The sequence below is a fragment of the Anabrus simplex genome, chromosome 1, assembly GCF_040414725.1.
Source record: "Anabrus simplex isolate iqAnaSimp1 chromosome 1, ASM4041472v1, whole genome shotgun sequence".
Taxonomy (NCBI): Eukaryota; Metazoa; Arthropoda; class Insecta; order Orthoptera; family Tettigoniidae; genus Anabrus; species Anabrus simplex.
In genome coordinates, this window is record NC_090265.1 from 1,183,327,376 (window position 1) to 1,183,592,556 (window position 265,181).

The following is a 265,181-nucleotide window of genomic DNA, read 5'->3' on the forward strand; positions in this document are numbered from 1 at the left end:
GTCTCATCAGACCACATAACATCATTCCAGAATTCGTTTTCCTTATTTACTGTATATGCTCCTTAGCGAATGCCAGTCTAAGCCGTTTGTTTTTTATACTTTTCCGAAGGATTCCTCCATAGTACCCATGTCGATACAGGATCCGACGGATGGTGGAGTTTCTGATGTTCTTTCCAGTTCGTTCCTCGTGAATTGTCTCAATAATGGTGCACTTAATTTGGAATCTGTCTTTATCAGCCGAACAAAAAATCGTTCTTCCCTTTTAGTTGAACACTTTCTCCTGGGTTTCCTTGGCTTGTTCTTAACAGTGCCTTTGTATTTAAGTTTATCAATCACATATTGCACCGTAGAATGTGTTCTTTTGACTAGCTGCCCAATCTTTCGTAATGAAAATCCTTTAAGTGCCGGTTTATGTACAGTGTTCTCAAGTTCCGTACTTAATTCTGCACTCGTAACCATGTCCACCACAGATACACTAGGAAGGAGAGTAACGCACTTTAGCAGTCGCATGCCGTCATTGAGACTTTTCCGTGCATCGCAAACAAACAGTGGGCATCATCCTGTCCATGTGTACGAATACAACTGGTACACGCATTTGTCGATGCCGGCACATTCATATAAAATAATCTTGCCTGTATGGAAATAAGTATGGTTTTCACTAACGAATTATCATTGACAAACTATGTTTTCACCCGTAAAGTACGTTTAATTTCAATGTTTCAATCGTTAATGTGAATATACGAGTCTTCATAAGAAAATGAAGCCTGTATGAATAAGAGACACATACTGTATGTGGACGTTATCTGTGTTACTGCATTTTATATACTAGTATTATTAAAATTAATCTGACTAGGAATCCATTCAAATATCATAATACTGCTTCATTCTCTCTTTGCTTATGAAGACTTCTCTGTTCCCTATGTCTTCTGCCCTGATTCCACATTTCTTTAGATCCCGATAAAATTATTTCACCCACTGGACTCGCGTTTTCCCGTTCTGGAAAGTGAAAATTTGAAGGCGAGTCTTTCTGGTGATGCCCCATAGAAAGCTAATTTCATTTTCATTGTGGTAGTGATATTTTCCAATCTTTGGTATAGTTCTTGGTTTGGTCTTAAGCGGAAAGTAAATTAATCTGTTGGTTTCCTGGGTCCAAAAATCTTTCTAAGGAACTTTCTTTCTTTCTTTGCAAGGTCTGAGAGTCCCTTACTGGCTATTGTCTCACCTGCATATAAGCATTCAGGTTGGACTACAGTAGGCTACTGTAATGCCAGAATTTGGCCTGATAGGAGAACGATTTCGATTTGTAAGTGTTCTGACATAGTCAAAATGCTATTTCCATCTTTCTCGGCCGATCTTCAATTACTGCCTTCTCACTACTGTTTGGAGTCGGAATCTCACCTAGGGACATGAATTTCTTAGCTCTTAAGTCCTCAACGTAGTCTTCATTGTCCAGGATGAATCTGTAGCATTTATGTTCATCTTTTCAAAATATATTTACAATCCTGCCGTTTGACTTCACTCTGCTTAGTTGCAATCTGTAGGTTCTCTGAAGAAAAAAAAAAAAAAAGAAAAAACACTAAATCATCAGCAAATGCGAGGCATTCAAATTCTTTTGTGACCTAATATAATTCTATTTGGAAAGTTGAACTGACTTATTTCTTTTCTAAAACACAGCTGAACAAGATTGGAGAGAGACCATCTCCTTGCCTTCAACCTGTTTTTATTTCAAAGAGTTGAGATAGTTCTCCCAAAATTTCAACCTGCGATCGGGTGTTTGGTGGATAAGTGAGTGTTGTAGTCTTAACATCTATTCCAAATTCTATAAACACTTCTATTAATGAGTTCCGGTTTATAGAGCCATATTAAAGTGCACTTATTATTATTATTATTATTATTATTATTATTATTATTATTATTATTATTATTATTATTTCCTCTTCTACTCAACATTACACTGGAGAAGATTATCAGGAAATTATCTCTTGCACCTGCTGGCAGCATATTGGGGAGATAACATAAAGTCCTTGCATATGCGGATGATACTGTTCTTACTGGCCGCAATGAATTAGAAATTAAGCAGTTATTTGTGGAACGAGAGGAAATGGCAGCAAAAATTGGCTTATGGGTGAATGATGAAACTACACATTACATGGTTGTACAGAGACCGAATCATGTGGAGGTTGACAGATTGCATTTGAAGATTGGGAAATATATATATTTAAAAGAGTAGATGAGTTTAAATTCCTTGGTGTATAAATCGATGATCAAAACCGAAGGCAACAGGAACACCACGCTAGAATTAAAAAAGCAAATACGGCATTTTACTCTATAAGCCCTATATTTAGCTCCAAGTTTTTAGCAAGGAATCCAAAAATGATTGTCTACAATACAACCATTCGACTTCTGTATTGTACCATTACGTTACATGAGCGGCCGTAAATGCCATGGAAACAGTGGACAAATATGGCGCACAATAGCTTCAGGTGCAAGTACACAGAGTAGAGATCTAATAAATCGATATCGCCCGGCCGCAAGGAAAAAGAATCTCAAGAATTAAATAATGATGGACTGAAAAATTTGAATGAGAACGATTCTTGACTACCTTGAGAAGAAAGAGTTACAAGTTGAAGGGAAGCAGCACGGCTTACAGAAAGATTTAAAAAAGGATCAACGCAACGTTAAATACGAAAGTATTAATATACAAACAGCAGAGAAGACTATATCTGCAAGAACATAAGGCAGAAAAGGAGTAGATTTGAAGGAAATATTCGTTACTGTAACACCTGATCTTAGAAACGAAAGGAAACTTCAGCCGAGTTATACATTGCCGAAATTAATACCATAGCGGCATAATTTATTGTTTCCAGGAGGGAGAAAATATCTGTTTAAGCGAAAAAAATAGCAAGAAGTAGGCCGAATTAGAGAAATCTATAAATTTAAAGAAAAGAATATTTTCGTCCAATACGAGTTTCCGAAAACAAATATTACATATTGGATAGCCTACTATTCACCAGTACACTATGAATTTTACTATGTATTTGTTCTTTTATGATTGCATGATAACTGATGGCAAGATGGACTCAGCTTAAACAGATGGAAATGTTCGCTCAAGACTAAACAGCTCAAGCCAAGACCCCAGCCGGAGCCGCAGATGACGTAATCTTTGGATCGCAGTGGTTGCCTACTCCAAGATGCCGTAGTCCAGCAGAGATCCAGCAGCAAAATCCCGTTACGAGATAAGTATTATGAGTTGCATCGTAATGAATTTCAAATCAATTGATGAAAAATATTTATATGTGTACAGGAGTGCTAGATGTAAGAGATGAAGTGCCAATGAAAGGATAAATGCCAATTATTAGCCGATGAAATGTGCTATTTTATGCTATATAACTACAGTGCGAATGTGATAATTTTAAGATTATTGGAAACTAGATCTGATTGAGTATTTGTGCATGTTTTGTGCCAATCAATACGTGTAGACCGTGGAGCATTTAACCAGTTGTGATAGTAGAAAATATAGGCGAGATATAAAACGTAACCTAGAACTTCAGGTCAAGCATGGCCAGTACGATAAAAGCATTGTAAGGAAGTGTTTGAAATATTACGAAGTTGCAGTGTATAAGAGAATAATTAGGTTATGAAGTATTGCTACCGTAACACAGAGGTTATTTTAGTGGAATTGAATGATGATATTTTTAAATATGGAGGTATATATATATATATATATATATATATATATATATATATATATGAAGGAAATGGAATGTTAATATGGCAAGTTGTAATTAGAGTGAAGAGATATGTTTCTGTTCGTTGTTTAAGAATGGGATAGATGATTGAATTGCGAATTCCTGTGTTACATATTATATTTATATTTGGGTTAGCACTGCAAGTGAAGGATTTAGGCCATGTTGAGTTGAATGTATGTCTCGAGCCAAGCAGAATGTGTCTCGTAGTAACTTTCAGCGGAAGATATGGAGAGGTTACGTGTTTGTTACACATTACGTTATATATATATTTGGGAATAGAGTGGAGTATCGCATATTTACGTATTTGAAGGTCAGCACGTTAACGCTTATATGAAGTACGGTTTACTTTAACAAAATCATGGCACAGCGAAGTGGTATTTGAGAAAATGTAAATATATAGGCACATGACTAGGACTGCATGGCACTATTTTCGCAGGTTAGACTGACGTGCTATCAAATCTATGGCACTCTGTACTAAAATTATTTAGTTTATTTGTACATATGGTGATGTACTGATTAATTTATTCATTTGGGTTATGATAGGAATATAATATCGGCATGGGTGTTTTGAACCCATATTTAAACATGCTAATGCTTATCTCGTAACGTGGTGAGTCACAAACAAGAATCCAAACAAGAATCCAAACATGTATTCAAGTAAATTTTGGTCAAACAGACCGAAAAGCAAAATGAAACTTAAATGATGCCCCAAAGAAAATCCCAAACAACATTAAATGAAAGATATTCCACTCCTACTTGGTTTAATAAAGTTGTGGTCCCTATTTTTTCCCCTTGTATCAATTTGAACATGGAAGATATGGTATATTTTGATACTTAACAGAAATGTAAGCAGATATGTTGAAGACTTAAAGATCTTTCAAATATGTTTATCTCAGAAAACAAGCATTTTGAGAATGATATTTGTAATTTCATGATTTTCCTTTCTTTATTACCAATGAATGCATATTATTCAATTTTATTATACATTAGCATGCTAATAAATTAGATATAGATTTGATTTCGCATTTCTATTCCTTAAGTAACTTGTAGTATATAGTAGTATGATAATATACGGATCTATTGAGTTAGTTTACGTTAAATATTAGGTGATGATCAGATAATTTCCTTGACATAAGGATACGGTATGACTGTTTCAACGGACGGATACTCAACGGAATCCGCGATTTATTTAAAGCATATGGGAACAACGAAGCGAATTTTACCCTGAGAAGCGATTATGCACCATGTTGTTGGAGCTCATGTTCATAAATTATATTCCAGTTTAGAGTCTAGGTATGACTTTCGACCCGATGCTTAAAATTTTTGGCCGGAGCAATATTTAAACATGTGTATATTCAGTTAATGCTCCAACGCGGTGTAATAGTGGGAGTTACCGCGGGAACACTAATAAACTAACAGGTGCATATAAAATTGGCCCCCAACAGTGGAGCAAGTTGAAGAGAAAGGTACTGTAGTCGCCAAATATCATTAAATTGTGTCCCGAGCGTGAGGCAAAGTTTGAAGAGGTCGGATGATTAATTAAATTTTGGATATACAGAAATTTTATAACTTGATTATGGAGCAGATATTGAGGATGAGATATGGATGATTGGATTGGACATGGATTATATGATGCCGTAGCCTCGAGCAAGTTGAAAAGAGTACTGTGGCTCTTGTGTAATATTTTGAGCTCTTATTCGTAAAGTGAGCTGTTGAAAAAGGAATGAGGAGGAAAATATATCGCGATAAAGGAATATTGAGAAGACAGATTATGGATGACATGAAGATATATGAGGTTAGATTGTAGCGGTGAAGAGAGATAATAGGAAAAGAGGATGGCAAACATAATATAGTATACCCTAATCAAGAAGAAAGCAGCACAATGAGTTAGAATATAACTATGAGACGGCATGGAAGAATGAAATGAAGCATGATGGATTGCGGATGCAAATATGGCATGCGATGAAGGATAATTTCTTGTATACTAGGAATAAAGTAGGAAAGGGATTGACTATACATTTATTTAGATTGTAACGAGAAAATTTCGTTAGGTACTTAGGATAGTGGAAGTGTATTAATGGAATGTTAATTTTATTTATTGTATATGTAGGTTAAGTGAATAAGGGATAAACATAATTGAAAATGATTATTATTTTAAATGTTTGGATTCTCATGTGACTTGGATAGGCTGGTTTGGGTTGAGCTAAAGTAATCTTGGGTGATCATTCCTAATTAAGAAAGAATGTGTTGAAGTAATAGAAGTAGTAGAATAAGTGTATAATTAAGTCTGACAGACTGTTTTATAGTAATATTTGAGATCGAATTAGTTGAATTTACGAATACATAGAGAAAGTTAGGCTTATAGAGAATTTAAAAGGTACATTAGAGAATTATAAACAATATAGAGATGTCGAATTTAGCTCAGCTGAAATCCCAACTTGAGGGATACCAAAAGGTAACTGAGGAGGAAGTCAGGAAGAGAGACGAAGCAATACAGGAAGTCAGGGACAATCAAAAGGGGATTTTGGAAAAATTCCAAGAAATAATTAGCAGGCAGAATGAAAAATTACAAGAGATGATTAATGGACATAATGAAGAAACAAGAAGGCAGAATGAGAAATTTCAAGAGATGATTAATGGGCACAATGAAGAAGCAAGAAAGCGAAATGAAGAATTCCGAGAAATAATTAGTAGGCAGGAAGAAAGATTCCAGGAAATGATTAATGAGGACAACGAAAAAACAAGAGAGCAAAATGAAAAGTTCCAAGAGATGATTAATGATAGATTTCAAGAAATGATTATCAGGCAGGAGAAAAGCAGGAAGAAGAGATTAACAGGCAAAATGAGAGGCAGCAAGAAATGAGGGAAGAAATGAAAGAGGTCAGAAGAACGGAAATTGAGAAATTTGGAAGTGAAGTCACGGAAATTAAAACAGATATTGACGAGCTGCGTAATCAGATGACGGAAATTATGGAAAACAGGAGTGAAGAGGTTAATAAAAAATAAATGCAGCAAGGAATTGAAGGAAAGTAGAGAGGCTATACGAACTCTGAAGGAGAAGGAGATGAAGAGTTTGACGGAGAATTTGGAAAACTTGAAATTAGATTTCACAGAGAGATGGGAGCAATATCAAGAGAGGATGAACAAATTAGATGAGATAATAGGAAATACAAATAAGTCAATAGAAGTAAATTTTATCTTGACGAGAGAACAAGTATCGAATAAAATAGACATAATCCGAGAGGAAGTAGAGCGGAATAAGAATGAGGTTGACAGTAGAGTTAACAATACAGAAAGGGAGTTGCGGACCATCCGAAAAGAGATACAGGAATTAAGGGTACATGACCAAAACACAGGATCCAGTATGTTAGGGAATATGGATATTCGGATGAACGAAAGAGAAACAACGCCAACGATGACGACGGATTCCAACCAGATTATCAACGGCGGAATAACTGGAAACGGGAATTATAGCAATGGAGGTCCAGCAGTAATAAATATCATTAAGACAGTTGATGATAGACCAAAACATTTTGATAACACTACAAGTCTATCACCTAAGCAATTTCTTCGGGAAATGGAGGATTACTTTAGGGCTAATCAGATTCCGAATGAAGGAAAGCTCAAAATAGTTGAAAAGCACTTAGATTCCAACCCTGGTATATGGTACCAAGCATTTAGGTACAGCTTTCATTATTATGAGGAATTTAAAACAGCATTCTTGCGAAGGTATTGGAGCTCAGAGGTACAATTACAGCTTAGGATGGAGCTATACTCCCGGAAATTCGCATTTAATGGGCAAACAAGATACTCAGATTATTTCGCGTTCCAATTTCAACGATTTCAAGATCTGGACGCCGCACCAAGCGAATTGGAAGCAATAAAAACAATCGACAGGCAGTTTCCTCCCGAGGTGCAAAGGCACTTGGCAGTAGCAAATGTTCAGACAGCTATAGAAATGGAAGACCGGCTAAGGCAACTAGACATGGCAACTGCACATCCACGACCAGGTTAATGCGGAATGCAGAGAATGAGGCATCGATAAATGTGATAACGCCGGAGAATGTGGAAAATAGTAGATGGAGAGAACTTAAGAATGGTGTTAGAAACCGGGAAATGGATGGAAAGAAAGAAACAAAAGAATGCCAATGCCAAAAAGGATATGTAAATCAACGGACATATCAAACGAGCGATAGATATGTACCATATTATAGGACGAATAATAGGTACTCAGGAAACGGAGCTCGGAATAATTTTCGAAGAAGGCAACCCTACGAAGGAAGGAGAGAACAAAGTTACAGGGGTAGAGAATTTGCCAAAAGGAAGTATGTCCAAGAGTTAAGGGAAAGTTCAAACAATAAGTATAAATGGGAACAGGCGATTAAGGACAAAGAAGTGGTTGGTGACATAGAAGGTGCAGAGAGCTTAGAACTCCAGGAATACAAGAAGATGGAGGCAGGGAAACGAAGGTTGAATCCGAATGCACAAAACTTTAGTGCAGGAATAGACGTTTCCGAGAAGAAAAAAAACGTCGATTATAAATTAGACATAAAGGAAAGATGCAATAAAGAAAGGAAATAGAAAGGCAAAATTATGAGTTGGTTAATTGCGCAAATCGAATCATGGGAGATACAACCGGAAGATTTACTGTATGATGAATCATCGAATATAGGACCACAAGGAGTAAATTTACCAATAATTATTGTAAGAGTAAACGAAATGAGGACGCATTGTCTGATAGATTCTGGGGCAAGTATTAGTGTGATCTCGAACATGTTATTCTTAGAGTTAGGGAGAAAAATGAAGTTACCAACGATACCTGTGTCAGGAATAAAAATCAAAGGAATTATACCAGCTAAAACTGTGGAATGCAAAATGCAAACGTATTTGAATATCGGAATAGGGAACCAAAGATTTGAGCACCCATTTATAATTATGAACAGAATAAAATACAATATTATTTTAGGCGTGGATTTCATGGTTGCTACGAAAATGGTCATTGATATGGAGAGACAGGAAATTAGGTTTCCAATTAGCGAAGAACATGGGAAGGAAACGACAGAAAGACTCAGAATAAGCGTTAGGAAGGATCTGTCAGAACATATGAGAATTGTAGGTCGAGAAACAATTGGCCATGACCAGGAGAGCAATTTCATAAACCAAAGCCCAAATCAGGCAGCAGAATCAGAGATAGCCTACACTATTGAAAGAATATTAAGTTTAGAGGAAGAAGAAAAGGATCAAGAAATATGGAAAAGCCTTATGGAAGCTAAGATTTCGCCAGAGGAGAAAACCAGGTTGTACGAAATTTTGAAGAAATATTTAGACATATTTAAGAACAAACCAGGAAAAATCCCCAATTTCAAATACAAGCTGATGGTTAACGACTGAACACCGTATAAAGCAAAGCTGTATGATATACCTGAAAAATATTTCCAGCAAGTGAAAGAAATAATCCAGGAAATGTTGGATGATGAGATAATTGTTAAAACAGCTACACCATACTTGAACCCTTTGGTAATCGTAAAGAAAAGCAACGGTAGCCTCAGAATTTGCCTAGACGCGAGGGCTATAAACGGGAAGCTAATTCCAGAGTATGATAAGGTACCAAAAATTAAGGACATCATTAAGAAATTCAAGAACATGAAGTATTTTTCTAGCCTTGATTTCACATCATCATTCCATCATATTGTGTTGGAGGAGAAGTCACGACTATTGACTGGGTTCATGTTCGACAATCAAACATATGCTTACTGCAGGCTTCCATTTGGGTTGAAAAACAGTTGTGCCGTTCTTGTCAGGGCTCTGGATAGAATCTTGACAGCAGAAGTAAAGGGTTATGTGACTTCCTATGTTGACGACTTAATCCTGGCAACGAGAACATACGAAGAGCACTGTGAGAGACTTGAAAAGTTGCTGGATAACTTGAAGAACACTGGATTTAAAGTCAATGTTGCAAAGTCAAAGTTCTGCCAGTCAGAGATCCCTTTTGTTGGACATGTTATCGACGGTGAAGGAATACGACCTAACCCAGCTAAAATCAAAGCAATATGTGATTTCCCGAGGCCAACAAGAATAAAGCATATTAGACAATTCCTTGGAATGACGCAGTTCTTTGCAGATCACTGTGATAGGTATACCGAAGTGGCAGCACCGTTACAAGAATTACTCAAAATAAATAATAGGTGGAAATGGGGAAATGAAGCGGAAAAGGCTTTCGTACAAATGAAGGAATTAATGGCGAATTGTATCAGATTGGGTTATCCTGATTACGAGATAGAATTCATAATACAATCCGATGCATCTAGGATTGGAATCGGGGCATGCCTGTATCAAGAAGAACCAGAAGGCGGAAAGAAGCGAACATATTTGGCATTTGCAAGCCGTAAATTAAGAAAGCATGAACAAAATTACACGACAACCGAGCAGGAACTTTTGGCAATAGTATTCGCATTGCAGCAATGGGCGAAAATAATAAGTGGATATCCTGTGACTATACGCACTGATCATAAGGCGTTAGTCTTTGGTTTGAAGGCCGCAATGGCAAGCGAACGAGTAACGCGCTGGATATCAGTCACACAGCAGTTTCAGTTGAAAATAGAACATTGTAGAGGAAAGGATAATATTTTGGCCGATGCTTTGAGTAGAAATCCAGAACAAACGGAAGAATTAGTACATCAAATAGAGTTGGATGACCGTGACGAGCAAATCATTGAAAGGCTGCGAAATATTGATATATTACAAAGGGCAGATGCGAATATAGCTAAAATAAGATGCAAGATAACTTACACACCAACCAATAGCAATACTACCAAATAGAGCAAAAGAGATATTCGCAATCGACATTTTTGGACCACTTCCAGTGGCTAGTAAAGGAAGAAAGTTTATCGTAGTAACGATGGATATATTCTCTAAATATATAGTTTTACGACCAATACAGAGAGCCAATTCAAAACAAGTCCTTCACGCGTTCATTAATGGTGTCATACCAAGAATGGGAAAACCTGAGAGAGTACTAAGCGATCATGGTACTCAGTTTACGTCAGAACAGTTCCGTGAAGCTATGGAGAGGTTGAATATAAAACATGTGATGTGTTCAATTAGGCACCCATCGTCAAATCCAGTAGAGCGATGTATGAAAGAGATTTCGAAGTTTTGTCGGATTTACTGCGGAAACAACCATTGGAGATGGATTGATGTAATACCAATAATTGAGCACAGTATAAACGATACCGTACATGAATCAACCGGACAGACCCTAAGTGTACTGCATAGAGATGAAATCCCACATAGGCCATGGGATGAAGTGATAGAAAGGCTAGTGGAGGATAGACTGAGTGTTCAGGAATTAAATAGTATGGTACGCGCAAAATTGGAGGAGCAATCACGGAAAAGACTCAAGAGATTACGAAACAGAAAGTTTCACCGTCAACTGAGGGTAAATGATCTTGTATTAGTTAAGAAAACGCCCAATTCCAACGTCATAGGGAAGGTATTTGCGAAATTTGCACATTTATATGATGGACCATATGTCATTAAGAAAGTGTTTGGAAATAACGCATACCAGATCAAAAATATGTCAGGGACATATAAAGGGGTATATAACGCAGCAAACCTCAAATACTATTACAGAGAAAACGAAGGATTAATGCCAAGTAATACCTTAGAAATCAGTGAGAAAAATAATGATCCCTATATTGAATGTCAAACAGATAATGGGAGTGAAAACGATCAAGAGTGATTATACGGAAGAAATTAGAAATAATCTAAAATGAAATGAGATACAAAGAATGAGGATAATGTAACGTAAAGGTCCATTATACACGTATATGGAAGAGCGGATTAAATATGTCGTATCCAACATATTTAAAATTAACGTGGAGGTGAAATGTACCATTACGTTACATGAGCGGCCGTAAATGCCATGGAAACAGTGGACAAATATGGCGCACAATAGCTTCAGGTGCAAGTACACAGAGTAGAGATCTAATAAATCGATATCGCCCGGCCGCAAGGAAAAAGAATCTCAAGAATTAAATAATGATGGACTGAAAAATTTGAATGAGAACGATTCTTGACTACCTTGAGAAGAAAGAGTTACAAGTTGAAGGGAAGCAGCACGGCTTACAGAAAGATTTAAAAAAGGATCAACGCAACGTTAAATACGAAAGTATTAATATACAAACAGCAGAGAAGACTATATCTGCAAGAACATAAGGCAGAAAAGGAGTGGATTTGAAGGAAATATTCGTTACTGTAACACCTGAACTTAAAAACGAGAGGAAACATCAGCCGAGTTATACATTGCCGAAATTAGTACCATAGCGGCATAATTTATTGTTTCCAGGAGGGAGAAAATATCTGTTTAAGCGAAAGAAATAGCAAGAAGTAGGCCGAATTAGAGAAATCTATAAATTTAAAGAAAAGAATATTTTCGTCCAATAAGAGTTTCCGAAAACAAATATTACATATTGGATAGCCTACTATTCACCAGTACACTATGAATTTTACTATGTATTTGTTCTTTTATGATTGCATGATAACTGGTGGCAAGATGGACTCAGCTTAAACAGATGGAAATGTTCGCTCAAGACTAAATAGCTCAAGCCAAGACCCCAGCCGGAGCCGCAGATGACGTAATCTTTGGATCGCAGTGGTTGCCTACTCCAAGATGCCGTAGTCCAGCAGAGATCCAGCAGCAAAATCCCGTTACGAGATAAGTATTATGAGTTGCATCGTAATGAATTTCAAATCAATTGTTGAAAAATATTTTAATGTATACAGGAGTGCTAGATGTAAGAGATGAAGTGCCAATGAAAGGATATTAGAATACAAATGCCAATTATTAGCCGATGAAATGTGCTATTTTATGCTATATATACAGTGCGAATGTGATAATTTTAAGATTATTGGAAACTAGATCTGATTGAGTATTTGTGCATGTTTTGTGCCAATCAATACGTGTAGACCGTGGAGCATTTAACCAGTTGTGATAGTAGAAAATATAGGCGAGATATAAAACGTAACCTAGAACTTCAGGTCAATATGTGTACCAAGCATGGCCAGTACGATAATAGCATTGTAAGGAAGTGTTTGAAATATTACGAAGTTGCAGTGTATAAGAGAATAATTAGGTTATTAAGTATTGCTACCGTAACACAGAGGTTATTTTAGTGGAATTGAATGATGGTATTTTTAAATATGGAGGTATATATATATATGAAGGAAATGGAATGTTAATATGGCAAGTTGTAATTAGAGTGAAGAGATATGTTTCTGTTCGTTGTTTAAGAATCGGATAGATGATTGAATTGCGAATTCCTGTGTTACATATTATATTTATATTTGGGTTAGCACTGCAAGTGAAGGATTTAGGCCATGTTGAGTTGAATGTATGTCTCGAGCCAAGCAGAATGTGTCTCGTAGTAACTTTCAGCGGAAGATATGGAGAGGTTACGTGTTTGTTACACATTACGTTATATATATATTTGGGAATAGAGTGGAGTATCGCATATTTACGTATTTGAAGGTCAGCACGTTAACGCTTATATGAAGTACGGTTTACTTTAACAAAACCATGGCACAGCGAAGTGGTATTTGAGAATATGTAAATATATTGGCACATGACTAGGACTGCATGGCACTATTTTCGCAGGTTAGACTGACGTGCTATCAAATCTATGGCACTCTGTACTAAAATTATTTGGTTTATTTTGTACACATGGTGATGTACTGATTTAATTTATTCATTTGGGTTATGATAGGAATATAATATCGGCATGGGTGTTTTGAACCCATATTTAAACATGCTAATGCTTATCTCGTAACGTGGTGAGTCACAAACAAGAATCCAAACAAGAATCCAAACATGTATTCAAGTAAATTTTGGTCAAACAGACCGAAAAGCAAAATGAAACTTAAATGATGCCCCAAAGAAAATCCCAAACAACATTAAATGAAAGATATTCCACTCCTACTTGGTTTAATAAAGTTGTGGTCCCTATTTTTTCCCCTTGTATCAATTTGAACATGGAAGATATGGTATATTTTGATACTTAACAGAAATGTAAGCAGATATGTTGAAGACTTAAAGATCTTTCAAATATGTTTATCTCAGAAAACAAGCATTTTGAGAATGATATTTGTAATTTCATGATTTACCTTTCTTTATTACCAATGAATGCATATTATTCAATTTTATTATACATTAGCATGCTAATAAATTAGATATAGATTTGATTTCGCATTTCTATTCCTTAAGTAACTTGTAGTATATAGTAGTATGATAATATACGGATCTATTGAGTTAGTTTACGTTAAATATTAGGTGATGATCAGATAATTTCCTTGACATAAGGATACGGTATGACTGTTTCAACGGACGGATACTCAACGGAATCCGCGATTTATTTAAAGCATATGGGAACAACGAAGCGAATTTTACCCTGAGAAGCGATTATGCACCATGTTGTTGGAGCTCATGTTCATAAATTATATTCCAGTTTAGAGTCTAGGTATGACTTTCGACCCGATGCTTAAAATTTTTGGCCGGAGCAATATTTAAACATGTGTATATTCAGTTAATGCTCCAACGCGGTGTAATAGCGGGAGTTACCGCGGGAACACTAATAAACTAACAGGTGCAGTATGGTTCCGAGACATGGAGTATAACCAAGAAAGAGCAGCAACAGTTGCAAGTCTTAGAGAATAAAGTTTATAGAAAAATATTTGGCCCATGGTTCGATCCTATCCCCCAAAGCTGGCAGAAACGATCTAATTATGAGATTTACAACCTCTCTCAACAACACACTATAATGGGTGTGACAGAATCCAACAGACTGCACTGGGTCGGACATGTACTGAGGATGCAGGATAACTGAGCACCAGTAAATCTATGCAAATGATCTCTTAATGGGAAAAGACCTTTAGGAGGACCCCGAAGCACCTAGAAGAAGAAGATCAAGGTATGCCGGATCCTCCAAATTCATAACTGGGAAGAGCGGGCTCAAGATCGAAAAGGATGGGAGAGGATTGTGAGATCGGCACGGGAACTTCACGTCCCTCAGAAGCCTACGGAGTGAGTGAGTGAGTATTATTAATAAGAACGACCAAAAAGTATAGGCTAAGTATTGTGCCCTTTCTTGTTGTGTTTAGATGGTATAGGCTAGGAACGGCAATGCCGTATTTCTGTTAGTTAAGCGAATTTGCGAGGAGTGACATTTAAGTACTGTAACATAATTCCACTTCTCTCGGGAGATTTAATTCCCCCTCTTGGTTGAAGAAGTTCAAGGATGTGTAGGCTGACGTTCACCGGCGCGTCTCTCAGTTTATCAGAGCATTCCACGAATCAGTGACCCAGTGACTCAAAGTAACAGCAACTTGTCTGGAAGGACGGGCTGTAATTGCATGCAAGGTGAATGCCTTCACACTGAAGGCGCGAGTTCTGCTACCTTGACACGAAACTTGGCCAGTATTTTTAGACTTCAAAATATCAAAGGTACACATGGAGTACAAAGTGTTTGGCAAAGCAATGCTCTGCATGTCATTAGAAATGGAAGTTACTCATTTACTCTGCATCTTCATCACACTGGGACAGTAAAGTCCATACCACTCCGTGGCAAAACAGCCGCAATGAACGTAAGAGTTGACTGTTACTCTGTATGATAAACTGATTCCGAGCAGGGTTGTTTTTTTTTTTTTTTTTTGCTAGTTGTTTTACGTCGCACCGAGACAGATAGGTCTTACGGCGACTATGGGACATAAAAGGGCTAGGAGTGGGAAGGAAGCGGCCGTAGCCTTAATTAAGGTACAGCCCCAGCATTTGCCTGGTGTGAAAATGGGAAACCACGGAAAACCATTTTCAGAGCTGCCGACAGTGGGGTTCGAACCTACTATCTCCCCCGAGCAGTTAGGAGCTACTCTGAGAACAACATTTCTGCATTTGATCCAGGAGAATGTCGGAATGATACGTTAATGTAAGCCTTGGAGACCAGCTGTGTAGCGCACTTGGCTTCTACACTCAAGGCTCTAGAACCAAATCACGCCACAGGTGGCTGGTATATTACCCACTGACATACGGTTATTTCGCTTAAAAATACACTTTTTTATATTTAGGCCATGCCGCCAGAAATATTTGAATGGCGTTTTTCAGTCAGCAACTTTGAATTAGATTTGAGAATTAAACCTTCCCTGTTGTGATAGACTTCCCTGAATTGGTGATCTTAGGGGAAGAGAATGTATTAGATTTTAGACCTAATTAATTTTCAAAATTGTACGCCTGGTGGCCATGATCGTTAAAGCGTCAAGAGTATATTGTCTGACATCGTTGTTAGCCGGTTCGAGTCCCGCTGGTTGAAAAAACTGTCACCATCAAAATGATGGCCAGCAGTGTATTGCGGGTCAAACGCCTTGGTTCATTTCCAAACCTCTCAGCAGTGTTCTTATGGATTGAAGGCATATAACGCTGCTGATTATGATTCGTCCATCGCATGAGGGCGTTAAGCCTTGAGCAGACACCTTGGTGGTGTTCTACATGAGCAGGCTATGTGCCGATACTATCATCCCCTCACACCCAGACGCGCAGGTTTCCTGTGGGAGTCAACTAGAAAGATCTGCACCATGCTTCAAGGAGGCTACATACCATCGCATTACATCACAAGGAAAAATTGGCAAATTCTTCGATCTCCCCACTATCACTTTTTTAAAATGCTATTTGTTCGGGGCGTCGACCTAGAAAGATCTTTAGCCCCTACTTGCACCTGCATGTATTTTGTAAATGGCGGAAGTGTAAACTGTTGAATGTGAGGAAAGGAACGTTAAGGACGACACAAACACCCAGTCCCCAGGCCAGGGATATTAATAATTTACAATTAAAAACCCCTGACCCGGCCGGGAATCGAACCTGGGGCTGACGGGTAACAGGCGGACGCGTTGCCCCCTACACCGCGGGGCAGACTATGCATATCACTTACTAACCATGAATAAGATGACCAACTTCAGATGCAACAAATACATTGGAGTAGACAGACCTGTGCTATCCGTATTTTAGATATTGACAACTCAAATGAATTAATTCACAGGAACACGCTTCCACGTTGAGTACATGAAACTAGTTGTATCCGTCACTGCATGAGAATGAAAGTGTCACTAATAAATGTCACTGAAGACGAACGGGTAAGAATATCCTACGTAAATGCGAAAATGCCTTGCCGAGGCGGTAAAGGCAGTAAAAGTGGTTCAGACTGTTGAGGCGCTGACCTTCTGACCCCAACTTGGCAGATTCGATCCTGACTCAGTCCGGTGGTATTTGAAGGTGCTCAAATTCGTCATCCTCGAGTCGGTAGATTTACTGGCAAGTAAAAGAACTCCTGCTGGACTAAATTCCGGCAACTGGGAGTCTTTGAAAACCGTCTAATAAGTAGTCAGTGTGACGTAAAGCCAATAATATTATTATTCCCTGTCCGGAAGTTGAGAAACGATATTTCCATTTCTGGAGAGGCACACACATCTTGAGGTTCCCTCAGCCTGCACAAAACATGAGTAGAAGGTTAATTTCTGAACACAGGCACATAGCTAACCATTCTCATTTAGTGCCGAGGTTACGGAGCATGGGAACCTGTAGGCTACCTTCCATGCCTCGAAGGGTCCACGTGTCCAGTACAGAGATGGCTTTGCTAACTACGAAGGACCCGTGTCAGCAGATTCAGTGTTAAATTAAAGAACCTTTTCTCCGTTGCTAAATTAAAGAATCTTTCTGTCTGTCGCACTGCCGTCCCTTAAGACTACTAGTAGTGAAAAGGTGTCCTAAAACACATTTCACAAAGAGCGGTTTCCGAAGCAAACCGATAATAAGGATGCTGTGAAGTTAAAGCAGAGTGCTTCTATGACAAGTCCATGCGATTTTCGACGTCCTTCTTGAGTAGTTTCTTCCATACACTCCATATAAATGTCAAGAAAACTTACCTTAATAATAATAATAATAATAATAATAATAATAATAATAATAATAATAATAATAATAATAATAATAATAATAATCCGGGAGATAGTAGGTTCGAATCCCACTATCGGCAGCCCTGAAGATGGTTTTCCGTGGTTTCCCATTTTCACACCAGGCAAATGCTGGGGCTGTACCTTAAGGCCACGGCCGCTACCTTCCAACTCCTAGGCCTTTCCTGTCCCATCGTCGCCATAAGACCTATCTGTGTCGGTGCGACGTAAAGCCCCTAGCAAAAATAATAATAATAATAATATCGAGCGAGTTCGCAGTACGGTTAGGGTCGCGCAGCTTTGAGTTTGCATTCGGGAATAGTGGGTTCGAACCCCATGGTAGGCAGCCCTGAAGACGGTTTTCCAGGGCTGTCCATTTTTACACCAGGCAAATACTGGAGCTATACCTTAATTAAGGCCACGGCCACTTTCTTCCCACTCCTAGTCCTTTACTCTCCCATCGTCGCCGTAACACCTATCTGTGTCGGTGCAACGTAAAGCAAATCGGAAAAAAACAATTGCTACTAACGGCTTTTAACGATTATCGGAGACGCCGAACTGTCAGCATTTTGTCCCACATGAGTTATTACGTGCCGTAAATATACCAGAACAAGGCTGATGTATTTCAGTACCTTCAAATCCCACCAGCCAGCATCGAACCCACCAACTTATGCTTAGAAATCCAGCGTTCTACTGTATGAGCCACTCAGCTGGGTAAAATTTGCTTCAAATTCCTCATCTTCAATTCAATACTTTACAAGAAAAACTGTCAAATATTGTCAAAGGTTGTTCAAAACTGCTTGAAGGTTTGACAAAACTTGAAAAGATTTGGCAAGGTTTGATAGCATTTTGTCTAAAAATGGAGAAGTAGGCAGCAGTTGTGGTTCTTGGACTAGTAGTGGAATATATTCTTAAAATGAAGAGAAACGGGCAATAAAGCATAATTGACACGGAAAAGATTAATGTGGTCACCTTCAACATAATGTTTGCACTATATTTACTGCTATAATAGCATTTGCAGATATTATGTTATATTGGATTTACTCGCATGAACTGAATATAAATGATAGCAATGCAACGGAAATCACATTTTTTACATGAAAACATACTAGGAAGTCGTCGTCTTCCGCTTTTTATACACCTGTGGGTCGAAGTCGCGAACTGTGTCGAATATGTGGATTTGGCCCTGTTTTGCGGCCAGATGCCCTTCTTGACGACAACCCTATTTATATGGAGGGATGTAATTACTATTGCGTGTTTTTTGTGGTGGTTGGTAGTGTGGTGTGTTGTCTAAATATGAAGGTGAGTGTGTTGGGACAGACACAAACACCCAATCTCTGAGCCAGAAGAATTAACCAGCAGCGATTAAAATCCCCGACCCGGGACCCTCTGAATCAAATGGAAGTACGCTGACAATTCAGCCACAGAGATGGACATATTAAGAATTCAATAATAATAATAATAATAATAATAATAATAATAATAATAATAATAATAATAATAATAATAATAATAATAATACACGAAGATCGTCATAAATCGAACATTGCTGATAGTGTTTACTTATAATTACCGTATGGTAATAAACATTAAAGTTGTCCACTTCGTTGATATATTTATCTTGGAATCTTTTCGTACGCTGCCGTTTTCTGCCTTTTTATTGTGGCACTCGAAGAAGCTTACTGAATATAGAAAGGGTTGAGCCTAATACTTAGCAATTAATGCCTACGTGTAGGCCACAATTAATACACACACATATCCTTCGGCCATGAAGACGAAGCTATTTTTGTTTAGATTCCCAGCAATTCCAGCATGCCTAGCGCGCACCGTTAATACTTGAATTCCACTGGTCACTTTTGTCAAAGATCTGGCAATTATTTAACTGATTAGAACATGTCCTGACACCCCCCTCTCCCCTCAACCATCAGTCGAACCCGGGACCGAGACACCATCAGCCTCGCAACCGGGTACGGAAACACAATACAAGCATACTCAAACTGGACTGAGGCGTAACAAACCCACTCCCAGGACCAACAGACCACCAACACACAACACCCCCACAACAGTTACTCGAATCCGCCCTCCCCCACGCCATCACTCATTACCCAATCCTTTAATTGCCTTGGACTAAATCACTCTGCAGCCTCGTGCTCAGAGCCTACCCGCTGAAACAGATGTGGCGGTCCCCACCGTCACTCTGATTGTAAGGTGCCTAGGGACCAGGCGAGGTGCGCCAACTGCCATGGAAGCCACGTCGCCTCTTTCCCTGGCTGCCCTTTCCTGAAAAGAGTAATTAAAGCGCACTACAGGAGAGCCCAACATCTTCACGCACACTCTACATCTCCCTCTCTATTCAGCCTCCAAATCCTATCCCCCCCAAACCAAGGACCCCCCCCCAGTCTGGAGCACGCCAACCAACCCAACCAAGACAGCACCACCCTAATCAACATACACCTTCTCAAGTTACTGACCCAGAATCTGCACCCGGCCCCCAACATGCCGAGCCGACAGTTAATCCTTAACTAAATCTACCCGATGAAACTGAGCCAACCATGAAACATCAGCCCCCACCCGCCCCGAAACGAAGCCCTCACTTCCTCACTTCATTAAAGCACTGGAACGCAGCGCAAGCAACTTCCGACAGTTAAGCAACATCGGGCGCGGTCACTCACTGGTTGGGTGGCCAATGCCCGGCACTGCTGCTTAACTACTCAGGCGCTCACGCCAATACGTACTACACAAAGCACTGCACCCAGCGCACACGCGCCAGGCCACATGCTGGCCAATGAAGACAGAAGAAAAGCAAAATAACCCGCTCAACCAACACCATCATCGTCAGAGAAGCAACATTACGACATGGCATTCAAGACCTTTTAGAGGTCGACAAGCCATAAACTTCGCGGTTCCAGAGGCTCCGCCCCAGAGCTGATGAAAGAACGGGTGTGTCTGTCTGTGTGTCAAGTATTACAAGGGATTCCACATGTAAACTAACGAAGTATGCCGTTTGCTGATGACTCTGTGCTGGTGGCAGACAAATTTAACAGCTAGAAGCATGGATTGGAGAAAAATGAGTTAAAGATCAGCAGAGCTAAAACAGCGTATATGCACTGCAATTTATCGTAGGATGGCCTGATAAGTGCAGGACTGCTTCTTGACAATAAGGAAGTCATTCAAACCTCCAAGCGACGGGCAGCAACATGCGTTCTGTGCGACAGGAAAAGGCAAAATAAATAAAATGGCATTGCGCCCAACCATATTATATGGTTCTGAATGTTGGGCCACAAAAAGAACAGATGAGCAGAAACTCCATGTCGCAGAAATGCGTACGTTATGATAGGCTCGTGGGGTAACCCGACTGGATAAAATCCGGAATGATGTTATCTGCCAGGGTAACTCCCACTGTGGAAAAGCTTCAAGGAAAACGAATGAAGTGGAAAGAACATCTTCAAAGACGACCTCAAGATTATGTCACACATCGAATCGACAGCTAGAGTTTGAGGGAAATCCAGCGATGGGACGACCAAAATTGAGATGGAAAGCTCATGTTTCAAACGACCTGAACCAATACAATATGTCGAAGCGTGAAAATTAGAAATAATGGAATACCATCTTCGGGGCTGCCGACGGTGGTGATCAAACCCGCAATCTCCTGAATGAAACCATGTTGTTTCATGGCCCGTACTGCGCAGACAATTCGCTGTATACTAACATGCACAGTATTAATACAGGATAAATAAACCACAGCAACACTGTCTTCGAACCAACAGGAGAAATATGGTGAAGATGACTCTGCACTTAATATAAATCACGATATAAAAGCCGGGTTGAGTAGCTCAGACGGTAGAGCACTGGCGTTCTAAGCTCAAGATGACGGGTTCGATCCCGGCTCAGACCGGTAGTGTTTCAAGTGGCTTAAATGTGTTAGCGCTGTGTTGGTAGGTTTGCTGTCATGTTATAGAAATCCTGTGGGACAAAATGCCGGCACTTCAGAGTCTAGTAAATTCTTACTAGTGAGACGTAAAATAATAGGGCTTAGAGTAGTACTTTTTCATGGTGTCAGTATCTTCTAAGATAATGATAATAACTTTTTTAAAAAATAGAACCACGCTGTTTTCTATACCTTACAAACATTACAAATTCAGGACTTTAATTAATTTGGAAATCCGGCAAGTACTTCTCGAGAAAATGTAATGTATTCAAACGTGCTCCATTTGCTAGCCGAGTGCTGGCCTATTCAATTCGCGCTACTTATGAAAGCTGAGCTCGCTGCTGCTGACATACAAAATTCCTTCACCTTCTTCCGACATCTAGGTATTCGCTCTGCTGTGCCCATAAATGCACTATGAGAAAATGCACGATTTAACATCTTCCGTATTGTCATACGTTAACAAGTAAACGAAAAATGGATATGCGACGCCTTCTAAGGACCAACATTATTATTCTGACGTGCCAGTCAGCCACACAGGACCGAACGAGCTAGCTGAGTGGTACGGGCCGCGTAACTGTTACCTTGCGTTCGGATGATAGTCGGTTTACGTGGTTTGCCATTTTCACACGAGGCAAACGCTGGGGCTGTTCTTTAATTAAGGTCATGACCGCTGCCTTTCCAGTCCTAGCGCTTTCCTATCCCATCGTCACTGAAAACCTACCTGAGAGTGCGAATACTAAAGAAAACCATACATGGCTGGCGCCAGTAAGGACATCTGGCCGTAAAACTGGGCCAAATCCGCATGCGTGACGTGGATCGCAACCGCATCCCCTCCAAGTTGTGGGAAAAGTGGCAGAGAAAGAAGGAGGCACATTAATAAACAAAAAGAAAGACAGGTCTAGTATGAAGGGAGAAAGGAAGGAGTTCGATCCTTTGAGGAATGAACAAAAAGAGAACAAGCTCGAAGGCTTCGCAAATCTAATACCGTCGCGATCAGAAAAGAACAAGGGTTGACCAACGAAAGTCGGATAGTAAAGGAAAACCCTCGCATATCTGCTTTTCCTTTACCTGTTACCTTACTGCCATATTAAAGATGTTCAATCATACATTTTATCATAGTGTATTTATGGGCACAGTAGAACGAATACTTAGCTGTCAGAAGATGATGAAAGAATTCTGTATGTCAACAGCTAGCTATGTTTCATACGTAGCGCGAATAGGACAGGGCAGACCCCCTGCTGACAAATGAAGCACATTTGAATACATTGTATTTTCTCGAGAAGTACTTGCCCGATTTTCAAAACAATCAAGGCGCTGAATTCATAATTTTTTGTGAGTGTAAGTTTAATAGAAAACACCGTAGTTCTATTTGAAAAACCAAAATTAGTGCCATTATCTCAGATACTGGAACCCTGGAGAAGTGCTTCAAGTTAGATGATGAGCCCCTTTGTAATATTACTGAAAGTGAAAACAGAATGGCAATATCTTCAACGGTTCACGAGTTATTTGAGGTGGACATCTTAACTGAATAACCCTGTATATTTCGAGAAAACTAATATTCAAATTATCATTCGCCAGTTTTACACTAGTTTACATAGAAAGGCGCTTTAAAATATAACACCATTCCAACAACTTAAGCCGTAAAACACAAGGCCGTAAAGCCGTAAAGCCTAGCTTCCAGAATTTAGAAACAGCAGCTTGGTTGCGTTATAACTTGTACAGAAATACGGATTGCACAGCGAATGCAGGCAGGTGCCTACACAAGGATATATCAATTCTCTCCGAGAGTCCGCCAAGGTTTACCTTTAGACAATTTTCTATTTCCGCCTGCAGAGTCATTCCCCATCCTTTCAAGCCTCTAAACATCATACTATCAAATACAGTACGCTGCAAAACAAACAGCAATGAAATTACAAACATATTCTGAACATCGAGATATTGTTCGTCATTATAACATCAAGATGACAACAACATGCATCTAACTGCGTGCTCAAAATGTGCACCCTCGCGTCTCACGCACTCCCTGTAGATCGTCAAACAAGTTGATGAACACAAGAGACCTCAAGAACACAGAAATGACTGTCTTCTCTCGTAATTCAGGAACATTCCTAGGTGGGTCATCTGAACGGAAAAACTTTCATAAATAAGTATAAATGCTTCTGTACATATGAATGAAGTGTGCGAAATAGCAGTGAGGAAATAGAGGGATTATAAACTCCTCTTGGCGCTAAATGTACAAAAAGTGAATTAGTTTGGCACCAGGAATATCAGGAGTGTCGGCAGAAGAAAGAGAAGTGCCAATGCAAGAAATTCAAGACTCCTCTCACGTCAAAGTCGGAAAAAAACAAGAGTTTACAAAGGGAGGTCTCGTTTGTAGTACAAATAAGAGCAATATCAAACTCAGCATCAGCCGCGTGGTGGCACTTCCATCTCACAAAAAGTGAGCATCTCGGAAAATATAAAATAGATTTGTACCTGCCACGCTCATCTGAAACGAATACGAATACTTCCTGCAGAGAAACACACGACGAGGGACGAAACTTCTGTTTTGGTTGAAGAAAACAAGCCTGAGGATGACTGTAATGGTGAAGAAGTCGACTGTTCAATCAATCAATCAATCAATCAATCAATCAATCAATCAATCAATCAATCAATCAATCAATCAATCAATCAATACTGATATGCATTTAGGGCAGTCGCCCAGGTGGCAAATTCTCTATCTGTCTTTTCCTAGCCTTTCCTTAAATGATTTCAAAGAAATTGGAAATTTATTGAACATCTCCCTACCGAGCTCGATAGCTGCAGTCGCTTAAGTGCGGCCAGGATCCAGTATTCGGGAGATAGTAGGTTCGAACCCCACTATCGGCAGCCCTGAAGATGGTTTTCCGTGGTTTCCCATTTTTACACCAGGCGAATGCTGGGGCTGTACCTTAATTAAGGCCACGGCCGCTTCTTTCCCACTCCTATCCCTTTCCTGTCCCATCGTCGCCATAAGACCTATCTGTGTCGGTGCGACGTAAAGCAACTAGCAAAAAAATTATATAGACTATATGAACATCTCCCTTGGTAAGTTATTCCAAACCCAAACTTCCCTTCCTATAAACGAATATTTGTCCCAATCCGTCATCTTGAATTCCAACTTTATCTTCATATTGTGATCTCTCCTACTTTTAAAGACACCACTCAAACTTATCCATTCAGGAGTTCAATGATGCGCTAACATAAACTAGCAGAAGGAAAGACTAAAACTGAAAGAACAATCTATTGTGTACTGATATCAAGTCAGGCACAAGCTAGTGTCGACATATGTGCCTTGCTTTCACTTTGACGTCAATCAACAAAGATATAGTTCAAGTTTTTGAGGAGTAAAAACAAACTACTTCACTAGTTTATCTCATTGAAATTACACAGCAACAAAACTATAAACCTCCACAAAAGTTCAGACTATTGTGGAATTAGGCACGTTATACAGTAGAGCGCGTGTAGTCCTGTTGTAAATGGTACAGAGCATTGTATACAGACAATTCATTCAATTGCTTGTTTAATATACATACAGTTGCGGTCAAAATAATAGAGCCACCTCTATTGACGAGATTAAGAACTAGGATATCTATTAGTTCGCAAAATCTCCACGAGTGCCGTGTTGTCAGTCCCTTTTAGACAATATCAGGGAAGACGTCGCTGCTGTCTGCAGTCGTGCGAAAGGAAGCGTTTGAGCTAGACGTTCGAAAAGAGGCATAAAGGTAAGAATCTTATGGGTCAAAATAATAGAGCCGTTTTACAGAAGTCCCGTTCAAATTGATTTTTTGCAGTTGTTTTGGGGGCTAGTGATATTATTTGTCAACAAACCTCCACTCAATATTATTTTGTATGTAAACTGACGTTTGGTTTTGTTTACATTCTTCTAGATGGGCAGAGCAGAGCATACAAGTGATGATGGTCGTATAGTAATGTTCCGGATGTTCAAAAGTGGGATATCCATGAATCAAATAGCCAAAGATTTACACGTTTCGCGAAAACGAGTCCAGAACGCCATTAGACTGGCAAAACAAACAAAGCCGCAGGTGGGGAACAGGGGGCGACCTCGTGTAACTACTCTTCGCGTAGACAGACTCATCGCTAGGGAAGTAAAGAAACCCAATTTTGTCACCACCACGACTAAAAGCCATTTTGTTTAGCGACAAAAATGATGTTCAACCATCAACTTCAACGATTCAAAGACGACTGAGATCCGCAAAATAGAATGGGCGCATTGCGAGACAGGAGCCACATGTTTCAAAAGCTAATGTTCGGAAAAGGTTCGCCCGGAGAAATGAACACAAACCCAACATTTGATGGAGGAACATCCTTTGGTCCGATGAATCCAAGTATAATAGGTTTGCCTCAGACGGAAAAGTCTATGTGCGCCGCCCACCAAACCAGGAATTTAATCCCAAGTACACTTTAAAAACTGTGAAATACGGTGGCGGAAGTGTTACGGTATGGGGATGTTTTTCATGGTATGGCCTTGGTCCAATACACTGTATCAACGGCATAATGAACGCAGAAATGTACAACGACATCTTAGCAAATGTGATGCTGCCTTATGCTGAAGAGGAAATGCCGCTGAAATGGAAATTTCAGCACGATAACGATTCAAAGCATACTGCAAGGATCATAAGGCAGTTTTTTCAATATCACCATATCGAAGTATTAGAGTGGCCACCTCAATCCCCTGACGCATCATCCATCGAGAACTTATGGGAGATCGTAGACAAGAGAATTGACCGCTCAAAAGCTACGTCTTTAGATAAACTTTGGGAAGAAATCCAGAGAGCCTTGTATGCGATCAGCAGCGACGAATGCAGGCGTTTAGTCGACTCTATGGGTAAAAGGTGCAGGGAAATCCTCAAAAATAAGGGTTACACCACGAAGTACTAATGCACTCCTATGCAAAAACGACTGTTCCTGTAAATTTTATAAGACTTAGATCAAGTACAAAATATTTGTGTCAATTGGCTCTATTTTTTTGACCTTGTGGTCTGGTATTATTTTGAATATTATTGATTAGTTTCAGTTGTGTTATCTATATAACTGACTGTGGTACAATGTGACTCTGTTGTAATGGTTCCTGTACAACGTAAAATTTTGTTTCCATCATAGTACAAACATGTCTAGTAATAAATTTGCACTTTATTCTAAACCTTTGCCAGGTGGCTCTATTATTTTGACCACCACTGTATGTCACTGCCTACGGTCTGAGTTGAGCCTGGGATGAACTATGCCATTTCAGTTCAAGACTGGTATTAGTGGATACAGTGTAGTACGAGCTTCAGCTAGTGTTTGCTATTCATGTACAATGCCTATTTCCCAGTTTGACCGAGCCAGAGTTGTGGCATTGATTCAGGGCGGACATACACAAACTGCAGTATCATGCATCGTAAGGGTTATCCAAAGTGCAGTGTCAGAAAGATAGAAACGGTACCGTGAGACCAATGAAGTGACTGACAAACCACGGGAAGGTCGACCGAGGGTCGATAGATTCGTGTAACAGCGCAGAAGAGACTACCTTCGACAGCTCAAAAATTACGAGATGACTTCCTGAAGATAACCGGGATCTGCGCATCTGCACAAACTGTACGCAGTCAGCTGCACAGTGCCCAATTAAGGTTCATTCAACTGATTCGACGTGCTCCACATGAGAATCGTCATCGTGTTGAAAGAACAAGATGGGTCGTGCAACATATTAGTTGGGGGTTGGCTGGGGGGCGTAATGTCATGTTTGCAGACGAAACACGGATATCATATAGAACAGATACACGACGATAGAGGGTGTAGCGACGAAAAGGACGTGGGGGAAAGTAACAATGATCAAGAGGTGCATGAATTTAGTGGTGGAGTAATGTTTTGGGCTGGGATTATACATGGCCGTCGTACCCCTATGGTAACACTTCGAGGGTGACTAACTCTCCAGCGATATATCGACGAAATTCTTCGGTCATTTGTACAACCATTTATGGATGAATATGGTTCTGACGACCATGGTCGACAACGACACTTGCCCTCATTGAGGTGCACCAATGAGGAACTTCATGAGAGAGGCAGGTATCAACCATATGAATTGACCAGCTAATTCATCGGACATGAACTCCATTGACCATGCACGGTACAGATTGCAAACGGCTATTTTTATGTCCACAACCTGCGCAGTCACTCACTGATCTCATTAGTTGCGCAGATGGAATAGAACCTTCTTCCTCAAGATTACGTCAACGTACTGATCGCAAGCAAGCAAGCAAGCAAGCAATAGTGTGTCAGAGACCTGAACAACGCCGGAGGAGGCCATACACGGTACTTAGGCAGAGTGAAGAGGGGACAACCTTCACTAACACACAAAAACACAAAAATTGTAATCTTTTTATTATTACTGTTTATTTGCGTCAGATATTAGAAGAAAAACATTTGAGTTTGTAAGAGCTTCCAGGTTGTGTGTCTGTGACACAATAACTAACATTTTGTAACTCTCTTACTGCAATGCATCCTTGATATTCCATTTTTTTTTGTTGCGGTTTTTGTATTGTGCTATTATTCTATTTGTTCGGTCATAAAGGTAATGTCATACTCGTAGTTTCGCTTGGTGGTTACGGATAGATTTTAATTGGTCGCCTATGCGACAGTAATAATCAATGAACAGTCGTTGGGTCTATATCTCTGAATTTATGAACTTCGAACCATATGTCTTATGAAATATATTTTCGCACAGAAATATTTGGCAAATTTCAGTTTTCTGCGCTCTCCAGTACGCATGGAAGTATGACCAAATGAGCGTATATTTTACAAACAAAACACAATAAGCCAAAACCTTACTTCTGAGAGGGGGAAAAGAGGTTTTAACATTTTCAGTCGTTCATTGCCAATATCTGCTCTCAGAATGAGAATATTTACCTTTAAAATTATGCAGTGAGTTTATTAGATTATCTATAAAGGCGCTTTAGGGTAGTATAAAACTGTAAGAAAAACTCCGGAAGTGACTTAAATGTATTTTGTAAACCCACGATATAGTATGTAGCCTATGCTTTGCGATCCTATAGCCTATCGAACTCAGTGGTTTTTAAGCAAACACTGTTCGTATGGACGGCAGCATGTCGACTGGAATGCCGACTCAAAAACAGTTGCGACCTCCAGTAGGATCGTCTATTTCTATTGAAGCTAACTTCCTTTCTTCAACGACCTTTTGCTTCGTAGTTTATATGACCAAAATACGTAGGCGAGGTTCATCTGTTCATCAGACCTTCTATAATTCTGGTGTCAGAAATGTGGTATATAAACAATACTAAAATGTAATAATTATGAATTAAGACGCAGCATAATTTTCTCAATGAAGTGTTCGCAATATTTTAAAGAATAATTTTATTTGCTCCAGTAAAATCCAAAATCTTCAGCTGTCTTAAGAAATATCGCATTCATTCTGAGTACATGAAGAAGAATAGTTATGATGTGCTATAAAAATCAATTTGATGCAGTAGAGACCATATGCAGTAGGTAATTATATATTTACACCACAGGATGTGTTATACTGAAGAAACGTAACCGTATTTTTAATTTGCCATTATTTCCCATGCATAAATATTTCATATAAAAGAGAATATTAAATTCGGACAATAAGAAATTTGATACAAGTTAGGTAAAAGTAGCTTACCTATTTTTTCTAACATGAAAACAAAAATAAAAATTTTAAAAAATCTGCTTTACGTCGCACCGACACAGATAGGTCTTATGGCGATGACGGAATAAGAAAGGGCTAGGAGTGGGAAGGAAGCGACCGTGGCCGTCACCTCAGCATTTGCCTGATGTGGAAATCGGAAACCACATAAAACCATCTTCAGAGCTGCCGACAGTGGGGTTCGAACCCCATCTTCCGGATGCAAGCTCATAGCTACGCGTCCCCAGCCGCAGGACCAACTCGTGCTGAACAATACCCGCATGCACTGCTTAAATAACCCAAGTAAAATGGAATTACATTTGGAAAAGGATCAGAAACTGCACATCTGTAATGAATGGGAAAAGGTTAATGTTAATCGCATTGTTTTCTCGTATATTTGTTCTTTCTCTGCCAGAGAATCGGACGATGTCTGATATTCTAAAACATCGTAAGAAAATGCCCTGCATCAACGTTGTTAGAAAAAGTGAACTGGAAGTAATGTTCCCCCTCCCTAAGTCAATACTTCCGAGCCATCCATGAACTTTGAATTAATGATCAAGATACAATTCACCAATGCAGTGCAATTTAAACATGACCTGCATACTTCCTACCTCTCGTTATTCAATTTACGTAATCAAACGAATTACTAATATGCACTCTATATGTACGGTCACCTACAGTACACTAAAACTTTCCACAATATTCCCACTCAGTTGAAAGCGTTGCTGATTAATCTGCGGAGCTCAACGCAAAACACCATTTTTTAAATCGTGAAAATCAACTGGGTAAAACTCTTCTATGAATTCTCTAAAGAAATTGGCTCGTGTTTTCATTTTACTGATAGTTGTATCACCAAATGATGGGAATGCAACTAGCGCGTTAAATAGCTAAGCTGCGGTTTTCCACCCGGACGATCCAGGCTGGAATTTTCATCTGTAATGTCACGTGGCGTCAGGAAAGGCATACGGCATGAAATGCCAGTCAAAAAAACAGGTGACTCCAGTGATCTCAGAGATGCCTGGGATAAGCTGAAGCGAGTTATAGTTGTATCACCAAATTAAGTCCCACATGTATAAGATAAATAAAAGTAACCATGTCATCCCTCCGACTGAAATTATAATCAATATTATACTCTAGAAAGTGAAGTATACGTGAATATAGTTGTCTCATACTTTCTCTTATCTATAACAGGTCAGTGCTGTAGTAACGTTGAAATCTGGCCATTGCAGATAAATTCTGGGGTAGCTGGAAAATCTTACACAACAACGCTATGAACTTAACGCCTCGTCCAGTACCGGACCTATAACTATTTGGGTAATTTGCACACACACCACCACCACCTGCCAAAAATTAATAAAAGGTCTTCCTATGCTCTTATTAGTATTTATGTCTTTTGGACATGGACCAGAAGGTCTGCATCAACCATTTTTAACAATAAAATGTTTTAATTCATAATTTAAATTACAACCCATAAAGTAGCATTTATAAATAGGATTCTCTTGTTTTATTGAATAAAGAAATTATTATGGAAGCCCTATTGTCACTGTCATTACCACTACAACTGAGGTTGCTATCATAGGATTCAGTTTTTTTTAAACTTTACGTCGCACCGACCGCCTTAATTAAGGTACAACCCCAGCATTTGCCTGGCGTGAAAATAGGAAACAACGGGAAACTATATTCAGGGCTGCCGACAGTGGGGTTCGAACCCACTACCTCCCGGATGGAAGCTCACAGCTGCGCGCTCCTAACCGCACGGCCAACTCGCCCGGTAAAGGATTCAGTTAGATTTAACTAGATGAATTTGCAATTCCGTAGCGTAACTGTGAGTATTATTAGCTGCCGTCCTCGGGGGCCCGGGTTCGATTCCCGGCACAGCCAGAAATTGAAGAATGGAAGGAGGGCTGGTATGCGGTTGAAATGGTACATGCAGCTCACCTCAAATGGGGGGGGGGGGTGTCTGAAAAAGAACAGCACCACCTCGGGATGACGACACGATATATATAACTGGCAATTTCATTTTTGATGGTTAATGTATTTCCCTAGGAGTCCGATTTGAGGAAACCACTAATAATAATAATAATGTTATTTGTTTTACGTCCCACTAACTACTCTTTTACGGTTTTCGGAGACGCCGAGGTGCCGGAATTTAGTCCCGCAGGAGTTCTTTTACGTGTCAGTAAATCTACCGACACGAGGCTGGCGTATTTGAGCACCTTCAAATACCACCGGACTGAGCCAGGATCGAACCTGCCAAGTTGGGGTCAGAAGGCCAGCGCCTTAACCGTCTGAGCCACTCAGCCCGGCAGGAAACCACTAACATCCTCATTGGATACATGAATAATTATTGTAGAAGGCAATAAAAATGCTTCATTTTCTGTTGGACCATAAGATTTCTAAATTCAGCAATCGTCTTTAACGTCCTTTATAGCTGATCCACTTGTTTCACTCATGTTCCCTTACGCCGGTCGATACACACTTATGACAATACTACATGGCAATTAGTAGAAGAGGAATGAAAAAAGCATAGGCCTACTACACATCATAGAGAAGTTTACTTCACAACCAAAACGGCCAACATAAAGCCGACCGTCCAGGAAAAATACTGAAGAGCGCAAACCAATCGATATGAACTTCAGAATGGCCAACTTACTACCTGCCATCCGAAAAAAGTGCTAAAATCAGCGAATAGAGAAAATCAAAATAAAAGTTTAACAAAAAGCCGTCTATACTAACTCCCTATAAAATCCCTAAGCATTTGCCCCCAATACTACCTGTAATACTCTTACATTTTTGAATTCTAAATTCAATACACTTCTCTGCCAAAGTAGTATTTAATGTTTATCACCTATATTAAAAATTATTTTGAATATTTGGTCCTTTCGTACTAAACCCCGGGGTTTTACGGTCAATAGATTCGGACCTGGCCTCGTCAACTGCTAAAGATACGGGTGCCGGAATTATGTCTTGAAACGGGGTTCTTTGAGGTGCTAGTATATATACTGACATGGTCTCTCAATTTAAGCAGTCTTAGATGCCAATCGACATCGCCGGGATTCGCCCCTCTAACTTTGAGCATAAAAGACGAAACTGTAAGCAACTACATTAATCAACTTATCCATCTGTAAAGTTAAAATAGAAGAATGTGTGTGTACTGTTGATGCCATGCATACCTACAGTATCTTGCTGTGTTAATACGATAAGATGAATTCCAAGAACAGACATTTTACGAGACCGTAACGGAAGCGTGGCACAACTGTTCCTGGAAGCTGAACCATGCATAACAAACGGCACACCCAGAATACAAAATTAGTGTAAACTCCATGCAGAAAACAGACTCGCGAAAATGACGCGGATTCCGTGAAAGTCTGACAAATAAGTTGTGTTCCCTGTTGACTTATAAAAATGTGTACCTGCAAGTTTACTAACTTTTATATAATAATAATAATAATAATAATAATAATAATAATAATAATAATAATAATACAGCTAGTCTACTGCTTCAATTCGAAAACAGTATATGAAACACGTTGGGCTGAAAAGTTCAGGATTACACAACACTGAAGTTCCCGTTCCTCGTACAGATTTATGAGTAAGAATTAAAGTGGTTAAATTAAGGTGGCCCGCAGGTATAGTATGTGTATGTGTGTGTGTCTTATAATAGTGTTGTATGTACACTGAGTGGCCAAAAGTCACGGGAAGAGTAGTCGCATTACAAAATGTGCCGTTTATGACCCCTGAGTGTTGCGGTTAGCTGCAGCGTAGCTGATTACCTGTAGTCTGTCACAGACGCCAGTGTCGTAAAGATGGCAACACGTCGCGAGTTAACAGACTTTGAACGTGGGATGATCATCGGCGCACGGTGCATGGGTCATAGCATTGCGGAGATTACACGCGAATTCGGGTTTCCGAGGTCAACAGTGTCGAGGGTGGATCTTCAATATCGCAGAGAGAATGTTACCAACCTGTAAACCACAGCACGGGAAGACCACAGGTGTTTAACGAACGGACATCACGTCGCCTCCGCAGAACCATACTGAGCGCTGGACGGGCTACTGTGAGTCAGATCACCGCCCAGAGTAATGTTGGGATCCAGGAACCCATTTCTACCAGGACTGTAAGGAGGCAACTGAACCACATAGGTTTCACCAGCCGACGACCAACTCGTGCTCCTTTGCTGACACCTCGACACAGAGCTCAACGACGTACATGGGCCCGCGAACATCGGCAATGGACCATGGAACACTGGCGGCGTGTGGTATGGTCCGATGAATCCCGGTTCCAGTTGTATCGACCTCCTGGGCGCGTGAGAGTGTGGCGTATGCCCCATGAAGCTATGGATCCCGAGTGCCAACAAGGTGGTGTCCGGGCGGCAGGTGGCTCAGTTCTGGTCTGTGAAGCGTTCTCATGGTCGCAATTAGGCCCCATTGGCCGGCTGCAGGGAGCGCTCACAAGTGCACGTTGTGTTGACATTCTTTCACACCACCTGCAACCCTTTCTGGCCCTAGAGTACCCTGATGGAGATGCCATGTTTCAACAGGACAATGCACCATATCACCGCTCTGTGGTGGCACGTAGGTGGTTGGAAGAGCACTCCAGTGAAGATACGACCTCGAATTGACCCTCCAGATTCCGCGATCTTAATCCAATCGATGGGATGTTGTCGATGCTGATGTACGCTCCATGAAACCGCACCAACTACACAAGACCAATTGTGGGTAGCAGTGCAAGATCCCTCCAGAACGATTCCAACACCTTGTCGCAATCCGTCGCCGAATTGCTGTCGTTGTGAGGGCTCACGGAGGAGTAACTCGTTATTAACATCACATGCAGCGTCTTCCCATGACGTTTGGCCACTCAATGCAATAACACGCTCTTGTCGATAATATGTACGACCTTCTCACAGAGCACTTAAATACATAGATTATGGAAAGGCGGGAAAATGAAAGCCTCTTTAGGCCTAATACCGAAGATGAACAGTTAAACAACTTGGAGAAGGAAGAAGGAAAGTTCCGAACATTCGACAAATGAAGGTACCAGTCGGCAAAGAAAAGGGAAGAACCGTTATAGTAGGGAAAATAAAAGCATCTTTAGGCCCCGAATACTCTAACACCGTCGGGTTCGGAAAATAACAAGAGTTAATGAAAGGAGGTCGTACAAGAAGGGTTATTGGAGCAGCCTAGAACCCATGCCGGACTCAAGAGCGAGGCTCGTGGTCGTCACACATCGTCTCACAATAACATATCAGAAAAACATTGGCTATAAATAAAACCGGGAGGCTGTAAAGAATAGAATAATAATAACAACTGAGTAAGAGATGTGAACTATAAGCCCACGCAATAAGAAATGTGAAATCTATACCTACTAAATATGAATGCTAAACCTGCACAATATTAAAAAGGAGGAAACACGAAATATAAGTATGTTAATGAAGCAAACTGAAATGTGTAGACTATTATAAACCCACTAAATATGAAACCTAAACCTATACATATTAAAAAGACAGAAACAAAGAATATAAATATAATACGATTATAATGATAATGAAAATGGCTGATTAAATAAACTACAGCCCACAGCAGTTCTCAGATATGGATAAGCACTTTTTGTTGTTGTTGAGAGCGAGTACATGAGAGTCCCCGGAACGAAAACTAATGCCCCTCTACTCATCTGTTTCCGTAACATGCCGATGAGTCGGAAAATCTCCATCACGTGCACTGGCGGGGGAAAAGCGATCTGTCATGGAGAAAAAGAGTGTTTCGCTACTCTATTAAAAGCCAAATAATTGATAGGAGTATAGTATAGAAGAAGAAACGGAGGAGGCGGAAAACTTCCTTCTTAACGAACGAGCCTTTTCAGGAGGGGGGTAGGAGGGGATTAATTTTGAATTTTTATATATTAAGTGATTATGTCAGATTAGGCCGAAAGGTGACCAGTTAAAACAGGTCGTAAGTTAGCTAAGGGCCGCGATTTTTGAAACGGGTATTCGGGTTCTTGGTCCCTACGACCTGTTTTAAAAGTAGGATGCCTGGGTCGGTAGACTTAGGAGGATTCTAGTTTTAGCCATCTTGACTATTTTATTTATCTGAGATCTAATAAGCGGAATACAAGTTCTGTTCGTATCTTTTTATTACATCTCAGAATAGGTGCATTTGTCATCCGACGGAGGGTTTTGTTTTGGAAACGCTGAAGTGATTGCACGTGGGATTTCGGAATATAGCACCAGGCCTCACAGCCGTATAGCAGGATGGGTCTGACACATGCTAGATATAAGTTTCTCTTTATGCTCCACGCTGTAAGGTCTGTTCTATATTCAGTTTCCACGTTAAACCTCGATCCATTGTGAGACCTAAATATTTAATTTTGTTAGACCAGGGCAGGTGGACGTTGTTAATAGGCATGTGGCTAAGTTTAGGAAGGCGCTTGGTGAAAAGAATTGCCTGCGTTTCGGCAGGATTTAATATTACCTGTTCCTTACGCACCACTTCCAGAACAATGATATCCATTTCTGCAGCGCTCTGGCGGCGAAGTCATTTCTCCGCTGAGGGGTAGGCCTATACATGACTATTGCCATCAGCATACTGCAGGACTTCTACATCTTTAAGGGGGGAAGGTCGTTCACATATAGGCCGTATAAAATCGGGGTACTCCGTCTCGGAGGGCCCTTGGGGTCGATTTCTCCCCCTCAGGAGACGTAAAAACTCTTATTAGTTAAATATGATAGAATAATTTTGACCAAATATGCTGGAACCCTGTATGTTTCCGGCAGTTTAACAATTAAATTTTCGTGCCAGACAGTGTCAAAAGCTTTTTCAACGTCAAAAAATACAGCTGGCACTCTACGGCGTATATTGAACGACCTTGTGACGTATTGGACCAGGCGCAGCGCCGCAAGTGGGGCACTGCTCTTGGACCGGAAGCCAAACTGTTCCGGTCGCATAATCCTGCGCGGGTCCAGATAGGCATTGGGGCGTGTGAGGAGAAGTCTCTCGAATATTTTTGAGATGTGCAACAGCAAGGTAATCAGTGATAATTTTGTGGGTAAAGTCTATCCTTCCCTGGTTTTGGAATGACGACCATTTTCCCCGTCTTCCAAGTTTCAGGGAAGTATCCCGTTTTCAGACAGGCCGAAACCATAGATGCCAAAAATATTACTGCCTTATAAGGCAGTGATTTAATTTCTTTATTCGATACCTTGTCATCGCCGGGAGACTTCTTCTCATTTAGGCCTTTAATAACCCTGTTGACCTCTTGAGGCTTAATGTCTGGTATGTCACTGTCAGGTCTCAATTGTCGTTTGAAAGTTGAGGCTTTTCTGTGTGTCTCATGCATAAGCACACACAGCACACTCAACAATACAACTGTAGCCCCCAACCGCTTTCCGCAAAATGGCGCGCATATTCTTCAGCTGGCCAGTTAACAAACGAACGATATTTTACACAAATGACGACTAACATGGCTTCAAGTGACCTACTTCCACATGAAATGAGTAACCAATTTCGAGAAATTTAGTCACCCATTTAGTCAATTGTTTGTCTATTCCAATAGCTCTTATTTTCGTCAATAATATACCATTATTTACCCTGTCAAAGGCCTTAGATCGGTCAACAACGACACAGTTCACTTGACCTCCCGATCTAAAATATCTGCTGTTTCTTGCTGAAATCCTACAAGTTGAGCCTCACAGGAACAACCTTCCTAAATCTGAATGAACTGTCTCCTATCAAACCAATTAATAATTTAATGAACTTGCCCAATATAATCAGAAAGAATACTTCCCCAAAGCTTACATGAAACACGCGTCCTGCTGACTGGCCTGTAATTATCCGCTTTGTGTTTATCGCTCTTCCCTTTATACGTTGGAGGTACAATTGCAACTCTCTCCATTCACTTGGTGTAGCTCTTCATACAAACAGTAATCAAATATGTATTTCCGATATGGCACTATATCTCAACACATTGTCTGTAGTATACCCCAAGAATATTAATCAATCCAAGCTGCTATTATTTATTTATTTATTTATTTGGTTTACGTCGCACCGACACAGGTCTTATGGCGACGATGGAATAGGGAAAGGCCTAGGAGGGGGAATGAAGTGACTGTGGCCTTAATTAAGGTACATCCACAGCATTTGCCTGGTGTGAAAAATGGGAACCCACGGAAAACCATATTCAGGGCTGCCAGCCCACTATCTCCAGGATGCAAGCTGCGCGCCCCTAACCGCACGGCCAACTCACCCGGTAGCTGCTTTTCTAGTTTTTAAGCTGTATTCCTTTTTGTAAATATCTTTACTATCAAAGGAAAATTTCAGTACTTCACCAGTACTAGTCACCTCTTCTGCCTGTACATTATCTAACTACCTTTACATATTGCTGACTAAATACTCCGAGTAACTGAAAAGCGCATAATTTCGGTAACATTTCTATATCACAACATAAAACATTTTTCAGGCATTTCGTCACAGTTTCTTTTATTATCATAGGGCATTAAAATTATGTTATTTTGAAGAAATACACAATTATGTGCAGTCTTCTACACATAGTTGAGTGACAAAGAGATCAATCTTATCTCCACCATCCCCCACCAATAAAGGGGTTCACAACGGGTGAAACGTAAAAGACAACATCAGATCTAAGCTGAATTTGGCATTAATTCCATTTATGGCAGGCTCCTCCTGCCGACCTCCCTTGGTCATCTAAATCACACCATTGCATAAAATCACGAAACGGTACATTACAATGCCTAAAAAATACAGCAATACAAAAGAAACCCTGCGGCTTCACAGCTCTGGAAGACCTTGGCCTTTGAAATTACATCATGTGTATTGATTGGGTGGACCATAAACCTAACATTGTTTCTTAATTTTAACTGTATCAATACGGATCTATATGATGAAGTTCGTAAATTGTACTACAGACCTTGGCCTACCTAGGCGACTGCCGTTCGGACATATGACCTGCTGATATTGGGGCTTGACGTGGTCTGAGTGACAACTCCCTCAATTGTATTACAGTACTTGGTATTCTCGACCGGTTCATTGCTCGTAAATAAGTGAGCTCGTCAGCTGACTAACACTTAGTCCAGTATTAAAATCCATACACTAGCCGGGAGAACCTAAGGACTCCAGGTAAAAATACAGACGAGCTACGCTTACATCACGGGACCACCAATATTGCAACACATACGTAAAATAATGGAAGACCTGCCTTTGGCCAACCTACTCGCTTTATTCGCTGATTCAGAAGGCATTCTGGTCTCAAGGGCAAAGACACTGTTGTAACACTTGGCAGTCATATAAACTAGACTATGGAGAATCCAACATTGCTATCTCATTTAAAGAGTACAACACTCTTAACATAGAGCTCTTCAACTATTTCAAAAAGAAAACGGATTTTTTGATAATAGATTCGAATAACAACGGTGTAAGTATTCCTTTATCAAGACATTTCAGATTTAAAATATTTTACTTCAAGGAAAGGGAACCCCTTGAGAACAAAAAAAAAAAAAAAAAAAAAAAAAAAAAAGAAGTGGTGCTTGTTTAACTGCGAGGAATTTAAATAAAATGAAATTCTCATTTAAATGAAAAGAAAATACAATATTTGAGAAAAATCACGAAAGGATGAATTATTATAAATACCGCATTCTCCTTCGGGAAGAAATAATATCACAGCTTCTCGAATAACGAATTAATGAAGAAATAAGGGGAGAAATAAAACACAAAGAGTCTTTCTGTTCTGATATAAGACGACCACTATCTCCATATTGTCCATAATTTAAATGTCTCTCCCAGGGACGACGAAAACCAGAACGCTACAGATATGAGGCGTTTAAGGATGCTCCCACAGAATTCAAGATTATGATTTCTGAGAGATTCAATGGTGCGTTCCTTACACGACTTCATATCCCGACCATAACGCTCAGAAATGGAATTGAGGTCTGGAGATTTCGAGGGCCAGTCCAGCGCTAACACATTCACGTGTTGTCAGAGCCAAGTCCTGGTAGTGTGCTGTATATGCATGAGGCTATTGTCAACAACGAGATTCAGCGTAGGCATCTCGTCCGCTAGGTATAGGACTCGAACGGCTGTCAGCATACCAGGATCTGGTCAAGTCCATTTTGGATGAGACCTAAACTAATTCTCCAACTCCAGCGGCGCTCATCCATCACCTAAAGGCCAAAGTGATCTTTCAACCCGATGTTGTGGTGACAACGTATTCAGAGAAGTAGCGCGTGTTGTCGGGTCTCCGCAGTTACATCCTTCCGTCCTCGTCCGACGAAAGATCCTTTCCATCGCTCCTGATAATTGACTCCCAGAATTCCTGGGTCGCTGGGACAAAAAGTAATGCGCGATTCCCAATGCTCCAGCATAAGAGCTTGGGAGCCGTAAGGACGTGATTCTGGTGCTAGTACTCCTACACCCAGCCAGCAGGTCCTCGATTCGCTGCACCAGAGAGTACCGAGGGAAACATGCATCAATAGATTGTAACGAGCTCAAGGAGCAACATTGCTAACCTCTCAGGTGGTCAGGATTGTACAATAAACCCCAAAAAGACCGTATATTCTTCAAGAGAGGTTCATACGACTTAAAACATCCATTAAAAGATTCCTTAAGTCTTTTATAAACGCAATAGCTCACTTACGCAGCAGCTTGCTTCTCAGGAAGCTGACTGGTTCGATTCTTGTTTAATAATATGAAATTTCCGAAAAGTCGAGTACCTCTGCTCCGGGCCGCACGTAAAACTGTACGTTACGCGGATTACCTATAACACGATAGCTAGGTATTCCCGCTGCTGCAACTCCACATTTAAATAGGTTAGGATGGAAAATAAATGTCATTGTGCTAATATGAGAGATACAGTATTAAGGATTCGAAAATATTTAATTACTCAATAATTCGGTCATCTGTAAAGAAGTAGTCAACATGAGACAAAGTCACTGAAGTGCCTTACCTCATAGCTGGAAATCGTCATCATAGTCATCATGATCATCTTCTATGAAACCTCTAGGCACATTCACTGCAGAAGGTTCCTGAGTACCAGTACTTGAGCATGCTGGTTGCTTATACAACTCTGCTTTAGATGATGATGCTTGCTGTTTAAAGGGGTCTAACATCTAGGTCATCAGCCCCTAGCGGTACGAACTGCGACGCAGAATTCAAAACGACGGACGGACGGATGAATGGATGGATGGACGGACGGATGGATGGATATGGACGGACGGACGGGCGGATGGGTGGGAATTTAAAACAATTAGTGGAACTGACCCACAGTGCCTCACATGCACAGAAGCTGGCGTAAAACAATAGTATTACTGACCAAAGGACTGCTTCTATAGCACGATACTAAATCGATGATGCTTGTAGTCGAAAGGGGTCCAAAATCCAAGTCATCGGCCCCTCATAATAGTAGGCCTACTTATCGCTAGAAAAGTAGAACCATGGTATTTGTCATGTTCCTGAACTAATCAAAAGTAGCGTAGACTCGCAGTATTCCACAGATTATGGTACTACGCCACCTGGGACGCGCCACGTGGGGGTATCACCTCTCCCCCCTGCTACGGCAGCGTAGTAGGTTCGTGGAAACTCTGCTTCAGTCATCCTTCTGAGCATGTTCTCCGAAGTTTGAAATCATTACATGTACCACACACTCAAACACACTGATTGGCCAGCAAGCAACCATTCACCGAAGTAATCAGACTATTCCTGTTTTTGACTTTAATGAGATTAATTTTGCTGAATATCCTTTCACAATCAGCTTTCGAGAGAGGGAGTGACAAAACAGAGTGCAAATTCTGGAAGTGCGAGAAACTCACATTCTCCAAACGTGTTTTTCACCTCCTGTAACTTAGCCCCAAATAATCTACTTCATAGTAGGCTGTAATATCATCACTGACGTTGGCAAAGGTTTATTTCCTCCAGTCATCGTCAGTCTGCTGAAGGCGAATGCTATGATCCATTGATTATAGTACAGGTGCGACACCGTGAAGTAACTCAGAATGAAAATAGCCAATTCTACGTAAATTTCTTTTGGGAATTTCATTATTCGAAAAGCCTATCTTTTTCGAACTTATCTATGATAGAACAAAATTTGCACGAATAAAAGAAGGAACAAAAATCTAAGCATTTTAAAGGGAAAACAAGACAATATTTACGATACGTCATAGGATCGTACAACAGGCGTAATATCCGCAGGTTGGATCGTACGATAGTAAACATCATCGAATTATCGTACACGTACTATCCAGATCGTACGGTTGGCAACGCTGTCAAGGAGTCTGTACACAGCAGAAAGTACCGGAGTTCATTGGAAAGCGCGTATCGCAGAGCTTCAAGGATAGCATAGAGCTCTGGTGTGTACATACAACAGGTTTCCGGTAGGGAAAAAGAAACCTGTTACTATCGATAACGTATGCAGAGCCAAATACAGTAGAGACAATACGCGACACTTACGAATTTAGCCTTGTTAAAAAGGAACACAATTCGACGGTGGCGCTCCTAGTGACTTGACCTGAAAAGTCGCGCTAAATTCAAATATCAATGGAAATGCATATACGAAAATGGATAAATAAATTACGTCTAGAAAGAAAGTATTATTGAGATATTAACTTCGAAATTGCTAAAGCAATTCTGGACAAATGAATGCAGAATTATTCAAAAGGTTATTATTAGACATATAAACAGGATGTGAAATGGACTGCTGAGAAATGGGTTGATCTTTCATTTATTACTTTTTTTTGCTTTAGCATTCCTGCCTGAACTTTTACGGTTAGATTTGTCTTTTTTTCTCGTTTAAAAAACGTTGTATCATCACATTAAGACACTTGTCAAAAATATCGGCACATTCCTTACACACATGATGCAATGAATTAACATTTAAAAGCTGGACAATTTTCCTCTTAACATGAAGCCTACTAACAGAAAGAAAATCTATAAAATCCCGGCTTTAATCTGAGAAGAGGGATAAAAGAAAGAAAAGTATGAAAATGTTGTGGGTCGAGCAGGTCAGAAGATTATGAAGTACTATAAAAATCACTTTGTCACGGAAGAATATATATACAAACACAATATTACTTACATTTTCTTGTCACGAGGGTAGCTAAAGAAAGACCGCGCATTCTTCTCTACTTCATAGTTACTGCAGCCAAACACAGCACATACCTTTCCCCTCATGTTGAAAGGAGATATCAAGGAATGACACACGCTACTATTTAATTATGCCAACTCACTGAAAACGCATAAATAAGACCAAAAACTTCACACACAAATACACGTGCTCTTATTACAGAATCAGTAGTTCTCAGGTTTACCCGCTAGAGAGAGCTCTAATAGCTGTCCCTCGATATCTCGCTGAGTGTCGCATATTGTCTACTGTATTTGACACAGCCCACCTTCGCTATTGCCCTCGAACCATCCGCGTAAACAACTAACTTACAGAATCTGGATACCGGCCAACAACGGGCAGGAAGAGCCTCCGATAAATGGAGGGGTTCGTGTTCTCTTCAGGGCCAGTGTGCAGATCCAGGATTCTTTCAGATTGACGTATTAACCACGGAGGTACCTTACCTGGTCGTCTAACAAGACAAGAACTGAAAGTATATCAAACAGTCTATGACTGCAACCCAAGCGTATACCAACCAGCTGCGTTGCTCTTGGATAAGCAGTGTACATCCACGGTTTCCATCATGGAATACGTAGGGATAGCTTGGGTGAAGTGGCATCTGTCGCAAATTTGCAGCATAGGACAATAATATTTATTGACGCCTCATGTGTAAAGGCGGCCAACCAGATTCATCAAGCAGGCTAGCAATGCGGCTTGTACGAAATGCTCCCGTTGCCAACCTAACTCCGCTGTGGTCGATGCTATTCAATTTCACAAGGTCGCTTTTTCTTGCTGGTCCATATGCTGCACTGCCGTAATCTAACCGGGATTAAATACGTGTCCTATACAATCGTAGCAACACCGTGTGGTCTTCCCCACCCCCACCCATCCCCACAAATGAGTGCCGTTAAAAACTTCAAAATATTCAGTTTCGTACGCATTTGGATGTTAACTGACACATGCATGCCCCCTCCCCCCACAATCATTTACTATCGAAAAGGAGCCCAAGAAATCGGCAAGTGTCAACAACAGGAACAGTCACATCTCCTCAATAAAGCTCAGGAAGGGGGTTAAGAGAGGCGCTTCCGGCAGAAGTGAACAACAGAGGTCTTCGCAGTTGAAAACCGAAAGACATGTAAGAGGCCCCTCCCCAAGCAGCACGCACATAAAAAAATGTTGATTCGGTCTACAACTAACCCTCAATAAAAAATAATAGAGAGGGGACCAATGGCCACATGACCCTTTTAGTCGCCTTCTACGACAGGCAGGAATTACTTGTGGCTGTATTCAGATCCTCCCCTCCACAGGGGGTACAACACATGGTACCAAAGCCACAATCCACTTTCGCGCCTAGTTCGCCTCTTTTGACAGACGAGGGATACTGCGGGTGTATTCATCTGCGTCCCCCAACCGCAGGCGTAGTTGGAAAAAGACCAGGAAAAGACTTGTTTCGTCGAAGAACAAGAATTGACCAAGGAAGATCAGACAGGGAAGTTGCGAGAGAGGAAACCGAAAACTACACAAGACTCAGCACCGTTGTCACTAGCCTTGTGTAATGAGTTACAAGTTTTTTCTGATTTATATCGTGGTTCCAGAAATTACTGTAAGAGTGCTGAGCCTAGATTCGTAAAAGCACCTCGGGATTCCATGTATAAGTGCTCCCAAAGAAAGTGTGAACGATACCTGAACAATTTACGCTACGCATTGTCTAGGTAACAATTATTTGATTAAAGTTTCCAGATCACAGGTTCAAGTATGCGCAAGAAGACATGTGACATGGTGGTAAATAATAACCGCTGCAGTCGCCACGATGTTGAATGCAACATGCAAAAGTGCATGCATTATGTTGTACCGTAATTTTGTGGGATGGAGTTCCACGCCTGTAGCACTGTAGGTCTGGTGATCTCGCCGGCCAAGGCAACTGGTCGACACATTGTAGAGCACGTTTGATGTCAGCAGCGCTATGAGGACGAGCGTTATCCTGTTGTAAAACACCCCCTTGAATACTGCGAATGAATGGCAGTACAACCAGTTCAGTCACCAGTCTGACTTACAAATTCACTGTCAAGGTTCGTGGGATAATAATGAGAGTGCTCCTGTCGTCAAAAGAAATTGCTCCCGAGACCATAACCCCTGTTGTAGCTCCAATACTTCGACGCTGCAGACAGCTTGATTCCAAGAACACACCCGGCCTCATACTTACCAATCTGCGGCCATTACAGCACCACGACAGAAACAGCTCTCATCTGAGAACACAACAGATCTCCACTCCTCCCTCCAGTAAGCTATAGCTTGACACCACTGAAGCCGCAGTTGTCAGTGATTCAGAGTTAGTGGCATAAACGCTTCAGGACGTCTTGCTCGGAGCTATCCCTGAAGTAATAGATTTGTTAAGAGCTTGCTGTGCCATTCTGGTGCCACCGGAAGCTCTTATGGCTGCCGCAGATGCAATACGATCCACCACATCCACGCGGTGAATACAGCGGTCTTTACTCTCCGTAGTGGCCCGCGTGTGCCTGGACCACGGTCTTCTTGAGACAGTGCTTTCCCGTCACCACTGTTGCCAACACCGACTCACTGTGTTACATTCCTAGCAAGTCCTTCTGCAATATCGCGGAAAGAACATCCACCTTCTCGTAGTCCTATTACACGGCTTCGTTCAAACTCAGTAAGCTGCTGATACCGCCTTTCTCGTCTCCTTAAAGGCAGTTTAACTCACACCTACCCCATAATGTCAACACCGGGCGATGAATGACGCTCGAGAAGTGTACAGCGCCTATTTAAAGCAAACTTTCTTTGCAAGGTCATTGTGGCACTACTAGCACCACTCTTCGTCGACTAGCACGCAAATCTGAATAGGTGTCGTCTTTCAGATGTGCAAACAGGCCTCCCGAATTTCGGTTATCAAGCACAACTCCTTCTTGGTGTTGGGATTTCATTTTACGCTCAAAAGATGGGCATGCATCGACTTTGGTCTTCAATGGAACATGATGGATATATTTCTATCCTATTTACTCCTGGTTTTGTTGGTGCTACATGTTGACTACGTTTCCTCTGTATGTGGTCGGCTATAGAATAGCGCGGTGAATCCTTTTGTCTGCCTGTGTTTGATGCAGGTCCCGTGAGACAATGCCTGTTTCGTTAGAACTCAAAGCTAGAAAATATCGGCTTCGTCTCATAAAGGTTCTTCTCTGTAGGTCACTGAAATGGGAAGATCATATCAAGGAGAGAAAAGAGAAAATGTTTAAAATTGTTGGACAGTTTCAGAAAGAAAAGTGTGTCAAATATAGGGACACAATCTTTAAAATTAGAGAAGTTCTGAAAAGCTAAAGCTATGGAATACTCAGTTGATATTCTGATACAATGTGTAAAGAATAATGGAATGTTTTAAAAGCTATGTAGATAATATTCGCTTATAGATCTTAAGCTGCCAGTCCGACCGTAAGTCTGGAGAAGATTGGTGGAAATTCTAAGATCCGATGTAACTCTATTTCAAACACTGAATAATAACACAGCTCAGTAACAGAAAAATGATATCAAATTTAATCATTGATTGTATAGCGTTTCTGAATCTGATTGTGGGAAAAATAATTTTTAAAATCCATCACGTACAATTCGGTCACAAACCAAACATCTAGTTTCGACTACGGTATTTAAGATGTTTTCAAAGTTAGGTAACATTACATATATCAGAATGGACCTTTCAATTATTCCAATTAAACTTATGTTGTGCTTATAAGTACTTTAAAGAAAGTAATATGTGAATGTTTTTAAGTCGTCATCTCTCTGAGGATCAGTGGTGCAGTGTCGGCCTCCGGATCCCAAGATAGCGGGTTCAAACCTGGCAGAGATAGTCGGATTTTTTAAGGATGGAAAAAATCCATTCGACATTCGATGTCGTACGATGTCTGCATGTAGAAGATCTCTAGTGGCACATTTCGCGTTTGCTCGAAAAAATGCATTAAAACTCAGCCATGGACACCCAAGAGAGATTCGATTCACTCTACCATCTAGTAGACCTACAGTAAAAAGAAACGTCGGAACTGACGAGCAAGCAGCCAGATGACGTCAAATTAAAATGCTTACATAGCTGAGGCTATACAGTTATTATTATGACCATCCTCCTCCTTTCGAGCATTTGTCCTAAAGAAGAACTGTTACGGTCTTTAGAAAATATTTGCATTTTCACGCCATCTCTTCCTGGGGTGTCCCAGAGATCTTCCCACCGGGGCAGTCGTTTATGATTGTTTTAGGGATCCTGCTTCTGTCCATCCTGTTTAGGTGTTCTAGCCAATTTCTCTGGTATTATTATTTATTTAGCGCATGGCATTTACATGCCATGTTGTGATATAAAAAGGAAATAAATACATATAGAAAACAAAATATTAGGACAGCACAATTATGCGAATAATATCAAGTTCGTTGATCCATACAACTGTCTCAGGAGGAGCTATGATGACATCCTTCCAATCACCAGTCCAAGCTCGCCGCTCACATTCATGAGCAACGTGATCAATGGTCTGACGGGGGGCACCGCAGTGGCACTCAGAAATAGTCACTTTCTTCCACTTGAACAAGGAGTCCCTACATCTACCACATTTTGTCCTTAGTCGGTTCAAGGTTATCCAAGTTTGACGAAGTAAGTTGAACCCTGCAACTGTTTGCCCATGGGGCAAGAAACTATATGTACCGTAGCAGATGTTCTGTCTGCGATTCCCACCGTTGTTTCCAAGCTGCCATGTAACTGAAGCTGCTTCCCAGCATGCTTGAAGTTGTAGATTTTGCTCAATTTTCTGGAACTCACGTACAAGGGCACATGAGCGACGTAAATCTGGTGGTGCAATTCCAGCCAGTACAGGGAGCAAATTTATTGGGGTAGATCTAACAGTGCCGGTTATCATACGCATAGTGGTGTTAAGCTGTGAATCAGTCAGTTTCGTTTAGGAGCTATTAAGCCAGACAGGGGCATAATATTCTGCACACGAATGCACCAAACCCAGAGATGAACGGCATAGGATGGCTGCCGGTGCTCCCCATGTAGATCCACACAATTTATGTATGGTGTTATTTCTAGTTTTAAGCTTGTTCGCAACATCTGAGGGATGTTTCTTAAAATACAATGTGCGATCAAAGGTGACTCCTAGATATTTTGGGAACTGATAGAGTCTGAGAGCTTTGTAGAAGATGTCATCACGCTTTGTATGTGTTAATTTGTTGTGAAAGGATGAAACTTCAGTTTTGTTGGCACTAGGAGAAAGCCGCCACTGTTCAAAGTACTTTTCCAAGGTGTTTAGATAGGTTCCCAAGCTTCCCTCAACATTGTGTAGTTGACTGTGTTGAGTTGCTATTACAATATCATCAGCATAGCAGAACTTCCTACAAATAGTGTCTGGAAGATTACTGATGTAGAGGTTGAATAATAGTGGAGAGAGAATATGCCCTTGAGGTAAACAGTTTTTTAGTTTCCTTACAGTGCTCATTTGATTTCCCGTAGTGATCCGAATGCTTCTGTCGCTTAACATGTTGTATCATGAAGTAGTCGTTCTCACTTTGAACAGGAAACAGTAAAACTAAACCCAGTTAAAACTGGGCCGTTTGCCTGTGGTTGCCTCTCTGTCTGCCCTCTTTCTCCCTACTGCCCTTCCACTGCACTGGAACTAAAAGCCAAGTACAATAGTGTTGTAGGCTGTTCCATGCAGCGCGCTGGCATTACTGTCAGATTAATGACAAAATAGCGTTGTATACTGAGAACGTGTGATGTATTTATCACGAAATGAATGTCCAGGTTCATGTACTGTTCACCAATGACCATGAAGCTATGACATAATACAGGGTAAATACAGTTTTAAAACTTCAAAACCATCAATTTTGGAATGTCAATCCTTGGTTTGTTCTCCTCCTTCTACCCTACAGAGTCGTTCTTGATTGTGCTGTACACATGCTATTCCTAGTTTTATGAAGTGGTGATTTTTCCTGGTTGGTTTAAACAACGGCTTCTAGAGGATGTGCGACTTCATCAGACTGTTTCTGCTTGATTTTTGGTAAAATACTTGCTTATTTTGGCATGAAATTAGGTGATCGGCCCTCCACAAAATCTGTTCAGTGTGTGTTGAATAACTAAGACAATCGTTTAGAGATAAAAACAGTATTTTTGTTTTGGCATAAGTATGTTTGGGAGGACGAAAAATCACTATGACGACTGGTATTTATGTTCTTGTGATGTGTAAGATTACAACAACAACAACAAAAAGGATGTCTTATCATATCGGCCCGTCAGTCATGCGCCCTGTACCCATGGACTTGGTATACCGGTGTTCCTTCTCGAGTTATTCTGGATGACATTTTAGATGACCCCGACCCAATGGTAGTGATGAAGATGGTGACAGTTATGATCCTGGCATAAGTGAACCTATCCCTTTCACTCAATCTGAATTAAAATACACTGACTGACAGTGACAATGCAACACCAAGGAGGAGTGGTTCGAAAGGGATGAAAGTTGGGGAAAAAACAGAGACGGCACGGATGAATAATTGATGTTTATTTCAAACCGATATGCAGGTTACACAATACGCACGACATCGACTCAGTAGGATGTAGGACCACCGCGAGCGGCGATGCACGCAGAAACACGTCGAGGTACAGAGTCAATAAGAGTGCGGATGGTGTCCTGAGGGATGGTTCTCCATTCTCTGTCAACCATTTGCCACAGTCGGTCGTCCGTACGAGGCTGGGGCAGAGTTTGCAAACGGCGTCCAATGAGATCCCACACGTGTTCGATTGGTGAGAGATCCGGAGAGTACGCTGGCCACGGAAGCATCTGTACACCTCGTAGAGCCTGTTGGGAGATGCGAGCAGTGTGTGGGCGGGCATTATCCTGCTGAAACAGAGCATTGAGCAGCCCCTGAAGGTACGGGAGTGCCACCGGCCGCAGCACATGCTGCACGTAGCGGTGTAGCGGTGGGCATTTAACGTGCCTTGAATACGCACTAGAGGTGACGTGGAATCATACGCAATAGCGCCCCAAACCATGATGCCGCGTTGTCTAGCGGTAGGGCGCTCCACAGTTACTGCCGGATTTGACCTTTCTCCACGCCGACGCCACACTCGTCTGCGGTGACTATCACTGACAGAACAGAAGCGTGACTCATCGGAGAACACGACGTTCCGCCATTCCCTCATCCAAGTCGCTCTAGTCCGGCACCATGCCAGACGTGCACGTCTATGCTGTGGAGTCAATGGTAGTCTTCTGAGCGGACGTCGGGAGTGCAGGCCTCCTTCAACCAATCGACGGGAAATTGTTCTGGTCGATATTGGAACAGCCAAGGTGTCTTGCACATGCTGAAGAATGGCGGTTGAAGTGGCGTGCGGGGCTGCCAACGCTTGGCGGCGGATGCGCCGATCCTCGCGTGCTGACGTCACTCGGGCTGCGCCTGGACCCCTCGCACGTGCCACATGTCCCTGCGCCAACCATCTTCGCCACAGGCGCTGCACCGTGGACACATCCCTATGGGTATCGGCTACGATTTGACGAAGCGACCAACCTGCCCTGCTCAGCTCGATCACCATACCCCTCGTAAAGTCGTCCGTCTGCTGGAAATGCCTCCGTTGACGGCGGCCTGGCATTCTTAGCTATACACGTGTCCTGTGGCACACGACAACACGTTCTACAATGACTGTCGGCTGAGAAATCACGGTACGAAGTGGGCCATTCGCCAACGCCGTGTCCCATTTATCGTTCGCTACGTGCGCAGCACAGCGGCGCATTTCATATCATGAGCATACCTCAGTGACGTCAGTCTACCCTGCAATTGGCATAAAGTTCTGACCACTCCTTCTTGGTGTTGCATTTGCTCTGTCAGTCAGTGTATTTTGTTGGAGACTTGGGATTTTCAAAGGAGTCAGTAAAGGTTTTAGGTTCCAGATTGAAGAAAAACCATGTGTTGGTTCCTGGAACGTCATCTGCTTGGTATCGGAGTAGAGAAAAGGACTTTGCGTCGTTTAATCAAGAAGATGACCTTGTTTCTTTGCATCGGTGTTCCTGGATGGGAAGTTTCAGTATAGAATATGTGCCGGTGGATTGTAGCTTATTTACTGATTCATTAAAAAGAAGCCTGAAAGCAGTACTTCTATACAATGGCAACAAGTATGCTTCGGTGCCTGTCGGAAATTCGGTTCATTTAAAAGAATGTTAGGAAATCTTGAGCTGTTTCCTGTCACGACTCTCACACTAGCAGAGGAAGTATGGAAACTTAGTGTAACCACTCTGTTGAACAAACAAGATTGAAATCACCTTTAAATCACCATAAATCATCCATTTGTGGCCTGATTTTCAATTTTATCCCTTTATGAAATATTTTACAAAACTCTAGAAATTAACAGACATCAATTAACAGATCATCACAACATGCTCAATGTAAAATTGAAAATGAATATCTTTAAAAAAATACTAATAATGTTATTGGCGTTACGTCCCACTAACTACTTTTACGGTTTCCGGAGACGCCGAGGTACCGGAATTTAGTCTCACAGGAGTTCTTTTACGTGACAGTAAATCTACCGAGACGGGGCTGACGTATTTGAGCACCTTCAAATACTACCGGACTGAGCTAGGATCGAACCTGCCAAGATGGGGTCAGAAGACCAGCGCCTCAACCGTCTGAGCCACTCAGCCAGGCAAAAATTTCAACAATTTTTTTTGCAAGTGGCTTTACGTCGCACCGACATAGATAGGTCTTATGGCGACGATGGGACAGGGCTAGGAATGGGAAGGAAGCGGCCGTGGCCTTAATTAAGGTACAGCCCCAGCATTTGCCTGGTGTGAAAATGGGGAAACCACGGAAAACCATCTTCAGGGCTGCGACAGTGGGGTTTGAACTCACTATCTCCCGAAATACTGGACACTGGCCGCACTTAAACGACTGCAGCTATCGAGCTCGGTATCAACAATATTAAGCTTTAGCAGCTACACTATGTTTATGAGATTACACCTATAGTTGAAAAGTTCATAATGCACATACCCCATACTCTTAAATAAAACAGTATAATATTCTTTGAAAACAATTCTGTATCAAGTAGAGGAACAATTTAATGTCACTATGCCACTTCCTAACGATGGAGCAGTCTCCGAAACGCATGGAGTAGAACATTTAATAAAAAGTGTGACTGGTAACCGTTTTAATTATTCATAAAGAACTTTTTTTTAAAAATGAACTTTCAATTAAAGTTGCTCATGAATAGTTTCGTCCTAAAGCTAGTACATGCATCGCAGAAAAATGGTAACTGTCTAGATCTTCCCACAAACTCCTATTTATTGAAAAATGTCCGTCAATTTTCTCATTATAAGAAGACAAACAGATATACACCTATATTTAACGCCAATTTAACAGCTAATGGTCTATGAGATACCACAGTTCCCTGAAGAGTTTCTTTAAAGTATCGGAAAAACCAATCCGTGACATCCCTTACATAAAAAATCGCCAGTGATGGAATTCGATCCTCCAATATTAACGAAAGGTGTTAAGCGCGTTATTACTGTACTTGCGGCAATAAGTTGACCGAAATATAGTACGCGCATCTTTTAGCGATTCATGCACACCCTGGTGCTGAATCGGTCGACCTCTATTATCTTCGAGATTCGTATTGTCAACCTTTGAAACACAAACTATGAATCGCTTATGCATCGCTGTGCAACATCTGGCGTACACTTTACGTACTAGTACTGCTGTTCTTTACACAGCAAAGCCAAACTATAGAATTCATGCTAAGAACAAGATTCGCATCGAAAAATGTTATATAATGTTAAATAATGTATGTGTGACACAGATGTTGGCGTAAGATAATAAATGTTTAGAAAATTCATATCGATCGACCATATTATCGATTCAATTCAGATTTCATTTCCATTCAGTTGGCGGTAAAACCGGAACCGAGAGAGCTCCCTCCTTACTCCTCATACCCGTACAGAGTAATATCGCTAAAAGGTGCGCGGACTATACTTCGAGATTAATGCGTTAAAACCAGAATTTATTTCATATATTAAGTAACTTTACACTGCTTTACCATCGTTCAAGTTGTGGTAGAAATTATTCATTATTCAAGATAACCATGAACAAGAATACGCAATTAACCATTGTCTTCTCCCAAGGGCAAACGATGAGAAATTAGAAAACCACATGTATCGCAGTCGCAAGAGAAGTTCTCTCTATCTCACTTTTTGTCCGCCCGCTCCATTAACCATAACTGAGTCACGGCTAAAAACAATTTGTCCGACTCATAGCAGATGTTCTCTCTCTACGTCCGGGAGTGGATCTGTCCTCCATTAGTTACGAAGGATAGTCTGGATAGAAACTCCCAGCAGAAAGAGTACGATATAGAACCCCAGTATTGAATTTAATACATTTCCTCCCTTCCTCTAGCTCTCATTCAACTGGTGTCATGTTGGAGGAAGGGTATTTTACTGTAACCAACAGCAGAACTATTAACTTTTAATACAGTTCACTGGGAATAGTTGCCTTTCAGGTTGATTAAAAATTAATACATAAATTAACAGTTATGTATATGGATGTACCAGACCCGTGATCTACGAGTAGGGTGCCTGCCTCTAACCCGAAGGCCCCGGGTTCGTTTCCCGGATCTGAGGGCTGGTTCGAGGTCCATTCAGCCTACACGATTACACTGAAGCGTTATCGGACGGGCAGATGGTGACCCCGGTCCCAAGATGATTCTTCGCGCTGGCTACGCGTCACCTCGCAAACCTTGGGGATGAGCAGCGGCCGCTTGGTAGGCCAATGACCATCAGAGCTGTAGCTCCAGGTGGTTTGTTTTTTTGAACATGGAGGTACAGTTATAGTGAGATAGGGACAGTAACACTGCAAAACGATGGCCTCTACCCGAAATGTCGACATTTTAAACGACTAAGGGAAATTATTATTATTATTATTATTATTATTATTATTATTATTATTATTATAGGCTTTACGTCCGGAAACTTTTACAATCATCACAGATGCCGAGGTGCCGAAATTTTGTCTCGCAGGAGTTATTTCACGTGCTGATCACCGAACTAAACTGGGATTGAACCTCACATCTTACACTCACAAAGCCAGCCCAGCTAGCTTTTATTGTTTGAACCACTGGGGAAGAACTGACTTCTTAAATTTTAAAAATTTGCTTTACTTTGCAAGAAATGTTTACGTTATAAAAAGTATTATTTTGTCACTGTTTCCAGGTTTACGACTGTTCAAGACGTATATTTTAGGTATACATTTGCCGTCTTACTAATAAACGGTGTATAACCTTTAAAGAAGGTTTATACACCGTTTATGTGAAATTCGTTACTAATAAACCGTGTATAAGCCCCCCGTGTATACATCTATTATAGTTATTCATCGAATTGCTTATACAGACCAGGACCCTTGTAAAAGCGTTGTATAACAGTGAGTAGCGGAAAAAGAAACGAGTGAGCAGTTTATTTTCGTGGTATTTATTGTCTACAGTAATATAATCGTGGTGAAATATTCGACTTATCCATTTAACATTGAACACACATTGAAAAAATGGACAATAACGTTGATGATCTTCACGATATTTTAAACATAGAAGACATACACCATTCAGAGGTTATGGAGGCTAGACGTCTTCGTAAAGTAAAACACTTTCAAGAGACGGAATGACAATGAATAACTATAAAAGAAATTATGGTTGGGTGTATTTTTTGTGTAATCATGTGTTACTGCTTAATAGACTTTTGATATTGCGAGTTCATTATACATTATCTGCCCCTACAAAGATCTTTCTCAAATTTATTTGAGTACCTATTAAAAAGGGACATATTCCACGAGATAAAAAATGGTATAATAATAATGTTATTTGTTTTACGTCCCACTAACTACTCTTTTACGGTTTTCGGAGACGCCGAGATGCCGGAATTTAGTCCCACAGGAGTTCTTTTACGTGCCAGTAAATCTACCGACACGAGGCTGACGTATTTGAGCACCTTCAAATACCAACGGACTGAGCCAGGATCGAACCTGCCAAGTTGGGGTCAGAAGGCCAGCGCCTTAACCGTCTGAGCCACTCAGCCCGACAAAAAATGGTATAACTTGAAAACCGTGCGTAATATGATTTTCACACTTTGTAGTTGAATACGCAGAAATATGATGTATAAATGCCTAATAGAAACGTTTTTGATCAAACCTTTCGTTTAGCTACAAAACAGGTTTTCCTTTCTCCTGAAAAGTAAGGATTTTGGAATGTGTACCCTTTTCAACTCGCCGATTCAATTACAATTGCTTACGTTTTCCGTACTATCCCAGTTAGGAACTATTGATCTTTTCTTAAGCCTTTCCATTTCCTTTTGTTTTTGGCGTTCATTAGACAAGCAAGCTGAAGAAATGCTGATATCAGTATAAGCCAATTTCCAGCTGTCTCACTTAAGTGTTGCCACTGCCTTTTCGATATGCCGTGCTACTGTGCGACTTTACGGAAAGTTTTGCTCGTAGATAACCAGCAGAAGCGATCATAAAGGCGGTGAACGTGCGAAATACGTCAGTGAACTGCAGGAAGAGATTCCTACGGCTTGGTATACGTGCTGTATAATAATACAATGCGTATACCTCGTTTATTAGTAAGAAAAATGTACAACGCTTATACAGGGTTTATTCCAACGAGCTAGAAAGAGTCCTCTTTCTAGCTCGTTGGTTTATTCACTGTATAACTAAACAAGAGTGAAACAACTGTATAAGGACTTTTTATTAGTAAGACGGCTGATGTTTTACTTTAAGGCAAGTTATCACTGTACACTGCACGACTCAAATATGAAAATCTGATTGAAGAGCATAACAAATGATGTTAAGCACTAAATTAATAACTGCATTAAGATGTACAAGTCAAGTACAGAAGTATGTTTGACATTCAATATCCTTAACGGTTAACATTTTAAAACATTAAAATAGTATAAATACATTAACTTTTATATAACTGAAGGTGAATTTACTAAATAAAACTATTTAAGTTGTACAAATCTACATAGCAATGTTAGAAATTCAGGAAATAAAAGCAGTTTTATTCCAGTAAGACAGTTTTCATGAAAATTAGAAAATAAATACTTCTAATAAAAAATACCACGTCTTTGTCCATCTTTCCAAATGATATTTGGGAAAGCAAACAACTCGATAAGGGAACATTGTTATGGGACCTGATCTTTGTACATCGATATTTTTTTGCGTTTTCTTAACTGAAAAAGTCTTCCCAAATAAGAACTATGCGTACAATCTGGTTCTAAAATTACGTGCATGTCAATCCATTCAAGTTTACGGGCGAGTGGCAAGAGAATGCATTTCTGTACTTCTTATACATTAGCCCCAGTAGACCTACACTTGCGCACTCGCTGACGTTAGCATATGGAACAGTACTCTAATATTACTTCCGAATGACTGAGCTTCTTCTGAGAAATAACATCCCAGGCCACTTCTGTCACTTGAGTGTTTATTACTTCGGTCAGACATTTATGGTTCTCAGCCATACTAATTCTGAATATTTTCCTCTGAACAAACGTAGTAGTCGTTCCAGAAATAAGAGGCCATTTATGGGAGGATTCAAAACCTACTACTTGAAACAGACATTACTAAACTAACTGCAAACAACAAAGAAACATTTTTAGAAGTTGCTTTACGTCACACCGACACAGATAGGTGTTATGGCGACGATGGGATAGGAAAGGACTACATAGAAGTGGGAAGGAAGCGGCCGTGTGATCCTGAGGTACAGCCCCAGCATTTGCTTGGTGTGAAAATGGGAAACCACGGAAAACCATCTTCAGGGTTGCCAACAGTGGGGTTTGAACCGACTATCTCCCGAATGCAAGCTCGCAGCTGTGCGCCCCTAACCGCGCGGTTAACTCACTCGGTAACAAAGAAACAAACGTCGACATCAAAGTTAAATATTACCTCGGAACCAATGACTTCTGTAAATGTTAAGTACGAGGGCTATTTTTTTCAACCTCTGATCGATCGCGAAATTAAAACCACAGTGAGAATCCGACGAAGCGTTGTGCGGATGAGTTGCGCAGTGTCTCTAGTATGCCTGTCGACCGCATCACGACACACTTGCCATTCTGAGCGCGTAGTGAGAACGTAAACATGCGAAGGACAATAGAGTCTCCTGCCAAGTGTGAAGTGCGTGCTGTCATTCGGTTTCTTCATGATGAGGGGTGAAATGCAATCGAAATTCATGGACGAATAAGAAATATGTACGGTCAAACTTTCATGAGTGACAGTCAAGTGCGGCAATGGTGCAGGAACTTTGAAGCAAGACGTACAGACGTTCATGATGCAGGCGGTCAGGGAAGGAAGCGGGTGGATCAGGCGATTCGAGAAAATTGCATTGCACCCCTCAGCATGAAGAAATCGAATGACAGAACGCGTTTCACATTTGGCGGGAGACTCTATTGTCCTAGGCATGTTTACGTGCTCACTGCGTGCTCAGAACTCACAAGTGCGACGTGACGCGGTCGACAGGCATACTAGAAACACTACACAACACACTTCTGCACAACGCTTCGTCGGATTCTCACTGTCGTTTTAATTTCGCGACCGATCGGAGGTTGAAAAAAAAAATAGCCCTCGTACACTGATGACCGACATGATTAGTAAATAATGATAGCCTATCATTAATCGGTACAAATCGTAACAATGAACAATAATCAGATAATGTCATCAAATACAGGGATACTCTGAATTTTTCAGAATAATTCCTGGCTGCACTTCATTTCTAATTTCAAAAAATAAACTCATAATAATAATAATAATAAACCTCTTAACAGGAGCATCCGAATTCGACTCTGGCTCGACCAAGGATCCAAAAAAGCGACACAATAGGGAAGAGGAAATTTTGTTGTTGTTTACTTAGATTACCACACAAGTATGTTAAAAGTTCTTCGAAAAGTCTTCCCGTTCTATCTATTCACAACATAGCATTTGTTTCACAGTCCTAAGTGATAGAATCTTACAAGTTTACTGTTTCAAAGAGTTAATCATAATAACGGTTAACAATTCCATAGTTATATAATACAATAAATTAAGATACTCGGTTTCCTCTGATGACATGAAATTTCTAAGCAGTTTATATTGTTTTATACGGCATAAACTCAAAATAGTACGATTTTTTTCACATTCACACATTTACAGAAAAATAGCTCTTGCGAATCCTACTCTCTTCGTCTTTCACAGTCTTCGAGCCTCTGTAAATTCAGGCACCACAGGCACACTCATTGCACAGACACTACCTTCTATTCGCTTAAAAACACAATCCTTCTGTGAATGTTGACAAGTTCTGTGGTTTTCCCCGCAGAAAATGGATCAATGTGTGGAGCACCTCTTTCAGTAAGTTAATAATTTTTCAATTTTCGCTGCGTCAAGGTTCTGGCTTACTGACTTTTAAACCTGTTGGGCAATTTTTGGGTATGAGTGCAAACTATCGGGTACGTAGTAAGCTATTCCTTGTTTCTAAACAATAAAAGAGGAAAACTCTCTTTTTTGACTTTTCCTCGTATTGTTATTATTACAGTGCCATCATCTTCAACAATTAGAAACAACAACTTGCAGGTTAAAATTGTGCAGTTTCTGGAACAATTTAATTTCTTGAAAATATTACTGTACCTCAGGCTCTCTCACGCAGCTCCGCACGAAATAGGATTTGTTAAAGTTGTTATAACCACTCTGTAAGCGACTGGGTAAAAATCAAAGTAGATAACCTAGCCCTTGCGTAGCTCCTTTGGCAGGTGGGTCGTTTCCACGACGTTAGCTCCAGCTGATGGCAGCTTTGAAGAAACGTCGGCACAGTGGCGTCGGGTAACGGCGTGGAAAATCTCCGTACTTCATTAGCTCTCGCAGCACACATCTTAGCATTAGTTCCACCTCAAATGTGTAATTGTACGGATAACTCGAGTGGAGTAGCACACAAATGAAGACAAACACAAGATTAATTCAAGGAGCGCCTACACCTAACAACACGAACACACACACACACATCCCTGAAGTCTGCGCTGTGCATACCGAGTGAGAAAGCTTGTTCTCAACAGAAAGTAAGATCACCGACCCTCATAGCAGTTGCCTTCAATTCACGGACCTTGAAAAAACTCAGAAACAAATAAGTGATTAGATTCACAGACCTGCTAGCTTTCTTCTTCTTCCCCGCCTTTTCCCAATTTACACGGATCAGCACTTTATGTGAATGCGGGCCAGTTGTACGGTCGAATGACCTTCCTGAGGCTTTATGTGAAGGAATATAAATTCACCATACATAGCGTATTACTACGTTGGTTGGTAATGTGAAATTTTGTATGTAGGTGAAGTGTGCATTACGTAAGACGAAACTCATAATAATAATAATAATAATAATAATAATAATAATAATAATAATAATAATAATAATAATAATAATGCTATTTGCTTTACGTCCCACTAACTACTTTTACGGTCTTCGGAGACGCCGAGGTGCCGGAATTTAGTCCCGCAGGAGTTCTTTTACGCGCCAGTAAATCTACCGACACGGGGCTGTCGTATTTGAGCACCTTCAAATACCACCGGACTGAGCCAGGATCGAACCTGCCAAGTTGGGGTTAGAAGGCCAGCGCCTTAACCGTCTGAACCACTCAGCCCGGCAAGACGAAACTCAGTCCCCGAGACCGAGGAATTAAATATACACAATTAAAATCCCCATCTCGGCCGGGAATCGAACCCGGGGTCCTCTGAATCGAATGCCAGTACGATAATCAACTAAGAAGCCAGATTGCTGGCTGTCTGTGTCTATCCTAATACATTTTGACTAAAACTGCAACGAAGTAGCCCCAGAAAAAATGTTGAGATTGTACTCCGAAATCAAAAGATAATACCGACAGCACACATTAGTAGAAGACCAGAACAGTTACAGAGTATCAGACACCGACAGGTTATCATCTCAAGTCTTATACGGAAATCTTGAATCTCAGGTGAATTCTGCTTTGTCTCCATTTACGCCAGAGTACTCATTTTGTTCACCCCAACTTTGGTGAACTTCATTAACGGTAATTAATTTGCTCCATAACTTAGAGGAGCGACTATGCAATTCTTCTGAAAAACAGAGGTCTACACGTTAAGGAACGAGACTGTTTCATGTTTAACTGCTTTTCAGTTACTGAAACGATTAGGCTAACTCAGAATTTAAATATTCAGAAGCGACCAGAGAAAACAATTTTACATGATCGTTAATTAGTACAGGATGGATTGATACGTGCTATGAAAGCGGTAGCGATTGTGGTTTCGAAAAGGTAAAACAATGAAATTAACGGCCTTTTTTAACGCCAATCGAAGAGGGAGAGGGGGGGGGGGCGAAGAAAATATAATGACATGTATGAAAATGAAAAATTCCCTAGGTTTCGCAGACGTAATACCATTGGAGTCAGAAGAGAATAGACACTGACCAAGCGAGGTCAGATAGGAAATATAGGTTGCAACAATAAGGTACGGTCGAAATTCCAGTACACGTTCCTCACATGTAGAAGAAGAAGATATGTTATATTGACATGGGTCCGTAAACGCTTTATTTCCATGTTAGATCCTACAACTCTGTATAGTACATTAACAATGGGAGAGACAGGAACAGAACGTACCAGCATACCATATTAAACCACATCAGCGCATCCGGGATTCAATGCGACGACGGATGATATTTTGAACATTTCATTTCAGAAAGAGTTTCAGGGAGGTGGTGCTTGTATGTCAGCAGTCACCGTATCCATGCAAATAACGCCACTAATACAGGCGATAGTGCTGAACCTTGGTCGCCGACTGCGATGTTGAAAGGTGGTGAAATCCCGGCTGGACACGGCGCCATGCTTGTGACGTTGTGGTAGTGTAATACGAACCAGCTCAAGAACTCCGTGGCAACGGAGGGCACGCCAGATGAGTTGATATTGAACTTCTCCAGGTCCAAAAATGCCAAATACAACGTCTTTTGCTGTCCTCTGTGCCTTTCCATATTAAGCGTGTGGCATGAATATTATGGTACCACATCCTCTAACAAAGCCACATTGGTTTGAAGATAAGGTAACAATACTTCTGAACCTACTGTCCAACTCTCGCTCGAATATCCTCCGAGTACGGCATATAAGTCGACTAGGCCGATAGTTGTTACAGTCGCAGACATCTCCATTACCTTTCCAAATTGGTATAGTCGTACAGGTTACCCACACATGGCGAGGCTTGTTCTTAGATAACACCTGGTTGAAAATGACACGGAACTCATTCCTGACTCACCAAGAATCTTCCAAATTTCAGCCGGTATATCAACAGGGCCAGTGGCCTTCACATCATTCATTTTCTTGAGAGCTTCCGTCCATTGCCTTCTCTGGAAAAATAGAGCAGGTTCGGGAATTGGCTTAGGACTTGACACTGGCGGGTGGAGAAATTCCTAGTTGCAGGCGTCAACATACTGTAGTAGTTTAACTATCGTTCAGGGATGGCAAGTGGCTCTCTGTGAACGGCTCTGTCACGTCCCTCTATATGCGTAACATACCTTATCTCCTGAGTAGAACGATTACGGGATTGGGCGAGGCGGTAGATAATGGGTTGCTCCTTCTGGCTCATACAGCCGACTGAACAAGTCTCTGTAGCGGCGATTATTGCTCTGTTAGCAGACTGTTTTAGTGAGCGATGTGGATGAAGGTCCGCTTCAAGACGTGTGCTCCACCAGGTTTTGAGGAATACGTTTTTCTCCCTGATTGCATTCTGCACTTCTTCATCCCACCACCATGTTTGTTTATCGATGAGTTTCCTCCCGCGCTTTGTTTTCCCCAAAACGTTGGAGACTGCCTAGTTTATCTGGTTGACAGCATATTTCCACTGATTTCCACTGTGAAAACGGCCAATGCAGCTTTGAGCTCGTTCTGAAGCTCATTTATTTTCCACCATCGGATTAGCTCGGGTCCAGTTCTGGAAGACGTGGTATGTTTCTTATGGTTCATTTGTAGGTCTAATACAAGCAAGCGACGTTGGGGGCGACGTTATCATACGGGATCACTTTGGTATCGATTACAATCTGAGTTGCGTGGCTACAATTTATGTACTGGGCTAAATGGATTGGTCTTTTTTTATTTTACTTTTTAAGAAGGTGTTGACCACAGCCAGATCGTGGGACTCTGTGCAGTCTGGTATGCAACATCCATCATTATCTAACCCGGCCAAGCCCCCTCCGTGATATCGTAACAATACGTCTCCCTGACGCCCGACATGGTCATTCAAATTTCATCCAATGAAGACAGACACGTCTGAGGCAAATGTCCGTAGGTGGGCATCCCGACTCTCCCATAATTCCTCCTTTTCATTGTGTATGCACCCGGCGTCGAGCAGAAGAGACAGAGCAGAGTACACCTCAATTAACGAAAAAAAATCGGTCAGTGTAATGTTATTGTTGATAAATTTTAGGGACTAGGGACATTGCGGGCCATCACATATCAGAGCATGCGATTCCTAGGGTTTCAGCTCCTCTTTCATCCCTATTCTTCGAGTGATCATTCCTTTACGTGTTTCTACTCACTTCGATAGACATCTTTATTATCTTACTGATGAATAGGGGGGAAAAAGACCACATGGTTTCTCTGCTTATAAAAATCACAACCACTATCACCACCACCATCGCCATCACATTCGTTACCATGACGAATGAACAATACTACTACGTCAGCAATGCTCGCAGTTGGTGAACTTAGTATTAACAACCTACATTTGTGATTATTCCATTATTATAGTTCGTATGATACAACCGAATCAAACATAATAGCCAAGAAAGTATATTTTCTATTCGTTGCTATGTACTGAGAGAACAGACTTTTCGGAATGTTTCTTGAAGTTTGTGAAAAATGCAATAATCGCAAATATCTCCATCATTGCTCCTCAGAAATTATATTTTGCACACATTTTAATACGTATAGTTTTCCTAAGTAGCTACAGTGATGTTAACGGAGAAATTAGACATTTCCTGTTTTGGGTCCTTTAACACTGCTACGCTACTTTATACCAACCAAATATAACGGTTGTTCAAATGAAACGGAGGCCTTAATTGTTTCTAACGCGTAAAAGAACGTAAACTGATGTATCGGAGATATATCTGCCTAATTTTTTAATGCTATTTGTTCGGGGCGTCAACCTATAGAGATCTTTTGCCCCTACATCTGCCTAATTAGCCACCTTCTTTGTTCAAGTAGAGTCCCAGCGGCCCACTCGATGAAGGATACCCCGACTGAACAACGTCCGTGGTTGGCTATGAAATCGTTCTACAATGGCGACTCCGATTCACCACTTCTTGCAACCTGACATCCCTTGATTGCTTTCTTTTTTCCTTCGTGTTTTCACCAGCCTGTCCACTGTACCTGATCTGGTTTTGACACGTCCTTACTCGTCCATGATGCAATTCTCAGTGCCATCTGAACAATGTGCAGCGTAATGCACACTCATTCCGACTCCCATCCTTCATACAACGGTGAATGTCAGCTTCATTAATGTTACGGGGCTACCCGTGGACCAGCAGAGGTGAAAGAAGGTGCCGGGGTGAATGAGTCTAACTACAAATTCATGAAGTGATTTAAAACTTTAACAAAGGTTATATTTCTTTGTAATTTCAAAAATCAACAACAAAACTTTAACAACTTTTCAGTGAGATAACAATGACATACCAGGTACCATGACAAAGTTTATACATAGCAAGAACATCCAAAATCTAGTGACTGTTTAGTAATCCGGGCTTCCAGCCCCTCGTTTCAAAATTCGTGAGCACTCAGCTCAAAATTTACAACGGCACAAATCTAGACAAGGGCAGAAATCCTCAATACAATGGAGCACTAGCTCCGTACTGACAATATCAAGCCTCCCAGAGGCACTTTTACAACACTAGGAAAGAGCTGACGTGCTGTCAGTTTTCCACGCCTATACAAGACCACACCTAAAATATCTTACACCTTTTGGCCTTCCATGGCCCAACTTACAAATTGAAACAGGGGTATATCATACCCAACCTATAGGACCTTCGTGTAAAAGCAATAACAGTTAACTAAATGGCCCGAACACAAAATGAAAGGAGCCAAATACTTGAGGTCCTCAATATGAACACTTAAAACCTAAAGGGCATTAGGCCGATGAAAACAGGGGCTATTCCCAAACTATGGAGGTGACTCGTATAATAAAGAAATTTTAAGACACTACGGAAAGGAAGAAAATCAGTTACAAAACGTAGCCGCCTCAAATCAACACGAAGGGGAGCTCGAGAGGGTAAATCACTCTCTATCCCCGAATTACAGTTAGAGATTTTATGAAATTTTTTACATTAGCCGGCAGAACTTACATTTTAGAGAAGTTGGTTACATAGTTAAGGTTTCGGACTTATCCCTCGGGTTAAACTGCGGAGCTAGCAAGAAATAAAGATGTTAACCGGCCATTACCTTGCTGAAGAACTGCTGCCTGATGGAAGAGGCGCCTTCCCGCCTCCTGCTCGACACACACGCTAAGTTAGATGACGATCAGATGGCCAAGAGACGTGAAAATCCGCAGTTTATAAACCATCGGGGAAAGTTCGAGACCTTTCATGAATAATCAAGCCACACCCTCTCAATTTTATTGGACGATTCAAAATTTACACTCAAAGTCGAAGAAGAAATCCAGGATTGGTTGGAAATTAAGTACAAAAATTAGGGATTGACTGGATTCAAAGCTGGGGGAAAGAAAAGATAAATATTGCCAACCCAAAAATAAATGAACATCAATTAGTAAAAAAAACTTATGAATACAAAACTTCTCAAAACAAAGTTCTTTCACTTCGCACCAGGGAGCATGATTATAGTTTTCTAGCAGTGACATCTATGAGAGAATTATTGATGAACGGAAACAAAAACAAGTTGAAACTCACACAGTACTGGAAACTTCACAATAACAAATTTACAGTAGTGACATCTTCTGTTAAAGGTTTAAATAGGTTCTAGCTTCAAGTTCAGGGTTTCTCCTGTAGAGGAGTTTTTTGGGCGCAAGATTGAAATGCGCGGCGTTGGTGTGTACCTCCCGGTACAATTAACATTATCTGTCACCATAAATTGAATAACCGACGCTAGGCAATTCTGTACGAATTCATGGTAAAATCTATCTAGTCACGTCGCTTCCGCACGTATTAACAGCACACTCACACTTTTCGACATCAGATTTCTTCCTTACATACGTAGTTATCCGCCGACGCATGTGCAATGTTCTTTTTCTTCGAATAACGACGCTCGTACCAAGTTTCAGTATAATTTGGACAACCCTTACAAGATATAGCCCAGTGGATGCAACGGCTATCCTCGAACTTACATGCAAGTTTTGTAGCGGTAATGCCAATTAAGGGAGATGAGTGGCAGACAGACAGAGAGAGAGAGAGAGAGAGAGAGAGAGAGCGAGCATATCTCAGTTAACAACAGTCAGTGTGTGTGTTTTTGATCAGTTTTTTTGAGTTTACGACATTGTAGGTTAGCGATGTTTGCCATTGATGAACTTTGCACTGAAATGTAAATTCGTTAATAACACCATTATTGTAGCTTGTACGGTAATAATAATAATAATAATAGTCTAATGGTGTGTGGCCTCCGAAGGAGGCCTGGTGCAGGTCTTTCGAGTTGATGCCGTACAGGAGACCTGCGCATCTATGAAGATAGGGTCCTACCTATGATGCATTTTAATGATGAAGACGGCACGCACATTTAGTTCCCGACCAATCGGAATTAGCCAATGAAGGTTAAAATCTCCGAACCAGCTGGGAATCGATCACGAGACCATATGGAGCAAAGGCCACTAACCATTAAGCCATGGAGCCGGGCAGCTTGTACGATAAAATAATATCAATCAAAACAATAGAAAAAACATTTTCTACTATTTTTGTTATGTACACTTTTTAATCATTATATTCCTAACGTCTTTACAGACGCATGGTGGCTATAAAGTTTTGATTATGGTACGTTCGCACGTAGAGCATGCACTGTTCCTCGCCGACTACGATGTTCAGCCAGGACGGTGGCTTGTTCCAGGTTTGTGTTGAGCAGGGTGTCTACGATGTCAGTCCAACGGGTTGGCGGCCTCCGAATTCGACGTTTAGTGTAGGATTTACCATGGACCACCAGCTTCCCCATGTGGGGTCGGCGAGCGTTATGCCCAAAGAATGTAAGGTATCTCTAGTGTATCAAGGTTCTTGGGATGCACGATGGCGGGCGGTTACACAGGCGTGTTGTGTGTTCTTGATAATAATCGTGTTTCTTGTGGTCCAAATGTTTTTTCGCGGTTTCGTGTGAATGAAAGTGAACCGACTAGAGTATACTTTGATGTTAAGTGCGGAATAACTTGTTGGGAAGAAATACTCTCCAATAATAAGCTGCAAATAAGCGCCCACGTGTTGTGTATTAACGGCAGTACCTTGCCCAGGCGGCCTCACCTGCTATGCCGAACAGGGGCCCTGCGGGGGATGGCAAGATTGGAAGGGATAGACAAGGAAGAGGGAAGGAAGCGGCCGTGGCCTTTAGTTAGGTACCATCCCGGAAGGGAAGTGGGAAACCACGGAAAACCACTTCCAGGATGGCTGAGGTGGGAATCGAACCCACCTCTACTCACTTGACCTCCCGAAGCTGAGTGGACCCCGTTCGAGCTCTCGTACCACTTTTCAAATTTGGTGGCAGAGCCGGGAATCGAACCCGGGCCACCGGGGGTGGCAGCTAATCACACTAACCACTACACCACAGAGGCGGACGTGAAGTGTTACTTCGGGGTAAAATTCTCATAATGCCTCCACATGTGTACACGGTAGAGGAAAGGGTATTTATGTACGATAATTATGTGAAAACAGAGTCTTCCACGGAAGTCGCTAGGCGATTTGTAACAATTCCCATGTGTACGTCCTACACATAGAAAGACCGTGCGGAAACTCTTAAACAAATTGAGAGGAACGGGTTCTTTACTCGATAAGAAGCGAAGTGTTGAAAAACGTGTACAGTATTTACCGAGAAAAAAAACTAAATCCCAGAAAGATTAGAACATAAGCCTACAAAATCCCTAAGATGACTTGAACAAGAAGCCGGGGTTTCGAAGAGCCCAACATGCCGCGCTACGAAAATGTTAAAATTGAAACCGTAATGTACGAGCTTATTTTTTAAATTCTTAATTACTAATTTTTACTAATTTTCTTAATTCTTAATTTTAATTGTTATCTCGTGTCATGCACAAATAAAGTGAGCGAAGTGCTGTCCTTGTTGTTATGCCGCGGAGCGGAGAGTGATGAGTCAACGGGAACGCCTGCCGGCCAACCGATGAGAGAAACTCACTCTATAATACTGTAGTTTCTCTGACCTCTGGCGTAGCGCTGCGACTGAAGAGAGACGAAACCCGTTGTTGTTGTTGTTGTTGTTTTATCTCCCTTATTATCTGCTCCAACATGAAAGTAAAATGACTGTGTTGTTCTTCCTTTAAACCCAAGTCGAATACACCTGACATCATATGCACCGAGTACCTCACGGGACTACGACTAACAATTACCAAATATCTTCGTTATTAGCCGTCGTATGACAAATATGTATCACCTAATCGTGCGAGAAAATACAATTACTATAACTTTGTTACATAACATTTTTCAATACACCTAATAATACCTGAGATATTAAGGAATAACCGTTTTGATTTCCTTATAAATCCCCACATCATCCGAAGACCTTGACGTCACATGCACCCTATAACTTAACCACGAATGGGTAGGTTCCAAATACGGAGTTTGAATGACTTGTTCAGCCAATTCCGAGTTTTGGAAACACAGACAGACAGACAGACAGACATCAAAGGTAAAAATACCTCAAGATGGTCAGTACTGCGTATGAAGCGAATAATTCTGGACGTCAGAGGCAAACTATCGTAAATGCAAAAACGACGATTTTCAGGTTTTTATCCTACGTGACTTGTTTTGGTCGGTCCTCTTTATCGCTACACTGTTGTATGTATCGCAGGAATGAAGATAAGCTGTGTGATACTATCGTATGTGCAAGGAGAACCCAGCGATGGACAATGGTAAGTAATCATACAACAATTTAGCCTTATGCCATCCGCCACATTTATCGTGTTGAATCTGGCAATAGTTTACAATGACCTGAACTGTCGATTACCGGGCGAGTTGGCCGTGCGGTTAGAGGCGCGTAGCTGTGAGCTTGCATCCGCGAGATAGTGGGTTCGAACCCCACTGTCGGCGGTGCTGTGTTGATTACGGACAGAGTGTATTGCGGACACAAAATATTTGGAAACAGTGCCAGCTCATTCCAGGGTTATCCACCCCACTTTCACTCGTGGATCAGTGGTAGAGTGTCGGCCTCTGAATCCCAAGATACGCGGTTCTAACCCGGCAGACGTAGTCAGATTTCTGAAGGGCGGAAGAAATTCCATTCAACACACCATGTCGTACGCTGTCGGCATGTAAAAGATCTCTGGTGACACATTTGGTCTTTACCCAACACAATTCATTAAATCTCAGCCACAGAGACCCAAGAGAGTTTTGGTTTACTCGGTCTGCCATCAAGTACGCCTAGAGTAAAACAGAACGTCGAAATTGACGACCAGACAGCCAGATGGCGTCAAAATGAAATGTTGAGGCCATATTATTATTATTATTATTATTATTATTATTATTATTATTATTACCAATCCAGTTCTGCTCTAGTTGTCATTCAGAACGTTAGCTCTATCACTTTGCTGAGTTTTTAGTTCGTTTGCTTGTTTCTGCTCATTAATCGTTGTGTTATTATGGAATTTACTGAGACGGATAAAGGTAAGCCATGTGTCTTATTGCATTGTTATAGTTACAGACAGTTTAGAATTAGTAAAAATGGTGTTACCACATGGACTTGTTTGAAGGAGAAAACGAAGAAATACAAAGGAAAATTATTTTCTAAAGGAATGTAACAGAACATAAACTTAACATATTTTAATAATTTTAATATGTATACGTCTCTATTGAGTTTCAACTCTGATTAATTTAAAATTTAGTTGCAAATATATTAAAATACATTATATTTACTATTTGTGATCCAATTTCATTTCTTCCAGACTGACAGACTTAAAGTCTCTCTGCACGTGCCAGGAAACGTGTAGAAAAGTCTTCAACTTAATTTGGTTGCATTTATTAGCAACCAAAGTAATTGTTTTTATTATTAAACATTTGTTATTCTAATTTTTATTATTAATATTTAATTACTAATTATTATTTATTTGCTTACTTATTTTAGGTGATGAAGTCGTGAGAGTTGTAATTCATGATTGCATACCGGATGAGGCTCAACTGGACGTAAACAATATTTCGCGCAAAGAAACGGGTTAGAGAAGAGCCTAGTTCTTCTATACCTCAGATTTATTCTGAAGAATTTCAAAATTTGTATAATACGGGATATGAACTTGTAACACACATTCCTCAGTTTGCAAATATTAAACATTCAATGTACTATGGAAGGAATAAGGATCATGGGATGCAGAAAGAACCGAAGTTAGCGCCAGAAATCATTCTCAGTGAAGAATTGTTGGAAATGTTTGACGGAAAGAGCTTTCTCCTTTCAGACGACGGCACGGATAACAGAATGTTAATTTTCGCCAGTTATTTAGCTAAGGAAATATTGAGAAAAAACGTTTTCCGTTGACGGCACATTAAGAGTGTAAGCAAGTTCGCCCAACTATACACGATACATTTGGACTTGGGAGGTAGTGAAAGTGAACCTAACATCACTCCTATTGTATTTGCACTTCCTGACAAGAAAAAGGGAACATATATTCGGATGCTCGAAAGCACTGTGCAAGCTGTTCCAGAATTGAAATTCACAGTAGACTCTGAGACTGGTGCTAGTTTTGCTCTAAGAGTAGCATATAATGTCTGAGATTCACGGATGCTTTTTCCATTTCAAACAGTGACAATGAAGGAAGGTTCAGGAAATAGGAATGGCGACTCTTTACAAGAAAAATAAAAACAACGAAGAAATTAGACGAAATGAAAGAAAATGTGCTGCACTTGTTTTCCTGAAGCCTGAAGATGTAGAGAATGGATGGATTCTAATTCACAGTCAAGCTCCGTCGGAGGTGTAATTAACAGAATTCTTCGACTATTTTGTTGAGCAATGCTGATGAATGAGTCTATCCCGCTGGAGATGTGGAACTGTTAGACTCAAAACAAACAATACCAATGAAGGGTGAAATTACAAAATCAATAGTAAAATTGGAAGGCCTCACCCAAGAATAAGAGATCTCATCACCTGTCTAAAGCTGGAATCAGAGAATTCAAATCATTCAGTTATGCGGATGGACTTAAATTTGGAAGGAACTAAAAGAAAAAGAAAGTACTGTAAATTGGACGAAAGAATTGCTCAGAGCACGAGGAAGTACAATTGAGGATGGCAACTTGGAAAGGTTTTTGGACTTAATTTAATTTGTCCTCAGAATGGAATAAACGTATGTGTCGTTCATTCAAGAAACCCATGTTGTAAATAAGAGTGTATTGAACAGTATGTATGTAAACTTATGACGAATCTTACAGATGACAAATAATTATGAGCCTAAATGAATACGTAAATAATTAGTAGTAAAAACGACAAAACTTCTTAAAAAGTGCCAACAGTTATTCTGATAAAGCAAAAAAAGCAGCTAATTATGAGACTAGGTCTTCATTATTTTCAAGGCCGAGTATTGCTAAGCGTGTGGGTTCATGGCGTCCATGGGTCCTCTGACCCTTGCCGTTAACTTCATGTGCGGAGCTACACGGCGACCTACCTAGAAAATAAGCGAGGGGCTCTAAAAAAAAGGGGGCACGCAGTCCCGGTTAGCGCTAACAATGAATCTTTACGCATTTGCACTAGTAATAAAAGTACAATATAGACACTTTATCTCACGAAGGCTTATCTGTAGGAAATAGGCACCTCGAGACTACAGTATTAATGGTGTGTCCGCAATCGAGACTGTCCATAATAAAGACGCAACTGAAAGGGAAAAAACCCTGGAACGAGCTGGCACTCTTCCCAGATATTTTGTGTCCGCAATCGAGACTGTCCGCAATCAAGACTGTTCGAAATCGCGACAACACCCTGTCGGCAGCCATGAAGATTATTTTCAGTTTTCCATTTGTACACCCAGCAAATGCTGGGGTTGTATCTTAATTAAGGCCACGGCCGATTCCTTCCCACTCATAGCCCTTTTCCCATCCTATCGTCGCCATGAGACCTATCTGTGTCGGTGCAAAGTAAAACATTTTTTTTTTTTTAACCTGTCGATTCGACCTGTCTCTAAGGTAATAATATATGCGCCTCAACAGCTTCTTTCTGCTCTCCAGAATTATCAAGAAATAATAAATGCACAAACACGCGACTCTTACTATTTTATTTATATAGATAACTTCGTCCCGTTCACTCGTTTAATGAAAATGAAAATCCGCAGCCTGTTTCCAGTCATTCGACCGGGTCAGGAATGGGATGAATGAAGCCCCTCTAGCGGCAAGGATAGGAATTCTGCCGGCTGCCGAAGCCTGTCGCACTCCTCTCGGGCAATGATTAATGACTGACAGATGAAATGAAATGATGGAGAGTGTTGCTGGAATGAAAGATGACAGGGAAAACCGGAGTACCCGGAGAAAAACCTGTCCCACCTCCGCTTTGTCCAGCACAAATCTCACATGGAGTGACCGGGAACCGGAGTACCCGGAGAAAAACCTGACGGAACCTAGCGGTGAGAGGCCGGCGTGCTGCCGGCTGAGCCACGGAGGATCCACTCGTTTAATACGACATGTTAAAGTGATATTTTTCTCCGGAAGCATGTGGCAGCAGTGTGAAGTAGGCCTACGGTAAAGCTGAATTAAATCGGGACAAAATGAGGATGATTTTTCCAAGTGGACGGTACGGTACAGTTTCTTATCCAAACTTGTCCGAAATTTCCTCCAGTCCTGCGTTACAAACTGTAGTTTCACGGAACTTAGACAAAGAAATAACTTTTCGCACATATATCCGTTATTATTCGTCATATTATGCTGTAAATACGAAAGCTGGGACTTAAATAGTGGCAACTGTTTATTTACAACAGATACAAAAGAGTTAAGAGCCTCTGTGGCTCAGACGGCAGTGCGTCGGCCTCTCACCGCTGGATACCGTGGTTCAAATCCCGGTGACTCCATGTGAGATTTGTGCTGGACAAAGCGGAGGCCGGACAGGTTTTTCTCCGGGTACTCCGGTTTTCCCTGTCTTCATTCCAGCAACACTCTCCATTATCATTTCATAGCATTTATCACTCATTAATAAATCACCTTGGGAGTGGCGACCCCATTGTAATAACAGCCTATATGTGTTTCATTCATTGCATCCCTGACCCGGTCAATGACTGGAAAACAGGTTGTAGGTTTTCATTTTCATTTTCACAAAAGAGTTACATGTTAGCAACCTTTACTGTCCTTCAATGTAGTCACCAGCGTTGTGCATAACCCGTTGCCAGCGATGTGGAAGTCTCTAGCAGGGCCTATTCTGTTGATGGTGTGAATGGAGCGGTCTACTGCCTATCGATTCTCTGCAACAGTTCTGAAGTGAATGTTCGAGAATCGTCTGGTTTCGATCACTGTCCAGTAACGCAGCAAGAGCATGCACTTCTTCACTCGTAGGACGACCTGCCCGATAAATGTCCGCCACAGTTTGCCGACCATCGTTGAAGGCTTTTACCCAACGTGCCAATGTTCTGTAAGGCAATGCAGATTCCCCGCAAGCCTCTTGAAGACCTTGATGACACTGTCGTGCTGTACGACCTCTGGCGCATTCAATCTTGATCAAACTCCGTTGTTCCTGTTTGGAAAACATAGTGACAATGTTACGTTAGACCGCTAGCTCACACGTGACCGTGTTTCTCTCGCTTGTGCGTACGCAGGTGATGTGGGAAGGGCGAGTCCATGTGCCCCGAGGTAAGGGAGGTATGTAACCAACGTGTGCTATCAGCGACAATATTAGATTCCGTTGCATAGCGTCTCCACAGCAGTGTTGCCACTATTTAAGTTCCAACCCTCGTATGTATTTGATAAAAACGATCGGAAAGTTCAATTCCTACCACTATTGCTATGTAAAACGTTTCGCCAGACCCAATATTAAAGGAGATATTAAAGAATAAGGGGCTGCCTGGCCGAGGCGGTTAAGGTACGCTTGGTTCACCAGGAAGGACGTGGGTTCGAATCCCCATCAGGAAGTCGTAAAATTTATTAGGGGTTGTAGTAAGGATTTAAAGGAGAGGGCACATGAGTCTCTGGTAAGGGACTGGTATGGGACTCTTACCAGGATTACCTGATTCAAGAACTGGAAAAATTCAAAGAAAAGCAGCTCGATTTGTTCTGGGTGATTTCCGACAAAAGAGTAGCGTTACAAAAATGTTGCAAAGTTTGGGTTGGGAAGAATTGAGAGAAAGAAGACGAGCTACTCGACCAAGTGGTATGTTCCGAGCTGTCAGCGGAGAGATGGCGTGGAATGACATTAGTAGACGAATAAGTTTGAGTGGCGTTTATAAAAGTAGGAAAGATCACAATATGAAGATAAAGTTGGAATTCAAGAGGACAAACTGGGGCAAATATTCATTTATAGGAAGGGGAGTTAGGGATTGGAATAACTTACCAAGGGAGACGTTCAATAAATTTCCAATTTCTTTGAAATCATTTAGGAAAAGGCTAGGAAAACAACAGATAGGGAATCTGCCACCTGGGCGACCGCCCTAAATGCAGATCAGTATTGATTGATTGATTGATTGATTGTTCTCATCTCCCTATAACCCCCGCTGCATATGACGATCTTGAAGTCACATCCACCCTACAACACAATCCTGAATGGGCAGATTCTAAATACGGAGTTTAAGTGACTTATGTCCAGCTAATTTCCAGTTTTAGACAGACAGACAGACAGACAGACAGACAGACAGACAGACAGACAGACAGACAGACCTTAAATAAAAACACTTTCAGGCGATGGGCACTACGTATGAAACGAATAATTATAAAGAAATGTTGATCGAATAATAAATGTACAGACGTACGACCCTTATTTAAACTTATAGATATATGGTGATGTTGCTGTTTGCGTTCTAAGTCCATAGAATGTTTTGATGCAATTCTCCATGTTTTGTGTGTGGGGGTTAACGTCGCACTAACACATCAAATGTTTTCGGCGTCAGAAGGAGGGGAAACTGCTAGGATTGGGAAGGTTGAAGCCGTGGCCCTAATTAAGGTACAGTTCCAGCATTTGCCTGGTGTGAAAATGGGAAACCACCCTCCATGCTACTCTATCCTGTGCTAACCTTTTCGTTTCTGCGTATCTACTACACTTTAAATCTACTGTAATCTGTTTATTATATCCAAGCCGTGGTCTACCCCTATGTTTTCACCACAAACACCTCCCTGAAAAACTAACTGCACAAGCCCCTTGATATCTCAAGACGTGTCCTATCACTCATTTCAATTTTCACGAAATGTTGGTTCTCCTCTCACAAATTCGATTTAGGTAGTAGATCTTCGTTTGTGATCCGATCCACTCAACTTCAGCATTCTTCTGTAACACTCCATTTCAAAAGCTTCTATTCTCTCTTCCTCCACTAAGTTTTGTCCATGTTTCACTTCCATACAAGATAAAATAAGATATCACAATAATAAATGTAACTGACCCACGCCATAGCAACAATAACTATAGACAAATAATGTTATCTAATTGACAATTACCCGTATACGGGTACAAATATTTCATCTTCTTCACAAGTTTCCAGAATCGGATATGAGTATATTACACTGCATTTTAACCACATAGTGATAATAAAGATCTCAAGTCTCTGAAAATGGTAAGGCAATGTAAGATTAAGATGTATAGCGCACAACTGAACTGAACTGATCGCCCCGCGCACCTGGACACTCATTGTTTGAACAGGTCAAATCTCTTTCTTGCATGCTAGTGGCACAACCCGTCTGAGAAAGCACCTAAAAATATAATATGAAGATCACAGGGATGGTAAACCGGAGCAGCAGGTTATTCGTGATGTTCAGACAAGGAAACTGGAGGCAATAAATATCGTGGCTCCCTTGGAAAGAAGCCCGGAGAATAAGTCGTCGTCTGCCGCTCTGATGGGATGGTTTCCAGCTATTGATTCTCCATTCCCGTGCGGAGGAGACGTTACGATCGAATTAGCATCTTAAGACGCGGTGAACTCCAAGTACTCGGCGAGCAGAGAGAGTTACTCTGAAAAAATAACCGCGCTTGAGGTTACGAAGCCGCGAGCACCGCAAATGTTAAAGGCTGACTTCTTAATATAATGCATCTTCAATGCTACAGGCACAGTAATTTAATATGAGAGCGACCAGGGTTTCCTACATCCGGCTTCAGCTTTTGACGAGGAGGCGATGGATCATTGAACCGACGTTTTAATCCAACTCCGGCTACCCTTATTAATCCTTAGATTCATGACTTAGTATATACAGTATAATGTATGCAAGACGGCTTAAAATATTGATCTACGCGTCCCGGGAATGAAATGCCTCAGTCAATGCATATACTTCACATGCGCCATAAGATGTGTACGAAATATCTCTGACATTGGTTTATCACTGCTTTGGTTCCATTGCAGACATCGGTTCATGAGCGAGATGGGGTTATACTATTTTGCATTGAGCCTTTGGTTGGAATTTACTTTCCATAATACGAAGCTAATTTGTGAAGAAGGTAGAGAAGAACAGGAAGCAGGCAAAGTATGTGGAACCATATTTATCGAGATTTTTTTTTTTTTTTGCTAGTTGCTTTACGTGGCACCGACAGAGATAGGTCTTATGGCGACGATGGGACAGTGGGGAGGAAGCGGCCGTGACCTTAATTAAGGTACAGCCCCAGCATTTGCCTGGTGTGAAAATGGGAAACCACGGAAAACCATCTTCAGGGCTGCGGACAGTGGGGTTCGAACCCCACTATCTCCCGGATGCGAGCTCACAGCTGCGCGCTTCTAACCGCACGGCCAACTCGCCCGATATTTATTTACCAAGATTTATCATGTTTATTCATTATTGTCTCATAAAAATAGGTTACCATAAGAACACTCAACCGAGATAATTGGCTGCGCGTCCATGAAAACATGGAACAAATATTCCAGCACAGTTGGTACCATCAGTTTTTTAACCATAATTGGCATTCTCCTTTCTCTTTTCCCGCCACTTCTCTCACATCCTATAGTAGTGGGTCACGAATGCGATGTCGATCGCACATTTCGGCATGGTCCATGTTTACGGCCGGATACCCTTCCTGATGCCAACCCTATCTAGGGGTATGTATTCAGTAATGTGTGTTTCTGTGGTGTTGGCAGAGACTACGCTCATCCGGTGGACTGTTGGGATACTGAAATACAAACTCGTTTAACACGACTGTCTAGGTACAATACACAGTGAGTTTAGATCGGCTGTGAATTGTAACCGATAACTCTCTTCCTATGCTGAAGGCTTCGGGATCGAGTATTGATACAGCTGGTTGAAATGTAAGTGTACTTAGATGTGAGAGACCTGTATCAGTACATTTTCCGGCACCTTAAAAAAAACCCTTACCACAATAAAAATCCAGAACTACGGAGTTTCTTAAAATCGGCAAGAAATGAAGGGATCTCAAATAGCTTTTATCAGAATTAAAATGGTCTCTACAGTAAGTTGGAATAATATGTCTAAATCATTTTTGTTGGTTGCAAATGTAATGTTATCAATTAAAACACTGTACTGAAATAAATAAAATTGAATTATTAATACACGTGGTATTTTTTCATCTGTCCACGGCAAAAGGCCATAGCAAAATGTAGCATCCACCGGGTAGTCTCATTTATGGCTGTGACATTATGGAAGTATTCAAAGCACAACTAGTGCGCCTGGTCAGTGGTGCTGAAATAGCACTTTCTAACTCAGTGAAGAAAGGACAAACTAACTCACTCTTCATCTTGCCCAGAACTCGTCATCATGGCACGCCATCAATTGTTACGATTCCTTTATAACTCATAACCTTCGGTGGTGGCATTTGAGGATACAATCCACCTCCGGGTTGATGATTTGAAAGACAAACAGACAGGTCCAGAAAGTTCTGGGTTAGATTCCTGGCGACGGTGAGGACCTCCTTGTCGCAATGCTCCCACTAGACATCAATTAATGGCAGCTCTCGGCATCGCGAAGCCCGTCGACGAAGGTTTAAGCCGCCTCCCACTGTATTCGCGTGGTAAGTCACCTGACGCCTCGTGTGCCAGCTGTCCTACCTCCGCGGCGAATTCCTGTAGCGATTCGCCTGCGCTCTGTCTTCTTCAGTACCCTCGCTGATGAAGTAGAATTTACTGTCGTCTTCGCTGCTTCCATTCTCAGGTCGAGGGTACGAGCCGTCGGGAACGAAGAGAACCCGGAGGCCCGCTCGTACCACCGGGACGCCGAAGCTTCATAGGAATCATATGTTGGCAATGTGGCGAGAGCGGTCAGGAAGGACAGCTGGCAACGCCCATCCAGGGAAACGAAGTGGAGGCTAACAAGAAGAGGAGCTCGTCGACGCCGTAATTACATCCCCTCGCCTCAGGCAGTGCGTAGACTCCGAGAGGAACAACAACAACAACAACCTGGATGAAGACGGTAGCTCGGGAGACAAGCCGTGTAGCATCACGTTGACACGGGCGGCGGCACTCACCGTCACTAGGCCGGATATCGCTCGTTCCTCCCTTTCTTGTGCTGGAACCCGAATGCAGTGGCCTACTTAATCCCCACACATGAATACAACAGAAAATGTCTAGGATAAATTACAACGAACTGTTCATGGTCGTCCTGACCGTAACCTACACGACTTACACAGAATCGTCAGTGATGAAAGGGGCAATTGGACGAGAATGGCTTAGCGGTCTTGTAGACCGTATGCTAAGACGGATTCACTCATGTATCAGAGCAAGAGGACGTGTTACTCAATAAAAACGTAGTCAAGACTAATGTAAAGAAACCTCCATCTGAGAAATTAATGATGTGATTGTGTACAGCAATGTCTTCATTCCTTTCGTTATTGAGCAGGAATTAGGGTAGATACTTACACCTATCATATCCAATTTTGTGTCCTGAACTATATGTAATTATATATACACACATATACTATTTTTTGTGTGTGCATACCCTCGACAACACAATTCAGCGAAGAAAACAAGCAGTTTAACTGCCAACCCACTGGAATCTTTGATTAATCTAATTACAAATTAATAATAAAAAATGCTAATTGTTTACGTCTTTTCCACCACGCAGATGTACCGGAATATCGTGCCAAAACAGGTTATTTACCGTGTTGAAGTGAGTTTAGCATTTAGCCTTCAGTATAGAATGGAATCGTCAAACCAAACAACGCTATGCAGCTGGTTAGACACAAAAAGGGATTCATCGGAACAGAATGTACAATCTCTTCATTCGTGTATAATGATATACAGTAATGTCAAAAGTACTGAACTCAGCATAGCCACTGGACATGTCTGTGATCCTGCATAGGACTACTCAATTCTAGTTTTGCAGACCTATCATGGGGTGTTGATTAGTAGTTGTAACATCACATATTTTTCTTTTTTATTCAAACACTGACACGGCAAGGCGTAAGTAAGGTATAGTATATGCAGTAATTAATACGTTGCTGTAAATACTAATGAAGTAGAATCAACGTCAAAGATCACAATAAAAGATTTTTCTTGGAGTATGAGATACAAAAGAAACGAGACCCCTTTGCACAGATAAAAGAAATACCCACAACCCGTAGAACGAAAGACGGCAAGCCTTCAAGAACAGGTTCATATATCTGAGCGCTCCAAGGAACCGAAAGTAAGCAGCTTAATGTAAAGAACTTGGTGCAGTCTAAAGGAAGTACACGACCAACAAGCAAAGAGAGAGTACGAATAAGTGACACGGGCCAGAGTGGGATACGTTGAACGCTGGGGCCACTTTCTGGCGGGACGATCCATGTGAATAATCGATGACGGTGATTATTATTATTATCATCATCATCATCATCATATTATTATTATTATTATTATTATTTGAGAAGAAGAATAAGCCCATTTCGGACTACGCAAAATACTTCGAGGAGTTTGCCTTCCTTTATGCCTTTTCTTTCATTTCTGTGGGCTTCTTTTCTCTCGATTGTCTAGGTTATTCCAGCCATTTTCTTCGGTTTGTGAAACTGTGGAATTTGGGTCTAAAGATCTTCCTGTTTTGGTTGGCTTCTTATGCGATCTGTCTCTTTAAGGACGATTTTGAATTAATAATAATGCTATTTGCTTTACGTCCCACTAATTACTCTTTTACGGTTTTCGAAGACGCCGAGGTGCCGGAATTTAGTCCCGCAGGAGTTCTTTTTACATGCCAGTAAATCTACCGACACGAGGCTGACGTATTTGAGCACCTTCAAATACCACCGGACTGAGCCAGGATCGAACCTGCCAAGTTGGGGTCAGAAGACCAGCGCCTCAACCGTCTGAGCCACTCAGCCCGGCGATTTTGAATTCACCGATCAATTTCATAGAGTGTATTTTAGCTTTATCTATACCAGCTTTTCCCAAACTGTGCTCCGCGGATCCACGACAGTCATGAAGATGACAAAAATGAAATTGCTGCTTGCATCTAGTCGGAAAACGAAACTACTTCCATCAAGCGAAAAGTACTTTCTCAGATAGTAGTTTGGGTTCTTCACGCTAGATGAAAGCAGTAATACTAGATAGGTGTATTTCAACGGATAAAGCGAGGATCTCCATGCAGTTCAGACAAAATTTGTATTTCATGCAAAGACAAATAACGATAAAGCAGTGAAAGCATCATCTTGCTTGTAAACTGCACATCCTTTCTGAAACTCTTGTAAAACCCCTATTAGTGAAGGTAGTGAAGTGCATAAAAGACAAACAAATTGCAAACCTGTCCTCCAGCGTGTTCTTATCAGATAGCATTAGCGTAATCGAATTCAGGATCTATCAAACGATGTTAAAGATACCATAATTTCCCCTATCAGTCAAACGAAATTTTCGCTGTAACTGGGCGAATCCACAAACGTTGCCGGATTAGCTGTGTTTATGACGTTTGTGCGGTACGTTTTTAAGGTGTTCTGCAAACCACTTCCATCCTCCTGATTGATGACTTCTTCAATGAAAACTCTATACCGTGGGACAATTACACTGATGTGTGCAAAGATGACGCAAAGATCATGGTTGATCAGTTGCTGGCGTTGTTAGAAGAATCAAGAAAGTTTCAAACACTGCACAAGCAGTTACTGTGTACTACACCGACACTCCTACGCAACGAAATAAATTCCAGCGTTATTAAAGCAGGTACTAGACAACCCCGTCAAATTTATCAATTTTGTTACGACACGAGCTTTGCGGTGTTGGCTGTTCAAAATGCTGTGTGAAAATATAGGAATTATAAGTTATTGTTATTATACACAGAAGCTGTCACAAAGTAAAGAGTTTTCCTGTTTACTTGAACTTCGAACGGAAGTTTGTTCATTTATGACGAAAACTATTTGCTAAGCAGATTATTTACATTTTCAGGAACAGTTGTCCGCATTATGTTACTTGATAAGACACTTTTTGAAAACGAACGAATTAACCACATTCATACAAGGAAAGCGGAAGAATATATTCGAGGCTAATGACAAAATTACCGCGCTGAAGATGACGACGATGATGATGCTTGTTGTTTAAAGGGGCCAAACATCTAAGGTCATGGGCCCCTAAATGGTACGGGATGGACGACATGAGATGATAATTGAAATATTGAAATCTATCCACTGACTGAAGTTTAAAATAAATGGTGATGAAAAATAATTATGAGATTAAAGCAATCAGTGGATCTAATTCGCAATGCCTTATTTTCTAATAAAAGTATAGAAAATAAAGGTGATAATAGAATAAGGCATTGCCTGGAAGTACAGATATATATACATTAAAATACGCAAACACGAACTAAAATAGAGTCAAAGGGGTAAAAGCGCAGTTAACACAAATACACTGAGACAAAAGACATTATTACACGCGATAAAAAAGACCACTATCCCTCATAAAACGGATGACGAGGTCTGCTGACTGTTCGTCGTCTCACAGGATAAGGGAGATGGTACTCGGGAGTGTTAGCCTAGAGCCTACGGTGCAGATCGGCCAGGTCCACGCACTTCGCAAGGATGTGTACCACGCCGCAAGTACACACCGGAGGGGGTTCTCCTTTCAATAAATGGGAGTGCGTTAGTGTACCGCAGATCCGAAGACGACATAATACCACTGCTTCCCTCCCTTCGTTGTACATTTTATCACTCTCAGCTTATTTGGAAGGAGAGTGGCCTGCCACTCCATCTCCCAATGGGACATAAACAAATGTCTCAGCTGAGAGCGAATATCACTTGCTGGAACCTTGTAAGGCAACCGGGGCAGTGTAACTGCCTCCTTGGCAGCCTTATCTGCTAACTCGTTTCCCTCTACACCCATGTGGCTTGAGAGCCACGTAAACGTGATTCTGGTGCCGGCATCCGAACACCTGGGCAGCAGGTCCTGAATCCGCTGCACATTGTTATAACATTATTATTGAAACATGCAAAATCTTTTTGAGTGCTGTATATGCCACTTAACCAATAAGCAACGGGTTCGACTTAGTGTTGGTTCAATGAAGTGAGTACCCAGTGCATTTTTCTTTTTTTGTGTTGTGATGTTGTCCTTTGTTGAGTGACGGAGAGACCTTGGCCCGATGGCTAATTCTGAGGAAGCGAGGTTCTGTCCTTATCCTGTGTTCATGGGTACGGACCCATGCGATTAGAATCTGTGTTGTTTTGGATGGGTAATTTAGACGCAGTCCTGAACAAGTGTTTTATATATTTGTGTCCGAGTGATCGGGATATACATATGTAAATCAGGCCAATTACTAGTGTATCGGACATTATTTTCACTTCTCATGAACGGTTTTAGATCAGGCCTTCGAAAAAAAAAAAAAAAAAAAAAAAAAAACTAGGGACTTAACGAAGCAGTCAACGTAATGAAGTAATGTAACACACTCACATTCGACGTGATGAGACCTTATTTTTCGGGTTCGTTGCCCGTTTATATTGTGTAAATGATTGTTAATATGTCAATTCATGTAAATGTGCGTATCTCTTTCCTTGACCAATATAATGGTCGGGTCTTAGTTTTGTTTGCTTTTGTTATTTAATTAGTATGATTTTAATGTTTAGCTTAATAAATCTATCATACCCGATTACATGCGTTTTCATTCACTAGTTTTATATGTACGTATTTCCTGTCCATATACTTTTAGTATTCTTTACTAAGTAGTGATTTTACTGCCCACAAACAGACGTACCACGCGCTTCTACCCTGAGCTAGGCCGAACTTAAAGACAGGATACGGTACAATACGAACAGAGTTTGCTGAACGCTTGGCTGATTTAAACTTCCTAAATTAATCAGTGACATCTGATCACCTGTTCAACTTTATTTTTATCTGCTTATTGGTCTAAAAATTGTCCACTTTCAGATATATTCTTCTTGCCCTTTTCCCCTGCTACTTGGGTCGGCACTACGGATTAAGCCGAATTTTACAGTCAGCTTTCCTGATGCCAACCCTATTTGGAGGGAGATATTCACTATTGCCTGTTTCTGTAGGGGTTTGTAGTGCAATGTATTGTATTTAGTGGAAGGTATATATATTAAAGGGAACACAAACATCCAGCCCTCGAGCTAGAAGACTTCAAAATATGGAGTTAAAATACTTGATCCGGACCGGAATCGAATTCGGGGCCCTCTGAACCGAAGTCCAGTACGCCGACCAGTCAGCCAAGGAGACGGACATTTTCAGACATCTTATCTACATGTACATACAGTTAATATTTTGACTTTCTTTCCTTTTCGCTACCCTCCAAGCAAGTTTCTGCATGCTCTTTTTACAAAATGAGAAACTTGGGCTCTGCATATGGAGCAGCCTAGAAGTTCCAAAATCATGATCGACTGACTGAGTCAGTCGCACCATGTTGAGATTGTCGGTCAGATGCCAGGGACTCCTCGAGAAGCTGATATAGCACGGGACACAATCATGGGGCTAGAACGGGGTTGTGTCGGAAGCGAGGTCCACAAGGGCCTAGGAGTCCGCTACATAGCTTGACAGACCGAGGCCGACACAGACCAAGCGTCATTCACGGACTCCGGCCGAGAGGAGGACTCAATGACCAAAGTAAGAAGTAGGAGACTCCTGAGGAGAGAGAAACTAGGCTATCAGTCCCGGAAGAGGCAATCTCACTAGGATGGATGAGGGTCGGGAAAAGGGGGGCAGATATGCAGAGATCGGGAATGCCATCCTCTGATGAGGGAAATCTCTACCTTTCTGGCTGTTGTCCTTGGTTCGTAGGAGCAGATGATGGAGCATGCTCCTCAAGAGTTCATAAACTCATACATAACGGCTTGCTTGCTAGCGTGCCATACTGTCGTCAACTAACAAGCAGGCAGCCGAGATGAGCAGCAAGGTCTTTTTCCTCTTCCAAGCTGAATAACCGCTCCGCTCTGCAAATGCTACGATGAACAAGGGCCATGTTGTTTATTACCTGGTGGAATAATTCGATTCATTATGTCACCGAGAGACATAAGCGTCCCTAAGAAGTCCGATGGCGGCTTAGAGTCCTACGACTGCGGAAAGTATGCTTCTGAATGGAAAGCTGGTTCCCGTTCCTATACTTGTGCAAAATGTACTACTGAAGATACAACAAAACTGCATGATAAAGGCGCAAAAAAAAAAAAAAGTTCGTTCCTTCTGGAAGCGCACTACGGAAACTTGGCGACAAACTGCATTTTAAATGTTGAAAGGGAGGGTTAATCTCAACGTTCTGCGAACATATTAAGAACATATTTTAATTGTAATCGTCAATAAAATACCGTGTTTAAATGGAGTATTCCCAGAAAACATATTGTATTTAACAATTCATCAAAAAGTATCTGATTTACATGGTTAAAAACTTTGTACTGTAGGTAGGCCTATATATTTATATTCAAATTAATACATTCGATATTACAAACCGTTTCAACTTGTATAAGCCTGAGATAGACTGCTGTTAAAATGAAATTGTCATTACTAAGCAGCACTACCATTTCCCGAGTTCAATATTCAAATTAATACCAACTAGTTTTAAATCACACCCCTCATTATTTTCTGTTTACCATATTTAAAAAAATCCATCTTTAGATCGTAATCGCAATGACAGCATATTGTGGAAAATGCTGTTTTCCACGTATGTTAAAATACGTCATATTGGTCTCTTCATCATGCCCAGGAAACTTTAGTCTCGTAAGTTGTGAAGCGATACCTTTCCTTTACAATTTAGTCTCCCGAAAAATTTCAGGATCTTTATGCTTGATATTCAATTCATAATTTCTAAACATACAGGTATCGTTATTTATCTTCAAAATAAATGCAAGTTATGCACATACTTATGTCAGTAGGCTGAGCCAGGAGTTTCCAGTATACAGATCCAGATACAAGGGAGTGTTATTCTCTATTTATTCACGGGGAGCAGATATCAGCCGTGTTTGTTTATATATGTTAAGAGCTTCTTGCTCAGTATCTTGGCAAATATACACGGAAATGTTTTTCATGGTGCTTATTTCTCAACAGAGTATTGCCTTTTTGTTAAGAATGTTACCTGGGGAGTGGTTATCAACCCCGTACCTATGAGTATTACACCCTCAGCAGTAGGCCACTACATGAGATAAAGAGAAGACAAAAATAACCAATTTATACCTAAATCATTCTGTGCTGAAATGTTGACTGGTGGTATTTATACTCGATGTATGAATATATAAGTAGTCGTGCGCTATTTGTTACCTGAAAAGGTTACACAACTAACGATGAAAAACACGCTATGTACATTCACATAATATACGTGTTTAAGGATTTCAGACATATTTAACTCTCTCACAAACGGTGGTGTAATAAATTAGAAATCTCAGTTGTTCATAACAGCAGGCGGAAAACAATCGCTGCTTCGCAACTGTCATTTAAATTTGTTATTTTTGTTGACGAGTAGAAAATATACAACTATATTATTGCCGAGCGAATTGACCGCACGGTTAGAATCGCGTGAGCTTGCATCTGGAAGATGGTGGGTTCAAATCCCACCGTCGGCAGTCCTGCAGATGGTTTTCCGTATGTACCTTAAGTAAGGTCGCGGCCGCTTCCTTCCCCATCCTTGCGTCGCCTTCGATGTGTTTGGTAGTGCAATATTAAACCACTAACAAAAAATTGGAAATAATATAAGAAATAATGAACGTGGCAAACCTATCTTACAGAATAGAAAGCTAAATTTTGTCGAGTAAATATATATCATTAGTTACTTACATGGAGACCAGGAGAAAAGAATGGCTCATTCATTTAAAAGGGCAGATAAAAAGTCGGTAAATATCGCAAACGCACTCCGGAGACTGGAAACTGAATATATCCATACTCTCCTACCACCGTACACACTGGTCACTTATCTTGCATTACAATGACGAAACTGAAACCTTTCCCTTTCAGCCTCTTCCTACCAAAGGAAGCTTACATTCTTAATTTAAGGGTGGTGGTTATTGTTAAGCGTCATCTTAGTTAACGCTACCACCAACTCCAATGATCAGTGCTAGGACCTCTCCTACTCATGACAATATTGTGAACGACATAATACGAGTTTCTTTGTTTCTCCCATATAATAATAATAATAATAATAATAATAATAATAATAATAATAATAATAATAATGGTATTCATAGTTGTATGTTCATATAAAGATCAGTAACCTCGGCACGCAACACACAACCGAAGTAAGCCTTGCGTCTTCAAGCTCATGCATAGATCAAAATGGTAAAGTTTAGTAAAAGCTAAGTTATTCTTTCTTTGAGAGCCTGAACTGTTAACTATGATCCATGCAAACTATTTTCTTCCAGCATTAATCAGAAACGAAAAATATCTATAATATGAACACATGCTTCCATGAAAATCTCCCGTGAGTCAATTCAGTGACCGAATTCATGAAAAATATAATTCCTTACCCGCATTCACTTTTAGAGGACGAAGCTATTTCTGCCCACAAAACCACAAATTCTCCTTAAAAATTCAGTCAGGCCATTCTAGTCTATATTGGCAATCTTCCTACTTATTTCACCAATCTTGGCTTGAACGTTAAGATCAAAGAGCTGAGCGTATCCAGTATCTTGATAAGATACAACAACTACCCAACTGTGGCAGACACGAATAATTACCATAAATGTTCGGATACGTGGTAAATAGTTCTAATGGAGAAGTAGGCGCCAACATCATATTACAGTAAAAAACACATGTGATTTATTTATTCTGAACTTATTCTGTATTAAACTTAAAACCACTGTGTATTTTCTTGGATGAGCCGTTTGTTTACTTGCACGATTCAGTCTATATGCTAATCAGAATCGATGATGCTTGTTGTTTAAAGAGGACTAACATCTAGGCCATCGGCCCCTAATGGTACGAAATGAGATAAAAATGTGATGACAAACTAAAAGTCCAAAATCCTCCACTGACCAGAATTCAAACCGTGAGGACGAAGAATCAATGGATGGGTATGAATTTAAAACAATCAGTGGATCCGACCCGCAATGCCTCACATGCACAGAAAATGACGTAAAACAACAGTATTACTGACCAAGGGACTGCTTCTATACCACAATACTGAATCGATGATGCTTGTAGTCTAAAGGAGTCCAAAATCCAAGTCATCCGCCCCTCATAATGGTACATATCGCTAGGAAAGCTGAACCATGGTATTTGTCGTGTTGCGGTACTAATCAAAAGCAGCGTAGACTCGCGGTATTCCACACATTATGGTACTACTCGCAGGTAATGAAATTCGCACATGCAATACAGACCTATGGTGTTTCGCACCTTGCGGCGCCAGTTACAGGCAACGCAAACCTATGGTGTTCATCACACAATGTACTAACCACAGTTACCCCGCACTATCCCGTGGTGTTCCTCATATAGTGGGTACTAATCATAGGCAAGCTAGAAGCAGGGTGTCGCTCACCCATGGTGTCGCTCATGTAGTGGTACTAATCATAGGTATTGTAAAAGCCGGCAAAGCACTCTGTTGCTACTAATCACAAACATATTTTGTACCCGACATAGTGGTACTACGCCCAAGTAAAAGCGACCCATGGTGTTTCCCACGTGGTGGTACTAAATACAAGTAGTCTCATGTTTCTAATTCGATCAACCCTTGGTCGCCCCTTTTAGTTGCCTCTTACGGCAGGCAGGAGATACCGTGGGTGAATTCTCCGTCTGCGGCCCCCACCCCACAGGGGGTCTAATCAGATCCATAGTTTTTCCATCCTCCTGGTCAGTTAAAGAATATGAAACTTTCCCCTCAAGAAGCGGCAACGAAGGTCTTTGAACGCACAGATCAGTGAGCTGCACATGTTTGTGGCGTAAAATGATCAAGATAATATTCACTACAGTGCACACGATCCTTCTTGTAAATCCGATTCATTACCAGACGAAATAAAAATATTATTTACAACGAACAAGGAAATATCAGTTTAATATACGCGATATACGATGAAATCACTTATCATATTCCCCACAGTATGCCTAGGGTAAAGTTTCCAACTATGACGTAAAGCTCGCATTCACCAGACCTACACCTCTATCCGTTACATAAACAAATGAACGGCTGTCACAGCCAGCTGTAATCCGGTTGCTCGACAGGTCGGGTCGGTAAGAGCAAATCCTACGTGCACAGAGATCCAAGGACGTTGTGTGGGTTGGGAGACCATGACAGTGACAAAGAATGCATACGAAACCAGACATGATGAGTACTTGAGTTTGCCTTCTTGAAGACACAGAGCAATGAAATTTAATTCAATATTTTAAAAGGAGTCATAATTGAATAATTATTTTGAAAGGGGATCCAATCACAACATGAAAATCTTTCAGGAACTTGAAAAAACTGTTCAGGACTAACAATTAGGAGTACAGACTTTAAACTGTGTTTTTTTTTAAAGAGGCGAGTCTGAAAGTGTGTACTGTTAATCCGTCGACGACGCCCCAAGGTTTTACAACAAATGGAGCTGAGCTGTCATACTGAATCGCTTAAGTGTTGGAGATTTGAAATGACACCTTCCTTTCATTTGGAACTCCTGTTCCATACGATTCTGTAAAGAGGGTATTTTTATAGAACTTAGGCCATCATTCTTCGCAGTCTATGGGAAAGTTAGAAGTGTGCAAAGTTGAGGTCAATTCGCAGAGTGAACTGGCACTGCACTGTTCAGGCCTGTAAATTCTATCGTGACAACGTAATTTTCTTTTTATCACACCAAAATCTTGGTCGCTTGATAGGAGAGATTGCAAAGTAATGACGCATTTTGTCAAATCTCTTCAACGAAGTCAACGTCTGCAAAAAACACCATGACTGTATGATTCTATTTTGGTCTGCACAGATATATGAAGTTCTGACATTTTCTGGAACACTGGTTTTCATATAGTTATGTAGTCTATATATTATATATTCTGTATATTCATTCAACAAAGAACATACATATTTTGGGCCCTTTCACCCAATACTTTTAAGATACAAGTGAAAATGTGCATTATTTTCAGTTGTCAGATCATGAATTTCGAAAAGAAAAACCCACGGTTGCCTACAGTAGAATACCTCCTGTACTGGTATATGAGGTAATGGGACGTTTCAGTCACATTGTAATGGTTTCAGTGTCCGCCTTGCCAACTTGCTATGGGCTGGTGACGTCACCATATCATCGACCGCACCAATCACGAACGAGGCTTAAGTGCTAGACCGACCCCCTCTCGCTTCCGCCCATAGTAGCGCGGCATAGGACTATGGACATTACGAGACGATTACCCTGGAGTCTTCCATCTCGCGAGGTTCTTGGATATATCCATCATCCGGACTGCTCTGGAAGGACTGGCGCAGACATGTAACATAGGAGGCAGTGCAAAGAAATGAAAATCAAGTCATCCACATTCTCCAAGCACAGAACACTTCACTGAATCTCTCTTCCGGGAGAAGAGGGGGAGAACAAACAGAACACTGGCAACAATGCGAAGAGCACGAAGTCAAATTCTTATATCCGCGGTGCTCAAAAAGTCCATCACAGCATTGAAAACTGAATTGTTTTCACCGTGCAACACCAATGTAGCGCTGGCCGGGAACGGCGCTTGTAGATAACATAGTTCAGATAGAAAGCGGCTTCGAGAAGCATCATAAAGGCCACACACTTAAACAAAATGTGGTTGAGATCTCCAACCTCCGCATACTGACATCGACAGGATGGTGAATCGAAACCCCTATGCGATGTAGATGTCAAGGGAATGATTCATGATTGAGCCTCATTCGGATTACTGAAACCGTTAGACCTCGTGACCGATGAAACTTCTATTACCATGGCTTAGGAGGGATGTTGGGTTGTACGAGAGCATAAGCTGTACGTTTATGCAGTTGAGATGCTTCCCATTCCGTAGACCAATTGTGAAGAATCTGTTGTCGAATAGTAGTAATGAAGTCCATCCATGAGAAATGCAGCGCTGTAAGTAGACCTTCCGATGCACCACGTTTGGCTAGTACGTCAGCTTTTTCACTGCCAAAAATTCCACTATGTCCTTTGACCCAAAGAAATGTTATGGAGCAACCTGAAGAGTAGATATTAAAAGCTTGCTCCGCGATGTCATATCAGTAACCATGCGTTTGGAAATTCCACTGGAGATCTTGTAATTTTTTCAGAACACTTTGAGTCCGTAATGAGAGCAGAATCGAATCGCTTGTTTTTGGCAAAAACGAAGTGCAGCACATATAGCTAAAGTTTCCGCTGTATAAACAGAAGTTTCGGGCGGTAGTTTGAAGCTACCACATTCTCCCGTTTGTTGGCAGTAATATGCATATCCCACCGAGTTTTAGAATTTGGAACCATCCGTGAATATATAAGTACTATTGGGCCACATAGAGCGAATCAGATCCGGAATGTATTTCTGTGTATGAGCTTCTGTGGTGAAATATCTAGGTAAATAGTATATCGGCAGCTGATGTGAAGAACACAAAGCTGGCTTCAAATCCGAGCATGGTTCGGGATTTAAGAGTTAGTGAGAAAATCATTTTCAGCGGGTTGTAGCAGCGTAACAGAAGCTATGGCTTGTATTGTGAGTGTCGTCCATGTGTCTCCTCGATAACGGTCAATCGAAGTGCAATAAGATTGGCATGCTGTGAAATAGCAGAACGTTGTAACAAATTTCTGCTAGTCATTTCTCGGAGCATTTGCAAAGATAATTCTCCAGCTTCTGTTAAGAGCGCATTTGTCGGTGTGGATCTCATAGCACCCAAACAGATACGGATCGCCCGAAATTGTTGGTGTCGAGTTTCTTCGCGACGTATGCAGGGGCATTCCCAAACAAAAAGACTCTCATAATCGATCATGGAGCGTATCATAGAACGATACAGAGCCAAAAGTATAACAGGATCAGCTCCCCACCAGGTACGTGCCAGAAAGCGGGGAATATTAATCTCTCGTTCAATTTTTGGAAGTATGTGAGCAATATAGCAACTCCAAGTTAGTCGACTATCAAAATGCATACCCAATAGGCGTATTGGTTATTTCACTGGGAATAGGGTGGTCCTAAATGGATAACAGCAAGCTGAGGTAAAGTCCTCTTCCGGGTAAAAGTCACCACAGTAGATTTCGATGGAGACAATTCAAGACCATTATTACGCAACCATTTTGCCAGATCGCAGGCCACATAATGTAAACTCGAAGCTAGAGGAAGCAGTGTAAACACACACATCGTCCGCGTATTGTAAAACGTGAATCGAGGGGCTGAACAGATGCTCAAGATTAGCAGTATAAATTTTATACAAAAGCGGGCTGAGCACAGCGCCACGAGGGAGACCTTTGCACGCGCGAAGAGGGCCATGTAAATGACTATGTCCATCTCGTACGTAAATATATCGTTCTTGTAACAATGTCTGAAGACCATATATAAAAGCTCGAGGGACATGGAATGTTTGAAACTTACTGAAGAGAACTGGTGTACTGACGTTAGCAAATGCTGAGCTGATATCCAATGAGGGAGCCGTAACACATTCATTAATCGCAAAAGGATGTTCTATTGCAGAAGTGAATATATTGAGATGGTTCAATGTTCCTCTCCCACGGCGAAATCCATACTGCGACTGAGGAAGCAGCTGCTCGTGTTCTAACCACCACTCGAGTCGTGTTTTCACAATCCTTTCCAGAGTCTTTACCACACACGAGGAAAGAGCAATTGCTCTATAAGAAGAAGGGTCACCAGGGTCAATTCCAGGCTTCAGAATAGGGATGACAATTTAAGTAATCCAGTCCAAAGGTTAATTCTTCCTGTGTCCACATGTTGTTAAAAATGTCTAGTAACAGAACATGGGCTGGGCGAGGGAGATGGGATAACATCGAGTACTGGACGTAGTCCTTACCAGGGGCAGTGCTGTTATGTTTTAACGCCAGCTGGAGTTCCGTGTAAGTAAATGCCGTAACAGAATATGACTGCGATCCCAGTTGGGTGAAAATCGCCAACTGGGCTATTGTGGCCACAGTCGGTGGAGCAATATGATTATGAAAAGCCTCGATGCAATTCTCCACCCCTTTTAAGGATCTTACTTTATTCCAGATTGTACGTAGGTGGAACAAAAGGTTAGTTGCACTAACGCGCCGCAGCAGCGCGCTGTGTGTCGCAAACGTGGGCACAGCGGAGAAAGGGACAGACACTCCCCACACGTCTGTTAGGCAGGTCTCGTCTAGTATTGTGTGAATAGCGGCCGAATGCAATAGCGCGTCAACTGGACGTTCACTCCAAATATGAGGTGCGTGCGACAATCCGATTCCTATGGGCCAAAAGGAAGAATTGAACGGACATTCATCGTGAAATTAGTGCTGTGTATGGAGAGCGGGCCATTCCCCGGCACGGTATTGTAAAGTGGTGCCAGCAATTCGAAGCCGGACGCACGGATATCACGGAAACCATCGCGAAGGCAAGCACGTAACGTCCAGGACCCGTGCAAAGGTCAACAGTGTGAATGCGATCATTAGACAGAACCGGCGCATTAAACTGAGAGAAATCGCGACGCAGCTGAACATGTCGTATGGCAGTGTGTTCGCCATTGTTCACGAGGACCTTGGATATCGTAAGCTGCGTCAAAGATGGGTCCCACGTCTTCTCACCGATGAGCACAACGGGCAACGTTTCTAATCCCTGGCATTTTTGCAACGCTATGCCGCAGACGGCAACGGGTTTCTGCGGCGAATCGTCACAGGCGACGAATCGTGGGTCCACCACTTCACCCCTGAAACGAAGCGAACATCAATGGAATGGGTGCACCCCTCATCACCACAACGAAAAAAGGCCACGGTTCAACCTTCAGCCGGTAAGGTTATGGCGACAGTGTTCTTTGACATGGAGGGTTTGCTGCACATGGAATTCATGCCGAAAGGAATAACGATCAACGCGGCGTCGTATTGTGAAACGTTGCACCGGTTGCGTAAAGCGATTAAAGAGAAGCGCCGGGGGAAATTGAGGGCCGGTGTGATTGTGTTGCACGATAACGCAACACCTCACAAGGCCCGCCAAACGAGAGAACTGCTGCAGCATTTCAAGTGGGAGGTCTGGCAACATTCACCCTACAGTCGCGACCTAGCGCCATGTAACTTTCATATGTTCGGTGAGCTCAAAACGGAGCTCGGTGGTCTACGTTTCCATCCCGATGAGGAGGTGAAGGCCGCTGTCTCCGAGTGGTTGCAGAACGCTGGAGGAAATTTCTATGCATCCGGCATCGACAAGTTGGTTGTGTGTTCGCAGAAATGTTTGAAGTCTCTTGGAAACTATGTGGAAAAGTGACGTTACAGTGTATGTCGTTATAGTCGTGTTGCTGTTGTATAGGTGGTGTAATAAATGGCCATAACTGGGAAGTGCAACTTATTTTCTGATCTGCCCTCGTAGTAAGCAGGGTTCCTCTACTAATTTTCTCACAGTAACTTCAACAACTGGAACGATTTTTTAAAAAATCTTTTGACCTGTGGGTTGATACGTTGATAATTAGAATAATTTTCCTAGGAAGAAAGACGTTGATATTACATAAAAGCAAGTTTTCTTCTTGCAATTATTCGGCAGCATTCTGGGTCGCACCAAGGCGGAAGGGTATGTTTCGGAAAACTGAAAGGCTGTTTGTATGGGATACTAACCGAAGATGCAGCATTTACGATGTGTATTAAACAGTCGTATTTTTTAAGTGGGTCAGCAGGGAAAGTTGCTATACGAAGTTCTGAGTCTATGTTCCCGCTGAAGGCAATCCAATTTGCTCATTTTGTGTTCCAATTTGTGGTGGGGTAGAAGGTTGAAGGTACGGCGTAGCTATGTTGTAAATGAATTTCGATAGGAAGATGATCAGATCCCAGGGAATATCGTCATGCTTCCCATGTTAGGTTAGCAGCAATGCCTGGAGAACAAATAGTTACATCTACTGCCGAAGGTCGATGTCCAGGCCGAGATATACTTAACGACGGAAGTTCTACCCTTATAGCCAAGTAGTAGTTATCCATCATATCATGAAGGGCTATTCCAGCACGGTCCGTAAAAGCAAATCCCCAAGCTACACTACGGCGTTTAGGTCCCCACATATAACGTATGGAGGTTCCAATTGGTTAAATAAACTGTCTTATTCGCCTGGTTGAATTACAATTGAATTATAATACGTGATGTAAATGCCACCGTGGGAAGGAAGATACGCTGTGACGAATATTGTTGCCTATTAACAGACCACTGCCGTCATATCCATCATCTCTGTCTGAACGCAGAACAGGATATCCAGGAAACATAACTGGTATACCAGCGCGAAACCAAGTCTCATTTAATGCTGCCAAGTTGATGTGCTGATCATGTAATACTTGTTGAAGACTGTGTTTATGAGCCAGTGCTGATTGGCTATTCCACTGCAATCTTTTTTATTTTAAAAGCGTCCATGAATGTTCTGTGTTATCATTTCGCGAAGTTCCGATACCGAGGGGATACCACGATTTGATAGAAGAATACCGCGTAGAAGCTGTGTAACTAGGTTAAGGATGCCAATAATAAGGGATTCTGATGAGGTAAGAGATGGTTGAGAAGAGCTGTCAGGCAAGAGACTTGCACTAAGGGGCACTATTAAGTGCGGCTAGGGTTGATAAGGGTTTGGGCCCACTGGCCCCACCACTAACTTCATGGGGATGGTCAAAGACTGGTGGGTGGGGGATAGATGTCCTGGGTAGCTCCGGAGGAGGGCGCCGACGTTGAAAAACGGTAATTTTGTGATTCTGTTGTCTTGGTAAGGGAGGAAAAACTTGCTCAAGTGTGAAAAGTAATGGCTGAAGAACTTCAGCATATGATTTATTCATAACAACTTCCTTAGTTTCCCTGAATGGTATGTTATATTTGGCTGAAACCTCGTTTATCTCTGGGCACTCTTAACTGAGGGCATTGTGTTGACCTTGACAATATACGCACTGAGGCTGAGGCAGTGAGCAGAGGTCTGGAGTGTGTGACACACTCACACTACAGTTATTGCATCTACCCTGAGAGCGACAGTGTTTACGAATGTGTCCGAAGCGCAAGCAATGGTAGCAAATACGTACTGACGCCACATATATTGACACACTGTCTGGCAGAGTCTGAGAGACAAAGGTAACCACACAAGTCCGTATTGGAACAGCAGTTGAAACACTGTTCATTGTGCGCCTATACACACGACGGACTCTTCTGATTTTAACAGAAGTATCTATCACTTGTAATAGTTCGGCTTCCTCATTTCTATATGCACATCTCGAATAATACCCTGTCGAGTGATGACGTCAGCAGGAATATAAACTTCTAATTGATGTGAGGAAAAGAAAGTAGAACTAACGAACCAGTTTGCTGCTTGTGTTGAATAAAATTACATTTTAAGACGATTTCTTCCCGATGGAAGAAATATCCTTGATATTTCGACGTTGAGATGGACACTCCCGATAAATCATTTTACCAAACTCCATCGGATGTAGTTTACCTATGTTTTCTTCTTTCCCTTTCATATAGATGTAGTAAGGCCCTGAAAAATCAATGTGATACCGATTAGCTTTGTAATAATCACATGCACTGAGCCGAGGCGGTGCTCCGCTATTTTGAGGGCGGAAGCACAGGTGGCACCGCATTCAAGTCAGAAACACTATTACCTTGACTAGAAGCTGAGCTAGACCCTGAATCACTGGGAGAGTATATCTGTTGTAAAACATTACCTGTAGCGTTTTCTGGTGTAAATGCTTGTTTCTTATCGATATTACCTGAAGGTTCTTCTAATGCTCGTTTGTTTGCCGGCACAACAGAGGGAAAACTCACCTCCATATTACAGTCGTAAGTAGGAGGTAGATTTAGCACCGCCAGAGCACTCCCGACGCTATGAGACACCTGCTGTATACTGTTCGGTATGAACAGATTAGACGGTGATATGGATGGACGACTGCCCTCCCCATATAGGCCCCCTTCCATAGCACTAACTGCTAATTAAATTGCGAGGTATGTCATTAGGCTGTACACTAGTAGACGTAGTCACTGAAGACTTTGCTATGTCTTCTGGCGCAGTACGGTCACTTTCGATCAATGCGTGATTTAAAATGATCATTTGTTGGCGATAGCATTACCGGTTTCGCCGGGCTTCTACAGTTCATAATACATAATACCGCTTTTGTGGTCTGCCAGAGCGCGTACTGTCCTTCACATTAAAATCACCACGTTTAAATTGTCGAAACCATGTCTCAAATGTTCTAATCGATGGAGCGTGTTCACCATATGTTTCCACCAACAAAGGATGACTTTCCACAGCCTTTTTCAGTCACAAACGTCGGCATGATCACTGAAGGATAGAACACAGAAGGTAGTGTTTGGCGGACTGAACTTGTGTGTGTTGGTAAGTTAATGTCAGACGATCAAACTGACGTATGTGTCACATTCTTACGCTGCGTACTGTTCGCTGGCGCCATCTGTTCAGACCCGTAGTGTTCCTCGCATAATGGTACTGCTCCTATGTAACGTACACCCAAGGTTCTTTTTTCGAGAGGTGGTACTAGTCGCAAGTAACGTTGACTATGGTGTTCCGCATGTAATGGTACTAATCGCAAGTAGTCACATGGTTCTAATGTCATCATCCCTTGGTCGCCCCTTTCAGTCGCCTCTTACGATAGGCAGGGGCAGGGGATATTGTGGGTGTATTCTTCGCCTGCGTCTCCCACCCACAGGGAGTTGCTATCGCTTTACGAAAACATCAAAAAATCAATACTAAGAAATTAAAAGTAATGATGTATATAAGGAAAGCAAAAGTATCGAAACCTATCAGTGGTGGATGGCTGTACAAACCTACAAGTGGTTGATACAATATTTCATTCATGTCGCTGCAATCACAGAATTCTGTCTTGAGCAGTTAGCTTTAGCTCTGATTAAGAACAGCAGATCGTTCTGGTGGCCAAGAGTTTGAAATAGGGCTATCTTGATCGTCTTCGTTCCCTCTTGCCAAAACTTTTCCTTCGAAGAATTTGCAAAGGAAGTAGTCGTGTCTACAAATGTGACCCACGGTTTTTGTCTTCCTTTCGATCTCTTTAACGAGTCCTTTTCTCACCTATTTCTCGAAGAAGCTGGGCGTACTTTCCTTCTTTACCCAACTTGCACTTCCATGTCTCCGTTGCTTCCAATCTCAGTTGTTTGTCCCCCCCCAGTATCCACCTTTCACGAGGATAAGAAAGTACACCCCAGACAAAGCTCTTCACATGTCTCTTCCTCGTTTCTAAATTTGTTTACTCACTGTTTCGTAGATGCATTTTGCTCTAGACGGTCTTCCTACCCACGGCTATTCCTTTCTTCACCTCATGGATACTTCTGTTGTCCTTGATGACAGTACTCAACAAGAACTGTCTCACCTACTCAATTTTTGAATTGTCGTGTAACTGTGAGCTTACATTCGGGATATGGTGGGTTCTAATTCCACCGTCGGCAGCACTGAATATGGTTTTCCGGGATTTCCCATTTTCATACCAGGCAAATGCTGGGGCTCTATAAATTAAGGCTACGGACGCTACTTTTCCAATCCTAGGCCTTATCCTTCCTTGCGTCACCGAAAACCTTCGATGTGTTCGTGCAACGTTACACCACTAGCAAAAACGTTTTCTTTTTTAAAAATTAGCGATCTTTATTTGAACCTCGTGTCTTCGAGTGGCCTTGTTTTTAATTATCATCTTTTGTCTTCTGTGTTTATTTTGAGGTTCCACTTGGAGATTTCAGCCATTACTGAGAGTGATCTAATTCATTTCCGTTGTATTGCCAGAAACTATTGTAATATTATCTCCATATCGTATACAAAGCTCCTGTTTCCCATTTGTTTAATATCACCTGCTGTTTTCGTCATTGCCATTGCCTCTTCTATGTATATACGAATAAATAAGGCGAACGTGGGAAGCCCTGTCTTATTTTTGCACTTGCTTTGCTTTCGTTCACTTCAATTTCAGTTTGCTGTTTATACAGATTCAGTATTAAATTCGGTATACAATATTTAAGAACCATACCATCATGTAACTAACTATAAGTGGGTGTGAATATATGGGATAGGCTAAAACCTAAGAAGGCCTAACAGCCTAAAACGCACAATGAGAAAAATAAATGTCAAATGTTAAATAAAAGTGGAAAAATCTTACTAAATGCCATTCAATGCCACGGCGAGGTGGTGCATTATCAATGTCAACGGAGGGCAATCTGAACATTTCATGCAAGAAAGATTTTCATGTCGTATGCCGATATGTTCTTGTTCCTGTGTGTTACCCATGATTAATGTAGAGTTGTAGAAAATGAGTTCTAGTATGGAAATAAAGCGTTTCCGGACTCATATCCATATATTTTCTTGGAATATGTGCGAAGAATGTGCCCTGAAAGTTGCCGTGCCTTAGTGTTATACCTTGTATTTAAAATGTAATAATGGCTGCTGGTACTAACTGCCATGGTATGCATTTATCATATTTGGATTAGAATAAATGAATACTCTTCAACTTCTGGTCATATGAAACTAGTGGAAAGAAGTATTGTATTGTATCACTAGGAGGACCTGAATGTTCAGTAACCGTAGTGTTACAAACGTCCCCTCCTTGATAAAAAAAAAAAAAAAAAAAAAAAATCTAGCACGTGCCGCGAGTTAAAATTACTGCCAATTCATTCTCTTGTAATAGAGAAAATGAAAAGAAGTCACAAAAAATCATCCACGTGAACCTGCGGTTAACGAGTCTATTGTTCTTTCCAGGGGAGATATTATGAATGAACAATTTCCTGAAGCAAAACGTCAATGAATGAAGTGAACGGATGAGTGCCTACGACATAGAAGGTAAAGTTTACTAGATTTATTCGACCAGAAAGCCTTCAGCTGTCACTATGCAGCAAGTCCTACACTCAGCTCTCGGCTACGACACGAGAACCAATATTATGGAGTAGCCTAAGGCGCAGTCATAAAATAATAGATGGCAGGACAATGCCACATTGTACGCAGACGCGCACACATTCTGAAAGACAAAGAACAGTGGGTACACTCTCGTTCATTTTTTAGCACTGTATTATATGTTTGAAGAGAATGCTCTTCCAAACATAGAAAATGCAGTGTTTCCCCAGTATGCTATTTTGGCACGAACGCCTCCTAGTTTAAGCAGAAATATGCAATACCCCTCTACCGTAATGTTTTCAATATTGATAACTATAATTCCAATATCGGAAGGGTGTAAAACAAAACTGCACGGTTACTAAAATGTACAATAAATTACTCAGCTTCAGGATAATCGGAACTTCGACAAGTCTGATCACACGAGGAAAATGAGAGATTGGAGATTCATTCCAAAATTTGGAAAGTGCCGACTGGCACAATTCTACATTGTACCGTGGATTATGTTTGGTCCGGCTCCTTGGCTGAATGGTCAGAGCAGTGGCCTTCGGTTCAGAGGGTCCTGGGTTCAATTTCCGATCGGGTCGGAGATTTTAACTTTATGTGGTTAATTCCCCTAGTTCCGGGACTAAGTGTTTTTGTTCGTCTTAATACACATCTACGTTTACATACACCATACCACACTACAAACCGCCACAGAAACACGTCACAGTGAATACATCCCTCCGCATACAGGATTAGCGTCAGTAAAGGCATCCGGCCGTAAAGCTGGGCTAAATCTACATAAAATCCGATCCCAAATAAATGGAAAAAGATCAGGAATAATAATAAAATGGTATACTTTAACTGCTGGAGATGTGTTTTGTCTCCACAACCGGGCCGATGACCTCGACGTTAGGCCCCTTTAAACAACAAGCATCATCATCATCATCATGATGTTTCCACAACTTATGATAATTCAGACAATGCGTAAACAATTTGTGGTAAAAAGTGACGCACAGGACAAATATTAAATAAATTCGGACTCTTTATGAGGCGATTAGATTCAGCACTAGGGAGCTCAGTGCTCAAGAAAAGGTTCGCGTATAGTATAGGTTATGTGTTTATCTTTGTGTTCATGTGTTTTTGTTAATATTATTAGTGTCGTTTTAGAATGTAATGTACATATTTTAGATTAACATGGGTTACTGAGAATCTTAAAAAGTATAATAACTGTGCTGATTGTGTTGAGATGCTACAGTTCGAGGAAGAAATGCTGATACACTGTGATGTTGACCAAATGCTCTCATATTTTTGGCATTTAAACAGAGATGGCTTGAAGTGCCCATCACCGATCATGGTTTCTATGTGTTGTAAAATATTCATGCTCTTTCAGGTTCTCATGAGTAGTGCTTATGAAGCAGAATTTTCAAAATTAGAAAACCAAAGGGATGCAATAGTTGCTTTAGGAGTTGAAGCCTTTGAAAGTAGTGTTGATAACGCGAGTGATGTATGCAAGTGTGGTGTTCCTTTGACCAGAAGTATGAAGAAGTGTGTGAAAACTTGGCCAATATTTTTATTAACAATTACACAAAGGTCTTAAATGAAAAAAAATTTCCCAAGAAATTGCCAAGAAACTTGAAAAGCAGGGTGCCAAGAGAAAGACTGGTGAAACAAGTCTCAGGCAGAAACAGCACATTATGAAAGAATTGACACTCGGCAGCAAGTAACTTTAAGGTAATAAATTAATTAATTTTGAGTCATTAACTAATGTTTATTTTTTGGTGTAGAAACTTTCTTTAAAATTGTTTGTTGGATATGCACAGTGCTAGTTTTGTTCGATTGCAATATTTTGGTCAAGGGTGAATAATGACCTAATAGGTATGCTGTGCTAGTGTTAAGAGTAGGGAAACTGATTTTCTTTTTGTTGGTGTTATGTTACTTAGCCTAGTCTGTAATTTTCTTGAATATGTGTTTACATTTAAATGAAGTCGTACTTATAACTTACTGTTTGTTGTAAAGCTTTCAAAGTCCGCTCTATGCGACATACTCTCATAGATAATGTGCAATTTAAATTACTGCTGTTATTTTTACCACTGTTATTTTATGTTGTAAATATTGCGTGTTTGATAACCATGGATAAACATTTTTCGTACTACAAATTTCTTACGACTATTATTCGTCGCCATGTCAGCTTTGGCCCGGTACGGCAGCCATGGTTTATTTTTGCATTGTGATCTGAGTGTTGGGGTTGGTCTTGCCCTGCCTATCCACCTTCCTGGAAAGCGAGTGTCAAGAGCCGCACGCACATGGTTACTGTAATAAGGCGGGGCGCAATCTTGCTGAAAAAACACAAGCCCCTTTTCCGCCCCAATATCGTCCATTTGGGGAAAGACGTATTACTCGCACACTTTTTTGTGATTAGATTTTTGTTCAGGGTTGAGGAGTAAGAAGGGAACACTCCCGGTTCCGGTAATACTGCCAACTGAATGGAAATGAGATCTGAATTGAATCGATAATATGATCGATCGATATGAATTTTCTAAAACTTTATTATCTTAAGCCAACAACTGTGTCACACACACATTATATAACATTACATAACATTTCTCGATGCGAATCTTGTTCCTAGCATGAATTCCATAGTTTGGCTTTGCTGTGTAAACAACAGCCACGGCCGACTGGATACCTCGCTGCGCTCCTAGCTAGAGCGACGCATCAAGTCGGCCGTGCAACAGCAGTACTAGTACGTAAAGTGTACATCAGATGTCGCACAGCGATGCATACGCGATTCATAGTCTGTGTTTCAAAGGATGCCAATACGAATCTCTAAGATAACCGAGGACGACCGATTCAGCAATAGGCTGTCGATCTATCACTAAAAAGTGTGCGAGTAATACTCTGTCAACATGTCATAGTAAATGTCCCTGTTTGTTTTTTCTACAAAATGAAAGGACCAATCACACGATCTTCCATCAAACCGCACCAGGCATTAACTTTGGGAAAGTCACGTTGATGCTGAATAACTTCATGTGGATGCTCTGTCCCCCTCATTCTGCAGTTATGACGATTAACTGTTCCACTGACAGAAAATTAACATCAATTCTGTGTAGAAAGTCAACAGCAAACTCATACCTTTCGATTTTATCAGTAGGTTTTACTTCACGTAACAGTTGCAATTTGTAGGGGCGCAACTTAAGACTTACGTACATCAGACACAGTACCTTTAGGCAATCCTAATTGCAGATAAAGTCTGACCAATGAGTTCTTCGGGCTCCGAACACACGAAACACGGATTTGTTCAACAACAACTTCAGAAGTTCTCGGTCTACCTGATGATTTTGCTTTTAAAACACTACCGGTTTCCTTGAAAGACTTTAGGCAATGACGGATAGTTTTTGCTGTAGGTGGTTCACCACCATACTGACGTCTAAGATTACGTTGCACTGTTATAATTGACTCAGTTTTAACAAGCCAAATAACACGCTGCGCATTCTGTTGCGGAGTACACATTACTACTGAGTTGCTCTGCACTGCACACACGCCTGGATTGAACTGAGGGAACAGAGGAAACAAACAACACTGGCGCTGTCTCAAGGTCAAGCAGACCTGCCAACTGCAGGGGAACCAAACTTGCAGAGTTGATAAATCACACACCACAAACTAGAATAGTGTATGTCACTTTGTACAGATTCTAGGACACAATAAAACTAGGGAGTCCTTTTTCAAACACCCCGTATAACGCTAATCAGAGACGAAAAATGGAAGGGATCCGACATTTCCAAAGAAAGGAGGACTCCCTTTACACTTGATGTCCTAATATCACAGACTCCGGAATAAAACTAAATGCGAGGGTCTACGATATAGAAAGCTCATAAAATTGGTCAACAATAACATTACACTGACCATTGTTGTGATGTGCTTTTGTCTTCTGCTGCCTCTCATCTCCGATAGATGGGGCACTGCTGCGTACCGAGTATAACATCCTGCTTGAATAATGGCGGGAAGTAGCTGGGGAGTTAGATGACTCTTCTCTAGCATGACATTCCTCTGGTTCATAAATTTTCTGGTAACTACTGGTATATAACACACTGTTTCATCATAGTATTCCAGCTATTCGATACCTACTCTGAGGCGCTGATTGAAATGAACAGTGTGCACACTTAACGGAATAATGGCAGAGGAGTATTTACGGCTGTCTGCGGCTTCGTAATTGAAGCTGTGGAACTTTGAACTGTTAGACTGGCAGTGTGGTAGGCTTACTGTTCGTTAAAGAGTGAGAAATCTGCGTTTTTTTTATTTCATCGAGTATTTCATATGATAGCGTTGCTTTTAATCGCGACCTTTCTACTGACACCATTGTAATGACCTTTTTTGACTTCAGTTGGGGAAACTATAGTCTTTCTGAGGATACAAAATGACTGGTGGAGAGTTGAGTGTCCGCCATTATAATGAAAAATACCCAACTCGACTCTAACTGACGGTAGGCAAGTGGCATATCATCATAATAAAAAAATCCAAACTTGATTGTGACTGACAGTAGGCAAGAGGGCCTGCCATTACACTGAAAATTCCCTAACCCAGTCTTCACAGGAGAAACGACGTACGGTGACTCCCCGTCGCGTTTCTGGGATAAATTTAAGAGCTACGCAATTTAATACAATTTTACAACGTGTAGGCCTATATTTTTTACGAGAATTCTGTATACAGGGTAGAATTCCGTAGCGAAGCACGAGTATATCAGCTCGTGTACAATATTGTTATTATTGGGGAACAGGGTGGTGTACCGGCTTAGCTGTTATCCCGGCGACCGTGGTTTGATTCCTGGTGTTGCTCGGGTGGGATTTTCAGCTGAAAATCGTGTGTTGTCAGGGAGGGCATTCGCCCTTAAATCCCTGGCCACAACTCTTTCCAGGAGATAGTGGGTTCGAATCCCACTGTCGGCGGACCCTAAGATGGTTTTCCGTTGTTTCCCCATTTTCACACCAAGCAAATGCTGGGGCTGTACCTTAATTAAGGCCACGGCCACTTCCTTCCAACTCCTACACCTTTCCTATCCTATCGTCGCTATACGACCTATCTGTGTCAGAGCAACGTAAAGCCACTAGCAAAAACAACAACTCTTTCCTGCCTCAGTGCGTGCAGGGATCCTGAGTTAGCAGGAAAAACTGCGGAATATGATTATAGTTAATATTATTTGATATCCAGCTACAATCATTTGTTAAAATAATGTTATTGGCTTTACGTCCCAATATTTCGGTTTTCGGAGACGCTGAGGTGCCGGAATTCAGTCCCGCAGGAGATCTTTTACGTGCCAGTAAATCTACCGATACGAGGCTGACATATTTGAGCACCTTCAAATACCACAGGACTGAGCCAAGATCGAACCTGTCAAGTTCGAGTCAGAAGGCCAGCATTCCACCGTCCGAGCACTCAGCCCGGCAATCATTTGTTATTTCTGGTATAATGGCAGTATACTCGTACTTCGAGGGGTGCGAAGGAAAAACAATTAGATTTTGGGGGAACGACAACGAAAAAGTTTGAATACCACTCTTCTTGGGGAATTCAAATATATTTAAGAAATGAAGCGAGGAACGTGAAGAATTTCTAATTTTTTTTACAAGGAAGCGACCATGACCTTAAGTAAGGTACAGCCACAACATTGCCTGGTGTGAAAATGGGAAACACGGAAAACCATCTTCACGGCTGCCGACAGTGGGGTTCGAACCCGCTATCTCCCGAATGCAAGCCAATAGCTACGTTACCGAAATCACGCGGCCACTTGCTCGATGAAAAAATTGAAGAATGAAGGTATCGGTGAAGGAAAAAGAAGTACATCTTAAAAAGGTTCGTCTGGCAATGTTCCTCGCGTACCGTATCAGGTCTGTGAGGCCAAACGAGCCTCTCTTTCATACTCTTTCTTTGATACCTGAATTCTTCAAATCGATGGTCCTCTTCAATTTCTTCCAATTGCTGTTAAGAGGGTGGTTGCCGAGCTTTACTTTAAAAAAAAAATCCTACGATGCATTTTATTAGCTATCCAAACAGTCTACATTGGTACCGCAAGAAATATGGTTGAGGGAGCCGTTTTTCCAGCAATCAATTTTACATGACGTATATTTCCTCATTACTCGTTTCTTTTCTCGAACGTAAGTGTTTAAATAGTATCGTAGTTCCAAACAGCTCCTAAATGCTCAACTTATTTGCAAATCAGTCGGAATAACACATGTGGCGTCACTACCTCAACCACAAAATAATTTAGGATTGCAATATAAATAAAGACTGGAGAGTAACAGAGGCAGAGGGATTCCTATGAGATATCTGTAATTCATGCTTCGAGGCGTGGCAGTAAGAGGTGTCACAGACCTGACTGCAAACAGATATTTAAAGGAGGCGATTAGTTTATGTTAGCAGACTGGACGCTGAAAGCTATATGTTTATGTAAAACTGATGTTGGTCTCACAAGACGTTTAGTGCCGGATGTTTGTCCTAGAAGATGTTCCACTAGCATTTGTTAGAGCTCTTACATGGAAGACGACTTCGTTGAAATTCGATGTCGCAACCCTCAAGTCCAGGAGGCGAGGGCGTAATTTCAAGCGCTATACAGCCGTACAACCTGAAAACTAAGCCCAAATGGCATGAATAGGTACGACATGAGTAAGGCACAAAATACTAAAAAAGCTTCGCAGGTGTTGCACTATCTGATATACCGGTGAAAGTACAGTAGCTGCATATGCTGAGAGAAATAAATCAGTTATATCCACTCCATGACCATCAACCACCAAGATCTAGGTTGAAATCCAGAAAACGTTTCCTCAGTTCAACTTCAGCACTATGTCTCCACAAAGAGCCAGAGAACAACTGTGGGCTGCTAGATGTGACCATCTTCAAACGTGGATAAAGCCTGCTGAATGCTACTTCCTGGACGTACACTTCAGACTGGTTAACCTGGAGATCACTAAACAGACTACGATCAGGTGTTGTTAAATACAGGGACAACCTTGTCAAATGGGGCTATTCCAAATAACACAATGCGACTGTGGAGAAGAACAGACAATGCGTCATCTATGCCAATGCCACTCTGTCCTGAGCCATGCAGTCATGCACAGTTAACGAAGGCTAAGGATATTCCTTTGCTTTTGCACGATTCTCGGCGAAGATTATTTTTTCTTACCGTAGAGATGTAATTACTTCATTTTTTCTTTAGTGATATTCCATTATTTCACAGAATTATGTAATGTTAAAATTTGTATAGCTCCTGACTGAAGTAAATAATGCTGAGAAAGCAGGAAACTAAACAATTAATGTACGTAAATTGATGATTTTAAGAAATCAAATTCACAGTATGAATTAGACACAGAAGGAACAATATAATCACTACACTCACACCCGAAGAAAACACTGGCAAACTATCTTGCCTAGTGTACCTCATTTTGGCGTTGCCATCGGTTCTTCTGGTTTCCCTATAACCCCATAACCTTTGGTTGTGCTATTTGAGGATTCAACCAGCCTCTGGGCTGAAAATCAGACACTCATATCCCTGCAACTTCATTCCGATTAATACGAACAAGAAATAGTAATGTCACCTTCTAATACATCATCATCATCATCATCGAATGCACGAAAGTCGAAGGCGATACTTCATACTGCGTGAAGTAACCGCCATCAAACCTCAGGCTTCTTCGTTTACACACAGTACACACCACCGCCACAGAAATACGCAGTCGTGTATACATATCAAATTGACGTCAGGAATGGTATCCAACGTTAAAACTGGTATTAATCTATAGGCCTGTAGTGCTGACCCCAAATTATTGGGAAAAGGCCAGGGAAAGTGAAGAAAGGTATTGTAGAAGTCGAAGATGTGCATTAAGACGAACACAAACACCCAGTCCCCGTGGGATAAAATGAGGATACAATTCCGTGCCCATCCAGGAAGCGAACCCAGGGCAATATGAACCGAAGGCCGTTACGCTGACCATTCGCCCACAGAGCCTGACAGTGGCTTTCCTTATTACAGATCTTGTTCATTCACACCGAGATTGAAAAGAAAAAAAAACTCCCGCTGTCTTCTCATTTACAAGGAAACTCCAATATTTAAAACACTTGTCATTCGAACCTACTGCACATAATTATAATAACACACTTTAAATATTCTACTATACAGTATTAGATGTTACATTTTCTTACCTTATGTATTTCTGTAATACTAGGGATATGTTCTGTCTCCATAACCGATCGAATATCTGACAATATGACTCCTTGGTAAGAACTGATAACATGGAAAGTGTGGAAACAATGCTTCAGATAAATACCACTAGGCAATGAACGACGTGACCGAATAATTCAGAGATACCTTAACACAAAATGACTCGTGGGCAAGAACCACTACTTGAGAGGTAGAGGCAAAGTCGAATTTGGTTCCTGCACGAAGATCAATCACAATAAACGTAGTGTCAAACGCACTACCTAGCCGTACTTAAAACATTCATTCAACACCAACACCGGACACAGACATCTGCTTGTCCTCGACTGATCTGTAGAACTAAACCAGACGTGGGTTGGACAAACTATTAAACTTCAGTTCTACAGGAATGAGAGTTCAAGGGGCTGTGACCTCTTCCTTCCTCGTAATGGCTGTGGGCCGCTGTGTCAATGTCGTATCACAGTCCTCCTCGACACATAGCGACACCGTATCAAAAGCATTTTGAGGAGTGTTTGTCTTACTGGATGATAAATGCGCGCATCCATCGCTCGGTTCTGTGCATGTTATATACCATCAGGTAAATGTAAAAACGAATCTAGGCTAACTGTATTTTGGTATGATTCATAACAAGAAATTTAAGCCAGTCTACCTTAAAGTAGTACGAGGCCATGCGACTATCAACCCCCCCCCCCCCCCCCCCACATGAAGCCCCTGGATAGGACGAGTGAGTCAGGCTGGGGAGCTCCAGGCCAACCTGAGAGAATGTGATGGCCTCTGCTTTGTGCTTTTCGTCTGGTGTCACCGTCAACTTTCTGGAAGGCTAAACTAGAACACTCGTATACTGGCCGCACTTCGAAGATACTAGAACTTCATCAACAGGTACGGTATACAAAAATAAGTGCGCCGCGAACATGTGGAGTAAGTGAGTTGAACGGTTATTGTGTTTCGTTATTTTGGTGAGTGTTGACTAGTTAGTTACGAGTCGTGAGCTACGAGTTCAGTGTCAAGTGAGTTGACTGTGCAGGTTTTCGGAAATGTCTGGAGTCGAGCCAAGTGTAGAGACGTCGTGCGTTGTGATAGCCAAAGTTCCTATGTTCGAACCTGACTGCATGGGACTGTTGTGTAAAATGACGGTGGTGCGTGCGAAGCGAAGTGAAAAGTAGGACTTGCCGATCAAGATTAATGTTATTTGTTTTACGTCCCACTAACTACTTTTTAAGGTCTTCGGAGACGCCGAGGTGCCGGAATTTAGTCCCGCAGGAGTTCTTTTACGTGCCAGTAAATCTACCGACACGAGGCTGTCGTATTTGAGCACCTTCAAATACCACCGGACTGCCGATCAAGATTACGAGGAATCGTCGTTCCAGGTAGACTGCTAGGCGGAGACTCGCTGTGAGGACAAGACCTTTGTAAATAGCCAATAATTAATGTTGTCATTAATTATAGAATATAATTGTGTGTGTGTGTGTGTGTGTGTGTGTGTGTACTGATTGGATCATCCTACGAAGCAGATTCGTAACAAGAGGTTCTTGAACATGGCAATGGTTCTATAGCCGCGGGTCTTCTACTTCAATGCCAAACAGCTGCGCCGAGATTCAATTTTGCTGTACTGAAATAAATTTGTTGGCTATAATAGAGATAGGCCTACCAAGTAGTTTTAACCTCTTCAGGCGATATGCATACAAATGTACAACTTTCTTAATTACTGTACTTGGTAAATGGCTCTTTATGTTTCGTGAATTTTGACTACATGAAAAGATTTGCGAACTACTGAGTTAGCAAAATTCACATCAGGGACAGCTTACATCACGGCAAGACCATACTGGAGTGAAATGTTCAGCATTATCAACATCGGCGGACAGAGACAATATTAGGCGATTTTGTTATCTTCAAATATTTCCCCCCACTCTTTCCTACACGATGACTGCATTTATTACATAGTTGTTTTTTTTTTTTTTTTTTGCAAAAGCACAACAAAAAATATCGTAATTCAATGTAAATATTGGGGCACTCACAATGAAACATTATCAGAATACTCTGAATTGAACACCCTTTCTAATACTAATTTAGAGTATATTACATCGTTATGTGTTATATTTTTCGCAATTCCTACGGCATAGCGAGTATGTATACAGGTGAAAATGATTCTGTCCTTCGTGGCACAACATTGCCAGCCACATATTGTAAATCAATTAAATTCTAGCCAAGGTCAAACGCTGCATACGGGAGGTTAATCTACTGAAGGAAGGCGCGATTGGACTCGTACGACACTTCCGGGATGTAATGAGCCGCCGACAAGTATATTTTATACTGCAAAACGCAAGGTTGGTGATGTTTGCAGCCAGAATGAGAATTCCAACCACCTGAAATAATGGAACCTGTTCTCTTATTCGTATACGAACGTAAATAACATTTTATCTTTATTACAAATTATATTTCCAAAGAAAAACTGATCAATTAATTACACGACAGTTGAGCTAAAAGCCACAAAATTAAGTCTAATACATATTAGGCTGTAGGTCTGTATTAGACTGTGCTTATGCAGAATTCCTTGAACACTTTCAAGCAGCACGAATAGTCACTTCCGCTATGGTGACCAGACGTTCTACTTTAAAACATTTTCACCATATATTTTTTTGAATTTTAATCTGGGGAGATGACAAAGTCCCAGTGTTCTTGATCAAACGATTTCTTATATTCAAGGGCTTCGAGGTAAAGTAATTAATAAATGCGTGATGAGAAAAAAATGCGACGTTCACATATATAGTACACCATTTCAACAATGTTCAGATGAAAACTATAATGCTATAAAATACATGTCATACACACTTTAAACTCAAAATAACAGCACCAAACTACAATATATTTCCAATTAGCTACGCTTTCTTTATATCATACCATCTGGCAACTGAAACCCAGGGTGACCGATGTATTCCTATGAACAATGCACGGACACAAATGGAAGTGATGACAATTTAACTGATGAATCATATTGGCATGATGACGAATGATTGAAACGGAACAGGTAACGTTAATGTAGCCAGTTAACTGAATGGTACAAGCCATTTCAATGAGTTAAATAATGTAATCGCATTACTTTTCCAACAAAGTACAATCAATGATCGTTGGTCGATATATTGAAACCTAGCTACCCACCCCGACTTCGCACGAGAGCATTTATGACTATGCCATACCTACCTTTAGTCTAACCGAGGAGTTATAAGATGTCCTTGTATACGACATTAATCGTTTGTCCTCCAGTAATGAACACGAAAAGATTTCGTTTTGACGTAACATGCTAAAGGGACACGTAAAGGCCTGTTTTCACATGTAGGACTGTGCTTCGGCTGTGCTTCGACCGTGCTACGGCGGTGTCGCCTACTCTGTCTTTTCACATGTAGGACTGTGCTGCGACTGTGTTGTGGTCATGTGGTCCTTGTTCATTGCATCTGTGCTCACAGGTTGGAGACATGGATCCGAACGAAGAAGACGTAGTTATTGCCTGCGCAGCGTACATTGTTTTACAACAAAAGAAGAAGACAAATAAGAATTATAAAGGCATTCATGTTGTTGAACTAAAATTATCACTTGTTCGTCTATTTTTAAGGAAGACAACTGCGCCACCCTACTACTGCAGACTATCACACAATGTATCTAAACCAACGAGCACAGTACTCAGACAGTGCATTGCGCACTCTATGTTATTCTGTGCTCGTTGGTCACTGGATCACGTACGACCGAGTGCTTCCGATTACCACCGAAATAAGACGGAAGTCCGGCTTGGCGACACTAGGGCGACCGTTTCTAATTTTCACATGTGGTACTGTGCTGAGACCAGGCGACGACTGTGTGGGCCGTAATCGCTCTGCTTGGCGATCCATGACAACACGGTACCAACACGGTAGGGACACAGTCCTACATGTGAAAATACTCAACTGCTGTTCAATGTAAATGGAATGGTTTATACTGTTTGGCGATTGCGGACGACACAGCACGGTCGAAGCACAGTCGCAGCACAGTCCTACATGTGAAAACAGGCCTTTAAGCTGTCCGTGAGGAAAAACATTCTCCACTGACAAGCGAGATCAACTCCAGCCACGCTAAAGTGTCTGAACCTGCGCTTTGTTTACTGTCATGCCAAAGCACTCTTACCGAGAATTGGACTCGTTTGAAAACAAAAGACAAATATGAAGAAATAATAGGGACTACCGGTGCCACAGCCAGTTAAATTAGTAGATTCAACCAAACAGTTTTTCAAAATGTTCACTACCAGTCGTATCCCACTCCATAACTTTGACGGGTGTAGATTACGTAACATTTTCAAAATCAGCTTGTGGGATATATTAAGATAATGAACAGCTTCTTCACTATCGGCTGCAGTGTATAGGGCCTACTGAGTAATGAAAATGAAAACCTACAAACTGTTTTCCAGTCAATGACCGGGTCAGGGATGGAATGAATGAAGGCCCTATCTTGCGGCGAGTATCTACTGAGTAATATAAAGGGCACTAGGAAAGTTTTGCAATACGCAAAAACGGTCGGCTGGATACCCCTGTTATGGTGAGGGATGAAAACCTGTCTAGATGACAGCAAGGCGCGACCTTCACACCAACTGTTACCAAGCAGTGGGACTGAAAGCAAGTTGTCAGTGTGGTCTAAAGGTGAATATCGCGCAATGATCCGCTACAATTTTGCTCGTGGATTAACTGTTGAGCAGTGCCTGGAGGAAATGACTCCTGAGCGGGGGAAATACTGTCCACATCGGACAACAATTTTCCGCTGGTACAAAGAGTTCCAGAGTGGAAATTTTGGGGTTGAAGATGATCCTCGTTCTGGGCGACCGTCTGAATCAGTGACTGAGGAAAACATTGAAGCTGTGAGGAAAATGTTGCAGCAAGAGAGGCGGTTGACATATCTGCAGGTAGAAGAGACCCTCCACATTCCTGCACCACCTATTCATTCAATTCTAAACGACCATCTCCATGTTAGAAAGGTTTGTTCCCTTTGGGTGCCCCATTCACTTTCAGAGGAACAAAGGCCACATGGTGCCGAAAAATGCTAAAACAGTTTGGAAATGAGAACGTCAATAGCATCGTTACAGGTGACGAAACTTGGCTTTATTATTACGATGTCCCAACAAAATCCCAGAACAAGGTGTGGCTGTTTGAAGATGAAGGGTAGGCCTACTCCTGTGACTGTGCGAAAGTCAAGGTCAGTGAAGAAAATGATGATTGCAGTATTCTTCACTAAACGGGGCATCCTGACTCGGGTTGTGCTAGAAACTCAAAGGACAGTTACTGCGAAGTGGTACAGTGAGACTTGTCTGCCTCAGGTCATCCAGGCTGTCAAGCAGCTCCGTCCAAGGTCACGGCTCAACACTTGGCTCTTGCATCAAAATGCACCAGCACAACGTGCTAATGTAACAATGGATTTTCGTGCTTGATCACACTCCATGCAGTCCTGATCTTGCCCCATGTGACTTCGCACTCTTCCCAGAAGTGAAGATGAAGCTGAAAGGGCGGCGTTTTGCATCCGACAAGGAGCTTCTGGCAGCATGGGATCAAGAGCGTGAAAATGTAACGGAAGAAAAGTGACAGAGTTGGTTCAGTGACTGGTTTCGACGTATGGAGAAGTGTGTTGAGTGTGGTGAAAATTATTTTGAAAAAGTCTAAAGCGTTCACTCACATTGCAAAAACTTTCCTAGTGCTCTTTCTATAGTACTTTAATCTGGGCAGTGAACATGGAGAAATTCCATTACGTGATAAACGCACATTCTCGAATGTGATATACTACGACCTATATTCGCTTTCCGTCTCGGCGTGATGGGTTATCATAGATTTTATACTGATAACGAAAAATCACTGGAAAACGAATAATTATTGTATCGTAGCATGTTCAACGAATGCTGGCCGAAACCGTTGATAGCCCGCGCGCTGGCTCGCAAACTACTCAGTTGCTCCGAAGCTGATCATTTACATATTTCAGGATGGAGATGGCGCGAATAAATAAAAATGACGATATCTCCGAAAGTATAAATGAAAATAACTTGTTAATCACATTTTAATCGACATTAGTTACTTGAGGGAAACAATTTATTTTGATAAGGATTTTATAATTTTGAAAATCGTTTTCCAAATTTGATGTTTTTTACCGCACACTGTAACATAAAAACAGTTTTAGAGGGCTTTAGATAAAAGCTGTCGAGGACATTTTATGCTGAACAATCCATATCCCTATAATATAGATGTATCTTTGACGGTTAAGCCAGCGTATGCGAAAAAAAGTGCAGGAACATTTTTTCTTCGACTTGCTTTTTAAATGGTTAGGCCTAAACATAGCGCTGTGTTAAAAAGATATATGCTGTCGCGGACTTTCTGTAGAACATTTTATGCTTAAAAATTCTTACCTGTATAGTACAGATGTATCTTTAACGGCGCATGAACGGCCATTTTTTTTTGCGACTTGTTTCACTGCACGGCCTCATTTGGTCATAGATGAATGTTAATACGCACAGACCTATCTCGAGAAATTCTTAATAGAATGGTATAAACGGCATCAAAATCTAAGCAGTGGTTCTTGTGATTATCCCTCATAGACAGACTAAACTGAGGACTTCATTTTATACTAAGTAGAGAATTTCACTTGTCCCAACCATACGCCGTAAAACGCCTGTACCGGGCGAGTTGGCCGTGCGATTCAGGGGCGCGCAGCTGTGAGCTTACATCCGGGAGATAGTGGGTTCGAACTCCATTGTTGGCAGCCCTGAAGATGGTTTTCCGTGGTTTCCCATTTTCACACCTGGCAAATGGGGCTGTACCTTAATTAAGGTCATGGCACTTCCTTCCCACTCCTAGGCCTTTCCTCCCACGTCGTCGCCATGAGACCTGTGTTGGTGCGACGTAAAACAAATATCTCCGGTACACCATTTTCTATCTCGACCTTCACTGATACATTGGAGAAACGTTTCCTGTACAGAAAGAACGGCTCTTGGATATAACATGTCCACTTCATAGCGGGTTCTCAAAAACACTGAAATGATTCAAATAAACGTTATGGGGTAGAATTCCAACAGTTTGAAGATAAGAATGTTTAAGTGCAAAAGGATCCCTATGGTTATTTCCTCCAATACATTCGCACATGTTGCGTCTTTCACTTGTCCCTGCAAGAAAAACAAAAATATGGAACTCTTGCAGCACGTACAGTAACTATGAAACCTCGCCATCATAAGGCATGCGATCCTAAGATTTACGCAGAACTCAGATATTTAAAAAATCTTTTACCGAGCGAGTTAGTCGTGCTGTTAGGGGCACGCAGCTGTGCGCTTGCATTAATGAGATAGTGAGTACGAACTCCAATATCGGCAGACCTACAGATAGTTTTCCAGGGTTTTCCCACATTCACACCAGGCAATGAACCCATTTATACCCAATGAGCACTTTTGTGCCCCCTATCTGGGCATTATCAGCGAGAAATGGACATGACAATGAGCTGTCGTGTGCGCGCCCACACTTCTTGACAGTTACAAGAAAAGGATGTTTGGAATGCCATCACAGCTCCAACGCGGAGGTAAGTTTCATGCACTTTATCATCAGTGTAACTGAACTAATAGCTGAGGAAGATCATACTAAGACGTGCAATGATACCAGTGTCACTAGATTGTTTTCAAATTCACTTAGCGTGATTCTATGATAACTTAACGTGGGCATGAACGTGCTCATTGGACACGAGTCCTACAACTGTGAAGTCTATTAGGCATTATTTACCAATGCAAATTCAACATTTCCGACACAGCATGCTTGAAAATGTTTTTTTTTGGGTCAATTATTGAGCGCCCAATACAAAATATCAATTGTGAAGAATATTTATTTTGATGTCAGTGTGCTTTTTATCATTTCTGTTGCATTTTGAAGTATAATTAGTCTGTTTATGAAGCACCATAGGTCTAAGGTTTGTGCGCAGAAAATTGCCATTATACACTGACTGACAGAGCAAATGCAACACCAAGAAGGAGTGGTTCGAAAGGGATGAAAGTTGGGGAAAAAACAGAGACGGCACGGACGAATAATTGATGTTTATTTCAAACCGATATGCAGGCTACACAACGCGCACGGCATCGACTCAGTAGGATGTAGGACCACCGCGAGCGGCGATGCACGCAGAAACACGTCGAGGTACAGAGTCAATTAGAGTGCGGATGGTGTCCTGAGGGATGGTTCTCCATTCTCTGTCAACCATTTGCCACAGTTGGTCGTCCGTACGAGGCTGGGGCAGAGTTTGCAAACGGCGTCCAATGAGATCCCACACGTGTTCGATTGGTGAGAGATCCGGAGAGTACGCTGGCCACGGAAGCATCTGTACACCTCGTAGAGCCTGTTGGGAGATGCGAGCAGTGTGTGGGCGGGCATTATCCTGCTGAAACAGAGCATTGGGCAGCCCCTGAAGGTACGGGATTACCACCGGCCGCAGCACATGCTGCACGTAGCGGTGGGCATTTAACGTGCCTTGAATACGCACTAGAGGTGACGTGGAATCATACGCAATAGCGCCCCAAACCATGATGCCGCGTTGTCTAGCGGTAGGGCGCTCCAGTTACTGCCGGATTTGACCTTTCTCCACGCCGACGCCACACTCGTCTGCGGTGACTATCACTGACAGAACAGAAGCGTGACTCATCGGAGAACACGACGTTCCGCCATTCCCTCATCCAAGTCGCTCTAGCCCGGCACCATGCCAGGCGTGCACGTCTATGCTGTGGAGTCAATGGTAGTCTTCTGAGCGGACGCCGGGAGTGCAGGCCTCCTTCAACCAACCGACGGGAAATTGTTCTGGTCGATATTGGAACAGCCAGGGTGTCTTGCACATGCTGAAGAATGGCGGTTGACGTGGCGTGCGGGGCTGCCACCGCTTGGCGGCGGATGCGCCGATCCTCGCGTGCTGACGTCACTCGGGCTGCGCCTGGACCCCTCGCACGTGCCACATGTCCCTGCGCCAACCATCTTCGCCACAGGCGCTGCACCGTGGACACATCCCTATGGGTATCGGCTGCGATTTGACGAAGCGACCAACCTGTCCTTCTCAGCCCGATCACCATACCCCTCGTAAAGTCGTCTGTCTGCTGGAAATGCCTCCGTTGACGGCGGCCTGGCATTCTTAGCTATACACGTGTCCTGTGGCACACGACAACACGTTCTACAATGACTGTCGGCTGAGAAATCACGGTACGAAGTGGGCCATTCGCCAACGCCGTGTCCCATTTATCGTTCGCTACGTGCGCAGCACAGCGGCGCATTTCACATCATGAGCATACCTCAGTGACGTCAGTCTACCCTGCAATTGGCATAAAGTTCTGACCACTCCTTCTTGGTGTTGCATTTGCTCTGTCAATCAGTGTATATCATTATCTTTTTTCCAGCACACGGAATTTGACTCTAGCAGAGATGATCGAGGAACATGAGATTCTAGATTAGCCGGATGTTCTTGGTGCCGATGTTTTTATTGGACCTCCTGAAAGTGGTGACTAAGGTGATGAAATTTGTAATGACCCAGACAGACTATCAAGCAATCAACTTAGGGCCCCTTCTGAAATAGAGATTATACGTGCGGGAGAGGTTAGCGATGAAGAAAATCCAGGCAATAGTTCAGTGAACACCACCACTGATGAAAGTTCAACTGCTACCGGCAACAACAGAAGAAACGGCATCGAGTCTACTTCCTTCCAGTGGAAAAAGGGTGACCTTCCGTTTTCACGATAAACACAACAAGTTCTGCAGAACCAACTTTCTACTATGTCCCGCTTGACTGAATCTGCTCACCCGTTAGCGTTCTTGGAAACATTTTTGACGCCTGAAATAATCCTGTCATCATTGAAAGACACAGCGCAGTATGCAACACAACGAAATAATCCACCTCCTCAACTTTCAAAGGAAGATATATACACCTTCATAGGCATTCTCTACCTTAGCGGATACGTCCCTCTCCCACGCAGGCGAATGTTTTGGGAGAACGCAGATGATGTTCAAATTGTTCTTGTCCATAAATCAATGATAAGATCTAAGTTTGAAGATATAATGGGGTATTTACACGCATGCGACAATGAAAATATTATTCCAAATGACAAATTAGCTAAAGTTCGTCCTTCGTTGGAAAAACTCAATTAACAGTTCATGTTGAATGCAACAAACAAACAGAACATTTCCATAGATGAATCCATGATTCTGTATTTCGGGCGACATGGCTGCAAGCAGTTCTTACGCTTGAAATCAGGTTTGGGTTCAAAGCTTGGGTGATGGCACAAAATAATGGATATTGCTTGAAAGTTGATCTCTATCAGGGTAAAGGGCTGTGTGGTCAGCAATCCAAAATTGGGACTTGGAGAATCTGTTGTTCTTACCTTTTGTGATTTTTTGATAGCTTCTTATCCAAATATTGTATTTTCTTTTTACTTCGATAATTTTTTCACCGGTGCCAAATTGATATCTTAACTTGGGAAAAAAAGGAATGAAAGGAACGGGTACTGTACGGTCAAACCAAGTTGCTAGTGCCCTCTTCCTGACAAAAACATTGTGAAGAAGTAGAAGCGAGGAGATTATGTGTCCTATGTTGCCTCCAAACAGAACATCGTCGCTGTAGCATGGTTAGACAACAATGCAGTTTTCATTCTATCCATTGAATCGGGCATATGTCCTCTTCAACAAGTCACAAGATACTCAGTAGCAGAGAAAAGTAGAATAACTGTATCTCAACCCAAGGTGATAAACAAATATAACTCATATATGGGTGGGTTACATTAATGGGAAATAACGTAGCCAACTATAGTGTTTCCATCCTCGGGAGGAAGTGGTACATACCAATAATATTTTGGTTATTTGATGTGTGCATGAACAACGCATGGTTGCTTGCAAGATCTCATGGAATATCCCTAGACAGTCTTTCTTTTAGGACAATATGTGTTCAAACACTTCTCCAGAAATATGGCACACCTTCGAAGACACCAGGACCAATGCGGTATTCTGATAGGGTCAACAAAATCTGCTCGAGAGACTCGTGGAGGTCATCTCATCATAAAGGGGCAAGCGCAAAGAGAAGATGTGCCCTTTGTTGCAAGGTGAAGACAGTCATGGCTTGTGAGAGGTGCCAAGTTCCACTTCACAGGCATTGCTTTGCTGAATATCACAAGAATTAAGAATTTTGTGTCATATTCACTATACAAACATGGTGAAAATCTTAGATTTGTTTGCCATGAGACTATATTCAGACATTAGTTGTCATAGGTAAAGTGTCTGTGTGTAGGTGCACTTTGAAACACCCCATCGAGCAAAGAATTAAAGAAATATTTGTAAAATAGTGTTTGTATTGAAATAAAATAGCTATTTAACTGCAAATAAGTTAATTTATCATTATCAACTACATTTATAATCAAAATATCCTTCCATGGTATGCTTGTAGAACTCGTGACCAATAGGCAATTTCGTACCCACCACCGTTTTGTAAGATTTATTTTTTCAAAATGACTAAATGTAGTAAATATATGATTTTAACTTAATAAAATTATTCTTATTTTAAAAATTAAAAAAGTTCCGGGCAAAAATGGGTTTAGGATACGGCCGCTTCCTTCCCACTCCTAACCCTAACCCTTTCATATCCCATCGCCGCCGTAAGACCTATCTTGTGTCCGTGCGAAATAAAGCAACATCGAAACAAATATCTTGTACAACATACAGTACATGGAGATACATATTTTTTAAAAAGTCTGTGTGACTCCCCTCCCCCAGACACACACCTTGATCTCATGTCCCTATGAATTCGCCCATTTCCCGAAACACTGCAAGGTTTGAATCTCCAAGTATTCACTGTACATGTGCAACAGATCATCATATGGCCTGAAGAGCTTTATCGTAATTGCTGCCATCTTGTTCATATGTTTTCCAAAAGCAACGTTCATCCACCTTAGAACATTAAGTTCCCACAATGAAATAGTAGCAGGTGGGTGACCAGAGGAATGGTTAAGATTTTAACACGATGTACAGCATACGTGGGCAAAATGACGCAATATGCCCTCATAGATTGTTAAAAATTGCTAAAATACGAACATAGCAATCTGAACAGTGGTGGAACAACATTTTTGAACACAAATATGAGGAAGTGGCCTGGAGACATACAATTTAGCAATAATTGGTCGGCTTATCTTGGTAGTGTTCAAGGGTAGTTCTACTTAACCGTGATGGAAATGTTCTGTCAGAGGTAATTAGTAGATTGTGACCACCTTCTTGTTCTATCAGCATCGTATAAACCTATTTTCTTTAAATTCCCATGCTTTTTCTAGATGTAATTTCGTTTTTGTTTATAATACACAAATTGGCCTGGATCGTTGCTCACAATCTGAGGGAGTAACTGAAGTGAAAATCCAAGTAATTTCTGTTCGTTATCCGAAAACTTCACAATTTAATAAACGTATTCCACAAAACCCCCAAAGTTACAGACGAATCATTCATCGAAATATCCCCAACGGAATCAAAATGAATATAACGAATTAGTATAGAATTCGGACTTTAAGGTAGATGTTAACAGGTCTTCAAAATCGACGATAGAAACAGCAAAATAATTATTTCATGTTTTCCATAATTTTAAGAACAAATTTGTATGATTACAGCACCATTGTGTCTTCCTTAAAGCAAGTTTATATGATTAAAGAACCGAATTCTGGTTCTTCTTTATTGGAGGCGTGACAACCGAGTTGCACAGTCACCCGCTTCTCACAAAGGCGGCCGCGGCCAATGCGTATCGGATATTCTAAATGAAAATTACAGTAATATCATGGCGGTTCGAACGTTATCGACAAGGTCGTAAAACTACAAGCTTGCTCTTCTTTGTTGATTTTCAAGACATGACTAAATCCCGCAACAGAAAGAAAATCTAGTACACTACCGCGCTTTTGCAGACATTCATGTTCCCAAACACTGTAACTGCAGCCTTAAACTAACGTTTTCGTCATAGCTATACCAGCTGGAGGAACAACTCGAGGAAAACGTTCAGGAAGTTCAATTCATATAAATAAATATAGGAAAAATTTTAAAAGGATAACAAGTAATTTATCGCGAGAAATAAGTAAATAAACTTGCCATTCGTACCATCCAATTAAGAGAATAAGGGTAAGCCACTGATACGCACAGAACAAGCTTGAAGAGGAAGAAATACATTATTAGTACACGTCGACAAAAAGAACACAAATTAAGGAAATTACCTTGAAAGTAAATAAGCCATTCACGAAGAGAGGTGTAAAACAGGAAGGGAATTAAGACATAAGACAAGGATTGGGTAAAACAATTTTATTAAAACTCCATGAACTACAATGTTTTTAATGATAAGTACCACCTTCACAATCATAGTTTCTTTTGGTCACGACTCCTGTGCAAGAGTGCAAAATGTGCTTCCTATGTTCTCAGAAGGGGACAATTGGCAGCCATTTGAATAAGATATTATCCTGCAAACAAAAGGAGACAAAATAAATGAACTGAATAAAAATAAATATCCATGCAAAATAACTGAATGGTGCATGCTGCCATAGATATAGAAAGTGGGGTAAGGTTTAAGAGACTATCATTCTCTCCTCAAGAGATCGAAGCGTCCATGGAACTGTTTCTCTGAAAATGGGGCGAACAACTAAATAATAATGCAAGATAGAACGTCTTCAAAATTAGTTCAAGACAGTTAAGGTTAGCAAAGCATTAAGAACCCTGGAGTTGCCATTAGAATACTCATGAAGTGATATAAAACTGCAAGAAGTCCGTATTAAGGAAGGAAAGGTTACGGATGTCGTTGACAAAATTGTGAGTGAAATTGGACGCAGAAGTAACAAGCAAGACTCACAACTGACTGAATGTTCTAGAAGACGTGCTATAGTTAGGAAATTCGGTTCAAGAGCTTGGTCTCACCCATGTCTTTGCCTGAACTACCCAATACAGGGATATGTTTTACAGCGTACGGCTGACTTGTGAAAGACACTATTCAAGTTACCCTCTTCAGAATTAATGAAGTAATATTTTCTGCAGTCTTGTTTAGAAAAGCGAACTTCATGATTGATGCCAGTGCAACAGAAAATGTTTCCTCAATTAGGATAAGCACAAAAGAGGAAATAATTGCAATAAAAGGGAGATACAATAAATAATTCAAAAGTAAATAGAATAATAGCACAATATGCTTTCCTAAAATTAACCAAGACGTCATGTCTAATTATTTAAATAGTTATATTATAAAGCAGTACCTTCTGTAAATCCGAGAAGCAGAGGTGACGTGAAAAAATAAAAGCTCATTTTAAATACGTGTGTTACTTTCTTGTTACATTCATAAACAAAGGAGTGTTAAGTAACATAAAAAGCTTCCCTTAATTTCATAATGTTGCTTTCGACATAGGGTTCAGCGACTCAGCCCCTTTCCCAGCACCAAAGCGAGTAACATGCAGTATTCTGTTTGTTTGTTTGTTTGTTGGCACTTGTTACTTTAAGCTATGTGTACAGGAATAAGAAAGGTGAGATTAGTAGTAGCGCTTGAACAATTTACCGCCCGTCTGAATAAGACTAAGCTGTTACAGCAATAGCGACATGGTTTGGTACAAAGTACAGAAGGTGATTTAGCAAATCCCAACAACCGATATTTACAGTAGAGAAATTATTCTACTACGTACGCGCAAATGATGGTTTAACAAATACTGTAAATACAAAACAAACAAAGCAGTAAAAACAATACAGATCAAACTTGTAGGAAACTCCCAATTCAAGCACAGATTATGACTAAACTACTATGTCATCGACGCTTTACTCGCAATACAAGCACACGCCTATGTTTTTTCACTCGAGGATGTAAATCAAAACTACCTCTCTGGATAATCAGATTATGTAAGCTGGGTCTTCGTAGGTCGAGAATTATGAGTTATATAATCATAATCGTTAAGGAGTCAATCCTGTGTGGTCTGACATCGTCGTTAGCATGTTCGAGTCCCGTTGGTGGCAACATTTTCATCATCAATGTTGGCCGAAAGGGAAGGAGAGATGGTGGTAAAAAATCTCATAACTAGATCGCGTGCCAAAATCCTGGATTCAATTCCAAACCACTCCACAGTGTTTTCGTCCGTCGGATGGAGATGTTAAGCCTTGAGCAGACGCCTTGGTATTATTAAACAGAAATAGGCTATGTGTCGACATCGGGTTTCACTCTCTCCCTTATTATTATTATTATTATTATTATTATTATTATTATTGTACCGGGCGGTACACCTCCATGCCGCTTATTTAAAATTTGCGCCTGTTGAAACTCCTCTGCTGGAGGAAGTCTGAACTTTATCTACGGTATTAATTTTCTATTTTCTCAGAAGATGTCATTACTTGGAAAGTTTGGAGTTTTTGAACTGTGCCACTTTTGATGTATTTTTGTTTTATCGGTAGTAAGAAGTGTGAACTTTCTCTTCTAGAGGACACTACTGAAGATCAACAATAGTGCACCCTAGTGCGGAGTGAAAGAACTGTTTTTTTTTTTTTTTTTTTTTGATAAATTTTTATTTCAAAAGTTTGTTTCTTGTTAAATTTCTTTCTGTTATTGTTTAAGTTGGCTGTATACCCCTCTCTTTCCCCTTGCTTTGTATTTAGCCAATCCCGAATTTCTTTAATTAATTTCTGACCAATCTGATGTATCTTCCCCCATCTTGAATATGTTGCTGTTCCCTAACCAATAAAGTGATTGTGGGCGGATGTTTTCTTCCCTAAAACGCCTCGAACTTTCCGCGAGAGTATATAAACTGCTGATTTTTGGGTCTCTGCGCCACTTCTGCTCCATATTTCAGTGTGTAAAGTACATAGCAGGGGGCGGGAAGCGCCTCCTTCTTCGGCTGCGGTCAACAACAAGGTAATGGCCAATTAATAACTTCTTTCTTTGCTAGCTCAACAGTTTAACTCTCGGGGCGGGTCCGAAGCTTTTCCATAATGTAACCTTCCTTAAAATGTAAAAGACCCTTGGTATCTATTCTATCTTTAAACTGCATATCGGGATAGAGAGTGCTTAACCCTCTCGAGCTCCCACTCATATTGTTTTGAGGTGAACTTATTTTTTCTCAACCTATTCTTCTTTAACGTAATGTAAATTGTTTCTTTTTAAGTCACCTCAGTAGTATGGGATTAGCCCTTGCATTAGTGGCCTAGAGCCAAATTAGGTTTTGAAACAAATACATTAGGAGTGCAGATCGCCTCCGCTCAAATTGTTATGTAATTAACCTTTTTCATTTAATAGACCTCAGTAGGTTGGGTATTTTACCCCTGTGTCTATGTCCTGAGAGGACAACTTGAAGGTGGAGTTTGGTGTGGCCTTTGAGAGGCTTAAAGTTTGAGAGCGAGTGGCTCTTTGAGTGTTGTATGCCTCGAGGAGGCTTTTCTGTGTAATTTGGAGCAAGTGCTCCTGAGCATGAATGGGGTTTTCTGCCCCTCTGTTTAAAACTTATTTTGGAGTAAGGTTGGGCTGATTGCCCAAGAATTGTGAAGTAGGGGCGCGAAGCCCAAATCCGGTAAATATTGTAACTACATTTTGTTGACTTGCTACTCTGTACCTGCCATGCTTGTTATTTCCTTATTTTGAAAAGAAAATATAACCTTGTTAAATTTTACATGAACTCTAATTTCGTAGCTTGAGACCCGTTCACACTCGCACCTTCTTTCACCTCTAACTACCACAAAAACACGGTAACAATTATTATTGTCATCATCACCCTTCATTGAAACGCGCATGTCTGCCATGCGAGTCAAATAAAAAAAATACAAAAAAAAAAAACAACAACCTGCAGGAGGTGAGCCGAACACGTCCTCGGACACTCGTCACTAAAAGAGATATATAATTATACGGTACAGGATATGTCCTATGATAATACGAGGATACTCCAATACGCAGAAGAATCATTAGGCCTACATATTTCTTCAAAAAGGAAATGGAGTTACAGACTATTTTTAAGATACCACGAGGACAAGCCAATCGCTAAACTGTAGAGAAATGCTTCATCCAAAACTTATATCACACCAAGGTAAATGAATTCGCAAAAAATGGAGCACAAACCAAAAGGTCAATTTTTATTTATTTTATTTTTAAAATATTTCTTTTACGTGATATTCCATTTTTAAACAGTGTCCTTTTAAAAGGACGCCAGGCCTCAGGAGGTTAAATTTCTGGCAGTACCGGGAATCGAACCCGAGCATCCGAGGACGACGGATAATAGTGTTAACCGCTACGCAACGGAGGCGGCTATTATGGAATATATGTTGGGCAATTTGAATTTCCTCCTGTCTAGAATTCCTTAATCATAAACGAACTCTTGATCTCCAAAGTTCTGCGTATCTACACCACTTGTGCGATTCTTTTCTCATCTGCATATATCACACATTGAATATCACAAGGCACGAGCGCTACACCCTTGGGTAAGTTTTGACCTACCCCTCCACATTGCCTGATACTTTCTCCCAACATCTTTGTATCTATCAATTTGAAGTCTTGTTACACGTCCTCCAGTCACATTATTTTGGTCTTCTCCTTTCATGGAACACTTTCTCGTTGCCATTATATACACCTGAAATGTCATAAATCTTACAATATCTCCTCGTTTTATGATCTCAACCTGTTTTTTTTTTTCAGTCTTATTCTCCAGCACTTCCCTTCTCTCATAAAGCAGTAGATTGCAGTCAAGATTTTCCGCTGGAACGCACGGGAAGAATATTCATCAGCGGCCGACACGGTCCATGACCATACATCACAACAGGCCTTATCAATCTACGTATATAAAATAACATGTCCTGATTGATTCATCATCGCCAAGACAAAACTACTGGACATAAAGAAATGAAATTTAGGGGATACATATTTTATATTAAGAGTGTAGGCGCTAACTAAGGGAGGATTTTAGGATAATCCGTCGCTAAGGGGGTGGAAGGGGAGGGAGTTGAATTGCTTAAATTAGTATATATTTCAAAAACTTAAAAATTTACAGACGTAAAAATTGGTATTTGGAATTGCTTTTAAAAATAAAGAAACATGTATCATTTTCTTCTCAAAAATCCCATCAAGGGGGACAAAAAAGGTGAAAAGGGGGTTGAATACATTTTATGAGGATACTTATATCTCAAACACTGATGTTAGAGTGAAAATTGGTATTTGGAATCTCAAGTAAAAATACACTTTATTTTGTTTGTTTTCGACTTGAGTGAAGACTTTTTGTACAGTACCGAGGAACGATTACTTTTATCAAATTACGAAATCCACACGAGCGAAGCCGCGGGTAACTGCTCGTGTTTTATAAAGCTTCAATTTAGAGGTTCTGGACAACGAAACTGATTTGAGAGCTTTAGTTTGGCTCTCTTCCGACTCGATATGCTCATAGTTGAGGAATCGTTATCCTATGACTTACAGTGCATCAAAGTGAAACTCATACACCATTGTAACTAGTATGTGTTTATGAATATAACTGTGGACAACAATTTATGTTCGCATTTTGGGTGTGGAACAATAAAGGTATATCTTGAATTATTAAGTCACCACAAGCTAGTTAGCGTATCCCTTAACTTAACAAGATATAACAGATTGTCTATATGTTGCTGGGGCACGACAAAATGAATCTTATACAGGCCTACATGGGCATATATGAGGGCAGTACAAATGCTGTATGTTTGTGTTTCGACACCACATTCCGTTTGATGTGGACAGTTGTGAAGTACAGACAAGTTCCCGTGCTATCATGGGGCATCAAAGAGATCAAATCTTTAAAAGAAGAAAGAGAACTGATGATTTTTCACCATAAGAGAGGAAAATCACTACCAGAAATTGGTAAACTTATAAACAGGAGTCATGCAACTGTACAATGCGTTATAAGTATATATAAAAGTACAAGCAGTATTGAAAATAAAGAAAAAGTGATTGGGAGAAAAATTTTCAACCTCAGGGAGGAATTTTGAATAGTAAGACAAGTGAAGAAAAATCCAGCGATTAGTGCTCCGAAACTGGCTGTGATGGTTGAGGAACATACCAACAAGACAGCACATCCATAAACTATTCGACTTATCCTAAGGAAAAGTAACAGGCAATGACGAATAGCTAGGATTTAAAAAAACATGTGTTATCAAGATTAATAATAAGAAAAGGTCGAACTTCGTTAAGGAGTACACAGAAAAAGATTGACTTCTGGAAGATCGTTACTTTTGCAGATGAAGGCAAGTACAATCTCTTCGGGTCAGATGGAAAGGTTAATGTCTGGCAGAAACCTAATAAGGAGTTGAAACCTAGCAATCTACGTCCAAGTGTCAAACTTGGTGGAGGTAGTGTCTGGGGGTGCACGTTAGCTAGTGGACCAGGAAAGTTGACTTTTATTGATCGGACCATGGATCAACATGTGTATTTAAATATACTGAAAGAACATTTAAGACCTGGTGCTGAAAAGCTTGGAATACTTGATCGATTTAAGTATTACCAAGATAACGAACCGAAGCACAAAGCTCAAAGTACGGATGTGGCAGCTGTATAATTGGCCAAAAGTACTCGAGACACATCCACAGTCTTAAATATGATAGAAAACCTACGGCATTACTTGGGAAGCAGGGATAAGAAAACACCAGATTCCGAACAAAGATGATCTGAAAATGGCTTTATGTGAAGAATGGGAGAAAATAGATCCATCCTACTGCGAAAAGTTGTAATCTATGTCTAATCGTTTAAGAGCCGTAAAAAGTGCTAAAGGATACCCTACCAAGTATTGACTGTTAAAAACATTGTGTTATTATAGATCGCTCAGAAACTACTTGAAGGTGTACGAGTTTTACTTTGACCTGTTACATGCATGTTTAAGAATAATGCAATAATGTGAAAGACGGAAAGTCTGAGGCATCTGATTTAAATACAACCATCACAACATGCGTCATCCTGTCCCAACTTTTCGCTCCGTCGTGCGGGTTATGGCCAAGGTTCCTATCAAACCAGTCACGGTTGAAAACTTGGGCCACGGTTTTTGTCAGTGCTACGTTAAGGCCCAGTTTGCCATGCCCTGACTACGGTCTTAACCAATAATCATAATATCTAGAAATAAAAAGTCATAAGACCATGACCTTTTGTCAGCAAATAAAGATGTAAAATAAATCGAGAACATCAGCATTGGAAGGTTAACTCTTGAAAGAGTTAAGTGTTTAAACTATCTTGAGCGAGTCATAAACAGAACAAAGTAACGGACAAAAGTTAAACTAGTATCTGGTAACTGTATTTTATTGTCATACAGCCAGAACAACTAATATCTCCATTTTAAACGTTCGGCTGCACAGACTTAAGTCTATGCGAGAGTATGTGCCGTAACGTACACTGAAATGAGCTGGTTCGCCTGTGTTCAAAAGACATTACTCCAGCTCTGTTACTAAGGTTTCCAACTTCCTTCCCTTGGGAGAAGGCGCATAACAGCCCCGTATGGGGTGATGGGCGTTAAAATAACCCAATAAAAGGAAAGGACGAGGAAGCTGATCTATAAGATCAATGACATCATTTATACTAAGAGGCTGGCCTGGTGGAAAATAAACGCGAACTGCTACAGCCTCAGTGGGATCTCTTCACTTTAGATATCAGAACGGACAAAAATGCCAATGTCACCGGAACCCCGGTGAGCATAACGTCGTTTAGATATTCAGTATAGGCTATCCAAAATTTGCCGACGTCGCGTTTTACAATACCTCGAGGATGTGATTCGCCGTGATGGAATTAGTCTTAGGAGATTATTAGTCCAAGGAAAGGTTGTCGGAAAGCGGACCAAAGGTAGAACAGCAATTAGATGGTTCGACCATATTAAATCCTTCACCGGAATACCTCTACAGACCCGATGTCAGAGAAGCAAAATACAGGCTGAAATGGAGGGACATAGATGTAACTACAGTGACTCAAAAATGAAACTCCTGCATTAGAGGAAAGCTTCTTTATTTGGATTCAATGAAAACTGAAACATTACTTTTTGTCTTGGTTCTGGTTTGACAAATACACATTCCTACTAAGGTACAAAGTAAATCAACTCCTATTTTTATCACTTACAAAGAAAATTAACACATTATTCTTAAACATGCATGTAACAGGTCAAAGTAAAACTCATACACCTTCAAATAGTTTCTGAGTGATCTCTAATAACACAATGTTTTGGCAGTCAACACTTTGTAGGGTATCCTTTAGGATTCTTCACGGCTCAGAATCAGACCCTCCGGGTGGAGGGTGTGAGATCCCATTTGTAGGAGAAGTGGAAGAACGCATTGTAAGAGCGCTCTTCTTCCCCACCGTCGATTCTTGTTTAGACGGGCTGGGATATGATTTTCCAGCCCTGGTCGACGATGCCGCCTCCGCCGACTTAGGCGCGGCTTTCGCCTACCTCGTGAGGGAAGGAGACGTTGTTTTGCTTCCTCTGCTGCGACGGCGTAAGCTTCTTAGCCGGCACAGGCTTATTGGTGGTCGAAGGCCAGGATGGACCCGCCTTCGAGCTCGTTCTCTTTGCGACGTTCCTCACACGAGCAACTGCCGCCTTGGGCGCAGCGATTTTCTGGGAAGGTGCTCCAGTTGAAAATGAGGAACCTGGGAGACTGTGCTATCATGCTGAAATCTAGTGTCTTGGCCGGTGCATTCAGATAATTAAACTTACGGCGCGCTTCCTGGTAGGAAAGACCGTCCAGGGTCTTGATCTCCTGGATCTTCTTCTCACTCAGATAGGTCGGACAGTTCCGATCTCGAGGAGAATGAAGACCAGAGCAGTTAGTGCACTTATACGGAGTTGTGCACTCCTCCGCGCCGTGAGCTATTCTTCGACACGTACCACACACAGACTGATTTGAGCAACGAGACACCATGTGTCCGAATCTCTGGCATCGATAGCATCGCATGGGAGGCGGGATGTACGGCCTCACATCGCAACGATAGGTTGTTACCTTGACTTTCTCTGGCAACGTCTTCACCGTTGACTTTGCGTGTGATACGCCGGACGTGTGTCACGCCACGGTGCTTCATGTCTTCCATCAATTCAATGTCAGTGTTCAGAACGAGATCACGGTGAAAAATAACTCCACGAACCAGATTCAAGTTTTATGCTCTTCCACTTTGACGGGCATTTCGCCAAAGTGATCGCGCTTAAGCAACCGATCTGCTTGGAGCGCAGTGCTCGTCTTGAAAAGCAAACCACCATTACGCAATTTCTTAAGATCAAGTTCACCGCATACACCTTCGATGTGCCGACTGAAAAGAATCGATTTGACCAGCTTGAAATCGTGCCCATCGGCTTTGGTAGCAAGCAGGAACCTAGGGAAGCTGGAACCCAGACTAAAACGCTGCGCTTGTTCCCAAGGGGTTGTCCCCCTTAGAGAATAAAAAGTTAAAGACTTGGGTGGCGAACTACCCAAGGAGGCAGGCGGAAGTTGTTTCGACGCCATGCCCGAAATCAACCTCCCCGAATGCCACCCATTCCGATCAGGGGTCTCTGTAGCCGAACAAAGCAGCCAAGGCAAAACCCACCTGGTCATAGCCGGTATTGCCCGGGGTCCCATGTTGGACGATGCCTAATACGGGAGGACTGAAGCAATGAGCACTAGGACTCCCTTCCTCCAGTCACAGCAATAGCATGTACCCCATACCGTGTACAGAGCACTAAATATAGGTAAAAAAATAAAAATAATTAATAAGAATATGTCAAAAATCAACTGGCAAAATACAGGAATCAAAATCAATGGGAAAAGTCTGAATAATTTAAGGTTTGCAAACGACATTACACTTTTGGCCAACGAAGTCGATGAGCTACGAAGTCTAATACAAGATCTTGTCTCAGCCTGTCAAAAAGTGGCACTATCCATGAACCTTTCTCAAACCAAAGTAATGCTCAACAAATGGGCCCCGGCAGGAAAGCTGCATGTGGGAAACTCCACATTACAACAGGTCAATGAGTTTGTCTATCTTGGGCAGCTTGTAAACATGAAAGGGGATTTAAGGTACAGCCCAGTATTTGCCTGGCATGAAGATGGGAAACCACGGAAAAATATTTTCAGGACTGCCGACGGTGGGATTTGAACCCACAATCTCCCGAATGCAAACTCACAGCTGCGGCCAACTCGTTCGGCGAAAGTTATTACATTGGTAGCAAATTCTTAATCAAGTTCACCATGCTTACTTTAGTTCAGCATGCTTAAAAAACACGATGTAACTCTCTTAAGATTGTTTTCAATAAGCTGTCGTGCAACACACTCGTAACACACTTGGATTATGAATGTATGTATGTTCCAGTGTAGCTATCACCAAAAATGGTAAAAGTATGGCTTACTATCTGGAAAAAATACTGCGGGAGTAAGAGACCCATACACCTCTGGGGTAGGGGTGAAATGTAAAAATAATAGAAAACGACCGATATTTGTGTCAAATAGTTTTCGGGGTCAATGAGATGAACAGCGAGCCTCTGGATGCCGTTTAAGACAAAGTTCAGCCCCAACCGGCAGAGGGGTGAGAACGGATGAAGAAAATAAAATGTTCAAAGTGACCGAGTTTACGGACGTATGTGTGCATGTTCCAGCATACCTCTCAACCAAACTTTGTACACATAAGACTTACCGAGATTATGGATGTATGTAGATATGTTCCAGAATAGCTCTCAACGATACTTTGTGTACATATGATTTAACATATGGAAAAAAAAAAAATACTATGGAGATAAAACATACCAACCCCCGCTGAGGGTGGGCAATGGCAGGGGATGACATTGTAAAAATAATGGAAAATAACCGATATTAATGTCGAATCCATCGCTGACGTGTCGCTGAGACGAATTGTGACGCTCTAGATACGTTCAGCTTCCATTGAGACGGAGGGCTCAGAGGGGCTTAAAACGTAAATGGTCTAAAATGACCAAGATTAGAGTGGAATCAATTGCTTTCGGGGTTGCAAGGCTGATTGGTGACAGTCTCAAAGACAGTTGAAATCGTAAACATCATATCTACAGCTCGACGGGTAAATTCACATAGTTATCACTATTTTTTTTGAAAAGATCATATACTTCCCAGTCAATTCGAGCTTGAACAAGGATACATTTTCTACTCGAAAATTAATTAAATAATTTAAAACTCTAAAACAAACACATCTAAATAACTCAAACTACACAATAGGTGGTAAAATATCAATCAACATCTCAAAATGGACTTTAAAACTTCACTTCACACATAACTGGCATACAAACCTTAAAGGGTAAATATTCAAAAACTATACGTGTAACGCCGGGTATTACAGCTAGTTAATAATACTGAGAATATTCCTTCTCCTCTACTGTCAATACTCTCCAGAAATGATAAGAGAAGAATGGATATTTGACCATGCTTACGATTTTTAAAGAACATACTAGCAGATGAAGTTTTACTAACGCATATCAGTACTACCATCAGTAAGAAAGGAAAATGGTGTTTCCTGCAAAAGTTCAATTGTTTCTTTTTTTCTCACTACCGATTTATTCAAATAGTGCAGCTTTTGTTCTTGTACAGACATATTTCCTATTTTAGAATGCGGAAATATTTCTCTAAAATTTCGACTCCACAGTCACATATATCGGATAGACAGTGGGTCTTAAATAAATTATATTAAGAACTATTAGGAATTCGTGACCATTAGTTCGTATTCTTGGGTTATATATATAGTGTAGTGTGATGAATTTCACTACAGAGACATCAGCAAGTGCCACGAGCCTAACTGCAATGCCACATATATACGTCAAATGAAACGTAAATTGCACACACGATACAAAGAACACAAAAACGCGATCAGATAATCGGCATTCAGCCTTCGGGGAGCATAAATACGACTGTTCACACCATTTCACAGACATCAACATGGATCTAAAAATACACATCGAAAATAAAAGTAAATCTTTGAATATGGAAGCAATAGAAATTTACATCGCAAAAAAATGCTAATGTGACCAACCTAAATGACCATACACATTTTAAAAATTCTCCCCTCTTCGCTCTACTCACATAACATCTGGACAACACTTACCCATTAAATTAGCTTCAATCATAGCAATAACATATAATAGTCTTTATTTCAATTCCTTGCTTTATTCACCTAAAATCATTAACTTGCATTCATCTATATTACATAAAAGTACATTATAACATGAAGCAGGTTAATAACCTTCTCTCCCCTCTCCAGTTCTCTCCAGAAGGTTCCACAGCGCTCCACTCGCTCCATCCTACTTGGCCACAGTCCTGAAATAGTGTTTGGTGACAACGGACTCATCGGCAGTCTAGACAAGTACAGAAGTTTTTCATTATATTAATATTTGTAAATTTAGTTTTTGTCTTTACTTGTTCATATTATCACTAAACATTCTATTATTGACAAGTTTACGCAACGTAAACCATCCTGGACATATATAAGTATGTTTTAAGTGATTTGATATAATCTGAGGAAGTTCTTGAACGAAACATGTCATTCTTTGTAAAATAGTGTGTATTTTTACAGATGTGTTTATAGTGTTTTTATTTATATTGTAATTGCAATGTGTTTGACAGACTGAAAAGTTTTTGTTACATTTAACTAAGTCGACACTGGAAAGTATGGCTTCATTCTTAACAAAGTAATAGGTAACGCAGACCCATGATGTTCCTCATATCTTGGTGCTAATGATAGGTAACGCAGACACATTCTGAACACAGTGGAACTAACACATTCGAGCGCAGCGCTCTGCACCTAGTCTCGCTAGACGCTAGTCTATACAACCGAGCACCCGCTCCCCGCCACGGTGGAATGCACGATGGTACCAAACAGATGTAAAGCCCAGATCGGTGGTGTGCCGCACATAATGGTACTACTCGTATGTAACGTAGCTCCATGGTGTTCCTCACATGGTGGTACTGATCGTAAGTAACGCCGACCCATGGTGTTCCTCACGTAATGGTACTAATCACAAGCAGCCTCATGGTTCTACAGTAATTTCATCATCCGCTGCTGGTCCCTTTTAGTCGCCCCGTACGACAGGCAAGGGATACCGTGGGTGTATCCTTCGCCTGCGACCCCCCACCCACAGAGGGTAATACCAGGATGAAATGGATCAGAGAAATGGAATAATATCAATGAACTACAAAATAATAACACTAAGTGATCTTAAGAACAACCCGGGACTCCTGTGACCAAAGGCCAGCACGCTAACCATTTAGCCATGGAGCCGGACTGGAAGCAAGCAAAGAAAAGCCAAGAAAAGTGGTTTGCTGGTGGCTGAGTGTGCTGGAATTCGTGAAACTCATTGTCTTCTGTGCATGGCGAACACTGCAAGTCCATGACGAGTGTGCACGAGTGGCATAGGAGATTCCGAGAAGGGCGCACATCACTGCCCCCATACTTCCAATCTGGCGAAGGATACGACGATTTGGTTCGGAAACACTTCACCATCCTCCGTACTTCCCAGGTCTTTCACCTTGTAATTTTCACATCTTTGACGACCTGAAGAAAGACATTCGTGGGCGTCGGTTTAATTCGGACAAGGAAGTGCAGGAGTGGGTGCGGCTGTGGATCCGTCAGCGACCTACCTCTTTCTACAAAGCTGGAATTGTCTCGTCTCCCAGTGGGACAAATGTATTAACGCTTTTGGCAATTACTTTTGAATAAAACCATTCCATTGTCATGTTGTAGCAGGTGTTCGATTTTCATGTGACTGCCCCTTATAATTTGTGTCGTGTTTGTGACAAACAGTTTCCCTGTGAAAACTACAACCAGCTCACAAAGCACTCTAATAGCTCAAACTCATAAATGCTAAGCTAGTTTGTAGCGGCAAGACAAAACAAACCTTACGGACACAGGAACTTCCATCCACATCTGAACAAAATGAGTTTACCCGTCATTTGTCACACAATCATTGCTGCAAATATCCACAGAACAGATTAACTAACCCTCATTTCCGCAGGTTTCTTGAGCGTTATTGCAGCCAGACTATTCCAAGACTCTACAGTTCGGAAAGCGTTTTTGGATAACTGTTACAATCCGACGATGGAAGAAACCCGAACTGAGTTACTTTACTATCTGATCTGGGGAGTTGTAGACGAGAATACGGATGTATGTGGTAGATACGTAGCAAACATATTGTTCGGGCAGTTAAACGGACATGAACCGGGTACCTCGTATCTTATCTCTTGCAAAATATTTGAAAGGGGAAATCATTCTACAATAGCTCGCTTTGTCGATGAAAAATGAAATGGCGTATGGCTTTTAGTGCCGGGAGTGTCCGAGGACAAGTTCGGCTCACCAGATGCAGGTCTTCTGATCTGACTCCCGTAGGCGACCTGCGCACCGTGAAGAGGATGAAATGATAAGACGACACATACACCCAGCCCCCGTGTAAGCGAAATTAACCAATGATGGTTAAAATTTCCGACCCTGCTGGGAATCGAACCCGGGACTCCTGTGACCAAAGGCTAGCACGCTAACCATTTAGCCATGGAGCCGGCTATGTTAGGTTACCGGATATGCATAAATAAATGGTTAAAAAGTTGTTCTTAGCTCCCATCTGTTTGTACCAGCAATCATTCTTGCTACTTTCAAGTCCGTTACTTCTAACTCATGAATAAAATATCCTGAGTCCACCCAGCTTTCGCCCGCGTAAAGCAAAGTTGGTATGAAAACATACCGATGTAAAAAGCCGACTTCCCTCTTACAGAATACTGTTGATCGCAACTGCGAGCTCACTGCATTAGCTTTACTACACCTTGATTCAATCTCACTTACTAGATTACCATCCTGGGAGAACACACAGCCACTTAAAATTATCTGCCTCTTTCAGCTTTGTATCACCAAACTGACATTCTGTTTAATTTCTAACCGACTGACATCAATTTAGTCTTCGAAAGGCTAATTTTTCACACCATACTCATTGCACCTATTTTCAAGTTGCAATATATTAGACTGCAGCCTTTCGGCACAATCCGCCATTAAGACTAAGTCGTCAGCCTAGGTCAGACTGCTTACTACATTTCCACATACATGAATCCCTCCCTGCCACTTTGTACCTTTCAGCAGATGATCCATGGAAACTACGAACAACGGTGAAATATTACAGCCTTGTCTAACCCCTGTAAGTACCCTGAACTCATTCCACAATCAATTCTCACTGCAGCCCAATTGTCAACATAAATGTATTTGATTGATTTTAACAATCTACCCTTAATTCCATAGTCCCCCAGTATGGCGAACATCTTTTCCCACGGTACCCTGCCATACGCTTTCTCTAGATCCATGAAACATATACACAACTGTCTATTCCTCTCGTAACATTTTTCAGTTACCTGGCGCATACTGAAAATCTGATCCTGACAGCCCCTCAGTGGTCTGAAACCACACTGGTTTTCGTTTAACTTCCTCTTAACCACTGATCGCACCCTCCCTTCCAAGATGCCAGTGAATACATTGCCTGGTATACTAATCAATGAGATATCCAGAAAGATGTTGCAATCCTTCCTGTTCCCTTGCTTAAAGATAGGTACAATTACTGCTTTTGTCCAATCTGAAGGTACCTTTATACCAATCCATGCTAATCTTACTACTCTATGAAGGCATTTCATCCCTGCCTTCCCATTATTTCAGGTCAAATTTCATCTATTCCTGCTGTTTTATGACAAAGGAGTTTATATGCCATCCTCAAGCGTAATTTCACTAACATTCTCCTCCTCCCCACGAGCTTGGTTGTTCGCGATACCACCAGGAAGATTTCCTTCTACGTTGAGAAGATTTTCAAAATATTCCCTCCACATGTCCAGTGATTCTCTGGTATCTATGAGTTCACCTGAATTACCCAAAACACTGTTCATTTCCTTTTTCTCTCCCTTCCTAATATACTTTATTACTGTCCAGAAAGGTTTCTCTTATGCTTGACCTAGCCTTTGCAGGTTATTACCAAAATCTTCCCACGACTTATTTTTGGATTCAACAACCATTTGTTTCGCTCTGTTTCTTTCGTCTAATTCCCTGTCTGCATCGGCCCTTGTTTGGAGCCAATTCTGATAAGACTTTTTACAAGCTGCTCTCACTTCATCATTCCACCAGGATGTTCGCTTTTTTCCCCTCTTTACACACAGTTGTTCCCAAGCGTTCCCGTGCTGTTTCTACTACAGCAGCCATGTATGCCAACCATTCACTTCCTATATCCTGAACCTGCTTACAGTCTACTGCTCGAAACTTCTCACTAATCATATCCATGTACTTCTATCTAATTTCCTCGTCCTGGAGATGTTCTACCCTTATTCGTTTGCAGACAGATTTCATTTTATCTACCCTAGGCCTAGAGATACTTAGTTCACTACAGATCAGATAATGGTCTGCATCATCGAAAAATCCCCGGAAAACTCGTACATTCTTAACAGGCTTCCTGAATTCGAAGTCGGTTAAGATATTGTCTACTATGGATCTGGTACCCCTACCCTCCCATGTGTAGCGTAACTGCTAAACCCATATTAGCACAGAAGTCCAGCAAACGCTTACCATTCCCATTAGCTTCCGTATCTTCCCCACATTTACCAATCACCCTTTCGTATCCTTCAGTTCTGTTTCCAACTCTCGCACTGAAATCGCCCATTAGCACTATCCTATCCTTGCTGTTTCTGAGCGGTCGTTCAGGATTACCTGTCCAACGCCTCTGACAGTCGGCGGAGTTGAAACTGATACAGGTCCAATGGAACGCGGTGTATCACCAAGGTGTTCTTTTTTTTCTGCTAGTGGCTTTACGTCGCGCCGACACAGACAGTGATGGCGACGATGGGATAGGAAAGGGCTGGGAGTGGAAAGGAAACGGCTGTGGCCTTAAGGTACAGCCCCAGCATTTACCTAGTGTGAAAATGAGAAACCACGAAAACCATCTTCAGGGCTGCCGACAGTGGGATTCGAACCCACTATTTCCTGGATGCAAGCTCACAGCTGCGCGCCCCTAACGGCACGGCCAACTCGCCCGGTATCACCAAGGGTTCTCACCGAATTTTGACAATGAAGTAAGTTAGGCCCTACACATTTGTCCCAGAAACGAAACTAAAATGTTTATCAGATATTAAAATCTTGTAGGCAATTATTCCGTCAGTATCACATAGCCAGTGGTGAGCGAGCATGTTTCGCAAGTATCATGTTGCACAAGGTAAATCAATATGACTCCTCTAATACATCTGATATCAGCAACCTCGGCAACACGTGAACTACGGCACAAATGCAATGGGAAGAGTCCATATATCGAAGATATTCGGATGACAAGTATTAGGAAAAAAAATATTCTTGACAAATTCACTTAAAGAAAACTCCTACTTCGTCATATAAATCTTTTTTTACTAAAATTTACTGAGTTAGGCCTATTACACTGAGGACATTTAGACAATAAAAATTATGTTCTAGACAGCCTAAATAAGCACTATTAAAATTGTATAATCAATTTACTACTACTACTTTTCTTACATCCTGGTGGGGTCGCGACTGCGAACGTGACATTTTTATTTTATGCATCCAACTGAATATGAATAAACATTAAAATTAACTAGATAATAAAATCTATGAAACAATGGCAGATGTAAATAAAATAACAATGTGCAATGAAATGTGTCGCGAAGCCCAGAATTCAGCAGTCTCAACAAATAAAAAAACAAAACAAATAAAAATGTGTTCTGGATCCTGCAGATTTCCGCAAAGACCCGAGCGTATTCCTTCTGAGCTGTAGGTTACAAACACCAGCAGGTTCCTCTTTGACTTTCTCCCTCTCCCTCGTGTACGGAACTGCGCCAGAGTTCTACTCGGCGAACTCCAGGTGACGACAGAATTGGCTGTGTCATCGGAAAAAAGCTCTTTTTGCGACCTGAGTTTCGCTGTCTGAGGTTCATATCCGAACATGCGGTGTCGAGGGTAGTTTTCATGTCTCTTCTTAACTTTGCTGCCGTTCTTCGTCTAACGCGGGGAGGCGCTAAGTCCACCAGATCGAAGTTCACTGACAGGGAGTTAGTCTCAAGCAGCCTGTGATGCACATGTAGGCTTAGTCCTGTTTACGGCCAGTTGCCCTTCCTAATGCCTACTCTATCTGGAGGGATGTATGAAGTACTATATTCTGAGTTCCTGTGGTCACTGGAGTGCGGTGTTGAGAATGTATGAAGATGTGTGTATTGAAGGGGGTTGTTTTGGGGGTTACGTGCCAGATGCGACCTGGCCATTATCGTGCCAATAGCGACCGAACGGATAAGCATCGTGCCGCATGCGACCCATCAATCACTTACAATTGATCTGCATTAAGGGCTGTCACCAAGTGGCAGATTGCTTATAAGTAGCTAACTTGGTCTTTTTTAAAATAAATGTCTGACACCGTTGTTAGCAGGTTCGAGTGCCGTTGGTCGAAAGAAAAATATTGTTTCTGGCTTTACGTCCCAGTAACTACTTTTACGATTTAAGGAGACGCCGAGGTGCCGGAATTTAGTCCCGCAGGAGTTATTTTACGTGCCAGTAAATCTACCGACACAAAGCTGACGTATCTGAGCACGTTCAAATACCACCGGACTGAGCTAGGGTCGAGCCTGCCAAGTTGGAGCCCGAAGACTAGCATCTCAACCGTCTCAGCCACTTAGCCTGGATGAAAAAAAAAATCACCATCAGAATGTTGGCCGGCAGGGTAGGAAAGTTGGTTGGTAGACAGTTTCTAACCACTAGAGTGCATGCCAAAAGCCTGGATTCAAATCCAAACTTTTTCGCAGTGCTCAAATGGAGTGAGGGGATATGATGCTGTTGATGGTGATTCGGCCGTCGGATGGCGACGTAAAGCATTGAGCAGACCCCTTGGTATTATTCGAGAGCAGTAGGCTACGTGCCGAAACCGGGTTTCATCTTTCCCTACTTCATTATCATAATTCCACATCCAGACGCGCAGGCCGGCCAAGGGCGTCAAGTAGAATGACCTGCACCAGGCAAGCCGAACACGTCATCGGACACTCCTGGTACTAATAGGATACGATAAGTAAGTAGGCCTAAGTGTAAATAATTTCAGAGAATTGAAATCTTTTTGCTAGTGGCATTACGTCGCACCGACACAGACAGGTCTTAAGGCGACGATGGGATAGGAAAGGGCTAGGAATGGGAAGGAAGCGACCCTGGTCTTAATTAAAGTACAGCCCCAGCATTTGCCTGGTGTGAAAATTGGAAACCACGGAAAGCCTTCAGGGCTGCCGACAGTGGGATTTGAACCCACTATCTCCCAGATGCAAGCTCAGGGCCGCGCGCCTCTAACCGCATGGCCAACTCGCCCGGTGGAAAAAGACGTAAACGCATCACCATGTTTCGTGTTGTAAAACGAGTTTCCCCCAGAAGTGTTATGTAAAGTAGGGGCAGTAGCTGCTTATAGGACGTATTGAAATGGCATTGCACTTCCTTTAGCTTACCTTATCTTGGGTGATGACACAACTTATCAAATGACAATTTGCTTGTCAACGCCGGTCGCATCCGGCACGGTTGCAGATTATGCGGTCGCTAGTGGCACGGGTCGCATGCGGCACGCCACCGTTTTGGGGCACACAAACACCCAGTCGCCGAGTAAGAGGAATTAACCAATGCGGTTACTATACCCGACCTGGACGCGAATAGAACCAACACCTCCTAGAAATAAGGCCTCACAATCGTTCCGGAAATGTACTGTGACGTCAGCACCGGGAGGCAAGCTTGAAGATTCTCAGTAATAAAAAAGCAATGAGTCTGGCAATGTGACAGTGTAATTAGAAGAGTTTTAATTCATTTTATGGTGCCAATTGCTAATGCCGCAGTGTACAATGATACTGAAGTGTTGTGTAGGCCTACCCTACTGTACGAGCAATTACGATAGTGCTGAAAAATGATTATGAAATGCATGTGCTTAAGTTCCGAAAGATGCCGTTATGTAGCAAAGATGGTTACGAACAATTCCAAGACATGACTACCGAGTTACTAATTACTAAGTAACTATTATTATTACATTCTCACACAATCGTAATGAACACTGGTCTATGACGTATTAAATTACATGCAACAGCTGGTGATACGTACGTATATTTACTCTTTAAAGAGATAAGGTTACGTTAGCTCTCAATCATGGGATAGGTAAAATATTTCAAAGGCATTATTATTATTTAAAGAATTTGGCGCCGGGCTGAGAGGCTCAGACGGTTGAGGCGCTGGCATTCTGACTCCAACTTGGCAGGTTCGATCCTGGCTCAGACCGGTGGTATTTGAAGGTGCTCAAATACGTCAGCCTCGTGTGGGTAGATTTACTGGCATGTAAAAGAACTGCGGGACTAAATTGCAGCACCTTGGCGTCTCAGAAAACCGAAGAAGTAGTTAGCGGGACGTAAATCCAGTAACATTAAACAATTTGGCCAATTATAGACCGCTTAAAACCAAAGACTATGGCACAGTATTATTTTCTTCCCAGAACTTCATACATCGGCTGATCGCCTGCCTCTGTTCCCCCGATAACACTCTCCGAGGCTGACGTCGAATTTGCAAAAGCAAAAAATCCACAGAAGTGAACTGTCGCCGGAAGGGCACCCTGTAATTTATGTCACCTGTGATCTTCAGTCTTTGTAGATCCCATTGTATAACTTCCAGCCAACCGGTGGTGTGTTTTAATTTGGAGATTTAATAAAAAGTTACCTCAGTAAGCCTGTCACCGGGAGAGAAATCTGTGCGGTTAGGAGCGCGCAGCTGAGAGCTTGCATCCGGGAGATAGTGGGTCCGAACCCCACTGTCGGCAGCCCTGAAGGTTTTCCGTGGTCTCCCCATTTCACACCAGGCAAATGCTGGGGCTGTACCTTAAGACCACGACCGCTTTCTTCCCACTCCTAAGCCTTTCCTATCCCATCGTGGCTATAAGACCTCTGTGTCGGTGCGACGTAAAGCAAGTTAAAAAAGGGAAAGTTAGCCTGTCGTTGCTCATTCTGTGAAGGTGACCCTGAAATTGTAGCCTGAGTCTTAATAGTGTGTCATTTTCTTTATATTGCGGTGGAGTTCTTAATATTTTATTTTCATCCAAATAACTATTCTTTTGGAGTCCCAAAATATTCCTCAGTATATTGTTATTTTATAAGTATTGAATACATTAAATCACATGCACCAGCTTTTGATATGTAGGCCTAGTAACTCTAAATGTATGAAGTTGGCTCACAGTGGTATATAATTTTATAGATGTGCCGTAGACATTTCAAAACCAGTGATATTTTGTGGGAAGTAACTATGGGTACTGATTCAAAGACTGAAAAAACTAACCGCTCCTCTTCCAAGACTACGACTGCCAGAGAATGCAGTGCCCTGTATCTTTCCCAACCACCCATCATAATGATTACATTCTGGCAGGTCAAGCGAAGAAACAGACCAAAAACGGTGACTGATTGATGCTTGTTGTTTAAAGGGGCCTAACATCTACGTCATCAGCCCCTAATGGTACGAAATGAGACGAAATGAAATGACAAATTAAAAACCCAAAATCCTCCAATGACCACAATTCAAAACGTGAGGACGAAGAATGAATGGATGGATATGAATTTAAAACGATCAGTGGAACCGATCCACAGTGCCTCACATGCACAGAAGCTGGCGTAAAACAATGGTATAACCGACCAAGGGACTGCTTCTATAACACGATACTGAATCGATGATGCTTGAAGTCGAAAGGAGTCCAAAATCCAAGTCATCGGCCCCCCATAATGGTACTTATGGCTAGAAAAGTAGAACAATGGTATTTGTCATGTTGCGGTACTAATCAAGAGTCACACGTCATAATTTTTCTCTAACTGTCACCTACTTCGCCTTGTGCTCTTGATAGCTCACTTTCAGTTTGCTTCACAACGCTTAATGCATCACACAGTTACATACCTACAATTTCAAGGTGAGTGGTGGACTTTGGTATCACAGAAAAAATTGATTTTATGTAGGCTAAGTTTCTTGACTTAATAGACGAAAACAGTTCTGATTGATGATTAATCACTTCCGTCAAAGTTAATGAACATCTGTCTCACTGTCATTTGTTCAACAGTAGTTTGGAGCATCAAGCCAATTCCCCCAACGTGTTAGAACGGGCTTTGGGGGGGGGGGGGATTTAGTGATGGCAGTTGAAGCAGAGCCTTCACAAAAATCGTCGTTAATAGGCAGATAACATGGACTCGAGGGAATGGGATAAGTCGCGTACTTTTCCAAGTACTTTTGGAAACTAGGTACCTCTACTTTATATAAAAGAATGTTTGATGAAACTATCAATTCACTAAGATCCTTAGAAAACCGAGACGCATTGGCCGCTGCAGATGAACTGCTGTATAGTTTTTCAAACAGCAATCGCTGTCTGCTTTCCACGACTATGTTTATACAGCTTTTGTGTTTAGCAAACAAAAACGAAGTTACTCTATTGCAGCGTTTTATTCTGCAAAACTCTCTCACCCGTAATTTTCACCTCCAAAATACTTTTCACCGAATTTTTCAACAAAACCTCGCACTATCAGATCACTTTAATTTAGGTATAACTAGCTGATGTACCCGTACTTCGCTGCGGAATTCTCAGAAAGACTGACTTCGTGGCTTTCCTAACTGAAGTCAACATGGGTAATTACAGAAACGTCAGAAGGAAAGTAGGGAATAGAAACAATATTATTATATAAAATACTCAATCATATGCAAAACCGCACATTTTCTCACTTTTAACGAACAGTATTACGGTGCCGATCTAACAGTCTGAAGTTCCAGAGCTGGAATGACCAGGCCGCAGACAGCCGTGAACACTCATCTATCATTATTCCGTTAAATATGCACACTGCTCATTCCAATCAGTGCCTCAGAGTGGGAATTGAATAGCTCGAATGCTATGATGAACCAGTGTGTGATGTACCAGTAGTATCAGACAATTTATGAACCAGAGGAATGGCAAGTTAAAGAAGAAAGTTACCTAACTGCTCAGCTACTTCCCGACAATATCCAGACAGACTGTTACACTACATCGTAGATACGACCGGGCGATTTAGCCGTGTGGTTAGGGGTCCGCAGCTGTGAGCTTGCATCCCGGAGAGAGTGGATTCGAACCCCACTGTTGGCAGCCCTGAAGATGGTATTCCATGGTTTCCCATTTTCACGCCAGGAAAATGCTGGGGCTGTACTTTAATTAAGGCCAAGGCCGCTTCCTTCACACTCCTAGCCCTTTCCTATCCCATCGTCCCATAAGTCCTATCTGTGTCGGTACGACGTAAGGCAATTTAAAAAAATACTCGGTACGCAGCAGTAATCCTATCTATCGGAGATGAGTGGCCATTGTTTGTTGTGATGTGCTTTGTGTCTCTGTTGCCACTCATCTCCAATAGATACGACTACTGCTGTATACAGAGCATTTTTTTCTCAATTTGCTTTATGTGCCACGGACACAGATAGGTCTTATGGCGATGATGGGATAGGAAAGGGCTAGGAGTGGGAAGGAAGCGGTCCTGGCCTTAATTACGGTACATCTCCAGCATTTGCCTGCTGTGAAAATGGGAGACCACGAAAAACCACCTTCAGGGGTGCCGACAGTGGGGTTCGAACCCACTACCTCCCGGATGCAAGCTCACAGCAGCGCGCCCCAAATCGCGCGGCCAACTCGACCAGTCGACCGAGTATAACAGCCTGTCTGAATATTGGCGGGAAGTAGCTGGGGAGTTAACTTTCTTCTTTAGCATGTCATTCCCTGGTTTTTAAATTTTATGATTCTACTGGTACGTAACAAACTGGTTCATCATAGCATGCGAACAATTCAATTCCTACTCTGAGGCACTGATTGGAATGAGCAGTGTGCATATTTATCGGAATAATGGCAGATGTGTTCAGGGCTGTCTGCAGCCTGGTCATTCCAAGACTGGAACTTTGGGCTGTTAGATCGGCACCGTAGTACTGTTCGTTGAAAGAGAGAAAATGTGCGATTATTCATTTGATCGAGTATTTTAGGCCTATATGGTAACATTGCTTTTAATCGCTACATTCCTACTGACGATTTTGTAACGGCCTAAGTTGACTTCAGTTAGGAAAACCACAAAGACAGTCTTTCTGAGAATCCCGTAGCGAAGCACGGGTACATCAGCTAGTTCATGAATATATCTGTGATCATAGCCGGCACGGTAACACTGTATAAGACATAAATGATCGGAAATATAATACCATGTAACTCTAGTTATGTAGTATTTATCGATACGACCACTAATAACATAATTATTTGGGAATTCAATTTTAGGGCTTGCCCTAAACTACCATTTCACTTAGCGTGAATAAAATTATTTATGGCCTAGTATCGACTTATTTCACGACTTTGCACACTCATTTTCATTAAGACAGGACCATAAATAACATCAATATTTGGGAATTCAATTTTAGGACTTCCCCTAAAAAATTTTTTTCCTCAGCGTGAATACAATTATTTATGGCCTAGATTGTAGTGACTTATTCCCCGACTCCACCTACCGATTTTCCTTAAGATACGACCATTAATAACAAATATTTGAGAACTAAATTTTAGGCCTTCCCCTAACTACCATTTCACTCAGCGTGAATGAAATTATTTATGGCCTGGATTATAGCGACTTATTCCCCGACTTTGTATACCGATTTTCATTAAGGTACAACCACTAATAACATCAATATTGTCCGGCTCCATGGCTAAATGGTTAGTGTGCTGGCCTTTGGTCACAGGGGTCCCGGGTTCGATTCCCGGCACGGTCGGGAATTTTAACCGTCATCGGTTAACTTCGCTGGCACGGGGGCTGGGTGTATGTGTCGTCTTCACCGTCATTTCATCCTCATCATGACGCGCAGGTCGCCTACGGGAGTCAAATGAAAAGACCTGCACCTGGCGAGCCGAATATGTCCTCGGACACTCCCGGCACTAAAAGCCATACGCCATTTCATTTCAACATAAATATTTGAGAATAAAATTTTATACTTTCCCCTAAACTACCATTTCAGTCAGCGTGAACAAAATTATTTATGGCCTAAATTGTAGCGACTTTTTCCCCGACTTTGCATACCGATTTTAATTAAATTCTCTTCAGCCGTTTTCTCGTGATGCGTGTACATACATACATACAGCCAGACAGAAATTAGGAAAAGTAAAACGTGCATTTCCTTGTTACTGTGGACACGACTGATATAGAAATACCATTCTTTTTAAATTCTGAACAATGTACAGACAAAAGTCTTATTTTATATAAATAGATTAAACTACATTAATCATTAGCAGAGACAAAAAGATACTGGGGCACAGGTGATGTGTGGATTCCTTTTCATCATTCCGAAGAACACGTAAAGGAAGCTTTGAGGGCACATTTCTGGTAAATCTCGCTACCACCAAGTGAAGGTTGGCAAACAAACCTCCTTACGATCAGCTGTACAAACATTATGAAATGATCTTGGTAACAACATTTGCTGAAATGTTGAATACTACATAAATATGACTGAGGGTATGCCTTTATTCGATGATTTGGCCAAACCTAACACTAAAATGTAGTCAAATATGCATGTATATCACCAATAAAAACTGCTTTATCGTGTTTACAAATGTTAGAAATGTGCTTAATTTAACTTAGGCATGGAAAAGCAAGGCAGGATAAAAATATGACTTGGCATAAAAATTACGAGCCCTATATATGTGTTGGAAAATTAAGGATTGCCCATTTCCGTAGTGTAATGGCTAACGCTATTAGCTGCCTTCCTCGGAAACGTAGCTTCGATTCCCGGTACTGCCAGAAATTCAAGATTGGCAGGAGGGCTGGTATGAGGTTTAAAAGGTATATACAACTCACCTCCCTTGCGGATGTGCCTGAAAAGAGTCGCATTACCTCGAGACGAGGACACGAATTTACTTTTTTACTTAGATTTTTTTTAAGAAATACAGATTTTAAAGCACTTTGCTTCAGTGTGTGTTATGGAGACGTACCAGACAGCGAAAAATATAGCCAGGAGTAAACCGAGTGATAAATCAGAACCATTTCACTTCATGTTTTTATAACTGTTAGGTTTTTCAGTCGGCCGAAATTAAAAAGAAATAGCTTCAGATATTTTAAACCTAACGGTGTAACAAAGGAGAAAGGTTTTTCACTGACGACGATGGTACAGAAATCCATGAAAATTCGAATAGTAGGCTACGGCATTTTCAATTTTTTTCTTCTAGTGGTTTAACGTCGCACCAACACATCGAAGGTTTTCGGCGACGGAAGGATGGGAAAGAGCTAAGAATTGGAAGGTGGCGACCGTGGCCTTAAGATAAAGCCCCAACATTTGCCTGGTGTGAAAATGGTGAACCATGGAAAACCATCTTCAGGATTCCGACGGTGGGATTCGAACCCACCATCTTTTTTTTATTGTAATCCATCTCTTACTTGATTACAAGCTGCACCTTGACCTGACATTCACTCTAATAAGAGTTATAGAAAATTATCACTCTTAAAAAGCTCATAGCTAAGCGATCCTAACTGCTCGGTCGATAATTTCAAGGAATCTCGCTTAATATTAAATCTGTAGCTTAGCGAAGACTTAACTTTTAAAGCCATGGTAATTAAACTGGGGTGCAGCTGGAAGAATAACATGTGAAGTCTATCCTTCACCGTAAAAATGAAAACAGATGAGAAGGCACCGAGTGGTTATTGATTGGCACATGGCCGACTATTTGACAAGTAAGATTTAGAAGACAGGTCACTGCTATTATCTAGTCCCATGCTGCTCTCTTGGCAAGTACATATCACTTCTGAAAGAACTAAGCTGCGAAAATGGGAGTCTAAATTTCAGGGTCGATCGATTTTTAGGTCCAAATGTATACACATTATGCTATTAAAAGAGATGGGTAGAAAAGTTGTTTCTTAATTAAAAACACACGCGGAAGGAAGGAGCAGACTGTCAGATTTATAAACACATTAATACACGAGTTTCTCTGCACTGGCCAATATCGCAGTGCACTTTTACAAAAACAAATTAAGTTATATAGGGCGCGGATTCGAGCATATTAGCATATTTCCTGAATAGTACACATTGAAAGAAGCCTTTCGGTAGTATTTTCATCTCTCTGGGACCAACAGAATTTAAATTTATCGAGCATACAAATGCATAAAACCGCGGTTTTCAGAATAGCAGCATATAAATGCATATTCTTGTGGTTTTCGTCTAAATAGTTTGTTTTTCTTCGAATCCCCCCACCCCCGAATTCGGGCCCTGACCATCCTTAAAGTTCTAAAACAGAAATAATTATTGAAAAGCCTATCAGGTGCAAATAGAACCGCAGGTTTTTAACCTTTAGTGAGGTCATTCACACGCCCTAATTGGCCTCTGCCGGATTAGAGTGCGACTCGTCAGATGAGCTCTGGAAGCCCCAAGCATCCTTTCACTTTGAAATGTGAGGTATTTCAGTGGTGTGCCTATTTTGGGAACCAGTATTGTTTAGGTGGCTTTTCGCATGAAGTGGTGGAAGATCCGACTCGGTCAAGTGAAGTTTCTGCATTCTACTCTCAGTTCGTAATCGTATCCGTACTTACCTATCGAGTTCTTGTGATTTCCAAGTACGCGATGCCTAAAGTTAAGGAATCTCTGAGTGTTTTACTCCGACGATGTGCAAAGGAAGACCCTGACTCGTTTTCTACTGACGGGAACATTCTTTTCTGCAAAATGTGCGAAAAAGAGGTAAGTTATTATTTGACATTTTCACATCTACGTTCTTAAAGATATTACTGGTCAAACGGTTGAAATTTCAAGTAAGCCGTATGTGCAGCATACACTGCCTACCTACTAGGTAAGTAGAGAGAAGTCTAAGAATTCGGAGTGTAGACCCGTTAGATCCTCAGATTTTACATTTCCGGGACGTAAATTGACGTTTGGATTTGCTGGTTTTTCATGCGATCGTTGAGAGGGTGCTCGTATTTCTACTGCAATATTTGAAAATAATTTCATAGTCCACAATGCTTTATTTTTGTTCATTCAATGTATTTTTTCTCACTTATGCGTACCCGCCTATTTATTTTCAGATCAATATTTTGAAGGGTTTTCAATTTTCTCAGCATAAAGCCACAGTTGAAGAATTTAAAAAAAGGAAATCGAAGAAACAAGTGCTGATACAACCTTTGTTCAATCAGCAACAGCACTCGGACGAGTTCTCTTCCAGAGTTTGTAGGGCGTTTAAGGTCGAACATGCTGAGATTACAGCTCTCTTCAAGGACTTTGCAGGAAGAGAGTTTTGCCTCATGAGTCGGCCCTACGTAAAAATTACGTTTCTTCAGAGTATGAAATGGTATGAATTCATGCACGATTGCCGTATTCAGCATTCTCATCCTAATGAAGGTAATCTCACGATAATACCTTCATTCCACGAAGAATATTCATTCAGGTACTTTCTTCACCAGGTTCTACACGCAATCAGGGGCGACATCGGGAGCCACCCAATTTGGTTATCTATCGACGAGACCACAGGCAGTTGTGGAAGATACATGGCCAACGTTATTGTTGGAAAACTCAGTCCCAGTGAACCGGGGAAGGGCCACCTAATTCTCTGTGTAATTATATTTTTTTAAATTTATTTTTTGAGCGTTTTGCCAAAGAAGAATAAGTACAGTCTGGCTATAATTTCAATGCATTCTACGTATGCTCAGTGAAGACTCTGATAGTTCTGATAATTAAATATCTCTTACAGTCGTACGACATGTCAGAATCCCATTAACTGAACGGTTCACCCTTCATTTTATGCATTCCTGTTTCAGACTTGCTGTGGCCAACCTTTTCAGATGAGGAGGTAAACAAAGTACTCGTATTGGTGACTGACGCTGCTCCCTCACTGATCTCTATACATGGATCGCTGATGGCAGGTCTCCGCTGCAGGAGAAAGTACGCCAAGTTGAACGCGCGGTTCGCCATGTTGGCGTACCCAACCTCGAGCTCTCCTTATGGGGAAGCAATGATAATATAGTCAATTTTAAGTCGCAATTAATGGCGCATTTGAATCATTAAAAATATAGAGACATGTTCACTCAAAGCATAAGGGCATTGGGATCACTGACACGTCATTCCGAGGTCAGTAAATCTCCGGGATAGCAATAAAAATGAGTGTATAATAACGGCCGGCAAATATTAACTTAGGTGCTGAATACATGCAATTAGCGATCGGTAACACAATACGAGTGAAAACCAGTTTATGGAAACATTGCTGTAAATTGTATACATGTATGCCACGAAATTATGCATTCTTAAAATGATGTACCTATAAACGTAGCTCAATATACAGGCCTAGATTCGACGTAACGTAATCGGTGCTTGATAATGAATTTCTGTTTCCTGTTTCCAAGAAATAACGCGCATATTATCAAATTAAAATATCATTGAAGCAAATGTACACATTTATAAAACCAGCAAATATTCAAAACTAGTCAATATATCACATTACCTCCATCTTAATGTACTATTACAGACCTCTTTAATTAAATTCAGCTAGCAAAGCGATATTGATAGTCATCATCAGAAATATGTAACACCAGTTAAGAGTCCCAAATACCACGAATAGTATAATGGAATAGCCCCAAACACCCACCACACTTTCCCTTCTCCCACCACTCCAGTGTCTGAAATCCATAATTATTACTGATGTAAATAAGGTCTAGAATTCCTCCAGACTTCATTTTCTAAGATTGTTATAAGGTCACGTCAATTATTTCATCGAAACCGTCAGTTTAATTATGAGAAAAAAAAATATAAGTAAATCTTTACTTGCAGTTAATGTTCAGCAAAATTGAAAACAGTTGGCTGTACATCACTTCTAAGGTGTACAGTTTGTCCATTTCTATCAAAACAGTCTTCCTCTAAGTGATCCGAGCAGAGAACAGCTGTTTTAGAAGGCTCCCAATTCTCCCGCCTGATACTCCTAATCGATGATCTTAGATGTTCGGGTCTCGAGAAAGGAAACCTACAAAAATTAATTGCCATTTTGCTCCCGGAATATGCGAAATAAGATACAATAAACCTAAAACTCAAAACACTACCCTAGGAAGATTCTTATGTACAGTATAGAACTCCCCGAGCCGGGCTGAGTGGCTCAGACGGTTAAGGCGCTGGTCTTCTAACCCCAACTTGGCAGGTTCGATCCTGGCTCAGTCCGGTGGTATTTGAAGGTGCTCAAATACGACAGCCCCGTGTCGGTAGATTTACTGGCACGTAAAAGAACTCCTGCGGGACTAAATTCCGGCACCTCGGCGTCTCCGAAGACCTTAAAAAAGTAGTTAGTGGGACGTAAAGCAAATAACATTATTATTAAAACTCCCCGATGAAATGATTTCTCCTTCTGCTGATCGGTTCTGTTTGTACATCCATAAGCTGAATACTGCGGTATGTTAATACCCCGTAGAATGTTTCTTCATTCATATTTCAGATAAACACATACATATTTAAATTTAATCTTGTAATTCACAAGCATATTAAAAGGCAACGAACCTAAATTCGTAAAATACACTACTATTTACTTTGCAATAACACAGCACAGAACACTCGTGAAACTACAATCAAGAGGCCTGGCGTCACTGAACTAAGCATAAACAAAGCAAGTGCGCTCCTCGTGGTCTATTGCACCATGCGCTCGCTGCCATCTTACGACGCCAGTCATCTTCTATTCGGCTTACTGCTACCCAAGCTACCAGCCATCCAGGTATAGAGATCAGTGTGCTCCCTACATGATTAAGGCTGGGAAGAGCTTCAAGCTTCTCTACCCGAAGATTGTCTTGCCCATGCATTGCACAGAGTTGCTGAGGAGCTGCGCGAAAAATCGCCCAGCGTGAACAGCGTAATTTCCTCAGTGAAGAAAATTTTCGTCAAGGCTCCTTCTCGCGTCCGTGCCTTCAAGACGATGCATCCAGAGCTCCCTTTACCTCCCGAGCCCATATTGACGCGATGGGGAACTTTGATATTGGCTGCCTTGTATTACGCTGAAAATCATAGGGCAACTGAAGAGGTAAGACTTGAAATGTTTAAAATCTTCTCATTTTCGAGGTTTTCCCTATCATTCTTTTCATATCTTTTATCTTTACTCCATCATACGGCGCCTAATTTTGTAATTTTCTCAGTTATTCTCCTCGGCTAATGTTCTTCATTTATATTTTTTCCAGGTGATCAATACGTTTGATGAGGCGGACAGCAAGTACATCGCGAAAACTAAGGCTGCTTTTAAAATGAAGGGCTTGATGCCATCCTTGACTTTCATAAAAGCCTACATAAGTGTCATTCCTGAGGCCATCCTAAAGTTGGAATCGCGAGGGATGGAGTTGGTTGAAGTGGTCGCTACAATACAAGAAGTCATTCAAGAAGCAGACTCGTGGCCTGGAGAGACTGGGAAAACCGTGAAACAAAAATTGGAGTTCGTGCTGGCTCGAAATCCCGGTTGGAGTGCAGCGCTGGACTTGGAGAGGATGCTGCGTGGCGAGTCTGCACCGTCAGAGGATTTTCCGTACTACTCTGCACAAGCAGCAGCATCATTCAAGTATTTACCTCTCGTGTCAGTTGACGTCTAAAGATAGTTCTCATCACTGAAACTTTTGAGTGATTTAAGAAAATCATTCAAAACTGAAAACATAGAAAAAAATCTTATTGTACAGAGCAATGCAGATCTACTTCAATGACTCGCCTAATTCTGAACATCTTGTAAATGAACTTTTAAACTGTAACTTTTATAAGAAAACTTCTCATATATATACTTGAAACTTGAATGCGAGTATATCGCAGTATATCATACATACAATTAGAAAATAAAGCTCGTATATAAAGATATGGTATTGGTTTTTTTAGTTTCACTTTCCTTTCTATAGTTTTTAACGGTGTTTTTCGAGCATATTCTGCATATTTAACCACATGTTTTTATAGCATATAATGGATTATTCGAGCATATCTATCGAGCATATCTGAAGATTTTATCGAGCATATCGATCAGAGCCCTAGTTATAACATTAGCTACAAATTGTCCTAAAAGCAGTTTGCTTATTGGCAATAAGTGTATTGGACAAATTGCCTATATATTAAAGAGTAGGGCAAGAAATGTTTTATTATTCAGGACTATAGCATAGGGTGGGGTTTGACGCCGATTCTTCCGTACTAGAGTACGGTAAGGTTTTGTTTTACGAAACAAAATATAAGTCGTAAAAGACAAGTGATATTTTCGCTCATCCGACTTGCTTCCATGGCTTACAAATTCGTCCAATAGCCAACTTACCGTAAGTGCTTTACTACACAAGATATCGCACGAGTTTTATTCGGTACTGAACGGTTCTCGAAAGTTCAATCTTCGTAGTTGATCTCATTAGTCGAGAGGATAGCGGCGTGAAGCGTGGTACTCGACTGTGACGTTCAGCGTTCTAGTCTCGTTTGCTAGCGGTGCAGTCTCAAAATATCGTTTGTTGCTAGTTGCTTTACGTCGCACCGACACAGATAGGTCTTATGGCGACGACGGGACAGGGAAGGGCTAGGAGTAGGAAGGAAGCGGCCGTGGTCTTAATTAAGGTACAGCCCCAGCATTTGCCTGGTGTGAAAATGGGAAACCACGGAAAACCATTTTCAGGGCTGCCGACAGTGGGGTTCGAACCTACTATCTCCCGAATACTGGACACTGTCCGCACTTAAGCGACTGCAGCTATCGAGCTCGGCCTCAAAATATCAGAAAAGGAAATTGACATAAATCAGTCTCAAAATATCCGCAAGAAATATGTAGCCGAAATGACCCAGATAAGACTGAATTATGTTCTGTTAGCATCTACTTCATTTTTACAACAAAATACTTAGAAGCATTCAAAAGAACACAATGAACTTTGTTTCACATTTTTCTGTCCAAAGGTTTTCGAAAACCAGCTGATCTTTCTGGAAGGAAGTCAGCCGAATACATATGTTCTGAACTAGTTGTGGGAAGAACAGCAACTGTATATTTAGAAGGGCCTCTGTCTCAGGTTCTAGTGTGATACTGAATGAAACTTTAAACATGGACGGATACCTCACATTTCACACACTGTTCTTGTTTTCTTCATACAGTGACAGCAGTGAAGCTGCTTCCTTTTTTCCGTAACTGTATCTGTAGGCAAGTCTGCTTCAAAATGTCCCATCATATACAGTGGATCAAAAAAGTATTTGCACACCCAGCATTTTATGTGTAACTGCAGGAAAAGACAAAATTTCTATTACAAATATTGAACCGCAGCGTATGGCCAGCAAAGAAACAGTATGCATTTTCACGTTTTAACTAAAACATAACAAAAAGAACACAAAACAACGTAATATCTTATGTCAAAAAAGGATTTGCACACAAGGTTCTACTCAGCAAAACGTTATGGCGAAGGTGATAGTATGACATTCATTTTACTCCAATGTACTGCACGTCGAAGCACCAGCGGTCAGTGCATGTTCGTATCTAGAACGGTGAACATGAGTCCCAAAACAAGAGATCTCTGCGAGATAGAATTGTGTGTTAGCGTCAACAAGGCAATAGATATAATGAAAGAGACAACGGTAAATATCAACTATTGCACAGTACGTTACGTTATTAAACGACATTAAGAAACAGGTGACACAGTGAATAAGTATCGACCAGGCCGTCCGCCAGAAATGACTACGGTAATAGGGAGCGCCGGTAAATTATAAGGCAAGTGACAAAGAACCCCTTTATAAGTGCTTAAACATTAGCTTCACATATCGCCACAACATCTCGTAAACGTATTAATCCGCAGACAATAAGCAATGCATTGCACAGCGCACAATTACGCGGTATAACACCAAGGAAAAAACCATTCACAAGTGAGGTTAATCGACAGAAGAGCTTAGAATTCGCTAGAACCCATGTAAACAAGCCCATGGAGTTTTGAAAAACTCATTTTCTCCGATGAAAGCAAGGGCTTCGTGTGGCGAAAAGCAAATAGCCTACTGAACTCTGTTCAAAGAATCTGCGAGCAACTGTGAAACATGGTGGTGGCAACGTCATGATTTGGGCATGCATCGCATATAATGGAGTTTGAAATATGACGTTTATTGATGAAAAAATGACTGCCAATAAGTATATTGAGGTGTTGCGAGATCAGTAAAAATAGTGCTGCAATACTGAACCTGAGTGATACATTTTATTCCCAATAGGATAATGATCCCAAGCATACTGTCTGGGATACACGAATGTGGTTTCTGTGCAATGTCCGTAGAAGGCTCATCACTCATCACAAATCCGCAGTTCCCGGACATTAACCTCATTGAAAATTTATGGCATACTAGCAAGATACCCGTGCTTCGCTACGGTATTATACTGAAATTTATAACTGAATGCTGATCGTTTTATATATAAACCGCCGATATTCGCGATCTGACTCGTTTTCTGAAAGATTACGGCAACGCTCCTCCCATTTAAAAATATTTTTTCCAGCAATCGATTTCGTACTTCCCGGGCTAAGTGCAGATATTCCACGCGGTCAGTTGGGTCCCTAAATCTTTGCCATCCTTTCCTGTAAGAACTTTTAATGTGGATCAAATCCTTGAGGAGATCTGGGGTGGTGTCGTCTTGGGTGCCTTGGCGGTACTGAACCCGCGGCCGGACTTCATTCGTAATCATTACCCGTCCAGGACCCGTTTCCAGCGCGGTCCACACATTTTGACGACGGTCCAGATCATAATTATTATTATTATTATTATTATTATTGATGTTCTGGACCCCACAGCAAGATGCAAGACCGCTACTTGGCGGTAAATTACATCTGCTGCCATTGTCATTGATGACAGTATGACCAGCACCATTGTCGCCCGTGCGCAGGATTTCTGGCGATACAAATAACATACTTCCGTGCATTATTGACCTTACAAGCTGATGTACCCGTGCTTCGCTACGGGATTCTCAGAAAGACTGACTTTGTGGTTTTCCTAACTGAAGTCAACATAGCTCATTACAAAAACGTCAGTAGGACTGTAGCAATTAAAAGCAATCATCATATAAAACACTCGATCAAATGAAAAACCGCACATTTTCTCACTTTTAATGAACAGTACTACAGTGCCGATCTAACAGTCCAAAGTTCCAGGCCGCAGACAGCCGTGAGCACTCCTCTGCCCTTATTCCGTTAAATATGCACACTGCTCATTCCAATCAGTGCCTCAGAGTAGGGATTGAATAGCTCGAATGCTTTGATGACCCAGTGTGTTACGTACCAGTAGTATCAGTAAATTTATAAAACAGAGGAATGACATGCTATAGAACAAAGTTACCTAACTCCTCAGCTACTTCCCGCCATTATTTAGTCAGACTGTTAAATTCGCACGACTGGGCGAGTTGACCGTATGGTTAGGGGCGCGCAGCTGTGAGCTTGCATCCGGGAGATAGTGGATTCGTCCCCCACCGTCAGCAGCCTTGAAGATGTTATTCCGTGGATTCCCATTTTCACACCAGGCAAATGCTTGGGCTATATCTTGATTAAAGCCAAGGCCGCTTCCTTCACGCTCATAACCTTTTCCTATCCCATCATCGCCATAAGACCTAACTGTGTCGGTGCGACGTACTTCGCTACGGTGAGGGTGAATTTTAATTTTTATTAATTTTATTTGGAAGATTTTTTCGACTACAAACAATGCCGCTGAAGGATGGAATTCTATGTTCAATAGTCTGATAAAAAAATACCTGCCCGTTTAAAGGAATTGGTATCTAGTTTGGACGTAAAACCTGGCATCTTATTTTCAAATAACCAGGATGGATATGAATCTCTAAGGTTCGAAGAGAAGAAAGTACGATCGCATTTTAGGTAAAATAACAAAGAGGTCTACAGCTAAATACGATGAAACTGAAGACAGATTTTATTAGAAAAATCTCTTACGTCAAAAAATGGACTGAAACCTGTGAGCAGGGCGAGATATTGTACGCGCACTTTTTAGTAATAGATTTACACCCTAGTGCTGAATCGGTCGACCTCGGTTATCTTCGAGATTCGTAATGGCAACCTTTGAAACACAAACTAAGAATTGCTTATGATCGCTGTGCGACATCTGGCGTACACTTTACGTACTCGTACTGTTGTTTAATCAGCAAAGCCAAACTATAGAATAGTTTCGCATCGAGAAATGTTATAAATTGTGCGTGTGACACAGTTGTTGGCGTAAGACAATAAAGGTTTAGAAAATTCATATCGATCGATCATATCGATTCAGTTCAGATTTCATTTCTATTCAGTTGGCAGTATTACCGGAACTGACAGAGCTCCCTCCTTACTCCTCAACCCGCTACAAAAATCTATCACTAAAAAGTGTGCGAATAATAGTTCAGTCGGAATACAGTTGGGCTTCTGAGTTGAAGTCCGCGGGTTCGATCCCGGCTCAGTCCGGTGGTATTTGAAGGTGCTCAAATACGTTAGCCTCCTGTCAATAGATTTACTGTCACATTAAAGAACTCTTGTGGGACAAACTTCCGGTACCTCGGTGTTCCCGAAACAACAAAAGAAGTTTGTGGGGCAAAAAATTATTATTATTATTATGGAAATCTGCGGCAACATTATGAAGAATAAATTATAAATATTTTCATAGCAAACTTTGTAAATAATCAAGGCTGTACATACATGACAAAGCAATACCTGTATTTAGAAAGTGGGACTAGGCCTAACTGAGCGCGGGTTCGTGGGTCTACTGACACCCTGTCGTATATGTTTGTGCAAGGCTTCACAGCAGGTCCACCTCAAGTTAACAGTGAACCTTTTCATATTACTTTGTGTTTAATAAAATAATATTGTATACATGCAGGATGTTTTAAAACAGTACCGGCATTGGAAATTCGTTTGAGACTCGCTGTCCAGGTAGCAAACTGGCTCGTTAAACTGGTGTCTGGAATTCGGATATTTTGAGACGACACGGTGCTAGCTATGCATTCAACAGTCTCTTTTCATCTGACTGACTACCCATAGCGGCAGGACTGTTGTAGCTAATAAGACACAAGAGCGCCAGCTCAAGTTGGTAGGTTTAGGATATTTGACGGAGCTCAAATATGTCATTTTCGAGTAGGTATATTTACTGGCACGATAAAGAACTGCAGGACAAGATGTCTGCACCTCTGCGTCTGGAAAAGTAGTTAGACGTTAAACCCATAACAGTATTAGGCTATTATTATTAATACTAGCTGATGTACCTGTGCTTCGCTGCGGAATTCTAGGCTAGGTAGTGTACACGTTGTGAGCAAAATTGTGACGCCCAGCACAAAGCTGTAATTGGAAAGTTTCACCATAATGCCGCTTAAGCGCTGACTAGCATAAAGTGGAGATATGGCCGAAGCAGAAATGACATTACAAGCACAAGGATGATCGAAATACGTTTGTATTATAGCTCCCTACAACCACCTTGAATTAGCACTTTCATTTTAGTTTTCGATTTATATTTTCGGGTATTTATTAACTCGAAAATTTTCTTTCATTGACTAATCCTTTAGGTGGAGTCATATTTGCCACGTGACAGCACACAACACATTCTTTCCACGATAATCTGAACATGAACTTTTAAAACACTGACAAGTAGGAACCATTACTGTTATGCCAGTAAGGCCAACGTCTGAAGCTACTGAAGTGTTACCTGTGCATTGAACAGTTTGACAAGTATTTACTCAAAATACCTTTCTCTCACTGAATTTTTATTCAAAATTCTTTTGTTTTGACCATGCCCCCTTCCTGACATCAGCACAGAGGAGTATGCATTACTACTGCAAAAACTTAGGTCACCAGCGCCACGTGTCGAGCTATGAAACTACTTCGATTACAGTCAACGAGCTAGAAAGAGGACTATAGAGTGGCTATTGGACCACCATATTTGAATCTACTTGAAAGCCACGTCCGCCATATTGTAAGCGATCAAATCGAGTGGGCTTGTGATGAAGCAAGCACAGAGGCTGCGGGAATAAATACCGTTTCACAGTTTCCTTTATTAGGGAAGCACTCAAAGATGCGCAATGTCTGTTTAAAAGGACATTAAAAATACAAGATACAGGCTACGTACTTACATATTGTACAGTATAAAGAAAGAAAATTAGCGCATTTCCAGTAGTCCGAATTACAAAACAAATCACAAGACATTGCCAAAAATTTAGACCCACTTACAGAGAATGAAAATATAGAACAGAAAACCTTGAGCAAAGTAATATAACAACATCAAGAAATAATTCATATAACTTATAATAATAATAATAATAATAATAATAAATTCTAGTATTTTTCCATTTACCTTGAATTGGAATTTTGTATGGATTTAGCCTAATTTTACGACCGGATGCCCTTCCTGACGACGCCAACCCTAGGAAGAGTGATGTATTTACTATTGCGTGTTTCTGTAGTCGTTTGTAGTATGTTCTGTTGTGTGTAGATGAAGGTTATCCAGTCCCGGATCCAGAGTAATTAACTGTCGACTACCCGGTTAAAATCCTCAACCCCGGTCAAATCCGGTGCCCTCTGCACCAAAGGCCAGCACGCTGATCATTCAGCCAAGGAGCCGACACTAAACAACTTGGCAGGTTCGATCCTGGCTCAGTACGATAGTATTTGAAGGTGCTCATATCCCTCAGAACTCCTGCGGGACAACATTCCGGCACCTCGGCTTATCCGAAAAAGTAGTTAATAGGACGTAAAACTAATAATAATTTACGAAAAATAAGTATTCTAGAGCCGTGGGGTACAAGGTTTGAAGTGAACAATGGTGTAATAAAGTATCCCTTAATAATAATAATAATAATAATAATCTATATATATAAAATAAGAGTTTTGTCTGTACATTGCTCAGAATTTGAAAATAATGGTATTTCTGTATCGGTCATGTCCATAGTAACAAGAAAATGCTCTTTTTGCTTTTCCGTAATTTCTGTCTGTCTGTCTGTATGTATGTATGTACACGCATCACGAGAAAACGGTTGAAGAGAATTTAATGAAAATCGGTATGTGAAGTCGGGGGATGAGCCTCTACAATCTAGGCTATAAATCATTTTACTCACGCTGAGTGAAATGGTAGTTTAGGGGAAGGCCTAAAATTGAATTCTCAACTATTTATGTTTTTAGTAGTCTAATGAAAATCGGTATGTGAAGTCGGAGGATGAGCCTCTACAATCTAGGCTATTTTACTAACGCTGAGTGAAATGGTAGTTTAAGGGAAGGCCTAAAATTGAATTCTCAACTATTTATGTTATTAGTGGTCTATTTTAAAGAAAATGGGTATGCAAAGTTGGGGAATAAGTTTCTACAATCTAGGCTATCAATAATTGTATTCACGCTGAGAAATATGGTAGTTTAGGGGAAGGCCTAAAATTTAATACTCAAATATTGTTATTAGTAGTCCTATCTTGATGAAAATCGGTATGTAAAGTCAGGAAATAAGTTGCTATAGTCTAGGCTGTAAATTATTTTATTCACGCTGAGTGAAATGGTAGTTTAGTGAAAGGCCTAAAGTGTAATTCTCAAATATTTCTTATTAGAGGTGTAATCGATGAATGCTACATAACTGTTATATAGTATTAAATTTCCTATTATTCATGTCATACATTGTTACCGAACTGGCTATGATCACAAAGATATTCATGAATTTGGATTTTTGTTACTAAGTCCATATCAGCACCGAGTAACGAGAAAATGGGTAAACGGTATTTAATGAAAATCGGTGTGTAAATTTGGAGAATAAGAAACTACAGTTTACTGTATAAATTATTTTACAAATCACAGAGTCGAAAGAAAACTAAATGTGAAGGCCTACAATATAGAAAGCTCATAAGATTGATCAACAATACCATTACATTGACCATTGTTTGTCGTGATGTGCTTTGTGTCTTCTGTTGCCCCTCATCTCCGGTAGATAGGATTACTGCTGCGTACAGAGTATTTTTATTTGATTTACGTCGCACCGACATAGATAGGTTTTATGGCGACAATGGGATAGGAAAGGGCTAGGAGTGCCTTAGGCCTTAATTAAGGTACAGGCCCAGCATTTGACTGGTGTGAAAGTGGGAAACCACATAATACCATCTTCAGCACTGCCGGCAATGGGGTTCGAATCCACTATCTCTCGGATGCAAGCTCACAGCTGCGCACCGCTAACCACACAGTCAACTCGCTCAGTCGTACAGAGTGTAACAGCCTGCCTGAATATTGATGTGAAGTAGCTGGGGAGTTAGATAACTTTCTTCTTTAGCATGCCATTCCCCTGGTTTATAAATTTTCTGATACTACTGGTACGTAACACACTGGATCATCATAGAATTCGGGCTATTCAATCCCTACTCTGAGGCACTGATTGGAATGAACAGTGTGCATATTTAACGGAATAATGGCAGATGAGTGTTCATGGCAATCTGCAGCCTGGTCATCCCAGCTCTGGAACTTTGGACTATTAGATTGGCACCGCAATCTAACCGCTGCACTGTTCGTTAAAAGTGATAAAACGTGCGGCTTTCCATTTGATCGAGTATTTTGTATGATAGCATGGCTTTTAATCGCTACATTCATACTTACGTTTTTGTAATGACCTTTGTTGATTTCAGTTAGGAAAACTACAAAGTCAGTCTTTCTGTGAATCCCGTAGCGAAGCACGGGTACATCAGCTAGTAATAATAATAATTTGTAGGATAAACAATTTGAAATAATTGTTGAAAAATAGAATAGTTCTTCTTGTGATAATGATCTTAAATCACATAAGTTAACTTTCCTGAATAATTCACTTCGATTATCTTTGGAAGAAGATTATGGTAACGCCGATTTTTATTTGCCTTATGTAGCACCCACTCAGACACGCCTTATAGCTACGATGGGATAGGGAAATGCTAGGACTGCGAAGGAAGTGTCAGTGGCATTAAGGCACAGCAGCCCCTGTATTTGCCTGATGTGAAAATGGGAACCACGGAAAATCAGCTATCAGTGCTGTCGGAAGTGGAATTAGAACTCACTATATCCCGAATGCAAGCTAAGAGCTATATACCGCGAAGCACGTAGCCAACTCGCTCAGTAGTAGTGGTGATGTAGGACTGAAAGTCCTCATATTACTCCGTATCGTTGGCAGAGGGGATGGAGTGACTAGGAAATTCTAAATATTGTAGGTGTGGCGTTGGACAGCAGGCGTCTTCTAACACCGTTGTTCACCTTATATTTATTTTCAAAATGCTGGGGAAATGTACTCTGTAGGATTTAATGTAATAATAAATAGTGTTTTGGTTTTTCGTCCTACCGACTACTTAGTTCGGTTTTCGGAGAAGCTGAAGTGCCGGAGTTTTCCCCGGCGGAGTTCCCTTACGGGCCGGTAAATCTACTGACACAAAGGTGACCTATCTGAGTACCTTCAAATACCAAATATGGCAACTTGGGCTCAATTAGTTGCGCTCTACCGTCTGAGCCACTTAGTCAGGCAGGATACATTTTTATCGTGTTTGCCAGTTCCTACAAGAAAATAAAAGTAGGCCTAATGTACACGTGCTGGATTGTGCTAAACAGGCAACGAAATTCTGCTAATCGCCCAAAACTGTGTACTTTAGTAAAAAAAAAGAAATATCTGAAATAAGATATTCTTGCTTCGTGTTTTCTCTACAATTTATGCAATTGTATGCCACACACGTAGAGAGCATAATTTCTTCGATCTAATCTGTTAAAAGTATCGCACCGTATGCGGAAGAAATTATATGAATGGCGCTTAAACTATGGAGTCGCTATTTCGTCTTGGCACCACCCAGAGCGCTGTAGCAGCCATGTTAGCCACTCTATAGTCCTCTTTCTAGCTCGTTGATTACAGTGCATGGACCCGATTGTCAAGGCCGATAAGGAGCTAGCTACAGCGACGCATCAAGTCGGCCGTGCTTTTTCACTTCCGCTGCCACTCATCTCCGATAGATGGTATTACTGCTGCGTACCGAGTATAACAGCCTGCCTGAATACTGATGGGAAGTAGCTACGGAGTTAGATCTTCTCTTCTTTAGCATGCCATTCCTCTGGTTCATACATTTTCTTAATCTACCGGCACGTAACATACTAGTCCACAATAGCATTCCAGCTATTCAATCCCTACTCTGAGGCACTGATTGTAATGAACAGTGTGCATACGTAACAGAATGTCTGAGGAGTGTTCGCCGCTGATAGCAAAGGAGTGTTCGCAGCTGTCTGCGGTCTGGTCATTCCAGCACTGGAACTTTGGACTGTTAGATCAGCACCGTAGTTCTGTTCGTTAAAAGTGAGAAAATGTGCGTTTTTTCATTCGATCGAGTATTTTATATAATATTACTTTTAATTGCTACATTCCTACTGACGTCAGTTGGGAAAACCAAAAAGACAGTATTTCTGAGAATTCCGTAGCGAAGCACGGGTACGTCAGCTAGTATGAAGATAAAGCTGGAATTCAAGACGACCAATTGGGGCAAATATTCGTTTATAGGAAGGGGAGTTAGGGGTTGGAATAACTTACCAAGGGAGATGTTCAATAAATTTCCAATTTCTTTGAAGTCATTTAAGAAAAGGCTAGGAAAACAACAGATAGGGAATCTGCCACCTGAGCGACTGCCCTAAATGCAGATCAGTAGTGACCGATTGATTTACAAGAAAAGTAATTTATATCATGAGACGTGGTAGCCGTGGGATATCGTCGCTAGCTTCTCGCCATGACGGCCGAGGTTGGAATCCCTGGCTATTATTATTACTATTACTGCAGCCGAATGACCATTAATATGTTTAAATCTGAACAGAACTTACTTAAAGATGCTGATCTCTTCTTACACTGTCCGACATGGTATCGATCACACTGTGCTTCACGTAACTCGCATTTGCAGTCAATCACTTGGGTTACGTAATCTTTTGATAACATAAATTGTGTAATGTAAACCGTGCATGTGGGATTTTTAAAATGAAGTCTCATTCATGTGGTTCGGATTCCACGTAAAACTGGAGATCCTGTGGAAAAGATTGCGATATCGACCGTCATCTAAAGCTACTAAATTGCTTGTGCATTTTCGATCATTAAGAAGCTGAGCTCGCGGTAAACGCGAATGTAAGTTAATTTACATTCAGAACATCAATTAGAAGATCTAATATGTGACTAGGTGACTGTATTCTTCCAAGTATTCTCACAAATTAAACCGTCAACGAACGAGAAGACTGCAGTTCGGTAATCAAAAGAACTAATTTAGTCGTGGACTGAACCTGAGCAGTAGAACGTAACTTAGCGCATTTAAAATCCGTATTTCTTTATTATTAGTTATCAATCTTATCACTAATTAAAGGACACCAATACTGAAAAATTCAGTTAGGTATACTTCTGTGATTTTCACGAAGTTTACCTCACATGCAAACCTTTCTATTTAAATGCTACTTACTCGAAGGTTCTATTGATTTCTTACTTAGCAATTATTCAGATATACACAGTAATTTGTATTCAACAGCAAAGCAATTACTGAGCAAAACTAGTAGGTTAAGCAACATTCTTAAGATTGTAGTTTGACAGGACTGCGATCCAGATTTTACTGAAGTCCAACAACAATTTCTTGGCCTTATATCCCGCTAATATATGAAGGTATTTGAAGAATTTTGTGCAAAGGGAAATCATGAAAATGATTTCATAAAAACAATGGTAATATCAGCCCAGTATGTATGTTTACGAAGGTATATTAAATCTATGGGCAAAAATATAAAAGGAAGCAACACGTTACTTTCAACAGAATAGCGAGTACTATGCTGTACAGCTAAATCCAAGAGAAATGCTTCAGCTATGAAAATTATAAAATATGAAGGTTGGTTTCTTTTCCCGTGCACAAATGTGCATGAACGAGGTTCTCACGAACCGTCGTCAATACATAATTTCGTATTATAATAGTTTCTACCAGGGTGCGAAATCAGAAGGAAATGGTGGGGGAGAGAAGGAACATAGGGCTTAACTACTAGTGTTTATTTCAGGCAGTATTCGGCGCGGAGGGAGGGGGGTATAAATTTCCTCTGTAATTTAATTACCCCCTTCCCCCCAGAAAAATGTAATTGTAGATCTTTTTGTTTGAATTTTGTTATTTCATGTTATTCCAATCAGCTGAGAAGTTTGAGAGACTGTCCCTTTCTTAAAGGGGCTGGCGTAAAAGGGGTAAAGGCGTGCTCGGTTCGCCCAGGAGGACGTGGGTTCGAATCCCCGTCAGGAAGTCGTAAAATTTAAGAAACGGGATTTCCACTTCCCGAGGTGCATATGGCCCTGAGGTTCACTGAGCCTACACCAAAAATGAGTACAAGGTTAATTCCTCTACCACTCTACCCCATCACAAGCCGAGGTTTCTTTACCTTCTACCTCTCCAAGAGCCTTCGTGGCCTGTACGGAGATGACTTTGCTTTGCTTTTTTGTCCCTTTCTTAAGAAAGGCCAGACGAGGCGCGATTTGTTCTGATTTATTGCTTTATTAGTGGAACCTTCCTCTATCAGGGCAAAGTTTTGACTGACCAAATCTGTCTGTCTGTACACGTGAGTGAATACTGTCCTATTGGCTACCTATTGGAAACACACTGTCTCCAAGAAGTACACGAGTTGTGCAAGCTCGAGTTACTGTTTTGCTACTGTACTTGTAGCAATGACAAAGGAGGAGAGCTTCAAGTAATTTATATTTTTGCCCGGGTTTCAGATGGACTTGTCAGAGTGAAACATGCGTAATAGAATGCAGGTCCGGGTGGCCACTGCTGCGTTGTTTTATTGCTCAAGGTCTGGCAGTCATTTGAATTATTGCTGATGTTTTTATGAAAATATGTACAGTAAGAGTCATTAATTTTAGTAATAAATTATGTGTTCTACATTTTCCTCATTATTTTTCAATGAATGAATCCCCCCCGAGCAATTTTAGAGGGGCGGGGGAATCTTTGAGATAAAATCGTCGGTGGGGGGAATCCCTCCCTTCCCCCCGCGATTTCGCACTCTGGTTTCTACTCTCCCGTTACACTTAAGAACACGATATCGTTCACAAAGTTTTGCATATTTTGCACACACAGTCCTGACTTGGCTCAAGGAAGCCCACCCTTTGACACAAACAGCTGTTGGATACCATTTACAGTGTACATCCCAATAATTGCTAAGTAAGTAAATAAGTAAGAGATCAAGAGGAACCTTCGACTAAGTAGCATTTTAACAGAAAGGTCTGCATGTGAGGTAAACTTCGAAAAAATCACAGAAGTCTAGTTAGAACGTGTCTTAACTCATCTCCACGAGTCTAATTGCGGTTAATCATTCCATCACACAGATATAAGTTGTCCCTCTATTGTTGGAGCTATCGTATATTAATAATAAATCTCGCCCCGATAAGTAATCGATTATTAGTTATTATAACCACACCAGATCCAAGACCATGTCCAACACTGCAGATAGTCTAGTCACATCCCTAGTAAAACTACCATATGACTTCGCAAGTTAAGGGGATTTGATTCTCCGGATGATATATAAGCAAACTAATTACAATTTCAAAAAACAGGCAGTTTCATTTCGTGGTGCAATCTCGGCACTATACAGTAACAATTTTATTAGTCATTAAATACATACAATTACGCAATTACTGTCTTGGGAAAGCTGCTGTATTCTCGGGCAACCAACGCTAGGGAAGTTTTCCACCATCTCGTCTTCAGTTTAATAAGACACCCTAAATTTTCGATATGATTTCTCAGGGTAGCAATTGCGACTTCTTCAAATTACACAATGATCAATAAAAACCACTCTTTTTGCTCATTAACTTCAGTGTTTTCTCGACGAATTTGCGTCAACTTTCCTCATTTTTTCCTTATTACGGTATTGGTATTTACCAATAATGATGAAGCCCCAAAAGCATTCTCAAAATCAGAGTTCACACCTGTCGGGTGAAAGCTGAAATTGAACAGCCTACGTACACGTCAAAATGATCGGTTTTGGCGCATCGTTTAATGAGGTCACGACTGCTGTACATTGTTGAAGACAGAATAGCACTCTTTATTCAACAAGAACTCGCTATTTATGAACGTACTATTATTTGACAAGTACAAAACGAACATCAGCAAAATAAACATAGTGTACCGGTCATTAACACACGAAGGGGCGGTTTCGTTTTAGACTACCTGATCTGCAGAGATTATAAACAAATCTATAGCGCGGTTCGGTAAGGCGAGACCACTGCACACAACGGGAAGAATATGCCTTGACATTATCCTAATATAACTTAGAGATGAACAAGCATTCTTTAAGCATAGTTTAGAGAATGCCATATAATTCCGACATATTTAATTTAATCATACGCAGCTAAATAACGCACGTTTACAAACTACTGCATTAACAAAACATGGCGCCATTTTAAGCAGTGCCTTACCTTTGCAACTTGGAAATTCTCCGGCCGAAGTGTTTCCACTATCTCTTGATCGGCTCTGGCCTGCTGCGCAACCGAAGACCGAAATCCATCCAACACACCCTTAAAGGTGAACTTCTTCATTTCGCAAACACAAAAACACCGATCTCCATTTAATTATCGCAGCTTCATAGCCTGCGATGCCCCGTCACCACATTCCACTAGACAAAACTCGTCTGCTAGCCGCAAATATGACTGCAGCAAGGGGTTATGGGTAGACCCAGGAAGTTGGCAAAATGATTATGCGCTCGTACATGCTACTGTCAGATGGAACGTTGTATGTCTATTAATGTATTAAATGCATTCATAAATCAGTTTATTTCGTTCTAATTGAACGAATTTTTATGTTATCCACATATGAATGGTTTTTTGCTATAAATATATTTTTAATTTTGATTCACAGCAATGCGGTTTTCCAAGCTAGATCAATACAAACCAACTACCTGTGCTCACATCAGCTGTTCTGTGACAAGGGGTGTAGGCATGTTTACTAACCTTGTTCGTTGAATGAAGAAAATTTAATTTTAAAATTAGTGATTGTGACAATTGGGAAGATAAGTTAGAATAAATATGTTTCGTAACGTATGTTCGAGAAGTTTTCATGCCATAAGTTCTGTTGCTATTTATAAAGAAGTCGTTAAGAGCAACCGGACGAAATTGAGGTTAGGAACCACATGCTTATCGGTTCGAGAGAAGCAAAGAGATAATCTATTATATTATTTTCCTGAGTTGTATTATGTTATATACTTGTTATTTTATTATTCTTAAATCACTGATATTCCTTTATTTAGATACATTGGTGCAGTGATGGTGTGCACTGGAATAACGGCATATTCTGCTCTAAGTAAAAAGGCATTTATGGCTAAAAAGATTGATCCTGATAAATTCATGGCAGAACCTATAACGGATATGAAAACTTTGTCGGAAAATCCTGACGATATGAAAACTAAAATGGAACTCTTAATCATGAAAATCCAGGTATGTATTGTAAGAGGCCTTTTTTAATCTCCTGCAATTTTATTGACTTGCAAGGTGGCTAAAGATAAAGTTGACCAAAAATACAGTACATAGAAATTTTGGTAAATTATATCCTGAAATATCTGAAGGTTTGACAGTCTAATAAAATAAGTAAGGTGTGCTCGAAAGAGCAGGGAGTAGCAAAAAGAGAAAGTATTTTATTCCCTATCCCCTTCTAGTAAACCAATCACTACAGTGTCTTCGAAGTGATACTTGCTCTTATAGTAAGGAACTGTAGATCTTTCTTTTACCTTGGCTTGTCATTCCACATGAGTTTCAAACGCATGGTAGGGTCTAGTATCTATGTTGATTAACAAAGTGATTAGTACATGAAAGGTTTTGTATTGTATATTATTTCATCCGACTGATCATACAGTGACATGGTACACATCAATAATCATATTTACAGTAACGAAGGATAAAACAGTAATATACATACCATGAGAAATAAAGACAAATATACAATCTAGTAAAAAGGCACAGATAAAATAAAATATACATAATTTTCAAGAGCTGAGTATTCTTTAACAGAATAAAAACAATGGCTAGAAACAAATTTGAATAATTCTTTTTTTAATTTTGTAACATGGTTTTATAAGCTTGATGAAGTCTGACAATTTATTAAACAAATGCACTCGTGCATTACTCAAACTTGATTTAAAAATCTTAGTTTTGTGTGGTTCATTGTGCAGACTGTATCTATTTCTAGTATTATACTTAAGTTCCTCTGAGTTTATGGTAAAACTGATCACATTCTCTTTCATATATACAAGTGTTTGGAAGATTTAAAGGCTAGGCAATGGTAAAATAGAATAAAGTTTAAAATATTTCTTGCAGCTTGTCTTCCTGCCGACACTGGCCATTCCTCTAATGATTTTCTTAAAGATGACTTCTCTATATCGTGAATTCCCCCAGCAAATGATTCCATAGGTTAGTATGGGATGGACATATGCAAAATACATTATTCGACAAGCCTCTAAATTAAAACTATTTTTTCAAAAATATTATTATGAAATAGCCTAATTCTGCTAAGTTTTTTCACTATAAACTCTGTATGTTTTTCCCAGGTCAGTGTTTCATCCATCCACAAGCCAAAAAACTTTGACGATCAGTACTCAACTATGGTCCCTCCAAATGATATTGGAAAAATTTATATATTTAGATTAATCTTACTGTGAAATCTAATCACAGAAGTTTTCTGTTTACTTAAGATTAATTTATTTAATTCAAGCCAGCTCAGGATATTACTCACTACATTGTCTGCCTTTAATTCTAATCCTTTAGAACTTTCATCAGCTACAAAAACAGTATCACCTGCAAACAAAGTTAATTGAACTCCTTGCATATTATCTCGACAATCTGGACTATATCATTGATAAACACTAAAAATAATAATGGTCTTAAAATTGACCCCTGTGGAACACCATGATCGATGTTTCTGGCACAGGAATACACATTGTTAATTACATTTTTGTTCAAATTAGTACTGGTATGTATTTCAATAATCTGTTTTCTATCCCCTAAAAATGATTTGAACCAATTATAGGCCATTCCCCGAACTCCATACATGTATAACTTTTCTAAAAGGAAGCTGTGGCCAGTTATAACAAAAGCTTTTAAGTCTAAGAAAATACCCAAATATGCACCCTTCTCATCTGGTGTGTCATATATCCATTCAATAAAGTTAAGGAATGCTGTGGTAGTAGATCTATTTTTATGAAAGCCATTTTGGCGACCAGCTGATACATATTGCTTCTCTAAGAATGATAGTAGTCTATCGTACATAATTCTTTAGAGTATTTTGGAGAATACAGATAGGATGCGGATAATATGTTTAGAAGTCAAAATATATATAAAGTTGGCAAGTTACAGACCCTATTTAACTTGTAGTGATAATCAGGAAGCATGGGCGCCCGCAAGGGGGGGCAAGGGGGGGCACTTGCCCCCCCCCTGGAATTCTAAAGATGTTGATGTTCAACTGTTTAATATCATACCAGATTATTTCATAAACTGAAATTACTGACAGTCATCTAGCATATGTTATAACTGGAAGTTTCTGTAAACAATTTAATGTTGCTGACGTTATATTGGTTTTTAAATTCAAGAAAATTGTTAATGTGCCTCCCCCTGGAAAAGATCCTGCGGGCGCCCATGTCAGGAAGGTGTGTCTTAATACTGTTAGGTTAGGCTAAATTATACAAATTATAAGTTAGATGTCGTTTATAATACTACTATTGAGCATAAGTTGGCACATGGAAGTTATAAATTAGGCCTTTATGAGCTTTAATATTTATGAATATTGAAACTATTGCAGAAATTCTTGAGGTCTTCAGTAACGTTACAAATATCAGTGACAAATATAGAATACAATCCAACCCAAGTACATAATAATCATAATACAGTATCATATATTCATCAAAACATATTATAAATTATACAGTAATTATATTTAAATGTGCTACAACAACAAATAATGTTTATTAAGTAAACCTAGGTTATGTGATAAGACTAAGCAACTTTTAGATGTGTAATGTTCCATGAACTCAGAGTTTTTAAAATAAGTAATAGTGAAAAAGAAAATAAATACATTTATAATGCTTCTTAATTGACACGCAGTCACCAGTTGTATACTCTGGTCATGTCAACTACTAGAACAGTACCTGGCCAACTGTTGGTGTGTCAACCCTAAACTGCAAGTGGAACTGGTAACTTAGGCCTATGTTAAATCAGATAAAGATGGCAGTGGTTTTTGAGATATGATGCGATGTAAAGAGAACACACAGAACAGAGAAATTACCTGAATTAAGTGGTAAACTGATGTCTTTTGTATGATTATTATTATGGTATTTTATTTACAATAATAATAAAAATAAATTTCTCTTGAGGCTATTTTCTGAAAATCTTCCGGTTTTTATAAATAGGTAACTGAGGCGTTTGAATCAATCAATCAATCACTACTGATCTGCATTTAGGGCAGTCGCCCAGGAGGCAGATTATCTACCGGTATCTGTTGTTTCCCTAGTCTTTTCTTAAATAATTGCAAAGAATTTCAAAATTTATTGGACATTTCTCATGGTAAATTATTCCGATCCCTAACTGCTCTTCCATTAAACAAATATTTGCCACAATTTGTCCTCTTGAATTCCAACTTTATCTTCATATAGTGATCTTTCTTTCTTTTAAAGGCACCACTCAAACTTATTCATCTACTAATGTCATTCCTCGCCATCTCTCCACTGACAGCACAGAACACACCACTTAGTCGAGCAGCTTGTCTCCTTCTTCAAAGTCTTCCCAGCCCAAACTTTGCAACATTTTTGCAACACTACTCTTTTGTCGGAAGTCACCCAGAACAAATCAAGCTGCTTTTCTTTGGATTTTTTCCAGTTCTTGAATCAAGTAATCCTGTTCAAGTAATCAGTTCAAAATCCATACTGTCTCGTGAGAAGCCTCACATCTCCTGGTAATCATAGTCCTTAGTTCCTTAGGGCTAAGTGGCCTCCAGTAGTGAGTTGACCGTGAGCCATTTTGCTTACAATTCAATTTTAATTATTACTGTTATCGTGATTAATATTCAGTTGCCGGGCTGAGTGGCTCAGACGGTTGAGGCGCTGGCCTTCTGACCCCAACTTGGCAGGTTCGATCCGTGCTCAGTCCGGTGGTATTTGAAGGTGCTCAAATACGTCAGCCTCGTGTCTGTAGATTTACTGGCACATAAAAGAACTCCTGAGGGACTAAATTCCGGCACCTCGGTGTCTCCGAAAACGGTAAAAGAGTAGTTAGTGGGACGTAAAGCAAATAGCATCATTATTATAATATTCAGTTCTTGCTTGGTTGTATGAATTTGAACATTGTATTGGACAAAGGCCTGTAAGGTCAGAGTTCAATAAATAATAATGGTGATAATCCTGGCGAGGGTCCCTTACACTGGAACCATACCCTAGCTGGGGTCTTACCAGAGACTTATATACCCTCTCATTTACATCCTCACTACACTCCTTAAATACCCTCATAACCATGTGCAGAGATCTGTACCCTTTATTTGCAATCATGTTTGTGTTTACCCCAATGAAGATCTTTGCTTATATTAACACCTAGGTGCTTTCATCCCCATAAGAAACTTTCACCCCATCAACACAGTAATTAAAACTGAGAGGACCTTCCGTATTAGTGAAACAACCTGACTTGGATCTTCTTCCTGTCCTTTTCCCAATTACCTGGAGTCAGCACTTTGTATGAATTCAGCCTACTTTTTCTGGCTGAATGCCTTTCCTGATGCCAAACCTAATGGAGAGAGATGTATTTTCTGTTGCATGTTTCTGTGGTGTTTTGTAGTGTGATGTGTTATATGTAGCTGAAGATGTGTATTGAGAAAAACAAACACAGAGTCTCCAAACCAGAGGAAGAAACTATATGAATTTAAAATCCCCGACCTGGCCGGAAATCAAGCCCTGGACCATCTGAACAAAAGGCCAGCACCTTGATCATTCATCCAAGGAGACAGGCTAACTGTACCATTTGTAATTTATTTGAAGTGAAAGGAAACACATGCAGTGTAGGCCTACAAGTTTGTTTAACATCCTTCATCATTTATTAATTGGTTTTGTGTGCCATAATGTGGAAGCGTGAGGGTTACACTTTCTTCTTCTTCATGGAGCCTGTAAATATTAGTTCCTAATTAGCGTTGACCTCTAAGATCTTTTGCTACCATGTTTTTCCTTCATTCCCACCTAGATATACCTGCTCCTTCACAAAGAACAGGTTGTTCTTATTGGGTCGTCTTGGATTTTTTCTCTCTCTTCACCTGGTAGTCCTAGAGTGGAGAGTTTGATTCTGCCCAGCGCCTCCATTCGAAAAGTATGTGTTCTGCTGATTCCTCTGCTTCATTGCATTTCCTAAGAAAATGGAAATTGCAACATCCAGAAGGAGTGCTGCTACATTGCTGCAATTGAACATGCAGGACGAGTGTTCGGTTATGATTCGATGATTACACTTTCAGGTCCCTCTGACCGCAAGTTTGGACAATAATCAATACAGGATGTGCCCACCACGAGCTGCAATACATTGGTGAATTTGTCGAAGCATGGAGTCAATAAGGCCCTGGATTGCTTCCTGAGGAATTGTGGCCCATGCTTGCTGCACTGCATGGGTCAGTTATTCCAGAGTTGTGGGTGGCTGAGGACAGTTGGCCAGTTGTCGACCCATCATGTCCCACACATGCTCAATAGGTCTGAGGTCCGGGGATCTGGCGGGCCATTCTAAGGTTGTGATGTCATGGAGAGCTTCTCTGGAGATGCGTGCAGTGTGAACCCGGGCGTTGAAAATAAACGAAACATCCCATTAGCAATGTTCGCCATCATAGAGACAACCACTGGATTAAGTTCCCTATCAACGTACTGTCGAGCAGTCATAGTGCCCTCAACAAGCACTAACTATGATTTCACATTAAAGCCAATAGCTCCCCAGACCATAATGCTTGGTGTTGGCCCTGTCTGCCTATCGACAATAAGATCTGGGTGTCCCCTCTCCCCGGTACGTCGGCACACACGATTCCGGCGATCACTGCGGGCAAGACAGAAGCGCGATTCATCTCTAAAGACAACCCTATGCCATTCGTCAACCCACGTCGATCTTTCTCGACACCAGGCCAGCCTTACACGTCGCTGTTGTGGGGTCAATGGAACACCTTCTGCAGGGACATGGGCTCGTAAGCCAGCTGCACGCAGGCGATTACCAACTGTTTGTTGTGTAACGCGGGGTGCCACAGCTGCTTGAATTTGCGCTGCTGTTGCATGGGGTTCCATCCAGGCCATCCGAATGATGCGGCAATCCTCTCTCACAGTTGTCTGTCGCGCTGGGCCTGTGGCAGGTCTACGAGTGTGGGTACCTTCATTTGACCACTGCTGCCATACACGTTGCACCGTAGATGCCTGTCGGTCAACACGTGCAGCGACAGTCCTTAGCGATAATCCAGCCTCACACAGCCCAATTATACGAGCCCTCTCAAACGACGACAGTTGTTGATAGCGTGCTCTTCTCTGTCGTCGAGGCATATTTGACGGGGAACACTTCACTGCACAGACTGCAAGTCAACTACGCTACACCAGAGTCCTCCATGACCAATCACGTGGGGAGACCTGTAGCAACAATCCAATGGGTCCGAAACTTTGATCGTTCACGTACCTACATGGCATTGTTCCATATCTTGAAAATCAACACAAATGACCAATGCCTTCATGGTATTGCAATTTCCATTTTCTTAAGTGTATGTTGTCTCTTATTACTCCAATTCTATGTAGGTGTTTTTTCATATGGCAGTGTCCTGTCAACAGTCTATACTACCCATCTTATAATTTCTCTGCTGAGTTTCAACAGTTTTTTAGTATGCTTCTTGTTTGGTCCTTTTATCAGTTCCTTTTCAAGCCTGCATCCTAGAATATTTTTCCAGATTTCCATTTGTTTCTTTTGCACCCATTTTCCTATGTAGTGTCGGGCTTGTCCATAGGAAATCCTGCATACAGGTTCTGGGCCTACAAAATGTGTCTCTGCCCCTTTCCTGGCCAGTTTATCTGCCTTTTCATTTCCTTCTATACCTGCTTGCCCTGGTACCCATATTATTTTGACAATGTACTTTGAAAGCTTCAGGAGAAGTGAGTGGCAATACCAGACTTCTGGATATTACTTGGACTGCCTTAATGGCCGCTTGGTTGTCCGTAAAAATGAAAATGTTGTTATTCCTATAGTTCATTTTCAGATTTTCTTCAAGACATGTTGTGATAGCTATCATTTCAGCTTGAAAGGTTGTAGTGTGTCTGCCGAGGCTCATTGATTGATCTCTCAGGTCTTCCTCCTTTGATCCCTCCTCCTGTACCATCCACAGTCTTTGAGCCATCAGTCCACCACACTGTATTCCATTTGTTGATATCCCAGTCTTCTTTTTTTATTTTTCTTATTTTTTTATTATCTGGGTCTCAAATGGTTTTTCAAAGTTGTACTTTGGTGTCATATGATCAGAAGGCATGTGTAGAATTTCCTCTGTTATTACTCTGTTAATTTTACAGTGTCCTAGATTGGGTCTTTGTGCATTCCAGCACTCTGATTGTGCCAGTCTATATGAACTCATTCTAGCCTGTCCTTTTATGAAATTGTATAGTGATGAGAGGTCTAGTAAAGTATTCAAGGCTTCTGTCAACGTAGTTCTCACATTCCCAGTTATGGCTATGCATGCCATTCTCTGTAGGCCATCCAATCTACTGCCAACTTTTCCTTGACTTACCTTCTGCCATCCAATCTACTGCCAACTTTTCCTTGACTTACCTTCTGCCACCAGATGATTGCAGCATAGGCCATTAACGGTCTAATGATCATTGTGTATATCCACATTACCATTGATGGTCTTAGGCCGCATGTCTTCCCAAAGGCTCTTTTACATGCACACAGCAAGTTCTTGGCCTGGGTTATGTTCATTTCTACTTGTGGATTCCAGGTTAGATTAACACTACACATAGGTTCAGTGCCTGTTCTTCCATATACTGTATATATCTTGCCCAAAGAGCTTCAGTGATCCCTTTCCCTCTGATTTTCTCCTTGTTAAAGGGACCAGAGTTATCTTGTTCAGGTTGACTGATAGTTGTTTCACCTGACACCAGTTCTCCACAAGCTTGAGTGATCGTTGCATGAGGTCCTGGATAACACTCATCACCTTACCTCATACCACAATCACTAGGTCATCTGCGTATCCTTGTGTATAGAAACCCTGTTCGTTGAGCATAGCTATGATTTTGTTCACCACGAGGTTCCACAGCAGAGATGAAAAAACTCCTCCCTGAGCACAGCCTCGGGTGGCCCTAACCGTCACTGTTTCTTCAAACAGGGTTGCTTTTATCTTTCTTCCGTCCAACATGGATTTAATGCATTTGATGACTGTTTTACTCACCTTGCTCTTTTCCAGTGCTTTGATATATAATCATAGGTTGTATTGCTGAAGGCTCCTTTATCTAGAAATGCCGCCAGGGCAATTTCTTTATATTCTAGGCTTTCCTCTAGTTTACGAATTACCGAGCTCGATAGCTGCAGTCGCTTAAGTGCGGCCAGTATCCAGTATTCGGGAGATAGTAGGTTCAAACCCCACTGTCGGCAGCCCTGAAAATGGTTTTCCGTGGTTTCCCATTTTCACACCACCTTCCCACTCCTACCTCTTTCCTGTCCCATCGTCGCCATAAGACCCATCTGTGTCGGTGCGACGTAAAACAACTAGCAAAAAAAAAAAAAAAAAAAATGTTTACGAACCAACTGTTGGAGTGCTACTTCAGTGGATCTGCCAGGTCTATATGTAAACTGATTTTCATGTAACGTTGAGTTCAGTTGCACCATTTTTCTATTTTTATCCAGAATTTTCTCCATTGCTTCCAGCATGAAGGACGTTAAACATAATGGTCTGTATGCTTTGGCTTGGGCATAGTTTGCCCTTACAGGCTTAGGTATGAATACTGCTTTAGCTTCAGACCATGATTTCGGCACGTACCATAAAGCTAGACTAGCTCTGAAGAGGTCCGTCAGGGCATTGATGAGTATCTCCCATCCTCCCTGTAGGAGTATTGGAAGTATCTGGCCCCGGAGCATTTATAGGATGAAACGTGTCGATTGCCCATTTTACATGGTTGTGTTTTATTATTCTGTTGGCATAGTTCCAGTCTGCTCTTCGAGCTCCGGTCTCTGTTCCAACCGTTTCTTCTTCTTCTGTCATCTCCTCAGCCTCAGGAAAGTGACACGCCATTAGAGTCTCCAGGGTGTCCTTCCCCTCCTGAGTAAACGACTCATCTGGTTTCTCCAGTGTCCGCCCCCTTATTTAATTTATATGGGTTGTTTTCAGAACCTTCTGGAGCCTTTCTGTTTCAGTGTGTGATTCCACTTTCTCACAGAACAGTCTCCAAGATTTTCTTTTTGCTTTCTGTATCCCTAGGTTATACTCAGTGAGATTCCTATGATATACGTCCCATATATCATTTCTAGATGATATTCTATACAACATCCTAATTTTTTTTTTCATTTTGGTTAGTTTGTTGTTCCACCACCTTACATGTTTGGTGTTTTGCTTTTCTTTGAGAGGACGGTTGTCATGGAATGAGTCTATAATGGCCTCTTCTAATATTTCCACTGCCTCATCCAATTCTTTCTGTCCTCTCACATTAGTTGGAATTTTTTGTACAGCGTTCCCTAAAACTTCTCTGTATCTGTCCCAGTTAGTTCTTTTTAGGTCTCTGTACATCTCAATCCCACATAGTTTCGCATCTATTGCAAATTGGATGAGCTGGTGTTCTGCCAATGATAGTTCCTGTAGCACCTTCCAGTCTTTAAGAAAGTTTGCAATATGCGTAGTGCTTAGTGTAGTGTCTTTTACCTCCCTACGATTTTTATTTATAAATTTAGGCTTGTTTCTTAGGTTTAGTATTGTCAACTCAGTTCCAGTAATAAACTCCAGTAAAGACTCATCTCTTGCATTGCAGTTCATGCTGCCCCATGCCATGTGGTGTGAATTTGCATCTGCTCCAAGGACTAGGTGTTCGCCTTTCCTCTTTGCGTTGCAAATTAGGTTCTCAACTTCTTCTGATGGTGACAGATTAGTTGAGTCATATGGGAGGTATGCAGAGCCTATGGTTATTTCTCTGGAACCTTCCCAATTTCCAAGTTTTATCTTGGCCGCCACTAAGTCCTTTGAACAGTGTTCCTGCAACAGAAGGCATTTTATTTTTCTGCTCACAAGTAAACATGTTCTAGGCATATTCGACGTAGTATTGTACATGAACTTATCTCCAGATTCTGCCAGTCCTGCTACTCTGCCCTTAACTACCCATGGCTCTTGTATAAGAGCCACATTGGTACCCTCGGACTTGAACTTCCTGATGAAATTTGCCACAGCTGATTTTTTATATTGTAGGTTGGCCTGTAGAACTTTCAGTACCATCCTTGCTAATGCTAGGTTTTGTTTTTCCCTTAATTACTTGAAATTTAATCTGCTGAAGTCCAAGCTTGGTCTTAAGGCCTCTCTTCTTGAGCTCTTCAAAATCTCTCTCATCAAGGGCCAAAACAATTGTCCTTCCTGTGTCATCAGTAGTTGTTGCATTCAGCACTCTCCACTCTTTTGTCGGAAGTTTGGTGTCATGCTGATGTATCCTGACAAGCACATCATCAACCTTCATCTTGTCAAATGGAAGAGGAAACTTGGTGATGACCTTTGTAGTATTCAGCACCTTCTTGGCTTCTGCCACCTCCAAATTCTTCCTTTTCCAAGGGTTGCAATTGGCCACTGTCTGTTCCAGCCAGCTTTTAGTTTCTGGTTTTGCACAGATCAGTACCATTGCTCCACTTTCCAGCCTTGGAGACTCGAGGAAGCCTGGAAGGCATCCGTCCGACAGCGGTTTCATTTGCGCTTTCAGAGCAGATGAAAGTTCTTTCACGTCTTCCTCCTTCAGTTTCCCGTCTGGAAGGGTTTTAGGTATTGTTGCTACCTTGATTGAAGTTAGTCTTTCCGAAAAGGACATGACCGTCTCTTCTTTCTGTTTCTTGTCGGGCGGTTTTGTAGCCAAATTTGATGGCATACTATCCCCCGACCTTGACCTTTTGGGTGTTGTTGGAGGGATAGCCTTTCACCTACCCCTGTTCCTTGGCTTCTTCTCCGTCCAAGTTCCAGCCGCTATTTTGGCTTCCTTCCTCGCTCTCTTCCTTTCCTTGTAATATGCACTGTTGCAAGGTGGTCTGTTGATATGAAATATATTGATTTTCGACGCAGAAATCTTCAGTTCTGTCTGTACGGACGTTCCTGGTTTGCTTGTGGTAGCAGTCTGCTCTACTGGAGCTTCTGTTGCCATTTCTTGTTTTGAGTCGTTGACAGCCTGTCAAATTGAGACTTCTGTCTCAATTTTTTCATCTTGGGCTTGCTCCCGGATCTGCTCTACTGGAGCTTCCATGGCTTCCCTTGATGTCGAAGCTTTTGGAATTGGTTCTCTATATGCTTCCATATTTCAATCAGTCATAGGATTTTTGCCCTTTCTAGGGTCCTGAGCGTCGTTTTCACCATCCGTGGTGAGGCATACAGCCAGACACTGTCCTCCCGCAACTCAGGCTTTCTGTAGCAGAGACCACACTCCTCAGTCGTCCATTCAGCGATCCGCTCCTGGCCCGAACCTAGCCAGGTTTGTTCCCCCTTCAGTAGGACTACTTACGTGGTCTCCACTTGGCATTATCATGACCGAGTTCACAGCCTTGACTTTTTCCCTAGGTTGGGATCACCCCTTTCCCAACCCGCGGCTCATCCAGGCTACGTAGAGAAAGTGATGTGTTGGTTCCAGCACCCCGCAGTGAGCCTTTACTTCAATCACCAGCCCCACTTCACCTGAACCACCGTATCCCCCATGTGGAGGAACCATGGGTGCCTCTCTAGCATGTGTGGGCGAGGCCTCCACTTCCAAGCCTTGACTCGGGCTAGTAACAATAGGGTTATACTTTACTAGCTGGTACACATTTTTAGAAGGGAGAAAACTTTGCAAAGATGATGTGAAAATATACATAAGTTGCTGAGAAAATCCTCCCCCCCCCCCCCCCCCCCTCCAGAAGTATTCTTACTTACATAGAAAAAATTAAAACAGACACATTGCCATTCTCTGAAATGTGACCATTTCCTGTGTTCCTATTTGCTGGAGGGCAGTTTCTGTTGTCTCCGATACAGCTCGCATCTTGTGTGGCCCACTGCTACCACATTCCTTGAAAATAATTGAACCGCAGATTTTTATTATTTTTTTATATTTCTTGTGGCTTTTAGAGCCGGGAGTGTCTGTGGACATGTTCCGCTTGCCTAGTGCAGGTCTATTTGACACCTGTAGGTGGCCTGCATGTCCGGATGTGGTATGATGATGACGTAGGGGGAGGCTGAAAGAGGAGCGTACTCCTGTAAAAAAAACAGCACGGGGTCTGCTCAAAGTTTTACGTCCTCGTCCAATGGATGAATCGCCATCAACAGCATCATATACCCTCACTCCATATAAATACTGCGGAAAGGTTTGGAATTTAATCCAGGCTTTTGACACCCGATCTAATTATTAGAAATTGTATACCACCAACTCCCCTACCCTGCCAGCCAACATTCTGATGGTGAACATGTTTTTGACTAACGGGATTCGAACCGGCTAACCGTGGTGTAAAGACCATATGGACTTCAACGCGTTAATGATCATGACCAGCAGGTGGGCACGGAGTTTCAAAATGATGTGTCATAGCGTGTGCTGGGTGTAATCGCAGTATCCGTGACGTTACTGTATTAAGTACGCACAAAGGGAAATTCACTGACTGTTTAGTTAATCATGGCTTAAATCAACATTTAAATTGTTTTGGACAGTGTAACAGAAATATTGAAATGAAATTGTATGGAACTAAATTAATTTTCTGGTGCTGGAAAAGTGCCTGCAACTCTAAATGCTTGGGGAAGAGGGGCAGTGTACACGAACACAATTGAGAGGAAGTGGCAGAACATTCGAGGAATCTCAACCTACATCTGTCCACAAAAAATATATATATCATTGGCTACTTTCCAGAAGACTATAGTGTGGTTGCGCAAGATAAGGACCAGTCTTACCACTGGGCTATAGTAGTGGACAAGATATAATTCACCACTTAGTGATATATTACAAAGGAGGAAAAAAAAAAGTTGTTAATTTGAACTTCGTTGTGATTTCTGATTGCCTAGAACACAACACAGTCACAGTTTACACCTTTTCAAGGAAATCCTGTTGATGTGTTGACTATGAAATTTGGAAAAGTTCCTGAATATATATTTTACTTTTCTGATAGGTGTATAAAAATGAGAAAGAAATACACCAACTTGTGTTTTCACAAGCAAGGATTTTTGTAATGCTGAATGGCATTTTTCTGCTGCAACACATGGAAAAGGCCATTGTGATAGAGTTCGCAGCACAGTTAAGAGATTGGAAGCTAGAATAGCTTGCAACAACTCTATGAAAACCAAATCTTGACCCCCCCCCCTCAGTGTTACGAATGAACAGTAGAAAATATTTCTGCTATTACTTTCACTTTGACGTATATATAAAGTCAGAAACATTGAGAGAAAGTTGTTTCAATTAGGCAATTACCATCCAAACGATTCAACAATGTTACTCTTTCATACCTGTTGACCGAGTACATAAAAATTTACTGTGAAAATATTTTCTGAATCTACACACTCATCGTAGTTAACTGTTACAATGTCACCAGACAAACTCCAGTTAGCAGATGTGAATAAATACGCCACCATTGTGTATGACTAGAACTAGTGGTTAGCTTATGTAATGGAGAAAAGTTAGGAACTTGATGAAGTGAAAGTAATATTTCTTCATCCAGCTGGACCATCGCTATCATTTTCTTATCCAACGAAGCCAGATGTTTCACGAATACTTGTTACAATAAAGTGACCAACTGGAAGAATTTATGTACTATCTCAAAATGACTCGTCACAAACCATTGAGCTACTTCCATTGAACAGTAAGGTCAGGAGTGTGTGTTATTTTGTACATTTCCATTTGTTTCATATTTAAGATTGTCTTATTATGCTTTTCTTAATTTTGTTTGAAATTGATTTAACCATGAACCAATTATAACCCCACTTTCAAATTTTGTAAATCATTTAACCATAAATTATATTCTAGTAACTCCGCTTACAGCACCTGCTGAGTGGATTGAGTAGTTCAGTAGTTGCTGTTGCAGGTCCCAAGTCCGGGGAAAGGAGGAAGGTTGGCTCAATGCCATAAAATAACAGCCAGAAAACATCCTGAGGCAAACACACTTCACAATCTCAATTTTTATCATATATTTCATTTATCACCTTTCCAGATCACATCTGGAATTGCAAACCCTGACCACAGTCAGACTCTTGATCATTGATGAGACAATCAACCTAATATGGGAAGTCTTCTATTGAAAGAATCCACTGGTTTGGACACCTATATAATCTTCCAAACAAAGACACCATTCGGATACGGTGGGGTGTCAGATAGAGAATTGTGGAGAGTCGGAGCACCCAGGGACTTAATGATCAATCATGCAGATTAATCAAACTAAGAATGTATTTAAGTTCAATAAACCAGCAAAGTTTTTGTATTTGGCAACATTAAATATCAATTCATTGATGTTCTCTGGCTGTTATTTTATGGCATTGAGTCAACCTTCCTCCTTTCCCCGGGCTTGGGACCGGCAACAGCAACTACTGAACTACTCAATTCATTGGTAAATTGGAACATCTAATAGACATTTTGAATCAACATAAAATTGTGATCACAGCTCTTCAAGAATTATGTAATACTGATCAGTGCCCAATTGAATCAGGAGGGTATCATCTCTATAAAGGACCTCAACGTGAAAGAGTCATAAACAATGTTCCTCAATTTGGAGTTGGTTTCTTGATACACAATAGAATTCTAGATTACTTTATAGATTCATCAAAAGTAGTATTTTAACGATTAAAGTGAAAAACAAGATTTATACATTGATAAATGTTCATACTCCAACAAATGAAAAGAACAGAACTGACAAAGAGGGAACAGATCAATTTTGGGATGAACTTGACCAATTGGTAACGAATATACCTTATACTAGCATTAAAGTTCTCCTTGGAGATTTTAATGCAAATATTGGACGTGAAAGAAAATTTTGTGTTTTGGTGGGACGATGGCCAGCTCGTAAATTAATGAACAAGAATGGTGAACGGTTAATTGAATTTTGTATTAACCATGGACTTCTTTTAGAATCAACAAGCTTTAAAAGAAAACTGCGTAAATTAATGACTTGGGTAAGTCCAAATGTTAAATTGGGTGAATCCCAAATAGATCACGTGGCCATGGATTGTAAATTTCATAAAGAAATTTATAATGTTAAGGTTCTGCGTGGTGTTGATGTTGATTCAGACCATTAAATCTCCAAGATTAAATTTAAATTAACTCCTAAAAGGAAAAATAAACCGCTTAACCATAATAGGAAAAGATTGTATGATCCTAGTTCAGTTATTAATAATCGAACATACTTTGAGAAATCCACAACCCTTTTAAGTGATAGCTTGGGAACCACTATTAACAAACTAAGCCATAGCAGAGGAAGTTGCTCCCATTAAAAAAAATGGAAAAAGCATGCTTGGTGTGATGTAGCAATACTATGCCTGCATAAAGCCTGGTTGAATGATCAACAACAAAAAACAGAAAGCTCTAGAGAAGAACTAATCAATGCTAGATGATTAACGGCTAAAGAAATTAGGAGAGTTAAAAGAAATTATCAGAAGGAAACATTCAAATCTATTGATGAAGCTTTCAATCAAAATAAAACAAAAGATTATTATAGAACATTTAAACAATACAAAACAATTATACTCCCCCTACTCTTCTGATGAAAGATAAGAATGGAAAGGTGGCCCATAATGATTATGGCAATGCAATAATTTTGGCTGAATACTTCTAAACATTACTTAATAGTGATGAACCTGAAAAATATTTTGAATTTGATCTATTTCCCAGAAAGAAAACACCTTTGGAGGATCGTCATATTATCGGTTTACGATGAAGTAAGTGCAGCTATTGATTCACTGAAAAATTTTAAAGTAGCAGAACTCTGGAAGAATACGAATATACAGACTATTCATTATCTACATAAACATCTCATTGACCTTTGGAATGCAGAAAAATTGCCTGAAGAATGGAATGTTTCAGTTGTACACCAATCCATAAAAATGGTGATAGATCAGATCCTAGTAACTATTGGGGAATTTCTTTGCTAGAAATCACCTGTAAAATTTTCTGTAAGGTCCTGTGTTCCAGTATCTATGACCAGCTTGATAGTGAATTGGGTGAATATCAGAGTGGTTCTCATTCAGGACGAAGTTGTCCCGATCAAATTACACAACCCAGCATTTTCAATATTACATACATTATCATTATAGACTGTTATGCCTTTCAGCGTTCAGTCTGCAAGCCTCTGAGAATTTACTAAACGCCGCCACAATCCTCGATTTGCAACTAGTGTCGTGGCCTCATTTAGTTCTATACCTCTTATCTTTAAATCGTTAGAAACCGAGTCTAACCATCGTCGTCTTGGTCTCCCTCTACTTCTCTTACCCTCCATAAGAGTCCATTATTCTCCTAGGTAACCTATCCTCCTCCATTCGCCTCACATGACCCCACCACCGTAGCCGGTTTATGCGTACAGCTTCATCCATCGAGTTCATTCCTAAATTAGCCTTTATCTCCTCATTCCGAGTACTCTCCTGCCATTGTTCCCACCTGTTGGTACCAACAATCATTCTTGCTAGTCGCTTACTTCTAACTTATGAATAAGATATCCTGAGTCCACCCAGCTTTCGCTCCCGTAAAGCAAAGTTGGTCTGAAAACAGACCGATGTAACGATAGTTTCGTCTGGGAGCTGACTTCCTTCTTACAGAATACTGCTGATCGCAACTGCGAGCTCACTGCATTAGCTTTACTACACCTTGATTCAATCTCACTATATTACCATCCTGGGAGAACACACAACCTAAATACTTGAAATTATCGACCTGTTCTAGCTTTGTATCACCAATCTGACATTCAATTCTGTTGAATTTCTTACCTACTGACATCAATTTAGTCTTCGAGAGGTTAATTTTCATACCATACTCATTGCACCTATTTTCAAGTTCCAAGATATTAGACTGCAGGCTTTCGGCACAGTCTGCCATTAAGACCAATTCGTCAGCATAGGCCAAACTGCTTACTACATTTCCACCTAACTGAATCCCTCCCTGCCATTTTATACCTTTCAGCAGATGATCCATGTAAACTACGAACAGCAAAGGTGAAAGATTGCAGCCTTGTCTAACTCCTGTAAGTACCCTGAACCAAGAACTCATTCTATCATCAATTCTCACTGAAGCCCAATTGTCAACATAAATGCCTTTGATTGATTTTAATAATCTACCTTTAATTCCATAGTCCCCCAGTATGGCGAACATCTTTTCCCTTGGTACCCTGTCATATGCTTTCTCTAGATCTACGAAACATAAACACAACTGCCTATTCCTCTCGTAGCATTTTTCAATTACCTGGCGCATACTGAAAATCTGATCCTGACAGCCTCTCTGTGGTCTGAAACCACACTGGTTTTCATCCAACTTCCTCTCAATGACTGATCGCACCCTCCCTTCCAAGATGCCAGTTTATACTTTGCCTGGTATACTAATCAATGAGATACCTCGATAGTTGTAGCAATCCTTCCTGTTCCCTTGCTTATAGATAGGTGCAATTACTGCTTTTGTCCAGTCTGAAGGTACCTTACAAACACTCCATGCTAATTTTACTACTCTATGAAGCCATTTCATCCCTGCCTTCCCAAGATACTTCACCATTTCAGGTCTAATTTCATCTATTCCTGCTGCCTTATGACAATGGAGTTTATTTACTATCCTTTCCACTTCCTCAAGCATAATTTCATCATCATCATTTTCCTCCTCCCCATGAGCTTGGCTGTTTGCAACACCACCAGGATGATTTCCTTTTACATTGAGAAGATGTTCAAAATATTCCCTCCACCTCTCCAGTGATTCCCTGGGATCTATTATGAGTTCACCTGAATTACTCAAAACACTGTTCATTTCCTTTTTCTCTCCCTTGCTAAGATTCTTTATTACTGTCCAGAAAGGTTTCCCTGCTGCTTGACCTAGCCTTTCCAGGTTATTACCAAAATCTTCCCATGACTTCTTTTTGGATTCAACAACTATTTGTTTAGCTCTGTTTCTTTCATCTACGAACCAATCCCTGTCTGCCTCGGCCCTTGTTTGGAGCCATTTCTGATAAGCCTTCTTTTTACGTTTACAAGCTGCTCTCACGTCATCATTCCACCAAGATGTTCGCCTTTTCCCATCTTTACACACAGTTGTTCCTAGGCATTCCCTTGCTGTTTCTACTACAGCATCCCTGCATGCCACCCATTCACTTTCTATATCCTGAACCTGCTTACTGTCTACTGTTCGAAACCTCACTAATCATATCCATGTACTTCTGTCTAATTTCCTCGTCCTAGAGATTTTCTACCCTTATTCGTTTGCAGACAGATTTCACTTTCTCTACCCTAGGCCTAGAGATACTTAGTTCACTACAGATCAGATAGTGGCCTGTATCATCGAAAAATCTGCGAAAAACTCGTACATTCCTAACAGATTTCCTGAATTCAAAGTCTGTTAAGATATAGTCTATTATGGATCTGGTACCCCTAGCCTCCCATGTGTAGTGGTGAATAGCCTTATGCTTGAAGAATGTATTCATAACAGCTAAACCCATACTAGCACAGAAGTCCAGCAAACGCTTCCCATTCCCATTAGCTTCCATATCTTCCCCACATTTACCAATCACCCTTTCGTATCCTTCAGTTCTATTACCAACTCTCGCATTGAAATCGCCCATTAGCACTATTCTATCCTTGCTGTTGACCCTGACCACGATGTCACTCAATGCTTCATAAAACTTGTCGACTTCATCCTTATCTGCACCCTCGCATGGTGAATACACGGACACAGTTCTTGTCCTCATTCCTCCCACTGACAAATCTACCCACATCATTCGCTCATTTACGTGCCTAACAGAAACTATGTTGCGTGCAATGTTATTCCTGATAAAGAGCCCTACCCCAGACTCTGCCCTTCCCTTTCTAACACCCGTCAAGTACACTTTATAATCTCCCACCTCTTCCTCATTATCTCCCCTTACCCGAATATCACTTACTCCTAGCACATCCAGATGCATCCTCTTTGCTGACTCAGCCAGTTCTGCCTTCTTTCTTCCATAAGCCCCATTAATATTGATAGCTCCCCATCGAATTCCATTTCATTCGCCAAGTTGTTTCCAAGGAGTCCCTCGCCTGTCAAATGGGAGTGGGACTCCATTACTCCCATAGGTCCGAGGCTTGCTTAAAGTGTTCTGAGCTCGGTAAATTCATGAAGCAGGATGCTGCCCTACTTGCACATAGTCCAAGTGAGGATCTCTCCTCTAACGGGTTATGGACCACCGGTGAATTTTATAGTCCTAGCCGCCTGAGCACAAGGAGGGCCACGACTCAGAATATGTCCGAGATGCCCACTCCCATTCCATAGCAACTGGTATCCTGACTCTCAGGACCACTTACAAGGCCACTCAGCCGTTGCCCATGGTTCACGGACTAGGACGTGACTACAGTAACCCACAAAGCATTTTCAAACTTTTTTTTTTTGTTTTTGCGGCAAGAGGTGTGTTAGGTGATCTTAACTAATTTTGGGTCACTGAACATGAATCTGTTGTCTGTTTCTATGTATCACGTCACGTTTTCTCGCAATAGGTATATCAAAATAAGAGATAGACCTGAATATTGCATATAAAAAGTACTGAAAAATTTTGGAAATATTTATAAATTTTGGTATTATTATTATTATTATTATTATTATTATTATTATTATTATTATTATATATTTTGAAATAGTTGAATATTGTCTTGAAATTATATACAATGAATAATTATTGAGCATAACATTATAATGAAATATTTAGCATTTATTGTAATATAATACTGATTTACACAAAAACACATAAACAAACAAATCTGAGGCAATGAAAGCAATTTATGTTGACAATTAAAAGTGAATTACAAGCAAACGATGTAACCGAAACAGACTTTCAACCTATTAGGTCGTGTTACGTATATTTAGTTCGTCTTGAAGAGATGTTAAGTACAGAACAAAAATGGCCAGCCAGACACCAGTGGGATCCGAACCCACAACCACCCGATTTTGTGTTGGTTGCTCTACCAATTGAGCTATGATGGCCTAGGCCATCTTTGTTCTGTTGGAAAGGATCTAAGCTACAGGTCTGGCACTACTGCCATCACACTGTAGAGTGCGTTTAAGTTGCTCGTTGAGGGCATTATTTAAGAAGCCTTTCTCGTGGACAGTCATTTTCTTCTGATGACGCAGAGCACAGTTCTCTGCAAAACGTAAAGAATTTCACCTTATTCTCTTGACACGGCATAAGCCCAAAAGCCTATACAGCATTATGTCTATAAGTACAGGCTGTGAAAGCATCAGTGGCAATGAAACTTTTATTCAGTATCTTAATGAATTCATAAATGTGAACAAAATAAACTTTAACAGTCCTAGATGTCCCCTTGGAATGAACGCTTGGCTGCCCAGCGTCTGACTGCATCAAGTTTGTCTTCTCTTTTCAAACACCAACAGTAGTCGGCCATCATTGGTTCATCCCACCTCCTCTGGTATCTTCTTTCTGCCTCCTTGATGTCCTGTTGGAACCTCGCTCCCATCTCTTCACTAACAGCCCCAAGATTTTCCGGAAAGTGTTTGAGATGAGAATGAAGGAAGTGCAGTTTCAGACTCATTCTACACCCCAACTCTTTCATATCATCCAACATCGTTTTCACTATTGTTTCGTATTGTTCATCCTTTACATTTCCTAGGAACTTTGTTATGATGTCTCTTATTGAATTCCATGCAGCAAGTTCCATGGCATTAATTATCTGTTCAAAGTTTCTGTATTTCAGAAGCTTTCTAATTTGTGGTCACCGGGCGGGTTGGCCGTGCGTGTAGAGGCGCGCGGCTGTGAGCTTGCATCCGGGAGATAGTAGGTTCGAATCCCACTATCGGCAGCCCTGAAGATGGTTTTCCGTGGTTTCCCATTTTCACACCAGGCAAATGCTGGGGCTGTACCTTAATTAAGGCCACGGCCGCTTCCTTCCACTTCCTAGGCCTTTCCCATCCCATCGTCGCCATAAGACCTATCTGTGTCGGTGCGACGTAAAGCCCCTAGCAAAAAAAAAAAATAATTTGTGGTCATTTAAAAATGCCTTCCTTGACTTTTGCATCAGATAAATGTGGAAATTTGCTTGCGATGTACTTGAAACAGGGGTTACTTTTGTCCAAGGCCTTAACGAACTGCTTCATGATTCCCAGTTTGATGTGTAGCGGTGGCAAAATAATTTTTTGTGGGTCAACTAAGGCAGCATTTGTAACCTTTTTGTACACCAGGTGTCAAAACTTGTCTCTTGGGCCAGGAAGGTGTAGACCAGTGTTTGTCCGTAGCTCTGCTGTCCCATTCACATTAATAACAAGGGAATTTAGTGTAGCCTGCTTGTTCTCCTAATAGAATACTACACACCTTCACTACACACATCCCACCAGTGCTCATGGTATTTGATTTTATCTAAAACAGTTTGTATTGTGATATAATTTTCTTTTAGTGAAACGGAATGTGCCACAGGAATCTAAGCTAGAATGCACTCAACTCCGACTGTTTAAACAATTGTGGACCTACTGCATCTGCGATAGGTGAAAAATCCATATGAACTTGCTCGTTATCAGAAATTGAGGAACTGTCAGAGTCAGGTAAACTGGTAGGAGGAGAAGGTATTGGAATTTCCGGTCCATGAGGAACAGGTCTGATCGCCGACTTTATATTCGGGTACAAAATACTGTCCTTGTTTCTCTCATTGAATCCCGCTACTTTACACAGGCAAAAGTAACAGTCCCTGGTATGGTGCTGGGGCTAACGCCAAAGCATTCCTATCCTAAATGGAAGGGCCTTACATTTCCCAATGCTCCACTATCGTAGGTTTTCAAGGCACGTTTTACAAATTACGTGGGGAGCCCATGACTTGTCCAAGTCTCCTAATTTTACCTTAAAATATGCATAATATAAACGTTTCACTGATGCAGTTATTGGCCTACTCTGTCCCTTCGTAATATAACACTCACACATACACATAACAGAATGAGTCTGGCTTATTCACACATCTTCTAATTCCTGACACACTTGCCATTTTTGCAACACAACACACTATAGAAAGGTCAGACTTCCGCGACACTCATGGCGCAACTGACTGGCTTCACCGCATTGCCGCTACCATGAGCTAAAAATAGACTCTGTTATCTGACTAATTCAATGGAAGTTACTTAGTTGGTGGAGGAGGTTTGGATTGAATAACTTGCACAACATTAACAAAGCAAACCACGGCCACTCTTAACAACAGCCGATTCGCTGTTATCACAAAGCAGCACTGTGCCGCAATGATACATTTTCAGACAGTAAATGGCAAATAACACAAAAACTAGGTGTGATACAATAGAACCAATGACATTTCTGAAATCAGGAGACCTTATTTAGTTAAAATCACGTATCAGATGCTTTGCCGCAAAAATCATGCTGGGTAGTGTTATCAGTGGAAGATAGGAAATAGATCATAAAACATCAACGCATTAGAAGCAAAAATTTAGTGATCACTTTTGTTGATTTTCAAAAGACGTATGATACTATTCATCGTGAATCATTACTACATATCCTTACTGAATTTTGTCTACATCGGAAACTTCTTAACCTTATTGCGGTCTCTCTGAGAAACACAAAATCTAAAGTTAGGTTTAGAAATGAAATCTCTGAACCATTTGAAATTCATACTGTTCTTCGACAGGGAGATTGATTATCCCCATTGACGTATAATTGTGTGCTGGAAAAAATTATGCGTGAATGGAGTAAGGTATGTCCTCCGACTGTTAAGATTGGAAGAAATATTCGATTAAATTGTCTTGCATTTGCTGATGATCTGGTGCTATTAGCAAATAGTATAGAAGAAGCAAAATTTCAAGTAGAGGAACTAGGAAGATTAGCAGTGAATTTTGGGATGAAAATATCTTTTGATAGAATAAAAATAATGCCATCCTTTAAAGTTGAGACTCCACATATTATATAAAATAATACAGAAAATTAAAGTTGTAAATAAATGTAAATATCTTGATGAAATTGTCACTTGGAATACTAACGAAAAAACATCCATAGATAATAGAACTCTAAAATCGAGACAAGCACAACAAATTACATGGCTGAGTTACAAAAAACCTTATTTTAATTAATGCTAAATTTTGCCGTAATAACTCCATCATCAGACCAGAAGCAACGTATGCAAGTGAAGCATTATTCAAACTAAACACTCAAGCATCAACAGACGAACTGCAGAAAGCGGATAGAAGAATTCTTTGGACAATTATTAATAAAAACATCAGGTTGATGGCCAGTGGAGACTTTTACCCAATTCAGTAATTTACAAGGAAAATGAATCGGTTATTGACACGATGAGAAAATTGAGGATTGCATTTTTTTGGACACACATACTGTTTGCCAGAGTTTAGACTCCTAAAACAGATTTTTGATTTCTTTTGGAATAGTAAAACAAAAAAGAAATACAAATGGATTTGAATGAATTGAAAATTACTACAGAGCAAATTGAAAATAGAGAAGAGAAGAATATTCTAAGCAACAAATATACAAAACTATCACTTAAAACACCAAAACATAAGCAGTTTGTTATATCAGCAGAAGAACGGGCTGCAAGATTGTCTAGAATGAAGAAGTTTTGTGAAGAGAAGAAATGATCAAGTGTTAAAAAATGAACTTATTATTTGATGTACTTATTTTTTGAAGATTTTATTGTGTAAGATTGATTTTGATGCTCCAATGTGTGGGCATGAACAGTGTAAACAAATAAACTATTTTCTAGTAATATCCTAGTTACACTTTTTTCTCACAACCTATATACTGTATGTTATTAAAACAGGAAAGCCCCATAAGAATACTGTAAAATGATGCCTCTCTCGCCTCTGTAGCTTAATTAGGAGAGCTGTTCTTGGCAGCTGAAAACTATGTTGATCGTTCAATTTTTTAAAAATTTTTGCATGGCTGTATTTTTAAAGCAGGTTGAAATATTTAAAAAACTAACAGTATTCAGTATACATGGAAGCTACTTGTGTCAAATTTAATCAAAATCTGTGATGATGAGATAACATTTTAATTAAAAGTTGTCGATTTGACACCCAGGAGGACTCAAATCATATCATATATAAAAATAGGAGCACATAAAAGGATGAACAGAATGACTGGTCAGCATGGGAAGAGGGAGCAACAGAAACACTATGGGAAGTGTCCCTTCTGTCCGTTCATGCATCCGACTTCTTAGTTATTCCTTGGAGTCACTCCACAGGTGGATGTTCTTGAAATATATAGGTCTATGTAGATAAAACTCACCTGTATACTATAACTCTGTCATTTCTACAAGTAGGTTAGTCCCATATTTCTGCTTTTGTGAATAGAAATAGTTTTAAAATAGTTTAGAACAAAGTAGATCCATTTTCAGTCCCATTTCACCACCTCATTCAATCCTCCTCATAGATTTTAATCATTTTTATCTTTGTAAATTCATATAGTTTCTTAAACACAACAAGGTACTTTTTATGATGTTTTTTGATTTGTAATTTCACCTATGCAATGCGACATAGCTGAAGATGTCCCCAAGGAATGAAACATGTACTATAAATAATTAATTTGCTTAAAGCAAATATAAGTATGTGAGGAAAGCAACGGGAAACTACATCACTCCTCATTTCCTTAGTACACCTCTTCAGTGATGCCTAGGCCATCTATAACAGCTGATGGCAGAGCTGTTGAGGATCCCACCGCAGCATCGCTGACGGACTGAACATAAATACAAATATAAGTATCAAAAAGGTGGGTATAGTAGAACTTCACTTAACCAAAATGCTCTGGCAAAATTGTATTTTAATATTTTGGTTTTACCCTCTTGTTTTTAGCCATAGATAGTAGTAATTCTCTTGCTATACTGTATGTGCTGAGAACTACTTGGCAAACCCTATTTTTATATTATGACTTATGCCAGAATGTACGTGTAGCATAAAACAAAAGTTTCTTACCCTCTAGTTTGTTCCATGATACATTTTTTGTTGAACAAGTAGGAATTATTATTATTATTATTATTATTATTATTCCCCCCCCAAAAGTTCCACCAGGGGTGACACATGAAATTGTTTGAAACAAGGTCCAAGTTATGCTGTGGATATGAAGATTGATTGCAGAAGCATTTATAAGATTTCTTAATTTGGTTTGATTCAGTTTCAACATTTGTTGTTGCAGGTGAAGTACAGTCTTTATGTTTGTAGAAGTTGAGTTCTGAAGATAAACTTTTAATACTTAAAAGTGATGAAAAATTTTGCATAGTCCACCAAATATTGCAGTTAAATTCCCAAGTGTAGTCATTACTTATAGTAACTGTTCATGTAGTTGATGGTGATGAAGTGGGATGGCCAGACCGGCCGTTGCGGCTTGCGTCCAAAGGAGGCCGCTCGGACCCCTCAAGTACCCTGAGATACCGCTCGCCCGCACTATGAGGGGAGCAGAGGTGTTGAAGCACGCCGCGCCCGCGGTGAACATATACAGGCTGCGGGCAAGTAGCAGGTCGTGCGCCGCACATCAGCCTTGGCCGGGAGGAGAGCTCCGGCTCGCCGTGCACACGTCGTCCTCGCTGGGGCCGAGGGGGCCCGTCCTCGGACCCAGTTGCTGCACGGCGCCGCGCGGCTGCGGGGGCACTGAAACATTAAAGCTAGGCGGCAGAATATTGTTGGACCATCATCATTTTTTTTGAGGGCACAGGCTTGGTGAGGAGGTTGAGGGGTCAGCGGCGTGCAGATATCCATGGCATTTACTCAAATCAAGCCACAGTGTGTATTGAAGCAGGAGACGGGAGCGTGGTAATGGCCGAGGCAAGGACAGAATGGCAGTTTAACGGATCGGGGAAGGTTTTACAAGAGGCTTACATATAAGACCAAAATATTATAGAAGGGGCAGAAAGCCTTAAAAGTTGAACTCAAAAAAAAATATAACCTTCATATTCCTTTCAAATTATATGAAGCAAGTTGACACAAAATTTACACTGGTTTCACCTGTGACAGGTGAACCCTAAATATCCTCTCGGTGGCTGGATTGCTTACTAACAACGTAACTGGCGTAAGAAAATCGAGAATGATACAAGGCCCATGAAATCTGGGGGCAAGCTTGCCCGCGGGAACAAAATTCTTGACCATCACCTGGTCACCTACCTTCAAAGTGGTGGGTCTCCGTCCACGATCATACCTTTCCCTAACCTTTTCATGAGACACTTTAAGATTGGCTTTAGCCTTCTTCCAAAGATCTTTAATGTTGTCCGGATCTATTGTCTCGGGTAGAATGTCACTCAGAGACCAGAGGTTAGAGAGCGGCGTGTTGGGAACAAACTTGAACATCAAAGAAGCTGGAGTGAAGTTACGAGATTCATGAACCGCCGAATTCAAGGCAAAAGCTAACCAATGCAGGGACGTGTCCCACCTGGAATGATCTTCATGATGATAGGCAATAAGTGCAGACCTGAGATTCCGGTTAACCCGTTCAGCCAGAGATGGTTGAGGGTAATAAGCCGAAGTAGTTACATGAGAGATGGACAAGTCAAAACAGAATTTACGAAATAAATTAGATGTAAAAGCCTTAGCATTATCAGATACAATATATTGGCACGGACCAAAAGAAGCAAAAATAGAATTTAAGCAAGTAATGGTAGACTGAGCGGTAGCCAGCTTAGTCGGAAATAACCAGGAAAATCTGGTAAAACCATCTACACATACAAGGATGAACTTGTTGGCATTACCCTTTGACTGGGGGAATGGTCCTACATAATCAATATACAGGCGTTCCATGGGGCGCGACGCTTGCTGAGAAGACAAGAGGCCTACCTTGGTGGACATGGTCGGTTTACTAAGCAAACAGGATTTACAAGCCTTTACTAGTTCACGGATTTCACCGTCCATACCTTTCCAGATGAACATATCACGAATCTTTTCACGAGTTTTAAAGATACCAAGATGCCCTCCTAATGGGGTCTCATGATAATACTTGAAGATCATAGGTACAAGAACCGCTGGAACAACAACTTTCATCATCTTATCATGCCTCGAAGGGCAACATAGAACCCCATTCCTCAGAACATAAGGGATAACATGTTCCCCAGAAGAAAGAGTTTCCATTATCGGAGCCAGCGTCGGATCTTCGCGTTGGTATTTCTCAATATCCCTAAAAAGCATGGGAGCATCAGTTAAGATGGCATTAACATCAAATAGTGTGGACTCGGGAGGTGATGAACGGTCGCCCGGTTCATGGTTCTCAACGTCGTTTGAAAACATACGGCTGAGTCCATCAGCAACAACATTTTCAGTACCTCTGATATGCCTGACATCGAATTGGAAGGCAGAAATACGGATGGCCCAGCGGGCTATCCGACCAGTACGACGCGGCCTACCTAAGACCCAGCTTAAGGCTTGATTATCTGTCTCCAGGTCGAATTTAACATGTTCCAGATAGAGACGGAACTTCTCTAAGGCGAATAAGACTGCCAAACCTTCGAGCTCATAGATGGAATACTTGGCTTCTTGAGCCGACAAAGTCCTAGATGCATAGGCGATGGGTCGCCTCCCTAGTTCAGTCTCTTGAAGAAGGACTGCCGCTACTGCTGACGACGACGCGTCGGTTTGGACGATGAATTTCTTCGAGAAATCAGGCATAGCAAGTACAGGGGCATTACAAAGTGCTAATTTAAGGTCTTCAAAAGCGGCTTGTTGAGAATGCCCCACTCGAATTTGATGCCTTTCCTACGAAGAAGGTTTAAGGGCGCCGCTCTATTAGCGAAGTTAGGAATAAACTTCCTGAAGAAATTCACCATACCAATGAACCTGGCGATACCTTTAGTGTCCTTGGGAGGTTTGAAATCACGGATGGCCTGTGTTCTAGAATGATCGACTGCTACACCATCAGGTGACACAATATGCCCTAGGAAAGACATAGAGGGCTTAGCAAAGGCAACCTTGGACAACTTAACAGTTAACCCAGCCTTACGAAGGCGATCGAGAACCTCTCGCAGATGATCTAGATGTTCTTCAAAAGTCTCTGAAAATACGACGACATCATCCAAGTAGTGATATAAGTACTCAAATTTGATGTCGGAGAAGACCCTATCTAGTAGCCTAGTGAGTACAGCTGCTCCGGTGGGGAGCCCGAAAGGCACGCGGTTGTATTCGTATAAATTCCAGTCCGTGGCAAACGCTGTAAGATGTTTAGACTCTTCGGCAAGGGGAATTTGATTATAGGCCTGATTCAAGTCCAAGATAGTAAAGAACTTGGCCTTACGAAACCATGAAAAACAAGAATGAAGGTCGGGAAGGGGCACAGATTGTAACACCACCTTCCGATTGAGAGCCCTGTAATCAATGACAGGCCTGAAGCCTCCTTGGGGTTTCGGGACCAAAAAAATAGGCGAAGAATACGCTGACTTAGAGGGCCTAATAATACCGTCCTTCAACATCTGATCGATGATTTCTTTTAGAGCCTTCATTTTAGGTGGAGATAGCCTATAAGGTGGAAAACGGACAGGAATCGAATCCGTGACCTCAATTTTGTATTCAATAAGGTCAGTAACACCAAGAGTATCAGAGAACACCTCGGGAAACGACTGACACAGTTTGCGAATACTATCAGCCTGCTCCTCAGGTAGATGTCTAAGGTCTAACAACATCTCATCCTGGGTAGGCGAAATAGACGAACATGACACAGAATTACACTTTAATAGAGGGATATTACAATTAGAGGCAAATTTGAAAGTGCAAGACCTACTCTGAAGATCAAGCACAAGACCAGTGTGGGAAATAAAGTCCGCTCCCAATATAATGGGGCAAGACAAATGCTTGGCCACAAACAATTTAACTTTCCATGAAAACTTAAAAATACGAATTTTGACCAGTAAGGAACCTAGAATTTCTAATGGAGATGAATTAGCCGATACGTATTGAACAGGAGAAGAGACATAGTCAGGAAGTTTACAAACCGTTTTCAATTTAGAATACCATTCAGCCGAAATAATCGAACAAACACTTCCTGAATCTAAGAGAGCTGTTATAGGCTCGTTATTTAACTCAATCTTAAGAAAAGGAACAGGTGCGGGGGTATCCGCCGCAATCCTAAGACACTCTTTGGGACCTTCAAAAGATGAATTTGAAAATTGCTCGTTCCCTGAAGTTACAACCTGTTTACTAGGGGCTGAGTCTCGGGAAGATGGATTAGTCGACTCAGCCGAAGCCACTAGTCACTTTTTATTATTGGCATAGTTGGAATTTGCACCGGAAGTTGAGCAGGAGGGGGTGCTATTTGAGTTTGGGCAATTCTTGGCGATATGTGAGAAGGCTCCACACTTAAAACAGCCTTGTGATGACCCGGCTCCATTCCTTGTCCCACTTGACTTGATCAGTGGACACTTGTTGCGCAGATGGTCAGGCGACCCGCAAGCGTAACATTTACGGGGATTGACTGGTCGGCGAGGTGGAGGCCGAGTGTTACTAAAAGAAGGCGGGGGTTCTTTCGCGACACGCAAGGAATCGGCGTATCTAACTCCTTCCGCTGAGACGGCCAATGCTTCAAGTTCAGAGAAACTTTGCGGGCACGCCGCGAAACACAAATATGACCTATAGGGAGGTGAAATTCCCTCTACAATAGCCTGTACAATCTGATCTTCAGGAAAATGAAGGGCAAACACCCTAGTATAAAACTTAATGTCTTGTATGAAATCAGCCAAGTTCTCATCCAATCGCTGTACACGATAATAGTACTTCTGAATCAGAGATGACCTCGCGCGGGCGGGAATAAAATTTGCAAGCAAGTGTGCATGAAAATCTTCAATAGATGACTGTTCGGCTATGGCTCTTACTATTTTGTCAGAGAGAATACCAATAGCATAAGGATAGATGATTTGCAAAATTTGACATGGAGAAAGAGAAAACACAAGGGCATGATCCCGAAATTCAACCAGAAATCTTAAAAATGAAATTACTTCACTGGTGGTATTAACCGAAAACTTAGAGATACCTCTGAGCAACATTGCCAATGGATGAGGCAAGCTGCTAAACCCGGGTGACATAGTAGGTAAAGGTTTCAATGGCAAGGAAGTTAATTCAGAACGGATGTTACTCAACGATGCACGGCGTTCAGATTCGTTATCCAATGGGGCAGAGGTAGTTTGAGCGGCGATGGTTTTCCTATTAACTTCTCCCTTATGAGGCTCTTCCTCGCTACCTACATTCACTGTGGTGGGTAGATCGCTTTTGGGAGGAACCTCCCCTGTTAACAACTGAGTGACCTTGCTAGATAATTCAGACATATTTTCAAGCAGCGTACTAGCTTCCTTCTTCTGAACGTCATTCAACTTTAGAGACAACAGATCGTTAACCCTATTCGAAAAGTGATATAGCCTAGCTTGCACACGCTTAATTTGATTAGGAGAAGGATCATTTTCATCAAAAAAACTAACTACAGAAGCTAGCCCAGTAATATTCTCCGTGATCGTGGAAAGAGAGTCGTCAATTTCTTTCTCTCCCAAATTGGGGATGGAAATAGGCAAATCTAGGGACTCTCTAAGCTTGTTTGTGTCTACTGCAACCGTGCCTCCAGATTGTACATTTCTAATAGTCAATTCATAGATCAACTCCTCCTTGCGCAAATAGTTAAGATGGAGAACATCGCGAGGGCCGGGCATGGTGACAGAACAATTTTGAAAAACTCAAAAAATTCCAGCAACTGGGAAAATAGTTAGAGTTCGGGACAAACAATTTTTAGCCGTCAAAAGGGGCTAAATTGAGACCCATTCAACCACGCCCTGCTACCACTTGTTACCGTATTTTGGTGGTAGGTAGAGGTGTAAGAAGGTGCGGGCGTGAATGGGTCTCAAACTACGGAATCAAAGTTAATGTAAAATTTAACAAGGTTATATTTTCTTTTCAATATTAAGTAATAACAAAGAACAGGTACTTAGTAGCCGAAACACAATTTGAAATGTACAATTACAGGGATTACAGAATTTGGGCTTCGAGCCCTGAGTTCACAATTCTTGAGCAACTAGCCCAACTTTCCGATATACAAATTTTAACAAAGGGGCAGAAGACCCCAATCAAACCCTGGAGCACTTGCTCCAAATTACACAGTAAAGCCTCCTCGAGGCATACAACACTCCGTTTCCAAAAGAGCCACTCGCTCTTTAATTTAAGCCTCTCCCAGGCCACACCAAACTCCACCTTCAAGCTGTCCTCAACGGACATAAACACAGGGGTGACATACCCAATCTACTGAGGTCTATTAAATGAAAAGCAGGTTAATTAAATGACCTCTAAAACAATTTGAGAGGAGGCGAACTTGCACTCCTAATACACTTTGATTAAGACCTACTTGGCCCTAGGCCGTTAATACAAGGGCTAATCCCATACTAAAGAGGTGACTTAAGAAGAGAACAATTTGTTTTACGTTAACGGAGAATAGGTTGAGAAAACTAAGTTCACCTCACAACAATATGAGTGGGAGCTCGAGAGGGTTAGCACTCTCTATCCCAGTATGAAGCTTTAAAAGAGAATATATGAAAAGAGTAGTTACATTTTAGGAAAAGGTTACATGGTTGAACGCTTAGAACCCGCCCCGAAAGTTAAACTGCTGAGCTAGCAAAGAAAGAAGTTATTAATCGGCCATTACCTTGTTGTTGACCGCTGCCGAAGAAAGAGGCGCTTCCCGCCCCCTGCTATGTACTTAACACACTGAAAGATGGAACAGAAGTGGCCCGGAGACCCTAAAATCAGCAGTTTATATCCTCTCGCGGAAGGTTCTAGGCGTTAGGGGAAAGAAAACACCCTCCCACAAACTTTTTATTGGCTAGGTTACAGAAACATATCCAAGTTGGGGGGAAATACATCGGATTGGTCGGAAATTACTAAAAGAAATTCGGGATTGGATAAATCTAAAACAAGGGGAAAAAGAGGGGTATACAGCCAACTTAAACAATAACTGAAAATTTTTTAGCAAAGACAAACATTTGAAATAAAAATTTCTCCAACAAAATAGTTCTTTGACTCCGCACTAGGGTGCACTATTGTTGATCTTCCGTAGTGTCCTCTAGGAGAGAAAGTTCACACTTCTTACTTCAGGCGAAACAAAACACATCAAAAATGACACAGTTCAAAAACTCAAAATTTTCCACGTGGTGACATCTTCTGAGAAGGTAGCGAATTAATAGCGTATATAAAGTTCAGACTTCCTCCAGCAGAGGAGTTTCAACAGGCGCACATTTTAAATTAGCGGTGTGGAGGTGTACCGCCCGGTACAATTATTATTATTATTATTATTACTGTATTATTAATCATGAGGATCATGTAGACTGTGATTAACATTGCTTCAGTTGCGGGAGTTTCATCTTGTTTACTGCTTGGACTATACTGCAGCTTCTGTTAGGAAACCACGGCCGCTTCCTTCCAACTCCGAGGCCTTTCCTATCCCATCGTCACCATAAGACCTATCTGTGTCGGTGCGACGTAAAGCCACTAGCAAAATAAAAGAAAAAAAACCGGAACCTTCACCTCATCAATGCAGTAATTAAAATTTTGTCATCAATTTAAGATATGGTTTCCTGGAGAGCATCACATATTATGATCTTTCCTACCTTTTAAAAGCTCCACTCAGGCTTATTCATGTACTAATGTTACTCCACGCTATCTCTCCACTGACAGCTCAGAACATCCCACTTAGTCGAGCAGTTCATCTCCGTATTCCCAGGTCTTTTGAGTCCAAATTTTGCAGCATTTTTGTAACACTATTCTTTTGTTGGAAAGCCCCCACAACAAATCATGCTGCTTTCCTTTGGATCTTTTCCCGTTCTCGTATCGAGTAATCATGATGTGGGTCCCCAACACTAGAACCATGTTCTGATTGGGATCTTACCAGAGACTTATACACCCTCTCTTTTACAACCCCTGAATATTCTCGTAACGGTATGAAGAGATCTGTATCCTTTATTTACAAACTCGTTTATGTGATTTCTCCAATGAAGATCTTGCCTTATATTAAACCCTAAGTACTTACAGTGATCCCAATGAGATACATTTATCTCATCAACACAGTAATTAAAACCGAAAAGACTTTTCCTTATTGCTAAAATTTATAACCTTATTTTTCATCCTTTTTTTATGTTGTTAATTGGTATATTGTATTGTTCACAGTCCGATTTCTGTCGTGCTTTGGAGAGTGAAGAGGATGATGGGATTAAGTTCAAAGTTGACCGTTGGAAACGAACTGAAGGAGGGGGTGGAGTAACTTGTGTTCTGCAAGATGGAGTCGTATTTGAGAAGGCTGGTGTCAATATTTCTGTTGTGTCCGGGAACCTGCCTGCAGCGGCAGTGGCACAAATGAGAGCTAGGTAAGGTATAGTTGCTCAAAACAGAAGAATGAGTGCATGGTATTGTGTGTTCCTTGCATTTAGTATTTTAATCGACTTAATTTTAATTATTATCAATATATAATCCACCTTTCATGTAGAAAAAGAAGATACAAACCTTGCAAGGAACTTATACACTGTATTTTATTCCTTGTTTAATAATGTTATTTTTTTTTTTAAAACAGGTTTCTTATAATGTAATATCTATATTGAAATTGTGTGTTCGGCAGACTGAAAAGCTTTTAAGTTACATGAAATTGACGATTGCATCGAATTAAAAAATTTTCACATGGCAGCTGTTACCATACGCTTATTAGTAATAATTGTATCGAAGGATTTTGACAGAGAAAACAAAGATCCGAAATGGTGGTTACCAGGAGTTAAAAAAAATCCAAATAAAAGTATCTAGACTCTATTTTAGGCCTGGCAATAAACTAGTAGTGAAGATGGTCATACTGCTTACCAACACACAAAGAAAGAGGCAAAAGCAAAGGCTGCTAGTAGGGACAACTTTTGTGATACATTGCCTACAGTTTTCAATGACAAGCAACTATTCAAAAATTGCAAAACGGAGACATTGTGAATCCCAAAACACAAAGGTAACGAAATATATTCTGGAAAAACAAGGAAATCTAACATCTAATGAAGATATAAAACAAAGGCAAGAAATGTACTTCTGAGAACTGCTAAACAGAACTTATCCACATGTACCATTTGATAAACTGCCCCCAGTCGAAGGCCGTTGTTAGTTTGATATAGCCACAAAGACGCACACAAAATGCTGTCAGTTGGCACACTTACTTATTTAGGACTATTTATCGACAGATTACATATTAAACACTCATATAACCTAATTAACTGCCGTAACAACAAAACACCATATCCACCATTTTAACAACTGCCTGTCACGGAGCACATGGAGATTACAACCTTGAAACAGATGACTGCTTACAAGCATGCCGTCTACAACACGAGGTCACAAGTACAATTCCTGTTAAACCATAACTCCAACTAAGCAATAACTAGTCTCCACCATCAAGACCACCTCCTTATATATGTGCCTGGCCAAGCTTCTAGAAAGATATGCCACAACAGACCTTCTCATAAATTCTAGAGTGCTTAAAGCCCAGATATAATGTAAAGAATATTCTCCATAGTTCTCATCTTACCTAGTGCCATTCCGGATTTTACAGCGTGTTTCACAATACTGTAGTGGATTACACATCATATATACTATTATAAAAAAATATATAAATTATATATTATTAATTACAGGTTCTTACATTAATTAACATATACATACAGCACATGTTTCATGACATAACCTCACAAATAATCTGATCATGTTGTCTGTACAGATGATGTAAATAATAATAATAATAATAATAATAATAATAATAATAATAATAATAATAATAATAATAATAATAATAATAATAATAATTTGAGCTCGATACATGCATTATTTACTCATGGGTGAGAGAATATTGTTTTCAAGTTATATCAGTTTGTCACACTTGCGTCAATATCCCCCTTATAACTTGAAACAATTTCCACAGTCTGTCACACTCGTCGACTTTGCCTTGGTCGTAGATTGTATCTTCTCTCTTTCTCGACGTTGCTGGATGTGCTCTCCTCCTCTTGAGTGGATCGTGCCGTGTTAGGGGTTGGGTTTGCCTCACCGCCAGCCTCTTCCTTGATGATTGTCGATGCATTCTCTCATGACCAGACTGAGCTGTGTCATCAGTAGCCTCTCCTACAGGTGGACCCGTGCTAGTACCAGGCTTACTCTGTATGCGCAGCGGTTGGGTGACTCGCCGCAACTCCGATGCATGGACCTTGACAGGAGAGTTGGTCTTTAGTAATTAGACCCCATGGCCCAGCTGCTTATCCACCTCGACGGGACCAACCCACTTAGGTGCGAGACCTGCGTGAAACCCTTCAATCTTATTACTGACTGGATGGTCACGTTACAGTACTTGTTGTCATAAGTTATGAATTTCATTATGGCCCGTATTGACAATTGATCACTATCAAAGGGTAGGAAGGGTCCACCTATTCAGTACTATTAGTTTGTATATTGTCTTATAACACTGGGACTAGTTTCGACCCCATATATATTGGGTCATCTTCAGTGTGTCATATCAGTCATATCACTGTTTATATCATTATTGGTTATATGTGTGCTTATGTCTTCCAATTGGAGCATGGCTGAAGATGACCCAGTATATATATATGGGGTCGAAACTAGTCCCTGTGTTATAAGACAATATACAAACTAATAGTATTGAATAGGTGGACCCTTCCTACAGTATTTGTTGGCCTGGTAGGAAAATCTGGGTCTCTTCTACATCTTGAGCCTTGAATTGGGTAAAGGATCTCTTCTCAGTCAAAGCTTGCTTCTCCTTGATGTGCTGCTGCTGCTGGTGCCACTCTGCCAGAGAAACGGCTGCATCATCTTGACCAAAAGTGGGTGGTGGATGAATCTCCCAATCCCCGGTCCCGTATAGCTGTCGACCGAGGAACAGCTCTGCTGGGGAATAGCCGGTGACACAGTTGATGCGTCGTCACAGGGCAAAGAGTGACTGTGGTATCTGATAGTCCCACAGTCGATGTTCTTTGTCTATTAGGTGAACCCGTAGCATCCTTTTTGCTCCTGGTTCCATCGTTCCTTTGGATTGGCCCTTGGGTTGTAGATAGGGGTGGTCCAGTGCTCCACACCCCATTTAGTCATCATTTGTTGCCACTTCCTTGACGTGAACTGACTCCCATTGTCCGACAGAATACACCATGGGTAACTGTAGCGGCTGAATACCTCATCTTGTAGAAGGCTGGCGATATATCCCGTCATGGATTCTGGTATCGAAAAGGCCTCAATCCATCTTGTGAAGAGGTCATTGATTACTAGGAGTCCTGTTTTACCCTGTGGTGTTCTAAGGTAAGGACCCATCAAGTCCAGGGCTATGACCTCCTAAGGGCATTGCGGCCGTCTTCTTCCCTGACCTGTTGCTCGCTTTGGTGCAGGCACAGATGTAGTACCCCTTCACTTAGTCCAAGATGTCTTTCCGCATGTTGACCCAGAAGAATCTTCGTCGGATAGACTGATATGTCTCTTCGCCTCCTCGATGTCCGGCTTCAGTGCTGTCGTGGAATTTATCGAGTGTGCTGTCTGGGGATCACCACTACTGCAGGCATGTCAGAGAGCTGTAACCTATACATTAAGAGTCCTCCGTCAACCCGGAATTTCTTGTAACACATTTTGAATTCCCTCGGGACGAGTCAACTATTGGTGTTCTGTCTCCTAATCTACTGCGTCATGGTCCTACAGGGCTTATCTTGTTCTTGCCACTGTTTGATTACTACCAGATAAAGTTCCTTCTTGATGGTCATAAGGAAGGTGCCTTAGGCTCACTCCGGTGTTTTCGTAGGAACTCCCTCTGGACAATAGTGCTCCTAGCTTCAGGTTCCATCACCGGGTGCCTAGATAAGCTGTCTGCTCCTAAATTCATCGGTCCTGGGATGTGATACACATCGAAATCTAATTCTGTGATTAACAGAGCCCACCACATCAATTTAGGTTTTGAGCCAGAGACCGAGTTCAACCATTTCAGAGTGGCGATATCAGTGTAGAGCTGGAACTTTCTTCCCTCCAAGTAGCCTCTGAATTTGCCCATGGTCCTCACCATGGCTAGGGCTTCCTTCTTGGCAGTGCAGTAGCGTTGTTTGGAGGGAGATAGCGTTCTGCTGGCATACTCAATGATGTCCCTTCCGCCGTCACTCCTCTCCTGGAATAACACTGCTCCTAAGCCGGAGTCCCTGGCGTCCGTCTACAGGCACATCTTCCGTTGAGGGTCGAGATGGGCTAGACCGGGAGCGTTGCATATCGCAGCCTTAATGCCTTGCTGTCCATCGGAATGGACGGTTGTTATGGAGTAGATCGGTGAGTGGTATTGCCTGCTCTTTAAAGTGTGGCACGAAGCTGCTATACCATCCACACTAGCCAAGGAACTGACGTACTTGTCGTTTGGTCCGCGGGCGTTTAGCTTCTTCGATAGCTCGATTCTTCTCCGGTTGTAGGATGCTAAAAGGTTTGTTTTGTCGCCTATTCAATACATATAAATTTTACAATTTAGGAATTTATTATTGATTCCACTTGAGACATGTTTCGCCCTTCATTGAGGGCATCATCAGTCAAATTATCTCCTCAAGGCAAAAATCAGGTACCTGGTTAGTAGTTGACATGCACAAATTAATACATATTATTAATACACATTACAAAAATTAAGTAAGAGAAACAGTTGTACAATAGTGATGGGTGAACATATAGAATAAGAAGTCAGGACCATTGCGTAAAATTAAAATAGTAGAGTTCGGCAGTGGTGCTCTGGAGAACAGTTGACGCAATCATAGGAAGAAGCGTGCTGTTTCAGCTAGTCTTTCAGGTCAGGCATGGGGTAGACGTCACTAGCGGTCTTCCCGTTCAACCTGCAGAAGTCCACACACAATCGATACTACCCATTCTTCTTCTTCTTTTTCTTCTTTGGTAGGACGATAAGGTGAAGCAAACAGGATGTAGGAGGTTCGATGAGATCTTGCCCTTCCATCTCTTGAATCTTCTGAATGACGAAGTTACGTTTAACTGGGTTGATTGGATATGGAGGTTGCTTTATGGGTAAGGAAGTGCTGCATTCAATGGTGTGCGTTACCGTGGTAGTCCAAATTGGTGATCACTTCCGGAAAGTCCTTTAAGGTGTGTCTCAGCTCCTCTTCTTCACTTGGTTGAAGATGCATTAACTGGATATCTCTCGGGTTTACTTCGACTTCCGTATCCGTGCAAGGCGGGAAATTTCAGTCGTGCCAGGCGACCCTCAGACGTGGCACTTTTCCCAAAAAGACTTCAAGAGCTGCATAGTCTAGGATCTCCTTGTATTCCACCAGAAAGTCAGGACCTAATATGATGTCAGATATCAGGTTCTGAATCACAACATCAATTACAATAGGCATGTTCATGCATTTAGCGGTTAGGTTAGTCTGTCCTTGAATGGAATAGGTTTCCCCGTCCGCTGCTCCCACTACCCTTCCAAGATGGTGAGACTTCCAAGATGGCGGTAGTAATCTGGCAACAGTCCCGTTGACAGATGAATGGCTTGCTTGGCTGTCGAGTATGGCTGAAAAATTCTCGTTGCCTATCCTTAAGGTGATAGGTAGGCGGGTTTAGCCTGTTCTACTCACAATCTGACCAATCACTCTCCTACTTGACCCCCCTCAATCCAGAATGGTCCGGACCTAGTTTTCAGACATCAAGGCTGGGCACTTGTTCTTCATGTGTCCCGTTCTTCCACACTGGTAGCACTTCCTAACTGTGCTGGTCTCTTCCATAGTTTTGCTCTTGTGTTCCTCCTCCAACTGGGCAATGATTCTGTGTAGATCATCCAAGTATCTCGGTTGTGGTACTTTCACTAGGGGTCGAATTTTATCGTAGAGTAACTCTGTGATGTCTGGTAAGATCTTGTTTTCGCTTTCTTCCAGGTGCAGACGCATGAAGAGTTGGTACTTCTGTAGGACGGAGGCACTAGCTCATACCAGTGGGTTGTGTCTCAGTCAGTGGCTTCCTTTTCACAGAGCTCTTCACCCCTTTGGAATTAAACCTAGCGAGGAATTCCCTCTTGAAGTCCGTCCAGTTTAAATTTAAATCCTTCAAGTTATTCCACCAAGTAGCGGCTTGCCCCTTTAATCGCGGTGTGATGAGTTGCATGAAGATGTCCTCTGGTAGATTAGTCCTTCCTAACAGACTGACCGATCCCTAGACGAAGCTAGTCGGGTTCTCTTCCAGTCGCCCGTGGTATTCCGGAAGGCTTTCTATAATCGCCTTCGGGTCTAGGTGTACTGTATTGCCTGTTAGGTTTGAGGGATTTAGAGGTGTGGCCATACATCCTGTTTCAGTTAATCTATCTTTTACTGCTTGAAGGATGCTTTCCCTCATATTCTGCACATATCCCTTCATGGTCGAAAACCGGTTATCTAACCTTCTTTCCACAGCAGAAATATGGCTCCCAAAATATCCCTTGATGGCAGAGATATGGCTTTCAAAATTTCCCTCGATGGTAGAAATTCTCCCCTCAACCTGTTGCTTTATGCCAGAAACCTGGATTTCCACCTCCTCCTTGCGGTTCGAGATATCCCCTTCCAGCTGGCTTACCCTGCTATCGATCTGTTCAACCTGTCCCAATGCAATATCTACTGCGTTAATCGATTGATGACGTCGCTAATTTGCAATGAAATCTTGTCATCTATGGTTGAAATTTTTGATTCTGGGCCATGTTCAACTTTGTAAACCTGCATGTACACTTGTGATATTCGTCCGGATAAGACTGTATTAGCTTGGGGAATCTCATCTGAAATTTTGTCATTTACTTTCAAAATTTGGTTTGCAATGTTTTGTTAGGCCATAATTTACACCTGAAATTTTGTCATTGACAGCCTGTATCATGCTCGTTAACTTTGAACACATTTTTCGTTATATTAACCTCTTCTTCTGTCTCTGAAACTTCGTCGACTTTGATAAAAATGTTTCAGGATCTTCTCCTTTTTCGATGAAATCTTCCCGTAACCGCGTCTACAGCGATTTCTTCTCCCTGTTCGTTAGATTTCTCTTGGTGAGTTTGTCTTTGAGTTGTTTCACCGACAAATTTTCTAGTATCACTTGCATTTTGATCTATTTCGCACTACACTCGTATTCACTCGTAAATTCTTACGTCCTCGTCATAGTCACCAGTTAATGTAGCCACAAAGACGCACACAAAATGCTGTCAGTTGGTACACTTATTTAGAACTATTTATCTACACATTACATATTAAACATGCATATAACCTAATTAACTGCTGTCACAACAAAACACCATATCAAAAAACCACCATTTAAAAAACTGCCTATCACGGAGCACATGGAGATTACAACCTTGAAACAGATGCCTGCTTACAAGCATGTCATCCACAACATGAGGTCACAAGTACAATTCCTGTTAAACCATAACTCCAACTAAGCAATAACTCGTCTCCACAATCAAGACCACCTCCTTATATATGTGCCTGGCCAGGCTTATAGAAGGATATGCCGCAACAGACCTTCTCGTGAATTCTAGAGTACTTAAAGCCCAGATTAATGTAAAGAATATTCTCCATAGTTCTCGTCTTACCTAGTGCCATTCTGGATGTTACAGTGTGTTTCACAATACTGTAGTGGATTACACATCATATATACAGGTAATAATAAATTATATACTATTATGTACAGGTTCTTACATCAACCAAACTTACATATATGTACAGCACATGTTTCATGACATAACCTCACAAATAATTCAATCGTATCGTCTGTACATATGACGTAAATAATAATAATAATAATAATAATAATAATAATAATAAATTAATTATGGTTCATGGTGTGGGTTACTGTAGTCACGTCCTAGATCGTGAACCATGGCCAACGGCTGAGTGGCCTAGTAAGTGGTCCTGAGAGTCAGGATACCAGTTGCTATGGAATGGGAGTGGGCATCTCGGACATATTCTGAGTCGTGGCCCTCCTTGTGCTCAGGCGGCTAGGACTGTACAATTCACCAGTGGTCCATAACCTGATAGAGGAGAGATCCTCACTTGGACTATGTGTAAGTAGGGTAGCATCCTGCTTCATGAATTTACCGAGCTCAGAACATTTTAAGCAAGCCTCGGACCTATGGGAGTAATGGAGACCCACTCCCATTTGACAGGCGAATGACTCCTTGGAAACAGCTTGACGGACGAAATAGAATTCGATGGGGAGCTATCAATATTAATGGGGTGTATGGAAGAAAGAAAGTAGAACTGGCTGAATCAGCAAAGAGGATGCATCTGGATGTGCTAGGAGTAAGTGATATTCGGGTAAGGGGAGATAACAAGGAAGAGATAGGAGATTATAAAGTGTACTTGACGGGTGTTAGAAAGGGAAGGGCAGAATCTGGGGTAGGGCTCTTTAACAGGAATACCAATGCACGCAACATAGTTAGGCACATAAATGAGCGAATGATGTGGGTAGATTTGTCAGTTGGAGGAATTAGGACTAGAATTGTGTCTATGTATTCACCATGCGAGGGTGCAGATGAGGATGAAGTCGACAAGTTTTATGAAGCATTGAGTGTCATCGTGGTCAAGGTCAACAGCAAGGATAGAATAGTGCTAATGGGCGATTTCAATGCGAGGGTTGGTAATAGAACTGAAGGATACGAAAGGGTGATTGGTAAATGTGGGGAAGATATGGAAGCTAATGAGAATGGGAAGCGTTTGGTGGACTTCTGTGCTAGTATGGGTTTAGCAGTTATGAATACATTCTTCAAAGCTATTCACCGCTACACATGGGAGGCTAGGGGTACCAGATCCATAATAGATATCTTAACCGACTTCGAATTCAGGAAATATGTTAGGAATGTAACAATTTTCCAGGGATTTTTCGATGATACAGACCACTATCTGATCTGTAGAGAACTAAGTATATTTAGGCCTAGGGTAGAGAAAGTGAAATCTGTCTGCAAACGAATAAGGGTAGAAAATCTTCAGGACGAGGACATTAGACAGAAGTACATGGATATGATTAGTGAGAAGTTTCGAACAGTAGACAGTAAGCAGTTTTGGATATGGAAAATGAATGGGTGGCATGCAGGGATGCTGTAGTAGAAACAGCAAGGGAATGCCTAGGAACAACTGTGTGTAAAGATGGGAAAAGGCAAACATTGTGGTAGAATGATGAAGTGAGAGCAGCTTGTAAACATAAAAAGGAGGCTTATCAGAAATGGCTCTAAACAAGGGCCGAGGCAGACAGGGATTGGTACGTAAATGAAAGAAACAGAGCGAAACAAATAGTTGTTGAATCCAAAAGAAAGTCGTGGGAAGATTTTGGTAATAAACTGGAAAGCTAGCACCAGGGAAACCTTTCTGGACAGAATCTTAGGAAAGGAGGGAAAAAGGAAATGAACAGTGTTTTGAGTAATTCAGGTGAACTGATAATAGATCCCAGGAAATCACTGGAGAGGTGGAGGGAATATTTTGAACATCTTCTCAATGTAAAAGGAAATCATCTTGGTGGTATTGCGAACAGCCAAGCTCATGAGGAGGAGGAAGATGATGTTGGTGAAATTACGCTTGAGGAAGTAGAAAGGATGGTAAATAAACTCCATTGTCATAAAGCAGCAGGAATAGATGAAATTGTACCTGAAATGGTGAAGTATAGTGGGAACGTAGGGATGAAATGGCTTCATAGAGTAGTAAGATTAGCATGGAGTGTTGGTAAAGTACCTTCAGATTGGACAATAGCAGTAATTGCACCTATCTATAAGCAAGGGAACAGGAAAGATTGCTACAACTATCGAGGTATCTCATTGATTAGTATACCAGGCAAAGTATTCACTGGCATCTTGGAAGGGAGGGTGCGATCAGTCGTTGAGAGGAAGTTGGATGAAAACCAGTGTGGTTTCAGACCACAGAGAGGCTGTCAGGATCAGATTTCAGTATACGCCAGATAATTGAAAAATGCTACGAGAGGAATAGGCAGGTGTGTTTATGTTTCGTAGATCTATAGAAAGCATATGACAGGGTACCGAGGGAAAAGATGTTCCCTATACTAGGGGACTATGGAATTAAAGGTAGATTATTATAACCAATCAAAGACATTTATGTTGACAATTGGGCTTTGGTGATAATTGATCGTAGAATGAGTTCTTGGTTCAGGGTACTTACAGGAGTTAGACAAGGCTGCAATCTTTCACCTTTGCTGTTCGTAGTTTACATGGATCAATGCTGAAAGGTATAAAATGGCAGGGAGGGATTCAGTTAGGTGGAAATGTAGTAAGCAGTCTGGCCTATGCTGACGACTTGGTGTTAATGACAGATTGTGCCGAAAGCCTGCAGTCTAATATCTTGGAACTTGTAAATAGGTGCAATGAGTATGGTATGAAAATTAGCCTCTCGAAGGCTAAATTGATGTCAGTAGGTAAGAAATTCAACAGAATTGAATGTCAGATTGGTGATACAAAGCTAGAACAGGTCGATAATTTCACGTATTTAGGTTGTGTGTTCTCCCAGGATGGTAATATAGTAAGTGAGATTAAATCAAGGTGTTGTAAAGCTAATACAGTGAGCTCGCAGTTGCGATCAACAGTATTCTGTAAGAAGGAAGTCAGCTCCCAGACGAAACTCTCTTTACATCGGTCTGTTTTCAGACCAACTTTTCTTTACGGGAGCAAAAGTTGGGTGGACACAGGATTTCTTATTCATAAGTTAGAAGAAACAGACATGAAAGTAGCAAGAATGATTGTTGGTACAAACAGGTGGGAACAATGGTAGGAGGATCTCGGAATGAGGAGATAAAGGCTAATTTAGGAATGAACTCTATGGATGAAGCTGTACGCATAAACCGGCTTGTGAGGCGAATGGAGGAGGATAGGTTGCGTAGGAGAATAATGGACTCTGCTATGGAGGGTAAGAGAAGTAGAGGTAGACTAAGGCGACGATGATTAGACTCAGTTTCTAATGATTTAAAGATAAGCGGTATAGAACTAAATGAGGCCACAACCCTAGTTGCAAATGGAGGATTGTGGCGACGTTTAGTAAATTCACATAGGCTTGCAGATTGAACGCTGAAAGTCATAACAGTCTATAATGATGATGTATGTATGTTAATAATAATAATAATTTATTCAATCTCGATGCTTGCGTTATTTACCCTTGCGTAGAGGCATGATTTTTTTGCATTAACGATAAACGCGACAAGAAATATTTTGGAGTGATTTTGTGATATCTTTACGAATCATATGTTTCTGGTTAAGAAGATATGGATATTATATTCACGAATTAAAGCGACAAGGCCATTTTAAAGCAAAATTCAATTATTTCGTGATAAGCGCGATATTAGGGCGAAATCTGTAGTGAATAACGAACTTGACATTTTGTTCCAAGATTATGTATGAAAAGAAAAGGAAGAGCGTACAATGATCATCAACAGGAGGAAATATGTTATCTTTAACGTTCTGGAAAATCTCTTTAACACGTGGCATCAAAGAAAATGGGTTGGCTCCAGGCTTCTTGCCAAACAAAATGTTTGGAATGTTGTTCTTGTGTTGGCTGGTAATCCCACCCCAGCCTGTCTCCTCACGGTATTGTGCAATCCTGAAATCCCTAATGACGTGTACAAGCATCACAATTGACTGGTGTATTTCAGCTTCGTGGTCAGGTAAAATTAAGAAAGTGATCAGACAGTAGATGGAAAATTCTAAATTCCCATGGAGGGAATTAGATATTTTTCACCAATAGAGCATGTCAAAAACATATCAGATGTAAGGCTTTTCAGGCGTTTGCTCTTACATCTGATATATTTTTAACATGCTCTATTGGTGAAAAATATCTAATTCCCTCCATGGGAATTTAGAATTTTCCATTTGGAATTGCTAGGCGGGCAATAATTCCATTTTGGAGATTTATCTCCCGTATGCAGTTATCAGACTGAGCCTCATAAATAGGCTTCTGATAAGCTCACCTGCATACACCCAGCGTCAGTGGGTAGGGTCTGACACATCCCACTCTGACGAGTCTAGTGTCAGACCTAAGACGAAACGCTGGTTAATAGAGCAAACGCCTGAAAAGCCTTACATCTGATATGTTTCAGACAGTAGATGGGTCGCTCGACAAGTGTTATGGTGCACAGCAGAGCTAAACAGTTTGTGAGTGAAGGTTTATACGTTTCGGAGAGCAATATTTTAATGTGTAAATTTTATAATGTTCATATCGAGTGGGAGAAAAAAAGATACTGTCTCAAAAAATTGTTTTAAAAATAAGGAGCATTCAGAACGTAAATTTAGCACTCCAACAGTGAAACGGCAGACAACAATAGAGCTCTCATTAGATATGCAAAAGAAAGCTAAGAGTGAAAAATTAGAATGTATTCACGAAATAATCATGAAATAACAGCTATGCTACTCAAAGCCAACATCCCGCTGGAGAAGGAAGACGACCCTGCAATCCGGAAAGGGCTTCAAAAGTATGTACCAGGTATGTACAGTCTATCAATTAAACCTCCACAATCAACGATCAGTGATTGTAATGAAACCTTTAATGAGTAATTTTAGAATTTCATTAAAGCGAAATTAAAGTAATACGGCAATATCTATTTCGTGAAAAAATGCGAAAATTAGTATCCTTCTCGTGAAATCGTTAAAAAATTAATGCAAAAAAAATCATGCCTCTACCCATGGGTGAGAGAATATTGTTTTCAAGTTATATCACTTTATCACACTTGCGTCACGTTTTCACATCAAGAGAAGATAGAAGAACAGTCATTGGGATGGCTGCTAATCCGGATGAACTGAGCTATGGAAGAAATTAGGGGCAGTAGGAATAACCTTTTTTACAAACTTATGTAATAAAATTCCCGGCAACCGTACATCAAACGATTGGAGAAAGAGTTATTGCTTCTGTTCTACAAGAACAAAGGTGTCAAGAGACTGTGGAAGTTATAATACAGTTTGAGGGATGTTCCACCATTCAACACAATCCCTCAAACTCTATTATATTAGTTATACGTCAACACGGAAATGAAAATCATAACCTACGACTGTGGAAGGTATCGGGTAATGAAACTGATTTCCCACACTTTCAAAATGTGCGATAGAGTAACAAATAGAAGGCTGTTGCACCTAACCAAGGTTACTGAAAATCAATGCATAATTATTGCAAGAAAATAACTACATTCATACAATTTGGATCTTAATGGAAAAGAACAAAGACAACAAGGAAGATTTACGCATGGTATTTGTTGACCTAGAGAAAACTTTTGATTGTGTCTTGAGAGCACGCCTTGTGATCTCAAAATGTGCTGAATATTACATTATGGTGGATATGTATATGTATGATGAGGTCACAACAAAAAGCACAATGTCCAGCAGGTTGGAGTTCATAAAGGATAAGCCCTCAGCCCTTGACTGTTCAAGCTTGTAATGAACTATCTTTTCATTCTTAAAGTGTCCGGCTCCTTGGCTAAGTGGTTAGCGTGCTGGCCTTTGGCCGAAGGGGTCCCGGGATCAATTCTTGGCTGGGTTAACCATGATTGGTTAATTTCGCTGGCACGAGGGCTGGGTGTATGCGTCATCTTCATCATCATCATTCCATCCTCATCACGACGCGCAGGTCGCCTACGGGAGTCAAATCAAAAGACCTGCACCTGGCGAGCCAAACATGTCCTCGGACACTCCCGGCACTAAAAGCCATACGCCATTTCATTCTTAAAGTGCCATATCTGGTCTCCTAGATGTTGATCACCCTGGACAAGCACCTCTTTCTTAAGCTAACTTGAAGAGTTGCTCGGTGTTGTTGATGCAAGTCCAGTCTTTGATGTGTTGGAGCCATGACATCAGTGGTCTACCAGCTCCTCGTTTGCCTTCTATCTTTCCTTGTAATATCAGGTGTAGAAGCCCGTACTTTCTACCTCATAAACATTGCCTAAATAAACTGTTTATCTGGCTTTAATGATGTTTGCCAGCTCATGCTTATCTGTAGCTCTCTTTAACACTTCGTTATTAGTTACAAAATCTGTCCAGGGTATTCTGAGCATTCTCTTATGTAACCACAATTCAAAGGCCTCTAATCAGTTCATGAAGGTGTGATTAACATAAACTGTATTGCCGCTGCTGCTCGTTCAGCAGTAATACTGTTGCTATATGTAAACGATTTTGCTCTGCAGTTACAGTAATCTGTTAGGAGAGTGGCTTTCAGTTTTCAACTGTAAAGAACTCTGTTGTTCACTTCTGCTGGAAGCACACTCTTCACCTCCATCCTAAGCATTATTTAGGATGTGTCTGTCTTCCTATAGTTGACACCGATTTTTTTGGGGCTCTTTTGCAATAGTAAATTATCGTCGGAGCCACACGTGCATCAGTCAAAAACCAAAATGCGCTAAGAAGCTGAATATTCTGAAGTTTCTTAGCGGCACCACTTGGGGGGCAGACCGCACGGTGCTCCTACGATTTTAAAGGGCACATATTTTATCCAGGTTAGACTACAGCACTCCAGCATATGGATCAGCAAGACAAAGCGTCCTTGCTGAATTGAATAGCATCCACCACAGCTGAGTTAGGTTGGTACAAGTCCCATTGCTAGCCTGCTCACTGAATCTGGTATGCTACCTTTACACCTGAGATACCAACGAATATTATTGACCTATGCTGCAAATTTGCAACAGATGCCACTTCATCCAAGTTACCCTGCATATTCCAAAATGGAAACCGTCGGCTGTACACTGCTTATCCATGAGCAACACAATTGGTTGGTATGTGCTTGGATTGCAGTCACAGATTGTTTGATGTACCTTCGGTTCCTTGTTTGTCAGACAACCAAGTAGGGTACCTCCGTGGATACTACGATGACCTGAAATAATCCTGGATCTACACACTGATCCAAAAGAGAACAAGGACGCTTCCATTTATCGGAAGCTCTTCCTGTCCGTTGTTGACCGGTATCCAGATTCAGTAGTTGTTTACACTGATGGTTCGAGATATACAGTATTAAGTTTAAAGGTTCCACCTTTTCAATACAGTACAATTCTGTTGCGCAAAATTATGTCACAACATAGTTATTAAGGTATCGGTTTCGACACATTCTTAGTGTCGTCATCAGCCAATCTGATAAAGCGAACAACAAAACAAAATAAATACGACAATATACACCCACATGGTACAAGAACATATATCTAGTATTCCACTTAAAGTTCTAGATAAAAAATAGGCAACAAAGTTTAAAAACATGAAACTTCTAGTTGTAATGGGTTAACAACATAATATTCGTGATAAATGTCCGGCTCCATTGCTAAATGGTTAGTGTGCTGGCCTTTGGTCACAGGGGTCCCAGGTTCGATTCCTGGTAGGGTCGGGAATTTTAACCATCATTGGTTAATTTTTCTGGCACAGAGGCTGGGTGTATGGGTCGTCTTCATCTTCATCATGATGCGCAGGTCGCCTACGGGAGTCAAATCAAGAGACCTGCACCTGGCGAGCCGAACATGTCCTTGGACACTCCTGGTACTAAAAGCCATACACTATTTCATTTCTTGATTAATCTTGATGTGATTAAAGTCACTCATTCTAATGCTGAGTTTTTGATTAAGTGTGAGTTAAAAAATTGGATAACATATTAAAACCTTGATGATTGTCTTGTAAAATACGTCTCAAAGGAGAGAAGGAACTGTATAGCGTTGTTGTTTAGCATAGCCTTCTGAGCTTTTGTTGTTCCGGAACATCAAGGGGTGGAAGTATGTATACATGAAGGTCCTTTTGATATTGTATAGGACCAAGGTTTCTCAGTCCAATGCGGAGCGTGAAGCTTAAAGAAAGAAGGAGGCCTAATTAAGTATGCAAAAGACATAAAGAGGCAATACAAAAATATGGGAAAAGAAAGACATAAGGTCTTACCATGATATGAGGCTCACCTTGTTCTGCGTGCCGTGAAGCTTGATGTATGGAGAGGAACTGAGAATCGAAGCATTTGTGGAAGCAAGGACAGAGCTAAGGCAGGAGTAGGGGGAAGAGGAGAGGGAACTAGGGATGAGTGGAAGGTGTTCAAGGTGGATCAGGGAGGAGAAAATAATTATATCGGCAGGGCTAACCACAAGTATAAAATTAGACAAGATTTTAGCAGAAACGATTGGAGTAAATTTTCATTCATTGGGAAGGGCATGAAGGAGTGGAAGAGATTACCAAGGAAAGTGTTTGATCCTTTTCCAAAATCTGTACAGATATTCAAGAAAAGAATAAACAGAACAGAAAAATGAGTTGTTAGAGGGCATTTGACCTATGCAGGTTATTGTAAATAAAGAATTTTTGTGAATAAATGTCTATGGAGATTGGACAGCCGAATTAGGGGATGAAGTATAGTGGGGACTTTGAGGGTCCTGGGACCACTGTGGTAGCTGTGAAGGCCTTTCAGGAACTCTGAATGAAAAGTAGGTGTCCTGGTTTAGATGCAGCAGGTCGTTATGCATGTTAGGTACCAATATAGGTAAAAAAAAAAAAAAAAAAAAAAAAAAAGAAACCATATAAATTTAAATCTTATAGCATTTGTATAGTATTATTTGAAGTGATTCCACGTACTGTGTATGACTTGATTACGTGTAAGTACAGAAGATATTATGAGCAGAATTTTGTAAATAATATAAATTTGTTAAGGATGAGCTGTGTGTTTAATAGGAAAAATTGTTAGTGTAAATTGTATGTATGTATATGTATGTTTAGTCCTCAGCCCGAAGGCTGGTTGGATCCTCAACAGTTCCGCCATAAGCTGTCATAGATGGCCTAGACATCACTGAAGAGGCGTACTAGGGAAATGAGGAGTGAGGTAGTTTCCCGTTGCTTTCCTCACCGAGTCAGAAGTTGCTAGTACATATCAGTCTGCCAAGCCCACTGAAATGCAAGCACCAACTGACCCTATGAGCAATATTTTCACACCATTCATAGCAGGGACTGGCTGCAGAAGGAATGGCATTACTAGCATCACTCATACCTCAGTCACTTTCATATTGTCAAAGCCAAGGATAAAGCTGAGACAGATCAATGAAAGTAACAAAATTGCTCTAGCCCATACCAGAAGACATAGTGCACTGTAAACACTAGGTCCTGCCAGCAAAGGCATATAATACTGTATTTCAGGAAAATGTCTTCTTTCCTTTTTAATTTAAATTTAGTGCTTGATAATGTATTTTAGTGTATCATTTGCCACCGAGGTGGACCCACCTCATTTGCAAATAAAATAATTTTGATTTGATTTGATTTGATTTGAACTTGTTTTGCCCCTTAAAACAACAATCATCACCAGCACTAGTTTAGATATAAAATAATTTGATTGCAGAAGAATGAAGGATATAAAATGTAAACTAGACTGAATCATAATGAAGCTGGTAGAGGATAATGATTTGTAGAATTCTGTTTGACAAGAAGAAGCAAAAAAGGTCAATAAGATACATCTTCTGATGCATAGACTTGTTTAGTAAGGTGGAGGCTAAGACATGAATGTTAGAGTAGTTATAGGCTTCTATAATTACATTGTACAGTAGTATGTGCCATATTTCCTCAATTGATAAAATAAATAATTCGGGAGATAGTAGGTTCGAACCCCACTGTTGGCAGCCCTGAAAATGGTTTTCCGTGGTTTCCCATTTTCACACCAGGCAAATGCTGGGGCTGTACCTTAATTAAGGCCACGGCCACTTCTTTCCCACTCCTAGCCCTTTCCTGTCCCATCGTCATCATAAGACCTATCTGTGTCGGTGCGACGTAAACCAACTAGCAAAAAATAAATAAATTAAATAATGGATGGTGTGTTTAGTAGGCCTAATTTTATCATAAAGTAGCAAATTACATACATATTTTAGATGAATTAAATTTAATGATATGTATACATATAGGCTCTGTCAAAAATATATATATACACACTTTAACAGACGGCATCTGCGTGTTGTTTTCAGAGTTGCATTTGATTTTCTGTGGTGTTTTCTCAGCAGATGTAGGTACCCATATGGCTCATGTGACTAACATGATAGTGACTAATATGATAGTGAATCAAAATGGCTGGGGCATTCTTGTAGAATGTTTAAGGAATGGAAGCTCATTTTAAAGTGGTGGTTCAAGATTGAAAATGGTGCTGAAGTTCAACATGCGTGGAGGCGTGAATTTGCAACACGATCTTAAACATGCTCAACAATTAGTGTACATTGCTTTGTGATAATTTTGAGACATTGAAGAAGGTAGGCAATCTCCTGGTTGAGGGATATATTTTATTTGACCAAGTCATTTCTAACTATATGTAATTGATAGTGTATCTACACCCATATCAAGGTAATGCCCTCTCCCTTACATTCTTACTACAACCTCTAAACACCCTCATAACCATGTGCAGAGATCTGTACCCTTCATTTACAGTCCCATTTATGTGAGTGGTGTTGGTGGTGATTATTGTTTTAAGAGGAAGTACAACTAGGCAACCATTAATCTGAGAGGAAAAAATTGAAGGGATCCGACACTTCGAAAAATGAAGATATCGGCCAAAGGAAGAGAGGGGCCACGAAGGGCGTGGAAATGAAAGACTCCCTAGGCCTCGGGAACCAAATACCGTCGGGGTCGGAAAAGAACAAGAGTTGTCCAAGGGAGGTCGGATATGATAGATGAAAATGAGGAGCTTGGCACAAGTAAGAGGAAGCAATGCCAGGACTCGGCTAAGGGCCCCGTGGTCGCCAACCCACGCTCTTAAGTTCAGAGCCCCTGGGTCCCATTTTAGTCACCTCTTACAACATGCAGGGGATACCATGGGTGTTATTCCACCACCCCCACCCACAGGGGGACCAATTATGTGATTTCCCCAATGAAGATCTTTCCTTATATTATTAACACCTAGGTACTTACAATGATCCCCAAAAGCAACTTTCACCCCATTAATGCAGTAATTAAAACTGAGAGGACTCTTCCTATTTGTGAAACTCACAACCTGACTTTTAACCCCGTTTATCATCATACCATTGCCTGCTGTCCATCTCACAACATTATCGAGTTCATTTTTCAGTTTCTCACAGTCTTATAATTTATTTATTACTCTATACAGAATAACATCATCTGCAAAAAGCCTTATCTCTGATTCCTCTTCTTAACTCATATCATTTATACATGTAAGAAAACATTCCAATAAACTGCCTTTAGGAATTCCCCTCTTAATTACTATTTATTTATTTACATAGTTTACGCCCACATTGGAGCACTTAAATCAAACCCAAATACATTTATGTTAACGAAGAATTAACTAAAGATTTAGCTTGCATCATCTTCTTCCTTCCCCAAAACCTCTTCATTCTGGCTGACCTGGCTGCCCTTTCTTCATCAGATATGACATGCTGTTTGTGTTGTACAGTTTTTAATGACAATCTTATTTGTTTATTCTTGAGAATCCTTTTTTCTTCTCTGTTTTCAATTTGCTTCATTGTAATATTCAGCTTTTCTAAATCATTCTGAACTTCTTTAAACCAATTATTTTTTGTTTTACTTTTCCAAAAGTAATTAAATAGTTGTTTTATTATCATTTAATCTAGAAAGATGACAGAAAAAGGCAATTCTTTTTCCCATCGTATCTATTATAGATTCACTTTCCCTATAAATTATTACAGGGTCAGATAAAGCTTCACTTACTGTAATTCTCTAAGGTCTATTTTCTAGAAATATAGCCACTCATTCAGTCACTCTTTTGTTTAGTCCAATTGCACTCATTTTTTCCAGTAGTCTCCCATGATCTACCCTATTAAATGCCTTAGATATCAATCGCGATACAGTCCATTTGACCTGCTTATATCTTGCTGGAATTCTACAAGTTGAGCTTCAGCGGAATAACCTTTCCCAAACTTGAACTGCCTTCTATCGAACCAGTTATTAAATTTGCAAACATGTCTGATACCCATAATCCGAAAGAATGCTTTCCCAAAGCTTACATGCATTGCATGTCAAACTGACTGGCCTGTAATTGTCAGCTTTATGTCTCTCACCCTTTCCTTTATACAAAGGGGCTACTCCAGCAACTCTCCATTCATTTAATATAGCTCCTTCATGCAGACAATATTCAAACCAAATAATCAGATAAGTATTTCAGATATGTTACTATATCCCAACCCATTGTATTTAGTATATCCCCTGAAATCTTATCATTTCCAGCAGCTTTTCTAGTTTTAAACTTTTGTATCTTATTGTAAATGACGTCGTTATCATAGGTAAATTTTAATACGCCTTTAGTATTAGTCACCTTCTCTATCTGGACATTATCCTTTTAACCAACAATCTTTACATACTGCTGACTGAATACTTCTACCTTTTGAAGATCTTCGCATATACACCCCCCTTGTTCATCAATGATTTCTGGAATGTCCTGTGGAAAATCTTCTCCAAACTTATATACTGTATTCTCCTTTTTGTGTGTGTGTTTTGTGTGTATAAGTTAGTAAAATAGTATAACGTATTATATTGTTCTAGGTTAAAGAATCACATTATAATTTATGTTTTAGGGGTAAAAAACTTGCCGATGGAAATCTTCCATTCTTTGCTGCTGGAGTAAGTGCTGTAATACATCCTCGTAATCCTATGGTTCCAACTATTCACTTCAATTACCGCTACTTTGAAGTCAAGGAATCAGATGGCTCTGTACAGGTGTGAGGATATGAATATATTCTTTATCTCTAATATAAACATAACTTTTGTATTTATTTGTCCTTAGTGTATAATATAAATGAATAATGGTAAAACCAGGCGAGTTGGCCGTGCGGTTAGGGGCGCGCCGCTGTGAGCTCGCATCCGGGAGATAGTGGGTTTGAACCCCACTGTCAGCAGTCCTGAAGATGGTTTTCTATGGTTTCCCATTTTCACACCAGGCAAATGCTGGAGCTGTGCCTTAATTAAGGCCACAGCCGCTTCTTTCCCATTCCTAAGCCTTTCCTGTCCCATTGTCGCCATAAAACCTATCTGTGTCGGTGCGATGTAAAGCAACTAGCAAGAAAAAATAATGGAAGTGCATGGATTTTGAGTATGAATGAAATTTATAGTCTGCATTGTCCACTTTCAATAACTTGTTCAGATTTTTGCTTTCAAACACAAGCAAGTCATTTAACAGCCTTTTATGGATGGTATATATGTAAGAAGAAAAGCTGGGAAGGATTTACACAAGATTTGGAAAATAATGTATATAGCATTAAAAGAATGCCTTGTGGACTTGGAAGAGAAAATAACAAGTCTACAGAAAGTAGGTGAAAAGGAAAAGAGGAAATATAATAATGCAACCAGTAGAGATACGGAAAAATAGAAGGATTATTTTGATGAACTCCTGAATATGAGAAGGGGTGTAGATGAGATAATAGAAGTAGAGTGTGAGGAGACAGAATCCGAGAGTGAAATCTCATGGAAGAGGTGGAAACTGCTGTTGAACAAATGAAAGTAGCAGAAGCAGGAGAACTGGATGAATTGTGTGTAGAAATAACAGCAGCAGTACCTGTTGGTGTACAGTTATTACATAACCAATTCTAGAGATTATTACAAAGCCTTTGGTAAACAATTTCAAAAATACCATCCCCCTACTTTATTGTTGAATAACAAAGATAGAAAAATAGCACATAACAATAAGGAAAATGCAGAAATCATGGTGGAAGCATTTAACAAGCTCTTGAACAGTGATGAAGCTGAAAAACTCCTACTAATTGATACACATACCCCAATAAAAACTAAACCAGAAAATATAAACCCACCTACAGCAAAAGAAGTTGAAACAGTGCTTAAGGGAATAAAGAATTACAAAGCGTGTGGAGAAGACCAGGTTTTTGCAGAGGTGTGGAAATATGCCAGCAGTGCGACTCAGACATTCCTCCATATGATATTACAGAAGATTTGGATATCAGAAAAATTCCCAGACAAATGGACAACAGCTATAATTAATCCAATTCATAAGAAAGGTGAAACAAGTAATCCAGACAACTATAGAGGTATTTCCATCCTTGACTCCACATATAAGATTTTCTCTAAGATACTATATAATTGGATTAAGAAACAACTTCATCAAGAGTTAGATGAATACCAGAGAGGCTTCAGACCTTGGAGAAGCTGCTCTAAACAAATTATAACTTTGAAGCTAGTCATGGCATATCACAGAAAACGAAACAAGCCCCTTTCAGTAACATTATTGATTTCAAGAAAGCTTACGACTCAAACCACAGACCATCATTATTAAAATTTTAAGACATTTCAGACTTCACCTACAGCTAATCAAATTGAGTGAACTTAGTCTAACCAATACAATTTCTAAAATTAACTTCAGAGGAGAACTTTCTGAACCATTCTTGGTAACAATTGGTTTAAGACAGGGTGACGGATTGTCACCTCTTCTTTTTAACTGTGCACTAGAGTACGTTATGAGGAAATGGTACAAGAACAACCCGAACAAAATAAAAATTGGAACCCAGAAGGATAACATACTAAAACAAATAAAATCTTTACAGGAAATAGCTCAGAATATTGGTTTGAAAATTTCATTTGGAAAAACAGAAATTATGCTAACTCAACTTCCGCTTGCAAACAAAATTAAGCTGGGAGACCAAGAAATAAAAATTGTAGAAAAATTTAAACGTTTAGGTGAAATAATCGCATATAACCTGAACGAGAAACCAGCATGGCAAAATTGAATAGATAAACTGGTTACAGCACAGTGTGTTACCAAGAATACATACAATAAAAAGTGTCCCTCAGTAGCAACCAAATTGAAACACTACAAAACACTCACCCAGCCACAAATTACATATGCATGTGAAACATTATTCAAAACAACAAACACAGTTGCAATAGATAGAGTACTCGAGTTAGAAAGGAGAATAGTGAGAACCTGTTTAAATAAAAATTATCAAGTAAATGGAGTCTGGAGACTAGCTTCCAATGAAAGAGTTTATAAAGAAATAGAACCTGTGACTAGCACAATGAAAAAGAAATGAATATCATTCTTAGGGCATCTAATATGGTCATCTGAAAATAGAATCAGTAGAAACATAATAGAAAAATTATGCAAAAGTAAGAGTAAGAACAATATTAGATGGATCACAAAACTTAAAGAAGACATGAGAGTTACATATTACAATAGAAGATTTTAAAATACAAAACAAATAGGCCTACACTCAAGATATTGAAAGATAAGCACACTAGACTACAGATGAAAATCAACAAACAGAGAGAATAGGAAGAGTTATTCCTGAAGCAGAAATAAAGTTGTCTTCAGGAAGGATGAAACAGTATTGGGCTGACAAAAAGAAGAAAAACCTCCATAAACCAGATTAAAATAGTCCTATGTTGGCTAAAAAATTAAAATTAAATTAAATATTTACCAAATATTGTAATAGGAATTGAATCATGGTTGAGAAGTGATATTATGGACAGCCCCGTGTCAGTAGATTTACCGGCACATGAACTCCTGCAGGAAAAAATTCCAGCACCTCGCCATCTCTGAAAACCATAAAAGTAGTGAGTGGGACATGAAACCAATAACATTATTATTATTATTATTATTATTATTATTATTATTATTATTATTATTATTATTATTATTATTGTTGATATTATGGATGTGGAAATTTTCTCCTGGAACTGGTGTGCTTATCATCGAGACAGATTAGGAATGGTAGGATTGGAAGTATTTATACTGGTGAAAGAAGAATTTGTAAACTACGAAAAAGTTAAGGATGAGAAACATGGAATTCTAGGTGTAAGACTTATTTCTCAAGATAATAGGCAACTTGATGTTTTGGGGTGTAAAGACCTGGCAAGGCTGGTGATGCATAATTATTTGATAAGATAATCAGCTGTGCAGGGAATGACACAGAAAAGAACATTATTGTAGTAAATGATCTCAATGTACCAAAATGGTAACTGGGAAGGAAAGAGCCTCCATGGCTCAGGCGGTAGCACACCAGCCTCTCACCACTGGGTTCTGTGGTTCAAATCCCAGTCACTCCATGTGAGATTTGTGCTGGACAAAGCAGAAGGGGTACAGGTTTTTCTCTAGGTATTCCAGTTTTCCCTGTCATCATTCATTCCAGCAACACTCCGATATTATTTCATTTAATCTGTCAGTCATTAATCATTGCCCCAGAGGAGTACGACAGGCTTCGGCAACCAGCGCAATTCCCATCCTCGCTGCTAGATGCTGGCTTTATTCATTCCATCCCTGACCTGGTCAAATGACTGGAAACAGGCTGTGGATTTTCATTACATTTTCATTCAACTGGGAAGGGAATGTGAATGATAGAAAGCATGACCAAAAAATGGTGAATAAGTTAATGTGGGAATGACAATTGAATGAGAATGTGATGGAACCAAATAGAAGGAAATATATTCTAGATGTAGTGCTGATATAACCAGATGAGCTCTATAGACAACCTGAAGTGATAGATGGAATAAGTGATCATGAAGCTGTTTTGCCATAGTTAAAAATAAATGTGATAGATAGGAATGTTGTAAAAGTAGAACTATTAGGCAATACCATATGGTTGATATGAGGGGCATGGGGGAATGTTTAAAAAGCAGTTATGATCAATGGAAAATGGTAAATAAAAATGTAAACAACTTTTGGGATGGGTTTAAAGCAATTATTGAGGAGTGTGAAGACAGGTATGTACCTTTAAAAAGTGGTAAGGAATGGCAAGGACCCATTATATAAGGGACAGTCAAACGAAAACCGAACACCCGTCAAGATACACATTCCACGCGAAAGGTGGCAACTGTTGTTATGTATCGATACTGCCATCTCTGTGGTAGGAGAACTGCATAGTGACAACTCACAGGTGCATCCAGTTATTGGGTTATGTCTTTGTTGGTACGCAGACTGGTCCAGCTGTAGAATTGGAGGCAAGCAAAGAACAGAGAAGTGTGATTTGTTTCCTGGTGGCTGAGGGTGTTGGAGTACATGAAACTCATTGTCGCATGTCTGCTGTGGATGGCGAACACTGCATGTCCATGACAAGTGTGGACGAGTGGCATAGGAGATACTGAGAAGGGCGCACATTACTGCAAGACGATGCATGCCCAGGACAGACCCATTGAACCATTATCCTGATGTGATAGGGCGGATTGATGGCCTTATTGAGCAAAACCAATGAATCACGGAAAAAGAAATTTGTGTTCAGGTCGGCATTAGCCATGGCTCTTTGCTTACCATTATCAAAGATAATTTGAATTTCTGAAAAATTTGCACGCAGTGGGTTCCATATCAACTGTTCCATATCAACTGACGGAGGGACAAAAGATTGAGAGAATTGTGTCATGTCTGAGTTATCTGCAGTGGTACCACAAGGAAGAGTATGCGTTTTTGTCCCGCATCGTCTCAGGGGACGAAATGTAGTGCCATCATTTTGAGCCCCAGAGCACGTCAAAATCAACAATGAAAACATCGCAATACTCCTCCGCCAAACTGTTCACACAAGTTCTGATATAGTCATGATGACCTCCTCCTTTGACTGCAGGGTCCCTCTGCTCATCGGCTTCCTCGAGCGTGGAACCACAATCAATGTGCAGCGCTATGAAGAATCTTTGCAGAAACTGCAACATGCCATAAAGTCAAAACGCCCTGGAATGCTGTCAGATGGAGTCATCCTTTTGCATGATAATGCCTGCCCCCATACTTCCAATCTGGTGAAGGCTATGCTTTTGCAATTTGGTTGAGTAACACTTAAACATCCTGTGTACAGACTGGATCTTTCACTTCATCTCGCAGTGAGATAAATGTATAAACACTTTTGGTAATTACTTTTGAATAAAACTATTCCTTGGTCACGTTGTAGCGGGTGTTCAGTTTTCATTTGACTGCTGCTTATATTATAATGCTGAAATAAAGGAATAAGGAAAGAGGTGCAGATTAGAAAGAAATAGAGTTGTGAGTGGTTGCAGGAATAAGAAGAGATTGAAGGAGAACATGATGATAGCAAACATAATTGGCAGCCATATGAATTTGAGGGAGCAATGGAAGGATATGTATAGATAATTTAAGGCAGAAGCAGGTGCCAGGAAGGACTTTTTTCTTTACAATTTGCTTTTAGTCTCACTGACACAGAGAGGTCTTATGGCGATGATGGGATAGGAAAGGGCTAACAGTGGGAAGAAAGCAGCTGTGGCATTAATTAAGGTACAGTCCCAGCATTTGCCTGGTGTAAAAATGGAAAATCACGGAAAACCATCTTCAGGGCTGCCGACAGTGGGGTTCGAACCCACTATCTCACGAATGCAAGCTCGCTGCTGCACGACCGTAACCGCACATCCAACTTGCTTGGTAAGGACATTCCAGGGATCATTAATGAACAAAGGAAGTGTATATGCCGGCCCTCGGGCTGAGCAGGGGTTGCTTGGTAGGCCATGGTCCTACAGTACTGTTGCGCTTTGGGATTTGTTGTTTAAAGTATATATGTGAGGACTTACAGAAAGCAAAGGTATTCAGTCTTCAAGCACAATAGCGAAGTAAACTACTGTTTACAACACATAACACAACTGGGACTATTCACTAATGAATACATGAATATTGCAAACTGCCTAAACCTGTTAACAGTAATAATGGAGATCGGACATAAAGTCAGGATTGTTTCACGTGTTCATACATTTCTTCTGAAGCCAAACCAATCTCCGAACTCAGCTTCAACTTGTCTTTCCATTCTGAGATAACTGATGGTGTGGTAGTTTTCATACTTGTCAGCACCTGCTTTCTTGGTGATGACCAAATCTACAACATAATCGTTACAGCAACATTCTGTCTAAAATCAGATGGCACTTCTTCTGTATACATTTTACACACTTAAGTGTAATAACCTCACCATACTGGTTTCTCTTAAGGCAGTCGGTAATTCTGAGGGTATGTCATCAATTCCAGGTGCCTTGTTTCTGTATAGATCTCTCAATGCTCTGTTGAATTTTGACATCAAAATTGTCTCCCATTTCATCAGTATCAACAGTTTATTTTTTATTTCAGAACCTTATCTACTTCTTGCCCTTGATGCAGCTGTTGGATATGTTCCTGCCTTCTTTCTGCCTTTTCTTCTTTTCCTAGAAGTTTCTATGATACATTATTGTTTATTTCCTCCCAACATAACCTATTAAGGATGATTTATTATGCAATCTGATTAATGAGTGGTATATATAGTACTACCAAAAAGAAAAGTAATCTGAATTCATCCAAAGTTATCTCAGCTACAACAGTCTAAAGTACATGTTATATTAGGATATTCTATATTTAAATCTACTGTTGAAAGATTAAGATGGTCACCAATTTTCTATATGTTCTTGTGTTCTATTTACAGTCAGTCGAACAGTCAAAGTGCAGAACTGACACACACTATATACTATTTATATGAACTCCCCAGACAAACTAGTCATATGTAGAAGTAGTTACATGATACAGCGTTTTACTCGGATGAAAGCTTGAATCGTGTGTGGTAGGAATATCGCTTTTGAATTGGGTGGTCCCATGATTTTTTGCCGGCCCCATAGATTAGGGGTAGTGTGCCTGTCTCTCGCCTGGAGGCCCCTGGTTCGATTCCCGGCCAGGTCAGGGATTTTTCTCTCAACCTGAGGGCTGGTTCGAGGTCCACTCAGCCTACGTGATTAGAATTGAGGAGCTATGTGATGGTGGGATGGCGTCCCCGATCTCAAAAGCGCAGAATAACGGCCGAGAGGATGTGTCGTGCTGACCACATAACCCCTTGTAATCTGCAGGCCGTCAGGTTGAGCAGCGGTCACTGGGCAGGCCAAGACCTTTTCAAGGACGTTAAGTGCCCTGGGGTTTGGTCCCATGATTTATTGAAGTAGCCACTGTTCAAAATAGTGCCAAAGATTTTCTATTGGGTTCAAATCCGGAGAATTAGTATGCCATTAGAAATGAAGTAATATTGCATAGTGCTTTTTATGGAATGCAGACAATGCTGTGAACACAATAAATTTTTACTTGGAAGACAGGTGGTGTGCATCATGGAGATTTAGGCTGAAAGGTAACACTTTGCCATTCAGAAGGTCAACATACTCTTGCTGGTTCATGATAACAGCATAAAAATCCAGTTCATGGTTCTAAAGACATCCCCAAACTGTCGCTATTCATTCACTTGAATAGATCCTGTTTTTCCGGATTTAGTACAACCAACATGAATACATCGTATTGGTTTCTTCTCATCTTCCTCAAATCCCCTTGTGTGAACAATTTTCCGGATTACATTTCTATCCTGCAGATTTGTTGATCCTAATTCAGTTTGCTTATACCATTTTGATCTCGTTTGTTTGATTTGTAGAAATTTTTATGTTCGATACGTAAGTCTGGTGTTATTCATTCGTTCCAGATGGCTTAAAAATTGAGTTCTTCACAGTCTCATTGTATCAGTAAGTTTAGGTAATTTTAAATATACAGTATTTTCGAGTTGGGTTTGGTGTAATGTATTCCATTTTTAATTCTGGGTCCTAAGATTTGTCTCATGATTTTACTTTCTTTAATATCTAATTGTTCCTTTGTTTTTATGATGTAAATTAGCGTTTCTGAAGCATAAAGAGCCTCAGGTTTGATCACTGTGAAGTAATTATGAATTTTACTGTTTCAGGACAAGCATTTTTTGTTATAAACATTCTTTGTGTGTTGAAAAGCAATTTCCATTTTCTGAATTCCTGAAGCTAGTGATTTATTTTCATTGCCATTTTCTGTGGTCCTTTCCCCTTGAATTTCTTTACTCTTGCAATTTTATTCATGTAAGTGGTAAGTTCAGGTGGAGCATTTTTTATATTTGTCATAAATTTAGATATGAGATTTTAAGTCCTATTTTTGCTGCTTGTTCTTCCAGTATAGCAGTCTGTTTTCTGTGCATCAGAGATGTCTTTGGCAATTAGTGCCATATCATCAGCAAACGCTAGACAGTCTATGCCAATACCCTTAATTTTTGGTCCTAGTCGGTGACATGATGCTCCTGCTTTTCTCCACTCTTTGACAACTTTTTTAAGAACACAAACAGTAAAGGGGAGAGCCCGTCACCTTGACGTACACCTGTACTTATTTCAAACTCGTCACTACATCCACCCATAAACTTTATTTTAGCTTTCGTTTCATTCAGTGTATCCTTTATAACATTTTTTGATCAAGTCCAAATTCTGTTAAAACATTAATTAATGAGACACAATTTATACTATCATACTTTTTTAAAATTGACATATGTGATGACAATTTTTGTTTGATGTGTTTTGAAAATATGCTATAATGTTTTTTAGAGTCAATTTACTTTGCACATGACCTCTCCTTTCTGAACCCACCTTGGTATTCACCGAGTTGGTGGTCCAGTTGATGCTCTGGACGGTTTAGTAGAATTTTGGAGAGAATTTTATATTTAATATGTAGATGGGAGATACCTTGATAATTGTTTGAATCATTTTTACTTTTTTTTCTTGTGTATGGGGTGTATTATCACCAGTTTCCAATCTTTGGGGATCCTTTCAGATTGCCAAATATCCAACATATTTTTGAGAAGTTTTTTGATGAAATTTTCTCCTACATTTTTCCACAGTGTGACCTTCCCCTGAGGCCTTGTTATTTTTTAGTGATTGAACAGTTTCTCTAATTATAAGTTATAAATACCTAGTAGTAAGTTTTAATAAAACAAGTTTATCGAATATTAAATGCACGTGAATGTATTGTTGGGCACAAATGTAGGGTTTATGTCCTGAGGCCCATGATGTAAAACAAGATATTTTTATGATTGAGTAACCTGAATTTATTTATTCTCAATCGGAAGCATTAAATTAATATTTTCTCTTGGGAACTAATTTTTAAAAATCAAATTATTGCATTTCTGAGTTGTGCTTTATTGATTACAGTGGTGGTTTGGAGGAGGAACTGACTTGACACCATATTACCTCAATGAAGATGATTCAAAGCATTTCCACAAAACTCTGAAGAAAGCCTGTGACAGATATGATGAAAATTATTATCCCATGTTCAAGGCATGGTGTGATGATTACTTCCATATTAAGCACAGAGGTATGGTATCAATCAATCAGTGATCTGCATTTAGGGCTATTGCACAGGTGGCAGTGTCCCAGTCAGTTGTTTTCCTACCTTTACTTAAATGTTCAAAGAACTAGAAATTTATTGTAGATCCTGATGATGTTCTATAAATGAATATTTTCCCCAATTTGTCCTCTTGAATTCATACTTGATCTTCATATTATGATCCTTCCTACATTTAAAAGCTCCACTTGAACTTATTCGTCTACTAATGTCATTCCATGCCAGCTTTCCACTGACAGTTTAGAACATACCGCTTAGTCGAGCAGCTCGTCTCCTTATTCCAAAATCTTCCTAGCCCTTAGTTTGCAACATTTTTGTAACTGTTGTCGGAAACCACCAAATCGTGCTTCTTTCCTTTCAATCTTTTCCAGTTCTCATATCAAGCAGACCAGGTGTGGGTCCAATACACTGGAACCCTACTATAATTGGGTCTTACCTTATTGCAACCCCTAAATACCCTCATACCCATGTGAAGCAATCTGTAACTGTGCATCCTCGTTAATATGATTATCCCAGTGAAGATAATTCCTTATCTTAACTCCAAGGTGATTATAGTGATCCCCATGAATTACTTTCACCCCAACAACACTGTAATTAAAATTGAGATGACTTTTCATCTTGGTGAAATTTATAATCTGGCTTTTCATCCCATTTACCATCATACCATAGTGTTAAATTCTCTGTATTACCTAGAGGTGTCATGTCATTGGATTGGGGTTGCCATACGTTCTGAAAAAGGGGGATTGTTCTGAATTTGAGCATGTGGCCCGATGTCCTGACTGAATTTTTAAAAATCCCTAAATGTCCTGAATTTAAAAATTCAGAGCAAATTATTTAAAATTTTGCTCATATGTTTTTGAAAGGGACTGGAATTTTTTGGTTGGTCATCCTGAAGTAGAGTCTGATGTCATTACTTGACATTGTCATGCTAACAGGCTTGACCTACTGTATGCTAACGCTATCTACTTCTGCTTGGGAGCAGCGTGTTGAATAATGAAGAAAATTTTGTATCCATGTTAGCTAGTAATAAATGGGTTCAATTTTTAAAGCAATGTAAATCCAGTGAGCAATATTCTGAATTGCTTAAATTGGCTCACTTCTATTCCTGTTTACCTGGCCATAATGCATGTGTGGAAATAATTTTTTTCTTTTATGAATTCAAACTGGACAGATGACAGAAATAGACTGAAAGTAGAATCTGTTAAAATCAATATTATTGCTGCAATACAATTGTAAAGAAATATCTTGGCAGAAATTTAATGATCACATTTAAAAGAATGAGTTGTCCGCCTCCGTAGCGTAACGGTTAGTGTTATTAGCTGCCGTCCTCGGGGGCCCGGGTTCGATTCCCGGTACTGCCAGAAATTTAAAAAATGGCAGGAGGGCTGGTATGTGGTTGAAATGGTACGTGCAGCTCACCTCCAATGGGGGTGTGCCTGAAAAGAGCTGCACCACCTCGGGATGAGGACACGAGTTTACTTTAAAGAATGAGTTGCTAAAAAGTGTGTTAAGTTCAGAAAAGTATGATTGGTATCAGCATCAGGGCACTTCTGTGTCATAAATATCTTTAAGCAAAGGTAAATAAATTCTATTTTTAGTTTTCATTTATTTGTGTTATTGAGAAATAGTAATTCCACATGAACTGCCCCATATGTTACTTAAAAATCTATGCAAATAACACTGAATATTATATAATTTTGGAGTGGTTGGGAAAGTAGGTGTTTTCCATAAAGTATGATTTATTATTTCTCTATTTGATTTTTAACATTAACATCTTATAAAAAATGTGTCTTTTGGTAACGGACAGGACAGTTCATATGGAATTACCCAAATACACTCATTGGAATCATAGGTGCCAACTTTTAGTCTTGAGCATGGGAGCAAGGATGAAAATATCAAATATTATTATGGGAGCAAAAAAACGCAATTGCATCCCCCTGTATGGGGGCAAGTGCTCCCGTGGAGTCAGCGCCTATGGTTGGAACTTGTTGATGTTGGTGTCCTGAATTTCATCCTGAACCTTATGGCAACCCTACATTGGATTAAATTAGATGGTGCCAACTGCTGTTGTTGTGTGAAATGTCTCTCCAATAAATCTCATCGGTTAGGAAGATTAACAGCCAACAAGTGCCATTTGTGACATTCACAGTGTAACAGTGCCGTGCGGAAGAGCTGCAGCGGTTAAAGGCTGAGTTCTCCCAGTTCCAAGAAAGGGTGTCTAGTGAGTTGAAAGTCATAACAAAAAAACTGGAATATATTAAACAGCGCATCGAACAACAGGCTGAACTGTTTGATGAAGCTGAACAGTACAGCTGGTGGAACTGCTTAGTGCTGCATGGTATTCCAGAGGAGCCGACAGAGAACGTTTACGATAAAGTGAGTGGCACGGTGAAGGGCATGTTAAATGTAGATATAACTATGTCTGATATAGATCATTGCCATCGATTAGGGGTGCTAAAACGAACCACAGCTCAGGTTGTTGCTACGGGCAAGCGCCCTATAATCATAAAGTTTATGCGTTATCACGACCGGGACAGAGTTTGGAGGGCTAAGCAGCTGGTAAAAGGAACTGGCCTTCTACTGACAATCCCTGACAGGTATCCGAAAAACTATTTTAGACTGTCTAGCGTTTGCTGATGATATGGCACTAATTGCCAAAGACATCTCGGATACAAAGAAACAGACTACTGTACTGGAAGAGCAAGCAGCAAAAATAGAACTTAAAATCTCGTATGAAAAATCTAAATTTATGACAAATATAAAAAAATTTTCCACCTAAACTTACCACTTACATGAATAACATTGCAAGAGTAAAGAAATTCAAGGTGAATCACAGAAAATGGCAATGAAAATAAATCAGTAGCTTCAGGAATTCAGAAAATGGAAATTTCTTTTCAACACACAAAGAATGTTTATAACAAAATCTGTTTTCTTAAACAATATTATCTGCTTGTACTTGTTATTTCTGTCTTTTTTCACATGGTGCTCTGCTGTCTGCCTCAGTGGCTGATTGTTGGTATCTCCAAGCACACAACAAGACAAACACTACAGGATACAACATGTGATGATAATAATTTCATTGCTTGCTGTTTGTTCTTCTTGTTTTTGAACGCCCGGGTGATCTTTCGCTGTCTCCTCGCAACAACTTGCATGATTTTCCTCCTTACTTCACTGCTTATTCGGAGTTGTTTTGATGTACCCATCACCAAGCACATGTGCCTTTCATATCTCAGACATCACCCTCCTAAATTTACTGCAACCAAGCTCGATAGCTGCAGTCGCTTAAGTGCGGCCAGTATCCAGTATTCAGGAGATAGTAGGTTCGAACCCCACTGTCGGCAGCCCTGAAAATGGTTTTCTGTGGTTTCCCATTTTCACACCAGGAAAATGCTGGGGCTGTACCTTAATTAAGGCCACGGCCGCTTCCTTCCCTGTCCCATCGTCGCCGTATAACCTATCTGTGTTGGTGCGACGTAAAGCAAAAAAAAAAAAGAAATTACTGCAAGATACTAGAAACATTATCAGATACTCTTTAAGTAGTTTGTAACAATAACCAAATCTTTAAGCTTACTACAAGAAAAAGTCATAAATTGAAGAATAGTAGCAATTAAAATCTTGTACTTTTGTAATTTTAATGACTTTGAATGTACAGGTATTATATCACTCCTTAACTGAAGCATATATATAAATCTGTTTTTGGGGAAGGTCCACAATCATTCCTCACTCAGCTTACCTTTATGCCAGAAATATTGCTTGCAAATTGTTTTAGTTCTCATTTTAATGTTAATACTGTTTTTGTAAAGTAAATGTAATTTATTTTCAGGAGAAAGAAGAGGAGTTGGAGGAATCTTCTTTGATGACTTGGATACTCCATCTCAAGAAGAAGCTTTCAAGTTTGTAACTGCTTGTGCAGAAGCTGTTATACCATCCTACTTGCCTTTAGGTACATCATAATATTGTGTAGTTAATAGTGTAGATTATTTTCCTGTACCGAGCAATGGCTGTGCAGTACAGGCAAGGTAGCTGTAAGCCTGCTTTCAAGAAATGTTTAAGCCCTACCATGGGCAGCCCTAAAGATGGTTTTCCATTGTTTCCCATTTTTACACCAGGCAACTCTGGGCTGAGTGGCTCAGACAGTTGAGGCTCTGGCTTTCTGACCCCTACGTGGCAGGCTCGAACCTGGCTCAGTCCAGTGGTATTTGAAGGTGCTCATATATGTCAGCCTCATGTCTGTCGATTTACTGGCATGTAAAAGAACTCCTGCGGGACTAAATTCCGGCACCTTGGCGTCTCTGAAGATTACAGAAGTAGTTAGTGGGACAGAAAACCAATAACATTAATTATTGAAAAGCTGAATGAAATCCTGAACTTCCCATTATAGATAGTGTTGAATAAATTCACAGTATCTTCTGTCTGCTTTAAGATGCAGTTAAAAGGGTAAATTACCTTATGGTCACCTCCATATATTGAAACCTAGGTAATGGTAAATGAATTACTGGCACAGGAACTTACATTATATGTTATCAGGCATTAGTGTTTCTAAGGAACTCATGAGTTGGGTGCTTTTACTGTCTTTCCTGCTTTCCTCTGTTTTCAAAGTTATAGAAGTTATAGAAGTTATAGAAGGCTTTTAAAATGAAATTCTGCTGGCCTCAGAGATCTCATGGTGAGCGAGCCTTCTTGGTCCACACAGCAGCCACCTGTGACTAAGTGGGCTGAATGCTGACTAATGGCAGATAAATGCTTGTCCACTTTCTGACTGGTTCAGTTTGCTACCTGCTACAGGATGGTTGGACAGCTAACAAAGGAAACATGCATATTTCTGTGCAAAGTGTATCTTAACCTTGACTCAGCTTATTGGACTCGGACAGAAATTTATTAAACACTTTCCTGGAGCTTATCCACCCTCAGGAAGAGAAATTTGCATCCATGGGTTCAGTAATGAATCTGTAATAGTTGTAGTGTATGTGTAATACCATCACATCCATAACAGTATGTACCCTAAGGCCACTCGCTATATCGACGAAGAGGAAGTTGCTCACTAAAAGGTCTCTGTAGCTGGCAGCATTGCCATTTGAAAGCCCTGTATTAAGCAGTATGCTAGGAATGGAACGAACAAGTGTACATGTCTACAAACAAGAAGCTAGGAGAAAGGACAGGAATACACCTAAAGGATAATATCATGATCGATTAGGAGGGCAGGGGGAAACACAAAACCGTGTCAGGGGCAAATATGAAAACATAAAGAACAAGGGAAAACTCCTCATCTCTATGGGCTCACTCTTCATGGATGCAGCATCTCTAGATCTGTATCTTTTCACCCTGTGGCAAACTTGTCTCTTCTTTCTACCTACTACAGAAAGCATGGGAATAATTAAGTTCTGGAGTTAATAAATCAACAGTCACATTGGCTGCCTATGAAAAGGTCTTCATTCAAGTCTAAATGCTTGTCAGCTGTTGGTAATGGTTCTTTTAAGGGACAAAACAACAAGATTGTCAAATAGTCCTTGACCAATATAGTATAGAGGAGATGGGTTATGAAGAAATAAACAGTATAGACCCAACAGCCATGAAGTAATGATCAAATTATGGTGTTTAGAGGATAAATATCAGCATTATTCTGTCCATAGACCACATACTAAATGTTTAAATTTCAACTGTGGAAAACTTTAAAATAGATATTACATTTGTTGTAAATATAAGTTGTAAATCACATTAAGTAAGTGGTCAAAATCATTAAAGCATCAAGTTTGTGTTGTCTGACACTGGTTAGTTTGAGTCCCATTAGTGGAAAATATTTCACCATCAGAATGTTGGCTGGTAGGGTAGGAGAGGTGATGATATACAATTTTTAATCACTCGTGCCAAAAGCCTAGATTCAATTCCAAACCTCTGCTGTGCTCATATAGAGTGAGGCCATATGACATTGATGTGATTTGTCTGTCAGATTAAAATGTTAAGCCACGAGTTGACCCCTTTGTGTTATTCAAGTGGTGTAGACTTTAAGCCAGTGCTGGGTTTCATCCTCTCCCTGCCTCATTGTCGTCTTCGTCATCATCGTCATCATCATCATCACCACACTACACCAAGAAACACATACACCCATCTTTGCTTTTAAGGTAACGAGCAACTAATTCCTTGACCAAAGTTGGTCTTATTCTTATTCTTATTCTCTGTTGCGGTTCCATTCCAAACATCATGACCCTTCATGCAATTCTATGTGCAATACTCCATCATGTATAGTGTTTTCTTTGCTGTGTGCTTTATTCTTTCGATTGGTGGCAGATTCATCAAACTATCTGGTCAGTGTACTGGTTCAGGGCACATCCTCGCTGCTGCTTTCCATCAACTTTGCCTGTCTGATTTATTGCTGTGCCTGGCCCCTTCACAGTTGTTATCAGACTCGGTTCAGATTGAGATCAGGCTGGGCCATATACAAATTGCTTTTGAGTCAGGCTGGATCCTAATCACATAGAAATTTGTAGGGCTCAGGTCTAATTATTGCTTAATTCAAGAAGGTAGAGGAACCAGGTCACAAGCTTGTCTGTCATGGTCAGCATATTGTTTATTGATCACTTATGTTATGGTCTTGTTTATAGCTTTAAATCTATGTGTAGATTGTGTTCTGTTTTGTTTCAGTGAAAAAGCACAAAAATGATGGCTATGGATACCACGAGAGGCAGTGGCAGCTCTTACGGAGAGGTCGATATGTAGAGTTCAACCTTATATATGACAGAGGAACCAAGTTTGGCCTTTATACTCCAGGAGCTAGATATGAAAGTATATTGATGTCCCTTCCGTTAACTGCTGTGAGTATATTCATTTAGCTTCTTCCCAATATTTTCAGAAATATTCAACTACGTTAACTCGTACTTAAATTATTTTGTTTATCCCTCTGACGTATTTGCTTCTCTCTTTCAGCGCTGGGAGTACATGCACAGTCCACCAGAAAATTCAAAAGAAGCCCAACTTGTAGAAGTCTTGAAGAATCCCCGTGATTGGTTAGGCACTGGTGTAGGAATTAAAGCTACTGCATAACCTGTTATTGTTGTTATTTAAAGTGTTGAGAGTTTACATCATTTTGCAGGATTCATAGTGATGGTAGAGGAATGAATTGGAAAATGACCAGTCAAGAGCAGAAGGAACACATCACTCAGCACTGTAGTCACAAACCCCTGTGTTTCACTGGATAACCAACCCATATCCAGCATTAGAAATTTCTGCAGATTCTTAGCCGCTGTTTGATGATGTTTCTAATGTGCTAATAAAATTATATTAAGCAGCATGTGTACAAAATATCACAATTTTGGAAAATCCTTTGTTTCTTTAAATAAGGGATACTAGAGACAAAGCGTTAAACTGGGTAAGGAAGAAATAGATGGGAAAATCAACTTAAATAAGTAAGGTTACAAATGAGGGTAACAGGGAGAGCATCTTGAAGACTTGACATGTCCAATACAGACCTATGAACAGTTATCAGACGTACTTTGGCTATCCCTTCGGATAAAAACCTTTGTCTTCTGCACCTTTACGATGCTACACATCCCAGCCGGTCTACTTTCCATTGTACAATGCCCCCTCAAACAGTACTCCTCTTTTCTCTGGATGATGCATTTAAAAGGAGAGGGATTTCCTTGTTGCTCTCCTCCCTCATTTCTTTGTTTTTCTTTTGTGTTTCTCCAACACACTTTATATTCTGTTCTCAAATTTTTTAAAAACATGATATCCACCTGCCATGTGACAGATACCATATTACCAACTGTAAAAAAAGAACAAACTCAATGAGCTCCTATTGTAAGACGTGATATTCTTTCTTTAGGTACACTTGTGCTCATTTCTTACATTGTTACTTGATATCGAAAGTATTTTTAAAATAATTCAATTAGTAGCTGTAGAATAATGTTGGCTTGAGAGAAGTGCCTTGAAAAACATCCAGGGCATTGTAGTGTGAGGCAAAATAAACATAATGAACATAACATGCTTTACAGCGGGATCAGTTAAAGTTAGTCCATAACTACCATTATGCTGTGATATTAACCCTCCGTCGGTCGCGCTCTAATTTCGACACGATAAGTCGCGCGGCATCTAGGAGGCGCCATTGTGTTATTAGTTTTAAAAATACATTTCCTGTAGATATGTTTGGATATAATTGAGTTAAATAATGATGACATTCATTTTACTCTTATTTCCGTTGTTAACAGCAACAATAAAGTCCTCAAATTCATAACAAGACGGAATTTTTCCACTGTATTGCCGTCCGTGCCCCACAAGTCCTCGAGCATTATTTTGTTTGCATGTAAAGTACCAGCCAAATAAAAAAGTCCTAAGAATGCCTTTATTTCAATAATATCAGTCACTTTCACATCTCTTTCCCATTGAAAATGTCCTTTTATGTGTTTTTTATACTGATTTGTATACCGAATGACATTATGTAACATTTCGTCAGTTATAAACAATTTCCAACACTCACCTTCATCTTTTATGTGACGTGCATCACCAATAACTCCTGGCAGGTTGGTGAGCAAATTATGTGGGGGTGTTTTCTTCCTACGATTAGATTCAGGGTGCTAACCCCATTTTGTGTTTCCATCCTTCCCTGCATAAAACAGGATGTCCACGAGAAGAGGTTCATCTTCCGCTCCACTTTCCTCAGTATCGGTGTTGTCTTCTCTGCTCTCAGCCGGAAGATCTTCAGCATCAGTATCACTGTCCTCTTCATTCTTAAATCGAAAAACATGGTTACCGGCCATACTAAAAACACGGAAGGTTTAGGTTGCGTGACATCCGGTAGGCGCCAACGTTCAGTATCCCAACACTAATGTTATCAACAATGACAACTTCTGAACTGTATTGTAAGACACTGGGAGCTATGACGCTACTGTGAGTGCAGGTTCACCAGACGCATGTGCTGTGTAGTAGGGCGCGAAAAACTAGCGCTGGCGCCTTCTGGATACGGCGCTACCGATGGAGGGTTAATGAGGGCAAAAAAATGAAATTTTATACAGTTTTGCAAGTGCTAACACCATGTATGTTTGTTGCAGACAGAATGCAAATAAATGGAAGGGTTGGGGCAAGTTTTCTACTCATTTGTAGAAAGTTGGGAAACAAAAATAGATAAGTAATAAATAAATAACTTATTATGTCACAAAGTCATAATTTATGAAAGAACCATCACCGTGCAAAACATTTCTCTGTGGAAGCTATCTATTGACATTTTATACTCCCTAAATTGACATTTGTTCTAATTTTAGTAAGTGTAATGGCAATAGCATCTGCAATGCTGTTATCAGTTTACCGGTTTTCAAGTTATTTTTTTAAAAATGTTTGATTTCTTTCACTTTTGGTAAAATTAATGTAATGTATATAACTTTCCAGGAATGTTTCAGCAGGAATGTTTTATTCAGCCATATCAAAATTAGTTGCCCAATCATATACATTATTTAGCACTTGTTTTGGGGTGTCAATGTTTGCTCATTTGAGCATCGAATAGACAGAAGTGAGCTGCGGGAAGTAATTTGTGTGTGAGAGAGAAAGAGTAAAATCTCAATCAGATCGGAGACTTGCAGATGAAAGGGTTTCCTTGTCAGTATTTAACCACCTTGTGAGTTTTCATGCCACTATGACAACTTCTGACCATCCTGATGCATCTTCTTGGAATCCAGTTGATTTGCAGAGGTTTGTGATTGTTTTCAGTTTAATTCGGTAATCAGCTGAGGAAAGGAAATCTGCCCAAAGGTTTCTAAATATTCAGTAACTTGTCATCTTCTATTTTTCTGTGATATGCTTAGTTTGTTCTCAAGAGTTACTAAATAATGTCAGAAAAATGTATATTTTTATGAGTTTATGTACAAAAGCATGTTAGAGCATTAACATAATGCAGTAAGCGCTCTGCAAGTTTGAGTTCTGAAATAATTGTAGTCTATTTGAAATGACCATCTTGGAGTTTGAAGGATGATGTGAAAAATACTTCAGTGACTGACCATTGTCCACCCTCTGAACACCACTGTTACCATTAGGGTAACCTACTGTCTTTCCATGACTTCCTTTGTAATATTTCTTTCAAGAAGTGATGGTTTCTAAAGTTTGGTGATGGTCCTTTACTTCTTGTAATGTTATTTATTACTATTGATGTACTGTTAACCATTCTGTCCCTGGAATAACAGGCACCATAAGCCAGTTTCAAAGTTAATGGTTGAGGTGACACCTTCATTGTGGATTAATGGATAGTAAGTAAGTGATGGAGTGCTTGAAGGTAGATGATTCTTTAAAAAAAAAAAGTTATCTTCAGAGCCAGATCATTTCTTCTTAGCGTGAAAAATGCCAGTCATATTTTGGGGAGGAAGTCATAGACACAAAATGCAATTTCCAGGGGCACCAACTGAACAATAAATGTTTACCTTCCCCCAACCAACTGCAAGCAGTCATCTGCAGCATGGGACCTGATGCGATTACTTTTCCTCAGATTTAATGATGATTAGTAAATTAGACCTTCACCTTATAAATTGTACTTTTAGAATCGCATCCTAAGTCTTGAAATTGCATTGCGTGATTGTTCCTTTCGTGTTTCTTTGTATCATTGGTATTTATATAGTTCCTGTTGTTTTATCAGAAGATACGCAGTTGTGGGGACCAGTATACTGTACAAGGGCTGTAAATAAAAGTAGTGGCAATATTGATAGAACACAATATTAAATGAACTAACAAGTACAATATTCCATTACATTCTTTCAGTGTAGTTACCTGCGAAGTCTATTACCTTTTGCCAAATGTCGGGGAGCCATTGGGGACTGTTGGCAAGGCGTCTTATTACCTTTTGCCAAATGTCGGGGAGCCATTGGGGACTGTTGGCAAGGCGTCTCTGTTGATGACAGCAACGAAGCACCCTATTGTGTGGAGTATAGACGCTACGTCAGGAAATCGGTGGCCTCGGAAGGGTTCCTTCAACTTCGGAAACAGATTGAAGTCACAAGGATTCGCATCTGGCGAGTACGGAGTGTTCCAAGACCTTCCAATGCCACCGTTGCAATAAGAGCTTGACATTGTTTGCGACATGATACGGTGATCGTCTCGCAATAAACATTGCGCCGCATAGCCGGATGGAGATGTCACTCCATAAATCGGCAGTAGTATTCACTGTTGACGGTTTGTCCCTCAGGCACAGCATGCGTAGGAATAACACTCTCATAGTCGCATGCCACAATCAGCATACCTTCATATGGCTGGGTTCCTGTCGAAATTTCTGTGGACAATGCCTGAACGTGGGTGATGCCATTCATTCGATTGATGCTTTAATCCAGGCTCGTAGGATCGTGTCCACATCTCATCAATGGCGACAGTACGCTGCAGAAATGTGTCTCCTTAGTTGTGGTATCTGTCCAGGTGGAAGCCAGCCAGTGTATACTGGTGCCATTTCTGTACGTTGGTGAGTTGATGTGGAACCCAACAGGATGCAATTTTCCTCATGTTAAGACATTTCATCAGTATGTGCCACACCGTTTGGTGACTGAGACCAGCCTCTATGGATAATTACTGGACAGTTCACCGATGGTCTACAGATACAAGACCACTCACGATATCAATCTAATTTTGAGGAATGGACAGCCAACCTGTGCGTTGCAGTCTCATTCCGACCCGCATGAAACGCCTTGACCCATCCTGCAACCGTTCTCTACGGTAATGCATTCTTGCGTCAGGATTCACGTAATGCTTGGTAACATTCTGATGCATTTTTGTCACGGGCAACCTCAATTTTAATCCACAAACGCTGAAACATTTTGAAAACATGCTGTAGAGCGATGAAATCAACACTCTTCACTTCAGCGCCACACAACAACACTTCCAACTGGATGCCTGTCAGGTGCAGACTACACATCGACAACAGTGCCACTTGACCGCTCCCATATCTTATTTGCCCAATCTCCAGTGTGTGTCTGGACTGTTGCCACTACTGTATTTACAGTCCTCATAAATTGAATATTTTGTAAACCTGTGTGAATTTGTTGAGATCATTCTGTTATATTTTCATATGTATTCACAAATTTAGAATAAATAGTTTTTTAATTTAGTCACTTAATTGAATTATTATGTAACAAATTATTTTGTTCACATTTGTGGTAGTACCTTTCATTTTAAGGGGAGGTGTTAGCCCAAATGAGTGAAAAAAATCAAAAAACAAAATTTGTGTGTTGTGTGTCCATTATAACCTCACTTACGTATCCAAAACAAAATTTTACGTCTAACGACCCTCCTAGTTTTTTAAATAGACGTTTACTAAGCATGCTGCATTAGGTGCCACACCCCCTTTTTCTTTCGCTCGTCTGTTATCTTATATAATTATGAAATTCTTCATGTTTTCGAGTTGAGACATTTTATTTTCGGTGTAATACACGTTGGCTACTCTGTAAGTTATCTAGTAGACATGCAGACATCGCTATTTTTTTGTTCCTTGGTTTAACTGTGACAATTTTTTTGGCGGTATCGTTGTTTCACATTCTTATTTTTCCATATCGTGTGTTTCGTGTTTACTTCAAATGACAAAACCAAAGGGTATTTTCAAGAAGAGGAAAGGTGTTGGAGGGAAAATAAATGTTGTCTTGTGCAATAATAGAGGTCCACTTGAAAATGTGAGATTGGAGCACACATCTGATCATGATATTAGAAACACAACTCCCAAATCCATTGGAAGTGCTTATAGACGTAAACTATTATCATTTGAGAACTCGTATGAAGATGATGATGATTTACACAATGTATATATTGTTATATCATTGGATTTGTTGAACAATGCAATCAGCTCTTGCTGATCCAAATTTGCTGAAAAAAATGTTTGCATGGCAAGATGTAAAACCCTAGCGAGTCTTTCAACAATGTTGTGTGGACTCGAATCCCTAAGAATGTGTTTATTGGCTTTGAAACTCTGTACACAGGTGTATCTGTTGCTGTATTGACTGTTAATGATGGTAATTTTGGAAGGATATGTGTTTTGGAACATTTAAACGTTGAACCCGGTAAAAACACTGTGAGAGCGCTTAAAGAAATTGTTAGTTTTAGAGTTAAAAGAGCTAAGGATATCAAAGACTTTATTAAGGAAGCTAGGAAGCACAAGAGGCAATTTATAAAGACTTAGGATGATGATGATGATGATGATGATGATGACAACCTGGAGTATGTTGCAGGGATGCACTGATATATGTTGAAACTTTAAGTTCATTTTTCTGAAAACTAATTTTTTTTGGTATAAATGACTCATTTTTTTAGAAACTTCTCATCATAAAAAAATGAATTTTTGCTAATACATAGTGATACTAATGATAAATCTACTGAGTTACTCCTAACTCCCACCTTGCAGTTGTACGGATTTTACAGATACATTTTTGATGAAAAATGTACTAAAATTGCATACTAGAGAAAAATATCCCTTAAAATTTCATATTCAGTAATTACTTCTTGAAGGAAACTCAGTGTACATACAAGGTATCACCATAACACCATACCAAATTTGATATTTGTGGGGCTAATGGTTCCAGAGAAAACGGGTCACAAAATGTGGCAATTTAACATTGTTAGCATAGGGGCTAACACCTCCCCTTAAAATTAACTCAGTTTCTTGAGTTAAAGAACAACACCAATAAATTACTGTATGAAAATGGAATAATAATAATAATAATCACCACCACCATAAGCCAGTTTCAAAGATAGCAGTTTGAGGTGACACGTCACTGATTATTGAATGGTGAGTAATTTCTAATTTCCATATTATCAGCTTGTATGTTCTTCAAAAAGTTATCTTCAGAACATGATCATTCCTTCATAGCACTGAATACTAGTTCAGGAAGAAATAAAGTTGTGTCAAATATGGTTCAGTTCTTCACCATCATTCTTTACCTCTCCAACAACCCTTCATAGTACAGTAAAAGTCCACTATAGCGAGTATGGCATATAACGAGAACTCCGATATAGCGACGACTTTTTTCTGCCCCTTCAAAACTCCTATATTAAACTGTGTATCGTCCTTCGGTTACACCGAGAACCCTATCACTGGCGCAACCGTTATTGCGAGTGATTAAGTGCGCGAGATTTTTTCCGTTACCGATATTTATGCACCCCAGCAATGATATTGCATGCAATCGATTGCCTTCGGGGTCGTTTCCTCGCTATGTGCACAAGCGATTTCTCTCGTCGACATTCGAAGGCGATGTCGGAGTCGATTAGTAATACCCGTCGACAGCTGTTCCGTAAAGAAAATTCGAAATGAAAGAGAACATATTTTCGTAATAAATGCGTAAAAGACGTGTCCGATAACGATTGTTAACTCGTTAAAAAATAAGGCCGACTAAACGACAGCTTAATTTTGAGGCTAAATACTGCAATTAAGTAAGAATGGGATACACCACGAGACATGGCAGAGTGCTTAATTCATTTCAGAGGTTAGTTTATATTTTGTCGCGTCTGGTTAAATTACGGAAAGGCTATTATGAAAATTTATAGCGAGAAAGTTATAATTCCTCTCTACTGGCGCTTGAAGTGTGTTTTCATCATACGTATAGTACGGTTAAGTTAGATACGTGACGCTTTTTGAATAAGAAAACTGAAACGTTTGCAACAAAATTCGATCGAGCATCTTCGGTACAGTATAGTTTTCTCACTTTGTGCATTTGCGAGCTCTCTCGTTGACATTCAAAGGCGATGTTGGAGTTGATTAGTAACACCCATCGACTGCTGTTCTCTAAAGAAAATTCGAAATGAAAGAGGATAACAAGTTTTCGTAATAAATGCGTAAATAACGTGGCCGACAGCAGTTGTTAACTCGCTAAAAGTAAAGGCTGAAGTAAACGATGTGTTAATTTTAATGTTATATACGGAAATTAAGTAAGAATGTGATACACCTCAAGATATGGCAGAGTACATCACTGATTTCAGAGGATATTTCATATCTTCTCGCGTCTAGTTACGGCTATTTACATGTAAATTTTTCGCGAGGAGGTTATTTCTCTACATGCGTTTCAAATATGTTTTCATGATAGGCTACCTACATATACATTTAGGTCAGGTGACTCTGTTTGAAGAAGAAAGCTGAGGTGTTTACCACAGAAATCTCTAGAGTGATACCGTATTTCTCCGAATCCATTTTTTTCCCCTCAGAATATCATGCGAAAACTCAAGGGTTGTTGCATTCGTGGCCTAACAGTAAGTTAAAGGATACCACTGGCAACTACCGCGGTAACCACGCTGCTTCTTTTCACACGCGCACAGAACTCGTTGACAATAAACGACCGCCTCTTTACTACACATCACTAGCCAGGACAACCGGTTGTACAGTGCCTGTGTGTTTCTCAAATCTGCAGAATGGCATCATGCGACCCTTCCAATTCTTAGAAAAGCCATGGCTACTCAGTGGCAGAGTCATAACGCGTCTAATGTACTTGACGCTTAGTAAAATTAAGGTTTATAGACAGCAGGAATATTTTCGTGATGGATAGTCGTATTGTAAAGATACGTGGAAAAGGTATTCCCGGCAAATTTTCAACGGGTTCTAGTCGATATTATGTTGCCAATTTTAAGTTAATGTTTATTAAACAATCGGAAATGTAGAATAATTGTGCAGCCGCAAGAAAATACGGCATAGGCCTAACTAAAGCTAATATTTGGCGTTAGCATGAAGACAAAGAACTAAAAAATTCGTACTGCACAAAAAATGCATTCAGTGGTCCGCAACAAGGACGCTTTAAAGAAGTCGAAGATGAAATTGTGAGGTATGTGCACGAAAAACGCAAGGGCGGAATGGCCATACCGTGGCGCAATAAACTCGTTCGTTGACTTTCAACGTTCGCGATTAGGCCTATACATCGCTAGCCGCTGAATTTGGCCGATCCCGACAAGCGAGACCTGCGTGTAGCAGTAGCCGGTTATATCTGACGCTGCGTAAAAGTAACAGTTTTATAGACAGCAAGAATCATTTCCTGATGGATCGTTGTATTGTAGAGACGCATGGAACAGGTATTGCTGGAAAATTTTCAACGAGTTCTTTTCGGTATTATGATGCCAATGTTAAGTTAATGGTCCTTAAACCCGCGGAAATAAAGAATAATTGTGCAGCCGAGAAAAAAAAGAAATACGGCGTGACGAAAGTCAATTTTTGACGTCTAAAAATGCGTATGCATACTATACAACAAGGCATTCATATGATTTTACAGACTTCTTTCTGAGCCTAATATAAATTTTTTGAAGGAAAAAGTGGGGTTCATCTTGGATTCGGAGAAATACGGCACTATTTTTCTCAGAATGAAATTAAACATATACTTTCGCGTAGTATCGGATTACAAAAAATAACAAACAAGTAAGCCGTAGTGGGGATATCATCTGCGGAAACGCAAGTTTTGAACAAACTGATTGCCATTTCATACCGATTTTAATGTGCATAAAGGGTTTCACGACTTTGATACAAAATCGGATATAGCGACAATCCGTTATAGCGAGTAAATTTTTCGCTGTTAAGATTTCTCGCTATAACGGACTTCTACTGTAATTGCTAAATCCACAGGCTAGTGTGGCTAATTCTGAAGTAGTCTGTGACTTTATTACCCACAACCATGCAAACAATACTATTTAAATAAAAGTAGTAACGAATATTGTGGAGGTACTCATGTTAAAGAAGTCTCTCTCCCAAAACAAGATAAGAACTGAAGGTTTCTTCATACTATCACCAAAGGGATCCTCTGCACAATATACAGACTTTAACATTAGAGTCAGGGGGGAAAATTTTGGCCCCTAAGCCAGGCTCATTATTAGGTCTTACTGTTACTATTCTTATTCTTATTGACAAGACCTTGTGTTATAATGGTACTTACTCTTACTAATTGGCTAGATAAAATACCTGTGAACTTCAAAATATAGATACCTCTCATAAGAACACCGACATTGAGCTTCAATAAAACAGTAACTGGTGAACTTCAGATGGAATGTACATTAGTAGATATGAGATTTGTATGCAAATTAATAGTTTGTTTGCCGGTATGTAGACATCCAAAATCAACAAGAAAGTGCGTTTGAAGGGGAAATAGGGGGGATTATTAAGTTTAATTAAGCCATATATATATATGCATACTTGCGTATATTTAAGATTAGTGCATACATTTCAAATTTTGGATTTACAGTATTGTACATGTTTTTGACTTTTATTATGCATATTTTAACATGTTTTACAAGCAGTCTTCAAGAAAATGTAGAGTAATTAATGCCATGAACTCTTTCAGAATGAGTTGCATTGTTCTGAATGAACATTATGGCTGTGGTAAGATTTTGAGGAAAAATCAAGACAAGAGCACACCGTGCTTCAGACCTTGTCAACATAGTAAAGAATGCGTTAAGTTGTGACTGCATGGAGCGATGATCCAAGGCCCAGATAAGCATCCACTGAGTGTTTCCTTACGTGTTTACACACTGAAATACCTGGCTTCTCAGTCATCTGTACCGAGAATGGGGTAAATGCTGATGGGCTATAGGAATGTGAGTTTGGCGAACCTTAATCCTATGAATGAAGCAAATTATAAGTGTGTAGAGCTCAGAGTTCTACCCACACCTGAAGACCACAGTGTATCTACGCCATGTGAACGTGAGTTAATAGTGAAATATTTCAGTGCCGGTTATTGCCGTGTTAGTGTACTGTCCGTTGATGTGATTCCAAGTTTGACTTTTAAGCACTCGCTCACTCAGTAGGCTTTTGATGGATGTGAGGTTCCCATGCTGATCTCGCAATCCTCTTCCATCCTTTTCGATCTTGAGCCTGTTCTTCCCAGTTATCAATTTGGAGGGTACGGCATACCTTGTTGATTTCCTTCTTCCAGGTGCTTTGGGGTCTTCCTAAAGGTCTGAAGGTCTGAAGGTCTTTTCTCATTAAAAGATCCCTTGTATAGATCTGCTACTCTGTTATCCTGCATCCTCAGTACATGTCCGGCCCAGTGCAGTCTATTTGATTCTATCACATCCATTATAGATAGAGGGTGTAAATCTCATAATTAGATCTTTTCTGCCAACTTTGAGAGATAGGATCGAACCATGGGCCAAATATTTTTCTATAAACTTTATTCTCAAAGACTTGCAACTGCTGCTGCTGCTCTTGCTTGGTTATACTCCATGTCTCGGAACCATACAGAAGTACTGGTCGAATGGTTATATTGTAGATAACCATTTTTGCATTCCTTGTTAAAAACTTGGAGCCTAATACAGGGCTCATAGAGTAAAATGCCTTATTTGTATTCTTAATTCTAGCTTTGTGTTCCTGTTGCCTTCGGTTTTGCTCATCAATTAATACACCAAGGAATTTAAACTCCTGTACTCTTTTAAATATATATTTTCCAATCTTCAAAGTCAATCTGTCAACCTCCTCATGATTCGGTCTCTGTACAACCATGTAATGTGTCTTTTTATCATTTACCCATAAGCCAATTTTGTCTGCCATTTCCTCTAGTTCCACAAATAACTCCTTAATTTCTAATGCATTGCGGTCAATAAGAACAATATCATTTGCATATTGTACCATTACGTTACATTAGCGGCCGTAAATGTCATGGAAACAGTGGACAAATATGGCGTACATTAGCTTCAGGCAATATGCAAATGCACAGAGTAGAGATATAGTAAATCGATATCGACCGGTCGCAAAGAAAAGAGTCTCAAGATTAAATAATGATGGACCATAAAATTTTTTTGAATGGAACCAATTCTTGACTACCTTGAGAAGAAGTTACGAGTTGAAGAGGATCAGCACAACCTACGGAAGGAGAAGAAAAAGATTAGCGCAACGTTAAATATTAAAGTATAAATTTACAGACATCGTTGAAGACTTAATCTGCAAAATATTGGCAGGAAAAGCGAAGATTTGAAGGAGAATATTTATTATTGCAACAGCCAAATTCAGAAGCAAAGAAAGACTACAGCCGAGTCGAACATTGCCGAAATCAATATTATAGCGACAAATTTATGCTAAGGAAGGCATAATTTATTGTTTCCAAGTGGGGAACAATATCTGTTTGAGCTAAAGAATTAACACAAAGTAGGCTGAATTAAAGAAATTACCAAATTAAGAAAGATATTTACGACCAATACGAGAATCACAAAACAATTAATACGTATTGAGTAACCTACTATTCACCAGTGAAATATGCATTCTACCATGTATTTGTTGTTTTATCATTTCATGAGAACTGGTGACAAGATGGAGTCAGCTTAAACAGATGGAATTGATCGCTCAAGATGAAATAGCTCAAGCCAAGATTCCCAGCCGGAGCCGCAGATGACGTAATCTTTGGACTGCAAGGGCTGCCTATTCCAAGATGTCCTAGGCCAGAAGAAATCCAGCAGCAAAATCCCGTTACGAGATAAGTATTATGAGTTGCATCGTATTGAATTTGAAATTAGTTGATGAAAAATATTTCGTACGTGTGCAGGAGTGCTAGAAGTAAGAGCTTTAGTGCCAATGAACGGATACTAGAGTATAAATGCCAATTATTAACCGATGATATGTGCCAATTTCTGCAGTATAACTAAGGTGCTTATGAGATAGTTTTAGGGTAATGGAAACAAGATCAGATTGAGCATTTGTGCATGTTTTGTACCAATCCATACGAGCAGACCGTGAAACGGTAAACTAGTTGTGGTTGTAGAAAATGCATGCGAGATACGAGACGTAACCTAATATTTGAGGTCAATATGAGTTGAAGTCATGGCCAGTACGATAATTGTATTGTAAGGAAATGTTGAAATATTACGGAGTTGCAGTGTGTGAAAGAATATTCAGGGTATTAAGTATTTCTACCGTAACACAGAGGTTATTTAAATGGAGTTAAATGAATATGTTTTTTTAAATATGGAGGTATATATAAAGGAAATGGAATATTAATGTGGCAAGATATAGTTAGAATGAGGAGATATGTTTTCTGTTCGTTGCATGAGTAAGGGATAGCTGATTGAATTGCGAATTCCTGTGTTACATATAATATTTATATTAGGATTAGCACTGCAAGTGAAGGATTCAGGCCATGTTAAGTTGAGTGTATGACTTGAGCCAAACATAATATGTTTCATAGTGACTTTCAAGCTGAAGGTATTGATAGGTTACGTGTTTGTTATACGTTACGTAATACAAATATACAAGAATAAAATGGAGTCTCGCATATATATATATTTGAAGTTCAGCGCGTCAACGCTAATATGAAGAACGGTTTTCTTTGACAAAATCTTGGCACAGCGAAGAGATATTTGAGAATAAGTAAATACATTGGCATATGATTAGGAATTCATGGCCACGATTTTCGCAGGTTAGACTGACTTACTATTATATCTATGGCACTCTGTAGTAAGGATATTTGGTTTATTATGTACATATGATGGTGTACAGTTTTAATTTACTCAATTTTGGCTATGATAGGAATGTTAATAACTGCATTGGTGTTTTTGAACCCAGATTTAAACAACGTAATGCTTATCTCGTAACGTGATGAGTCAGAAGTGAGAATCCAAACAAGTGTCCAAATAAATTCAGACAAATAGACCGAAAAGAAAGATGAAACCTAAATGATGCCCCAAAGACAATCCCAAACAGTATTAACAGGAAGATATTCCACTCCTCCTGGATGAATAAAGTTTTAGTCCCTACTTTTCCCCATGAATCAACTTAAATACTGAAAATATGATATATTATTGAAGGTTAACGTAAATGTAAACAAATATAATGGTAATTTAAAGATTTTCAACTATGTTTATCTCAGAAGTCAAGACTTTAAGAATGATCTTTGTAACTTCGTATGATTTTCTTTTCTTTATTGCCGATAGATGCATTGATATACCATTTTATAATATATTAGCATGCTAATAAACTAAATATACCGGTAGTAGTAATATTGCGTTTCTATTCCTAAAGTAACTTGTATTACGTAGTAGTAAGATAATACACTGACTGACAGAGCAAATGCAACACCAAGAAGGAGTGGTCAGAAATTTATGCCAATTGCAGGGCAGACTGACGTCACTGAGGTATGCTCATGATGTGAAATGCGCCGCTGTGCTGCGCACGTAGCGAACGATAAATGGGACACGGCGTTGGCGAATGGCCCACTTCGTACCGTGATTTCTCAACCGACAGTCATTGTAGAACGTGTTGTCGTGTGCCACAGGACACGTGTATAGCTAAGAATGCCAGGCCGCCGTCAACGGAGGCATTTCCAGCAGACAGACGACTTTACGAGGGGTATGGTGATCGGGCTGAGAAGGGCAGGTTGGTCACTTCGTCAAATCGCAGCCGATACCCATAGGGATGTGTCCACGGTGCAGCGCCTGTGGCGAAGATGGTTGGCGCAGGGACATGTGGCACGTGCGAGGGGTCCAGGCGCAGCCCGAGTGACGTCAGCACGCGAGGATCGGCGCATCCGCCGCCAAGCGGTGGCAGCCCCGCACGCCACGTCAACCGCCATTCTTCAGCATGTGCAAGACACCCTGGCTGTTCCAATATCGACCAGAACAATTTCCCGTCGATTGGTTGAAGGAGGCCTGCACTCCCGGCCGCGGCGTCCGCTCAGAAGACTACCATTGACTCCACAGCATAGACGTGCACGCCTGGCATGGTGCCGGGCTAGAGCGACTTGGATGAGGGAATGGCGGAACATCGTGTTCTCCGATGAGTCACGCTTCTGTTCTGTCATTGATAGTCACCGCAGACGAGTGTGGCGTCGGCGTGGAGAAAGGTCAAATCCGGCAGTAACTGTGGAGCGCCCTACCGCTAGACAACGCGGCATCATGGTTTGGTGCGCTATTGCGTATGATTCCATGTCACCTCTAGTGCGTATTCAAGGCACGTTAAATGCCCACCGCTACGTGCAGCATGTGCTGCGGCCGGTGGCACTCCCGTACCTTCAGGGGCTGCCCAATGCTCTGTTTCAGCAGGATAATGCCCGCCCACACACTGCTCGCATCTCCCAACAGGCTCTACGAGGTGTACAGATGCTTCCGTGGCCAGCGTACTCTCCGGATCTCTCACCAATCGAACACGTGTGGGATCTCATTGGACGCCGTTTGCAAACTCTGCCCCAGCCTCGTACGGACGACCAACTGTGGCAAATGGTTGACAGAGAATGGAGAACCATCCCTCAGGACACCATCCGCACTCTTATTGACTCTGTACCTCGACGTGTTTCTGCGTGCATCGCCGCTCGCGGTGGTCCTACATCCTACTGAGTCGATGCCGTGCGCACTGTGTAACCTGCATATCGGTTTGAAATAAACATCAATTATTCTTCCGTGCCGACTCTGTTTTTTCCCCAACTTTCATCCCTTTCGAACCACTCCTCCTTGGTGTTGCATTTGCTCTGTCAGTCAGTGTATATGGATCAATTGAATTTGTTTATGCCGAATACTACGCGTTGACCAGGCAATTTCCTTAATGTATGGAGACTGAATGACTGGTTGAGCATATATAGTAGCTACTCTTCAACGGAATCTGCGACTTATCTAGAGTATATGGGAATACAATGAAAGTAATTTACCCTGAGAAACGAATATGCACCATGTTGTTATTGCTCGTGTTCATACATGATATCCCAGTTTTCATGTAAATTAACCGTAAATGATATAATACAGAGTCTAGGTATGATTCTTGACCCGATGTTGTGAATTTCGTAGCCGGAGTAATGTTTAAACAGGTGTATATTTAATTAATGCTCCAACGCGGCGCAATAGAGAAAGTCACCGCGTGAACATTAATAAATCAACCGGTGCAATATGCAAGGGCTTTAGGTTGTCTTCCCAATATGATGCCAGCAGGTACAAGAGCTAATTTCCTGATAATCTTCTCCAGTGCATTGTTGAATAGAAGAGGAGATAGTGCATCCCCTTGTCTCAGACCAGTTTTATTCTGGACGGAACTTCATTATCTACCCTTGAGCAAAACACAGCTAACATTACCATGCATACACAGTTTGCATATGTTAATTAATTTTATGGGAAAGCCGAACTCCATCATGATGTTCCACAGCCCTTCTCTATGGATTGAATCGTATGTCTTGAAGAAATCTATAAAGAGAGAATGAACAGACCCCTTTTGTTCCCACACCTTATCATTAATTGTCTTAATTACAAATATGTTGGCTCTAAGGGATCTGTTAGTACGAAAACCATTCTGTTAGTCCCCAATAACATTTTCAGCAAGTGGTTTTAAATGCTATAAAAGAATTTTGTAGGCCGTGTTTACAATAGATATACTACGATAAATTTGAAGTTCTTCCTTATCCCCTCCTTAACGAATTGGGACAATTACGTGATTCCTGCCATTCTTTTGGAGTAACTTCATCATACCATATCCTTAGAATGATCTTATATATATTTATGTAATCTTTCTCCACCGTATTTAATAAGCTCAGCAGATTTGTTGTCACTACCCGAAGCTTTATTGTTTTTAAATGTATACTGTAATACTTTGTAATACCTCCTGATATGATGGCTCTGGTATTTGTTATTCTGATGGGAAACTAGGGCCTAGATGGTTTACCAACACAGGTTTCTGGATCATCACAATTCAGCAAGGAATCAAAGTATTGCTTTAGTTTTATAATTTGTCCTGATCAGTAATTAAATTTCCATACTTATATCTCATAATACTCGATCTTGGTTGAAATACTTTTTTAAATTGTGTAGACAGTTCCATACATCTTACGGATGTTCCTGTGTCTGTAGCCATCTTGGATTGATTCTATTTGTTGTTTCAGGTAGACTTTTTTCTTTCTACAAATTTACTACATTCTTTCTGGTTTTCTCCCTATAGTTCCTCAACATCTGCATTCTTATTAGACTGCAGCCACTTACTACGCCATATTGTCACTTCATTAACTGCATCTTGACATGCCTCATCGAACCATTTCTTTTCCTTGCTAACACTTTTTTGTATCACTTTCATTGCTGCTGTTGTCATGATTTGTTTCGCGTTATTCCACATTCGTTCACCAACTTTGTCATTTGTTTCATCAATGTCCCCTGTAGGATCTTCTCCCAGAATATCAAATCTGTTTGGAATTTCCACATTATCTTTCAGCCTCCTGCTTCAGTTTCTCAGTGTCATCTTTGCATCTTTCCTCAGTCTATGACTTACAAGAGGTTTTCAATTTAATGTTAACACAAGCAATTATAATATTGTGATCAGATCTTATCTCAGCTCCTCTGTAAGCTCTGATACGTTATGGAGCTTATATGCCTGTTATCAATTAGTACATGATCTATTTGATTGGCAGTCTTACCGTCACACGAATACCATGTTTCCTTATATATTTGTTTATGTGGGAAAGTGGTACTCTGCACATTCATGTTTGTGGATGTAGCAAAATTGATTAGTCTAATGGCATTATCATTGCTTTTGTCATGCAGACTTTACCTCCCTATTGTTGGCACAAAAATTTCTTCCTTTCCAACTTTTGCACTGAAATCACCCAAAATCATTTTGACATCATGTTTAGGTAATTTATTCTACAGTTTTAACAAATCTTCATAAAAGAAGTGGGGACATGGCAGTTCACCAGTGATATGTTAAACCATTTAGAATGTACCCTCAAATAGCCTAGTCTTTCATGTTCAAAGGACAGCACTGACAATACTAGTGAATTTTGGACACAAAACGTGGGGTTCAGTTTCTTTACCACTATTAAAAAGTGCATACTTCTCCATGTCCTGTATACCATGGCTTTTGAGCATGGTCACAGATAATGGCAAAAGAAAGAAGAATTTACCTTGTAAAATGCTGCATTGGTGGTGATGCAGATTATTCTACAGACGATAAAATAATTGTTGACATTTTTGCGACAAACTGGTTCCATGTGAAAAAAGTACCAGCTCACTCAGCACTCCAATATCCCTCAGATCATGTAAATGCTAAACGAGTCGGTAGCAACAAGACAAAACAAACCCTACTGACACAAGAACTACCATCCATATGTTTAGATTGATGCTTTCACGGCTCGTAATTGTAGACATGATAATAAGCTTTTGGGCTTTTGCTGTGTAAAAAAAAAAAACAAGGTGAATTTCTTTACGTTTCTTCTGAAGATGCGGAGCAAAGTTCTCTGCAAAACATGAAGAATTTCACCTTGTTTTCTTCACATGGCAAAATCCCAAAAGCTTATTATCATGTCTACAGCTTCCATCCACTTCATAACAAAATAAGTTTACTTGTGATTTGTGTCACATAATGATTGCTGCAAATATTCCATGGAATAGCTTAACCAACCCTTATTTCCAAAGATTTTTTTGAGAAGTATTGCAACCAGACTATTCCTCAAGAGTCTGTAGTTCATAAAGCATTCTTGGACAAATGTTACAGTTCAGTGATGGAAGAAATCCGAACTGATTTACTTGATTGTCTTATCTGAGGAGTTGTAGACGAGACCATGGATGCACGTGGCAGATGGGTAGAGCCCTGCACGGATGCAGATATCCGTGGATTTATTCATTAATGTTAGTGTCTTGGTGGATACAAACTGTATGGCAGTGCGGATAATTTTGCTGATAATTTCTAAATAATGATTATTGATTTTCACTCAGGTATAGTCTTGTTTTTGCTTGATGTTAGGCAACCCTTGACATTGGGATGGCAGAATAGTGATATATAAAGAGCCTTGAAACCATAAAGCCGTAAATCTGACCTAAGCCTAACTGATTCCTGCCTGCAATTAATAGAAGGAAGGAACAAAGGTCAGTACGTTGGTAGTTGTCGCCAGAGAAAATCCCTCATAAACCTGCGACTGTAGGGGTTCTGGTGCCAGGTGTCAGGCCTGTTGTATTATGTTAACAGATCTACAGTATTCATTTCAATACCTTGGGTGTAATATACTGTAGTTAAATATTTAAATTATCTGCGGATAACTATTTTGTGGATACGGATAACCATTCGCGGATGCAGATATTATTTTGTATATCCGCACGGGGCTCTACAGATAGGTAGCAAGCATGCTAGTTGGGAAGTTGAGCAGAAATGATCTTTTGCAAAGTGTTGGAAAGGCTGAATCATTCTACAATCACTCGCTTTGTCAATGAATCGATACACCTGCTCTGGCCTTGACTGACAGTTCCAGGCATTTCTGACTGATTCTTCCAGCTACATGTTAAAAGCTGTTGCAAAATTGAAGATATTTTATCATAATTTGATTCACTCAACATGTGCAGCAGGGTTGCAGAAGAAATAAGGGCACAATTTCCAAATGTGATCAACTAATAACCACTACAAAGAAAGTGTATGTGAAAGCACCTCGGCGGACAGAGGCTGATAGGAATTGCCTACCGAACAATCCTCTTCCTCCAGAGCCAGTCCTTACACACATTGGGAAACTTGGATTGAAGGCACGCTTTTCTTTTGTCACTATTTTGATAGAGTGAAGTGTGTGTTTGAAGGAGGTGAAAGTGTCTTTCAGGAATGAAATGGTTCAAAGGGAACTGGCACATATAAAGATACACTTCCAAATCGTACCAAAATCATTTAAGAAGCTAGAAACGCATGGGTTGCGTCTTAGTGATTCGCTAGAGATTATGGAAAAAGTTAAGTGTGAACTGGAAGGTATCCCAGGAAACTTCAGACTCTGTCCGCAAACAAAATATTGTGTTGTCCTCAAATGAAATCTGGGCTACATCATGGTAGCTATAAACAAATATTTGGCGGGTACTGTTTATGTGAATCTACTAGAATGTTCAACAGCTACACTCACTACTGAACTGAAGTTTTGTTCTTTCACCTTCTTAGACATAGAGAGAGCATTCTCCACATTGCAGCTAATTTTAAGAGACAAGTGACACCCTTTTATAACAGAAAACATGGCAAAGGTTGTTGTAGTGAACTGCAAAGCAAATTTCAGAGAGGAAAAGTAGGGTGTGCAATGTAAAATGAAAGAGGAATGTGTATTTAAGTGTGTTTCTTCACAACTGTGTTTTTTAACAAGGTTTTCTTACAACCTTACCAATTATGATTATGATTCACATACTGTGTGTTATCTAGGTGACATGTGCATATGTTTTAAGAGTTTTGTTTTTATTAAGTTTCATCTTAATATGTTGTATTCAATTTGTCAGGTTATCGAATACTGTCTGGAGCTCATCCTGCGAGGTTGACGCCAGTGCCATGTTGTCCGCGTACATCATTAGCTTTGTGTCATCCATTTTCCATTTTCTGCTGTAGCTATTATGAAGAGGAGTGGACTGAGCGGATCACCTTGTAGAACATTCTTGTTATCTAATTAATGAACGTACGTTTTCGTGCCTCATCATCATCATTTCCCAACTCCAGTTTCCCGGGTGTGGTGTACAAGCGCTCGCCATCTCCTGTCTTCATACATCTTCTGATCCAGTACATCCTCCCATTTGTATCCTCCCATTTGTATCCTCTCTCCTCCACATCTGATCTTACAGTCTCTATCCAGCATTTTCTTGGTCTTCCCTGTGGTCTTCTTCCTACGAGATTAAGGTTGAAATATTTTCTGGCAGGTCTTTCCCTGTTCATTCTCATTATGTGCCCATACCACTGAAGTCTGCGTTTCTTTATGACACTGGTAATAGGAACCTCAATACTAGCTACTTTCCTCTTCACTTCATTTCTGATCTTGTCCTTTCTGGTAGTTTGGTTCATGGTTCTAATGAATCTCTGTATTAAAATAAAGAATAAATATGGTGACTGGATTAAAGCCACTTGTAAATATTTAACACAGCTGAGCTTTCCATCAAATTACATTGGCCTTCATCAGAGCATGTGAAGGTCTGCCTCTGACGTGAGCAAAGAAATTCATCAAAGGAACGTGGAAGTCACAACCATACTATCAACAACCATAACCATAATGGACAGACCAACAACCATAATAGATGGAATAGCAGGCTTCATAGCCTGAGTCCTGCTGTGTAAAACAAGACAATAAATAAATAAATAAATAAATAAATAAATAAATAAATAAATAAATAAATAAATAAATAAATAAATAAATAAATAAATAAATAAATAAATAAATAAATAAATAAAATAAAAAAATAAATAAATAAATACTATCCTCCCCCCCAACTAACTGGACCCAGGGATCGGCGCATTGTGCTGTGGTGGTAGGGACGGAAGTTACTGATTCACCACCCTCCGTTGACAGTTTGAGTGTGTCATGCTGAATCATGGTGGTGTTATGCATGTATTTCTTGTTATCTGTTCTGTCAGCTGGGATGTAGTGATGCCATTGTCAGTCTGTATGTAGTTACTCATATTTAGGTCTCTAATGAGAGGTAGCAAGTAATGGTGTGGTCCTATCATCCCCTCCAGTTTGGTTATTAGGATTGCTCTGCTGACGGTATCAAAAGCCTTTGCATAATCTATGAATATGACATGAAGTTTCCCTCTTGGCACTGCTAGCGCTGCTTTGATGTCATCCTGCTGGCATTGTATGGCATGGTTAACAGACCTTCCTCTCCTAAAACCAAACTGTGCATCTGATAGCTCACTGTCCACTATTTTGGTCAATCTTTTACACACAAAGGAAGTGAAGATCTTAAGGAGAGTGCATTCTAACACAATGCCTCTGTAGTTGTGTGGGTCTACTGTGTCACCTTTGCCCTTGTAGAACATTTTTACTGTTGATTTTTTCCTGGACTGAGGAATCTTTCCCTGGTGCTGGTATTCATTCGTAAGATCTACCATAGATGTTTTAAGTAGTGACAGATCTGCTCGGCTGTGTTCATTATATATTAGATCTGGTCCTCAGGCTTTATTATTTTTGGAATGTCAAATTATCCCCTCAATCTCTTTAGTTCTGAACAATATAAGGTCTCTTTTAACTGAAAGTGGGTGATACACAAGTCATGTGTATTTGGCTTGTATGATTATGCACAAATGTGCTTCCTGCACTTCTGTTGTTATATTTCTGGGGTATTTTGACTGTTGTGGTCTGAATGCTTGGTATGGATTTTGTTCAGCTGCCTCCATCAACCTTCTTTTTTTTTCCATATTTTCCCTCTGAGCAGTGTTAACAGAGGATGGTTGCCTAGTTATACTTCCTTTCAAAACTATAATAATCAGCACCACCACCACTTCTATCAGCCGTCTTTCCTATCCTTCCTGGTAACCTTTTTCAAGCCTCTCTAACACCCTTCTTGTATTCTCTCCTTTTCTTTTGTCTTGATTCTTATTGGGCAACTTACCATTTCCATCCTTCATTAGTAGGTTAGGGAATTCATATTTTTGAGTTGCTTTTTGAATGTTTTGTAGTAATACCTTGATTGTATTTTGTTGACTTCTTCTTCAGTTAATTTCAATGCATCTTTATGGTATCGTGCTACAGGGACGTTATTTTATCCATTCGGATGATTCTCACTCGCCCGGTCACCTGCCAAACACTTTGCCGTAATGTGGCCAGCGCGTGTTTTCGCACAAGATATCCTGTACTTTATGAAGGTATTATGTATATACATGTACACACATGCTCATGTAATGAAAATGGCATTGGAACAACACACTGAGCACTAAATACGTAAACACTTGACTAAACTGAACCTTATGCTGATACAGCTCTCAGCAGACTGCATAGGAGGGGAGCTTATGGTAATGTTTGTCCATGAAGATGTGATTTAGTTGCCATTCTCCTTTAGTGTGGTCAGGGTGTTTCTATTTTTTGAGCTTTTGAGATGTTCTCTTCAAATATGTGGACTTCAAGATTAGGCTATGGTTTCTGCAGAGATCGATGAGTCGTCGTCCATTTTTGTTCGTTCTCTTGTGGGTGGGCCAGTTTCGAGTGATGTTGCGATATCATCTTTCTCTGCCTAGTTGAGCATTGAAGTCTCTGAGTCATAGTTTTATGTGGTGTTTGGGGACGTTATTTATATAGTCAGGTCGACTAGGTCCCAACATTTTTTTGATTCCTTACGGTCTTTTAAAGAGTTATTTTTAGTATTGTGAGAGCGCGGACATTTATTATGGTGTACATTTTATTAGATGCCTTTAGTTAGTTGAAATTCTTGAGGATTGCAACTTGAAATTTTGTATAGAGTTTGTTATTTTAAGGCTGACCAAAAAGCCTGTTCCAAACTAGGGAACTTTTCTTATCACTCTCTTTCCTGATACACCTTTGTGAAGCCTTGGGAATCTTTGGCGTGCTTGTTGGTGTTTCATATTTCTTGCAGTCCCATGATGAGAAATTTGTGTTGGTCTGTTATGTTGGTTGTCACTTCCAGTTTACCAGTCTGCATAAGTGAGTTCCATATGCAGGTCTACCAATTCCCAAACTACTATTAACTCTCTTAATTCAGTATTTGCATCCTTTGCACCACCAAAGTATTTAGTGTTAGATGACGCTAGTTCCCTCACCGGTCAGGTGTTTAGAAAATTCTACTTTGACCTGATCATTTCACATGTTACTACCACTCCTTACCATTTAAACCCCTCCTATTCTGAAAGAGTAAGTAGTAGAACCGATTAATCAAAGATCTGATTAACCAATCAATGCACTTTAACTGATTAATTGAACCGATTAAAATTACAGTGTGGTGAAGGAAATATAACTTTCTTTCAGAAAGGTAAAAGAAATAATACCTCATTAATTGCTTTCTTCTAAAACGAAGTTTATGACCATTGCTTTTACAAACTATTGGAAAGGAAATACCGGACAGGCCACTGTGGTATATTTGCGGACCTTTACAAAAAACAGTCAGGCGGCATAATGGGTAGCGAGGGGGGGAGGGTTTGGGGAAGGTACTTGAAGGAAATTTGCGAATGGACAGATACCAATTGCCAGAGAGAAACAAATACCGTAGTAGAAAAAGTGACGACTTAAAGCTCAGTTCAGGTGGGGTTGTTATTCAGAAGACAGTACAAATATAGCTAATGCAAAGTTTATATTGGCCAGACTTTGAGAACGGTGTGTACTCACATCAAAGAACATACCAGATGTATCAGACTCAACCAACCTGATAAATCAGCTGTTGCTGATCATGCCTTAACACCTGGTCATGATGTCTTGTTCCAAGAAGTGGATGTTCTTGCCCGTATAAAGCAATATCGTCCAAGAATTATCAGGAAGGTGGTTGAAATACCTAAACGCCCAGATAATTTCAACCACGATACAGGTTACAACCTCATTGAATCATGGCTACCTATTATCAGAACCATTAAGCCATGAACAGACGAGGACATTTATTGTACAATAGATGGCGCCACGTCGAGATGTCTCCGTGTGTACGTTCACCTTGCATGCCATCTACTGGCATACCAGGGAATTGCTTGTAAATGGCATGCCATTGGAGCATGCTATATTCCTTACCATCTGGTAGCCATTTCGAGCAAGAGCTGACGTGAGAAGTGTGAAGTATGTGTTACATTACCGTGTAACTCTGCTGTATTGTTATCGTTAACTATTAAATTAACTATAAATTGTAGTTGTTTCTATTTTTATTCCTTTTTAATTGTTATGGAGTGGTCTAAAGTCGCGATAGATGTCCTGATTGAGGCCTACAGCAGAGAATCGTGCCTCTACAACAACAAGTCGCCCTCGTACCACAATAAACATGCGAGACACGTGGTTATGGAAAATGTGCGCGAGGCTTTAAAAGAAATTAGACCATCGACAACAAATGGTGACATAATTAATAAAATGAAAAGTTTACGTACCACGTTCGTGGCAGAACTAAATAAAGTTAATAATTCGAAGAAAAGTGGTGCTGGGATGGACGAAGTATACAAACCTTCAATTTGGTACTTTGAAAAACTTATGTTTTTGAAGGACTATGTCCAGCCCAGAAAAGGGACCAGCAGTGCAGCTCTCTCCAGAACACACGATGCTTCCCAAGGAACAGCCAATAGAGTAAGTACGGAAATTTGTAAGAATTGGTTATTTTATTATTATCATTATTATTATTATTATTTGATATATAGAGTATACCAGTATCTATGCTAACATTTTACAATACAGTAGGCCTAGTAACATTTGAATTGAACTAGAAACCATTATAATGTTCATAAAATTAATACTAACATTCTATTGTCTATGTCCTAGTATTATATTATGATAAATTATGGAAACTGAAACATGAATCCAACATTTAACAGTTATTCTTCATTTCAGGTTGAATTTACATGCGAATCTGTTCCAACCCTTGATGAAGTTCCTGTAGTTGGAGACTGGGAAGTGATGACGCCAGTTCCATCAACATCTAGTGATCTACCACCACAGTTAATTGCTTCACTGTCACCATCATCACCATATCAACCATCACCACATGAAAGGAGCATATCAAGAAGCCAGAAAAGGAAACTTATCGTGCAAGAGGAAGACAAACTCCTTCAACAAGCCACTTCAGTTCTGGACTCTGTGACAAAGGATAAACAGCAGCTGTTTGATCTGGATGCATTTGGTGTGTTTGTTTCTAGTGCTTTAAAACAACTAAAGAAAAAAGCCCTTGTCTTTCAAGGGAAGAGATAAATATTTGATGTTATATTGAATCTGCAAGAAGAAGACCACAGGCTGAGTGAGTAATGAAGGAAGACTGGTTTAGATGTTCTTAATTTAATACTGCAAGTTTTTTCTTTATTACTTTATTTTCTTGTAATTTCACACTGATATGATTTTTTTTTTTTTTTTTTGCCATTTGCTTTACGTCGCACCGACACAGATAGGTCTTATGGCGACGATAGGACAGGGAAGGGCTAGGAGTTGGAAGGAAGCGGCCGTGGCCTTAATTAAGGTACAGCCCCAGCATTTGCTTGGTGTGAAAATGGGAAACCACGGAAAACCATTTTCAGGGCTGCCGACAGTGGGGTTCGAACCTACTATCTCCCGAATACTGGATACTGCCCGCACTTAAGCGACTGCAGCTATCGAGCTCGGTGATATGATTTTTTTTTTTTCAGATACAGCACAGTCAAATTAAAATACTATCACATACATATGGAATGACAGAAGCAGAGATTGAATTATAGTACATTTTTGCCTTGTTTTCTTTCCTATTTATTATGTTAATTTTTGTAATTCACACTGGTATTATTTTCACATACAGCATAACATAATAAAAGCTAACTTAAAAAATAAAATACTAGCACTTACATATGGAATGACAGAAGCATAACTTAGATAAAAATATGAATAATGATATATTTTACATTTACAGCTTAATTAATGCAATAAATTAAACATTATGAACTTTAGTCAAATTTCTAGGAACACCACATTCCACATAGTTTAAATTTAATTTATTTTATTCACATTTATTGTAAGTTAGTTCTATTTCAAAATATACTTCTGAAATGTCAATAATTACAATTCTTTATCGACTCCCACTGCCATGGCACAAAACCAGTAGTATTAAAATATTCTTGGTAAGTATCTCTTATTTTCTTAGCATCCTCTGCAGACCTCTGCCTCCCTACCCTCTGTAATCCTACAAGATTCTCCTTCCTCCATCCACCAGGAACAACTACACACTGTTCTGTATCTTCCCTCTCTTCTAGATGCCCTACATATCTTTTATTACCTGTAGTTAATAAAAAATTATGCAGTGCACAGGCAGATAATGTTATTATTTCCACTGTCTCCACAGGAAGCTCAATTTTTTTCAACAAAATCCTAAATCTGTTGCACAGTATGCCAAATGCATTTTCTGATGTGCGCCTAGCCCTGCTCAAGCGATAATTAAATATTTTCTGCTGCTGAGTGAGATTCCCTTTATAAGGCTTCATGATGTTTTCTTGTAGAGGGAAAGCATCATCTGCAACTATCACATAGGGAACTTCGACAGAGCTCCCTGGTAATTGTTTTGACAAAGGGAAGTTGGCTAAATTTTTGTCCATTATTGTATGTAATGTACTATTTCTCAACACACCCCCATCACTTATTCGTCCATTGCATCCTACATCTACATACAGAAATTTATATCCTGCATCAACTAGAGCAAGTAACACTATGCTATTTCCTCCTTTGTAATTAAAATAGTATGAACCTATGCACCTTGGTGGCCTAAATTCAACATGTTTTCCATCAAGAGCACCAAGGCAATTGGGAAAGTTCTATATTTCTTCATACTGCTTGGATATTTCAAGCCACTCATTTTCTGTTGATGGCATCTGAAAAAGAAAATGTGCCATGTGAAAGTTCCAATGCAGAGTATAAATATAATAATGGAGCTTACAAACTCAACAAATAATGCTATCAACCTGTAGCATGAAACATTTATTTATATCACAGTTTAAATAAAACAGAATTTGGTTTGAAAAATATTGGTTTATATGTTGCAGAAATTAGGCCTTCTGTACAGTAGGCTATAGTTGCCATAAGCTGATGAAAAATATAGATACTATAGCATATATCCCTGGTACCTACTAAGCATGCTAAACTCTACCAACATAACATGAGAATAATTAAATCTGTAGGCCTACCTTCAAGTATTCATCCTTCAGGCTTTCATATATAGCTTTACATGTTTCTGGAATTATTGTTGAGATAAATATAGATACTATAGCCTATATCCCTGGTACCTACTAAGCATGCTAAACTCTACCAATATAACATGAGAATAATTAAATCTGTAGGCCTACCTTCAAGTATTCATCCTTCAGGCTTTCATATATAGCTTTACATGTTTCTGGAATTATTGTTGAGATAAATATAGATACTATAGCCTATATCCCTGGTACCTACTAAGCATGCTAAACTCTACCAATATAACATGAGAATAATTAAATCTGTAGGCCTACCTTCAAGTATTCGTCCTTCAGGCTTTCATATATAGCTTTACATGTTTCTGGAATTATTGTTGAGATAAATATAGATCAGTGGCGGCTGGTGGTTTAAAAGTTCAGTGGTGCACAATTTTTACCAATGATATAATATGATTACAGGCTAATTTTCAAATCTAGATACATCAACAACACTTTATTATTATTATTAAAAATAAAACAAACATTTTACATTTCTATTTTCAGGAATATTACTATAACGCATTAACATTTTTTTCATTTAAAAACTCTTTTACCATACTGAAATAAAACACTTTGAGGTAGCCTAATTCCGGTATTGAAAAAATGTCCTTTTGTAATGTATCTGGTTTCGAAATTAAACGTCGCGTGGGCCTTCCCATTCGTTTCACCTCGGATTATTCCTCGGCAGTCCGTTGCGGAAACGGCGTAGACATTAAAGACTACACCGAATTCATGATCTGACAAAATACCACTAAATGCTAAAAACGCACAATAATAAAAACACACATGCTGACACGAATGTTTACACAATGAAATCAATAAGCTACTTAGCTTGTACGCACATAACAAAGCTCACGACTACACTGAAAGAAATGGCGGTGTTTATTACCAAATTTAGAGACATTAGTTATATATCCAGCCACGGCCGACTTGATGCGTTGCTCTAGCCAGGACGAATAGCTCTAGCTCACCGCTAGCTCCTTACGGAGCGCAGCGAGGGATCCAACCGGCCGTGATCCAGCAGATGAACTTCCATCCGGTGTCGCTAGATGACACACATGTTCTATAACAGAATCTCACATTAAGCAGCAACGGTCTCTAGCGACTTCGCTAGTAGTTGGTTACGTACGAGCACGGCCGATTTGATGCGTCGCTCTAGGTAGCTCCTTAGCGCAGCGAGGGATCCAGTTGGCCGTGGTAGGAGGAGCCAGGTTGATAAACCTCCATTTAAGCAATGTATAAGAAGCCACGCCTATCTTTTCCTCTCCCCTCGCACCCCTCTAGGAGCCAAAAAGCACACTTCGAGCAGCCCCGCGCTCC

The 265,181-nt window shown here is 40.5% G+C and overlaps 1 protein-coding gene and 2 long non-coding RNA genes across 3 annotated transcripts; 1 reads left to right on the forward strand and 2 right to left on the reverse strand.

The window, feature by feature from the left end:
• Positions 1 to 119,489: 119,489 nt before the first annotated feature.
• Positions 119,490 to 165,749, reverse strand: LOC136877337 (uncharacterized). Its single transcript, XR_010860753.1, has 2 exons — positions 165,508 to 165,749; positions 119,490 to 119,659 (listed from the first exon to the last, which is right to left on the reverse strand). It is a non-coding gene; the product is annotated as an uncharacterized lncRNA (long non-coding RNA).
• A 260-nt stretch (positions 165,750 to 166,009) lies between these two features.
• Positions 166,010 to 241,472, forward strand: Coprox (oxygen-dependent coproporphyrinogen-III oxidase). Its single transcript, XM_067137529.2, has 8 exons — positions 166,010 to 166,205; positions 166,335 to 166,521; positions 199,548 to 199,744; positions 219,867 to 220,008; positions 229,216 to 229,378; positions 233,232 to 233,351; positions 236,048 to 236,217; positions 236,330 to 241,472. The coding sequence occupies exons 1-8, from the start codon at positions 166,114 to 166,116 to the stop codon at positions 236,444 to 236,446; spliced, it is 1,188 nt and encodes a 395-aa protein (XP_066993630.2). The 5' UTR covers positions 166,010 to 166,113; the 3' UTR covers positions 236,447 to 241,472.
• Positions 236,479 to 243,246, reverse strand: LOC137497015 (uncharacterized). Its single transcript, XR_011017609.1, has 2 exons — positions 240,219 to 243,246; positions 236,479 to 240,164 (listed from the first exon to the last, which is right to left on the reverse strand). It is a non-coding gene; the product is annotated as an uncharacterized lncRNA (long non-coding RNA).
• Positions 243,247 to 265,181: the final 21,935 nt, after the last annotated feature.

What these genes read in the sequence shown, in the direction of transcription:
- Coprox (XM_067137529.2), top strand. Translation starts at nt 166,114, where the DNA reads ATGTTTCGTAACGTATGTTCGAGAAGTTTTCATGCCATAAGTTCTGTT. An exon ending in AGCAACCGGACGAAATTGAG is followed by an intron (nt 166,206 to 166,334) that starts GTTAGGAACCAC and finishes TCCTTTATTTAG; the next exon opens with ATACATTGGTGCAGTGATGG. An exon ending in TCTTAATCATGAAAATCCAG is followed by an intron (nt 166,522 to 199,547) that starts GTATGTATTGTA and finishes TATTGTTCACAG; the next exon opens with TCCGATTTCTGTCGTGCTTT.